Here is a 288,358-nt window from a genome sequence, read left to right as displayed (position 1 = left end):
TTCCCGAGTCAGTCTTCGTTATCCCGTGACTCTGTCACTTTATCAGGTCAGTCCATTCTAGCCTTTCTTTCTTATCGAGAGATTGTCTGCAATCTTTTCAGATATTTTCATCCAATCTCTCGAGGGGCATATCATTCCCATCCTAGGGCAACTCTGTATCAGTTCATATTATCTTCTTTAAAACAACGCAACAAGCCGCATTGTCTCAAAGAGGGGCAAAATGTAGACACCCAAAATTGTCCAGTCTAATTAAATAAATATTCTATTTATTTAATTATCTAAGCTTAATTCTTCTATTAATTAAATAAATCTTTATTTATTTAATTAATTCATTTATCCTCTTCTAGCCTTATTTCTCATTTAAATAAATACATTTATTTATTTAAATTATCCTTTTCCCTAAATTAAATAAATATTTTATTTATTTAACTATCCCATTTCCTCTATTAATTAAATAAATCTTTATTTATTTAATTAATTCATTAACCTTTTCTACCCATGACACATGTGATTCATCTCTTAATTCATACACTACCTACCCCTTTCATTATTTTATTATTTCTTTTACCTACCTTCTAATCATAGCCGACCTCCTTTTACACCTCTCAATCTTATCCCTCCATTTCATATAGTGTCTTCTATATAAGGAGATACTTCCTTCATTATCAAACCCTAATCACCCTAATCACCCTAATGAACTAATCATTCTATGCATCTTAACTACTTGATCAATTGACTACACTACGATCCTACTTGCAACCACATTCCGTTCTTTGTTGAGCTCTTGTGCATATAAAATCTGAGAGCAAATATATCAAGCAAGATCAATGGAGATAGGAAGAATGGAGATCAAAACCCTATTGGACATGTGATGGTATAATCTTTGTGATTTCATTTGATTTGCATTGTCTTAGGTAATCTTCATATGTTATGGTGGATCTTTGTTGTTGTTAGGCTAGGGTTTTGTGGTTGAATTCATTTAGCCTTTCAATATTGTTATTATTGTTATCCATTTTCACCATATACAGTTATTATTCTATTGGTAATTGATGAGATCCAAAGTGATTGTGTTTCACTTACGAACTTGAAATAATATTTATTTTGTTTTGGGGTTCAATGGGAAATAAGGAAAACAAAATTTGGTTTCTCATTTCGAAGGGCAGTCCTAAACCCTAGCCACAATGATGAGATTGTAGTTATAGGTTGTGAGTGTTCTAGATGGTATTGAGTTTTGATTTTCAAATATGCAAGATTATGAAGGGTGGTGAGTTGGTTGGTGGACTCTCCATGAGTTGGAAGCAGAGGTAATAGAGGATTTTATGGGATTGTGTTTGTTGTTTGAACCACTGTAACATAGGTAATATCTTTACATTGCCTTGGTCTTTCAAAGGTAAATTTGGTAAATGGAAAAGTATATTGGAAAAGATTATTTTGATTTAGTTTGGAATAGATCTCTTTCACTTGCTTTATTTAAAAAGAATGAAATTATAGTGTAAAAAATAAAAGAAAGAGATAGAAATTGCAGTTGAAAAAGAAATTTGCTTTATTTTTCAACTGTAAGTTGGTATTTTTTTGTGGAAACCCTAACTCGAAGTGTTGGTTCTGAACTTAGGTTTTACAATTTGATTCAAGGGTTTCATTTTTACTCTCTATATAAATTCATGTCTTTAAGTCATTGTTCTGTTGAAATGAAAAAGAGAGAACAAAGCAGTATTGAGGGATTTGTTGTTCCATTTGAAAGTTTTTAAAAGTTTGAACAAGAATTTTGTTGTCTCTAGTTTTTACAACAGAGAATTATATTTTAGTTTGAGAGATATTTTGTGGTACGGTTACATACAATACATATTGTAATTGGAAACATTGAAAATTATATTTGTTTTTGTATTCATTGATGATTTTAGGACTGCAAGTTTGATGCAGTTGTAAGGTCATTATTGATTACAAACTTAGACAGTGGCTTTGCATTTTGAGGAGTTGGTGCTCCTATGAAGTTGGTATTTCAGAAAAGGTGTTGAGTTGTAGCTCCACCATTGTTACAGAGTTGGTGCTCTTTGATTAATGAAAAGGAAATTTTAGCGAGTGGTTTTTGTTGAACACGGAATACCACTGAGAGGGGGGTGAATCAGTGGTTCCTAAGCTTTAACTTTTTTTGATCTAACTTTAGAATATCAGTTATTCACTTAACCACTAAACAGTCATACCAGTAGTACAAGAAAGAAAGCCAAAGAGATCATTCACACATAAGTAACTCACAACACCAAATTTATGAGGAAAACCCAATATGGGAAAAACCTCAGAGAGAAAAGTTGCTGGAGACTATTGCTCCAATCCAGCTTCACAGGGAAAATACTGACTTACAAAGATTTTGGGCACCAACCTAAGGAGCACCAACCCCTGTCTTTTAGGGAACCAACCCAAGGAGCACCAACCCCTGCACCAAGATTCAACTTGGTGATGTATATTGAAATACTATTTGAATACAATTAAGACTTCTTGTTGCAAATGAATTCTGCAACTCTTTGATCAAATAACTCTATGTCGGTTGACAGTCTTTTCTCCTCCACTAAAACTCACTGCCGGTTGTGAGATTGTTGTCTCTATTTCTAGACCTCTATTATCTTTCTCTACCTCTCCCACACAGTCTCTCAACACACTATATCACACTAGGATGTTGCCTGCTCTGCCACACCTTACTAGTTAGGCTCAACTGTAAGACTATAGTATTGTCGGTAGAATCCTCTCATTGGTATGCTTGCTCATTCACACTACAACCCTTTTAGAACTCCTTAAGTTTTCTCCTTTCTCCCTCTCGCTTCTCTTCTCTTCTCAACCTTCACAACATCATCACCTTCCGTCTTGAGCTCTCATTTCTTATACCGTGATTTCCCGCCAGAACGCAATTCAAAAACCTGAGCGAGGGCTTTCTCTTTCCGAAACAATCTTCATGAGATCCAATCCCACCTATCTTGGACCGATCACCTGTCCTTGAAGAATGCACCTGCACATGGTTTCCATTATCTAATGCACTTTTTTTTTTCTGGAAATGGCAATCTCGAATCAGATCTTCTGTCATGAAGTCAGTCAAAAAATAAAGTTCTTCAAAGTTTCCTTTTTGAGAACATCTTGAATCGGATTTCCTTTGCCTTGATTCAGGCACCAACTGCTCCCTGATCTTCCTCTATCATTCCTTCTACCTTGAGCCACAATTAGTCAGATGCAATCCCGTGATTTGTGGGTCCTTCATTAATGGCGATTATCTATTTCATCGACCCTATCGATGAGGCTTCACCAACCACAACACACTTGCCACCTCTGCTCCACATGGCATCACAATGATCAAGACATGGCCCGCCAACACACAGTCAATCTGGAAAACACATATCGGTACATCCCTTTGCTGGTTGATTTTTCTTCTTCTGTTAACCAGTAGAGCACCCTATACTAGCATCACATCTTCACCTCTGGTGGTGTGAGACAACTTTAACATTCTGCCTCTTTATCATAAACAAGCAACCATCCTTCAGACCGGTTTGTACTTTACCGGTAGGCCTGCATTGTTTGTGCTCACCTTTATGTGAATTTGCCTCATGCCAGTTGGCATCAATGACAACTTAGTGCCAAAATGCCAACACTCTCCCCCTTTGGAATTGATGTCAACTTGTCATGATTCACTTCATACCGGTACATTTCTCCCCCTTTGACACAATGACAAAGGGTACTATGCACTTCCCCTTTGATTCATACCAAGATCCCCCTTTGACCATTATCAGCTTCCCTTCAACTACATAAGACCATTGTAGGTAGAAGACACAACTCCCAACTTGTGTCAGAGGTACTCAAAAGTGCTTACTGGTAACGGTTTGGTGAAAATGTCTGCTACTTGTTCACCAGTAGGAACATAATCTATCCTTACCTCCTTTCCTTCAACTTTCTCTCTGAGAAAGTGATATTTGATAGCAATGTGCTTTGTTCTGGAATGCATGACCGGATTCTTTTCTATGTTAATTGCACTCGAATTATCACACCGAATGAGAATAGGATTAGTGATGTCCACCTGTATATCTTTGAGAGTCTGCTTCATCCAAAGCACCTGAGAGCAACATGTAGCAGCATCAATGTACTCAACTTCAGTAGTAGATAAGGAGACTGAGTCCTACTTCTTGCTATGCCAAGATACCAACTGGTCACCTAGAAAGAATGCACCACCACTTGTTATCTTTCTATCATCAATGCACCCTGCCCAATCAACATAAGTGTATGCTTCCAAAATAAAATTTCCATGTTTAGGATACCACAAACCATAGCTGAGAGTTCCTTGTAGGTACCTAAAGATTCTGCTAACAACATTCATATGTGACTTCTTTGGTGCAGCTTGGAATTTGGCCACCATGCACATTGCTTGCATGATATCCGGTCTTGAAGCAATTAGATACAATAGACTACCTATCATGGATCTGTATAGAGTTTGATCCACCACCGGTGTTTCATCATTCTTGCTCAATTTGCTGCCGGTCACCATGGGGGTACTTACTGGTTTACAATCTTCCAGTTGGAATTTCTTCAACATCTCCTTTGCATACTTGACTTGTGAGATAAATATTCCTTTATCTTTCTATAAAATCTGCAAGCCAAAGGAATATGTCAGTTCACCAAGCATTGACATCTCAAATTCTGACTGCATTTGATCAACAAATTCTTTGCAGAGAGTTTACTTGTTGCCTCCAAAGATAATGCCATCTACATACACAACCACAATGATCATGTGGTTCCCATCTTTCTTTATGTACAAATTGCTATCTGCACTCCCCTTTTTGAATTCTTGCTCCTTTAGGTATTGATCTAATCTTGAATACCATGATGTAGGAGCTTGCTTCAGACCATACATGGCCTTCTTCAACCTGCACACAAATGTCTCATCATGATGTAGCAGAAACCCTTCCGGTTGCTCCATATACATTTCTTCTTCCAAATTTCCATTTAGAAAGGCAAATTTTACATCCATTTGATATACTTTATAACCTTTGTAAGCAGAGAAGGCTAGAAACATTCTAATTGCTTCTAATCTAGCTACTGGTGCAAATGTTTCTTCAAAGTCAATTCCCTCTACCTGAGAGTATCCTTTGCACACTAGTCTAGCTTTATGCCTAACAATCTTACCTTCTTCATTCATTTTATTCCTATATACCCACTTTGTGCCAATGATGTTCTTGTCTTCCGGTCTGGGGACTAATTCCCAAGTCTTGTTCTTCTCAATATGTTGCAGTTCTTCTTCCATGGAATCCATCCATTCTTGTCTTTTGTTGGCCTCATTGAATATTTTGGGTTCAACTTCAGTCATGAGGCATAGGTTGACTTGTTCATCATTCTGGGCAAGTCTTCTTCTAGTTTTCACACCATCACTCTTATTTCTCAAAATTTTCTCTTTCGAGTGATTCAGCTGTACATACCAGTTGGGGACCTTCTTGGATGCTACCTCTGGTTCAGTATCTGATTGAAATTCAACATGTTCATCATTAGAGTGATCATACTGGTTAACCTATGGTTGACATCCTTTGTGCATATATTCATCAACTTTTACATGCACACTCTCAATGATTCTTCTTAGTCTCTTATTGTAGAATTTGTAGGCTTTGTTGTTAGATGAGTAACCAAGGAAGATTCCTTCATCAATCTTAGAGTCAAAGCTTCTTAGACCATCCATATCTTTCTTGATAAAGCACTTGCTTCCAAATACTTTGAAGTATTTGACTGATGGCTTCCGGTCGTACCATAACTCATAAGGTGTCATTTTGATGTTTTTTCTTAATTGAATCCGGTTCAAAGTGTATGCAGCAATATGAACAACTTATTTCCAATAAGTGTCCAACAAACTGGCCTCATTTAACATGGTTTTGGCCATCTCCTTGACTATCATGTTCTTCCTTTCTACCACACCATTTTGTTGTGGTGTTCTAGGAACAAAGTATTGCCTTCTAATTCCATGGTTTTTACAATAATCTTCAAATTCATTTGATGTGAACTCTCCATCCTTGTTTGATCTTAGACATTTTAATATGTACCCACTTTCCTTTTCCACCATCTTCCGAAAGATCTTGAATCTTTCAAATTCTTGTGATTTATCTCGCAGAAAGGTGACCCATGTCATCCTTGAGTAGTCATCAATGAAGAGCATAAATTATTGTTCACTGGCAAGTTCTCTTGTTCGAGTTGGACCACATAGATTTGTATGCACAATTTCAAGTGGTCTTGAGGTGTTGTGCTCCTTTGTCCTGAAACTCACTTTTGTTTGCTTACCTTTTACACATTCATCACAAAATGGGTTTACCGGTTTGATGATGGGTGGAATATTACTCACACACCCCTTTTTTCTTACTGCAACTAAGTTATCAAAATTTATATGGCCTAATCTTCTGTGCCACAACCAACTTTCATCTACTTGTCCTAACATACATTGGGACTCATAGCATTCCTTCAGATTATAAACATTTCCATCAGTTCTCTTTCCTTCTGCCACAACTTTACCGGTACTATCTTTCTTTATCTGGTAACCAGTTGAGTCAAAGGTGAATTTGTAACCTTTGTCACACATCTGACTCACACTCAACAAATTATTCTTGAGGCCTTCCACATAATATACATCTTGTGCCTTCAATTTTCCATCAATGTTTAGAGTTCCTTTTCCCTTTATTTTGATGGAGGAATTGTCTCCAAACCTTACTGATCCACCATTCCAGTCTTCAACTTTAATGAATTTCTTTTTGTTGCCAGTCATATGGTTTGAACAACCTCTATCTACCACCCATATATTTTTCCTTTCAACATGCAAGGCAGTCTACACTATGAGACTTGATTCTACCTTTTCTTTCTCAACCCAAACTGGTTTGATTTCCTTCTTCTTGTCAGCTGCTATATTCAACTCAGGTTTAGTTACCGTCTCTTGATCTAGATTTGCCTTCATTTGCTTGATCTTCTTGTTTTTGCATAATTTTTCTATGTGTCCAAATTCTTGACAGTTATAGCATTTTACATTTTCATTAAAGGGGGTGTCCTTAAAATTATTGTAGGGTACCAGTTTGTTCTTCCTACAATCAAAACTCTTATGACCATATCCATTGCACTAATAGAAGACAACATTCATATCCCAGAGTGCATTAAATGAATTTCTACTTTCATAATTCATAGAAGGCTTATTGTTTAACCTACAGTTAGCTATTTTGTGCCCAAATTTATTACATCGGTAACAGTAACCATGAAAGTTTGAAACATACCGGTTAGGTTTTCTTGGTTCTGAATGGAATTGCCTCATTGGGGGTCTTCCCTTCATGTTGTTAAATCTATTGAATCCTTCACGATCAATTTTGGCATTCCTCCTTGGGTCTGCATATTGGTGCAAGAAATGTGGCCTCCGGTTCATTTTTGCATACCGGTTTGAGTGACAATTTCCAACAGCATCTGCATATGTCTTTTTTTCGGTATCCTTACCAACAATGAATGTCTTCTTTCATTCACCTTCAATTGAAGAGGTGAACATTATTTCTTTGTCGAATTTATCTTTGTGGGTTGAACTTTGATGTTCTTCAAAACCTAAGCCACCGGTATCTTTGGATTGCTTTTGTTTGTTCAACATCTTATCTAAGGCCTCAATGTTGCCTTCATACTTGCTCCTTATTTTCATTTCTTCCTTGCTTTCTTCAAGCTCCTTTCTGAGCTTTATTATTTTTGCTTCCAGCTTTTGATGCTCCTTTTCTTTCTTTGTCAGATCAAAGGTTGTAGCTTCACTAATCCTCTTAGTTTCTTCCAGCTGCAGTTTCAAGTCAGATATGACTTGACCAGACTCTTCTAGAGACTGCTTCAATAGATCTTGTTCATCTATTGCAAAAAGCTTAACCCTCTTGAGTTCTCTTCTTGTTTTACTCAATTCTTCAAGCGCACTGATAAGTTCGCTCTCCAAATCCACTTCAGCCTCAATATCCTCTTCTTCCTCATCTTCATCAACTGGTCTATCAAGTGCCATGAAAAGATTGACTTTTCTAACATTCTCATGGTCATCATCTTCCAATACATTTTCACCACTATTGTGTCATCGTCAATGGTATATAGGTTATTTTGGTTCCGATAGCCTCTCCTTCCCTACATTAGTCATTCCTTCCTCTTCCTTTGCCGACAGATCTTCTAAACTCTCTTGACTCATCTCCACCGGTTTCTTTGTGAGGACAATTTGCAACGAAGTGTCCTACTTTCCCACAATTGAAGCATTTAAGTGGTAGCTTTCCTTTGTACCAGCCGGATCCTCTTTTGAGCTTCTTGAAAAAGTTTGCTACTTCTGCATCAGAGTCTTCACTAGATTCTTTATGAGTAACCGCTTCTTTGCCCTTTTTAGTGATGTTGAATGCTACTTCTTTCCTTGAGGAAGTATCACCGGTTGTTCTCATCTCATAAGTTGTCAGAGAGCCAAATAGCTCATCCATTGTAAAAGTCTTTAGATCATTGGCTTCTTCTATGGCTGACACCTTAGTATCATATTTGGGAGTGAGAGATCTAAGTATCTTCTTGACAAGAATCTCATCTGCAATCTTTCTCCAAGTCCTCTAATGGTATTCATAGTTTCATCAAATATGTGAAGATAGTCTGCAATCTTTTCATCATCTTTCATTTTGATGCTTTCAAGTTGGCCCCTTAGTGTTTGCATCTTGGCTTCTTTGACTTTTGCATCTCCGTCAAACAACCTTTGCAATTTGTCCCATGTCTCCTTTGCTGAAACATAGTGCATGACTTTGACAAATTCATTATCGGACAATCCACTCAAGATAGCATATTTTTCCTTTGCATTATTCTCATACTCCTTTTTTGCATCCAAATCAGAGGGAGGAGTATTAGGAATGACATACCCATTCTTGACCGGCATCCACACATCAAAACCAAGAGATGAAATATAGGTCTCCATTCTTCTACTCCAGAAGGCATAGTTGGATCCATCAAACATGGGGGCTTTTGAGGAAGCAGACTCACTTCTTTCCATTGTGCTCAAAGTACAGAATCTACCCAAGGTTTAAAGATAATTGGGAACCTACGCTCTGATACCAATTGTTGAACACAAAATACCACTAAGAGGGGGGTGAATCAGTTATTCACTTAACCACTAAATAGTCATACCGGTAATACAAGAAAGAAAGTAACCCACAACACCAGATTTACAAGGAAAACCCAATATGGAAAAAACCTTGGTGAGAAAAGCTATTGGAGACTACTGCTCCAATCTAGCCTCACAGGTAAAACACAGACTTACAAATATTTTGGGCACCAACCCAAGGAGCACCAACCCCTGCACCAAGCTTCAACTTGGCGATGTATATTGAAATACTATTTGAATATAATTAAGGCTTCTTGTTGCAAATGAATTCTGCAACTCTTTGATCAAATAACTCTCTGTTGGTTGATAGTCTTTTCTCCTCCACTAAAAATTACATTGTCGGTTGTGAGATTGTTGTCTCTGTTTATCAACTTCTGTTATTTTTCTCTCCCTCTCCCACACAGTCTCTCAACACACTATATCACACTAGGATGCTGCCTTCTCTGCCACACCTTACCGGTTAGGCTCAACTGCAAGACTATAGTACTGCCAGTAGAATCCTCTCACCAGTATGCTTTCTCACTCACACTGCAACCCTTTTAGAACTCCTTCTTAAGTTTTCTCCTTGCTCACTCTCGCTTCTCTTATCTTCTCAACCTTCACAACATCATCACCTTCCATCTTGAGCTCTCATTTCTTATATCGTGATTTCCTGCCAGAATGCAATTCAAAAACTTGAGTGGTAAGGGTTTCCTCTTTCTGACACAATCTTCATGAGATACAATCCCGCCTATCTTGGATCAATCACCTATCCTTGAAGAATGCACCAGCACACGGTTTCCATTATCCAATGCACATTTTTTAGGAAATGGCAATCTTGAATTAGATCTTCTACCATGAAGTCAGTCAACACATAAAGTTCTTCAAAACTTTCCTTTTCAAGAACATCCTAAATCAGATTTCCTTTGCCTTGATTCAGGCACCAACTGTTCCCTGATCTTCCTCTGTCATTCTATCATTCCTTCTTCATCAAACCGCAATCAGTCAGATGCAATCTCGTGATTTGTGGATCCTTCATTAATGACGATTATCTATTTCATTGACCTTGTCGATGAGGCTTCACCAACCACAACACACTTGCTACCTCTGCTTTGCATGGCATCACAACAATCAATACATGGCTTGCCAACACACAGTCAGTCCGAAAAACACATACCAGTACATCCCTTTGCCATATGAGTTTTCTTCTTTTGTTAACCAGTAGAGAACCCTATACCGGTAGCACATCTTCACCTTTGGTGGTGTGAGACAACTTTAACATTCTGCCTCTTCATCATAAACAAGCAACAATCCTTCAAACGGGTTTGTACTTTACCGGTAGGCCTGCATTGTTTGTGCTCACCTTTATGTGAATCTACCTCATGTCGGTTGACATCAATGACAACTTATTGCCAAAATGCCAATAGTTTTTAATACCCCATGAGGGTTTTTCCACTCAAGAAATATTTGTGTTATTTAATGTTTTTTGTCTCTCATTCGGTTACATGTTAATGTGTTCATTCAGTCAATGCTCTGATAATTTTAAGTTATTTAAAAAAGGGTTCATATTTCAAAGTGTTCAAATATATCACTCTAATTCACGCCCCCCCCACTCTCAGAGTGAATCCACTTCCAACAACTTAGTGATAAAAGCAAATTTATGGTTGCTAGACTTAGGCGGTGTCTATGGAAAAAACAAAACAATGCTTTCCTTCATTAGCGAAACACTTTCAAATACTAATGGTAGTTTATTTTTGTCAACTGCTTACTCATTTTGCTAGACATAGGGGCAACTAATGTACAAAATAGTGAAGATCATGATAATTGGAAGTTGCATTATGCCCATTCATAGCATGTTGTCAAGTAGGCTACATATGCAATATGGATCCCAGAGATAATAAAAAATACTATTTGAATTAAATAATTTAAAGGGAATATTCAATCATTTGTTAATAAGTTTTCTTAAAATAGAATTAATTTAACCTATATATAAGGTTTTATAAATTCATAAGAAGTGGCAACAATAATAGTTGGTCTAATTTTCCCTTCCACCCTACTCAATAGTAGGAGCTAAGAATTACCAAAATTCTCTTTATAAGTTCCCTACATAGTTAAATTCAGAGAGCTTGTGTAATTCCAGGTTTAAGGGAAATTAAAACAATTAAATGTTATCATAAGTGGATTTAAATTTTTATATATGTAACAAACTAAACAATTTTAGATGTTTATCAATAAATCGGATATCTATATGCAATGCTAAGAAAATATGATTATATATATTCATAAAATAATGTAATTATTTCAAATATATTAAGCAAACTTTCATAATTGTTTCTTATTAAGAAATTAATATACTAATTATGTATCTGAAATAGGAAAATTCAATGGGATGTGACATGTGTTGGGGTTGCCAAATGAGTGGTAGTGAGGGTTACTGGGAATCCACATTTCAAAATGCCTATGGAGTGTTCTTCTCTTCTATATTTTATAAATGTGTTTTTTAGTTCTCATTGTTACTCTACATGTAAGTACATATCTTGTGTACTTTGCATAAATGTTGGTTGGTTGTTCATTTGACTTACTATTTGCACAAATTTGTATTGGATTAAGGTTGAGGTTCTTGAGTTGGAATGTGCTCCATAAGTAGAAGTATACTTTGTGCTAGTTGCATTGCAATTGGACTAGAAGAGATATGGTTCACAAAGTAAGGAAAGGAGAATAAAAAAAATAGTATAGATAAAGAATCATTAGTACAAAATCTACTTGCTATATTTGGAAACATTCAAGTAATTATTTAGGTCATGAAGATTGTTTAGTAGAGAGGACTAGTTGTGACAAATGGTATTAGTGATGGTGAAAGAGAAGATGCTATCACACAAGAGCATGGTAGTGATATTGATATGAAGGAAGAAAGTGTGGTCTATAGATTCACTAGAGCCTTGATGAAGGTAGGAACCAAACCAGGGTTTGATCTTGTTGACAACTTAAATACAAAGAAGTTGATAGATAACACTCCAGGAAAGTAAAATATATGAGATGCAAATCAGAAATTCAAGGTACCTTGTGTTGGTACTCCGTGCAAAGAGATTGGATAAGTGGATGGATTTTAAGCATTCAATATGTTCAACAAATGGAGAGTTTGATGACTAAAATAAATTGCATAAACAATGCAACATTGCAAAAGCTACAAATGATCACTTATCTAATGAATATTAAATGTTGAATTAAAAATAGATAAAATATAAAGACAAACTAAAAAAAAATCTTGAAAAATATTTTACTAAAAAAAGAAAGCTATAAATCCAATGTCACTCATTGAATTAATTCAAATGAAATGGAAAATGCAATGAGAGTTTTACATGCACCTTAGAGTTTTATGCCTAGATTTTGAATGACAGTAATATTTTGATCTCTCAAAATTGTCTCACATTCTCAATTAAAATAAGCCCCTAATAAATAGAAATGTAACAAATCGAAAAATCCTCGTGTCTTAAGATAAACACTCAAGTTGTGGCTCTTTAACATCTTGAAATCTTGAAATTTAAATGCAACACCCATTGTTGTATATGCTTTATAATTTCTATGTCACGATCTTAACAATGTGAACCAACTATTGCAAAAGCATCAAGGTTTTCAAGCATCTTGCATCACCCAAAAATAAAATAAGGTAAGTTGAGAAAATTCTTAGTTTTGTTTATGTGTATTGGGGGATGGGAGACTATTTGATGGACTATCATTTTTAGATGGATCATTAAAATAAAAAAAATGTACTAGTTGACTTCAACAACTATAACACATGGTACACCTTTGACAACACTGTCATCTTCAACAACAACTTTGTGTGTGGCTTTGACAATAGCTTAGATTTATTGCAATAGGATCATAAATATTTTCAATAAAATTGGGACAACTATAAAAAGGCATGAATGAATATTGCAAGGATAATTGTTGTGACATGGATTATATAGAAAACATAGTTCTATATTTTATCCAAATTGACCATTAACAAGTTCACATAGTTTTCTTAATTGGCATCATTCTCCTATAGTAATTTTATCAAATAATTGGTAGACATTAAAGCTTCATTATATTTTCATATGGGGTCAAGCAAAGTTGAACAATAATATATCTTGGAAAAATAACCCAATAATAACCCAAGCATTTATATGGGAGGACAAATCTTGTATCATAATGATTTTGTCTTTATAGTTCATTGTGTAGAGTTTAGGTATTTAAATGAATTGAAAAACCTCTATAAACTAGAAAATACGGATGAGAGAAAGTGGATGATCATTCTTGGTAGATGACATGCCCTAAATCATGAACAAAAAGTAATATTAAAGAAAATAAAAAAATGATAGGAAAAAACATAAGGATAGGTAGCTAACCATTGAAAGTAAATAGACATTACAAAAACTAAGATAAAAAAGGAAAATAATTGAAAAAAAAGAACTAATTTCATCCATATAGAGGAATAGAACAATTATGTCATTTTCTATTTTTTAATAGTAAGGAGATTTTTCTCATCGTGATTTTTTTTAATAATATTAAGCATAAAACTAGGGTGTTGAACCTTTTAAAGACAAAAGACCTCAAGGAAATACAAAATGGATTAAGAACATACTAACAATGCATAATTATCAAAGTTTTTAATAGATTTTTTATAGAAAACATAAGATGAATAGAAAAACATGGAGTTAAATTAAAAAACGCCCCAAAAAAAAATGGATTTGACCAAACAAATACCCCCAATTTTCAATGTGTAATTTTGAGAGCTCCTTTTGGTTTCTTGAGTTGGCTTTTGCTTCTCCTCCATTTTTTTTTAGTTCTATCACATGTAGCACACAAAGTGCATACACCTAAAAATGGTCTGAAGATAATTAATTAAATAAGCAATTATTTAATTAACCCCCCCTTCCCAATTTAATTGAATTCATTAGCAATTTGATTAAATCTCTTTCATCTACTTATTAATAAATCTAAGGATTTATTTAATAGGTTCATCTCAATAGTTCCCTTTGATTAATTAATCCTCCCCCCATTTATTTCATTCCTTCTAACCTCCTAATTAATTAAAACAAATCAATTTATGAGTTGTTGAAAGTTAATTAGTCTTTTCCTATTATTTGAATTTTTAAATTCAAATTACCCACATGCCTCCTAACTTCTAACCACCTAACCTAACCATCCCCCTAACCTAACCCATTTCACCTAACCTTGGGTTTAACTAACACTATCTTATCTTGCACATTCTAACCTCTTTATCCTAACCTCCTATGGTGGGGATATTCTCCCCTTGAGACACATGGCACTTTTGCCACATGTCTCCTCCCTTGGACACTTGCCCTCTCATGAGCAAGGCTCCTTGACACTTGTCACCACAGAGATGACAAGTGTCCCTTCCTCAAACCTCTTCTCCAACTTCCTCAATCTTGGCCCTTGATATCTTCAGATCAGGTCTGGACCATTGATTCCTGCCACCTCAGCTTTGGCCTTGGAATTCTTATAAATATCCCCCATTTTGGAGCAATAAGGATCCCTTGCATTTCATATTATTAGCATCATTACTATAGGCAATTTGCATTTCAATTATCTAGTAATTAGATTTTGGATTAATCATAGCATGTTAATCTAGTTTCTTAGATCATGCATTTTATATCATTTTTATAATCAATCATGATCAAATAGCTACTCAACTCTTGAGTTGCCACTTTGGAGGTCATTTCTCTGCTGAGAGCCAACCAACCCAACACCTTCAAGGTCCTCAAGAATAGAGGAAAATGGGAGATTTCAAGGAAGGCTTATGGTTTGCATCTTTAATCCAGTTTTCAATTAAGCTTTCCATTATGTTTTTATTGTCTCATTATATGTGTATGCCTTCTTATATAGAACATTTTTAGCATCACACAAAGAATAGTTGTATACCTATTCATAACCTTCGAACCGAACTTAGAGAGGGTTATCAATTTTCTTTCATGATCTTCAACTTTTTCCATGATGGAAGCAACCTCTGTTGTAGTTTAGTCACTCTTTGAACAACTATTTTGAGCAAGATGAATAATGGGGGCGGTGTCAGAGCTCTTGGATTCCATAGGGGGAGGCATTCATCTCCAAAAAAGAGTTAGGATCTTCATTATAAAAAATCCTCCTCATTATCCTTGACACCCTTATTTTTCCCTTAATTATCTTGGTGTCATACAATCTTTGAGTTACTAAAAGTGTCATTGATACTAGTGTTCGGGGTCAAGCGAATAACAATCCTATTGGACCTTGGACCACCACCGCCTAGAATTCTCAATGCCATTCAAAGTGTTAGAAATAGTGATAGTTTTATCCACCTCATCCTTTTCCTCCAAAGACTTAGTAAACTTTGTCTCCCCTTTGGAATTAACTTCCTCGACATAAAACTAGATAACGACTCCTTTTTTTCTTTTTGGCCTTAGGGTTTTGGTTTTGCTAGTATGGCCCAACTTGCCAGAAATAAAATTCCTTAAAGATTTGTTCTTCAAGTTGCAAAGAATTTATGCAAGAAAGAGGAGCAAGGGGTTTTAGGGGTGTAGTGTACTAAATTGTAACCCCTTTCAATTTCACACTCTATTTGGGCCCTTGATTTAGTGTTCTCTCTCCTAATCCATTTTAAGCCTATTTTGGACCTATCCTACCTAATTACCATTATATGCTAATCTCAAGATCAAATTATATGTCTTAGGTCTTGATACTCTGCAACCACCTTTCTCTAGTCCCCCTTTGAGAGGACAAGGGTACCCAATACCCTAGTCTCTCCAAAAGGAGCCAAAATTAAAATGTGTTCAAGTGTCAGATCTAACCATTTATGATCTAATCCTAATAGTTTCATTATACCATTGAATATTGGCATAAATTCATAAAACCTTCTAAACCATATATAAAGAAATCATTTATCAATCACAATTTCTAAGTTATCAAGCAAGATAATTCCTAGTTCAGTTAAATCAAAATAAAATGTTTTATAAGGAGCAACAAGCTACAACAACCTATATTCAAGTATGATTTCATGATTGATTTTGTTATGTCTTGTAATGTTTTTGCATTGACACTTGAAGGACTTGTCTAAATGGAATTTCATCACCACCTCTAATGTTTTTGCATTGACACTTGAAGGACTTTGCCAAATAGAATTGCATCACCACCTCTAATGTTTTTGCATTGACACTTGAAGGACTTGTCTAAAGGGAATTGCATCATCGCCTCTATCAATCCTAAGTTAATATCATTTCATTTTAGCATTTCAAGTATGATTTAGCCTTTGTCCTCCTTGGGGATAATCTCATTTTTTCACCATTGTAGTTTTTGTTGGGGTGGAAACACCAAGACAGGATTTGACTTAAGTAAGCTCCTACACAACACAACATTTTCCCTTCTTTTTGCCTACATATATGCAAATCAAACCGTAGAGAAGGCTACATGAGCATATAGAAAATGAGATAAACAGTGTCATATTTCAAATAGACAAAAACTCTTTGACTAAATAAAAAATGGCTCTAATATTTGACACTTTTTAACTAAATTTTTGGAGAGATGGATCTAAAATGTCCTCTAATCCAAAATTTAGAACTTTATGCTGATGAAGACACCCTCAGACTAGGGTGCCCTTATCCTGTGTCTAACATATTTGATGAAATAGTTGTGATTCCAGGAAGACAACTGAGAGGAGGGGGGGTGAATCAATTGTCTCATAAAATTACACAAATTAAACTTATTCTTAGATATGATAATTAGACATGAAAGCATAAATTAACAACACATCAAGAATACACATAACACCAAGATTTTTGACGTGGAAAACCTGGTCAAGGGAAAAACCACGGTGAGAACCTACCCATAATATGATGATACTCTGTTAGAAGTATAGAAATATTACAATGGGGAATGCACATCCATTCAGGCACACTGCCTAAAGCTCACTGCTCAAAAAAAAGAAGGGCTACAACCCAGAAAGACTCACTGTCTTACAAACAGATTCGGATCACATCCAGAAGATCCTGAACTGAAGAATAACATCTCCTTAATGCCTGGTAATAGTTCTGGTTAAGCACATAACAATGCACATACATTTTCATTCTCACCCATACAACGCACATACATTTTGATTCTCATCCATACACCTCAAATATAAATATATTACATTTATTTATACATGACATCAACCTTGTGAAGATCATCAAGGTTGGATCAACACTCACCACCTAATTACAAAAATATAATCACACACACTACAATATCAGGTGTGTACCAAGCAATATAGGCCAAGACATAGCACAGACCCATATCACACGCCTCAAATATGAAACACCTCTAAGAATTATGAATAGAACATCTGCAACATGCTACAAGCATCTTATCAACGAAAAACATGAAGAGCGATAACACACTGGAGAAAATCATCAATTACGTGCACGATCAATGTAAAACACCAACACAAAAGGAACACGATCTAGAAACATTCACAAGCATCATGAATTACCATTGCAACATCCACATCAACACAAATTACTAGAATCATATCATCATTATACCGAACTTCAAGAACACTAATTGAAATGACTGTCAACCTTGAAAAATCACTTGCGGAGCTCCAAACCACGAACCACTATAATTGAAGATACACATCAACGTCCCAAATATGTTTCCAAATCTGAAAATCAAGATATTACAATGCAGAGAAATGTAGATCAAAATACTGACACTTTGCCATCACTAAACAACAAAAAAACCAGCCTCAACACAGATACCCATAACTCCCTAAAATATTCATGTGGACCTCTAAAAATTTCACCAAATCAACTGCAAACAATCCTCTATACACCCTTTAATCCACAAACTCTGATCATCATCATGTTGAACAAATTCACTTACTGAACTCACTGCATCACTGTCACAGACAAAGAAATATGTTGACATCAATGACAACACATCTCTCAGATATCTCTCAAGCACATATTTGCAACATACTGCCAACAATCTCAAACAATATTCTTCTCTAGATTGTAGCTATAGGTTCGTCTTTATATCTCATTTCCAGATCTGAGCTTTTGTGATGATTTCAAGTTTTGTATCTTACTATTTATGCTAAAATTATCAATTTCCCATCATTTAACCTAGTTCATTCTCTAACATTGCATAATCTGAAAACCCATACAAAGTCAAAATGGGAGTCATAAAACAACTTAGTGTTCATCTCTCCTATTAGGACTGTAATTGAACCTAGTTTACGATTCTCCAATGATATGTATTAATGGAGATTTGAGATCTTAGTTTATGTCTCTAGATTAGGATCTCATTCCCCACATATCATTTTGGTGAACCGGGTGTACTTGAATTACTTCTAATCTTTTAGTTTCATATCTAATTTTTGCATTCATTTCTATATTTATAAGCATTCATTTCTAAAATTTATAACTTTTATTGGTCAAATTAATCACAACATTGCTATTTCATATTGCTGAATTGATCATAAAATTGTTATTTTATTTTAATTTACCGTAGAAAGCAAGTGTTTTTTTACATAATTGATTATTTTTTATTTTTACAATGAAAATATTTCATGGATACGATGGTTTATTAGATATTATTATGACATTGTATCCCTCTCCCAAAAACCCTCCTACCCATGTAGACATTCATATGGATATTTTGATGGAAGAAGAGGATATCATTAACACTTCTTTTAATTATCTCTCTCTTAGGGATGAAGCATTGAAGAATAATGATGATTATTTTCCCAAAACTTACTTCCCCCATGAGAACAATTTGGTTCAAGAGGAACATGATATAGATAACGAGGACCCAAATATTGACACATTAATGGGCACTGACTTTTATTCCTCTCCCAGAGACTACTTTTTTTTATCAAAACATTTAAATGCAACATGATTTCATTCATTTCCTTAGTAACATGCCACCTAACCTTACATTGACTAAAGATAAAGATGAAAAAAATGGCAAAACTCATAAGACCAACCTAATGAAAGAGGAATCTGATACCTCCCAAATGGACATGATTGATGTGTTGGCATTCTACACTCTTATGAGAATAGTTGATGTTGTCATTGATGGAAACCATCTGGCAACCAACTAGTATTCATCTGGTAAGCCACCGGAAGTTACCGGCACTGGCAATAGACTTCTACATACACCAGGAGACACTTCACTGGCAGCGGCAACAATGCATACCGACACCCCAGCCGATAGGGAATAAACTTTTGTTTATTGTATTTTAATGTAATTATCTTTTGTAAAGATGACAAGGTATATTGTAAAAGACTCATATATATGTATGAGATCTTATAGGTCATTTAAAGTATGAAAAATGAGAATATATGCATAATATTTTTGTATAAGGTGATATAGTTGACAACAAAGGTTTTGGTTATAGACCGAGCTTAAACTGGTACTGAACCTGGCATAGTTGATGTTGATTTGAAGCAATGCATTGTATTGGATTTGATTATCCACTTTTGTAGTCAGTGTGACTCTTATTGAGTAGTGACCTCTAGGCAGTTGGCCTTCCTGCATGTGGAGGCCCCTCATTGTAAGTAATATTTTATTCATTGGCCAGTGAGTGAATATTGTGGGTCACAAATCCCACCGAGGTTTTTTCCACATCGGGTTTCCTCATTAAATATCTTGTGTTATGGTGTGTTCTCTATGTTGTCTCTGTTATTCTTATTTATTGCATTGATTCTTATTTACTAGTACACTATTTTGGGATGTAAAGTTCTTAATAAGTTTAAATATTTTGCTAATCGGTTAGACACTAATTCACCCCCCCCCCCCTCTCAGTGTCTTTGGGACTGTCATTAATCCTAACAATTGGTATCAGAGCTTGGTCCTCTATTTTCAAAAGCCTAACAACTTGAGGAAGATTTTGACACCAGTACAGATGGAGAACTTAAGAAAACAATTGGAAGGAGCTCTTGTAGACTATGATGCAGAGAAATTGAAGAATATCAAACTTGAAGATGATCTGAGGACTGTACAGGAATTCATTCAAGGACTTCAGGAGAATCTTACTATAGCTTGAAATAAAAGAAAAGAACTTCATGAGAAGATGCAAAAAGATGATGATGAAAAGGAAAATCTTAATGAACTTGTGAACAAGTTGAGAATAGAGAACAATAATATGAAGAATGAAATGCAAGATATGACTATGAGGTTATGTAAGAAGATTGAAGACAGGAAGAAGAATGAAGAAGACTTGACTAGGAGACTCAATGGTGCTGGAAATGAAAATCTAAGACTCAGTCATGAAAATGATATGTTGAAGACAAATCTAATTCACATGCAACATGATATAACTGGCGGCTTATGAGATAAAAGGGAATTCTAGAAAATGAGTTGGCTACTGCAAATCAACACAAAGAGAAATTCAAGAAAATTTCAAAGGACCTTGATGATATGCTAAAAAATTAGAAACCTAATGGAGATACTAATGGATTTGGATTTGAAGTTGGAGAAAGTTTTGCAACTCCAAACAATCATGATCACAGTAAATCGGTAAAACAACCTAGTGCTTATAAATTTAATGAGAAATTATTTAACTATAACAAGTATGGTCATAGAGCAAATCAGTGTAGATTTAGAAACAATTAGAACATTAATGCACCCACGTTCAATGTTCCAAATGCAACAAAGTTGGTCATAACTCAGAAAACTACAGAATGAATGTGAGATGCTATGTTTGTGGAAGATTTGGGAACTTATCTAGTCAATGCAAAACACAAACTGACATAGGATATGGAAAGGCTATCCAGAAGAATAATGTAACTTGTTATTCTTGTAACAAGATTAGACATATTGCAAAATTTTGTAGAAGCAAGACTTCACTGACGAATGATAAAGGAGCCAGTTTGAAAGGTAAAGAAAAGGTAGATGAGGTAAAGCAAGAATTTTCAAAACAATGGATTAGAAAGAGAGATCAGAATGTTGATGAAACTGTCTCTGCACTGGTAGAACAGAGTAATACTCCACCGGTAGGAGATTCTTCATCCAACTGAGAAGTAACCTGTTTTGGGGGTATTGCAGAAAGTTAAAAATCATGCAGAGTACCCTCGGTTGATGGTGAGAAGATAGATTTCTTCCTTACCGGCAGATGTGTTAAGTTTTCATTTAACTGATGAGCATTTAATGTAGTTGTTGAGAGAAATTTCATTATAAATCAGCTGATTTCCCTCTTTTTCAACACACTAAACATTCAAATTAATAGAGAGCGTGAAAACTGAGCAAAGGCATTGAAAGCAAGGTGTGAAGTGATTTATTTCAAGCATTCAAAATATTTTCAAGCAGCTAAAGGTATTTTTCAATGGCTTCTTCTTTTGCTCCCAAATTTGTTTAGAACCCTACTATTATGGAAAATGTGAAATGCCCTAGGCCCATGTTTAAAATAATTCCCGAAGTAGCTAAGCAAGATGATTCCATAGGGGCATTTTCAAAAATTCCTAAAGGTGTAGCATTTGCTAAAGACCCTAGGATTTATATTCATTGCAACATTGAAGAATTAGGTTCTGAGGAATTGATGAAAATGTTTAAAATGGTAATTTGTGATGAAAATGGTGTTGTTAAACCTAAACACAATATTGTATAAACTTTAGGTTTTGTTGAGATATTGAATATTCCTGAATTTCGAGAGGAAGTAGTCATAATTGTTCTAAGTAGAGCACATGGAGAATTCTTATGGTTGAATTTTGTCTACAAAATAATCGGTCAAGCAATTAGGGCAGTAACTAGTTTACCCTCAACCGGCAAAAGACCTGATAAAACTAAGAAGATTCCCAACAACACATTGATAATGTTGGAAAATGCGCACTCCAATGAGATGTTGTAGGTGATTGAAGGTTTTGTCATTGATGGCAACCTTACAATCCTATGACACTGACAAGACAATTTACTGGCACCAGCAAAGATAGACTCTACACCGGCACAGAGACCACCGGCAGTAAAAGGAAGCATACCGTCACAGAAGCTGACAAGAATTTTGTTTGTAATATATTTTTTTAATTATTGTAAAATCATTGTAAGCCGACTTGGCAAGTTGTAAAATGACTCATATATATAAGAGATCATTGTAGAACATTTTGATATAGATGAAAGGAAATATATAGGCGAAATAAGGTAGACCTATTATGTGAATTATAGGTTAAGGGTTTATGTATGAAGCAGAGCTATAAATCGGTACTGGATCTGGCATAGTAGATGTTATTTTGAAGTAGTACAAGACATTGGATTTATATAATCAATTTTGTAAGTCAGTGAGACTTCCCACTTTGTAATTGAGCAGTGAGCTCTAGGCACTTGGCCTTCCTGCATGTGCAGACCCCTCTTGTAGCAGTAGTATTCTCTTATAGGCCAGTAAGTGAATATTGTGGGTCACAAATCCCACCGAGGTTTTTCCCACACTGGGTTTCCTTGTTAAACTACTGTGTTATGGTGTGTTTTTCATATGGTTGTTGTTATCTCTGTTTATTGCATTATTTCTTGTTTACCAGTATACAGTATTGATATGCTTTACATGTTTTAAGTTAAGAAAATCTTATAACTGGTCAAATACTGATTCACCCCCCTCTCAATATCTGTGGGAATCCTAACAATTGGTATCAGAGCTTGGTCCTCTATTTTCAGAAGCCTAACAGCTTGAGGAAGATCTCGACATGGGTAGAGATGGAAAACCTGATGAAGCAATTAGAAGCAGCTCTCTCAGACTATGATGTAGAAAAGTTAAAAAATATCAAACTTGAAGATGATCTAAAGGTTGCACAAGATATTATTCAAGCACTTCAAGAAAATATTACCATTGCAAGGAACAAGAGAAGAGAACTTTGTGAAAAGATGTGAAATGAGAATGATGAAAAAGAAACTCTTAGTGATTTGGTGAATAAGCTGAAACAAGAAAACATGACAACAAAGAATGAGATGCAGGATATTACTATGAGATTTTGTAAAGAAATTGAAGATAGAAAGAAGAATGAAGAAGACTTGACTAGAAGATTGAATGATGCTACAAATGAAAACAAAAGACTTAGTTATGAAAATGATATGTTGAAGACAGATCTGATGCATGCATAGAATGACTCAAATGAACTCATGAGGCAAAAAGGTATCTTGGAAGGAGAACTGGCTGCTGCAAATCAACATAAAGAAAAATTCAAGAAAATCTCAGAAGAACTTGGTGACTTGTTGAAGGATCAAGAACCTAATGGTGACACTAATGGTCTTGGCTTTGAAGTTGGTGAAAGCTCTGGTACTGCAAACACACAAGATCAAGGCAAACCGGTAAGACAACCTACTGCTTATAATTTTAATGGCAAATGCTTTAACTGTAACAAGTATGGTCATAGAGAAAATCAATGTAGATCTAGAAATTATCAGAATACCAATACACCCACCGGTCAATGTTCAAAATGCAACAAAGTTGGTCACAATTCAGAGAATTGGAGAATGAATATAAGATGTTATGTTTGTGGAAGATTTGGACACTTATCTAATCAATGTAGAACACAAATTGGCATAGATTATGGAAAAGCTATTCAGAAAAATAATGTGACTTGTTATGCCTGTAACAAGATTGGACATATTACAAAATTTTGTAGAAGCAAGTTCTCACCGGTAAATAACAAAGGTCCTAGTTTGAAAGGTAAAGAAAAGGTTGAAGAAGTAAAGCAGGAATTCTCAAAACAATGGATCAGGAAATCAAATCTAAATGGTGATAGGAACACTACTCCACCGACAGAAGAGAGTAACACTCCACCGACAGAAGACTCTTCATCTAACTGAAGAAAATTCCCTTGAGGGTTTGGCAATCAAATGTGAAACATGCTATTATTCCCTCAGTTGATGGTTAGAAGTTGAAATTACTTCTATACCGGCAAATAAGTTAAGTCATTACTTAACCGACAAGCATTAAATGTGGTGGTTGGCAAATTAACATTATAAATCAAGTGTTTTGGCTCCAATTTTATTTCACTGAGCATTCAAACCTTCGAGAGCGCGAAATTCCCAAGCAAAGGCATTCCGAGCAAAGAAGTGAAGCAATTCAGCAAGCAATCATTCCTAAGGCAGATAAAGGTATTTATCATGGCTTCTTCATCTGTTCCTGGATTCATAGAAAACCCTACTATTGTTGAAGTGATTAAACGCCCTAGACCCGTATTTCAGTTAGTTCCTGAAATTGCCAAGAAAGATGATAATGTTGGTGCTTTTTCTCAAATCCCTAAAGAAGTAGTTTTTGTTGAAGACCCTAGAATGTATATTCACTATCACATAGAAGAATTAGGTGATGAGGAAATCAAGAACATGTATACATCAGTAATCTATGACGATTCCGATAATGTTAAACCTGAACACAAGATAGTAGAAACCCTAGGTTTCATGAAATTCTCAGTATTCCAGATTTTCCTAAGGATGTTATAAGGATAGTATTAAGTAGGGTACATGGTGCATTCTTCTGGTTAGACTCAGTTCATAAAATCACTAGAGAGGTAGTAAAAGCTGGGACAGGGTTACCTTCCATTGGTAATAGGCCTGATAAAACAAAGAAGGTCTCAAATGACCCAGCGATTAACCTAACAGGTGCAACATCTGATAAAAGATCTTTAAGGGTAAATGATGTAACAGATATCAATGTCAGATTCATCAGTATGATCTTAGGCTACAAAACCACACATGCAAATAGGTTAAACTCGGTCTCTAGCCTATGCATAAAGAGTGCCTATGACATGATTAATGATAATGCAAAAATAGATGTGTGTGAATGGTTGAAAGATGAACTTATTGACAATCTTGGAAAGATAAAGAAAGACAAAAAGGGGACATTTAGATTCGGAAACCTACTTGTTTATTTAATGCTGCACATAACAAAACAAGTGCCCAGTATCGGTAATAAAAATCTTGGTTTTGATATATTGGTAAGAAAACAATTGTCTGATTTACTAAATAACATGGGTGAAAACAGAGAAAAGAATATAAATGAGTACTTTCAGGCATTAAAGGCCTAGATGAATACTAGAGTTAGATTATTACAAGCAATTGTAAATAAGTATAAGGATGAAATATGCTTTGTTATTAAGAAGGATGAGATTTGGATGGAGGCAGTTATAACAAGAACCATTTGGGTTACTGAAATGGGTTATGAAACTGATGACCACATAATTGAAACATATGCAAAAGCCCTCCTGGAAGCACCCAAGGAACCTAAAGAAGAGGTATTTGGCAGTGCTGAGACTATTGAAAATCAAATCCAATCAAAGAAAAGGGTAAAGAAGGTTGAAGAAACAGTTAGAAGAGGATCTAGACAAGCTAAAGCTATCAAAGAAGATGTACCCAAACAAACTGGTATTATTAAAGATGAGTTAGAAACACTTCAACCGAAATCTCACCTTTCACCAGTTGGAAATTCTTCAGAAAGTGATATACCAGCTGAATTTAAAAGAGTTGTGAGAAAAAGGAAACCTTCACCAATATCTACACCTTCTCCTAGAAGAACCAAACATAAACAACAGGCAGTGAGGCCCACAACTAGGAAAGTAACTCCAAAAAAAAAGTTAACACCCAAAAAGAAGACTCAACAAAACATTGCTCCAATTGACAAACTTCTAGATGAAATAACAGAGGATGGAAAGCTGAAGAACATCAATAAATTATATGATTCATTATCAGCTGATGACAAGGAAAAAGTTGAAAACAGTGTAATCCTACACTTGGACATTTACAAGAAATTTCTAATGCAAGTTGTGGATGAATTACCGACAGAACTATTCAAAAGACTTGAAGCTAGAAGGCAAGTTGTTGTAGAGCTTGATAAGAAAATAAAAATTGAAAAAATTCTTGCTGTATATCCAGTTAACTCACTAAAAGAGATAGATAAACTGATCTCAGAGGCTAACCGGTCAGTATTTTCAATTGCACACCGACATGTAGCACTTATGGTTGGTAGAGTGAATGAGGTTGCAGAGGAAACAGCTAATGCATGGGACATATTCCTTGTAGAGAAATAAAAGCAGGAAGAATATAGAAATCCTAAACCCATGAAAGTATACCAAAAGGATAAGGATAAAGGAAAAGGTAAGGTTGGTGGACCACCTAGCATAAAAATAATAAATCAATCTATCCCACCACCTCTAGATACTCCATCGGTAGTTACCACTGAAAATCAACCGGCTAGTGAGAGTATGGACATACCACAAGAGGACACAAATCCCAATTCTGAGGTGTTATATACAGTTTACATTGACACACAAAAAATCAATATTGTGGTAGATAATGATACAACTGGGAAAACAGATATGGCTAGTGAGCCATTGGTAACAGATGGTACAGAAGGTAAACCGACAGATGATAACACTGAACAATAGGTAGAACAATAGGCCCCATCACAACAATAGGTTCATGCAGAGACAATGCCATCGACATCAACTGAGCAATCCAAACCTTTTCTTAAGGAAATGGAAACACAAATTGACCTACCAGAGGTCACCACAAGAAAGGAAATTGCTCCCATCGGCGGAATATAGATTGTTGGTTCATCAAATGCAGAATTCAAACCAACTAATGTGACAGAAGTTCTTTTGGATTCCATCAAGAAGATAACAGAGTGTAGCTCACAAGCATACAAGGCAATTGATGACACAATTCCAATTTTGAAAATGATAGCACCTAAGTACAATATAGATAATAAAGATTCTTTAGGTCAACTTGACACTTTGTCTAAGTGTATTACTAACAACACTGTGACAGTTGAACAAATAAAAGAGGAAGCATTCAAGGAGAGACTAGAGAAAGAAAAACACAAATTATTTGAGGAGGAAATAAAGAAGTGTACAAGACAATTTGACACTCTTTTACCAGAACTGTGTAGTACACTGAAGGAATTTAAAACTTTGTACATGGATATATGTAAAACTAACTTTTTGACAGTAGATATAGACAAGAAAATCAGCAAGGTACAAGAGGAAATAAATCAACTAGCTGATAACTTCATTAATTCATCTGATTCATTATCAGTCTTTGAGCAGAAAATAACAGGTCTTGAGGAAGAATTACTAAAGTTGGAAAGAGAGAAGGAAAGAATAAAAGAAAAGTCTAAAGATCTAAAATGGAGACTTAGTCCAAAATTGGACTACCTCGCCTCTTTAAGAAAAGAAATATCTGATGCTTTGATTCAAGGATAGAAAACACCGGCAGAGCAAATGCAACACCTCACCAGTACAGTTCAGAGGACTGAGGCTGCAATAAAAGACAACAAAAAGTTCATTGACAACCCAAATTTGGTTTTGGTAGATCTTTTCAGATTGTAACCAACCGGTTACAAGGATGAAATAGGAAACCACACTCATTGACACTTTGACAACCTTTGTCATTGATGCCAAAGGGGGAGTTGTGGAATGAGAAAAATAACCAGCAAATGACTCATCAGATTAGGGGGAGCACATATTCTTTTGGTACACAAATTTTTGGTAAGACAATTCTGGCAGACTCTTTTGGATAACAATTTTTGGATTTTTCTCATGAGTGTTGCCATCAATGCCAAAGGGGGAGATTGTTGGAAAATGCACACTCCAATGAGATATTGTAGGTGATTGAATGTTTTGTCATTGATGGAAACCTTACAATCCTATGACACTGGCAAGACAATTTACCAGCACCAGCAAAGACAGACTCTACACCAGCACAGAGACCATCGACAGTAAAAGGAAGCATACTGGCACAGAAGCCGACAGGAATTTTGTTTGTAATATATTTTGTTAATTATTGTAAAATAATTGTAAGCCGACTTGGAAAGTTGTAAAATGACTCATATATATAAGAGATCATTGTAGAACATTGATATAGATGAAAGGAAATATATAGGCGAAATAAGGTAGACCTATTATGCAAATTATAGGTTAAGGGTTTATGTATGAAGCAGAGCTATAAACCGGTACTGAATCTAGCATAGTAGATGCTATTTTGAAGCAGTACAAGACATTGGATTTATATAATCCATTTTGTAAGTTAGTGAGACTTCCCACTTTGTAATTGAGTAGTGATCTTAGGCACTTGGCCTTCCTGCATGTGTAGGCCCCTCTTGTAGTAGTAATATTCTCTTATTGGCCAGTAAGTGAATATTGTGGGTCACAAATCCCATCGAGGTTTTTCCCACACCGGGTTTCCTCATTAAACTACTATGTTATGGTGTGTTTTTCATGTGGTTCCTGTTATCTCTATTTATTGCATTATTTCTTGTTTACCAGTATACAGTATTGATATGCTTTACATGTTTTAAGTTAAGGAAATCTTATAACCAGTCAGATACTGATTCCCCCCCCCTCTCAATATCTGTGGGAATCCTAATAGATAAGCCTAACCGGAGCAACATCTGATAGTAGATCACTAAGAGTGAATGATATTAAGGACATCAATGTGAGATTTGTGAGTATGGTGTTAGGATACAAGACTACACATGCCAACAAACTAAATTCAGTTTTTAGTCTCTGTATACACAATGCTTATGAGATGGTTAACAACAATGCAATTATTAAAGTATGTGAATGGCTAAAAGATGAACTTATTGAAAACCTAAAAAGATCAAAGGTGACAAGAAAGGCACATTCCGTTTTGGAAACCTTTTGGTATGTTTAATGCTATATTTCACTAAGGAGATTCCTGGTATAGGACCCAAAGACTTTGGTTATGATATACCGGTAGGAAAAAAATACAAGAAGCTTTCTTTGGCATGAAAACTGCAAAGGACAACAACATAGTTGAATACTTTAAAACTTTCCAAGCTAAGATGAGAGCTAGAGAAAGATTACCACAAAGTATAGTAGACAAGTATGACAAAGAAATCTATTTTGTTATCAAGAAAGATGAGACAGGGATGGAAGCTGTACTCCCCAGGACTGTATGGGTAACTAAAATGGGATATGAGGTAGATCTAAAAATTCTTGAGACATATGCTAAAGCATTACTAGATGCACCTAGAGAACCATCAGAACAAGTTTTTGGCAGTGCAGAAACTATTGAAGGTGATGTAAAAACATTGAAGCAAAGGAAGAAAAGAGAAAAATACATTAGAGATGCTTTGAAGAAATTAAAGGAAATCAAAGAAAATGTAATGAACTTTATTAGGATATCGGCTAGTGAGCTTGATGAACTGCAACCAGAGGCACACATTTCACTGGATGGCACATCTTTTGGAACCGACAGTGACAAGGCAATAGAGTTCGAAAGAGTAGAAATGAGGAAGAGAAAAATTTCACCGGTACCCTCTCCTTCACCTAAGAGAACAAGGACCTTGAGGAAGAAACAACAGGTAGTAAGGGAACCGGCCAAGAAACTAACTCCTAAGAAGAAACAAAAACCAGTCACACCTTCATTGGATGATTTGTTGAATGAAATAACTGATGATGGAAATTTGGCTAATGTGAGTAAACTATATAATTCATTTAATGATTCTGACAAGGAAAGCATTGAGAGTAGTATTATCTTATACTTGGACATATATAAGAAAGTCTTAATTGAAGTTGTGGATGATTTACCAAATGAACTATATAGAAGATTGGATACAAAAAGGATAGCAGTGATGGAATTAGATAAGAAACTAAAAGTTGAAAAACTCCTAGCTATTCATCCTGTGAACTCAAAAGAGTAAATTGATGAATTGATTTGTGAGGCTAATAGATCCGTTTTTGCTAGTGGGCACCGACGGGTAATTTTGATGGCAAGAAGAGTAAATGAGATTGCAGAAGAGAGTGCTGATAAATGGGATATATTTTTTGTGGAAAAAGAAAAACAAAAGGAAAGGAACCAACCAAAGAAGACATTCAAAGTATATCAGAAGGATAAGGTAAAGTTGGTGGATTTCCGAAAATCAAGATTATTGATAATATACCGCCACCACCTTTGGATACTGCACTGGCACATACTGATGATACACCAAATATTGATACTGAAGGTGTCACACATGACGGAACTAATCCTGAATCTAAGATACTATTCACCATGAATGTGGATACTCAGAAAGTGAATATTGTTGTGGATAAGGACACTGCAGAGGTTAAGAATGATAATGTTGACAGTGGCAACATAGCTGAGAAACTGGTAGAGACTGTTGAGGTTGAGATCCCAACCCAAACAAAGCAACCATCAGATATAGGAAAACCTACTGAAGAAAAGGATGTTGGCACAAGGCCACCAGAGACAAAGATACTGACAGTTGAACTTACTAAGAAATCTACAGAGGTAGAGGTACATATTGAGGTAGAGAAACTGACAATCACTGAGAAACCTAAACAATTAGACAAACCTTTACTGGTTGAAATGAAAACTCAGACTGATCCACCAGAGGTAAAAACAAAAAAAATGGTTACTAATGATGGAAGCACAGAGGTAATAAAGGTAATTGGTCAAACATCTGACACTTCAACAAGTGATTTCAGACCTACAAATGTTACTGAAGTACTTTTAGATTCAATCAAGAAGATAACTGACTGCAATGCATTGGCCTACAAGGCAATTGATAACACTTTACCAGTTCTGAAGTTGATTGCACCAAATTGTAATATTGATCACATCAAGGATTCTATAGGAAAATTGGATACACTATCAAAATTTATTACTGATAATATAATAACCATTGACAAGGTGAATGAGGAAAACTTTGAGGAGAAAGTTGAAAAGGAGAAGGATAATTTCTTTGAAGACACAATAAAGAAGTGCATAGAACACATGAATACACTATTATCGACACTGAACTCTACAATTTTGGAATACAAGGAGCTTTACAGGGAAACATGCAAACCCCATATTTTCACAGAGGACTTAGAAAAGGAGATCAGCAGAGTACAAAAAGAAATAGATGACATAGCTGATAACATAATTGGTTCATTCGAACCTATATCAGTCATTGAGCAAGAAATAGCAGGTTTTGAAGAAAAATTGGAGAAACTTGAGAAAGAGAAGGCAAGGATTAGGTCTAATACCAGAGAGATTAAATACAAACTTGGTCCTAAGCTGGACAATCTTATCTCTTTGAGAAATGAAATATTTAAGGCATTACTTCAAGGAGAGAGATCACCAGAAGAACACATGCACTATCTCACCAACAAGATCCAATAGACTGAGGCAACCTTGACTGACAACAAAAGATTCATGCAAAGTCTAAATTTGGTTTTGGCAGACATCTTTCAGATTGTAACCACCCGATTACAAACTTTGAGGTTAAATTTTTGCACTCTTTTTGACAACCTTTGTCATTGATGTCAAAGGGGGAGTAGTGGAGAGAAAAATACTTATTCAGAGAAGATCATTTACTCAGGGGGAGCACATCTTTTTGGAAACTTTTTGGACTTCAGTTTTTGGATTTTTCTCATGAGTGTTGCCATCAATGCCAAAGGGGGAGATTGTTGGCATTCTACACTCTTATGAGAATAGTTGATGTTTTTATTGATGTCAACCATCTGGCAACCAAATGGTATTCATCTGGTAAGCCACCGACAATAGACTTCTACATACACTGGCAGGCACTTCACTAGCACCGACAACAATGCATACCGGAACCCCAGCCGACAAGGAATAAACTTTTGTTTATTGTATTTTAATGTAATTATCTTTTGTAAAGCCGACATGGTATATTTAAGAAGATTCGTATATATGTATGAGATCTTATAGGTCATTAAAGTATGAAAAATGAGAATATATGGATAATATTTTTATATAAGGTGATATAGTTGACAGCGAAGGTTTTGGTTATAGACTAAGCTTAAACCGGTACTGAACCTGGCATAGTTGATGTTGATTTGAAGCAGTACATTGTATTTGATTTGATAATCCACTTTTGTAGTCAGTGTGACTCTTATTGAGCAATGAGCTCTAGGCAGTTGGCCTTCCTGCATGTGTAGGCCCCTCATTGTAAGTAATACTTATTCATTGGCCAATGAGTGAATATTGTGGGTCACAAATCCCACTGAGGTTTTTCCCACACCAGGTTTCCTTGTTAAATATCTTGTGTTATGGTGTTTTCTCTATGTTGTTTCTGTTATTCTTATTTATTGCATTAATTCTTATTTATCGGTACACTATTTTGGGATGTAAAGTTCTTAATAAGTTTAAATATTCTGCTAACCAGTTAGACATTGATTCACCCTCCCCTCTCAGTGTCTTTGGGACTGTCATTAATCCTAACATGATGCTAATACAAATGTGTATTCTCCTATAAGGATCAATCCTTATTCATCTATTAATCCTTTTGGTGCTTCAAAAAATGCATACACTACCAATTTTAATGAGTTTTATGATGAAAGTCCTTCGCCATTAGAGTTGCACACATATCACAATGTTGCCTTTGACATTCTTTCTAAACAAAGATATAGTGGACAAGGTATTGGACATATGGAACAAGGAATAAAATTCCCTATAGATCTCATACCTCATCATAATATATAGGACATAGGATTCCCTACTTCTCCTTTATCTCAACCTTATCCTTTAATACTTTCAAACATACAAAAGCACTTTCCTTCACATGATATTGACATAGTACCTAAATAATTTCCTTTATCTAAAGAGAACCAAATCTTTTTGATACTCTCAAGAGACCATTTGATCATTCTTCCACCTTTGAAGGATAATGAAACTTGAAAACATGATCAAATGAACTTATTATTTTGTTTTTATCATCATATGTATGGTCATACTTCTGGTAATTGTAGAGAATTTAATAAATATGTTAGAGAACTTGTTCACAATGGTCTTATTTATATAACATGTCATATTAAAATTTTTATTAGATACTCATATAATTGCATAACATTTTTGGACCTTATGTTGCTCCTCACTATGTGACACTAGTAGCTTATTTTGGGGGGGCTTATTGTCATTTGTGGCGGTACAATTTCCTTTGCAATAATACTTGGGTAGAAACATAATACCCTAATTGCTCTTTTCTCTACATAGACACGAGTAGTTTACAAATATATATCCTTTATAAGGATCCACTTTCCCTTTGTTCAAATGTATCTTGTACAAATATTACTTCCTTGCATAGAATTGTTCATCCTTCATGAGGATATTTTTCTTTCTTTGAGGTGTGCATCCTCTAGTAATACATCTTCCTTTCTTAAAAGTGTATATATTTTTTTATAAATTATTCCTTCTTGGTGTTGAAAGTGTTCATCCTTCATCAAGAATCCCCTATTCTATTAACTGGGAAGGTGTATATTCCTACCCCTCTTAGTATCGAAGATGTTATCTATATTTGAAGCTCTCCTCTATTTATGGAGGTAGATATCCTTGTAAAAATATATTTTCCTCTACTTTTTATAGTTATGTATCCTTGATAAGTATTCCTTTGCCCTTGTTACAAGATTCTTCCTTTACGATAATATCTTCCTCGCTTAAATATTTGCATCCTCTATAAGGATCTTCTTCCTTGCTTGGAAAACATGCATTTTTTAAAAGGATATCTCATTGATGGTGAAGGTGTTTATCCTTAACATGGATCTCTATCTTACTTAAGATGTCAACATGACAACATATTCACATCTTAAGGAGGGTCATACGTAAGATGTGAATATGTGGCCTACTCATTTCTTGTAGTAATCCATTGATGTACCTCCAAAGCAGTAGTCTTGTGTTGCATAATATCCCTTGAGGCATGATTATCAATCTATCTCTAGAAACTTTCATGAAATTAAACCTTTGTTTTGATCATCTACTATATATTGGCTTACTAGTGTGATCTCTTGAAGCATTGATTATCTATGGATGATCTAGCATAATACAACTTTCTAGCTAGTTGAATCCATATGACCCATTCCAATTTATCTAGCATAATATAAGTTGCTAGCTTGATCCTTTTATCATAACATGTTTATGCTCCCCCAAAATTTGATCAACTAGTATAGTGAGGCTTTCTAGTTTGATCATTGTTATCACTTTACACTCCTTGAGCATTGGCCATCTAAAACAACACAACTTGTTAGCATGATCATTGTTTTTTACACACCTTTATGTGTTGGCTACCTAGCATATTGAAGCTTGCTAGTGTAAGTGTTTGTTGTGATACAAAAATCACGCAACATAGAACAACTTGTTGTCCAATGGAATCGATTCTTTTCTCATGGATCACCTAGCATAACACAACTTGCTATCCAATAGAATCCATGCCACAAACATGAACCACCAAACATAACTTACCTTGTTGTCTAGTGGAATTCATGTTTTTTTTGTGGACCCCTAACATAACATAACTTGCTAGTTGTTGGACCATGGACCCCTTGTCTCATCACAAATTTTTGTATGCACTTGTTCTTTTTCAATAAAATTCTAAGAATAATACTTAGTGATTGAGACATTTTGATATCAAGGTCTCTTCAACTAGTTGACTTGGAGCCTTTTTTTTTGGTACTAACCCTTTTTGTGTCTTTTTGTTTTACTTGCTTGCCTTTTGTTTTGTATTTTAGTTTTCTTTGTCTTTTCTTGTGTTTATCCTTCTTTGGATGTTGTTGCATGAGTTAATATCCTAATCTTGGGGGCTTCCTTTCCTTGACTTAGTGACATCTTATCCCTTCTAATTCTTTCTCCCAACTTCTTTCTCTACTTTATCGTGAGTATGAGAATAAGTTCTTACTCTTTATAGTGAGGGCTAAATGTATCTTAGTAAATTGTAACCCCTTACAATTTCACACTCTATTTGGGCCCTTACTTTAGTGTGATCTCTCCTACCTCATTCTAAGCCTATTTTGGCCCTATCCTTCCTAATTGTTGTCATATGCTAATCTCAAGAACATATCTTATGTCCTAGGTATAGATACTCTACAACCACCTTTCTTTGGTACATGTTTGAGAGGACTAGGGTGTCAAATTCCCTTGTTTGAGTGTAATAGGGCAACTAGCACCCTAGACCCTCTAGAAAGAGCCTAAATTCAAATGTGTGCAAGTGTTGTCTCCACCATTTGTGATCCAATGCTGATATTTTCATTTGAACATTGGATGTCAGGATAAATTTATAAATTTATTGTGAACCCTATATAAATAAACCATTTATCATTCACAAATTCTAAGTTAAGAGAAATCATTCTTAATTTGACTCAATCAAAATTTGTTCTAAGCGTAAGGAGCATCAAGCTATAACAACATTCATAAGATGAATATTTAACAAATATTATTTAGCATTTTAGTTATTTACCAGTTCAATAATGTTTTCCTTTAGATTCAATGATTTCTTCAATACATGAAATCATATTAGGAACCTCATAAATCTCCTGGTGGACATATAGTATAGGTCTCATCTCAAGTGTATCTCCTTGGTTGATAATTCAATGTGTCACATGGAAATTGATGGTAGCTTAATGTAGGATAACTACTTCCTTTGAGTTGATGTGCATGAGCTTGCTACTCCAAATTATTAGTTATTATAGGTGACCATACACTTTTTTTATTACACCTCAATCATACTAATACCTATAACTTCACATGACATATCTTCCGAGAAATATCCTATAGAAAAATATTCTCTTATATTAGCCAATCATAAGAAACCTTTAAGCTGGCATCAAACTCCTCATTTGTGGAAGCAAAAAATCTGCATACTTGCAACTTAGTGATCGTTTTCTTTTTTTATCATATGTTCATAAAATCTCTTACACTAACTTTTCCCACTAAATACAATAACCCTTAGGGGTACGAGTAATGTTATGATGCAAACCTATCATTGGTAGAAAGTGGAAGGAAACACAACTATCAAACTTTGATAAAGGTTAATAAGTCCACTAGGTACTATTATCATTTCTAGGGATATATGATAGAAAGAATGATTCGTCATACTTTGATATTTAGGTTAATAAGTCTAATTATTGTGGTTTGCTAAGGATATATGATAGAAAGGATGATTCTTCATACTTTGATAAGGTCAACAAGTCTACTAGGTACCATTATCATGGTTATCTCCCTAATACGACTCTCGACAACAACCTATAACCTACATATGAAATATATATCTTTGCTACATTGAATAAAATATTTTCACAATTATCGTAACAAATAAAATTCTTGATGAGGCTCAGTAAATATTTTATAATGTAAATGCATAATATATGTATTATGATACTAATAAATGTGTGAATTTATTTCATCCTTTATGAACATTAAATTAGTGAGTGTGATAAACTTCCATTGATATTACTTGCTACATAGTTCAATAACATTATCTTGCGCCTCTAAAACTTGATATAAGCTCTTGAAAATATTCAAAAATGCTTAATCATTAGCAATATAAGGTTTACATAGTAGAAAATGGAAGGAAACACACAAATTATAAAATGTCTATGAGAATTAAATAAACTCCTAGAACCTCTCTCCAAGCTCCTTGCAATGTGTCATTATTTCTTCTCTTCTTCTTCGACGTGGATGAAACATAGTTTAGAAAATGTGTTGTTTCCATGTTAATCACAGAGAGAATCCTTAAAAGTTTAAATCAAAACCTATAAACTCTCACGTAACATTCCCTTCAACCCTAAGAAAATCAATAAGAGAAACAATCAACTCTTGCCTCTTTTTTGGCATGGGGCCTTAGAAAAACCTGAGAGTTTATTTTTTATTTTTTGGGGAGTTTAGGGACTTTTACAAGTGTTTTGTGCCTTCTATGACATGAATCAGGACCCCTATGTGTATGTATGTATGTATGTATGTAAGTATGTATGTGTAATGGTGCAAAAGTGGCCCTGCAAAGGGAAGAAATATGTTCCCTTGAGAGACAATTTCACAACATACATTCAAATATCTCCAACTAGTGAAACTAGTGAAGATATTTAATTATAGAAATAGAAAGGGAAAATGATAGAGAGTCTTCGGTTTGAATCTAAGCATCTCAATCAAGGATGCCAACATGGTGCGTACATGTCTATATTGTGTGTTGTGATCTCGTATACACGGTGAACAAAAAAAGACTCAAAAACATAAAAAATTGACTCTGTATTTTAGATGACCTATGAAACCTAGGATTTAGAAACGTAATAGCAAATATAGAGATAAAAGAATAAAAATAATAATAATATTTAAGGTATTGAATGAGAGGAACAAAATTAATAATAGAGAAAACCTCTATGTGGTTGAATTCCCTTCAAGAAACCTACACACATATAGAAGAGGAAATTGTTGGGGTTGTATAGGGGCTTGCCTCAATCAAACCCCCACTTTGGTGTTTCCACCTCCACGGATAGCCAAATAGATAGATAGATCAAAAAGATAAATAGATAGAATGATCAAATGATCAAATAGATAGAGGATGTGATAAATCCTAAGATGCTCAAAGATGAGATAGATAGAATTATATAAAGATATTACCCAAGAGCTTGAGAAAGCCAAGAGGGTTGCAATTTTAAGATTATTGTGAGAGCTTGAGAGTGTTATATAAACTAGATATTTCTATAGCAAGCGAGAGAGAGAAAGAGAAAGTTGTGGGAGCCAAGAGAATAAAAGAGAGAGTGAGTGTGCCTGAGAACAACATATATTTATAGAGAGAACCAAGAGAGATTGAAATGAAAGAAAAGATTGATTTAAAATGAGAGAAGAGGAGGGAAAAAGAGGGTTGTCGGGCCGTTTAGAAGATTCTAAGTTGTTTCCACTGACCAAGATAGGTGACAAGTATTGAAATGCAGAGAATCAACATTTGAACGTTAAGATATCGTAGGTTGAATGCACAACACACAGACGTCCATACAGCGCGCTAGTGTCCAGATTAATCATGCTAAAAAATGATGAGTGGCAAGAGAAACCTGCGATGAATGCAAAATAAAAGTTGAAGGATAGCTACTAAAAAGGGTGTCCTGGGCATCTCAAGAGGGAAAAGGCTAATGCAAGGGCTAAAATGAGCCTACTCAAATTCTAGGCGAATGGACACTAAAGTGGATACAAAAGTGTAGGTGGAATTGCAAAGGGGATGCAATTTTCTACTCTACATTTTGTCCCCACTTTGGTAGGCTTATGAATCAACATGAATATGCATGCTAAAGGAAATCTACTAAATATAAATAACATCAAGATTCCAAAAGGAAATCATAGAGGAAGCAGAAAAATCTTCGAGCCAAGCAAGCAGGCCCCCAAGCTGAAAACCTATAAAACACATGCATTAGATAGAAAAAATTTCTCAAGACAAGGTTAGATAGTGAAAATTCCCAAGACGATGAGGTTAGATCATGATAAACATATAGATATATAGATTAGAACATGGATAGCACACACATGAAAGCACATAAAAAGCTAACATATTTGAGTTAGCAAAGTGAAAGAGACCTTGGTATAAAAGGTTATCTCAATATTATTTGTCATCCCCAAAAGTCAAAGAAGCAATCAATATCAAAGAGATGGTACATAACATGGACACTAGCTTTCTCTATAGCTAGCAGTTATGTAGAAGGTAATAATTAAAAAGATAGATAAATCTAGCAAGTTGTGTTATACCAAATGATCAAAGATAAGTAGAACCAACCTTTCTATGAAGGAAAGCCACTATCAAGTCTTGATTTTTCCCCCTAGGGTCTAGGGTTCAAATTTCTCTTCCAGAATTATTCTTCCACGGACACTGGTGGGTGGTGTTGATGGCACAGTGGCCGCAGGGATTACTCTCGCCCCCAGCTCACCCCTTGCCTGAACTAGGGTAAGGTCGAGGTGTTGGGCTAGGGCTGCAGGGATACCCTGATGACAAAAAAAAAAAGGAAAGCTGCTATCAAAAGATAAGATGCCCTGTAGAACCAACTTCACTTGGGGAAGAGAGCCACTACTGATAGAGATAAATAGATGCTCGATAAAACCAACATCGACGTCATAGAGGAAATTCACTACATATAAGATATATTTTGATAAGTTACACAAAGGGAAAAAATAGATACCCTCATCACATTGAGCGATAAAAAGATATTCATCATGACGAGTGAGACATAGACATGCACCACTGCGGGTGAGAAAGAGATAGGTGCCACCATAGGTGAAGAGTAGGTGTAGTAAGAATGCATAAATGAGTGGAATATATAAAAGAATAGGATAGAGGTAAACCTCGATATCACTTGTTATGCAAAGAAGAAGAAGGTACCTCAATAGATGAAGAATTGATGACACCTGATTGCTGAAGTTGTTGTATCTTATCCCTCAAGGCCTTACATTCACTAGTGGAATGGCCAAGAACTTGATGGTATGCACACAAATAATTTTTTTCTTTCTCATCCTTATGAAACTTCTTATGTTTAGGAGGGGGAAGAGTAATCAAGCGAGCTTTAAGAAGCCTCATCAAAATAAGCTCTTGATTAGATAAAGGATGAGGAGCTTGCGAAGAAAATTTTGACTGCTCATAAGAAGAAGAAGACATAAAAACATTAGACAATGAAGGGGATGAAGGAAAAGGAGAAGCTTTGTAACCTAAACCCATTGTAAAAGAGCATAGTTTCAATTCCAAAGGGACCTTAACTCCTTGACCCATGCACCCAAGACCATTTCCTTTGTATCCATACTTGGAAGAAATATTGAATCATGGACCATAATGTGATTGCAACTCCTCCAAAGGGGGAGGATGACCTTTAATGGTATAGACAATGGTGTTCACATGATATTGTGATACAAAAGAATAATCATCTTTGATAATGGGTGTAACTGATACTTTTGGAATGTTAAGGTGGATAGGTTTGACTTTATATTCTCTAATGAAGGAGCTTGTAAACCCCAATCATCATCAAGAAATACATTTGATCGAGAAGAAGAAGATGGAGTAGGAGTAGAGTTAGGACTTTCTATTTTAGGAGGATCTTCTATAGGGAGAACCTTCTCATGAGTTTCCTCTTTAGGAAGATCCATGGCAATATCTATTGACATATTAGAAGATATAGATGGAATATAGTTGTTAAAGGTAGGTGTAACCAAGGCATGACTAGTTGCTATGATTTGACATAAGTGCATAGCATCGGGATCAGTCCTGATTGTAACTACTTGACTATTAGCAACAAACTTAATAGAACCATGAAGGGTAGAAATGAACACCCTTAAAGTATGAATACAAGGTTTTCCCAAGATAATATTATATAATAAAGGTCTTGGCATAACATGCACCAGGGTTGGAATAGTAACTGGTCCAATCTTTATAGGCAAAATAATAGTACCCAAAGTGGTTTTACCAGTACTATCAAAACAATGGATTAACATAGAGGATGCATCAAGAGAATTCATATCCACTTTGATTTTGGGCAATATATCTAGATTACAAACATTGAGTGTTGAAATAGTACCAATGAGAGTCCATCTAATGTCGACATTGTTAACATAAATGGTTATCATTAATGGATTTGCTTGATTTATTACTTCTAGAGGGGAGAGTTCATGTGGATAGAATATAATATTCAATGAATCTAAACAAATATGATCCATCAAAACATTTACATCTTAAGGCCTAGTAGAAGAAGGCAATAAGATCTTATGAAGAGCTTCCATAAGCATACCTTGATAAACTGGAGCAATCTGAAGAAAATATCAAAATGATATCTTAGCAGGAGTAACACAAAGTTTCTCAATAAGATTGTAATCACTAGGTTGCTCAACTAAAGGCTTAGTTTCTTGAGGAAGATCTGGTTGAGAAGGTGGTAATGAAATATTTGATTGATTGACATTTTTCTTATTTTCACAAGTGTTATAAGTATGGGCTACATTTTATAAGAAGGAGCCTTAGACTCTTTGTATCTCGTAAAAAGATCCACTGATTTATTTTTAAAATGAACACCATGAATATAAATTACCTTCTTTGGAGAAGGAATACCTACAGTCACATAAATGATTGGTCTCTTAGGCCTTCTAGGGGCAACAAATACTGCAATGACATTCATAGACTCATTACAACTTCTAAAAGAATTGGTTGAAGGAGCTTGCTCAACCTCAACATCTAGTAGATCAAATGTGGGATGAGAGTCCTTATTTCATAACACATAATCTATAGATCAAGCGAGTTCATTGGAATGAAAAGAAGGTAGAGTAATGTTAAGAAAAGTATCAATGATTCCATCCTCTTGCACCAAAATATCCACACAAGTAGAAGGAATCTTGGGAGATGGATTAACAAAGAATAATAAGAAAGGAGAAAAGAACTCACTTTCACATGCTTGTAGAAGTGCTTCTTGAAGCTTCTTAACAAAATTGGAAAGGGATAGAAGAAAGGGAAAAAAAAGTTTAGTTTGAAAGAGAGATATAGACAAGTTGGATGAAGTCTGACATATATCCCTTTTGACAACATAAAAATGGGGTTTGAGGTATTACCCCCCAAAAAAAATTGGAAGAAGGGGACATATTTGAATTACCCTTTTTTTTAAGGGTATATTGAGTACTTGAAGGAATGATAAAGAATGATTTGAAAATAAAGCAGTAGTAGTGTTCATGTCAAGCTCACCAAAATATAATGGTGAAAAAGTGACCCTGCAAAGGGAAGAACTATGTTCCCTTGAGAGCCAATTTCACAACATACATTCAGATATCTCCAACTAGTGAAACTGGTGAAGATATCTAATTACAAAAATAGAAAGGGAAAATGACATAGAGTCTTCGGTCTAAATCTATAATCTTAGTCAAGGATGCTGGTGCAATGCATTGTGGTCTCGTATAGACCGTGAATAGAAAAAGACTACTAAACCTACTAAACCTAGGAGTTAGAAACATAATAGAAAATATAGAGATAAAAAAATAAGCTAAATAACAAGATTTAAGGTATTGAATGAGAGGAACAAAATTAATAATACAACAAACCTCTATGTGGTTGAATGCCCTTCAAGAAACCTACACACATATAGAAGAGGAAAATTGTTGGGGTTGTTTAGGGGCTTGCCTTAGTCAAACCCCCCCTTTAGTACTTCCACCTCCACGGACAACCAAATAGATAGATAGATCAAAAATATAAATAGATATAATGATAAAATGACATCCCAAGATGCTCAAAGATAAGATACATAGAATGATAGAAAGATATTACCCAAGAAGCTTGAGAAAGCCAAGAGAGTTGCAAAATATTATTGTGAGAGCTTGAGAGTGTTGTAGCAAATTAGAGAATGTTTTAGCAAGCAAGAGAGAGCAAGAGAAATTTGTGGGATCCAAGAGATTCAGAGAGAGAGAGAGAGAGAGAGAGAGAGATATTTCTTGAGAGAACCAAGAGAGATTGAATGGAGAGAAAAGATTGATTGAAAATGAGAGAAGAGGGAAATAGAGGGTTGTTGATCTTCTTAGAAGATTCTGAGTCATTTCCACTAACCAAGATAGGTGAAAATTGTCAAAATGCACAGAACTGACATTTGAATGTTAATATGTTGTATGATGAATGCACATGTGGACGTCCGCGTAACGCACTAGTGTCTAGACAAATCACACTGAAAAAATATGAGTGGCAAGAGAAGCCTACAATGAATGCAAAATGAAAGCTGAAGGATAGCTATTGAAAAGGATAACCTGAGCATCCCAAGAGGGAAAAGGCTGATGCAAGGGCTAAAATGAGCCTACTCAAATTCTAGGGGAATGGACTGAGCAACAAATGCTTTGTTCTTGGATCCTGAAAGCATATCCAACTAAGAAAGATGAGACTTCTCACAAGACAAACTCTCACAAAAGAAATCAAAGGTAGGCATGTTGAAATGAGCACCCAAGCCATCCATGGTGGTGTAGAAAGCAAAGGCAAAAAACTGAAAATGACCCCGAAGCTTTGAAAGAATCAAGTGAATGCACTCTATGTCTATCTTGATCTTGCCACATCCCTGAAGAACAGATCTAGTAGTCTTGAACTTGTTCAATAAATCCTCAATGGTGGGAAAGGAATCAGGTGACAAAGAAACCAACTCTGCCTCACTCTGCAATGCCTAAATCTCATTGACCCTCCCGAAGAGAGACTCAAACTTCAACCACATAGCTCGAGGAGTGAGTAACTCATCAAGGTGAAACAAAAGACTGTCAGAGACATGCAAGGAGAGAAAACCCATGGCCTCATCCTTCTTGTTCCTGTGCTGAAGAAGCTCATAAGGATGCTACAGTATAGGTTGAACCTCATCCAAACAAGACCACAAACCTCGTGCCCTGAGAAGCCTCATGATGTGGGGCTTCTAGGTGTGATAGTTGTGTGAAGTCAACAACTCAACTGAAGGATCTACCATAATAACAAAACTCTGCACCTGCACCTGCTTGTTGGTTTTTTTTTATTATGTGATCTTTCAGAATAGACAGAAGATGCAGAAGGGTTTGTTTATTTTTGAGAGTTTTGGTGTTCTAGATTTCTGATATAAAAGATAGAAAGCAAGAAAAAACACCCCCCACAATATATAAACCCAAACCCTAGTACATACTGATGAGAAGGAAGTAGTGCATAAGCAAAAAAAATTCAAACTTATATCTCATGTACCTGATGAAAATTCTAAGAAAAAAGATCACAAATTTGAATAGAGCATGTTGAGAGCTTTCAAACGCCTATTCATTTTTGAAAAACTGAGTCTGTTTTCCCATTCTATGGCCCCAGAAGTGCAGAAAAGAAGCTCGACTTTGACTGGAAAAAAGTATAGTCAAACAGAAGATTCGGAAAAAATGTCTGACGCCTATTCGTTTTCCAAAAAATGACTCTGGATGCCCAAGATATGACCAAAAAATGAACCCCCCATCAAAAAGGCTAGAGGGTGGTGGTCTGGTGGAGGAACCAGGAGGAGGTGGTGCTTAGGTGGAGCTCCAAGGAGGAGCGGTGGGCGACGGAGGAGACCGAGCGAAGGTGGTGGCAGGGTTGCTGGCGTGGGTGGGGCTATTGGTTGCGCTGCTAGTGGCACTGAGATGGTTGGGCGACAGACTTCCGGCAGCGGGCGGCATTGCGACCGAGAGACGGGAGGAGCGGCGGGGGCCGCAAGGTGGTGCTGGCGGGGCCAGAGGGTTGAGGCCGGCAGGAGCCTGTAGGCGGGCCGAAATAGTAGGGTCGGTCATCGTATGGCAACCGGACTGTCAGTCTGGTACCCTACGCAATCCAAAACCCAAAAAAAATTTGAAAAAAACTTGCCCCTTTTTTTTTGCATGGTTTTTTGATTTTGTTGATTTTTTTTTATTTTTCAAAAAACTCAAAAATCCGGCTTGCATGCCGTAAAAAGGCAAAATATTTTTTTTTTGAAATTTTTTTCTTGATTTGTGTGCCAAAGCCGTACGACCTGGTTTTGGAGAAAAAATTCACCCAGATGCTCAGGAGTAAAAAATAGACAAATTTAAATGACTATAGGGGTTTTTGGGCCTTCTGAGGATGATGGTGAGGTCCATTTAGGCCCAAAGTGCTTAGAAAAAAGGCCTATCCCTAAGCTCACAAAAAAAAACTACTTGAAACCCCATATCTGCTTCCAATGCAAAATTTCTCAATAGAAAGAATAGATAGCTGCAGATCTAAACTCCGATACCATGTTGGAGTTGAGAAAATACAACACCACAGGAGCCTGAAGATCTTCTGCAAGCTGAATAATCTGTTACAAGGAGAAATAAAGAAGCAAATAATCTAAAAGACAAAAGCACAGAAAAATATGCTCAAAATATGAGAGCTGAATTTCACCAAAATGTGTAATGTCATAATGATACAAAGAAAAGAAAAATAACCTCTAATAGGTCAAGAAACCCTAAAAGAGAAAACCTAGGTTTGCACATAATAATTAATAAAAGAATTAATTATTATGAACCTAATTTTAGCTTAAGTGTAAAAAGATAATAGGGAACTTAAAGAATTAAACAAATATTGTTTAATTAATCAAGTAAAGACCTAATTACTCTAACACTATATTAGTGTGAGCATAAATAACAAATAAAAGAAAAATTGATATTTATGGTAGCCAGTTGATTATATAAATATTCTAATTTTTTAAAAAAAAATCTTCTTATTTTCAATATAATAAAAAATTTCTTACTTACATTACCCTTCACCCTCATTAGAATGAAAAGTTTTATCCTTACACGAGGTAAAAGGATGAGGGTTATTCATGGTATCAAGGTGAGGTATCCATGTAGGACTTTATTAAAGGTGACCTAAGGGCCATAGAAGCTTCTCTAGCATGCAAATCTAAACACAGTAGATTGAAAAACACAAGTAATTTGAAATGAAAATTTGAGAAAATGACCTTAAAGGGAGAAGCTTGAAATTTATAGGTTCGCAAGAAATGAGGAAGAAAAATGATCTCCTACACTATCTGGGTGTAATGCTAAACAATAATAATCAAATTAAACATAGAAAATAAGAAGAAATAATAATGAGTATTATAATTTTGGTTTGTTGTAAAATTCAACCTTGTTGTTGACCTATTAAAGTGATACAACATAATAATGGAAAAGGGATTGAAACATAGGTTAAAGATTAGGGAGATGCGATATAGTTACTCTAAATTTTGTGTTGTTGAGGACACAACTACATTGCATGGCCTACTCTTAGATTAGGCTACATTATGCAACTTAGTTTAAGTAGATTATATTGATCTATTATCAATGATATTTGTTGATATCTTACAGACACATCTTATTGAGAATAGATCTCATTAAAAAACATTGTGGGGTGTATTGTAGGTCAAGAAATACTTTTGGACTTGTGTCCATGGTAATTGAGGCCCCTAAGATCTAAATAAGTTCAGGAAAAAAATCAAAGAAAAACTAAAATCATAATGCAACTAACAATGAGATTGAATGATCTTGGAATGAATTTTAGATGTTCTTTGTCTGTGCCTTTCATGTGAGTACTTGACCATCTTAATTTCTTATGAGATTATTTAATATGTGCTCTTAGATGTTCAAATCAAGTCTTTTGAAATAAATTATAATGGTATTAATGACTAAATTCCATAAGGCCAACTCAATGGTGGGATTTTTGAATTTTGAGAAAGGTAGAATAGGTTCTACCATGCAATCTAGTTCAAGGGTGAGGTCATATCATATGACATAGTCCCCATATGAGGAAACATTATTAATGGTTATTGGAAAGAGGTTTAGGTGATTTATGATCATATTGGGCTAGTGGGTTGAATGGTAAGTGTTGGTTAATGTATCAAATGACCCAAATTGTACCCTAAAATGTAGCAAGTGCACATGCACTAAGTGATGTAAAACATGGTATATCCCTTAGAGTATTAAAACTTGAAAAAAAACTTTGCATGTGTTGGAATCCTAAAATTTTCAAATTTTAGAGTTCCAGATTCATGCCAAAAAATAGATTTCTATGTTCAATCATGTGTCACATCTATAATCAAACACGTTCTTCCATTTCCAACTCTAAGAAACCAAGTTTTTTTTTTCAACATATAACATTGATTTTAAAAAGGGCCAGGAATGGGGAGTGGGGAGGAGAAGGGGAGCGGTCGGGCCCAAAATTCAACTTTTTTGGGCGGGAGTTTTGGTTCAACTCAAGGATAGTATGCTGTAGAAGATTCAGAGAGTCTGGTGGAAGGGGGGAGTTCAGGTGGAAAAGATCCCGATGCTCCTTTGGATTTGAGGGACCCAGGGGGAGGTCCAAGACCACGTGAGGAGCAGTTAGCAGGAGGTAGCGGGAGCATACAAGTTCAAATTTCAAATTCGGGAGGTGGCATACCGGAAGTGGCTCTAGGTCAACAAACGGCTAGAGGTTCAAAAGAAACTATGGAAGGAAAAGACTCTTCTAGGAAGGATCTTGAGAACCCGCTGAGATCAGAGGATCTTAAGGGGGGACCCAGATTGAATGGACACATTGGCAAGTGGTCCTCTCTATTTGGGGTCAAACCTAAAGGTAAGTCGTCCTTGCCTTCGGTCAAAAATACCTCGAATGTGTCTCAGGGCAAGTTTACCATTTCTGTTCCAGACCAAATCATAGACCATAATATTGCTAGAATGGAAAATACTCTGATTGGTAAATTTTATGGAACAAGACCGAATATTGAGGTAGTTCGTGGGTTTGTTAAGAGGAAGAGGAGCTTGAAAGGTCAGGTAGACATGGTTGCAATGAACAAAGGATGCATGTCCTTCTCTTTCTCTTGTGAGGAGGATCATAGAAACATCCTCAACTTTGGTTCATGGGCAATTGGAAAATATATCATGTACACTCAAAAGTGGTACCCTAACGCGGGCAAAGAAAAAAAAAAATTGGTCCAAGTTCCTGTCTGGATAAAATTACCTAGGCTCCCAATGGAATATTGGGAGGAAGATGTGCTTGCAGGAATAGCCAATTCCTTTGGGGAGCTTATTGCTATCGATCCAGTCACGACATCTAGAAGAAGGCTTATTTATGCCAGGATATGTGTAGGAGTTGGGCCCAAAATGAACATGCCAGAGGAGATAGAGATGAAATCTAAACTTGGGAAACGGAAAAAAAATATTGTTTATGAAACAATCAATTTTGCTTGCTTTCAGTGTAAGAAAGTTGGGTATTGAGCTAAAAAATGTCCTAGTAATGGGGTCAAACCTCAACCCCAACCTAAAGTGTGGAAAAAAGTAGACAACTCTTTGAAAGCTACAAAATCTAATAACCAAGATCAAGAAAAATAGTCCAAGGGTGGTAGGATAGAGGAAGAGATCATCAAAGAGTTGGGAAATGAATCGAAGAAAGAAGACAACGAAAAAATAGATCATCGGGAGAAGGAGAAGAATGGAAAGGATTCAAATCAGGGAGAAAGAAAATCAAAAGTTAGTAGCCAAAATGAGGAAATAGAAGAGGATAAGACTGAGCAAAACTTAGATAATGATGAGAATAATGGAGATAATCAATCCAAAGTCAATAAAGAGGAAGGAGACAATTTCAACTTAGTTTCTAATTTGAATGAATTAGAAAAAGAAATAGACTGGATCCAAGATGCTCAACCTGATAATATTTTGGATCAAGGGTTGTCAAAGATCTCATTAGCCTCTCCAGCTAAGGTGAAGATGACTTTTCCAGAGGATAAAGAGCCAAAATGGGGAGATGAGAAAGCCATTAAAAAAGCACTGGGAAAGAGTGAGTCTAAACAGGAGGAAGAAGAAACAGTGGAGGATAAAAGAAAGATCAAGCAAAAAAAAAAGAATAACAACAATATCAATAACAACACATCTACTAGAAATACCAGAAGTAGGCTTGGGGATGTAGGAGTGCAACATACCTCTCCAGGAAGATATTCAAATGCAAAGAAGAGGACAATGGAAAAAAGAAAGAATATTGCAGATGGGACTCAAAGAACCATCTTTGAGGCAGGTATTTCTAAAAAACTATGAAGATCGCCTCTTGGAATATTCGAGGATTGAATAATCCTCACAAACATGATTTAATAAAAAGTATGATTAGAGACAAAAATCCGGATATTTTTTTAATTCAAGAAACCAAGATGTCTAAAGATAAGGTAGAAGATCTGAAGATGTTCAATAATGGAGGAGTTAGTGGTGGCAGTTCAGAAGGTGCCTTGGGAGGTATTGTTACTTTCTAGAACAAAAACAATGTTGAGGGAGAAGTGTTGATTCAGGACAACAACTTGGCCTGTATCATATTTAAGCATTTGAAAGATAGCACTTCATGGGTCTTAACTATTTTATATGCCCCTAACACTAAGACTGGCAGAAGTGATTTTTGGAATAAACTTACTTTATTAAGAAGTAGGTTTGCTGAAGATAGTTGGGTGATTATGGAGGACTTCAATACCCCTTTGAAGGAAAATGAGAAAAAGGGAGGGAGCCAAACTAATCTGGATAGTAGAGTGGACTTAATGGACTTTATCAATAATAATGCTCTCCATGACCTAGAATTGCAAGGAGTTAAATTTACCTAGACTAATAGGAGTGGTGAGGATTTAATTCAGCTAAGACTTGATAGAGCTCTTATCTCCCTAGATTGGTTTAATCTTTACTTCTATTCTTTATCTGCTCACATAAGGGTAGGATCGGATCACTATCCTATATCCTTTATGATAGAGGCTAATAAAAGAAGGAGACATTTCCCTTATAGATTTGAGAGAATATGGACTAAACACCTGAATATGGAGAGCAAGATCAAGGAATGGTGGCAGGTTAGTATTAAAGGGAATGCCATGTATAAAGTGGTCAAAAAGTTGAAGTTTGTTAAAGAAAATGTCAAGAGGTGGAATAAGGAATGCTTTGGGAATATCTCTGCCTCGAAAGCGACTATTATCTCAGAGCTAAAAAATATTCAGGATGAGATTCAAAATAATGGATATACTAACACTTCAAGAGATGTTGAAGATGTTATCCTTATGAAATATCATGACATAATAGAAAAGGAAGAAACCTTCTAGAAACAAAGGTCAAGAAATGTATGGTTGAAGGAAGGGGACAAGAAACACTAAATACTTCCATATGTCCACTCTAAAACATAAGGCCATCAACATAATATCACAGATTAAATTGAATGGAAGAAGAGTTGATGAGGAAGATTCTATGAGAAGCGCTGCTATGGAGTTCATCTCCAATCTTCTAGCTAAGGATCAGGATTTAGACAAGAAGGCCCAAAAAAACCTTTAGGATTGCATCCCTACAATCCTAGAGGCTGACCAGAATTCTCACCTGATTGCTATCCCTACCAATGATGAGATTTTGCAAGCTGTCAATTCCTTTGAAGGCAATAAGGCACCAGGCCCAGATGGTTTCCCCATGTTCTTTTTTCAAATGTATTGGCACATTATTGGTGATGACGTGTCTAGAGCCGTGAAAGAGTTTTTTTAGTGCTAGAAGAATCTTGAAAGAGATAAATGGCACTTTTATTGCTCTTATTCCCAAAAAGCTAGGAGTTGATTCCATGGACCTTTTCAGACCTATAAGTCTTTGCAACTCTCTTTACAAGATCATCTCCAAGGTTCTAACCTCGAGAATCCTAAAGCTTCTTCCTTCTATCATTTTTCCTTAGCAAAGTGGTTTTGTCCCTGGAAGACAAATCTTGGATTCGATAATCTCAGTCCATGAAAACATTCATTCTTTATCTAATTCAAAAAGGAAGGATTTCTTCTGAAGCTAGACTTATCTAAAGCCTATGACAAAATGGATTGGGATTTCATGATGGAAGTTCTCTCAGCTTTTGGCTTTTGTGCTAGAAGTATTAGTCTTATAAGGTAATTAGTTTCTTTGGCTTCACTCTTTGTTTTAATTAATGGATCTCCCTCCCCTTTCTTCAAGTCCTCAAGGGGACTCGGGCAGGGAGATCCTCTTTCTCTGGTTATTTTTATTATTATGGCAGAATGTCTAGGGAGAAGTATATGGAAGTTGGTCGAGAAGGGGGAGTTTTGTGGGTTGAAGCCATCTTCAGTGGATCAAGTATGTTCCCACCAACAGTTTGTGGATGACTCTATAATTATGGGGAAGGCTACAATGCAGGATTCTAGAAATTTAAAGAAAGCTCTGGATAGTTATGGATCTACTTCTGGGCAAATTATTAATTGGTCTAAAAGCTTTGTTTATTTTATCAACACTCCAGAGAGAAGAAAGATCAAAATAAGTAATATCTTGGGATGTCAATTAGGGAGCCTTCCTGCATCTTACTTGGGGCTTCCCTTAGGCCATGATCCTCCTGACACTTTCTGGGGAACTTTGGTGGATAAATTCCATAAGAAGCTAGCTAGCTGCAAGGGATCTCTTCTTAGCCAAGTTGTTAAGGTTCAATTGTTGAAATCAACTCTTCAAAGTATCCCTCTTTATGCCATGAGCCTTTTTAGAATTCCTGCCAAGTATGTGGAGGCTATTGAAAAGATCCAAAGAAATTTTTGTGGACAAGGGTTGAGGAGAAGAAGAGAATGAATATGCATGCATGGGACAAGGTTTGTAAGCCAATAAGAAAGGGAGGTTTGGGTCTTAGAAGAATAAGAGAAATGAATGAATACCTTATGGCAAAGCAAATCTGGAGAGGGTATAAAAACCAGGGAGAATGGAAATAGATTTGGGACAACAAGTATAAAAGGCTATGTCCCACACTTCAAAGTTTCCTCAAAGTAGAAGATATCCCAATCGGCTCCAATATCTAGAAAAATGTCACTAGAACAAGAGATTTAATTGTCAGAGGTGCAAAATGGAAGATGGGGGAAAGGGAATCTTATCAAATTCAGGGAAGATTCCTGGTTGCTGGAGTCCACTTTGACTGAAAAATCTAGAGTGGAGAAGATTCTAGAACTGGTGCAAGGAAAGATATGGATCAATGGTGAGTGATTATTGGCAAGATGGACAGTGGAAGGATTTATCTTGGGTGGATGAGACCTTGGAAAGTCTGAACAAAATTATGAACTCCATGGTTGTGGTGGAAGAGGAAGATCAATTAATTTGGAAACTCACAGCAAATGGTAAATTCATTATGGATTCTCTTTACTATCATAAGTATTCTAATATGGAGAGTCCTTGTTGGGCTAAGGCCCGGGTGAAAGGCCTAACCCCTAAGATTAATATTTTTTCTGGACAACCCTTCAAGATAAAATTCTAACTATTGAGAACCTCAGAAAAAGAGGTATGTGTATGCCTAGTGTTTGTTTTCTTTGCTTGCAAAGTGAGGAGACCATCAACCATTTTCTCTTTCACTGCCCTTTTTCCACTGAGGTTTGGGGAAGATGTCTGGATCATTTCAAAATCAGCTGGAGTTTCCCAGAGTCAGTTCAAGAGGTTTTTAATTCTTGGTATCATCCTTCAAAGAACAAATTTACTACTTTTTTGTGGAAATTAGCTCTGCCCCATATGTGTTGGGTTATATGGAAAGAGAGAAATGATAGAGTCTTTAGAGAGAAGGTGTCTAAGGATCAAATTGTGTTTGAGAAAATTAAAAGAAATATAGTGGAAAATATGAATATAATATGTGGTATTGCTGATCCTCAAGACAAGGATGATCAATCAATCTTCAAGAAGTGGGGACTAAAAGTTTGTGAACACTTTCAGAATGACCCTAGAGAGGGAGTGATATGGGTAAGCCTGCCCAATGGATAGATGAAAATAAACTTTGATGGTGCATCAATGGGAAATCCTGGGATAGCAAGATGTGGTGTGGTCCTTAGGGACGAATGGGGAAGATGCAAAATTATAAAAGTATACCCAGGAGAAATCAGACAAATCATGTAGCTGAGGTTGTGGTTGCATACCATGGGATGATCCTGGCTAAGGAAGCCAAATACATTAGAGTCTAGTGTGAAGGAGATTCATTAAATATAATCAATTGTTTGAATAAGAAGTTCCCTCCTTCTTGGACAATAAGAAATGCTATCAAAGAGGCAAAGAAAATTAGTGAGGAATTTGAAATGTGTGTTTTTACATGTGTATAGGGAAGAAAATTCATTCGCAGACTGGGCTGCCAACCTGGCTTGCCAAACAGAAGATATTATTCCTACTTATGGAGAGAGTGAGCTCGCATGTGATATGAAATCTCTGCTCGATATGGACCATATCTAGACAAGGCTACATGGCACCATCAAATATAATTTCTAAATGCCCCCTCCTCTTATTTCGAAGCAAGGTTATTATGGAGGTAATAAGTATTTATTCAAGTGTCTTTTCATTATTGTTTGGCACAGATTCTAGGATTTTTTCAAGGCATCCACAGAAACCAAAGAAGAAGATTAGGAGTTGAGAGAAAGAAATTTAGGGATAGCGAAGGAAAAATGGGAGGAAATAAAAAAAGATTCGAACCTACTTCCTACTCGGATTGGAGGAAGAATAGGGAAGTGTGGGATATCCTTCAGGAGGGGGGTTTGAGTTTGTTTATGGATAGGCTTAGTGGGAAAGATCCTGCGGTCACCAAACATTTTATCAAGAACTGGAAGAATGGTAAAATCTTGGTCGGGTCCCAGATGATGACTGTAGATGAGGAGATTATTGCTGAATCTATGGGGATGATTACTAAGGGCATGAAATTTTATAGGGACTGTAGCATCTTTGATAAAGCTACAAACAAATTCCCTATTACGGGTGATGAGAGGAAAAAGATGGTAAAATTTGACAATTCTTATCATTCCCCGAAAAGGATATGCAGGCCATGAAGGTTTGTTTTATTCACTACTATCACTTATATCACTTTGGATGGTAGGTTTACCAGAGCCTATGGTCACCATTTTGTTTTGCTCAACCATTTTCGCCATGGGGAAAAGGTGAGCTTGCCATATTACCTAGCTTGCTCCATGGACCACACTATTAAGGAGATTCCAGAAGATCCTAAAGGTGACCATACCCTTCACTAGGGTCTTATGGCTCTTGTCTATAAAGTGCTTAAATGGAAGAGTATTGAAAAACCTTTAAAAGGAAAATATGCAAGAAATGAGGACACAGAGAGTGAATCCAGTGGCTTTAACTTTGACTCGGAGACTGAGGGCGTGTCGGAGGACACTAGAAAAAAAGGTAAGAATAAGGCTAAGAGGAAAAGGATTGTGGTGGATTCAGATATTTCAGAGTCTGAGGCCGAATCCTTTGAAGGGAAATTTATTAAAAAAGAAAGCGAAAGTTACTAGAAAGCAAAAGTAGAGGAAGAAGACCAGCAAGGAAAGCAATAAAGATATCAGCCAAATCCTGATTGAATCTGAAGAAGATGCAGAGGAGAATAAAAGGGATGACAGACGAGATAAGGAGGGGGAGGAGAGCCAGGTCACAGACAACATTGAGTGTTTGAATGCCCAAGATATGCAGAAAGAGGAGGAAGAAGACAAAAGTGGTAAGCTTAGTGACTGTGTTGGTGAGAATGTGACTATAAAGGGTTTATGTGAGACTATTGGTACAATGGTGAAGGATATAGGTAGCTTGAAGAAAGATATGCTGACTATCAAAAGATCTACGATTGGTAAGAAACCCCTGACGGAAAATGTTAAAGAGTTGGCAGTTGCAATTAATAACACGGAAGCCATTGAAAGCATGGTGGGTAAAATTATTTCCACTGAAAAAAAGGTTAAAGAGATGGAAGAAAAAAAGGAGGGGAAAGGAATGGACACTGCTATGAAGAATCTGGGTAGCAGAATTGATAAGATGGAACTCACTATTAAGAAGATAGCAAAACAAAACTTCCATATCCTCAAAGCTTCGGTGGATAACATGAACATCCTGATCAATAGATTTGAGAACAACACTAAGAATGATGTTGACAAGGAACAGTCGGACAAAAAAGGCCATAAGAAGAGGACCAGAGCCAATACTAGGATCAAGGGCGACATCAAAGGTCATGAGCTGGAGGAGTTAAAGACTTCGGCAGACAACATGAAGCTAATGGTTGTCCAAGATGAGGATATCATGAAGAGTATATAGTTGTCTTTGTCTCTATCTTGGCAGTTGTCTTGTTTTCTGTCTTTTTGTTGTCGTTCTTCTTTTCGGATGCTATCTTTTCCTAGTTTATAATTGTAATGTTATGTTTTATGGGTTGTGATCCCTTTTTGTTCGGTTGGGATCTATTTTAGTTTTTGAAGTGATCAGGCATGGTGTTTTCTAGTTCTTTCTAAATATCCTTCTTTGTAAAAGGTTTGGGTTCCTTTCAAAAACCTTCTTTTACTTAATCAAAACTCTAAGAAACTAGGTTTGGTGCATGAACAAGGTGGTTGATTTCCAGGTATGTATGTGGTTGCAAAGGCAAAATCATTCCAGGTATGCCTTTTTGAATCATGATTTCTTCTCACCTAAGCACTATTATGTCAATTTAATTGTTCATATGTATTTTGTATATCAAAAGTATGTTCTATGCCAAATTGTAGATCCTCTTGATAAAAGTTCTTGTTTCTCTTGAGGCTAATCTATGTGCATTTTCTTAGAATGTATAAATCACGAATTGAAAGGTCATATTCAAGCATTGATAGCTCTTTCCCATTAAACCCTTATGTCAAACTAATTATTTGTGCATATTATCTTCATCTTAACAAAGCCCGATGCTGAATTTAAAATTGTTGTGAATCTATTTGCTATTTTTCATTGGCTAAAACCAAATGGAGTTTTTTTCAGAATTGTTGTTTGTAGGATTACAATGTTGACCAAGTGTTGTCTTTGGATTTTAACATCTATTGGCTGGATAGATATCTTATCAGATGAAGTGGTTCACATGATTCCCTATATGGAAATAAAACTATTTTCCAGGTTTCAGATCTTCGTTAGCCTGTTTCTCATATTTTTGAAGGTAGAAGTAAAGACAGTTTTCAGATGTTTGTCAGTGAAATTTTTAGGATTAAAAAGTTGTCAACTTTGGTGATTGAAATCTCCACGCTCATAAAAGATCTTAGAAAACCATTTGGTGAAAGTTTATTTGGTATATGGGACTATGTTCCCATAAGATTTCATGAGAATCAGAGAAGTTGTGACCTGCCTTTTAATTGTTTTCTGATCGATCCCGACATAAAAATGCATCAGAATTTTTTTTTGAATTTGAACAATCAAAGGACAACCCACTTAATATTTTGATGTCAAATGCTTCTATTTTAATTTTCACAAAGATCAGAGCTCGTTTGATGTGTTATTTTAAAATTTATATTGCCCGCGATGAACTCTAGCAGGTCAGTTTACAAAGCAAGTATCAAAATTTGGCGAGCTACTTGAAATAGGCCGCAGGAGAAATTAAATTTTTTCTTTTCTTGCATAGTTTGAAGCAGAAGGAGAAGTCTTCATTACCATCGGGTATCGGTGTAGGATATAATGTGCTAATTGCGAGAAGGTATGCTACCCCGATGAAGTTACAAAGGTAATATTGTTTTAATTTTTGACAAGGGTAAGTATATTAATTTAATAGTTTACTTTTGTTTTAAATTAGAGGTAGAATGATTATCAAATATCATTTTTACTTTTTAATCTTAAAAGTAATTATTTCTCAAATGTTTTTTATTAAATATATTTACATTTTGAGAATTTATTTTAAGTGATTTTATTTCTTAGTTCATTTCTAAGAAAAATTACTTAATGATTTGGGAAATTACACTATAATCTTTTGCCCTAAAATAGTGAACAAAAAGATAAATATATCTCTATTAGGGCAAAGTTATTTGTTGCATAAGGGATCATATCATTAAAGATTTTTTTTTTTTAATTATCCCTAATATAAATTTTTCATCAGTAAATTGATTATACCATTTTGTGTGTAGAAAGATTATACTTATTTCCAACGGAGCAGTAAGTATTTCTCACTTGAGGTTTATTGTAATGATTTTCTATTATTTAATATTTTAAATTATTATCTTGAAATGACATTATTACATTTAATCTTGCTATGTAAATAATATTCCAATATTATTTATTTTTGTTATCTTTTGAAAATTGAAGAGGAAATATTTTGCTATGAAAGATATTTATTTGGAAAGTGCTTTAACTAAAATAATGGATAACATTGGATTCTAGTATTATAATTTTCCTTTTATCCTTTTGTAAATATTTTTACCTTTAATCAATAAATTTAATATTTTAGGTTAAATATTATTCTTTATTGTATGAATAATGTATTTGAGGATCAAAGTGTGAATATTATATTTTGTTCAAAGAAGAAAATGTATTTTGGAAAGTTCTTTTTACCCAAGGTAAAATGATGAATAGCATTTATTAAAATGGATTTTGGTGTTTTGAGGCAATCTTTTCATATGCATATTATTTGCCCTAAGTTAATAAATTGATATGTTCATTAGGGTAAATTATTTTTATCATATAGTTAATGATTTCGATTGATTTTTGCAAGTATTCTATTGGAATTTCCCTAAAAGGGTGAAAATATGTTCTTATCACATGGTTGGAATATTGATTCACGAATGTCATTTCCAAAAGGGAAGTATATTCTTATCATATCACACTACCTTATGTTATTATTTGAACGCACATCAAGATGAAACTTATATATGTTATTTACCCTAAATAAGTGCTTTGATTAATATATTAGGGTAAAGTATTATTTGATATAAATGGATGTTATGTTTGCAAATTATTTTCTTAAAATGTAAATACTTTGGTTTTATTGAATTATTTTAAACAAGTATTTATATAAAGATTATTGACTTTTTCAAACTAAAATCTAAGGTGGAATATGTTTAATTTTCAAATCAAGGAATTTGATTGGCTTATTTTATGTGCAGGAGATATTGAGGAGATGATGAATATTTGCCGAGAAATGTTATCAAAGCAGAGGATAAAGGATATATTATTAAAGCATTATTTAGTATGGTGTTTTAGGGTTTTCCTTTTAAATTATATATGTAAACCAAAGGGTGTGTCCTTTCATATGTGCCTATGGATTCACATACTTATAGTGAGTCATTTTTTATGTAAAAGAGGAGGAATCGAGAGAAATATTGATGTAAGGACTAAATGTCATTTTGTATTAGGGAAGTCTATAGGAAGAAGAAGTATCATTTTGTGCAAGCAATCTGTAATGAGTATCTACAAGTGCAACTTATGTATGCAATTATTTCCTGAAGATTAATATACAAGGTTCATTGTTTCTTTTTCCAAATGGTGTGTACACTTTTGTGTTGATGATTATCTTTGTCCTCTGGCTATGATGTGAATCACATGTTGTTGAATTAAGTGAAAGATTGAGTTCTTATTGTTTATGTAATGCATACTGAACCTTCATAGTTGATGAGAAATTGTCTCTTGAGTTGATAAGATATTTTGTCCACAAAGTGTCATATATATCCCTGGATAGAGGCACTGGTCTGTTATTGATCTTTTAAGGTTTTGATCTATATGCATTCAAGGTCCTTGATAGAGAAACGTTCTTCCCAAATCCTATATGAACTGATCTATGCAGATTTCATTTAAGTCCTAAAAGCAATCTCATTTTTCAGTATGCATTCACAATCATTTCTTTTCAAAGCATTCAGTTAAAGCACATAATAAAGCATAGTTGCAGAACAATAATTTGCCAGTTGTGTAAACTTGCTAAAAGGTTTAAATCCACTATAAATAACCTCATTTGTTCTTGAGAGGAAGAGGCACACCCACCTAGGTTCAGTGGAGCCTTAAGTGCAGAGGGATTTGATCTTTGACCATCCTTGTTCGTTGGCCAAGGCTGATTGGACTACTTGAGGATTTGACAAGTCTTTTGGTTTTCCAATCTGTAGTTTTGGGCACCAACAACATGTACAAAAATTTAATAATCAAAACCATGTACAAGTAATTTCAATCTTAGACACTAAAAATATTAGTAAATATAAATGAAAATGCTCAACACTCTTAAGTGATGGGGTTGGAACGTCATAGATAAATCAGGTGGAATGGATACCTCCTAGTCTTTGAAACTAAGCTAAAAGAGACTAATTTTTTTAAACCTAGAGTATCTATACAAGCAAGCTACAACAATATTTAGAATATTAATCTTCCCCTAAAAAATTACATAGTACAACTTTGATAATAAAAAAACACGCTAATAGTGTAGTAAGTAAAGGAATGAGTTGAGTTTGTCTCTTATTATAAATATTTTTGAATATTTTGTGAAACAATTTATTATGATTTTCTAGCCACAAGTTGGTAGTTCATTCCCACCCAACTTAGTATTGTGATGGTGAAAAATTAGGGTTTCCACAATTAGATATATGAAAACCAATAATTTTAGGCTCGGAGACCATCACATTAAAGAGGGGGTATATCTAATAGATCAGACACAAATCAACAAGGATAGGGCTAAGAATTCTATTGGATATACTTGATTTGAATTGATTACCCTCTTTTAATTTGAATTGTAAAATTGTTGAAAGTAAGGTAAATGTGTTGGAGCTGAAGTAAAAACACATGAACATCAAGATATAGTCATCAGATCGAGCCACAAACCTGGATCTATGAAATGTAAGTGTATTCAGATATGTTCCCAAAAGGCGCTCCTGAAATATTGAGACCGATATTCCCATCACACCAATTCTCTACACTTTGTTTGTCATTATAAATAAAGCCAACTCTGAAGATCGCAACTTCGTACCTGCTCCTGCGCACACTAGAGAAGGGAAATATGTTGTGAATAGGGGTTTTCCTTAGGTCAAACCCCATTTTTGGAATTAACCATGAAATAGAAATGAAATGTAGTAATGGAATGTTCTCCTTTTGAGGGAGATGTTGAATAATGACATAAAACACTAATGGTATACCTTTTAATGGAGTTTTTCTTGTCTCCACGAGGAATTAGAGTTTCATAAAGTCTTCATAAACATAGAACATGAATGTCAACACCAATGCTTGAAACTTGACCTTAATTTTGCTCCACTACTTGAAGGAAGACTGATTGCTTTCTCACTTGAATTTGAATGCTGGATTGCTTGATGGATGTGTGATTTATTTTTTGAATCTATTAAAATGAGAGTGGTAGACCTTCATTCTTCTATTTTGGAATATGGCCAACTACCACACTAGGAATAGTACAAAAACATTTAAGGTAGGGTGCCCCTTTTTGTCTATCTATAGTTGCAGAGGTTGTTTATTTCCTTAGGTGGAGCGGTTGAAAGCAGGCAACAACATACTTTTCTCGCAATCTCATTCTCAGCCATTTTATACCTTCTCATTGAAAAAAAATTTATTTTTTCAACATGAGTCAACACAGGATCCAGGTCCCAATTTAAATGATATGATTGTTAAGGGATCCAAAAACGGGTCTTCATTGGGAGGACCAAGGCACTAGGAACTCTAGTCCTTAAGGACTAGGGTGCTAGTTCCCTAGTTCTAACCAGTCAAGAACCAAGAAACAAAGGGCAGATGAAGTGCAAGTTGAAAATAATGAAGATTTTGCATGGTGTGAGAAAAATCGGGGCTCCAATAAGGCCTTGGGACATGAACACCAAGGTGAGGGCCTAAATGAGGACAAAATTGTAAGGGATTACAATTTAGGATTCTACAAGTACAATATACAAAATAGTGACTTTTTAAATTATAAAGCTATTATGCATGAGCCTATTCTATTTTGCATCAAATTCCAATAGTTTTGAACCTCTCATCTTATCAAAAATTATGAGAACTTGTATTTAGATGAAAGTATTTATATTGAGGGGTAGGCATTTGTCATTGTTGATGAATTTATAATACAATATCGATGTGACTAAGAATGAGATTGAATGATCTCATAATGAATTTCAAATATTCTCTTAATTTGCCTTTCATGTGATTACTTGATTATTGTATTGACTTGGGAGATGTCCTTTATATGTACCTAGTTGTTCCACTAAATACTTTTGGCACACACTATGATGGTATTGATGACTAACTTTAAAAAGTTCAACTTAGTAGTAAGTTTTTTGAAATAGAATAGATTGTGCAACATGATCTACTTCAAGGAGTAGGTCATGTTGAATGATAAAAGGTCATGTCACATAATATAGTCACCATATGTGGAAGTATTACGAATGGTGATTAAAAGAGGTTGAGGCAATTATTAATCATGTTGGTATAGGGTGAGTTTTATTTTATACATCAAATGAGTCAAATTGAGTGCTAGACTAAAGTTCCGAGCACATATGCATTAAGTGTCTTAAATTATGGTGTATCCCTTGAAATATAAAAACTTAAAATCAAAATAAAAAATCTTTTACATATAAATTTTGAAGAATCAAAACCATGTACAACTATCCGTACACTAAAATAAACTAAAAATTCTGATAAATACAAATAAAAAGGATCCAAGGTCTTACAAGTTGAGATTGGGATGCCCTTAAATGAATTAGTGGAGAGGTACCTCCTATTCATTGGTACTAATTTATAGGATATTTAATCATTTATTTAGTTGAGTATCCATACAAACACACTATGGAAAGATTTAAAATGTTTATCCTTCCATAAGAAAAATGCCTAGTAGCACTTTCATTAAAAACTCCTCAAATGCATAACAGTGAAGTGAGGCAAGGCTTGCATGTCTCCTAATAAATCTATGAAAGGTAGGTGCAACAATAAATCATTAATCATTGCAAAAATAAGTCACTAGATGATCCCACCTTTGATTGGAATTTATTGGTTTATGGATACATTTTAAATTTTAAATTATATTTGTATAATTTTAAAAAAAAATTATACTAGATAGTTTAGCTTAATACTATTGTGAATTTATTGTAAGGAAATGTTATTAGGCTACAAGTGTTGGATTGACTTATCCCTCTATAACTTGTAGTGCATTGAGTAAACTTTTAAGTGTGACTATTGATGTTGACCCAATATACCATTTGATACCATGCAAACCAAGGGGTTGGACCTTATGGCCACTTGTTTGGAACATGATGCTTTCAATAAATTGAGCCAAGGCCCCCACTAGGGAATATAATATATATTTTTTAATTAATAATATGTATTATTTTAAAAATAAATAAAACTTTTAAAAAATAATTTTAAGCTGGAACATTTCTTATATAAATATATTAATATAAATTATTTTTCAAACAATAATGTTTTTAACTCTCAAAGTATGATTTTTTAGAACAATCAAGTCTTCCTTATTGAAATTAAAAACTCAATCTGCTCCCTCCCCTCGCATATTGCTGAAGAGGACAACAATATTATGGCATTTCTTTGATGCTTTCCAAACCTCTCATGTACAATATTCCCAAAGTCAAATATATTGCCTTCAAAAAGTTGTTGAATGATAATGCCCAAGTCATTACCAAAGCTGACAAAGGCAATGCCATTGTCCTCATGAATAAATAGGATTACACCATCAAAATGCATCTCTCTCTCTCTCTCTCTCTCTCTCTCTCTCTCTCTCTCTCTCTCTCTCTCTCTCTCTCTCTCTCTCTCTCTCTCTCTCTCTCTCTCTCTCTCTCTCTCTCTCTCTCTCTCTCTCTCCTATTACAACTAACCTATACATGGAGCATTTTGAAGCATCTACCCTCCATTCTTTCCCCCTTAATCTAAGGTGGTGGAAATGCTATGTGGATAACACCAATATTTGTTGGCCACATGGTTTAGATAAATTAGAATAATTCCATGGTCACCTTAATATTTTAGCCCCTTGTACCTCTTTCACCAAAGAGATTGAGTCTAACAACCAACTTATCTTCTTGGACATTCCACTATCAAAAATCCTAATGGAACCTTGTCTATCATGTTTTTTTGTAAAACAACCCATACCAACCTCTATCTCCACCTCTCTTTGCATCACCACCCCTCGAGAAAAAATGACATCCTCAAAACTCTAACCTTAAGAGACTTTCACATTTGTGATGAAGATTACATTCTCCAAGAGTTGTCTTATCTTTGGAAGGTCTTCCTTTTGAATGGTTATAGCAACAAACTCATTTATAAAACATTCAACCAGGCCAAGTCTAAATTCTTCTCCAAACCCTTCTCCATCCAACCCTCCAACTTACCAACCACCTCCCTCCCATAGATTGAAGGCATTTCTCACAAAATTTCCAAAATCCATCATAAGAAGGGCCTCCATTGTACTTTTAAGCCTATCTCTACTTTAAGAAACTTCATTCCCTCCCTTAAAGATTCTAGGGATATCTATCTTTATTCTGCCATCTAGAAATTTTTATGCTCTTGTGGTATTCCCTATATAGGAAAAATGGATTGCGTGTTCAAAACTAGAATTTAGGAACATAGTGCGGATGTATGTCATGAAAGTGTTATCAAAATGACCCTTGTTGACCACTCTTCCTTTACAAACACCATATTTTCTTAGAAACTAAGTTCAAATCCTATCCAACAAAGATAACCTCTTTAAGAGGAAGCTCAAGAAAGCCATAGAAATTCATAACCACCCTTCTAATCTTAATAGAGATGAGGGGTTTAACCTTAGTTTCTCTTGTTTTTCTCTCTTAAATAACCTTGGAACCTATAGAAACCTAAAATTGTCATGCGCCAGCAAATGCTAATTTTATTAATTATTCTTTATTAATTATTTTTTTTACTTAATTAATTAATTTAACATAAGTGCTCCACTTCAAATTGAAATTTCAAATTTCCCTCCAACTTCATAATTAAATAATTTTTAATTATTTAATTAACCCTCTTTCACATACTTAATAATATTTATTGTTTAATTAAATCAATTTCTATTATCTTCTCATAATTAAATAATTATTTGTTAATTATTTAGTTATCTTATTATGTCCTCTTAACTTAAAAAAATTCTTAATTTATTTAATTTCACTCAAATATCAAATTTAAATTTTCTCCAATTTAAATGAAATTATAATTTCATTTATCCTCCTATGGCACATATGTCTAAAATTGCTAATTATCCTCTTCTCTCTAACTGCCACTAACTCTTAGTTCCACTAGTTACTTGTCTCCCCTAACTCATCAATCACTTTTTCTAACTAGTCAATCAGTCAACCTTTATCAAAATCACTTTTTTTGACTAGCTCATATGTCTACTAAATAAGTCAATCAATTGAGCTAACTTGCCAAACATATCCAGACACATGAGTGCTCATCTCCCAACCAACTTGTCTCAACAATCCTCCACCATTGATCTTTTTGTTGAATTCTCAATCTTGATCATTGATTCAATTCTCAAAAATCTATAAATCAATCTTCATTCTCAATCACGATCAATTGTGATCTTTGAATTCTTGTGCTATTATTTTTTAGGAATTTTGTTATGTTTTTGAGAGCCATCTCATGCAATACAAGAAGGAGAAGAGCAATGGAGACACTCACATGATTTTGACACTTTGGTTTGCATTTGTTTATTTGGTTTATGTTCATTTGTTGGATTTGTATGCTTCCTCCATTGTTTACAATTAGAGATTTTGTGATAGATTTCAAGTTAGTAGTTTCTCCCACAGCCATTCACTTTCCTTTCTAATTTTCTAGTCATTACAGAACCAATAACCCCCCCCCCCCCCCCCCCCAATTCTTAGCCTTCTCATCCTCCCTATTTCTTCCCCCACCCTTGTCTCCTTTGTTTGTTCATCCGATTGTTTTAGTTTCTCCTTTTTTAGTTTACCCCTACCCTCCCCTCCCCCCCCACCTTATCTTTCTCATTTACCTATGTTTAAATTTTTAATAAGAAATTAAAAATCATATGCTTGAAAAAGACAACTTTTAACTATTTTTAGGCATAGGACTTCTTTTTTTATTTTTTCTTAATAATGGTTTTGCTTCCTCTCTTCTCCCCCCCCCCCGCCTTGCCTTTATTTTTGCTTCTTTTGTTATCATGAAAAGATATCTAAGTGTAAATTAAGATACCAATGAGATGATTTTGGCTTTATTGTTCTCATTAATATCTTAATTGTCACTACACACTTTCTCATGATATTCTTCTTTTTTCCCCTTTTGGATCTATTTTTATTATTTTTCTCTATTTTTTATTTCTCTTGACTCATTGATTTCTTTGAGATATCATGGTGTGTTAATATCTCCTTGACATCATTATAGAGGCCCATTATTTTTTCTTGGCATTCCTTATTGTCTTTTTGTTGCCTTCTAGGCATCTATCTCCTCTACTTTAATTGCTATTCTTGTCTTTTTCTTGCCTTCTAGGTATTTATCTCCTGTAGTGCCTCACCCTAGCTCATCCTTCTCCTCGTAATACTTTATTGACGTAGCTTAGTTTACTTATAGTAATATTTGATGGTAATATATATGTGTTGGCTTTAGTTATATTTCAGATACTTAAAATAATACTTGTTATCATGGTATGATGGATTTACACTAACGGTCTCTCTATGCACTTACTATGTTAAATGAATTATATGAATTATGGATTTGATGTTGTTATGATCACACTAACCCTATTTCATGATTACATTTGATGAGAAGTTTATGAGATGTGTTTGACCATTGTATGATTGTCTCTGTGGTAGAGACGATGTCACATCACTCATTGCGAGTGGGATGTGTCGTCGCGACTCTCTATCACTTGCTTGATATAGATGTATATATGTTGTATTGTCGTTTCGTGGTTGCACGATCTTACAGGTACCAGACATCGACTCCACCTGGCTCCACAGGTCTGAGTGTGTCTTTAATCCCAATGGTATATGTGGTCCAAAGATGACATCAGTTCCCTTCACATACTCTAGCTATAAGTTGTTCACTATGAGTTGTTAGCATTTTTGCATAATTCATCATGTCAGGTAGTAAGCTTGGTCTTCTTGGTGTTGTGAGTATGTTGGTAATCGTTGATTTATTCAATTATATTTAGACTAATTATTTGATCTTTGATGTGTGGTTATATAGTTGATAATGTTTAATTTAATATTTTAAATTATTGGTTGTGAGCATTTAATTATTTGATAATTAATGTTTATTTAGTTTATGATGTTTAATTATTTATTTAATATTTATTGAGGTTTGATTATTTATTTGATATTTAATTATTTATTTATTTATTCATTTAATGTTTATGGTTTAATTATTTATTAGGTATTTAATGTTTATTTATTTATTATTAATTTATTGTTTAGTTGGTATTTATTTATTTATTATTTATTGTTTAATAGTACTTTTAAATTTTTGATGTTGATTAATATTTATTGAGCCTTGGTTATTTTATATTTATTTATTTAGTTGGCTTTTGTTTTATTAGCCTTGGCAATTTGCATTTAATTATTTATTTGGTTTCTATTATTATTAGCCCATATTATTTAATAGGGCATGGCTACCATTGTTTGTGCATTGGTAATTAATACTTTTAATATTTTATTACATTTCTCTTATTACTTGGTAAATAATATTTTATATAATTTTAGCTATTTCTCTTGTTACAAGAGTATATGAGTTTATTATATTTCCTACCTATCGTTAATTACTACTGGCTTGATTACTTATGAGATTGTATTTAATTAATAACCTATAGTTTATTTTATATAGGTTTGATTATATTTATACATTGGCAAAAAATATTTGCAATATTCTATTTATACATGTGAATAAGTTTTATATTATTCCCTGCCTACCATTTATTCTTAATGGATGTGAATGTATTGGGGAAATAAAAATATAATATATGATGGGTAGGTAAGATATATTGTTTTAAGGAATATTTTGATTGGTTCTTGTGGAGGCTAGGGTTTTGGTTTATTGTATGGCTTTTTATTTTATTTGTTGAGATGGTTTTCGGGTTGCCTCTTCTGTGAAAATTTCTCTACAATTTTCTTTGGCTCTTGGATTTTGGCTTCACATTTGGATTTTACTGGAGCTTTTTTGATTGGCTTTTGGATTGGATTTGGGGAAAATCTTCTTCAGCTTCATTCCATAACATGGGTTGTAGGTTGGAGTTCTATTCTTTTGTATTTTTGATTTTCAGCATTTTGTTTGCTCTGTGTCTGCATACTGTCTTTCGAGAGATGGTTTGAATAATTTATATTTTATAGTTCATATAGCTTGGAAATAAATATTGGGGAAAAACCTATGTTGTATATAGATTTTCTTATAGTCTGATTAAATATATTTTTGAAGCCTTTTCTTTGAGTTTAGGTCGATTCACGGCTCTGCAATATTCTTCTTTGTGAATGAGTTGGTTTGGTTTGGCTAAGAGTGAATTAAGCATCCCTTGTGAGTGTTAAGGCCTGTTGATGAGTTCTTGAGTTATATTGGAGTCTTTGTGAGTTTCTAGAGTATATTGTCATGAAGAAAGTTTTATCAAAATCTTGGAGTTTTGTATGAGTTGAATTATTTTGTTTGTGCCCCTTTTATTTCTTTGTTCTAGGTGTCTCCAGTTATGTATTATTTGAACCCTTTGGTTAAGAACTTGATTTTATTTGTGTCAAAATTTTCTGTGATTTTTCTGTCATTTTGAGTAAATGCACTTTTTTGGTATATGTGCCACTTTATTAGGTATGTGTGTTGTTTAGAAATGTATATGCACTATCTGTTACTATGCATAAGTTTTTCTAAATTGGCATATGCGATGTTTAATAACAAAAGCATTGTAAAACTATGTATATGTGCTGCAAGAAATTGTAAATGCACTGAACAGTATTGTATAAGTGTTGATCAGTTTGGTAAATGCGTTGAACTGTGTAGTGAAAGTGTTGTTCTCCCGAGTTAATGTATTTTGATCAGTTTGGCTTATTTTGACTTCTTTTTTCGATTTGATTTTTGTACCAGAGGCATGATTTGGGTGTGTTGATGATTTCCAAATTTACACTCGACCGGATTTAATATATTTCATTGGGTTTTACACTTGATTATCTTTCCTATGTTATGGTTGTTGTATTGGCACTCTCTCCCATGGTGATGAGTTGTGGTTGATGAGTTGGTTATGTTGTTTTTTGGACCAACAAGTGAGTTGGCCTTGTTGTGGTATTATATTCCATTTTGATGGAAAACTTGATGGCTTGTTGTGACCTTTATATTATTGTTGTGGTCATGTGTATATTGCAAGGAGTTTGTATGGATGTATTTGGCTGCATATGATGCTATGATTTATATTTTCATGCTGGATTAGAGCCTCTTGTGATTTATGTTGGCAATTGACACTCATTGGATTCATACGTTGTCATTCATGACAACAAGATTCCATTGAAGAAATATACCGGTAGATACCGACATTGGAGACATACACCGATAGATACTAGCATTGGAGTAGTCAAGGTCATCACCGGCGCTGACATCAGTCTGGATCCAAAAAAATTTATTTGTAAAATCATTTTGTATAGGGGTGACATTGAATATCTTTTGTAATGTATTGTAAGCCGACATAAGGCATATTGTTTGTAGAGGGTATATAAGTCAGTCTGTTAGGTCATTTTAAGATAGGACAAGGAAGTAGAACTATGTGATGTGAAGGATATGTATGTAGGTCATTTTGTATGAAAAATTAATATCATGCTATGCTCAGTAGATGGTTTGTAAAGCATTCTTGGAGGAAAGTAGATACCGGTAGAAGGGTTCAGGGTTTATGAACTAGTACAAAACAAAGCTATAACCGGAACTCTTTTTGGCATTGCAAATGCATTTTGTGAGTTCACCATTACTGTTTTATCTCAGAAGAAGCTTGTAGTAAGTGAGAATATTTTGTGTTGAGCAATGTGCTCTAGGTAGTGTGCTTCATGCATGTGCAGGCCCCCATGCTATGTAATATCTTTCATATGGCCAGTGAATTGATATTGTGGGTCACAAATCCCACCGTGGTTTTTCCTCTTTGAGGTTTTCCACGTATAAATTTTGTGTGATATGGTGTTCATTCATGTGGCTGGTTTATTTACTTCATGTTATATGTTTCTTCATTTACCGGTTTATATGTGTATGTTATAAAAAGGTAAAATCTTGTATTATTGGCAGAACACTGATTCACCCCCCCTCTCAATGTTCTTGGATTCATTGTATTCCAACAATTGGTATCAGAGCCTGGTACCTCAAAGGAAGTTTAACAGCTTGAGGAAGATCCTGAAACTAGAATCATTGAGTATGGCTATGGAGAAGCAACTTGAGATGGCACTTGAGGATTATGATGTTGAAAGGATGAAGAACTTAAAACTGCAAGATGAATTGATTTCTGCTAATGAATTCATCTTGTTCTGCAAGAAAGGTTATCATAAACTCAAGCTAAGAGGAAGGAACTTTTACAAAACCAAGATGATGAAGAGAAAAATGCACTTAAGGAACAATGTCAGAAACTGGGTCAAGCAAACATGCTCATGAAAAATGAAATGCAAGACCTGACTATGAGGATGTAAAAAGATATTGAGGATAGAAAGAAGGAAGAAAATTTTGCTATATCTTTGAAGAATAAATTTGAAGAATGTGGCAGATTGGCTCATGAAAATAATCTGTTGAGAACTGATTTGGTACAATCCCGGAATAATGAACAAGAGCTTGAAAGACAAATAATGGCTCTGAGAGATGATCTGACTACTACAAGTGAGTATAAAGAAAAATTCAGGATCATTGTTGCACAGTTGGATGATTTATTGAAAAGACAAAGGCAGAGTGAAGATTCTAGAGGACTTGGATTTGTACAAGGTGAAAGCTCTGGTACTGCAAATGAAGATCAAACAACCGGTATGCAAAACTCGTCAGACCAGAGGAAACCAGTAAGGCAAACTAATGCTTACAAATTCAATGGTAGATGCTTTGTTTGTAATAAATTTGGGCATATGGATAGACAATGTAGATATAGAACAAATCAAAACTACAATCCAGTTCCCGGTCAATGCACAAATTGCAAGAAATATGGTCACAAGTCAGAAGATTGCAGAATGAATGTTAAGTGTCATGCATGTGGAAAGTTTGGACATTTGGCTAAGAAATGTAGGTCAAGGAATGACACCGGATATGTCAATAAATTCAAAAGAACAATGTTACATGTTATGCATGCAACAAAATAGGTCATACTGCTAAGTACTGCAAAAGAAAGACTACACCAATTAGCAGTGATAAAGAAAATGAGAAAGGAAAGTAGAAGGTAGATGAAATACAACAAGACCACACCAAGAGATGGATAATAAATTCTAAAGAACCAAGTGGAGATGCAACTACATCGGTAACTACACCATTAACTCCACTGGTAGACCAGAGTATTCCTACACCGGTAGGAAATTCAACTGGTAACTGAGGCATACGCCTTAGGGGTTGGAAAATTCATTCCAAATCTTGCATATTCCCTAGAAGAGATCTAAAATAGATCTGGAGAGTGGTATTAATCATTGATGGAGGTTCAGCTGGCATAAAACTGTGAAATTGACATCTGATAGGGCACCTTGCTAAGCATTTATGATAGTGGTGAATTAGGGTTTACTCACTGATAAAAAGGGAAAATGGACTCATTTTAACTCACCCAACACTCGAGCAAACTATAGTGAAGCAAATACGAATCATAAGCGATCAAGAGTGAGAAAAGGCATTCTAAAGGATTTCCAATAGTTATCTGAGAAGAAATCAAGATCTTTCAACCGACGACTACTATCTAGGTATTTCTTTGGAATGGCATCTGGATCATCATCTGCTCCTACTTTCATCATGAATCCCACTATTGTTGAGGTTAAGGATAGGCTTAGACTTTTTTTCAAGGAAGTGCCTCAAATTCTAATGAAGGAAGACTCTACTGACGCATTTTCGAGGGTTCCTGATGGCATGGTTTATGTGGAAGATGTCAGGGCTTATATTCACTGCACCTTGGAGGATTTAGGCACTGAGGAAATCAAGGGAATGTATCAATCTATGATACTAGGCAGCTCTAGAACAATCAAGCCAGAATATCAAATCATTGAAGACCTAGGGTTAATCGGAATCCTGTATATACCAGAATTCAAGGATGAAGTGATCAGATATGTTCTGAGCAGGGTCCATAATGAATTCATATGGTTATATCTGCCCCACATGATCACCAAAGAAGCAATTTAGGTGGTCATCAGCTTACCCAAAGTTGGATAGGAAACAGGAAAGAAGATCTCCAACACTACGGTTGAAAAGCTCACCGATGCAACCCATGATGGAAGGTCGATGAGGGTCAGCACCATCAAAGATACAGATGTGAAATTTTCTAGCATGATCATCGGCTACAAGGGAACTCAATCAAGTCTATTGAACTCCATTGCCAATTCCTGTATCCATGTTGCATATCAAATGATAAAGAATAATGAAAAGTATGATTTGTGTGAATGGTTGAGAAGTGAATTAATGTTAAATCTTGGCAAGATAAAAGCGGTTAAGAAAGGAACATTCCAATTTGGCAATCTTATTGTCTGCTTGATGTTATACTTCATGAATGAGCTACCAGGTTTGGGAAAGAAACTTTGGGCTCATGACATATTGGTAGGTATGCAGATCAAAGATGCAATCACCGGTCTTGGTAGTAATAGGGATGAGAAGATTTGGGGCTGCCTTTAAAATTTTCAAGAGAACATGAGACTGAGGGAGAGAATCTCCAAACACATTGTGGAGAAATACTTCACTGATATCTACTTCATCATAAAAATAGATGAGACACTCATGGAAGCAATGGAAACTAGAACAATATGGGTTACTGAATTAGGCTATGAAGTTGATGACAGTATCTTGGAACTATATGCTAAAATGATTATTGATGCTCCTTTGGATGATAAGGCCGAACACTTTGGCACTATAGAGGAGAAGGCTTTTGAGGTTAAAATTGGTTTCAACAAGAAAAGGAGGGGAAAAAATAGACAAAATGTCTGCATTTGTTCAAAATGTAATTCACAAGATAGATATAGAACTAGGTTTTGGATCTAAACCAGTAGATCAACCGACAACGGCTAGTGATCCTAAGGTAAAGAGGCCTAAGACTTTCATTTCTTCTATCACTTATGATTCTGATCCTGAGGATAATCAACCTCTTGCATTTAGAAGGGTGCAGAGGAAGAAAGTCGAAAAGCCTTCGATAGAAGAGAAGAAGGTGGAACCAAGGAGGAAGCTAGTAAGAAAGGTAACAACTACATCCACACCTCCAACAAGGAAACCTACTCAGAAGAGGCAGCCTACTTCATCTACTCCTGGAACCCCCAACAAGAAGAAAAAGAGTGCGATAGATGAAGAAATTGAATCTGGTAATGTTACCATCATCCCCCCAATGGCTTGTGTAGAATTGATACATGAGGTAACTAAAGATGGAATCTTGAAGAATGTGTCAAATTTATATGAATATTTAGATGATAATGAGAAAAATAAAATGAAAGAAGCAATCTTGTCACATTTAGACATATATAAGAAGGCTTTGGTAGAGATTTTGAAGGAAATTCCTTTATCATTGTATAATAAGTTAGATGCAAGGAGATTAGATGCAATCAGGAGGGACAGAGAGATTAAAGAAGTTGAACTTTTGAGTATGTGTGATTCTATAAATAATGAGGAAATGAAAAGATGTATAGAAGTTGCAAATAGAACAATCTTTAGCAGCATACCCTGACAAATAAGCTTAAAGATGGGTAGAGTCAATGAGATAATAAATGAGACCAGAGATGGTTGGGCTAAATTCTTCCAAAAGAATCTTGATTTCCTTACTTCTCAAGAAAAAATTTCTAAGCCAACAACTCCCACCATTCCGGACAAATCTAAAGGGAAAGGAATTTTGGGAAGTTTAGATCAAATTTTGAATGAACCACTAGATAATCCTAAAACTAATGAGAGCGTATAGACTAAACCAACAGAGACTACATTTGTATAGTCTGAGCAAGGTAATATAGAAAATGTACAGGATACTGATAACATTGTGGATAATACTCCACCGGCAGTAACATATACTGCACCAAGTGGCAAAGCCACCGGTACAAAAGAGGATAAGGAAAAGGAGACTGATAAGGCACCCAGTACCATAACGGCAGTTGATTCCCCAGCAAAACTTTTGGCAATTGACACTTCTCAGGTTGAGAAGAAATCAATCACAGATATGAGTCCCACAGAGATAATGATGATGGCTACTCAAAAGCTAATGAAGGAAGGATCTGCAGACAAAGGAATAATAGATCAATCAATAACCATTTTGCACACATTTATTCCTAATTGTATAATTGAAAATGAATCAAGCCCTTTTGGCAAGCTGAAAGCATTGACAGAGCACATATCTAAAAACTTCCAATCATTGCAGTAGATTTCCGACCGGCAAGCACTTGAAAGATTTACTCTAGCTAAGAAAACCACTTTTGATAAAATTATTGAGACAGAGAAGAGGAAGGTTGAAGAGAAACTTATACTTATTGAAAATTCTTTGCAACGGGGTACTAACATCTACAGGGTCTGTTGTAATATAGAAATTCTTATAGAAAATGTAGATAAAAGGATAAAAGAGTTACAAGAAAAGATTGCTAATATTGCTAATTATTTTGATGTACTAACTTCACTTACAACATCCATTGATGGACAAATTTTGACTTTGGAGAACCAAAATTTTTCTTTTGAAAAGGAAAGAGACAAGATTATTCAGAGAGCAAGGAGTCTCAAAGGTTTGGTGAGTCCAAGATTGGATTCACTTGGTGTACATAAGAGGGAATGTATGGATATGCTTGCAAAGCCCACACCGGCAGAAGTCACTGAGAAAGAAACACTTGCACATTTACTGAGTGGACTTGTATCCATATCTAGAACATTCAAAACCGGTTGGGATACCTATATACAATTTCTAGAGAAAGCTTATTCAGAAATATTGAAATTGGTCAAGCTTTGGTAAAGTAATCTGTAACAATTCTTTCAATTCTTTCACCGGTCCTTGGCATTGATGCCAAAGGGGGATTATATGTATGTGAAAAATATGTATATAATCCTATGGGGAGGATATTGCAAACATGGTCAGTCAGCTCAGGGGGAGCACGTTTCATGTTTCAGTTGAACCGGTAGGGAATCCATTTTTCAAATGAGTGTTGCCATCAATGCCAAAGGGGGAGATTGTCAGCAATTGACACTCATTGGATTCATATGTTGTCATTGATGGAAACAATATTCCATAAAAGACATAAACCGACAGATACCGGCATTGGAGACAAACACTGGTAGATACCGGCATTGGAGTAATTAGGGTCATCAGCGGCACCGGCATCTAGCACTTCAGTGAAGCCGACATCAGTCTGGATCCAAAAAATTTTATTTGTAAAATCAGTTTGTATAGGGCCGACATTGAATATCTTTTGTAATGTATTGTAAACTGACATAAGGCATATTATTTTTAGAGGGTATATAAGTCGGTCTATTAGGTCATTTTAAGATAGGACAAGGATGTAGAACTGTGTGATGCGAAGGATATGTATGTAGGTCATTTTGTATGAGAAAGTAATATTATGATATGATCAATAGATGGTTTGTAAAGCATTCTTGGAGGAAAGGAGATATCAGTAGAAGGGTTCAGGGTTTATGAACCAATACAGAATAGAGCTATAACTGAAACTATTTTTAGTATTGTAGATGCATTTTGTGAGTTCACCATTACTCTTTTATCTCAACAAAGGCTTGTAGTCAATGAGACTCTTTTGTGTTGATCAATGTGCTCTAGGCAATGTGCCTTCCTGTATGTGTAGGCCCCCATGATATATAATATCTTTCATATGTGTAGAGCCCCTCCTCGATCAAGCTCTGGTTAACTTAGTTGACCATGGTTGAACTTACTAATAAATGTCATAATTCAATAGGATGGGCTATGTTAGATGGATATATTGGTGAGAAAAGTAATTGAACCAGGTTACGGAATCATTTCACCTTGCAGTGTACTTTTTTATGTGTTATGGATACATAACTTTATATTATTCTAGAATAGGATAACTTTGAGATGATGTATGTCATTATTGGATTTGAAGGACTTTATTATGATGATAGAAATAAGATGCATGTCTTATGTGTGGATCAAAATTATGAGGATTATGATAATTACTTATGTGGATTTATTTTGATATAAGATATATTGATTTTGTTTAATGTCAATTGTATACAAAGTGTTTGACGTGTATTCTTATTCATGTGTTTAATTTTATATGAGGTTATTTGTAATTACTAATGTGTAATTGAGATGTGCAGGAAAATTATCCATGAGACCATGGAAATACTATGGAGAACCAAACCTAGACCTATGTATGTTCATAAAGTCAGGGGTTGTCTATTTGGAGAGACAACATCCCATATGTATCGTATTTTATTTGTGAAAGTAAACGTTGTGTGTGTGTTAAATTAAATTTATTAGTTTGTGTAAATCCAACAAGAGACAAATTTCATGTGTAATTTTGTAATGTATTTTATTGTGTCACTTGACACGTGTTGATTTATGTCTTGAATTCTAACTTGTCTCTTGAAGGGAGTTGTTTCAACCATAGCCTTTTCAAACATTTGAATGTGGTTCTAAATTTTCCTTGGGTAGAGAGTCTTTAGAGTGGTCAACTCAGGTTGACCCAAAAATTAACTTCAGATGGGTTTATAAGGGGTCAAATGGAATCCTAGGGGTAGTTTATAGGTGTTTCCTAAAGTCCATAAGGTATTTTTAGGCATGTGTCTACTCCCATGTGACTGTTTAGTCACCTCAAAAAGTGGGTTTCCTAAGGTGAGTGAAAATTCAAATTAGAAGGTGCCATCTAGGTTAGATAACCTTCCCTTTTGATGTGAGATCATTTTTCCCACTTTCTTTTACTTTTTCCTTTTTTAGTTTTAGAAACCTGTGAGAACTCTCACTGAGGTCTTTTTATGCAAGAATGAGAGACTTTATGGGTAATCACCCACTCTCCATTTTTGGAGATCATGCAATTTTGAAAAAGATAGTTTTTGGGATATAATTTTGGCTAAGTGTAGAAGGTAGGATTGTGGAATTGGGCTGCTCATCCTCAAACGAGTTCTAGCAAACCTTTAGGCAGATAGAAGTTTGGTTCATCTTCTCCTTTTGTTTCTTTTTACATTGCAAGTTTATGTTGGAAAGATTGCTTGTATGTAAAAGTTGGTTTCTTGTATTTTCCGTTGTGAAAATTTATTATGTGACCTATTTGTTACTTCTTTTATGCATTTTCTTGTGATTTGGGAGTAACCAAGGCCTTCCACTCTTGGGAGAGTAGGATGGTCTTGTGGGTGGTAGAATTTTGGCAACCCTCAAGTGTGAGGCTCTCATTATGAGAGTGAACTCAAGGGGTGTATATGTGACCCTTGTTGCATGGTCTGGTTTATGCATTTGGGGGTCATAAAGGGAGAAAGTATGGCATGAGTGCCTTAGGGGGCATAAGGATGTGGGGTTAATGAACTTATGATATATCTTTGTTTTCCATGAGGTGGCTTTGTGATCTACTATTCTTGCAGTCTCCTCAGGGTATTTGGTCCACTACCACCCATGTAAAAACATCACATTTTGTGATGAAGTGTAGCCTTGGTTGGGAAAGTGTTTGTTGTATGTTTTTCCCTTGCTTGTTGTGTTTACATGTGTGTAACCTGTCTAGGGCTTGGTTCTCCAAGCTCGGGGGTGGCTTCTAGTAAGCCTAGGCTGGGAGGTGAGCTCTCCATGGTCATAGCCTTGTGATTTATTTGCAGGTTGTTTGGAAAGAAAAGAAAAAGACAAGCTAAGAGTTGTTGGTTTTCACTTGATTTACAGAAAAAGATTAAGGGATGGAATACTATATTTAGTTGCAGCAATGTATATAAAAAGTTAAATGTTGTATTTATTTTGAAAACAAATGTATTTATTTGTTTGAGCCTCCTTTGATAGTAAATAGAGGCTAAGTGGGGTTTTCTTCCCCTTTGTAGAAGTTACTATTCTGAAAATGATAACAATTTTTTATTTCTTGTTTTATCAAAAAGAAAGATATTCTTCTATTAAGTTATTATTGCAAAAATAAAATGTTTATATTTGGAAATCAGTTCCTATAGCTATTGAAACAATGGTTGTTGTATTTATGTTTATACAGAAAATAAAAGTCCATTTCATCTCTTATGCATAATGAAATAGTGTAGATACATAAACTACAATAGAATGTAAATTATTAAGCTAGAAATGATCTCTTAATCTTATTTATTTAATTTCAAGTGCAAATATAGTAAATTAGAGTTTAGTATGGATATTAATGTGGTATTCATCTTAGTAAAATAGTTTTACATGAAAATTTAAGTTGTATTAATGCTGCTATAAATTATCTAAATCTGCCATTTTATTCCTTACAAATATTGCAGAATACAAACCTAGATAAAATAAACTAGCTCTAGAGTTAACTATATGATTCTTAAAATAGAGAGATATATGTCTATTTAAAATCTGTTAGGTTAAATATTTTGCCTTAAATGTTTTCAAAAAAAGATATGGTTCTTGCCATGAAAAGGAAATCCAGATATCCTAACAGATTTAAAAAGAAAAGGGTTGAGTTTAAATGTCATATACTTTAAATTCAAATATGTATGCATACATATTAAAGAGAGTTATACAAAATAAAAGGGAATATCTAGCCATTTAAGTTGTTGGTTTGTTTTTTCATTTATATCAGCCTTTAAAAAAATAAAAATAAAAATCTCTGCATATATATATTAAAAAAAAAAAAGAAACAGAATGCTTAAGTGTGTGTGTGCATATATATATAAGACAACATATATTATTTATTAATATTTCTAGCTTGTGAAACTGGTAGTTTGAAAATATTATAACCACAGAAAAATACATTTGTTTATATAGACATATACATATCTATACATACATACACACATATATATATATATATACATTTATATATTTATAAAAAAAAAAGGAGATTCAATTTATTTTAAAAAAATATAAAATAAACAAAATGGGGGAGCCTCAGCCCCCCCGCGCTATGGGCGGCGACCCCCAGCGGCAGCCATAGCCGCACTATGGGCCGCAACCCAAGGACAGGGAGGCTTCGACCCCCCCTTTGTGGGCGGTGTCCCATAGCAGCGGCAACAGCCGTGCTATGGGCCGTGACCCGCAGGCACGACTGCGGTCGTCCCTGCGGGGAGCCCCCAGGGTCTCCTCCACTGTTGCACCTCCTTCAAAACCTGCGGCCACCTTTAGCCGCCTCCGCCTGGTAAATTCAACCCTCCTCTGCCATGAAATTCGACCCCTCCTCCCTGCGAAAAACATGAAACCCTAACCCAGTTGGGTTAGGGTATTTTGAAGTGATAAAAGAAATATAAGAAAAAAGATGTTAAGAATGTATACTCTACCTTTAGATTAAACATTTTTCGCTCATATATTATATGTTTATATAAACATTTAAATATGATGTTTTAAATTTTAAAATATTTTGGAGTTTAATCTTTTGGTAAATTATAATGACTTTGTAAGTTATTTTGGCCATAGGGGATTATTATTTTTAGTTCACCTAAATTTAGGCTTGTCGAGATTCAACTTTATAGGGCAAATTTTATTATGGATTTATTTAGCTCTTTAGTCAAATGTAATACACATTATAATTATTGTTAAATTGAAATATAGGTGTTTTAAAAACCTAAGTGCTAGAGTTAATTTAATTAATTCCTACAATGATTAAAAAGATTGATTAAGATTAATAATATCCCTTGTCAATTAATTTAGAGGTTTTATGCGTAAATGAATTTATTTATTTATTAAATGGTGAGATAATAATAATTTTCTTGGAAGAGGATATCATGGTGGAATTATATATATTCAAAACTAAGTCCAAGACCTTGGTTTTATAACTCATTTAGCCTAGATGGAATCTTATACTAAATAAAGCAATTAACATTTTAATGTTTGACACTTCAATTTTCAATTGCTCGATTAATTAATATTATTACATTAAAATCATAATAATAATTAATTTATAGACGCAAGATTTAATCAAGTTATAAAGGAAGGATGTATTATCACGGATGGAGGAAACCTGTTAGGAGATAAATAACTATTATTGAATCAAGTAATTATATTAATGCCTATTTAGTAGAAGTCGATCTAATTAAGAATTATAATTTGCAACTGTAATAAAAGGGACATTCGATGTGAATTTATTATTGTCCTTATAAAATCATATTGTTCTGTTTGATTATAGGAGTTATCGTAATTTGTTATGTTAGGAATATCCTAACTTTGTTGTCTAGGAGTTTTATAGAAACCTAAGGCTTCTAGATAAATTTGTTCTATTCATCGCTCACATTAGAAAAAATATTTTATTATAATTTAAGATTCTGCTTGGAACAACCTATTAAGTTGTCACATCTAATTAAGCATAGGTTGCATATAATTAAGTGTTTCAAAAAAAAAAATTGTTTGGGTTTTTTGCCCAAAAGTTTGGGCATGACATTTTGGTATCAGAGCCCTAGGTTCATACACTAGTGAACATGGGCTACATTCATAACTTAGTTGAACTAAACTATGGCTTTGAAGTATAACACCTAGGTGGAAACTTGCGAAATAACAAAGTGAAACATTAGTGAAAATTCTTCTAAATCAACAGATCAACATATATCAATTCAAGGGGTTCCAAGGGTCACTAAAAGCCCTGAAATTTGAAGCTAATTAGTCATAATGTTTATGGCATAATAAGACCCCAAAGGCTACAAAAATTTTAAAATTATAAATATTCTCGGTATTTAATAAACGAAAATTAGATCATTAGTACTTATAAGGTTACCATTCAATTGGAACCCAAATACAATTAGTGTCCTAATCAAATCAAGTATGAGGAGTTAATTCTACAATAAAATACCTCTAATGGTAACTAAGAGAATACCATCCATCGAGGTATGTTCTTGACTTGGCAAGTCAAGCAAGCTAGTTAGACATAAGATGAAGACACAATAAACAAGATAATTGAGATAGTGACAACTCAAGTTAATTTTTTTAAGCTATGCAAAAAATTTGGTGGTTTCGAGGACCACGACTGCCATTTGAGACAACAATGAAGAAGAGTTATGAGGTACTCTTGCGAATATTAGAAAGAAGCATTAACCTATTCTAATGAATAGGTTCCTTAAGCATGTGGTTAGGCTAGGTTGCTTATTAAGAGCATTCGTTAGACAATCCTTGTAGCAACGCAGAGAAGCTAGAGCTGTATAACCCTGGAGATAAGGACTAAAATGATGAATGACAATCTCCTTGATAAGTGGACCCTAGCAATATTATAGATTAATTAACTAAGAAGAAAGGATAAATGAACTTCTTGGGTTAAAGCACATAATTGCAATAAACCCTAAGTTCATCCGTAGTTATATAATTGGGGAAGACAAGCAAAGTAAAGACACAACTAGTTCCCTTATGGGAAGACAATCTTGGAGAAACTAATGGCAAGGAGAGTAGGGATGGTTTGGGAATCGTACAAAAAAAATCCCTATTGAAGTGCAAGGAGTGTAAAAGTATTAGGATCTTATACTCTAGGAATGAGTAACTAATATTCGTTCAGAACCTAAGAAGAAAAGTGCAACCCAATCATGGCTAGTCGCTAGTTACAAGACAATATGTAACACAATTTAACTACTTGACACAACCAAATTAGATTTGTAAATTTTTGGCACTCAAGTGTGAAGGTATGCGAAAACATTAAGTATGGATGAAACAACATGCAGATGGAAATGGCTTATGGAAAGATAGTCTAACAGTATTATAATATGAAGGTTTTAATGAGGATTAGTTGGTAGTATAAGATATTTTATGAGAACATTGATAAGGAGCCAAATTATGTGGTTAGCCAAGGGAGAACTTGAAAATTATGGGAGTCTTAAGAAATTGGTAATTATTGGACATCCTTATGTTATATCGTAATTGGGTAACAGGATATTATGATGATAAGGTGGTTTACGTGGTTTGAAGGAAATTGTAAGTTGTGATATGCCGAAAATGGCTAGTAAGTAAATATAAATAAGTAATATGGAAAGAGATAACTTCTTTTTACCAAATTTTAATTAATAGGCGAGTGTTGATCACTTCTCAAGTGCACACCCCCTTGATACCATAAGTTGTATAAGGGAAGTAGGAGGGAATAAGTCAACTCTCTGTGTTGTTTGAAATATGTCATGAAATGTGTGGGAAGGAATTAGTTGTCAAGCGTTATTGATTTTACTTGACAATTAGTCCACCCCAAATGGTTCTTAACCATAAGTATTAGTAATTTGGCAACATGCTCCTTATTGATGAGGATGAAAGGATGATTAGAGGTGAAAATTCAAGGAGCTAGCAAAGGTGCTAAGAAAACAAATGATGTCCCTAGTAGAATTACATGATTACATTTTTTTTTTCAAATCCTAAGTGTTTCTTAGTATACAAGTGACAATTTTGTGCCGAACTATCCACCGCATGTGAGTAAGACATGAAAATATCGATGCATGAGTTACCACATAATATTGAACCAAGGTTTAGCATATCAAGAAAATTAATGGAAGTCCTAGAACAATGGACGGAGGATGGTAGAGTTAGTGCAATCACCTGTTAGATATAATTATGGATGTTAATAACTCTAAATAGATAATGGATTATGTCGGAAAGTGTGGCTTGCGATAGCAATCACATGAAGGTTAAAATGGAACATGATCTACAAAACAATTGCAATCTCATGTGTATACGATATTTCATAAATAATAAAGGAATATAGATAATATAAGAATCTCAAGAGTCTAATAATCACTTCCTAACACACTCAGGACGTGTGATCTTGGGTGATGTGTTGCGGTTACTCCCTATAGCATGGCTAGTATGGTCATCTTGTTTCGAGTTTGATTCAACAGTATTTTTTACTTTCTTTGAATAGTATTTTGCGACTTAGGGGCTAGTACTTTCTTTTTATTTTTTTATTTTTATGATGAAAGGACCACTAAATTTATGTTTCTTTTTATTGGAGCTATGACACTTGCCATGTTGCTAATTTTAATAGCTTTCAATTGCCAACACTTTTCTTCTTTGATTGGACTTGGTAAAAGTAACTTTTATTTTGATCTTTTAAAGTGTCAAGTGGTCATTTTGACGTTCATATAGCTAGTCCTAGTGATGTGATTTGTGTAATGTCTATCATGTTCATTGAACCACTGATAGTGTGTCAAGGGAGAATACCACAAGGAGTCAAATTAGGCACACAGAATAAACAAAGAATGTTATTTTGAAATAAGGTAAAGAAAGGAATATTCTCCTAAATAAAATTATTTGCGAGTAATCTAAGAGAGGAAATTTATAACAAAAATGTGTGTGTGTGTGTGTGTGTGTGATCTAGACCTAATGAATTGCGAAAGTGATGATAATTGCAGACTGGTAAATTTGGCATGTGTATGGAGATGATTGCGTGGACGAGATCAAAAAAAAAAAGTATTATTAATTTTCATCACTCCCTTAGAATGAGTTGGTTATGTACCTTAATGTTTGGGTTTTGCGAATAATGTACCTATGATACTAAAACCTTGGTGCCTTGAAATACCAAGCATTGTGCGCCCTAGGAGTAGAAAATTTCCCTACTTATGGGTAGATTCAAAGAACTTAAACTTGATTATTACTTGTTGCCTAAGGATGTTGGAATAAATAATGCACCTAGGGTGGTTTACCAAATATGTAATTAACCCCCTTATGAGGCACCTTGATGTAAAATAAGTAGATTCATTATGGATAAACTATGATGTCAATTGTCTTTAGTGGCCAGCATGGATGACAATTGCAGTGGGATAAACATGTTTTACATGAACCCTTAATAAGTATGACTCCTAGAAATTAATAAGTAAACTATCATGTGTAACCTTGATTATGGGAGTTGATGTGTGTTATTGATATAATTTGGATGGTGCATTAACGTAAGTTGTTGAAAGATAGAATTTTGTAAACACCTACCTAAGATTGAAGGGAATTGAAGAATTTAACCTTGTGAAGATAGTAAGCTAATTACATTAATAAGTTGGTTTTGGTAATGCATCTTTCTAGCAAGCAAGATAAGATTTAGAGTAACCTATTGGAATTGTGGGAAATGTTATGTCCCTATTTTGTATTCTGCTCATGCAACTTCCAGGAGTAAGTCGATCTCTAGGGGAGGAGGATGTAGAGCCCCTCCCTGATCAAGCTTTGGTTAACTCAGTTGACCATGGTTGACCTTACTAATAAATTCTATAATTCAATAGGATGGGCTATGTTAGACAGATAGATTGGTGAGAAAAGTAATCGAACTAGGTTACAAAACCATTACACCTTGCAGTGTACTTTTTGATGTGTTATGGATACATAACTTTATATGATTCTAGAATATGATAACTTTGAGATGATGTATGTCATTATTGGATTTGCAGGACTTTATTATGATGATAGAAATAAGATGCATGTCTTATGTGTGGATCAAAATTATGAGGATTATGATAATTACTTATGTGGATTTATTTTGATATAAGATATATTGATTTTGTTTAATGTCAATTGTATGCAGAGTGTTTGATGTGTATTCTTATTCATGTGTTTAATTTTATATGAGGTTATTTGGAATTACTAATGTGTAATTGAGATGTGCAGGAAAATTATCCATGAGACCATGAAATTACTATGGAGAACCAAACCTACACCTATGTACGTTCGTAAAGCCAAGGGTTGTCTATTTGGAGAGGCAACATCCCGTATGTATCATATTTTATTTGTGAAAGTAAATGTTGCATGTGTTAAATTAAATTTATTAATTTGTGTAAGTCCAACAAGAGACAAATTTCATGTGTAATTTTGTAATGTATTTTATTGTGTCACTTGACACATGTGTTGATTTATGTCTTGAATTTTAACTTGTCCCTTGAAGGGAGTTGTTTCAACCATAGTCTTTTCAAACATTTGAAAGTGGTTCTAAATTTTCCTTGGGTAGAGAGTCTTTGGAGTGGTCAACTCAGGTTGATCCGAAAATTAACTTTAGATGGGTTTATAAGGGGTCAAATGGACTCCTAGTGGTAGTTTAAAGGTGTTTCCTAAAGTCCATAAGGTATACCTATGGGTTAGGAGTATTTTTAGGCATGTGTCTACTCCCATGTGATTGTTTAGTCACCTCAAAAAGTGGTTTCCTAAGGTGAGAAAAAATTCAAATTAGAAGGTGTCATCTAGGTTAGATAACCTTCCCTTTTGATGTGAGATCCTTTTTCCCACTTTCTCTTACTTTTTCCTTTTTTAGTTTTAGAAACCCATGAGAACTCTCATTGAGGTTTTTTTAGGCAAGAATGAGAGACTTTCTGGGTAATCACCCACTCTCCATTTTTGGAGATCATGCAATTTTGAAAAAGATAGTTTTTGAGATAGAATTTTGGCTAAGTGTAGAAGGTAGGATTGTGGAATTGGGTTGCTCATCCTCAAACGAGTTCTAGAAAACCTTTGGGCAGATTGAAGGTTGGTTCATCTTCTCCTTTTGTTTCTTTTTACGTTGTAGGTTTATGTTGGAAAGATTGCTTGTATGTAAAAGTTGGCTTCTTGTATTTTCTGTTGTGAAAATTTATTATGTGACCTATCTATTACTTCTTTTATGCATTTTCTTGTGATTTGGGAGTAACCAAGGCCTTCCACTCTTGGGAGAGTAGGATGGTCTTGTGGGTGGTAGAAGTTTGACAGCCCTCGAGTGAGAGGCTCTCATTATGAGAGTGAACTCAAGGGGTGTATATGTGACCCTTGCTACATGGCCTGGTTTATGCATTTGGGGTTCATAACGGGAGAAAGTATGGCATGAATGCCTTGGGGGGCATAAGGATGTGGGGTTAACGAACTTATGATATATCTTTGTTTGCCATGAGGTGGCTTTGTGATCTACTTGTTAGGCCCAATATGGAAAGCTAATGTACTGAGAGGGGAGGGGTGAATCAGTACTTCAAAACTTTTCTTCAATAATATCTATACTATTATGCATAAACCACAAACTGCTGTAACATAACATAAAGCTGAAACAAATAAATAACAATCATACATGATTCACTCCATAACACATATATTTTGGTTATGCAAAAACTCTTGGTTAGAGAGAAAAACTGTGGTGGGGATGGCACCCACAACTTCACTACTGCAATAATAAAGAGTGCTCGATTAGAGCTACGTGTTCATCTATTTTTGATAGCTTACCCTGTTAGGAGTATCAAGATTGTTAGATCTACCTTGCTAAAGGATTTTACAACACTTATTCTAAATGTTGCACCTGGTTAAAGGCTTTACAATTTATAGACTTTGTTAGAGTCTTTTACCCTGTTAAAGGTTTCTCTTACAACTTCAAAATATTACAATAAAATCTTTACAAATATCTGCAACTTTACATCTAGAATGTTATAGCAGATTCTATGTGCTCAAAATGAGATTACCTTGCTCATAGCATACCTTGGTAACCCATAAAGTAACTCAGTAAACCCTTCTGTTTACTCTGTTCTTTGATTGTTCTCTAAAATCCTTCTCGGTGACCTCTATGTCTCTGATAGTCTCAATACTCAGTGCTTTCCCATGATTTTTCTTTTCACATATGTCTGTCTTCACACTCATACACACATACTTCTATCATGTCTTTCTGATCCTAATCCATGATGTATAAATAGATCTCTTATGTCGGTGATCTAGTTCATTGTTTCGATCTTACAAACATGATTTATCGAATGAATAACCATACAAAATATTTCATTGGTTGGATGACCTCAAAATCATACACAATCCTTAAGTGCAATTTCCAATGTGATAACAGTTCTTTTGCTCCTCGATCTTGTAACACATTTCCACACAAGTGTCTAGGTTCAATGAATCTGATAAAACATTTCACTCGGTGTATATCAACTCAGTGTATCATTATTGTTGCTCGGTAGACATACAGTGTTACTTGGTAGATAGCTCGGTGTATACTAGGCTTTGTGACTACTCTCTTCTATAACCGACTGCTCTGTTTGTACCGACTGAATGTTTCGGTAGTAGTAACCAACTAGAGTATATACAATGACTTTGGATATAAAACTAATGGCAACTATAATAAGTAGTAACATTATGCATTTGGGGGTCATAAGGGGAGAAAGTATAGCATGAATGCCTTGGGGGGCATAAGGATGTGGGGTTAATGAACCTATGATATATCTTTGTTTGCCATGAGGTGGCTTTGTGATCTACTATTCTTGCAGTCTCCTCAGGGTATTTGGTCCACTACCACCCATGTAAAAACATCACATTTTGTGATGAAGTGTAGCCTTGGTTGGGAAAGTGTTTGTTGTATGTTTTTCCCTTGCTTGTTGTGTTTGCATGTGTGTAACCTGTCTAGGGCTTGGTTCTCCAAGCTCGGGGGTGGCTTCTAGTAAGCCTAGACTGGGAGGTGAGCTCTCCATGGTCATAGCCTTGTGATTTATTTACAGTTTGTTTGGAAAGAAAAGAAAAAGACAAGCTAGGAGTTGCTGGTTTTCACTTGGTTTGCAGAAAAAAATTAAGGGATGGAATACTATATTTAGTTGCAGCAATGTATATAAAAAGTTACATGTTTTATTTATTTTGAAAAGAAATGTATTTATTTGTTTGAGCCTCCTTTGGTAGTAAAGAGAGGCTAAGTGGGGTTTTCTTTCCCTTTTGTAGAAGTTACTATTCTGGAAATGATAACAGTTTTCTATTTCTTGTTTTATCAAAAAAAAAAATATTCTTCTATTAAGTTATTATTGCAAAAATAAAATGTTTATATTTGGAAATCAGTTCCTATAGCTATTGAAACAATGGTTGTTGTATTTATGTTTATTCAGAAAATAAAAGTACATTTCATCTCTTATGCATAATGAAATAGTGTAGATACATAAACTACAATAGCATGTAAGTTATTAAGCTAGAAATGATCTCTTAATCTTATTTATTTAATTTCAATTGCAAATATATTAAATTAGAGTTTAGTATGGATATTAATGTAGTATTCATCTTAGTAAAATAGTTTTACATGAAAATTTAAGCTGTATTAATGCTACTGTAAATTATCTAAATCTGCCATTTTATTCCTTACAAATATTGCAGAATACAAACCTAGATAAAATAAACTAGCTCTAGAGTTAACTATATGATTCTTAAAATAGAGAGATATATATCTATTTAAAATTTATTAGGTTAAATATTCCGCCTTAAATGTTTTCAAAAAAAGATATGGTTCTTGCCATGAAAAGGAAATCCAGATATCCTAACAGATTTAAAAAGAATAGGGCTAAGTTTAAATGCCATGTACTTTAAATTCAAATATGTATGCATACATATTAAAGAGAGTTATACAAAATAAAAGGGAATATCTACCCATTTAAGTTGCTGGTTTATTTTTCCATTTATATCAGCCTTTAAAAAAATAAAAAAAATCCCTGCATATATATATCTAAAAAAAAAAGAAACAAAATGCTTAAGTGTGTGTGTATATATATATAAGACAACATATATTATTTATTAATATTTTCAACCTGTGAAACTGGTTGTCTAAAAATATTATAACCATAGAAAAATAAATTTGTTTAGATATACATATACATATATATATACATTTATATATTTATTAAAAAAAAAAGGAGATTCAGTTTATTTAAAAATAAAATAAAATAAACAAAATGGGGGAGCTTCAGCCACCCCTCTGTGGGCGGCGCCCCACAGCAATGGCAGCAGCCGTGCTGCGGGCCGCGTCCCGTAGTGGCGGCCAAGGCCGCAGTGTGAGCCGTGACCCACAGGCACGACTGCAGTCGTCCTTGCAGGGAGCCCCCAGGGTCTCCTCCACTGCTGCACCTCCTTCAAAACCCGCAGCCGCCTTTAGCCACCTCCGCCTAGTAAATTCGACCCTTCTCCGCCATGAAATTCAGCCCCTCCTCCCTGCAAAAAACATGAAACCCTAACCCGGTTGGGTTAGGGTATTTCGAAGTGATAAAAGAAATATAAAAAAAAATATGTTATTATTCTTGTTTATAACTTCAAAATTTTAGGGTTCGTGGTTATTTTAAAAGTTAAGAACTTAAAAAACCTATATATATATAAACGTATACTCTACCTTTAGATTAAACATTTTTCGCTCAGATATTATATGTTTATATAAACATTTAAATATGATGTTTTAAATTTTAAAATATTTTGGAGTTTAATCTTTTGGTAAATTATAATGACTTTATAAGTTATTTTGGCCATAGGGGATTATTTTTTTAGTTCACCTAAATTTAGGCTTGTCGAGATTAAACTTTATAAGGCAAATTTTATTATGGATTTATTTAGCCCTTTAGTCAAATGTAATACACATTATAATTATCGTTAAATTGAAATATAGGTGTTTTAAAAACCTAAGTGCTAGAGTTAATTTAATTAATTCCTACAATGATTAAAAAGATTGATTAAGATTAATAATATCCCTTGTCAATTAATTTAGAGGTTTTATGCGTAAATGAGTTTATTTATTTATTAAATGGTGAGATAATAATAATTTCCTTGGAAGAGGATATCAAGGTGGAATTATATATATTCAAAAATAAGTCCAAGACCTTGGTCTTGCGAACTCATTTAGCCTAGATGGAATCTTATACTAAATAAAACAATTAACATTTTAACGTTTGACACTTCAATTTTCAATTGCTCGATTAATTAATATTATTACGTTAAAATCATAATAATAATTAATTTATAGATGCAAGATTTAATCAAGTTATAAAGGAAGGATGTATTATCACGGATGGAGGAAACTTGTTAGGAGATAAATAACTATTATTGAATCAAGTAATTATATTAATGTCTATTTAGTAGAAGTCAATCTAATTAAGAATTATAATTTGCAACTGTAATAAAAGGGACATTCGATGTGAATTTATTATTGTTCTTATAAAATCATATTGTTCTGTTTGATTATAGGAGTTATCTTAATTTGTTATGTTAGGAATATCCTAACTTTGTCGTCTAGGAGTTTTATAGAAACCTAAGGCTTCTAGATAAATTTGTTCTATTCCTCGCTCACGTTAGAAAAAACATTTTATTATAATTTAAGATTCTGCTTGGAACAACCTTTTAAGTTGTCACATCTAATTAAGCAAAGGTTGCATATAATTAAGTGTTCCAAAAAAAAAAATTGTTTGGGTTTTTTGCCCAAAAGTTTGGGCATGACAATATGGCCAGTGAATTGATATTGTGGGTCACAAATCCCACTGTGGTTTTACCTCTTTGAGGTTTTCCACATATAAATTTTGTGTGTTATGGTGTTCATTCATGTGGCTGGTTTATTTACTTCATGTTATATGTTTCTTCATTTACTGGTTTATATGTGTATGTTATAAAAAGGTAAAATCTTGTATTACCGACAGAACACTGATTCAACCCCCCCCCCCCCCCCCCTCTCAGTGTTCTTGGATTCATTGTATTCCAAAAATTTATTGTGTGGGCCATGTTAGGGGCAGTGGGCTTCCTTGTGATGACTAAGGTCTTGAGAGATAGGCTTCCATGAGGTTCTTTGTAAGGATGCATGAAGTCTAGACCGCCAGGGCACATTGAGATTTTACCATGATCTAAACAAGTGATAACATAATAATAATTAATAAGATGGGTAAAACAATTTATTAAACAAGATAATGAATAGTAGAGCCCCATGACTTGATCCTAGGGACGATGTTTTAGGATAGGCATGGGAAGGCCATTGCGATGGCAAGTCAATCTCCCCTGATCTCTCATAGGTTGAGATGGCTCCACATGTCCATCAGGCTTGTGCCTTGTGTTATAGTATTTGTTATGTTGAGGATGGCATGTGATGACACTCCACTCCTACATGTGTCCCCTTGTTGATTTGTGGATATGCCTTGATGATATGCATTTATGCCTTGTTGATTTGTGAGCCTCTGGGAGTGTTTTCTTGTGATTTCTTGAGTTGGTTCATGCTTGAGAGTCCTTCTTATGTTGTCTCCCTAGTTGTTCAGTGTCAGCCTAAATGATGAGTGTGTGTTGGGACCTTGTGTCATAACCTAGCACAGGGGGTAGTTCCTTTGGTTCCACATGATTAGGTAGTTGGTGCTTTCAACCATTGGGATGCTCTCTTGGATTCTACGTGCTTGGATTTGGATTATGAAGGATTATGGATTGTTATTATAGAAGATGGATGTAATTGATATCATGGTACATGCAATGTAATTATCTTACAATAGTTGTAGACAAAATTATGTATAAAGAATTATGCTCTTTGTATGATGGAAATATTCATGTATAGGTAGATGTTATCTTAGGACTTTATTAGGATTTATGAAAGAAGACATTAAGATGTAATGAACCGTATCTCATGGTTTGTGGACTAGTAGTAGATTGGAGTCATTGTAATGTTTTGTTGTAAATGGATATTTAATATACATGTATTATTATGATGACATTAAATGAACGTTCTTAATGGATGGTTGTTATTCTTAGTAACGAATATGAACGGGTAATTAATAGGATGGATGGTTAGCCTTAAGGAAATAGTCTATCTTGCTTTAGTTGATGAGGGATAAGTCTTTGACTCTAGTAAAAGAATAATTGTGGATGTAACTTATTGTATCATGTAATTGGATTTGCAAAAAAAAGATAACTATTGTTATTGTAATTATAGACTTGCTTTTGATAGTATGTGTATGCTAAGACGTTAAGAAGGAATTATAAATGTGGATAGATAATATTGCTAATAGGTAAACCATGATAGAGGAAACATATATGTTCATGTGAGAATTGCGATGCAAAAGAAATTAGGAATATTAGATATTGGTGTTCTAGAATGAAGCTAATAGGAAGCGATTAGATTTGTTTAGTAAGGGGATGCATATCATGCTAAATAGATAGTAAATGACTTGTATATGATGTATGCTATGTACTTATATTGAAATAAATGGATTTATACTATTATATGTTTGTAAGTTAATAAATGAGTTCTATGATTGAAGGATTAATGTGATGTTGTGTTTGCTCATGCTTAAGTAAAGAAATAAGAAAATTAGTTTATCATGTTGGTTAAAGAATGAACTATAGCTTATATAGTATGAGTAGATAATCATAATAGATGGAATGAGATCATGTTAGTATAGGGAATGGTTATGTATTTTAGGATCATTGGAATTGGTTGATAAATGGACTAAAGTAATGGACTGGGTTGCATTGGAAGAATAGCATAGCATGTTGGCATAGAAGATAGTGAGATGTATATCATGGAAGTTAGGAAATAGTGTCTTTTGCATTGGTAATGGAAGTAGTTTTGTTGCTTAAGTTGATAGTAAGTAATGACATTGAGATACCCTAGGGAGATGGTAGTGATGTTATGTTTAATTTTTTTCTTGCGTAATTGGTTTATGAATGTATGTGATATGTTTCATGTACCTAGTAATTAGAGGTTAATGGATCTACTTCACCAATGATGTTATGTGTTGCATTAGATGTTATTTAAATTTTTTTTATCTCCATTAGTGTGTTAGTTTCTTATTTTCTCTAGGGAATTTTGGAGGGCATTACATCTGGTATTAGAGCCCATGTTACAAACATTGAGATCTCTTGTTAAGGTTGTAGCTCTTAGCATTAATGTGATTTAATGTTCTTTGAATTACGTTACTCTTTGAGATTTATGTTGGAAAAGGGTGTCATTGAAACATTGGGGATCTTAGATGTCTATGCTTTGTGTTTCTCCCTAATCCCTTCTAGGAATTATAATTTTATGCAATATGTTTATTTATTTCTTATGTATCACTCTAGAATGAGAGGAATGTCTATATGATCCTATCTGGTCTTGCTTGCTTGCTTTGTAGTTTATTGTGCTTTCTTGAATGTTAAAGGTCACTCTCTTTATATATACATAATTATGTTGTAGAATGAGAAAATATTGTGTGTATTCTCTTAACTAATGCTATGTTATAAGATTAGCTTTCTATGTTCTCCTTCTTATAAATAGTAAGATGGAGTGTTTGTATTATGCATATGAGAATAATTTAGTATAGATCACGATGTGAAATTGAAGAACTTGTATGTGATTCATCTACACACACACACACACACACACACACACACAATGTGTGTGTGTGTGTGTGTGTGTGTGTGTGTGTGTGTGTGTGTGTGTCTATAGTATCTTAATAGTGTCTTTCCCTTATTTTAATATACTATGTGAAATGAAACGAAGTTAGCTAGTAGTGTAGGGGTGCCCAATAGAACTGTTGGTTGTTTTTGTACATGTGTGATTTTGCCTGTAAGAAGGGATTGTTTGAGTAAAATTATATCATTTAAAGGATTTGGGATTTATAGTTGCATTTGTAATATTAGGAGACCTTATGGAAATTTGAATTTGCATATCTTTTAAAAAAAGAAGTAGTTGTGATGCAGGAGCATCCCTGGCTCATAGCAATCTTGCATCAACCAAAAATATTTCCTTTTTGTTTGTAGTTTCAACATTTCTTTCTGTGTGTCCTGGATTTGGCTCACAAGAACTTGTGTAGATGGATTTTGCTTGAAGACTTGATCATCTACCTTATTCCCAAACCATGGAGCATTTGGATCATTTTTTGGCAAGTTATCGCTACCGGTTTCTAAGATAGTTTTCTATTAATAGTTGCCTTGACCTATTTGCATTGGTGATCTATTGGATCCCTTTCATAGCTTGTGTAGACCTGAGTGTGGATTCTGATGTTCCCTAGCATATGGCTGATCTTTTCCCATGATCTACACTTCATCCTTTGGATTTTCCAGAGGAATTTCTTTGGCAGGGGCTGACCTTGTTGGTTTTGCACGTTAGGTCTTGTTCTCCGGGTTTTGATCCCTTTTTGGGCCGACCAGATTCCCTTGGATTATATAAATCATTATAATATAGCATTAGAATGTAATAAGAAGGTTAGACTAAGAATATAAGATATATCTTAAGATTTGAGGTCCCGGTTGTGACCTATTCTGTATTTTGATCATGTTTTAGCAGGCCTGTGAGTCAGTTTCTATAACCTGGTTGCTACCGGTTGGTTGTAATCAGTTTTCATGATATAATTAAATCTATTTTGCATTGCCTCCATCTTGTCCTTGCATTTCCATTGTGTTTACTCTTTATGACCAGTCTAGACAAATCTCTTTGAGGTCCCTCCTAGCTGGTGACTGCTTCAAGTGGTATCAAAGCGAGCTTTCATTCTGGGGATTGCGTTGTCCTGAGAATTTTGTTGTAGGGTGGCAGACTGTGGATCTAACCTGCAGCTGCAGGGGATTGGTGTAAAGATGGCACGAAGAGGAGCTAGGAATGGTGGAGCATGTGGGAATGCAGACCCTGCTATGATGGAAATTTTGCAAGGAATAGCATCCCGGTTGGAAGTCGTGGAGATGGCCCAGAGAAGAGGTCGACACACTGAAGATGTAAGTGAAGATGAAGGAGAAGAAGCCCCAGCATAACAAGTAAACCCACCTGTGGTTGATCCGGATGAGGAAATATTTTTGAGGGTTTTGAGTAGGGTGAATACTAAACCTCATTTTACCCCACCGGAATATGATGGAAAGTTGGATTCGGATGAACTGATGGATTGGATCTCGGAGATGGAGAAATATTTTGATTTTGAAAACACTGTAGAAGAAAGGAAGGTGAAATATGCATGTACTTGATTGAAAGGTCATGCATCTCTTTGGTGGGAATATTGGTAGGTTGATAGACAGAGAAGAGGTAAAGAGAAGATCAAGACTTGGGATCAGATGGTTGATAAGTTGAAATCAAAATTTATGTTAGATGATTATCAAGTGAATCTCTTCCGGAAGTTGCAGAATTTGAGACAAAAGGAACTAGTGTGAAGGAATACATAGAAGCATTTTACAAGTTGAATATTAGATCCGGACATGTTGATGATGAAGTTGAACAAGTTGCAAGATATTTGAATGGATTGTGGGGTGTCTATACAAGATGAACTTAATTTGATCAAATTATAGAATGTTGAAGAGGCTTACTAGTATGCCCTGGAGGCAGAAGAGAAGCTAAACAAAAGACATGAGCAAAGGTAAAGAGGCAGAGGTGGAAGGTTTTTCGGAGGAAGAGGATATACCAGAGGTAGAGGAACTTGTGCAGATCAGAACAAGGACAAAGAAGTGAGAAAATAAGATAATTCATACCAGAAAGATGATAGAAATTTCTACTAGAGGAGAGAACTAGATGGCTGCCAGAATGAGAATTTTGGGAGACAAGACAGGAGAGTGTTTAGAGGAACTTGCTATAAGTGTGGAGGAGAAGGACATCGTGCTTTCGAGTGTAAGAAGACACAAAATACTGGAAGAGAAGCAATGCTGGAAGAAAACCATACCGAATCAAATAACAAACCAGAAGATGGAGAACTGTTGATGATGAGGAGAGCTTTGTGTCATATCAGGAGAGATGAAGAGCCCTTGCAGAGAAAGAATTTGTTCAAGACCAGATGTAAGGTATCCAATAAGTGTTGTAAAGTTGTTACTAATAGTGGTAGTTTAGATAATATTGTTTTAGAAGAGATGGTGAATAAGTTAAATTTGGAAATATTGAAGCACCCTAAGCCTTATCAAATAGCATGGATTCAAGATGAACATAAGTTGTTAGTAAGTGAGCAATGTTTGGTGAAATTAAAAATTGGGAATTATCATGATGAAGTCTTGTGTGATATTATGCCTATGGATATTTGTCATCTTTTGTTGGGTAGACCTTGGTAGTTTGATAGACATACAATACATGATGGGAGGAAGAATACATACACTATTGTGGCCAATGGGATGAAGCAAACCTTGTTGCCCTTGGAGGAACCTTTGAAGAATGAAATTTGTATTAATGCTAGAATATGTTTGGTGGATGGAAGGAAATTCCTGGATGGATTGAGAAATGAGAATGTGTGTTTTGCCTTAGTTCCTAAGAAGATTGAGAATCTGGAGCATGAAGACGAACAACTGAAAGAGATAAAATATTTGCTAACAAAATATGAAGACATCATTTCAGATAATGTGCCTAATGGATTGCCACCTATGAGAAGTATCGGTCATTGCATGGACCTGGTTCCCAGAGCTAGTTTTCCTAACAAAGTTGCACACCAGATGACACCCCTAGAGAATGAACAGTTGAATAGACAAGTGAAGGAGTTGTTGAAAAAAGGTTTGATCAGAGAAAGTCTGAGCCCTTGTGCAGTACCATCAGTATTAGTACCTAAGAAGAATGGAGAGTGGACAATATGCACTGATTCTAGAGCAACAAACAAGATCACAGTGAAATACCAGTTTCCTTTCCTAGGATGGATGACATAATGGAATGTTTAAGCAGACCCAAATACTTTACAAAGATATACTTGAAGAGTGGATATCATCGGATCAGGATCAGAGAAGGAGATGAGTGGAAGACAACATTCAAGACAAATGAAAGACTGTATGAATGGTTGGTGATGCCTTTTGGGTTAACTAATGCACCGAGTACTTTCATGAGGATGATGAATGAGGTATTGAAGAAATTCTTGGGTAAGCTTGTTATTGTATATTTGGATGACATTTTGATTTTCAGTAAGACAAAACAGGAGAATTTGTTGCATTTGAGACAAGTTTTGCAGAGGTTGAGGGAAGAAAAGTTGTTGATAAATCTTAAGAAGTGTACTTTCATGAAGGAAGAATTAGTCTATTTGGGATTTGTGATATTTAAGGATGGTTTGAAGATGGACCCTGAGAAAGTAAAATAATTTGTTGAGTGGCCTACACCAGAAATAATTGGAGAGGTAAAATCATTTCATGGATTGGCTAGTTTCTACTGGAAGTTCATCAAAATTTTCAGTTCAGTTTGTAACCCTATGACTAAGACCATGAGGGGAGAAAACAAAAGTTTTGAACTGTTGAAATAGAAGGCAACTGAGCAATCTGTGTTGGCTTTACCGGATTTAAATAAAGTATTTCAAGTGGATTGTGATGCAAGTGGAATAATAATAGAAGCATTCTTGAGTCCAGAAGGGAGAGCAGTAGCTTATTTCAATGAGAAAATGAATGATGCCTGAAGGAGATATTCATCGCATGATCAAGAGTTTTATGCCATAATTCAAGCCTTGAATGGTATAGGAGCAACTAGGTCCTAGTTTTCTTGTCTTTACAAATTTTAGCTTGTACTGACCCTAGCCAAGTCAGTAGTAAATAAGGACTCCAGGACAGTCCAAGAGTGAGTATTTTGTCAATATAGGCCTAGGTGGAGTTCATTTTACCTAGGTTTGCATTTTTGTGTAAATAGTGTGTTTGAGAAGGTTTTTGGCCTTTTGGTTGGTCAAAAATGTCAAATGTTGTCAAAATCCTTAGAGAGGGTCAAATAGTTCTTAGGATTGTTTGAAATATCACATGTGATGACTAGACATAGGTCTCTTAGGTTGGAGAGATCAAACGTGGAAAAAGCACAAAGTTGCAAAAAGTTGTTATGACAACTTTTGTCCTGAATTTGGTTAGCATTGAAGCTAGGGATTTCCCAACTCCATGGAAGGACTCCACATGTGGGAAGGATATATAAAATCTCTCTTTCATGTTTACCAAGTTTTGTGTACTTGGAGTTTGGAAGCAATAATTGAAACACAAGATTTGGACTGCACTTTTCATTCTTTTTGTCAAATTTTGCATTTCTTGAAGGTTTAATGGATTGAATATATGAATCCAATGATGGATTGAAGTTTGGTAGTGTGTTGCATGGTATTAATTTCAATTTAAATCTTTGTACATAAAAATTACTACTATTTTGGTGTTTTGTTTCTCAAATAGCCAGTTTTGGCTTGTAATTAGCAGTTTTTGCTAAAATGGGTGCCCCATAAAATCCCACCGTGTGTTCGTCATGACCTATTGAGAAATGGTAGGAAACCCATTGTAAAGTGTAAATATAGAAGGAGGATGTCTGAAAGTGTCATTTGATATTTTTAGCATCTTGCCCTAGGCGAGTCCAGGAGCAACTCGACTAGAGAAGGCAAGATGAAAAGTTAGCACAAATTGCAGGGGTGAATGTAAATGAAAGTCCCAAGCTTTTGGGAAGTTTTAATAGGATTACAAAAATTTACTTGTACAGGAGGAAGCCTCAAGAGTTCCATTTGAAGGTCCAAAAATAAGTTTTACTTGTTGCTACTAGTCAAGTGCCTAGAAGCCCTTGAAATTCTCATTTTGGGGTTTGCGTATGAAAAGAAGGGTTGGAAGCTTAAAACCACTGAAATCCCTTGGAGTTGAGTGAACCATTGAAGAAAATACACTCTTGTTTGGGGGTCCTTTGGATCATTTTAGCACAAGATCTCAAAACCGGTTCTAGGAGGCCTAATTGGGGCTCTTTCCCTTGTAACCCTTTTCTAGACCAATTTTTGAAATCGATAAGAAACCTTTCGGTTGAAAACCAAAAATTGACCTTAAAACCATATAAAAACATGAGAGAAGAACCCTCTACACCTCTACAACATTTCAAGACCTTTGGAGGGCAGTTTGATGAATTAGAGCCAAGAAGCCATCATGGAGCATAAGGGGAACATAGTGAGTTGGTAGGGTTCCTAGCAAGAACACTTGAAACAAACACCTTGGAGTGAGTAAGAGCCAAGAGATAGAAGATCTTGAGAAGGACTTGTAGTTCTAGACAACAACTAGGCCTTGTGAGTTGGTGGAATTGAGCAACATCAACTTAGTGAAGTGTTGAGCAGGCTAGGTGAACCCTATCAAATTAGTATAAGAGCCTACAAGATTTGGGATAGTAAGGTTGATGTCTTTGTTGTCAGGAGAGTCAGTTGAAGACAACATGGTGACCAATGATGAATTGGCAAGGAAAGTGGAAGATCAGGAGGAAGAGAACAAGCTCTCGAAGGAAAAATTGGAAAGATTGGAGAGTAAGCTTGGTGATATTGAGGCCAAGGCAGAAGAAGTGTATGTAAAAGTGGAAGGAGTAGAAGGGAAGGGAAAGGAGGTGGCTGAGGTTGATAAGGTACCCACACCTAATCATGTTTTGGAGCAAGAACCCTTCATCAGAGCATTGAAGGCCCTGAGTGGGAAGTCACTAGAAGGAATACCATTGTTCACTGGCAAGATGGAAGTAGAAGTGGTCCTAGAATGGATAGAAGGCATGGAGAACCATTTTGAATGTGAAGGTATAACTAAGGAACAAAAGGTCAAGGTGGCCAAATCTAGGATGAGAAGCACTTCTCTCACATAGTGGAAGTTTGTGCAAGATGAGAGGAAGAAAATAGGCAAGGAACCTATCTCCTCTTGGAAGGGAATGTTGGTTAAAATCAAAGAAGCCTATCTCCCTAAAGACTATGAAGTACAAATCCATAGGAAGAGACAAAACCTAAGACAAAAAGACCTTGATGTTGGCAGCTATACAGAGGAATTCCAAAAAATTAGTCTTAGGTCGCAAGTGGTTGAGGAAGAAAGTCTCAAGGTTGCTAGGTATCTCTATGGATTACGGTGGAACATCCAAGAAGAAATCACTTTGATGAGTCCAAAAATAGTCCATCAAACCTTTCAAATTTCCCTTAAAGTGGAGGACAAACTAAAAAGAAGACATGATTCGGGCATCAATAGGGGCAGGGGTAGAGGAAAGGTTAATAGAGGCCATAGGGGAGGCTTTGGAGGAAGGAGTTCTGAACAAAGAACACAAGGAGAGTCTAAACTCACGGAGCAACAAGAGAGCGACACTAGTAGAGGGGGATACAATAGAGGAAGGGGATCAAGAAGTGGTTCTAGAGGAAGATCCAGTGGCCAAGGTCGAGGTTCCTCATACTTTGCAATAATGAAGTGTTACCATTGTAACCAACTTGGTCATCTAGCTTATAAGTGTCCAGAGAAGTCACAAGGTGGTGAAAGAAGAGTGAGTCATCTTTAGGAAGAGTCTTCAAGCAGAAAGACATCAGAAGTTGCCTTAGAGTCAGAGGTAGGTGACAACTTGATGATAAGAAGAACCTTGATCAAGGAACTGGTCAGTGAAGAACCAAGCCAAAGAAGGTACTTATTTAGGATCAAATGCAAAATAATGGACAAGGTATGCAAAGTAATCATTGATTCAGGATCCATAGACAACATAGTGTCAAAAGAGGCAGTGAGTACGCTTAGATTGTAAAGGATTCCTCACAATGATCCTTATAGATTCACTTGGTTGAACAAAGGCCAACATGTTTTGGTTAATGAGCAAGCATGGGTGGATTTTACCATTGGAAGGTATAAGGATAAGGTACTATGTGATGTCCTACCCATGGATGCATGCCATCTTCTATTAGGAAGGCCATGGAAATTTGATAGACAAGCTATCCATGATGGAGCCAAGAATGCATACTCATTCAAGAAAGATGGAGTCACATTCAAGATTTAGTATATCCTTGAGGTAGGTGGAAAAAAGGCAGCAGGTCCTAATGTTCTTTTGGTGAGTGAAAATCAGTTCTTGAAGACACTTGAGGAAGGTGAAGGTGTAGGGTTTACACTAGTGATGAAGCGGGTTTGCACTAGTGATGAAGCCTAAAGAGGAAGGCAAGAAATAGCAGAAAATTCTACCAAAAGAAGTGCAAGATTTGTTGGAGAAGTTCAAAGGCATTGTAAGTGATGGGCAGCCAACCACATTACCTCCCAAAAGAGCCATAAGCCACCAAATAGATTTCATTCCTGGAGCATCCTTACCTAACAAAGCAACCTTAAAAATGACTCCCCAACAAAATATTGGGATTTCCAAACAAATCCAAGAGATTTTAGATCAAGGCCTAATTAGGAAAAGCATTATCCCTTGTGTTGTCCCTAATGTGTTAGCACCAAAGAAAGGTGGTACTTGGAGGTTGTGTACTGATTCTAGAGCCATAAATAGGATCACCATCAGATATAGGTTCCCTATTCCCAAAATAGAAGACCTAATGGATTGTTTAGGGGAAGCCAAGTTCTTTATCAAGATAGATATCAAAAGTGGATACCACCAAATCAGAATCAAGGAGGGTGATGAATGGAAGACAACATTCAAAACAACAGAAGGTCTTTATGAATGGCTTGTAATGCCATTTGGCTTGTCCAATGCTCCAAGCACCTTCATGAGGCTCATGAATGAGGTGATGAAGGACTTCATAGGTAAATTTGTGGTGGTTTACTTAGATGATATTCTCATTTTCAGTAAAGATAGAGCAACACATCTTAGCCATTTGGAAAGTGTAGTAAAAAGGTTATATGATGAAAAGCTAGCCATGAATTTGGAGAAATGTGAGTTTGTTAAGAAGGAATTGGTTTACCTTGGTTTTGTGTTATCTCAAGGAAACCTCAAGATGGATCCCATCAAGGTTGAAGCCATAGTGAATTGGCCCACTCCTAGATCAGCAACAGAGGTGAGAAGCTTCCATGGACTAGCTCAGTATTATAGGAATTTTATTAGGCAATTCAGTGCTATATGTGCCCCAATGTTAGATACCATTAGAGGTGGTATGAAGGCCAAGTTTCAATGGGATGAAGAAACAAACAAAGGTTTTGAAACCTTGAAGGAGAAAATAGCTACTCAACCGGTGCTAGTGTTGCCTAGTTTTGAGAAACTTTTCATTGTGGAGTGTGATGCAAGCAATGTTGCAGTAGGTGTTGTCCTAAGCCAAGAAGGAAGACTAGTAGCCTTCCATGGTGAGAAGATAAGTGATGCCAAGAGAAAATACTCCTCTTATGACCTTGAGTTGTATGCTTTGGTGCAAGCATTAAGAAAATGGAGGCACTATCTCTTACCCAAATAATTTGTGGTATACACGGATAACCAAGCAATGAGTTTTCTGAATTCCCAAGATAAACTCAGTCAAAAACACATGAAATGGGTGGAGTATATGCAGGCCTATACATTCACCATTAAGCACAAGAAAGGGCAGAAAAACTGGGTAGCTGATGCACTAAGTAGGAGGCTCTTGACAATATAAGAAATCCAGTTGAGAAGCATAGGTGTGGAAAGTTTTAAAGACTTGTATGCGGAGGATGAAGACTTCTCAATTTCCTACCAAATGTGCAAGGAGTATCAAAATCATTTCCATAGTGAGTACTCAGATTTTACTTTGCAAAATGGGCCATTGTTTAAAGGTGGATAGCTTTGTGTGCCTAAAGGCTCAATGAGGGAAAACCTTATACAAGAGAAACACAATGGAAGCCTTACTGGTCATTTTGGAGTCAATATGACTCAAGAGCTAGTTCAGAGATTCTATTATTGGCCAAGGATGAATCAAGATGTGAAAAGGTATGTGGATATTTGCATAGTTTGCCAAAAAGCCAAGGGTGCTTCAACAAATGTCGGTTTGTATCAACCTCTTCCCATACCAAGTAGACCTTGGGAATGCATTAGCATGGACTTTTTGGTAGGTTTTCCAAAGACAAAGAAAGGATATGGCAATATTTATGTCATTGTCGACAGATTTAGCAAAATGGCTCACTTTGTGCCTTGTAAGACCACTCGTGATGTTGATAGTTCTGATACTAAATATGATTAGTACAGATGCCAAGCTAACAATATGCGAGGGGGGGGGTGAATCATTCAAACTTAGCCTTCAATAAAAACATCAGATTCAACATCAGTAACATATATATCAGTCATATAACCAAAACTGTCAAACATGCAAACTCAAAAGCAAATGAACAATATAAACCTCATAACACCATATTTAACGTGGAAACCCAAATAGGGAAAAACCACTATGGGATTTCGGACCCACTAAGAAATGTACTCTTCTAAAGTATGCTCGATTAAAAGGAAATCTTGTTAAAGATTACAAACACATTGCTAGATGTGACCCGGTTAAGGGATTTCCCTCAGATCTATTAGGATCTTCACCTTGTTAGAAGTGACCTTGTTAAAGGATTTCAAACACTCAATAATAATGTCACCTTGCTAGAGGATTTACAAATAAGACTGTTAAGTCCACTCGGTTAAGATATTTTCTGCTACTTCTCAAAATAACAATAATAAAAATATGTCTGCAACTTCACATCTAAAAATGTTGAAGCGGATTCTTATTTGCTCAATACAATCAATTCATAGGACTTATCTTGTCCCTCTACTGGGCTCTATACTCTGTTATCAAAACTGGTCTTCAAGCTTCTATGCTCGATAATCACTATGTAGCATCCCTGTGCATACACTTGCCCACATACATTGTTTATCAACAGTTTCCTCTTTATAAACAATCTTCCAACTGCTTAATCTCCTTGATCACATTTACCATGATCAATCATAGCCCTCAGATCTTCAATCTTGTCCAGGTTCAATGTATCCTTTGATCGGAAAACGTTTTACCTCGCCTTGGAACTTGCATTTTCACCTTGGAACTTGTGTTAGGGTATTGCGGTTCAATCTGAGCTGTAGATCTTCTTGTCGATCTTTCTTTACCATATATTCTTTAACAATCTTCATACATGGCTTACCAATCATTTAATCCACTCCAGCTCATCAGCTTCCTTCATTAAATATAACATGTAAACATTTAATGCATTCTGTTATAGCTCGGTTGTAACTCGGTAAATACTAAACTTCACTCAGTAGACATTCTGCCTTCATTAACCAATAGCGATAACCTTAGGGTTTACCGACTAGGTTCTTTGCTCGGTAACATAGTATAGTATTAACCTTTCAAACAATAGCATATGTAGGATATCAAAACAATCTAAACATCATGATCTCATCATTGTCTAACTCGGTAATAGTTGCCCATTGAATAACTTATCCCCTTATTCATCATATTCTTTCTGTGTCTTTTACCGACATCTTTATACTCATTAAATCATACTTCTTAAGATATGGCAACATCATACTAAATTAGAAAATCAATTTCTTGACATCAATGACAAAATAATAATATTAAGACAGTAATCATCCTTAATCAGTTATATCCATAGTCATCAACAACCTTCTCAATATCCTTATTGAAATGCCAACAATCTCTCATTGTAATTGGAATGCCAACCTTCTTTTTGTCTGTTATAATGCAATATTGCCAACAATCTCCCCCTTTGGCATTGATGGAAAAACCAATTGATTTGACTCTATTGATTCGGATTCAGATTGCTGTGAAATTCTGAAATGCTCTCCCTCTGTCATTAGTCTTCTCCCTGGTTCTGAAATGTAGTCTTCTCCTTCGGTCAGTAGACTTCTCCCCCATACATTAGTCTTCTCCCCCTTTGACAACAATGCCAAAACTGAAAAGAACTAAAAACATAATTTCATCCTCTAAGAAGTGAATTCCATGTTGTTATGTATCAATTCAGTCTCGGTTAGAGCAGTCTGTCTTCAATTCTTGTTCCCTATTTATTGTTTCCTGCACACCTTTAGAAAACCTCCTAAAGTGTGTAAATCAGCATTAACTCCTAAAAGATATTTTGTAGAGTCATTGAATTGATGCTTTCACCGAACTCAGTCAGTGAATGGAAGATAGGGGTAGGACCCCTAATTGACTTCTAAGATACTCAAAAGTGTCCTTTGGCAGTGGCTTGGTGAAGATGTCTACAATTTGTTCCTTTGTGCTAACATACTCTGAAACCACTTTCTTCTCTTGAACTTCTTCTCTAAGATAATGATATTTGATAGAGATGTGCTTTGTCTTAGAGTGCATAATAGGATTCTTCAAAATGTTAATGGCACTAGTGTTATCACATAATATAGTTACTAGCTCGGTAACTTTCTCATTTATACCTTCCAACAGTTGTTTGATCCATGCTATATTGGTGCAATTCAGTGCTGCAACAACATATTCAGCTTTTGTTGTTGAGTGAGAAACACATCCTTGTTTCTTGCTAAGCCAACTCACTAGTCTTTCTCCTAAAAAGAAAGCTCCTCCACTTGTGCTTTTCCTATCATCAATGTTGCCTACCCAATCAACATCAGTATAAACTTTTAAATCAAAAACATTTCCTTTCCGATATACTAAGCCATAATCTTCAGTGCCTTTTAAGTATCTGAAAATTCTTTTGATTGTCGTCATGTGTGTTTCCTTAGGATTTGCAGAAAATCTTGCAAAAATACCTACTGTATGTGCTATATCTAGCCTGCTGTGAACAACATATTGCAACTTTCCAATCATAGATCGGTAAAGTGTCTCATCAACAGATGCAGATTCATCATTCTTTGATAGTTTATAGTTGGTAGTCATAGGAGTACTTACTGGTTTTGAATCCTCCATTCCAAATTTCTTCAAAATTTCCTTTATGTACTTGGATTGGGTAATGAAAATCTCATCTTTCATTTGAAGTATCTGCAGACCTATAAAATATTTTATCTTACCGATTAATGACATCTCAAATTCTTTACTCATTTTATTTCCAAAGTTCTTGCATAGAGAGTCATTTCCACTAAAGATAATATCATCAACAAATATGGCTGAGATCAGTATTCCTTTTTTATTATTCTTCATGTACATATTGTTATTTTCACTTGTTCTTATAAAACCAATTTTGATCAAATATGAGTGCAATCTCTCGTACCATGCTCTAGGTGCTTGTTTCAGACCATATAAAGTTTTGTTCAATTTACATACCTGATCATTATTTTCTCCTTCAACAAATCCTGCAGGTTGTTCAATGAAAACTTCTTCTTCTAATATACCATTCAGAAATGCAGATTTGACATCCATTTGATATACCTTGAAATTCTTGTAAGCAGCATATGCCAACAATGTTCTTACTCCTTCAAGTCTTGCCACAAATGCAAAAGTCTCACCATAATCAATTCCTTCTTCTTGGGCATAACCTTTGCAAACTAGTCTTGTTTTATTCTAAATGACCTCACATTTTTCATTTAGCTTGTTCTGAAGATCCACTTTGTACTGATTACATTTTTGTCCTTCGATCTTGGGACTAGTGTCCATGTGTCATTCTTCTTGATTTGATCAATCTCTTCTGTCATAGCATTTATCCAATCTTCACTGTTAAATGTCTCTTTCACTATTCTCGGTTCAAATTCAGATATTAGACATGTGTTATGTCTCAGTTTGTTCCTTGTTATCACTGGATCATTCTTATCTCCTATAATCTGACTTGGTGCATGATTCCTTTTGACATACTTGGCTAATATAGGCTCGGTAGGCTCTATATGATCTTCTTCATCACTTGGTAACTGGATATTCTCTTCATTTTCTTCAGCAGTCTTCTCGGTAGGACTTCTCAGTTGAACATAGACAAATCCTTCATAATCTTCTGGTTCTTTGGAGTTTCCTTCATCATTTCTTTCTGCAAATTCATCAATTTTCACATTTTCACTTTCTACTATTTTGTTACATGATTTGACCAGACATTTAAATGCTTTTCTTCTAGAAGAATAACCTAGAAATGTTCCTTCTTCACTTTTCTGGTCAAACTTGCCATTTTATCATCTTTGTGAACATAGCATCTGCTCCCAAATATTTTAAAATAACTTACATTAGGTTTCTTGTCATACCAGATTTCATAAGGTGTCTTCAAAGTTCCTTTCTTCAGTTGTACTCAGTTCAGGGTGTAAACTGTTGTGCTTATTGCTTCTCTCCAAAATGTTTGTGGAACTTTCTTTTCAATCATCAAGGTTCTGGCACAATCCACAATAGATCTGTTCCTTCTCTCAGCTATTCCATTCTACTATGGAGTTCTCAGTGTAGAGACTTGTCTTTTTATACCATGATCATTGCAAAATAAGTTGAACTCATCAGAAGTAAACTCTCCTCCTCTATCTAATTTGAGATATTTCAGTTGTCTTCCTATTTCATTTTCAACTCTAGCCTTGTACCATTTAAACATTTGAAAAGCTTCTAATTTTTCTTTTAAAAACATTACTAACATCATCCTTGAGTAATCATCCACAAATAATATGAAATATGTATCAGCATAATAACTCTGAACTTTCATAGGACCACAAAGATCAGTATGCACAAGATCTAAAATTCCCTTAGAAGTGTAGGACTTACTTGTAAAGCTTGATCTTGTAATCTTACCCATCTCGCATCCTCGGCACATAGCATTCTCAGGTTTTTCAATACTTGGTAGACCTCTTACTCGGTACTTCTTACTTATTTTGATCAGATTATCAAAATTAACATGACAAAACCTTTTATGCCATAACCAGGTATCATCTATCCTTGCATATAGACATTTATTCCGAGTTGAGTCAAGATGAAATGTATTACCTCGTGTTTGTGTCTTGGTAGCAGCTAACTTCCCATGCTTATCATGAACTTTGACAATTCCTTTTTCAAACTCTATTCGGTAACCTGTGTTGTTTAGTTGTGCTACACTCAACAAATTGTATTTCGAACCTTCAACCCAATAAACATCATTACATTTAGCATTGTCAAGAAGTGTTATGGATCCTTTACCTCTTACCGGACATGGTGCATCATTACCAAATCTTACATAGCCTCCATCACAATCATCTAATTTAATAAACTTGTGTTTATCACCTGTCATGTGATGTGAGCATCCACTATCTATGATCCAAGAATCATTAGTATTTATATGAGATATTAAAGCTTTTTCTTCATACCTTTCTTCATCTGATCCATCTTTGATAGCCACTTAAACAAATTCCTCTGCATTAGTTTCATCTGATTTATCATCATTAGATTCCTCATCAGCTATTAGGCATGTCTTTTTATCTCTTCTCCTGAAGTCTCGGTGTCCTCTGTAATGATTATCTTTTTGTTTGTCATCTCGGTAATCTCTCTTTTCACTAGATTCTTTGCTAGGACAGTTAGAAGCCATATGTCCTATCTTATCACAATTAAAAAAATTTAAAGGTAGCTTTCCTTTATACTTACCTTTTCCTCTCGATAGCCTTCTGGCTAATAGTGCTTCAAACTCTTCTTGCTTTTTGATTTCCTCATACAGTTTGTGTACCTCCTCCATGTTTTTGTGAAATATTTCACTTGCTCCACTGTGATTCCCTTCAGAGCACTTATACTTTCTATCATTGTAATCATTAGTTTCATCAATATGAAAAGAACTGAATGCAGATTCAACTTTATTTACCGATGACCCACTGTTATCAAAGTTACTTAACTCAAATGCATGTAGCTTACCAATAGTAGCATCTAAAGAAACTGGCATATTGGGTATAGACCTCAATTCATTGATTACAGAGACTCAGATTGCATAGGCTGGTAGAAGGGTTGTTAACAACTTACTTGTTATATCTTTCTCTTCAATAGTTCCACCTGCTCCTTTGATTTGATTGACAATCTCCTTTAGTCTTGTACTATACTGGGTTATGTTCTCACCTTCATTCATCCTCATAGATTCAAGTTGTCCTCTTAGACTATCCACTTTTTCTCTTTGAACATGTTCATCTCGATCATACACAGATATGATCTTAGTCCACATTGCCTTTGCATTAGTACATCCTTCTGGATCATTAAACTCCGAGTCAGTCAACGTAGATGTTATTTCAATCATTGCTTGAATATGTTCTTGCTTTGCCTTTATCTCTTCCATTGTCAATGGATAGGTGCTCGGTGTGACAAAATCATTCTCCAGATAGTAGATAGCATATTCTCCAATTCCTGATAGATGCAGCTTCATCCTTTTCTGCCATGTAGAGAAACTTGACTTATTTAGCTTCAGTGCATCCCTCTTATACATCTTTGGATCTTTAACTCAAGTGCCTTTAAAATTTCCTTTCGGATTCCAAGCTCTGATACCAATTGATAGTTCTGATACTAAATATGATTAGTGCAGATGCCAAGCTAACAATATGAGAGGGGGGGTGAATCATTCAAACTTAATCTTCAATAAAAACATCAGATTCAACCTTGGTAACATATATATCAGTCATATAACCAAAATTTTTGAACATGCAAACTCAAAAGCATATGAACAATATAAACCTCATAACACCAGATTTAACGTGGAAACCCAAATAGGGAAAAACCACTGTGGGATTTCGGACCCACTAAGAAATATACTCTTCTAGAGTATGCTTAGTTAAAAGCAAATCATGTTAAAGATTACAAACGTATTGCTAGACCCACTAAGAAATATACTCTTCTAGAGTATGCTCAGTTAAAAGCAAATCATGTTAAAGATTACAAACACATTGCTAGATGTGACCCGGTTAAGGGATTTCCCTCAGATCTGTTAGGATCTTCACCTTGTTAGAAGTGACCTTGTCAAAGGATTTCAAACACTCAATAAGAATGTCACCTTGCTAGAGGATTTACAAATAAGACTGTTAAGTCCACTCGATTAAGAGATTTTTTGCTACTTCTCAAAATAACAGTAATAAAAATATGTCTGCAACTTCACATCTAAAAATGTTGAAGCAAATTCTTATTTTCTCAATACAATCAATTCATAGGACTTATCTTGTCCCTCTGCTGGGCTCTATACTCTGTTATCAAAATAGGTCTTCAAGCTTCTGTGCTCGTAATCACTATGTAGCATCCTTGTGCATACACTTGCCCGCATACATTGTTTATCAATAGTTTCCTCTTTATAAACAATCTTCCAACCACTTAATCTCCTTGATCACATTTCCCATGATCAATCATAGCCATCAGATCTTCAATCTTGTCCAGGTTCAATGTATCCTTCGATCTGAAAATGTTTTACCCCACCTTGGAACTTGCATTTTCACCTTGGAACTTGTGTTAGGGTATTGCGGTTCAATCTGAGCTGTAGATCTTCTTGCTGATCTTTCTTTACCATAGATTCTTTAACAATCTTCATACACGGCTTACCAATCATTTAATCTGCTCCAGCTCATTAGCTTCCTTCATTAAATATCACATGTAAACATTTAATGCATTCTGTTATAGCTCCGGTGTAACTCGGTAAATACTAAACTTCACTTGGTAGACATTCTGCCTTCATTAACCGATAGCGATAACCTTAGGGTTTACTGATTAGGTTCTTTGCTCAGCAACATAGTATAGTATTAACCTTTCAAACAATAGCATATATAGGATATCAAAACAATCTAAACATCATGATCTCATCATTGTCTAACTCGGTAATAGTTGCCCATTGAATAACTTATCCCCTTATTCATCATATTCTTTCTGTGTCTTTTACCGACATCTTTATACTCATTAAATCATACTTCTTAAGATATGGCAACATCATACTGAATTAGAAAATCAATTTCTTGACATCAATGACAAAATAATAATATTAAGACAGTAATCATCCTTAATCAGTTATATCCATAGTCATCAACAACCTTCTCAATATCCTTATTGAAATGCCAACAATCTCTCATTGTAATTGGAATGCCAACCTTCTTCTTATCTATTATAATGCAATATTGCCAACAGATGCATGCCACATAGCTCAATTGTTTTTCAAGGAAATAGTAAGGATACATGGCTTACCATTGAGCATAGTTTCAGATAGGGACTCCAAAATTATGAGTCATTTTTGGGAAACATTATGGCAAAAGCTTGGCACAAACCTCTCTTTTGGATTAGCCTACCATCCTCAAACAGATGGGCAGACCGAGGTGGTGAATAGAAGTTTGGGAAACTTATTGAGGTGCCTTACCAAGTAGTATGGGCAAACATGGGATCAAATACTTGCACAATCTGAGTATGCATACAATGACACCATAAATAGGACTACCAGTAAAAGTCCTTTTGAAGTAGTCTATGGTGTGCACCCAAGAGGCATTTTTGAATTGAGAGATTTAGGAAGTGCAACAATCAGAAGTGGATATGTAGAGGACTTTACTCAGTCCATGAAGGAGGTCCATGAATCAGTTAGGCAAGCTTTGAAGGAGAACACAAGCAAAATCAAACAAAAAGTTGATGAAAAGAGGAGAAATCTTCAATTTCAATTGGGGAATCTTGTTATGGTGCACTTGAACAAAGAAAGGATATAGAAAGGAGTGTCAAACAAGTTGCAGATGAGGAGGATAGGTCCATGCGCCATTCTAGCTAAGTATGGTGAAAATGCATACAAGGTGGATCTACCTAGTGACATTGGCTTGTCACAGGTTTTTAACATAGCGGACTTGGTTGCATACAAGGGGCCAGTCCAAGGTGTAGAATATAGTCACTCAGAGGTTTCAGAGGATGTGCATAACCTTTAGTTACTAGCCAAGCCTAATCCTAAGGCCGAGAAGGTGTTAAGTTCAAGAATTACCAAGAAGACTAGGCATCAAACCTATTGGGAACACCTCATTCAATGGTAGGGTATGGATGATGTTGAGGCTACATGGGTGATGGAGTCAGAGTTTTAGAAGCTTGTAATTGATCCAACACGGATTCCTCCAGGGGTGACATGATCTCTTTTTGTTAGGGAGAATGGTGTAGGAGCACCTAGGTCCTAGTTTTCTTGTCTTTACAAATTTTATCTTGTACTGACCCTAGCCAAGTAAGTAGTAAATAAGGACTCCAGGAGGGTCCAAGAGTGATTGTTTTGTCAATATAGGCCTAGGTGGAGTTCATTTTACCTAGGTTTGCATTTTTGTGTAAATAGTGTGTTTGAGAAGGTTTTTGGCCTTTTGGTTGGTCAAAAGTGTAAAATGTTGTCAAAATCCTCAGAGAGGGTCAAATAGGTCTTAGGAATGTTTTAAATGTCACATGTGATGACTAGACATAGGTCTCTTGGGTTGGAGAGATCAAAAATGGAAAAAGCACAAAGTTGCAAAAAGTTGTCATGACAACTTTTGTCCTGAATTTGGTTAGCATTGAAGCTAGGGCTTTCCCAACGCCATGGAAGGAATCCACACATGGTAAGGCTATATAAAACCTCTCTTTCACATTTACCAAGGTTGGTGTACTTGGATTTTGGAAGCAATAATTGAAACACAAGATTTGGACTGCACTTTTCATTCTTTTTGTCAAATTTTGCATTTCTTAAAGGTTTAATGGATTGAATCCATGAATCCAATGATGGATTGAAGTTTGGTAGTGTGTTTTAGGGTATTACTTTCAATTAAAATCTCTGTACATAACACTTACTACTATTTTGGTGTTTTGTTTCTCAAATAGCCAGTTTTGGCTTGTAATTAGCAGTTTTTGTTAAAATGGGTGCCCCATAAAATCCCAGTGTGTTCATCACAACCTATTGGGAAATGGTAGGAAACCAATTGTACAGTGTACATATGGAAGGAGGATGTCTGAAAGTGTCATTTGATATTTTTAGCATCTTGTCCTAGGGAAGTCCAGGAGCAACTTGGCTAGAGAAGGCAAGATGAAAAGTTAGCACAAATTGCAGGGGTGAATGTAAATGAAAGTCCCAAGCTTTTGGGAAGTTGTAATAGGATTATAAAAATTTTCTTGTGCGGGAGGAAGCCTCAAGAGTTCCATTTGAAGGCCCAAAAACAAGTTTTACTTGCTACTGTCAGTCAAGTGCCTAGAAGCCCTTGAAATTCTCATTTTGGGGTTTGTGTATGCAAAGAAGGGTTGGAAGCTTAAAACCACTGAAATCCCTTGGAGTTGAGTGAATCATTTAATAAAATCCACTCTTGTTTGGGGGTCCTTTGGATCATTTTAGCACAAGACCTCAAAAGCGGTTCTAGGAGGCCTAATTGGGGCTCTTTCCCTTGTAGCCCTTTTCTAGACCAAATTTTGAAATCGATAAGAAACCTTTGGGTTGCAAACCAAAAATGGACCTTAAAACCAACTCAAAACATGAGAGAAGAACCCTCTACACCTCTGCAACATGTCAAGACCTTTGGAGGGCAGTTTGATGAATTAGAGCCAAGAAGTCATCATGGAGCATAAGGGGAACATAGTGAGTTGGTAGGGTTCCTAGCAAGGACACTTGAAACAAACACCTTAGAGTGAGTAAGAGCCAAGCCCTAGAAGATCTTGAGAAGGACTTGTAGGTCTAGACAACAACTAGGCCCGGTGAGTTGGTGGAATTGAGCAACATCAACTTAGTGAAGTGTTGAGCAGGCTAGGTGAACCCTATCATTGAAGAAGTGGAGACATTAACTGTTGCCTAAGGAGTTTGTGTTGTGTACGGATCATCAAGCCTTGTAGTATATGAATAATCAGAGAATTTAATCAGAGACATATGAGATAGGTAGAATTTTTGCAGAGTTATACCTTTGTGTTGAAGCATAGAAGTGGGAAATCTAATAAAGTTGTTGATGCATTAAGTAGGAGAAGGAATTTGCTAACAGAGATGAGAGTGACAATATTAGGATTTGAAGAATTGAAGACCTTGTATGACGATGACCTAGATTTTGTAGAACCTTGGAGAGCATGCAGAGAATCAGTTACGGTAGATAGAAGCAAGTGGCTGGATTACTTCAATCAAGATGGGATGTTATTCAGAGGATTTCAATTGTGCATACCTAAGAGTTCTATGAGGTACAATCTAATAAAGTAGAAACATAGTGGAGGATTAGCCAGACATTTTGGTATTGAAAAAATAGTAGCATTGGTGAGTGATCATTACTTTTGGCCCCAGATTCATAAGGATGTTAGGAAATATGTGCAAAGTTGTAGAGTTTGTCAAGTTGCAAATGGTAGTAGTCGGAATGTGGGATCGTATAAACCTTTGATAGTACTGATAAGACCTTGGGAGGATATAAGCATGGATTTCATACTTGGATTTCCTAAAATATCAAGAGGGAATGATTCTATATTTGTGGTAGTGGATAGATTCTCAAAGATGACTCATTTCATACCTTGTAAGAAGACATTAGATGCATTACATGTAGTAGACCTATTTTTCAAGGAAGTAGTGAGACTGCATGGATTACCTAAGAGCATAGTTTTAGACAAAGACACTAAGATTGTTGGCTATTTTTGGAGAACACTTTGGAAGAAGATGAAGAAATATTTGAAGTTTAGTTCTACTTTTCATCCATAGACTGATGGACAGACAAAAGTAGTTAACTGGAGCTTGGGAAATTTGTTGAGATGTTTAGTTGGAGATAAAACCGGAAGTTGGGATTTGATTCTTGCACAGGAAGAGTTTTCCTACAATAATTTAGTAAACAGCAGTACCAAAAGAACACCTTTTGAGATTGTTATTGGAGTACATTCTAGAGTTATATCAGAATTAAGAGATATTAGCAGTGAAGACCAGAGAAGTTCAGAAGCAGAAGAATTTGTAGATCACATGGAGGACTTACATATTCAAGTTAAGCAACATCTGGAGGACATGAACAACAAGTATAAGGAGAAGGAAGATGAGAAGATGAGACATAAGTAATTTTAAGTTCGTGATGATGTGATGGTCTATCTGAGAAAATAAAGATTCCTAGTTGAACCTTATAACAAGTTGCAGATGAGAAAGTTTGGACCTTGCAGGATCTTGAGAAAGTTTAGTTCTGGGAGTGCATATGAAGTTGAGTTACCAGATAGTCTGAGTATTTCACTTGTGTTTAAAATTATAGATATTCATCAGTATCATGAACCATAATTTAGTGAGGATAATATTGAATACTCAAAGAAACATTTTCTCGAAAGGAACCGGATCAGATTGAAGATATTTGGATAGTAGGATTGGGAGTAGTACCCCGGAGCAATCAGTATAAGGAGTATCTTGTGAAGTGGAAGGACAGGCCATTTGAAGATTCATCTTGGATTTCTTAGAAAGAGGTAGACCTCCTTGGTTTTCCTCTAACCCTAGCAAAGTGAGATACTCACTTTTTTTCAATAACCTCAGATGCCTAATGTAGGAGCATCCCCAGTTCATAGCAATCTTGCATCAACCAAAAATATTTCCTTTCTGTTTTGCTTTTTGTTTATAGTTTCAACATTTCTTTCTATCCCAAATTTGGCTCACCAGAACCTATGGAGTTGTATTTTTCTTGAATACTTGATCATCTTCCTTATTCCCAAACCATGGAGCATTTGGATCATTTTTCGGCAAGTTATCGCTACCGGTTTTTGAGACATTTTTTTGTTACCGGTTGCCTGGACGTATTTGCATTGGTGATCTACCGGATCCCTTTCGTAGCTTGTGGAGCCTTGAGCATATATATTTATGTTCCTTAGTGTATGGCTGACCTTTTCCCATGATCTACACTTCATCCTTTGGATTTTTCAGGAGGAATTTCTTTGGCGGAGGCCGACCTCGTTGGTTTTGCACTTTAGGTCTTATTCTTCAGGTTTTGATTCCTTTTTGGGCTGATCAGATTCCCTTGGATTGCATAAATCATTTTAATATAACATTAGACTATAATCAATAGGTTATACTAAGCATAGAAAATAGATCTTAAGATTTGAGGTCTCGGCTGTGACTTGTTCTATTTTTTAAGCATGTTTTAGCAGGCCTATGAGCCAATTTCTGTACCTCGGTTGCTACTGGTTGGTTGTAATTATTTTTCATGATATAATTCAATTTGTTATGCATTGCCTCCATCATTCCCTATGTTTCCATTGTGTTTACTCTTGTTGACCAGTTTGAACTGATCTCTTTGAGGTCCCTCCTAGTCGGTGACTGCTTCAAGCTGTATCTGGCATGACTAGGAAATTCAAATTGATTATGCATAAATTTGTCTGTGTATTGATTGTGTGGCAATAACCTTCCTTCCTCTTCTTTCGTTTGTGTAAAAGATTCAAATACCTAAGAGTTTATTAATATTAAAAAAAAAATTGAATAATCATTGATGGATATGGCTTTGCATACACTAAAGAGAAGTTTGGATGGAATTAATCTACATTGAAGATTGAAATTTAGGTATTGCATCCATGATAGTTGTTTTTAAAAGAATAATTGATTAGATAGAATATCTCATCATTTAAAATAGGAAACTTTCACAAAACTAATAGATTAAAAGACTATGATATAAATATGTGTATTGAAGTGAGGATTGGTTTATTGCATATATTGAGATTGAAATGGTACCATTGTGTCTTTATTTGGTTGGGTAAGAAAAAAAAATTGTGTAGGAGTTGTGTGGCTTTGAAGAAATGTTTTTCCTGACTAAATAGATAGATTAAGAAAGGATGCTATCTCTTTACCTTATTTTGAATTTTAAGAAGTGCTTCCTTTACAAATTCTAGTGAGATAAAATGATAAATAATTGTATGAATTTGTGTTGGGATTCTAAATGACAATTTCCCTTGAAATGATGGAAATGCATAGTCTATGGATGGTAATAACTAAGTAATAATAGGAAGTGAGTTTGAATAGAATGATGCATATATCTTTTGAATTTGTGTGACATCAGATGGAAAAGCAAACTATTTGTTTGCAAGTAGGGTTGTGATATCCTTAATTTAGATATTTAGAAGTATATTAGGAGATTACTATTGGTAAGAGATGTGGATGTGAGTAGAACTGTTATTAAATTTTGATTTAAGTAATGAGATTTATTTGCTTTCTTAAAGATATGTTTGACTAAATTTCTTGATGACTTAATGAAGGATATTTTAATCTTCTATATGTTATTAGTTGTACATTGAGAGAAATGGTGTAGTTTATTATCGAGTGATTAATTGAAGTTCTAACCTCTATTTCTATTATAATGTAGTAAATATGATCATGGTATAGATAAGATATCTTGAACACTAGTCATAGTATGATTGTATTCCTTGTGTGTGTATGAGTACATTAATCGCTTTATCTCTTCCTAGCATATGTCAGCTTCCATAAAGAGTAATTGGCTAGACTTTCGTAAAAGATTGCATTGCATTAAAGATTATGAAAGGAATATGAATATATGAATAAAATAAAGGTCTTAAATATATATGGTGTGCACTCTCTAACACGTTCAAGGTATTGTACCCTTGGATGTTGTGCAGCAATTACTCCCTTTGGTGTGACTCATGTTGGTCACCTCGTGATGTGGATTGGATGAGTCGTTTATTTTTCCTTGAGTTATTTTGTGATTTGTGTGATGTGGTGTTGGGATTAATTTGTTTTTTGAGATTTATTTACTCTTGGGATGACCACTAAATTCTCCTTTCTTTTATTTTCCTCTTGTGGTGGCACATGTCACACTTAAATTTCTCTATCGATTTCGCCGACAACTTTTCTTTTCTCATAATTTAATGAATTGATTTGAGGATATTTCCTTTTGAATTTATCTTTTGTTGTCTATGGTGGTCATTATGAGTGTCGATGTATTGTGGGCCCTTATCTTTAGTCAAGTGTTGTCTCTTTCATGTTCATTTCGAACCTCTAATAGTGTGTGCAAGGGAGGACACTGCAAAGAAGTGCACTAGACCAAGCAAACAATTAGATAAGGTTGATATTAGTTGAGTAAATTAAATTTGTTAATAAAATGAAATGTGTTGGTAACTTTCTGAATTTTATAGTAGATAGAAGTGCTTTGGAATTGTGAAGTCTATAAATTATCAGACATTTAAATGAAAACCAGTTGTTAATTTCCTGCCTTCAAAAGCTCTTATGTAAACATCATGTATGAATAATGTGTAGACACCTAAAAATGTCTCATTGATCATGTACTAATTATTCCTCTAATTGATTAAATAATTCATTAATTATTTAATTAAGTTAATGAATCATATTCTTCTAAATTCGTATTTCCTCACCATCTTACTAATTAGTCTATTTCTTATTCTTTCATCATTTAATCATTTAACCATTTTTTAAATATTTATTATTTAATTAATTATGGTTAATTCCCCAGTTTAAATAATCTTTATTATTTAAATAAATTAATTCTCAATTTCTATCTCTAATCATCTAATCATTCGACCCTCTTCTAAATATTAATTAAATATTTATTATTTAATTAATTGTGATTTAATTCTCTTAATTTAAATAATCTTTATTATTTAATTAAATTTCATTTCTACATAATTAAATAGTTTCTTTAAATTATTTAATTAGCTAATTAATTCTTCCATTTCCAAATCCCCAAATTTTAATTTCAATTAATTTCTTATTTCTTGTAATTTCTTCCAAATTCAATCACATGTGCATGATTTCAAAAACCAAATTGAAAATCAAAGTTAAGTTCTAAATATATTCAAATACTAAATTGAATTAAATAAATTCAATTATTTGAATTAAAATCTCATGCAAAGATTAAATTGAAAATCTAAGATGCAAGCACATGCTAAATTAATTAATTCAATCAATTAATTAATTAAATCATTTATCTCTCCAATCATCCTTTTCCTTCCTTTAGTTAGCTTTTTCTCAATCAATTGACTCAATTAATCTATTCAATCTATTATGTTTCACCTCTAAATCAGCAGTTCAACTATCAATTTTCATTTAAGCTCATCTGCGTTCCACCTCTTGATCAATCTGTTCCACCTTTCAATCAATCTTCTCCAAAAATCTATAAATTGAGCATTCAATCTCCTCAATCCTGAACAATTACTCTAAATCACGAACTTTGAATCTTTGTGTCACTTGCAGGTTACCAGTGCAATATCTGAGAGCCATCATACCACAGAGAAGAGAAGAGCAATGGAAGCTATATGCGATCTTGGAATAGGGAGTTTTATTGAATTATTTTAATTCCTATTTGTTTGATATTGCATTATTTCATTGTCTGTTTGTTAGAATTCTTTGATTAGATAGGGATTCATGATTTCCCTTTGATTCTAATTAATATTTTATAAGATTAATTTTGCATGTGACATTTTGGTGAACTTGACGTGAACAACAGCTAATTTACCTTCTATGTTCTTTGGGTAATTTTTGTAGGTCGTACAGACCTTTCATTTTTTTTAACAAATTTTGCATAAATTTTGAGAAAAGATTTTTCATCACGCAATCACACTTATATCGTCACGCAATCGCATAGACAGCACTACACATTCGACCCCTCGAGGTCACGCATTCGATTTGACAGGGTCACGCAATCGACCTTTCCAGATCACGCAATCGCCCTTTCTAGATCATGCATTCATAGGGAAAATTGTTGTTTGATTGTCTTTATTTTCATATCCTTTCTATTCTTTGATCTGTTTAATTCTTTCTAAAATTGAGTTAATCTAGAAACAGGTTACTTCTATTGCATGATTTTATTATAACAGTTTATGGCACGAAAGGTACAATTCCGGATTTCAGGTGCAAGAAGGACAAAGGAACAAAGAAGACAAGCCAAACGCTATCAAAGGGTTCTCCAAGCAGAAAAGAAGATACAAGATTCAGAAGATCAACTAGCCTTTGATAGATATAACAGCTTAGTTCTTTCTTATCAAGTTAAATAATCTAATCAATATTGAATGGATGATGAGAGATTTGGCTAGGGCCTCACAATTGGTTTTGCAGGTTTCTGATCGATTTTAGCTTTATTTTATTTTTTATTTTGTTGTCTGCCTATCTGTCATGCAATCACCCTATTAGTATTACGCAATCGATCAATTATCATCACGCATTCGAGCTATCAAGATTATGCATACATTTTGTTATGTTCACGCATTAGATCTGTCATCATCACGCATTCAATTATGTCAAATTTTGATTGTCTGTCTTCTGTTGATTTGATTTTACTACTAATCTTTTGTTTACAGCCTATGTCGGATTTATAGAAAGGATTGAATTAGTATTAGATCAATTGCACTCGTAATCTCACACTTCATCTTTTGGTGCTTAAAATCAATGACAGTTAAAATTACATGCATGTATCTCACACTTTGTCTTTTGGGGCTTAAAATCAACAATGGTTAAAATTGACATGCATGCCTTCATATTTCATTTTGGTGTTTAAAATGGACATGAACATGCATATTCAACACCTTAATTTGGGATATAAAATGAACATGAATCAAGCTGCATTAGATTAAATCATATTTGTTTTTCTTAAGGTAAAGAATTTTTATCGTGTCTGGGGTGGACCTACTGTTGCATTAACTAACTTTCCACCTACCTTCGAGGTCTTGGGAGAAAGGAAGGAGGTGAAAATGACATCCAATTTTATTTTATTCCACGTAGTGAGGGGTATCTTTGACTGGGGATTTTATCACCCCATAGAGGTACTTCGAATTAAAATGTGTTGGGTATATCATCTCTCCCAGTGTACTCTCGAGCGGGTTTTTCAAGCCACTATATAAATATACTGGTCAGGCGGCTAGAGTGTTGAGTGAATTCGACATATGTGGGGGCCTTCCCTGCATCGATAAGCTCAACTAAAGTCTTAAGTGGCTTTCTCTGAGAATCCGTCATTGGATCGGGACCCCTTGAAACCTTATACTACGAACCAATTTAGTGGCCCAAAATCCTACATTCAATGATTTTGGGAGTGCGGATCGTACCCCATAGATACCCCTCATGTACCTTACATTATGAGATAGAAATTCCTTGGTGATAAGATCTTCGGATTTTCAGGGTAAAAGAGACTAGCATGCCCAAGAAGTGTGTGTCGTGGAGTGGAGCTAGTGTTGCCAGACTCTCTATCTATCCATCTTGTTTTGGTATTTTGTTGCGGGGGCCTCATTGAATGGTTTCCAATTTCCAGCCTAAACTTGTCTTCTATGTCTTTATATGTATCATTGTATCGGACTAGTATTGAGTCAGTCATTTGGGCTATTTCAGGCCCTATCCTACGTATCTCTGAATTTTCTGAGATTTTTTGAAAAACCAGTTCAGTCAACTATATTTACCTCCAAACAATTATTCTCATACTTGAAAAAACCACAAAACTTGTCCTACACACGGAATTACTGAAAACAAAGTCCATTTTTGAAAACATCAAAACTCAAAGGTTTATACACTTGTGACCCTAGGAAGTCCTTGCATAGTCCTCATTTGCGTCCTTACTATAGTCATAAGTCTTTGCATAGTCCGCACTTACGTCCTTACTATTGTCCTAAGTCTTTGCATAGTCCTCACTTACGTCCTTACCATCATCATAAATCCTTGCATAGTCCTCATTTACATCCTCATTATCATCCTAAGTCCTCGCATAGTCCTTACATAGTCCTCATTTATGTCCTTATTATTGTCCATAGTCCTTGCATAGTCCTCATTTATGTCCTTACTATAGTCCATAGTCCTCGCATAGTCCTTGCATAGTCCTCATTTACATCCTTATTATCGTCCATCGTCCATCATCCATCACCCATCGTCCATCGTCCTCATATAAGTCCTTTTCTAGACCTCACATATGTTTATCTTAGTCCGTCATCATTTGCATAATCTACATTTGCCCCAATCAGAGGATCAATAAAACTCAACCTCAACTCAAACAAGATGGTCAAGTTCAATCAAACATTATCACATCCAGAGGAATGGAGAAAACATCTTACATGTTGTGATCCTAGGTCCAAACCAAACAAGCAAACATCATGGATTGTAATTATACATTTCATAGGGAAGGTGGAGGATTCATCCCTTCCATTCCTATTCCATCGCCATCCATAAAAATATTAGATCAACAAATCAAAACTTTGCAACAACAAGTGACAGACATGGCTAGTCCTGACAATCATAGGGGCTAGTTAGAAAAAATGATGATAGAAGTAATGGCCATGAGGGGATCAATATCAGACCAACCTTCTTCTTCTTGTGAGACCATTCAAGCATTCCAACCTTCATTCTTCAACAAAATCGTTCCTACCTCAGTTCAACCAACATTAGAATCATGTAAACCTTCTTCTTATTTCAACTCACTATATCAATCATACCAATCACATCAATCCAACATTCAAACCCCTTTCAACCAAAATCAAAACCCTCTCAACCAAATTCCAAATCAAAATTCATTCAACCAAAATCAAACATCTTTCACCCAAAATCAAACCTCGTTCAACCAAAATCACACCCCTTTCAACCAAAGTCCAAATCAAAATTCATTCAACCAAAATCAAACATCTTTCACCCAAAATCATAGTCCTTTCAACCAAAATCAAATCCCTTTTAACCAAAGCCCAAATCGACCATATCTATCCACCATTTCATCATCCCCTGAAGTCACACAAGACCAATCCATGCCATCTCTATTCAATAACACAATCTCCCAAGGGCTATCTATCGTACAAATCCAATCTAATTCTAGTAATGATTTAGAGGATCTCATTCAAAATCTTTCTTCATCAGGCCAAAATTTTGAAGCATTTCAACAATCTCCCATGCATTTCCAAACTCTTTCCCCATGTCAAGAGGATGATCCAAAATCAGAAGAAATGAACCCTGGAACAAATAAAGATCAAGAACAGCCACTTCCATCCTACCCAATTTTTGATCAAGATCCCACCGACCAAGAATCTTATGATGATCCCCTCGCTCTTTCTATTCCATTCATAATCAAACCCTTCCATCTCAAGAAAAAAGTATCATTTCAAGTCCCATCCAACATCCATCTCCTAAGAAATATCAAGATCCCTCCATCCCTTCATCTCCATGTCATAGTCCTCCATGTTCCTCACAAGATTCCCTCTCAAACAAACTTACCATTTCTCCTAGTGATCCCAATCCCTCTACACAAGTTGTTCATGAACCCCTTATCAATGAAATCACCAATCCAGATCATACTACAAAGAACAACTTGTTAGCAATTGTTGTTTCATCTTCTTTAAGCACAATCATAACACCAACTAATGAGATCAACACCCGATTGACTTCATCATCCTCTTCAAGTGCATCAATAAAAATAGGAATAACACCCGCTCATGTCACAACTTTGAAACCAAAAACAACTTGTCTCATACACTCACACTTGATAGATTGGGGGCAAGAGAACCTACCACAGTTGGATTTCTTTGAAAATGATAAGGCTATAGCTAAATTCAAGGGTTCCAGAGCTGGATTTCCCTCTGATGGTCCACAAAATCCAAAAACTAAAGAAATCAAGATTGGAGATGTTGAACGTGTACACTTAGCTGAGTTCTTATATCCTATTGGAAAAGACATCTTTATCCAACTCTTCAAACAAAGACCAATGAACTACCTACACAAAAATCCCTGACCCTATGAACAACATGCACCTTAAACAATATTATATCTAAGGGTTGGGTTAGTTTAGGTTTTACTTTTTGTATTACATTTCATTTTATTCAAAGCATTGCATCGCATATAGTCTCTTTCTAAGCATATCATTTTATTAAGAGGTCGCATTCGCAAAGTTTCTGCATTTTCATATAGCCGCATCAATAAAACAAGGCAACTGTCCAAGTTTATCATTCGTTATCATTTAAGAGAAACAAGGGTCATCTCCTTTCTTAGATGTTCAAACATGAATTCTTTGAGATCCTAAGGTCATTCATTTTCAACATTACCTTGTGACGACGCTTTACTTATAGTTGGGTAGTGATTTCACTATTTGAGGCTTGTTAACCCAAAATCTATCAATTGCTATATTTCAAGCATATTAAGAAGATCTCTAATTCATTCGAGACACCTAGTTGATCATATGACTAGTGAAAAATCTAAAATTCTACTTCAGCGTCGCCGTAATTGTCACACCCAAGTAGGTTTCATTACTTACAAGTCAAGGCAATAAAATAAAAATAAAAAGAGCTATGCCAAATATCCATCTCAAGGTAAAAGAGCAATGATATATATAACTGAAATATCATGTATACAAATGCGATAAAAAGCTTAACTATGGGAACATGCGAGTAACTCCATCAGGGCTATGAATGCCTGCTGGCAATGGAGCAATATTAGAGCAATTACAATCTATAACCTTGTCGAAGCTCTAAAAGCTTGTTGGCAGCGAGGCTCTATTCGAGATGCTTTTGAAGTTAGGATAATCCATGTAGCTAGTCATATAGGATGCTAAGGATCTTTAGTGAACACAAGAGTAGGAATTAACTCATTTGCACACACATGGGCAAAAGAAGATCAAAGTTTCAAGAACCAATGGGGAAGTTTTCCGCGTCTCCATTTGTAAATCCTAGTCACTAAGTGTGTTAATTTGGATGTTCCAAAGGACCTTAGGGATCGATTGACTTCTTATCTATGAAATGTTTTGCACCTCTATTTCAATTGGTGTATTACAAATGCTACAACAAACATAGTCAACCTTGTTCGAATAGGAAAGGCATCTTCATCATGCATATTGCATTAACATAGGTCATTTCAAAAATTCATTTGTCTCCACATGCATTCTACAGATCATCATGTTATACAGGTCTGCACACTGGGGGCATAACTGAAAAAATCCTAAAAATCGTATAAAGTCCTGCAAATATCCAAAAAATCACATAAAGTCCCAAAAAATAAAATCATATAACGTCCTTCGAAAAAATCCATAAACACTGAAAAACTTAAAATCCAAAAACAATGAAAAACACAAAATCCAAAAACAATGGAAAACACAAAATCCAAAAACAATGAAAAACACAAAATCCAAAAACATTGAAATCACAAAATCCAAAAACATTGGAAAACTTAAAATCCAAAAACATCTGCAAAACAATCCTTCAAAAACCAAAAACATCTACAAAATGTCCTGAGAAAATCAACTAAAAACATTCAAATATCAATCCACATAATCCAAAAACATCGAAAAATCTCTTGGAAAAGAACTAAAAATCGAAAATCAATCAATTAAAAAACTTGCAATAAAATGTCTCGCAAGAAACAAATACCTTAGCAGATATCCAGCAAAGACTTCGCACAAAGTTAACAAAGGTACGACTATCTAGTCAAACATCTACAATCAACTGATCAAACTGTCTTATCAATCGTATCATATCCATATCAAAGTGATCATTATCTTGTCTTAAACAGAAGAGGATACACTCGAAATCAAACAGGTCAGTGTTAAACAGGGTCTGCAACTTTCTGAGATCAGACATTATCAATCATCACATCAAGCAACTGAGAATGAAGGCACAAGGTCAATATAGCTGTTGAATTTTGTTCGGGTCAGTCTTTATCTTTTATCATTTGGCAATAGATTATGTTCCTATGCTACTCAGGGATGTCCACAAGTGACTAGAGGAGCCATGATGGCCATTATCTTTTTCTTTGTTTGCTGCTTGTCTACTACGTGTTTGTTTCTTCAATGAGATATCTTTACATCTCAGTTCCTTATACCCTGCTGTGCTAAGCTTCATTGTTCAATAATAAGGCTCAGTGATGAATATATATTGTGCAATAAATAATGACACAAGATTGTGATTCATTCAATTTTATTCTCATTCTCATCTCGTTTTCTTATTGCTAGTTTGTTGATTCTTTTCTCATCATCTCTTTCTAAATATTTATTATTTAATTAATTGTGGTTTAATTCCCTTAATTTAAATAATCTTTATTATTTAATTAAATTCCATTTCTACATAATTAAATAGTTTCTTTAAATTATTTAATTAGCTAATTAATTCTTCCATTTCCAAATCCCCAAATTTTAATTTAATTTAATTTCTTATTTCTTCTAATTTCTTCCAAATTCAATCACATGTGCATGATTTCAAAAACCAAATTGAAAATCAAAGTCAAGTTCTAAATATATTCAAATACTAAATTGAATTAAATAGATTCAATTATTTGAATTAAAATCTCATGCAAAGATTAAATTGAAAATCTAAGATGCAAGCACATGCTAAATTAATTAATTCAATCAATTAATTAATTAAATCATTTATCTCTCCAATCATCCTTTTCCTTCCTTTAGTTAGCTTTTTCTCAATCAGTTGACTCAATTAATCTATTCAATCTATTATGTTTCACCTCTAAATCAGTAGTTCAACTATCAATTTTCATTTAAGCTCACCTGAGTTCCACCTCTTGATCAATCTGTTCCACCTTTCAATCAATCTTCTCCAAAAATCTATAAATTGAGCATTCAATCTCCTCAATCCTGAACAATTACTCTAAATCATGAACTTTGAATCTTTGAGTCACTTGTAGGTTACCAACGCAATATATGAGAGCCATCATACCACAGAGAAGAGAAGAGCAATGGAAGCTATATGCGATCTTGGAATAGGGAGTTTTATTAAATGATTTTAATTCTTATTTGTTTGATATTGCATTATTTCATTGTCTGTTTGTTAGAATTCTTTGATTAGATAGGGATTCGTGATTTCCCTTTGATTCTAATTAATATTTTATAAGATGAATTTTGCATGCGACATAATGAATAAATGATGCCTTTGGATGATTTGATTTGATTAAGGATGAATCTAATGTTTGTATCAGAGTAGCGCAGTAGAAGCATCGTGGAGATTAGGACGTTTGAATGTCGTAAATCTTGTTCTTCTAAGTAAATGAGCAATGTATATTTTTGGTTATCATATGATGTCTTGATTATGTTTGACCTTGAAGAAGCCTATTTTTGAGAATTTCTCCCTCATTTAGGCTTGAGACATGACTCCTTCAATAATATGAGAATGTGCTATGTGTAGAATATTGTATAAATGTATATTCCTCTCTTCTTGCTTGCGTGCAATTAGATGTTAAAGGAGTGCTTCTATGCTTAGTTGGTGCAAATTATTATGATTTTTGCTTATGGATGCTAACTCGGGGACATAAATTATACTTTTATTTTGCAAAGTGTGGTTAAATGAAGTTTCCTTAAGAATATTTTAACGATTTAGCATAATTATTGTAACTAGTAAGAATTTTGTGATTTGTGTACTTCTTGTGTAATGCATTTATTTTGAATATTTGAAGCAAAAGGAAGGAAATTTTGTTTTCTTTATCTTACTTTGAGTTGGGAAATTTTTGAACTAAAATGATTTATGCATTGACGAATCCTTAAATAAGGGAGACTAGGTGTACTATTGGTAATTGTCCTAAAATAAATATTATAACTTGTCTTTATTTTGAGGAAGATTTCATTTAATACGTGCTTGTTGTCAACTTAACCCTTGCAACTTCCAAGAGTAATTTGAGTCCAAGGGGGGGAGGATGTAGTGCCTCACCTTGACTCATCCTTCTTCTCGTACATTTATACTTTATTGATGTAGCTTAGTTTACTTATGGTAATATTTGATGGTAATATATTATGTGTTGACTTTAGTTATATTTCAGATACTCAAAATAATACTTATTATTGTTGATCATGGTATGATGGATTTACACTAACGGTCTCTCTATGCACTTACTAGGTTAACTGAATTATATGTGTGATGCTAAAAATGTGGTTAGTATAAGAGGCATACACATATAATGAGACAATAAAAACATAATTGAAAAGCTTAAGTGAAAACTAGATTAGAAATGCAAACCACAAGCCTTCCTTGAAATGTCCCATTTTCCTCTATTCTTGAGGACCTTGAAGGTGTTGGATTGATGGCCTCTCAGTAGAGCAATGAACTCCAAAGTGACAACTCAAGAGTTGAGTAGCTATTTGATCATGATTGACTATGGAGATGATATGAAATGCATGATTTGAAAACCTAGATTAACATGCTATGATTAATCCAAAATATAATTACTAGATAATTGAAATGTAAATTGCCTATAGTAATGATGCCTAAATTGATATGAGATGGGATCCATATTTCTCCAAAATGAGGGGTATTTATAGGATTTCCAAGAACAAAGCTGAGGTGGCAGGAATCGACGGTCCAGATCTGATCTGAAGATATCAAGGGCCAAGATTGAGGAAGTTTGAGAAGAGGTTGGAGGAAGGGACACTTGTCATCTTTGTGGTGACAAGTGTCAAGGAGCCTTTCTCATGAGAGGGCAAGTGTCCAAGGGAGGAGACGTGGAAAAAGTGCCATGTGTCTCAAGAAGAGAATATCCACACCATGGGAGGTTAGGATAAGAAGGTTAGGATGTGCAAGATTGGATAGGGTTAGTTAGACCCAAGATTAGATTGAATGGGTTAGGTTAGGGGATGGTTAGGTTAGGTGGTTAAAGTTAGGAGCCATGTGCTCATTTGAATTTAGAAATTCAAATAATTAGAAAATGGTAATTAATCTCAACAAACTTGAGTTTGTTAATTTTAATTAGGGATTAGAAGAATTGATTAATATGGGAAGACATTAATTAATTTGGAATTAATTAATCAAAGGGGGATGTGAGATGAACTATATAAATAAATCATTTAGATTTATTTACTAGTAGATGAATAGAGAAATTAATTAAATTGCTTGTGAATTCAATTAATTGGGAAGGGGAATTAATCAAATAACTGCGTATTTAATTAACTATCTTAAGACCATTTTTAGGTGTATACAATATGGATTATGGATTTGATGTTGTTATGATCACACTAACCCTATTTCATGATTACATTTGATGAGAAGTTTGTGAGATGTGTTTGACCATTGTTTGTCTGTCTTCATGGTAGAGACAATTTCACAACACTCATTGTGAGCGGGATGTACCATCACGACTCTCTATCACTTGCTTGCTATATATGTATATATGTTGTTTTAACATTTCACGGTTGCAGGATCTTGTAGGTACCAGACATCGACTCCACTTGCCTCCACAGGCCTGAGCATGTAATTAATCCCAATGGTATATGTGGCTCGGAGATGACATGAGTTCCCATCACATACTCCAAGTCTAAGTTGTTCACTATGAGTCGTCAACATCTTTGTATAATTCGCCATGTTAGTTAGTAAGCTTGGTCTTCTTGGTGTTGTGAGCATGTTGGTAATCGTTGATTTATTCAATTATATTTAGACTAATTATTTGATCTTTGATGTCTGTTTCTATAGTTAATAATGTTTAATTTAATATTTTAAATTATTGGCTATGAACATTTAATTATTTGATGATTAATGTTTACTTAATTTATGATGTTTAATTATTTATTTAATATTTATCATTTAATCTTTATTGAGGTTTGATCATTTATTTGATATTTAATTATTTATTCATTTAATGTTTATGGTTTAATTATTTATTTGGTATTTAATGTTTATTTATTTATTACTAATTTATTGTTTAGTTGGTATTTATTTATTTATTATTTATTGTTTAATAGTGTTTTTACATTTTTAATGTTGATTAATATTTATTGGTGGCTTTTAATTTATTTATTGAGCCTTGGTTATTTTATATTTTTTTATTTAGTCGGCTTTTGTTTTATTAGCCTTGGCAATTTGCATTTAATTATTTATTTGGTTTCTATTATTATTAGTCCATATTATTTAATAGGGCATGGCTATCATTCTTTGTACATTGGTAATTAATACTTTAAATATTTTATTACATTTCTCTTGTTACTTGGTAAATAATATTTTATATGATTTTAGCTATTTCTCTTGTTACAAAAGTAAATGAGTTTATTATATTTCCTACCTATTGTTAATTACTAGTAGCTTGATAATTTATGAGATTGTATTTAATTAATAACCTATAGTTCATTTTATATGGGCTTGATTCTATTTATACATTGGTAAATAAAATTTGCAATATTATATTTATACATGTGAATAAGTTTTATATTATTCCCTACCTACCATTTATTCTTATTGGTTGTGAATGTATTGGGGAAATAAAATATAATATATGATGGGTAGGTAAGATATATTGTTTTAAAGAATATTTTGATTGGTTCTCGTGGAGGCTAGGGTTTTGCTTTATTGTATGGCTTTTTATTTTATTTGCTGAGATGGTTTTCGAGTTGCCTCTTCTATGAAAAATTCTCTACAATTTTATTTGGCTCTTGCATTTTGGCTTCGCATTTGGATTTTGTTCGAGCTTGGTTGACTTGCTTGTGGATTGGATTTGTGGAAACTCTTCTTCAGCTTCATTCCATAACATGGGTTGCAGATTGGAGTTCTATTCTTTTGTATTTTTGGTTTTCAGCATTTTGTTTGCTCTGTGTCTGCATACTGTCTTTCGGGAGTGTAATGGTGGAAAAATGGTGAGTGATAGATCAAGAAATAAACTACCCTTTCCCTCAAAGAGAGATGAGAGTTTCACTATTTATTACCATTCAAGCACTTTTCACCATGTTACATTAGGAAGAGGAGAGAATAATTCACTAGATTCAATCTCTCTACATGAAGATGGTAGATTGAATTCTGAATGAACTGGGAAATGCTAAGTTGATCCCCTCTTCCTTGTTGGAAATGGAAAGGAAATTGATTGAATTATGTAATGCAAAAGTGACAAAGAATTGATGACAACTTGAGATCTGAATATGGGATGAAGTTGTGCACCTGGATCTGGCAGTGATATGTTGAGATGAAGTTGCCCTATGAATTTGAGGAAAATTTGCCTAGACCATGGTGGGAATGTACACAGTCCTCTGAAAAATATGTGAAACGAAAAGGGTTTTTCTGCCTCTGCGAATGGAGCTCAAATCCGAAAGTACAGTTGCAGACCTACAACCTACACATAGAAAGAGAGAGGAAAATGGGTTGGATTGGGGGTTTGCCTTTCAGTCAAACACCAGTTTTGGAATTAACCAAGTACTTGCAAGTAGCTGTAAATGAAAGACTGAATTGTAAATCACCTCAAAAGAGGTTGTAGTAGCAATGTTGATAGAATTTCTTGTGTGGAATTGAATGTTTAAATCAATCTCCTCTTCAATGATTGAATCCTTGACTTGAATGCAAAACCTAGCCTTGAAGGTAGACTTGAGAATGCACAATGCTAGAAAAGAATGCTTGAATGCTTGATCACTTGTGCCACTTGAACATATCCAACTTTGACCTCTCCAACTTATGCAAATGAGAGGACCAATGCCCCCTTAAATACATGTTAGTGGATCTGATTTCCGTCACAGGCCGACATCAAGGGAGTTTCCCACCCGAGGCACAACCAATAATGCAACCCTAGGAAGGGTCCTACCCAAATAGGGTAGGGACAGGGGCACCATGCCCCTATCCTAGGAGGACAAGGGCTCCATGCCCCTGTCCAAAGGGGGATAGTGGTGCCATGCCCCTATCCTACCCCTTTCTCTAGGGTAGAGTGTGGATGGGGTGATATAGAGGCCAAGGAAGAATTTGTTTCCGCAAGCTGAGTAATCTTCGGTCTCTGATTAGGCTATAGGATTCAAACTCACATGCGTGAGGACCCTAATGCAATCAAAAATTGCTAGGGTCACAATTTTATGACACTACATTTATCCCCCACTTTAGTGGGAGTATAAGCATATGCCAATACTGTCGGTAAAGTACAAGGAAATAAGATTGAAAGACTTTTACCACGTCAAGGAGGAAAGATGCGCCAAGCCCCCAGTAGACTTAGGAACTTATGACTTTGATTGAAAAAGTAAAAGGGAAGATTGAGAAGGGGAGAACCATGACTACAAGTAGCAAATTTCCCTTCACTATGAGTCATGAAAGCAAGGATACAAAAGATTACAAAGCAAAACAAGGTTCACTAAATCATTCTAAGTATCACAAAAAGGAAAATATGAGAAGACTGTATGCCCCCACATTAAAACGATCGTGCACGCCTTATTGGGAGTGATTGCTTTAAGGTAGGATACACCCAAGAGAGAGAGAAGAGAGGGAGCATGTTATCGCAAGGATTTATCCCCCAATCAAGGTATAAACCCAAGGATAATGAACATGAAACATGAGGCAGTGTCGCTTTCCTCGGGGTCAGTATGTTGTATGATAACTCATGTATATCATGTATGTATATGCATATAATAATCTTCATTCCCCAAAGAAGGACACTACCTTAGAAGGAAGGGAAGAGAGGATGTCTTTTGAGTCAACATGAAAGAGACCAAAAAAAGATCTTAATGCCTTGCATCATCCCCAATTAGACATTAAGGGAAAATTAGAAGAATAGGGATACATATAGAAGAATAGGGGTACATATAGAAGAATGGTCACAAAAGAGAAAGAAAGGAGAGGGAGAAAGATATGCAGTGCTAATATTGTTAATCTAGCATGACATCTACCTCCCAATCTTGTTGATCACTCTTTCAGGAAGGCGAACAACATGCCAGAGGAGGGATATCGAGCACAATAGATGGAGCTATCATAAGATCCAAACAAGGACTATGCTCATGTCAAGTAAATCACTTTGTTTGATTCTAGGAGCTATGATTAGGGTTTATGAAAACTCATATGATAAATGTTTGTCCACATCAACGTACTCATACTCACTGTCAGAAGCATTAGGAGTTGTATTACCATTATGAATAAAATGTTCACCCATTTCTTCATCAAAGTTTAGAGAAAGAGGAGAAAGAACACGAATCGGAGTAAAACCATCACATGTTTTATGCAACTTATGATTTGTAGATGTAGGTTGAACATCCTTCTTTGGAAAAAATGGAATCATGTCAATTGTTGGAGTCTGAGGAGACTAAATATTTTGAGGAATAGCTTCACGAGCTCAAACACGACATCTTTGTCGACGTTCTCTCGCACAATGATTCCATTGAGACTTAGTGGAAGGCTAAGGAGGAGGAGGGACACTTGAAAAAGTATGAATATTTCTCTCCTTGATAGTTGAAGGTTTAGGTTGAGGTTTTTTGGTTGAACAATAGGAGAAGCAGGCCTCTTCTCTCGATAAGAGGAAGGAGGTGGAACTACGCCATAGAAAGGAGGAATAATAGGTGAAGGAAGGAGACCAGGTCCATCATGAGGATGAGGTATAGGTCTAAGCTTGGAAGGAATATTGTTGTTCTCCTTAAGACAAGGTAAAGTCACATCCATAGGGGTAGGTGGACAATCTTCCTTAGGAGGGAGATTAGTTCTATCCAAGAGGGGAAGAACCTCATCTTGAAGAATAATAGGAATGTCAAGTGTTGGAAATCTAGGTTGAATTAAGGATAAGATCATATCGTTCTTACATTTTTGATAAGATTGAAAAATAGCATTGCTCCTTGATGGAAGAGATTGAAATTGTTTAGGCCAAAATAAATCAATAGGAACACCAGGGCTTCTTTCGGATGGACGAAATAAGCTATGGCTCATGGTTATGATTTATTAATTGTGAGGAAATTTAAGACACTTATGGATTGGAGAAGCAATATCCTTCATGGAAGATAGCCAAGGATAGCCCAGCTTCTCACAGAATTGCTCAGAAGATGGTATGATAACAAAGTCAACATCCATGGATTTAGTATGGACTTCAACAGGAAGGGTGATAGAGCCAATGGTAGAACAAGAGAAGCCATAAAATAACTTCATGACCACATTAGAAACATCAAATATTGGCTTATGCAATTGTAAAGTAAAAATATAGTCTTCAGTTATCACATTAACCATGCAAGAGGAATCAATCAAGGCACCACAGCAAGGGATATCCTTAACCTTTGCAACTATGTATAAAGGGCCATCAAGTGCTCTAATGGTCTCACTAGGGTCAAATGTAATACAAGGATCCTTAGGCATATCCTGTGTTTCTACCATATCAACCAAGTTTGGAGCCATATAGGTGAATTATTCAAAAGAGAGAGAATTAGGCACAATCTCAATAATGTTAGAGGTATGAGATGGGAAGGGATCAGTGAAAATCTTAATATTTTGATTAGGAGGAGATACTAATTTATTCCCTTTATCATTCACACCTGCCATAGATATGGTATTTTTATCAATCAAGCCTTGAATCTTATTCTTCAATGCAAAACATTTTTCAGTATCATGACCAGGTTGACAATGAAATTGGCAAAAGGAATTGTTATCAAAATAAGGAGATGTAAGTTGGGAAGGATCAATGTGTTTTATAGGAGGAAGTTTGATAACATTTCTATGCAACAACTAAGACATAATACTATGTAAAGATTCATTCGAAGGAGTAAACTATCTTTCTCTTTGGAAAAATTTAGAAATAGAAGGAACACTTGTTGTAGCATTCACATGGTTGTTGTTGATTGGATCATTGAACTTGATGAAAATTTTGGTTGGTTTGAACTTCACAAACAGTTGTTGAACACACTCCCCTTTATCACTCGGAGCCATGGGAGTGGATTGCTCCATTTGACTCACAACTAGGTGATAATTATGGAGTGTTGTGTACAACTGGAAGTAAACTTAGACAAATGAACCTTTTCCCTAATATATTTTTGTAAATTAGAAATGAAAATTATTTGAATATCATTATCAGGTACATGAAAATAAATTTGAGCACACAAATGCTTATATCTACCAATGAAATCAGTCACTTTTTCTTTAATACCTTGTTTACAATGCATTACATCAGTCAAAGTGATTTTAGAACCAATGTTGTTCTGAAATTGTTGGATGAAATCATTTGCAAGTTGTTGAAAGGAAGTGATAGAATAAGAAGGCAGAGAGCAATACCATTGTAAGGCCTTATCTCTTAGTGTTCGTGTAAACAATTTTGCAAGCAATTGTTGATCATAAGCAAAATCAATACACAAGGTTTGAAATATTTTGACATGCGTAACAGGATCACCTTTTCCATTATAATTTTTCAATTGAGGGATCTCAACATGTTTAGGTGGCACAACTTTAACAATATCAAGAGAAAGTGGGCTCGCAACATCAAAGGTGGGCACACTAAACTTGGATTTACTCATAGAAGAAATTTGTTGTTGTAAGGAAGACATGGTTTGAGCAAGATTGTTAATTGCCGCTTCGGTAGAAGAATTGATGTTAAACATAGGTGATTGGGAAGGTGGTGTGATGTTATTGAAAGAAGGTATGGACTAAGAATAAGGTGGTGGGACATTATGATAAGTAGGCATTGGTGATGATTGGGTAGGAAAAGGGACACTAAAAGGAGGAATAAAGTTGTTGAAGGAATTCCCCCCTTGTGTCACATTGATTGCTTGAGGGATAATAGGAATATTCATGGAAGACATAGGTAAATATGGAGGATTAAATGAAGAAGAGGGATTGCCCCCATGACCACTTGTTGTAGGGATGCCATTTTGAGTTGAAGTAGACATGATGTTGGATGTGAAAGTAGGAATAATAGTCATAGGATTAGTCAAAGGAATAGAAGAATTGACTTGTGTTGAAGGTTGTGAGTAACCTAGGGTTTTTGCAGAACTCTTGATAGGCATGACATTAGAATCAATAGTATGTGTAATGCCATGCAATATATCAATTCCATTCTTATCACTTTGAAGCATGAGCTTAAGACCTTCAATTAATGGAAGAGATTTACTATTAGGGTATTCTTGGGACATCCATTATTGAAAGCTATCAAATTGATTGTCCAATGTGGAAAGTTGATCTAAAGAAACCCTAGTTAAAGCTTCTTCTTCATCATGGGATCTATCAATGGGATGAATAGGCACATGATTAGGATGGGAAGAATTAGCATGATCCTCATTAAAGAAGTCACCCAAATTAGGCTTCATCTCCTCGGTAATTAAACCTTGGGAAGCCTTAATTCTAATGCTTCGTCTAACGAGGATAGGGTAGGTAGGACTAATAGTGGTAAAACTCATGCACTAGAGGGAAATTTTGAATTTTGAATTTTGAAACAAAGCTTACAAAATTGGTTAATGCAAAATTTAAGAAAATAATGATTACACAATCTGAACTTTGTTGGAGGAAGAGGATGACACAATTTCCAAAAATGAAAGGAAATTGAAATTTTAAAATTAGGGCCAAGGGAATACCACTTAATTTTAAAATCAAGGTAGACTATAATTAACCTCTTAATTTAAAAAAAATTCTTGAAATTTGAAATGTTGAATTTTGAAGGTATTTCTGATTCTAGAGGGATAAAAAATTGATAAAATCAACCAATCTTATGGATTTAGGCAAGTAAATACAGTCATTACTAGTCTCACGAATTCTCAGGAAAAAATTTGAGGACCGTGGCGGGAACACACATGGTCCAACCAACTTTTTTTAAAAAAATTTAGGGATGGATATTACGATGATTTTAAAGCTAACCCCAAAAAATTGGTGTATTTTACGATCTCTAGATGGGCAAAATGAAGGCGCAAATGTGAAAATAGGACCCTATTAGGGTTTTGAAGAAAAAGAGGAATTGAAATGCAAGCTTGAAAAAGGTCAAACCTAATGGATAGGGACGGAAATGTTTAAAAATCTGAATTAGATGAAATTGATTTGAAATTCGCACAAAATCCAATTAAATTTGAAAATTAGGGTTTTATGACCTAACCACTTAATTTTAAAATTTGAATTTTGGGAAAAAGGGGGGGGGGAGATTGAAAATTTGAATTATAGGATTGAAGACAACTCTGAGAACAATCAGAATCTGAAAATTAAATGGAAATCCAATTTTTGCACAAGTTCAAGATGATTTTTTAAAATTAGGGTTTTAACAAGTAACCTCTTAATTTTGTAAATTTTAATTGCAAATTGAACAACACAGAGAGGAAATTGAATTTGACAAACAAAGCAATTTTCAAATATAAGATAACCACAAGCAATTTTTACAAATCACAAGTTCAATTTTAAATAAAAAACTAGGGTTTTGAATGATTTAACCACAAAGTTTGCAAAAAGTTAAAACTTGTGAATGAAAAATATGCAATTTTGTTCAAAGGAAAGCATGCAAGATGTCAGGTTCACCAAAATGTAATGGTGGAAAAATGGTGAATGATAGATCAAGAAGGAAACTACCCTTTCCCTCAAAGAGAGATGAGAGTTTTGCTATTGATTACCATTCAAACACTTTTCACCATGTTACATTAGGAAGAGAAGGGGATAATTCACTAGATTCAACCTCTCCACATGAAGATGGTGGATTGAATTTTGAATGAATTGGGGAATGCTAAGTTGATCCCCATTTCCTTGTTGGAAATGGAAAGGAAATTGATTGAATTATGTAGTGCAAAAGTGACAAAGAATTGATTATAACTTGAGATTGGAATATAGGATGAAGTTGTGCACCTGGATCTAGCAGTGATATGTCAAGACAAAGTCGCCCTGTGAATTTGAGGAAAATTTTCCTAGACCATGGTGGAAATGTACATGGTCCTCTGAAAAAATCGCAAAACAAAAAGGGTTTTTCCGCCTCTGCAAATGGAGCCCAAATCCGAAATTATAGTTGGGCACCTGCAACCTACACACAGAAAAGAGAGGAAAATGGGTTGGGATTGGGGGTTTGCCTTTAGGTCAAACTCTAGTTTTGGAATTAACCAAGTAATGGAGGAAAGTAATTGCAAGTAGCTGTAAATGAAAGACTGGATTATAAATCGCCTCAAGGGAGGTTGTAGTAGCAATGTTGATAGAAGTGCTTGTGTAGAATTGAATGTTGAAATCAATCTCCTCTTCAATGGTTGAATCCTTGACTTGAATGCAACACCTAGCCTTGAAGGGAGACTTGAGAATGCTCAATGCTTGAAGAGAATTCTTGAATGATTGATCACTTGTGCCACTTGAACATATCCAACTTTGACCTCTCCAACTTTTGCAAATGAGACGATGAATGCCCCCTTAAATACATGTTAGTGGATATGATTTTTATCACGGGCCGACATCGGGGGAGTTTCCCGCTCGAGGCACAACCAACAATGTAAGCCTAGGAAGGGTCTTGCCCCAAAATAGGGCAGGGATAGGGGCACCACGCCCCTGTCCTACCCCTTTCTCTGGGGCAGAGTGTGGATGAGGTGATGCAGGGGCCAAGGAAGAAGTTGTTTCCGCAAGCTGAGAAATCTTTGGTCTTTGATCAAGCTAGAGGATTCAAACTCGCATGCGTGAGGACCCTAATGTAGTAGAAAATTGCTAGGGTTGCAATTTTATGACACTACAACGAGATGGGTTGAATAATTTATATTTTATAGTTCATATAGCATGGAAATAAATATTGGGGAAAAGCTATGTTGTATATAGATTTTATTATAGTCTGATTAAATATATTTTTGTCTCTGAGTTTAGGTCGATTCATGGCTCTGTAATATTCTTCTCTATGAACGAATTGGTTTAGTTTGGCTGCGAGTGAATTAAGCATCCCTTGTGAGTGTTAAGGCATGTTGATGAGTGCTTGAGTTATATTAGAATCTTTGTGAGTTTCTAGAGTATATTGTCGTGAAGAAAGTTTTATGAAAATCTCAGAGTTTTGTATGAGTTGAATTATTTTTTTTGTGCCCCTTTTATTTCTTTGTTTTGGGCATCTCCATTTATGTATTTTTTGAATCCTTTGGTTAAGAACTTGATTTTATTTTTGTGCCGAAAGTTTCTGTCATTTTGAGTAAATGCGCTTTTTTGGTATATGCACCACTTTATTAGGTGTATGTGTTGTTTAGGAATGTATATGCGATATCTGTTACTGTGTATGTGTTGTCTAAATTGGCATATACGTTGTTTAATAACAAAAGTGATGTAAAACTATGTATATGTGTTGTAGGAAATTGTAAATGCGTTGAACAATATTGTATAAGTGTTGATAAGTTTGGTAAATGCGTTGAACTGTGCAGTGAAAGCGTTGTTCTACCTAGTTAATGTATTTTGATTAGTTTTTCTTATTTTGACTTATTTTTTCGATCTGATTTTTGTACCAGAGGCACAATTTGGGTCTGTTGATGATTTCCATATTAACACTTGACCAAATTTGATATATTTCATTGGTTTTTACACTTGATTATTGTGTGTGTGAAAAGTGGACAAGTATCTGCAAGTTTTAAGACACAACAATTCAATTAAGTCATTGCATGCATGGTTAGATAAATATAATCATGAATATAAAAACCATAACAAAACAACCTATTGCCTTCTAAAAGATGCGAGTATAGACTTGCTCTTAGATTTATCTAATAAATACCAGTGACTAGACTACACCAAGACGAAGGATTTAATCTACATGAGCATAAGATTAAGCTAAATGTATGCAATATTAAGCTAGATATGTAAGATTAAGCTAAATGAACACCAGCAATAACGATTAAACTTAGTATACAAAAATCTAAACTAAGATGCAATAATCTCAAATCACAATATCTTCAATGACTCCAAAGCAAAACCTGCATAATAACAATAAATCTCTAGGGTGCTTTGAATGAGAGAAGAAGGCTGAATTTATAGAGACTCAAAAGAGAGACCAACTGTCAAGATTGATTAGCAATGAGCGGTAGAGATTCCTCAAGAAAATAGCACAATTTAGGATAATTAAAATATTTGAGAGATCGGATTAAGTTAATCTCGAGATAGATTCCAATTATAGCTTTGATTGAATGCATTCAAATTATAAGTCTAAGTCTGCATTGGAGATAAAATTTAGTTGATTCCATGCACTTGAGATAAAATATAGGCGATTCCATGCACTTGAGATAAAAATAGGTGATTCCATGCACTTTCCTTTAATTTGCTCAAGATTTTTATTTAGAAAAAGCCTTTTCAATGCAACTGAACTTCTTTCTTCAAAAGCTTTGAGTTTTAATTTTAGAGAAAATGATTAATTAAATTTAATTGTTTTTTCTGATTTTTCAAGTTATCTCAATTTTAGAAAAGAAATATCTTGAGTTTGATTTCTTTTCTCAATTTAATTCTTTTCTTTTGTTTTCAATTTAACTCTTTTTTTTGCAGATTAATTCCTCTTTTTGTGATTAATCTCTTTTTGTAAATTAATTCCTCTTTTTATGATTAAATGGCAAATTTATTAATTAGTTAAATATGCTAGGATATTTAATTTAAATAAATAGGATAATTGATCAAAATTATTTACTTGGAATGATTTAATTAATTAAATAAATATTTAATTAATATAGAGTGATTTATTTGCCATGTAACATTAATGATTGAAAAATTAATTAATTAGGTGCTCAAGGTTGATTTAATTGCCTTTGGTTAGGACCTTGGTGATGTTGTCAAGATTAGGGGCCCATGGTTTAGGTGACCATTTTTAGGGTATTACATTTTCCCATCTTTGAATTAATGTATGAGCAGTGCGTTGGTTCAAAGAATAGTTGATGTCAAATAGAAATCAGTTCTGAACTTGATGGATCACAAACCGATGAAGAGCGAGATTTTTATCTTGATCTAAAGTGATGAAACTCAATAGATTGATAAAAGCGATACCGATCCTGAACTTGATTGAACAAGAATTGACAAAGAGCAAGCTATCATTCTTAAACTCGATTGATCAAGACACAAGCTTCAATCTAGAACTTGATTGAACTCGATTGAGCGAGAGACGCAATGAATTCCGAACTTGATTGAACAAGAACTGACTGAGCAAAGCAATAAAACTGATTCTGAACTTGATTGAACAAGAACCGACTAGGAAAAGCAATAAAATTGATTCCGAACTTGATTGAACAAGAATCGATTAGCAAGAGAAAATGTCAAGCTTGATTTGATGTGATGAAAATGAACATCAGTTTGAAGATTGATTCAGATAAGGACAAAGATTGATATGCCCCTAGAGATTTCTTTATTTGACATCAAAGAATCTCAACTTGATACGACGTGATTTAGCTAAGATACCCCTAGTAACGATTTTTAATTGATTTTATTTGTTTGAAAACATATTTGCTTAACTTTAGATGAAGATGATTTGAAAAAAATTCTCGAATTTTGATGATGATAATCACTGAAAAGGTGTAATGAGTATGCCCCCTCGGGAGCAAAATCGAAAGATAGTGAGGGTACAATGATTTTAGGCAATTTTTAGCGATGATAATTATTTGAGAACGAAGATTGATGTTGAAGAATTAAAATCAGAGTTGATTGAGAATTAAATTGAGATTTAGAATTGAAGTGAGCGTAAAATGATGAGAAAAATTGACTTGAGGATGAAAATTCTAAGTGATCAACGTCGTGAAATTTTGACTAGAAAATTAATGTCATATTTTGATTTCAATCTCGAAAATGGACTCAAAACAATTCATTTAGCTTAGGGTACAAGTTTTACGTCCATTGGAGAAAGTTTAAGAATTAGGGTTTGGGCTATATAAGGGGTTCAATGTGTCATTTTCAATTCATTTTACCTCTCAAAGTTTAAAATTTGAAAACCCTCCTCTGAAGAAAAATGGCTATTCTGATTCTGGAGCATCGATTCAAGAGCCAGAGATGTCATAATCGATCGTAGAACTACAACCCAACAGTAAGTGATCGATCTTTAGCCTGTGCATTTCTTAATTTTTGAATTTTTATTGAATTTTTGTAATTTTAATTTCGTTTAAAGTCATTGTCATCATTTTATCGTGCGGTTCATGACCATTTCTCATATGAGTATCTGTCCTTTTTTGTTTAGTCATATGCACATATAGGGTTTGTCATCTGGTTTTGTCCCATGAATCGTACAATAGTGTTCTTATAAGACCATTTGGTCATGCGAGAGGATATCGTTTGTCGTATGAGAATGTTTACTCATGTGGGGTGTAATATTTGCTCGTACGAGTTTCTGCTTGTCTGTGGAAACTCGTATAAAAAATAACAAGCATTTTTTAGAATGTAAACAACATTTTTTTATTTTGAATGTTGTATATTTGGATTCGTGAGCATGTTTAACATATTTTTAGTGGAAATTTGATCATGTGCTGACGATTTGTATGTTCAATTTTACAAATTCGGTTGTCGGATATTCAGTTTCGGTGTACATTTTCATCGACAATGAGGCTAGTTCACGAGTTATCAGATGCAAAGAAAGGGTATATTGGTTTGTGTGGATTTGGATACCTATTACAGATGCCTGATATCCATGCGAATCACGGTATGTTGATTTCTTTAGTCAAGCATTTTCATTCAGAGCATAACAACTTTCATCTACTGGTTGGAGAGATGACTACCATGCCAAAGGATATATACAGGATTTTGAGCATTCCGTTCACTGGAGACAAGGTTGATTATGATTCTATGCAATGACCAGGTGTTTTGGCATTGAGATGTATATTCCATCACGAGACTATTCTTGATTGCGTTATTACGTGGGATGATTTGATGAGCAGATATGGTGCATAGTACCCTTTGGCATACATTTTGGCAGGTATGATCGATTGTTTTGTGATGTCTGATTAAGGATAGCAGGGATTTTTATGTGGACGAGGTAGAATACTTGAGAGGTTGTTGACTCATCCAGTGAGATTAGGGTGGGGATCATGTTTACTTGCTCATATGTATCATGAGATGCATGGGATTGTGTATTGGGAGGGGAAGAGCATGGCAGCAGGTGTTGTAGTTTTATAAATACAGGCATGGGAGCACATCCTAGTTTGCAGACCTATTGTAGATGATTCACGAGAGTTACAACAACCTATTGTATGTTGTTATCTAGGTTATGTTACTCAGCCCCACCTAGGTAAGACTGACTATTGGAGGAGACAGTTGGATGATCTGAGTGTTGTCGTATGGAGACTGTATAGGGGTCTAAAACTATAGGATGATTGGAGAGATCAGAGGAAGGATATGTTTATGGATCAACCTCTCATTGGCAGATTGGTGTCTATTATTGAGCGGTTTGTAGTATCTAGCATGATGAGACAGTATGGGAAACCACAGAGTATATCCCAGGAGTTCACAACATACGCTAGATATGGGGAGGAGGAGAGATGAGGATGGGCACTCAGACGGTCATATGCGTTGAGCATGTAGGAGTTAGTGGGTTTACAGCCACAGAGATGGGATTATCTAGAGGATGTTGTAGATGTGGGTGTAATACCCTAAAATTGGTCATCTAAACCATGCGTGTAAAGAGTATCTTCGATCACATGCTCAATCTAAGAAGGTGTTTAGTTTCATTGCATCAAATCAAGCTGGACAATTTATCTTCTCTCATCATGTCTTGATCCATCAAGTTCAAGATCGATTTTATCTTCACTCTCTGTGTCTACTTCAATCAAGTTCCAGATTCGTAAGATCCGCTTCTTGATCAATCAAGTTCAAGTTCGGTATCTTTTCTCTCTATCATTCCTAGTTCAATCAAGTTTAGGATCGATATCACTTTAATCAGACTATGTTCAACTTCTTTGCTTCAAATCAAGCTAAACACCTCACTTTTTATCTGGTTCATGATCAATCAAGTTCAGAACTAGCATCTCCTAGACATCAACTATTCTTTGAACCAACGCACTACTTGCACATTAATTCAAAGAGGGGCAAATATAATACCCTATTATTGGTCATCTAAACCATGGGCCCCTAATCTCGACAACATCACCAAGGTCCTAACCAAAGGCAATTAAATCAATTTTGAGCATATCATTAATTATTTAATCATCAAATGTCACATGGCAAATCAATTACTCAATATTAATTAAATATTTATTTAATTAATTGAATCATTCCAAGAATATCATTTTGATCAATTATCCTATTTTAATTTATTAAATATCCTAGCATATTTAATTAATAAATAAATTTGCCATTTAATCATGCAAAAAAAGAATTAATTTATTACAAAAGAGGAATTAATTACAAAGCAAGAGTTAAATTGAAAATAAAATAAAAGAATTGAATTGAGAGAGAAATCAAACTTGAGATATTATTTCTTCTAAATTTGGAACTTGAAATTAAAAAAGCAATTAAATTGAATTATTGATCATTCTCTAAAATTGGAACTCACAGCTTTTCAGAAAAAGAAGTTCAGTTGCATTAAAAAGACTCTTTTCTTGAATAAATCAAAGATTTATCTATTTTTATCACAAGTGCATGGAATTAATTAAATCTTATATCCAATGCAACTTGAACTTCTAATTTAGATGAATTTCAATTAAACTATAATTGGAATCTATCTCAAGGTTAACTAAACCTGATTTCTCAATTATTTTCAATTAATCCTAAATTGAGCTTTTTTGTAATTCTCTATAAATCCAGCCTTCAACTCTCATTCAAAACACCCCAGAGATTTTTTGAGAACATGCTTGGAGATTATTATTATGCTGATTTTTCTCTGGAGTCATTGAATACATTGTGCTTTTTTAGATTTATTTGCATCCATTATTTCTTGAATTCCATTATTGCTTGAATGATCCATCCATCTTGCATCCATATAGTTTAATATAATATAGATTAAATCCTTCGTCTTGGTGTAGTCTAGTCACTGGTATTGCTTATAAAAATCTAAGAGCAATCTTATACTCGCATCTTTTAGAAGGAAATTAGTCACTTTGTTATGGTTTATTATTTATTGATTATTGATTTACTAATTATACATGTAATGACTTAATTGAAGTGTTGTGCCTGCAGCTATCAGCCTCTTTTCACTTTTTCACACACACAGCGAGAGCATTGCCCCAATACAAAGATTGGTTTCAGAGACATCCTTTTCCTCCTCGGTTAATAGATCCCAAAGAGCATGTACCTCTTATAGAGGAGGTTGAGGATGATGCACAAGCACAGGTACAGGTACCAGGTCAGGTACAGGGACAGAGAGCGGATGTACCTAGGCGGGTAGGAGGTGATCCTAGTGCTAGTAGCAACAGGGTACTAGCGGGAGTTAGACAGCGACAGAGAGGGGAGGGCGGATCCTTAGGAGCTATTAGGGTGGGGGTTGGCAGTGCTAGGGCAGCAGAGGTTGGAGGTGAGGAGGAGAGAGTGGCTCCTAGGCAGGTTAGGCAGCGAAGAGATGAGCAGGGAGGTGGAGAGTAAGATGTTGGGAGAGAGCAGGGAGTACCAACATAGTAAGGTCTTTGAGGACTAGGTTGACAAGTTTGCAGTCATAGTTGATAGTGGCACAGATGCAGCTTGCAGAGCGAGACCGACAACTTGTTGAGGTGAGAGTTGAGTGTGATTGACAACTTGCAAAGGTGAGAGCAGAGCGTGATGCTCTTTAGCGAGAGGTTTTACATCAGACAAGTCATGTAGCTTACTGCGTCGTAGCTTATAGTGTAGCGGTCCCAATAGCATAGCAAGTTGTTTTGTATTCTCAATATATGACTCGATCTGAGGGAGCTTGTAATGCCCCGCCAAGAAACCCCGAAGGGATTAAGCCAAAACACAAGAATTGAGTGCAATATTTTTTTTTTTAAAGTTACATCACATAAGTTGCAACAAGATATCAAAGATTCAGATTACAAAGCGGAAGACATCAACTAACACCTAAAGAGTTTCCCAACGAGATTACTTAAATTTCACAATTCACTTATCTCACACAATTAATCCAATAAGCTAATTACCTTAATAACGAGATAATTCTTAATCAAGATAATTTTCTTTCAAAGGATGGAAATATAAATCACAAGCGAAGATTCATCATTAAGATCCATTCATAATCTTCATTCAAGCTTTTCATTTAAAAATTACAAACCATACATCTAACATTCTAATACACTAGGATTTCATCATAACATAAGAGATCTTTCCAAGCATATTTAAATTTCTTAACAACAACTGAGTATAATTCATTACTCTAAGTTACATTCTTTCTTACTCCAATTTATTGCATTTCAAAAGACGATTACATACAAGCATCTACGACACATCTCATCTAAACCACTTATGCATTCGATCAACATGGCATTCAAGAAGGAACTGAATATAAGCATCTAAAGTTAATTCCATTTATCCACTTAACCATTCTAACATAAGTTAATCATACATGATAAAGCTGAATAAAGGAAACATAAGAGAATACATCACATAACACCAAAATGATCTCGGAGTTCACCCCTAAAGGGCTACATCTCCGGGTCTGCTCAACTGCAAGACCCCTCTGATAATTAATAAAGTTAAGAATACAAGAGGTTACACCAATACAGTCCAGCCATCAAGGCGAAATATAAACAATATACAAGCGACCACATCGGTCCATTAATACATATACGATCCCTGAAAAGAACAGGATCCAGCTGAACATAATCAAACTAATACAAAGGTCCAGAAGAGCATCCATAAAACTGAGCCATCACCGCCCAAGGTCTAACATGAAACCGACACTCACAAGGGCAGAGACAAAAGGATGACCCACAAAGGTACTCAAAACAGGACAAAACGACAACACACTAGCGAACGTAGGGACAAGTGTCATCACACAACCTGGAATGGTTACCATGGCAAGTCTTCATAGGTCCCGGCCCCATACACTGGGTCACCCTAGCAACCTAATCAGAGCTTCCGGCCCATCCAAGCCTCATGTGGACCCACACATCCTCTCGTGAAGACAAGGATGGCGGTTTGCCATTTCAGGCCTTCTCACCGCATGTCGAATCTATGATAGCACTCGTCCCATGTGTGAGGCACATTTATCTTATTTAGAGATTACATTCTAATCTACTTAGGTTATCACTTATTAGACTCACTTTCGACGGGTTACCCAGCAGCCACTTTGGGCGCAGCCCCCAATCGAAAGCCACTTTCCCATACGACACTAGACTATACTCAGACGAACTCAAAACCAAGCAATAAACATGGTCAGATGAACGGAGTTCAAGAAGGAGAACAATCATCTGGTCAACACGACTCAAGGGTACTCACTTACTGACGGTACTCTAACTAGAGACCCGACCAACAACGGTCAACCACAATCATCATTCAACTCACACAAAGAGGATATGATCAAAACGACACTACCACAATACAATAGTCAACTCGGAATCGAGGACTAAAACAGGTACCCCAAGTCAATCCATACGACAGGGTCCTACTAAACAAAGCAAAACATGCCATTTCATAATTAAAGGCGAATACAGAAATTAAACTCGCAAGGCAATAATCAGAAAAGACAATATTTCTCAAATTGATTTAATCATTACAAGTCGATCAAGTTTTCTACAAGATCTAAATCCGATTACAGTTATCTACCTCATCAAGGGATAAGTTGTTCTTGGTTTTCTAACTCCTTAAGGTTCAAATCATAGAACAGACATATAAAGCCATAAAGAGTTTTCAAACCAATCTATATTAATAAAACTCAGACAACCATTAATCAACTAAAATAAGATATTTAATCTCCAATCAAAACGTCATTGACATACTGGTTCGAAACCAACCTCTACAGTTTCATATTTTCAAACCCAGATGCATAATACGGATCACGAAATATAATTATAACAAGAGGATCTAATGAAGATAATCATTTCCAAAAGCACATCGTTTCAGTTTCTAATGATCAATGGTTAATTATTCATTTCTAACCTTTCCAGATGACTTATACCCTTAAACTCTTCAAACAATATAAATATAGGAATAAAGTACGTTTTACCTCCAAAAAGATTATCCAACATAAAAATATTTTATCTTCTCAACTACACACCATTAAAATTATGCCTTGCATAATAACTACTAAAAATAATGCATCAACAAATACATTCTTGCCACATTACCCGAATTAAAACTTAATTAAAAAAAAACTTTCCATTAAATCATATTTAAATAATATATATATATTTTTTTTTAATAAAAAAAAATACATAAAAAAAAACTAATTAAAAGCAAGTGTTTAATATAGGCGGCGACGGCCGGGCCCACCACCCAACTCGGGGGTTGGGCGTCCAAAACCCTAAACGCAGGGATGTACCACGCGGGCGGCGCCGCTGTGGTGTCCGCAGGTTCCGCGGCGCCCTGCGGCCACCGTGGTCAAAACAAAGCGCGGGAGAAGGGGCGGAGTAAGGGGGACGAGCGGGGGAGGGGTGGAGGAGCGGGTGGAGCTCCGCTCCCCGCCCTCCAACCCCGAACCAAGGGCTGCGTTTTTAATAAAATCTCGCCCAGGCCGAAACAAAAACCAACGCCCAGCTCGCAATAAAATATATTTGCTATTTACAAAGTTCGAAACTAGCTAAAAAAAAAAAACGCCACACCCAATACGATTTATAAATTTTGATTTAAAATAAAATCCGGTTTCAACGAAATTTGTTTTGGTTTAGAATAACTATGATTTGGTATGACATTTCTTGATGGCATTCATCCTTCCCAATTACAAAGGGGTTTCAAACAAAAGTGGGTTTCAACACTCAAAAACAAGATTGAAGAACAGCAACACCCCCAAATTTAGTTTTCATCTAAACCCTAATTTCTTTTTTTTTTAAACTTCAACCAGATTTCATAATCACCAAAACGATTTTCTGTAAGCAAGGAACCAAGAAATACCCAGAGGCCTACCTGATTTAGCAATCCTGGCAAGATCAGAGGAGAGATCCAACCTGCAAGCTTCCAGCCAAAATCCTTCCAAAATCCCCCAATTTTGTCCAAACTTATTTTCCAACCAAAAATTCTCCAAAAATGTCCATCCTTTCCAAATTTCCCCAAATTTGGGTTATATGGAAGAGTTGACCAAAATTCCATTTTGGAATTAAAATTTTTATTTAAAAATAATTCTCAAAAATTAATTCTTTCTAACAATCACAACAAATTAACTTGTTTTTTTTTTTTTAATTCAAAAACGATTCCTCAATCAACTGAAATTTAATCTTTCTAATTTCAGAAGCCAACAGAAAACTATTAAATCTATTGCGATAAAATACCAAACTTTCTTTTTCAACAGCATATATAAAATGCATTTCATATTCAAAATCAGTCATTTAATCGAATTTACTCCCAATATAAAATAAGCAATTCATATCAACGAAAATCGCATAACGAATTCCTGATTAACTTAATCCATTAATCTTCAATGCACAAATGCATATATTTAATAAGAAAATTACTAAGGACTAATTAATCAATTAACCAAACACACCAAGCACGCAAATCGAGGAGGTCAACCAAACAGACGGCTCGCAAACTCAAACAAAAAGGGATTACCGATGATGACTGGCGATGCTCACTTGAGCACGACTAAGGTCAACTAGGGTCTTACGACCACCTAATCCAGCTCTAGAGATTAAAAAGGTACACTCAAACCTGCAAATCCAGGTGAAGACGAACCTCGCACTCAAGCGGCATTGTACCTGAAATTTCCTACAACCAAGAGTCATACATGCATACATATATAAAATTTAAAGAAAGTGTTAGCTCAATATTAATACCACGAAATAGGAAAGCGTTAGCTCAATATTAATACCACGAAATAGGAACACCGAAAACTTGCATACAACTAGTGTGAAACCACATCAATAGCTATGCGTTAATTCAAACATCTAACTATAACATAATATTTCTATAAACTAATCACGATTAAACCAAGGTTAGAAATAGGTTAGGGCAGGGGTACTACAGAGCTAGGGCACCCAGACAAGATGTCAGTCAACAGGAACCACCTGCTCCACCCGATGCTGAGGGAGAGGCAGAGAGATAGATTTGTTATATCTCCTAGATTTTGTTATATACCCCATTTTTGTAGCCTATTCGATTCTTTCTCTGATGAGACATTGTATTTGACAGTTGATATCATTTGTACTCTTAGATACTAAGATTATGACAAGATATATGATCTCTTGATTTGATTTCATTGTACTTGTGTGGATTCATTATGAGATGTCTTTTTATATGCTTTATTCTACATGTACGCATATCTTTTCAGTATGGATGTATGTAATGGAGATGAATATGAATGGTTTTTTTTGTTTCTTTTTCATATGCAATAAATGATGAAAATGAGTAACGAGTAATGCAAATATTTATTTTTCATTCAATAATATGAATGCAAATAAATATATAATTAAACGTATGGATCTATATAAGATGCTCATGTATGCAGCTAACATCTCAATACACAATTACTTGATCGAAGAAATGATGATGAAAAAGAAACCACTGAGCTGAGAAATGATGATTGCTTCAAACTCTCATTCAAAAGATAAAGAGATTATTGTTATCATGCTGAAATCACTTTAAATGCATAAAATTTAGAATGAATGCAACCTATATGTAGTCACTGGATTTGGTATGCTTAATTTTCATCACTGAGCGTTTTGCAAACACAACAGGCAAAATAGAGTTCCTTTCTTTTCATATGCAATATTTATTATCTTGTATGCAATGACCCTTTTTTCGTTCATATCCTTGGATAGAGTATGCATGCATCCGGATTGCACATTAAATAAATTCCCTCAAAACAGACAAAGAAGTGACTCCAAGCTCCTTGTAGCATACAAATAAGCGGAGTTGAGGTATGTGTGGTGATTTCACCTTGATGTGAAGGCACTTATCACAGACACCCAGTTGATTAGATGTTTCCAGATCATTGGAATCACTCTTACAAGCAAAAAGAAAAGAAAAGTATTATGCCCCCAATCCTTACTCCTCTTAGTCAAGATAGACTTCCTTGAGTTACTCAGAGGGAATAATAATCAAAAACCAATTTAAAAGACAACACACAAAGAAAATTTCAATCACATCTCAAACAGTGTAGTGATTGTTTCTAGTAGTCTTGTTTTGCTTGTTTACTTAGTGATAAAACCCTTCAGTAGTTAGGAGACAGGTGATTAACTCAAAGTGGATGACCTAGTACTATCGACAGAAAGATGACTTGGTTAATACTGCTTAGGACATGTAAATTGATCAGTTGATTACCCTAAGACTAGGACATTGATCAGTTTCAAGCCATGAGGGTTCCAAAAGAACCAGATGTCACAAAAGTGACTAAAAGATATGTAAAAGTGAAAGAAAAGATGCAGGAAAGCGGAAATGAAAAACAGGAAATGTCAACTTTGTGTTGATAGATGGAGTGCTTGAGTACAAGAGGCTCCTGTTTACCAGGTTTTAACCTAATTGGCAAATATTTTTATTTATTTTTACCAAGGTGCCTATTTCCCAGGTTTTCACCAAGGCATTTAATTTATTTATTTATTTATTTATTTATTTATTTATATATTTATTTATTTATTTATTTATTTATTTATTTATTTATTTATTTATTTATTTATTTATTTATTTATTTATTTATTTATTTATTTATTTATTTTTGTTGTATAGGTTGCTAGACCAGAGAATACTAAGTGAAGAATTTCTTCAAGTGGATGGTGTTGATCTGTTCACAGAGGAGTTCTCTTTTCCATGTTGAGAGTTGATAGGCACCAGAAGCAAAGACTGCAGTAACGATGTAGGGACCCAACTAGTTGGGTTCAAACTTCCCTTTGTTGTCTCAAAACTGTTGATTTTTAGGATTTTCTCTCAAAACAAGGTCACCAACCTAAAATTCTCTTTGTCAAACTTTCTTGTTATAACCTCTAGACACTCTCTTTTGGTAGGCTCTCAGATGATCAAATGCCACTTGCCGATGTTCATCCAACAACTCAAGTTCTTGCAATCTAGATATTTTGTAGTCTTCATCAGTAACAAGACCTTGCAAGGAAACTCTCAAAGATGGTATTTAGACCTCAACAGGCAAGACTGCTTCGGACTCATACACCAAATAAAAATGCGTAGCCCTAGTAGGTGTTTTGATACTTGTTCTATAAGCCCATAGTGTAGGATTGAGTTGCAGATGCCAATCCTTTCCAGATTTGTTCACTATTATGTGTAAGATAGTCAGCAAATTTTTGTTAGATGCTTCAGCTTGTCCATTACCTTGAGGGTAGTATATGGATGACCAGTGTTGTTTGATTTTGAATTTTTTACAGAGCTCATCTAGATCTTTGTTTTTGAACTTCCCTCCATTGCCAATCTCAATGGAAGAAGGTATCCCATACATGCAGATGATATAGTTAAGGATGAACAAAGCTACTTGTTTACTAGTTGCTTTGATTAGCGAAACCGCTTCAACCCACTTAGTGAAGTACTCAGTGGAAGTTATAATAAATTTGTGTCTGTTAGATTATGTAGGATATATTTGGCCAAAGAGGTCAAACACCCATTGTTGAAAAGGCCAATATGTGATGAAAGGTATGAGATCCCTTGTTGGAGCATGTATGAGGTTCCCATGTAGCTGACACTTCTCACAAATTTTAGCAAATTTAATACCATCTTTCTCCATATCTGGCCAGTAGTAGCCAGCCCTTAGCAGTTTTTGAGCTAAAGTTATACTATTTGAATGAGATCCACAAATACCTTCATGTACTTTGGATAACGTGTGTTGGGAATCTTCATCTTCTAGACACCTAAGAAAAGTACTCACCTATACAAATCGTTAGCGATGATGACATACCGTGAAGCATTTCGAATAAGGTTTCTTTTCTCATTACAGGTAAGATTAGCATGGATAATTTGGTCACACAAGTAAGAGTAAATATGGCTATAGCGAGATGAATCATGTCCAATAATAGAACAAACCATCTGGGACTCAGGAGAATCATAAGCAAGATAATGTAACTCTTCCACCAGGAACTCAAAGTGGAACTCAGATTCTTGTAGTTGTGGTATAGATGCCAAGGTAGTCATAGCATTTGCTACTCTATTTGCTGATCTGGGAATCTGTTGAAATGATACAAAGGTACAGTATTTCTTGAGGTCATCAACCATTCTTTTATATGGCATCAGTTTCTCATCCCAAGTCTGATATATATCATTGATTTGGTTGATAATCAGCTGAGAGTCTCCATAGATGTGTAACTCAACAACCTTCCATTCGATAGCTAGCTTGATCCCATTTACCAGAGCTTCATATTCTGTAATATTGTTTGTGTAGGGAAAGAGAATATTGTAATCCTTTGGGATTGAATATCTTTGAGGAGTGATAAAAAGTATTCCAGCACCAGAACCATGTTGAGTGAAAGACCCATCAAAGAACATTTTCCATGATTGTTGAGTAAGGTGCATGATGGATTCATCCAGAAATTCTATGTGCAAAGGTTGATTGTCTTCAAGAGGAGCATCAGCAAGTTCATCTGCAATGACCTATCCTTTGATAGCTTTGTGTTCTACATATTCAATATCAAATTTTGTAAGAACCCATGACCCATTTAGCCAGTCTGCCTATAAGTGTTGCTTTGTTGAGAAGGTATTTGAGCGGATCAATCTTAGCCACCAACTTAATAGAATGTGCTAACATGTAGTGTCTTAATTTCTATGATGTAAAGACTAATGCCAAACAATCTTTTACTATGATAGTATAGTTCATCTTATAGGACACCAAGATTCTACTTATATAATAAATAGCTCTTTATCTTTTGTTCTCATCTTGTTGTCCCAAAAGTGCCCCCAGTGATGTATCTATAGCTAATATGTAGAGAATCAATGGTTTGTCTTGAATTTGTGGCATCAGTATAGGTGGGTTAGAAATATATTCCCTGATTTTCTTTAGATGATGTTCACAATCTTCATCCTAGTTGTATTTGACTCCTTTTCATAATGCCTTTGTGAATGGTTGAGCCTTATTTGCTAGCTAAGAAATAAAGTGTCTTATTGATTGGAGTCGCCCTTGTAAACTTCTCATTTGACTGACATTCTTTGGAGGTGACATTTCCATGATAGCCTTATTTTTTTAGGATCCACTTCAATTCCTTTCACTAAAACAACATATCCTAGGAGCTTACTAGATGTAACCCAAAATGCACATTTCTTGGGATTTAATCTGAGTTTGAATTTTTCCATCCTGTCTAATATTGGACCTATTTCTAATAGATGTGTTGATCTTTTCATAGATTTAACTAGATTGTCATCAACATAATCCTCCATGTTTTTGTGCATCATATCATGAAAATTGTTGTTAGAGCTCATTGATAAGTAGCACCTACATTCTTTAAACCAACGGGCATTATATTCCAGCAGAAGGTTCCCCATGCACAGGTGAGTGATGTTTTCTCTTGATCCTCAGGTGCAATTTTGATCTAATTGTATCCAGAAAAACCATCCATTAAAGAGTACATTTTATAGCCAGCAGTCATGTCCACAATCATGTCTATGTTGGGTAGTGAAAAATCATCTTTCGGAAAGGCTTTGTTTAAATCTCTAAAATCAATGCAAACATGAATTGATTTGTCAAGATTAGAAATAGGTACAATATTAGATATCCATTCGGCATAATCAATTGTTGTGATGAATCTAGCTTTTAGTAATTTTTCTAGCTCGGCCTTAACAAGTAATGCAACATGAGGATGCATTTTTCGGAGTTTTTGTTTAACAGGTTTAACTCCAGGAGTGATAGAAAGATGATGCATTATGAGTTCAGGATCCAGAACTAGCATATCAACATATGTCCTTGCAAAATTGATCTTCTTTTTCGTGAAGAAATCAGAAAATTCTTTTAGTTCTTCGATTGACAAGGATTGAGCTACATGTATGGTGTGCTGAGCTTCTTTTGTTCCAATGTTTACTAGTTGTGTAGGTTCAATTAGCACTGATGATAACTCTTGAAAGTGATCAGGCAAAATGTCAAGTATCTCACCTTCAGGCACCTCAAATAGGTTTTCACCATTAAGTACGTCCTTTATTTTTACTTTTTTTTATTATGACACCGCCATAGTGTGGTTTTCGCCATCAGAACTCTTGTTTTTCTTTTTTTGATTTTTGTGACTAAGATACTTGATATTTGTTGTTGTCATGTTATCACTTTGTTCATTGGTGGAAGATTCCATTGGTTCAATTGCATTAAGATAGCAGACTAATATATAGTCATTGGCAAAGGTAGGTATATTCAAAGGTTGATCTTTGAGATTATAGTCAATAAGCTCAGGATGTACCAGGGATAAAGATTTAATAGGTTCAAGGGAATTCATGGTATTGTCATCACAACCTTAGACTGACAAGTCGAGTTCTAGAATACTACCTTGCGTAAGTCTCTCAAGACAAGGAAGAGTTAGAACACGGTTATTAAAGTGTACGTTAATATTTAGGGGACCTAACCCAATAGACTTACCACTAGCATCATTTTCTACTTCAAACTAGACTACATATAGTGGTTTGATAGTAACAGGTTTAGCAGACAGAGTTTCGACATTCATGATGAAGTAGTCATAGTTTGGTGTGGAGTAGGTAATGTCATAAATAGAGCTTATGTCAAAGTGATCAGAGTCAGAAGATGAAGCCTCTGACTCTTCTTCAAGTGATCTAGTGAAAGTATGTATAGTATCAATATCTACATCTCTGATGTTGCAAGTTCCTTCATGATTTGGTTCAATGATCACTTGTATTTGACATACCTGTTGAAATAACCTTGATGACTTTGTTATTCTTTGTCATCTTTTTCATTCAGCTTCCTCTAGACTAATGACTGGCCTTGCTTCTGTAGCCTCCAATTCTTCTTTTTTAGTTCCATACTTGATTGGATCTATCTCATTAGAGGGAGATATAGTAGGTGAAGAATTTTCTTGTGCTCTTTCTTCTTCCAGTCATTGTTCATAGTCTTCTTGTCCTTTTAGTTTAATTTCCTCTATTTCCTTTTGTAGCTTTAAGTGTGCTATCTCTTGTGCTTCATCTATGATATCAATAGATTCTTCAGGATTTTATGAAGTAGATGCATCTGATAGAGGCTCTAGACCCCATTCATACTCATTCAAGTCAGTTTCTGAACCATCTACTTGCATTCTACCTGTGTATGCGACTGGAATGTTCAATGGTGCAAACAACTCTTTAATTCCTTCCATTTCTTCTCTCATGTCTTCTGGGACTTCTACTCCTTGTAGTGTTATTACTGATACAGTTGGAACTTGATTACAAGTTGCTTCTTCTCTCTTTATTGCTAGTTGTTCTTGTTCTTTTTCATACTCTTCCTGAGTTTGCTGAGTATTTATTTCTTGCGATGTTGAAGGTGGTATATTTTTCCTCCACTTAGACTAATGATGAGGAGTATGTTTCTGGTCTGATGACTCCTTTAAATGGTATCCAAGTCCAACTTTATCATTTGTAGACTTAGTTTGCAACTTAATAGTTTCAACAATACCTTCTTAACACTTTCCTAGAGGACCAATACCTAAATATCCCATGTGGTGAATCAGCTTATAGCCTGGACCATATTGTGCAAGGGAAATTTCACAATGTTGTACTTCTTTGTTTTCACTATCTTCTTTGAAAATCCATTTGAGAACAACATCCTCTTCTACTTCATCTAAAAGGGAAGTAGAGGACTGTACAAAAATACCATCATAAATGAAATTTAGAGTTGAAGTTTGTGGTTTCATAGCCTCTAATGGTTTTCTAGACTATTTGGTGATGGAGAAAGAGACATTAGTGAAAGTATAGGTTCTATTTTGTATCCATCCATGCCAATATCTTTGATTTTCAACTTCTTTTCTAAATCTTTCATCAAAGTTTTTGAATTCTCAGCTGCAGAGGTTTCTCTGTTATGAGGAACAAAGGTATCAATACACTGTTTTAATGCATTACATGTGTAACTTGTATCAACATGAATACTAACTTCAACTCCATTATAAGGAAATTTCAAGCACTGATGATAGGTAGATGGTACTGCTTGCATTTTGTGAATCCATGGCATGCCCAGTAAGATGTTGTATGAAACAGGAAGATCAAGCACCTGAAAAATAACGTCTCTTTCCACAGGTCCTACCTTGATTAGTAATATTTCTAGACCTTTAGAGGTTCTTTCTTCTTCATCATAAGCTTTGATTGTCATTTTTTTTGTTGGATCAATGATATGTTCAGAAAATCCCAGCTATGTCAGTAGATTGTAGGTACAAATATTCAACCCAATGCCTCCATCTATCAAAACATGTTAGACTCGGTGTTTATGGATCATATCTTTGATGTGTAATGGCTGGTTATGTGGGTGATTCAGTGAATTGTCATCTTCTTTAGAGAAGGTGACGTAATGAGGCGAAGTCAGGTGACCCGCCATAGATTGAAACTGATCTACATCTAAATCTTTGGGGACATTAGTAGTGAGAAAATATTTGTCTAGGATCTCTCTATGAGCATAAGAGATCTTAAACAGCTCAAAAATGGAGATTTGAGTGGTAGTTCATTTTAATTGTTCAACAATGCTATAACTAGGGGAGGAGGATGAAGCCAGCAGCTTAGATTTAGTTGTGATCATATCTAGTTTTCTATTTGAAGAAGTCAATAGGTTTGATGTTTCTTGATCAAGAGTTGAAGAACTAGCTCCTTTTAAACTAACCTTCTTTTGAGCACGGGTTACAGCATTTGTAGTTTGTGTTTTATTTTGTTTATCTTTAATTATGATCACATTGCAATACTCAGATTGGGAAGATTCAATCATGTTGATCACATTGTCATTGTTAGTGTAGGTGTAATTGACTTTGGCACCTCCCTTGGATTTTGAGGAATCACCTTGTTCATAAGCAGGTAATGGATTTTTAAAAGCTTTGTGATCAGCATTAGTCATGTGATTTCCAACAACAATTTTGCCAGCATCGATGAGGTCTTGAATCTCATGTTTGAGTTTCATGCAGTTGTTTTTTGTATGACCCTTGTTTCAATGATATTCACAGTACTTGTTTTCCCTCCACCATTTGGGTTTAACTTGTGGATCATATGGTCTAGATTTGTCTAGCAATGTTGTCAGATCATTTGCCAATAAAGTTTTAAGAGCTGAATCATATAATTCTTCCAGAGGAGTGAAATCGCATTTAGGCTTTCAAAGCCCAGGTTTCTCTTTAAACCACTCTTTTGATTTCTTCAGAGGGTTTTCTGCAAAAGTTTCAGCTTCTTTGAGTGCTTGTGTGTAGCTAGCCAGATTAAATATTATGGGTTTTGATTTTGTTTTAATAGTGTCTACCACTCCATCATTAATAAAGTTTTTGTTGTTATCTTTACCATATTTCCAGTATTTGTTCTTTTCTTTGGAACTAGAGCCTTGTTGTGTTTCTTTCCAAAATGATATATCTCCTTTCTTTATAAGAACATCTTCCATTCCGAGGGAACTATCTACCATTTTGTTAAATGAAGGGTATACTTGCATTTGGATATTGTATTTCAATTCAGGGATCAATTTATTGACAAAAATGTTCATCTTCTCATAATCTAGAATAGGTCGTGAATATCTAGAGAACATCTTTCTCCAACGTTGAAGAAAAATGAGAAAAGGTTCTCCTATTTTCTATTTGGTATTACAAAGCTTGATCATAGTGATTGGATGACGAATGTTAAGGAGTATTGTTGGAGAAATAATTTGACTAATTCCTCAAAAAATTTAATTCCCATAGGTAGGCTTGAAAACCATTCCATAGCTTTTCCTCCTAAACTCTTCGGGAAAAGGTGCATGAGATATGTTTGTTCGTGAATGAAATCCATACATAAAGCACAAAATTCTCTGACATGCTCTTGAGGATCTGTATTACCATCATATTTGTCAAACTTAGGAATCTTCACTCTTGAAGGAAACAGAGGCATGTAAAGATTTTTGGCAAATGGGAACGGGCAAATTGTGTCTAAGGAATACTACTTTGATGATTTATCCTTGTTTTTCATTTATGTGATTTCAGTCTGTAATGCTTGTAATTTTTTGTTTACCAGTGCTAAGGGTGTCTCTTCCTCTTTAGTGATAAGGGTTTCAATGTTATAATCAGTAGGAAGTTTAGTGCCTTGTTTTGCTAGTTCTAGAAAATAATCCCCTTTTTCTCTAGCCATGATAATCTTCATCATTTTTCGGAAATCTTTATCCTTTTGACAACTATTTATAACAACTTATGTAGGTTTAGATGCTTCGGACTCACTAGATGAGGAATCACTATCATTAGCATGTGTGTTGATATTTCCATAAGTATCGTGTTTAGTAGCTTGTCTTTCTTGCCTTTCTCCAGACATGATGGGAGATAAGGGTTGATCAAAAATTGGTAAATTTGATGATGAAGGTTTATTAAAGACAAGGTCCTCTATGAAGAATGGATTATCTTGTAATGAAAAGGATGGTCCTTTACCTTTGGTATCTTTCTTATGAGAACTTCTGGTTTGAGCAGGCATTTATGACTGATATGACCAAGAGCTAGATGTGATGCAAAAGTCAAGATCAAATTGAAGCTAGCTGTTCATTTAACGTAGTGATTTGAGAGAAGTGACTAAGACTTAGTTTGGTTTTAGGAACGATCTATCCTGTATAAGGCATGATCTAAATAACTTAGTTTGATTTAGTTTGATAACTAGTTGATTGAACTAGTTGATTGAACTAGCTGAAAGATGATCGACAAAATCGTGCAACACAACGGCAAGGGTACACTATCAAGATTGTTTATGCACAGAATTATGATGACCAGTTTTATGCTCACTGTAGACTAATTAGGAAAGTATGACTATTCTAGAAAAGTGTGTAGACAGACGAGTTTCTATACTGACAAAATCAGAAATTCGTATGACAGAGTTTTATGACCCAGATGATAATTTAACAATTCCCAGACGATAGAGACAGTTTCTCATACGAGTTGCTGACTAAACTTGTACGATAGTTTTATGACCTCCAAATGATAATTTGATGAGTATGATGATTATTTGTACAATAATATGCTAAAGGCCAGATGATAATTTTCTAGTAACAGAATGACAATTCTGTGTACTCGGACGACAATTATTACAAGGCCAAATGATAAACTGACAAGACCAATGAATACTTGTACGACAATAGGTATATAGCCAGATGATAATTAAGTAGACTTGTACGATAGTGTATTGGACAGAGACAAGATTTTGACACAGACAGAGTTTTGACGACTGACGGAGACCAGTTTTTTACTAGGACTGAGTTTTGATGACTAACAAAGACTAGTTTTTGACACAGAGAGAGTTTTGATCACTGAGTTGTTGACGTTGTTGATTTATTTTCTCTAGTTTCAATATTTCAGTTTCAGTTTCAAGGATGAAAAACATGCAAGATGTATAATGACTTTCAAGCACAACACTCTAACCCTACAGAAGCTGGCTTAGAGAAAAAAACTTTTTCTTGCAGACTGAGGTACACACCTAATAGCTAATCAGAATACAGTCATTGAGTCTCATGCAATGGATTCTCAATGTCATATTAGTCGACTCCAAATGCTAATGGGGGTACGAAATGGCAAGTATCTTGGGAGAGTTACTATCTCTCGTACACAAAGATTATCCCCCTTTTGGAGGTGAATCAGGTAGCCTCTATCTTATAGTTCTTAGTCAGGAATTTTGTTTGAAATTACCCCTTGAAGTCACGCAAGCATGATTGAGGCCTATAGCCTGAGAAGGTACCAAAACAAGTTGTAGTCATGTAAACATGATTGAGACTATGAGGCCCTACAAAATGTCTAATATGAGAGATCTCAAAGAGAATACTCAAATAATCTCGTCCTCTGAGATTTTAATCACCATAGGCCTATTTATTATAGTGAGTTAGAATGCTCAGGTCCAGTTGCACTCACTTGGGTCGTTCTCACAGGGTAATTACTTTTTCCCACTGTGGCAAGCCCACTAAAGGTACACAAATCTCAAAACCTATAAAAAGCTTCGAGGGTCTAGATTTTTGATTGTCTGTGCAGACAAGAGCATACTCTCCTACCTCTTAGATTTTTCTTAAAACACAAAAGACAAATTTGTTCATTAACCAGATAGCAATTTAAGTGCTTAAAAAATGAATTTAAAGAATACACTATGTTCACTTGAATCTCCTCAGGCAACCTGCAAAAACAACAAATTAGTAGTCATATTGTTTTTGTGCAACAAGCATATTCTTCGACAAACGTTCTGCGAAAATTGGTTAGGCTGTCAAAATTTATCAAACAAACAGACAACAAGCTAGGGTCAACATTAGTACCATAAAAATTCAAATAAGAAAAACCCCAAAATGCAGTTTGTTTTAATACAAAAACCAGAATACCGTATGAGTATTCTCACTGGGTAGTATGATAATTCACGACGGATTGTATCATACATGCAGTTTTTCATTCGAGACTCTGTGAAAACTCGTAAGAGTTTTTGTAGAAAGTGTATGGAAAAAATCTGAAAAATAAAAGTAAGCTAATCTGCGAGGCCGAAAGATGTAAGTCTTCTGCCCCACTGTGGGTGCCAAAAATATGTGTGAAAAGTGGATAAGTATCTACAAGTTGTAAGACACAACACTTCAATTAAGTCATTGCATGCATGGCTAGATAGAGATAATCATGAATATAAAAACCATAACAAATCGACCTATTGCCTTCTAAAAGATGCGAGTATAGACTTTCTCTCAGATTTGTTTAAGGAATATCAGTGACTAGACTACACCAAGATGAAGGATTTAATCTATATGAGCACAAGATTAAGCTAAATGTATGCAATATTAATCTAGATATGCAAGATTAAGCTAAATGAATACAAGCAATAACGATTAAACTAAGTATGCAAAAAGCTAAAGTAAGATGCAATAATCTCAAAGCACAATATCTTCAATGACTCCAGAGCAAAAACTGCATAATAACAATAAATCTCCAAGGTGTTTTGAATGAGAGATGAAAGTTGAATTTATAGAGACTCAAAAGAGAGACCAACGGTCAAGATCGATTAGCAATGAGCAGTTGAGATTCCTCAAGAAAAAAACACAATTTAGGATAATTTTAATAATTGAGAGATCAAATTAAGTTAATCTCGAGATAGATTCCAATTATAGCTTTGATTGAATGCATTCATTTTATAAGTCTAAGTCTGCATGGGAGATAAAATTTAGTTTATTCCATGCACTTGAGATAAAAATAGGCGATTCCATGCACTTTCCTTTAATTTGACCAAGATTTTTATTTAGAAAAAGCCTTTTCAATGCAACTGAACTTCTTTCTTCAAAAGCTTTGAGTTTTAATTTTAGAGAAAATGATTAATTCAATTTAATTGCTTTTTCTGATTTTTCAAGTTATCTCAATTTTAGAAAAAGAAATATCTTAAGTTTGATTTATTTTCTCAATTTAATTATTTTCTTTTGTTTTCAATTTAACTCTTTCTTTTGTAAATTAATTCCTCTTTTTGTGATTAATCTCTTTTTGTAAATTAATTGCTTGTTCTATGATTAAATGGCAAATTTATTAATTAATTAAATATGCTAGGATATTTAATTTAAATAAATAGGATAATTGATCAAAATGATTTACTTGGGATGATTTAATTAATTAAATAAATATTTGATTAATATAGAGTGATTTATTTGTCATGTAACATTAATGATTGAAGAATTAATTAATTAGGTGTTCAAGGTTGATTTAATTGCCTTTGGTTAGGACCTTGGTGATGTTGTCGAGATTAGGGGCCCATGGTTTAGGTGACCATTTTTAGGGTATTACAATTATCTTTCCTATGTTATGGTTGTTGTATTGCCACTCTCTCCCATGTTGATGAGACATGGTTGATGAGTTGGTTATGTTGTTGTTTGGACCAGCAAGTGAGTTGGCCTTGTTGTGGTATTATATTCCATTTTGATGGCAGACTTGATGGCTTGTTGTGGCCTTTATATTGTTGTTGTGGTCATGTGTATGTTGCAAGGAGTTTGTATGGATGTATTTGGCTGCATATGATGCTATGATTTAGATTTTCATGGTGGATTAGAGCCTCTTGTGATTTATATTTTGGGCCATGTTAGGGGGAATGGGCTTCCTTGGGATGACAAGGGTCTCAAGAGATAGGCTTGCATGAGGTTCCTGGTAAGGATGCATGAAGTCTAGACCGTCAGGGCACATTGGGAGTTTACCATGATGTAAACAAGTGATAACATAATAATAATCAATTGGATGGGTAGAATAATTTATTAAAACAAGATAATGAATAGTAGAGCCCCATGACTTGATCCTAGGGAGGATATTTTAGGATAGGCATGGGAAGGCCATTGCGATGGCAAGTCAATCTCCCTTAATGTCTCATAGGTTGAGATGGCTCCACATGTCTATCAGGCTTGTGCCTTATGTTATAGTATTTGTTATGTTGATGATGGCATGTGATGACACTCCACTCCTACATGTGTCCCCTTGTCGATTTGTGGATATGCCTTGATGATATGCATTTATGCCTTGTTGATTTGTGAGCCTCTGGGAGTTTCTTCTTGTGATCACTTGAGTTGGTTCATTCTTGAGAGTCCTTGTTATGTTGTCTCCCTGGTTGTTGAGTGTCAGCCTAGATGTTGAGTGTGTGTTGGGACCTTTTGTCATCTCCTAGCATGGGAGTTGGTTCCTTTGGTTCCACATGGTAGGGTGGTTGGTGCTTTCAACCAATGGGATGTTCTCTTGGATTATTCATGCTTGGATGTGGATTCTTCTTCATGAAGGATTATGGATTGTTATTGTAGCATATGGATGTATTTGATATCATGGTACATGTAATGTAATTATCTTGCAATAGTTGTAGATGAAATTATGTATAAAGAATTATGCTCTTCGTATGATGGAAATATTCAGTTATAGGTAGATGTTATCTTAGGATTTGATTGGGATTTGTGAAAGAAGACATTGAGATGTAATGTAACATATCTCGTAGTTTGTGGACTAGTAGTAGATTGGATTCATTGTAATGTTTTGTTGTAAATGGATATTTAATATGCATGTATTATGATGATGACATTAAATGAATGTTCTTAATGGATGGTTGTTATTCCTATTTATGAATATGTAACGGTAATTGATAGGATGGATGGTTATCCTTAAGGAAATAGTCTAGCTTTCTTTAGTTGATGAGGGACAATTCTTTGACTCTAGTAAGAGAATAATTGTGGATGTAGCTTATTGTATCATGTAATTGGATTTGGAAAAAAAAGAAGAAACTATTGTTATTGGATATATGGACTTGCTTTTGATACTATGTGTATGCTAAGACGTTAAGAAGGAATTATAAATATGGATAGATCATATTGATAATAAGTAAACCATGATAGAGGAAACATATATGTTCATATGAGAATTGGGATGTAAAAGAAATTAGGAATATTAGATATTGGTGTTCTAGAATGAAGCTAATAGGAAGCGATTAGATTTGTTTAGTAAGGGGATGCATACCATGCTAGATAGATAGTAAATGACTTTTATATGATGTATGATATTGACTTATATTGAAATAAATGGATTTATATTGTTATATGTTTGTAAGTTAATAAATGAATTCTACGATTGAAGGATTAATGTGATGTTGTGCTTGCTCATGCTTTAGTAAAGAAATAAGGAAATTAGGTTATCATGTTGGTTAAAGAATGAACTATAGCTTATACATTATGAGTAGATAATCATAATAGATGGAATGAGATCATGTTAGTATAGGGAATGGTTATGGATTTTAGGATCATTGGAATTGGTTTATAAATGGACTAAAGTAATGGATTGGGTTGCATTGGAAGAATAGCATAGCTTGTTGTCATAAAAGATAGTGAGATGTATATCATGGAAGTTAGGAAATAGTGTCTTTTGCATTAGTAATGGAAATATTAAGTGTTTCAATGATTAAGATTAGTTGTGTTGCTTAAGTTGGTAGTAAGTAATGACGTTGAGATACCCTAGGGAGATGGTAGTGATGTTTTGTTTATTTTTCCACTTGTGTAACTGGTTTATGAATGTATGTGATATGTTTCATGTACTTAGTAATTAGATGTTAATGGATCTACTTCACCGATGATGTTATGTGTTGCATTAGATTTTATTTAAAAAAAAATTATCTCCTCTAATGTTTTAGTTGCTTATTTTCTCTAGGGTATTTTGGTGGGCATTACATCTCCTCTTCTTTAATTTCTAATTTTGGCTTCTTCTTTTTTGTTTAACCTTTTAATCTTAGATTTCTTTTTCTTTTTCTTCCTCATATTTTCTTATTTATGATTTATCTTTGTTCTTTTTATCTTATTCCCTGTTCTTATTTGATTTTCTAGTTTTTCTTTAAGTTCATTTATGTTTTTTTTTTGTTCTCTCTATTTTGTTTTTTTTTTTTTTTGTTCTCTCTAGTGTCTTTGTTTATTTTATTTTTATATTATACTGTCATGTCACTTTTCTTTTTGACTTCTTTTCCCTTTTTCTTTAATATTTTTTCTTTTTAACCCTGTTAATTGTTTTTCAAGGTTGGCCTCTCTTTCTTCAATTCTTTTGTCTTTTATTTTCTTTCTTTTTTTGTTATTTAATTTATTTCACTTTGCTTAAGCTATTTTCTTTTTTACTTATTTGCTCCTTTTATCTTTTGCATTTCACTTTATGTCTCTTTGGTCCCTCTTTAATTTTGTGGCTTATTTTTTTCCTTTTAGTTTTCTAATTGTTCCTTTTTTCTTTTTTAATCATTTTTTTTCCTTTCTTGATTTTTGTGTTTCTTTGACCTTCCCTTCTTCCTCCCCTCCCTTTTGACCTAGAATTGGTTTGTAATCTATCATTTTTCTCAGTTTCTTTACTTCATCCCAATGATGGATCAGGGACTGTGATCTAAAATGTTGATACAAACAATTCTACACAGTTGAATCCAAGAAAAATGCTCACAATAATCTTCATGGACTATGAAAATTAAAGGAGTTTAATATGATTTTTTTAATCAGTGAATTTGAGATTTTTATCTTAGCCTAAAAGGCACATTGGATCCACTACTTGACTATTAGACTATGTGAATATAAATTATTTATCAAAAATAAATACTTTCAACTCTTAAAGTATGATTATTTTTTATGGGTGAATTTGAGAGTTTTAGCTTAGCATCCACCACTTAGCCATCATACTATTAGTACTTGTTGTTAAGCTAGTATTGTTGTTATAAGTTTAGTTTAGCTATTAAAAAACATAATTTCAACCAATTAATAGTGAGTAATTGTTTACTTAAAAAAAAAAAATCCTAAAGCTTATATGCAATTTTTTTTTTTAAATTGTAAAAATGATTTCTTAACAATTTGATCAGCTAAAACACTTTGGATCTTATAGAGAGGATTAAGCAAATGTTTAAACAATTTTTCAAGATTTAAAATAAAAAAAAATTAAAATGTGCAACTTTTACTAGTACAAAAAAGTGGGAAAAAGTAAATGACATGGTAAATTTTATTAGGAGGCGAGCATGAGGTGAAGATAATCATATTAAATTGGGTTACATAATTATATTATAATAATTATAAATTTTAAAATAATAATTTATAAGTTAATATTATATTTTTTATATTAATAATTTTATATAAGATATAGCTCGTTAATGAGTCGTCCAAGGTTGATCCTCCTCAGTGCGACATGAGAAGTGACATTTGGATGAAGCCGGATGTGGGATGGATAAAAATAAATTCTAACGGTGCATCCAGAGGTAATCTAGGTGCATCGGGAGCTAGATACATTGTGAAAAATGATAAAGGTGAAGTGTTAGCAAGAGGTGCACAAAAGTTGAATGATGGCACCAATAACAAAGGGGAGGCTCAAGTGGCTCTCCTTGTTGTTTCTCTATCAAGATGTTGGGATGACCTGTGAGAAGAACAAAGGTTAGTAGGCACGGTGGAAGGTGAAGTCTTTTGGTGAGGTGGAAGGGCCATGTGAGGTAGCCAGTAATTGTTATCTTCATCAAAATATCGACAAGCTTTTATGAGAGAATGCCACATCAAACAATGATAATAATGAAAGGACAAAGAGTATATCACCAAATCTCCCTCTCACATGCTACGTAGTAGGATTCAAGCACTTCATGCAAGATTGGTATGTGTGTGTATTAATGGCAAGGCAAGGTGGTGGCATGAATTAAGCAACATCTGATTTGAAAGGATTTTGTGAGGATGGTAAGGATGTTTTATTCTCAAAAGAATTGTGTTGAGTGATAAATAGATTTGAGGAAAACACAACATAAACCAATTCTACTTGTAGGGTATATGGAAATAAGAGAGCTCAGGTTTGTGTGTGACGAGGAGGAAGTGGTGGAAGTTTGGTGGTGCGAGTGTGACAATGGAAGAAAATCTCTCTCTTGTCACAACAAAACAAAAATTGGCATTTATGGGGACGATTTCAAAAGACAAAGTGCACATCTTTAAGATTGATGATTTGAAGTTCTTCTAGATAATGGAAATCCTATTGGGAAGAGAATTCATGGAAACCTAATTTAGATACAAAACAAATGTAGACCTGGTTTTGATATTTTTTGCATGGGGGCTTGAATTAGGAATGGAGGATGTAATGTGAGTTATGAGAAAGAGTGTCAAGGAGGAATGAAATTTAAAATGGAGGCCTTCATGACAATGGCAAGGCCAAGGGAAGGGTTTGTAGCCATAAATGGAGAATGGATATATTCGGCAAAGTTTGTGTCACCCCTAAGACCCTTTTTGATTTGGGGGCAGATATGGACCGAGAATCACAAAGGGAGGAAGCAGAGGTAGGTTGGGAATACATCAAGGACTACGCATGAAGCAAGGAACAGATGGCAAACATGTTGGGGCCAAATGAGTCAAATAAATCAAAAAAGAAAAGTGAATTTAAGGAGGAATACTAGTTGAGTCATAAGAAGCCAGTGAATTAAAATTTCATGGATAGTTTAGTTTTTTCCTTGCATAGTGGATGATTTAGACTATTAAAAGTTTATAATTTGTATAAAAATATGTAACAGAACATGGTGTGTAGGTTTTTGATACATGGAGTAGGATATGGTGGTTAAATTTTCTATAGTTTCATGACTATGTGGGTGTGAAGTTACAAACATTGTGAATCGATGTAGCTATTTTGATGAAATTAATAGAAATATAATATTTATTGATAAAATATATATATATATAAGATATAATTTTAACTTTTCAATTTAAAACTATTATAATTTATTATTATAAGTATTTTAATCAAATATGCTATAACTCTATTTTTAATTAATTTTATTTTTTTAAGGCAAAAGTGGGAGACCACTTATATATATTAATATAATAAAATAGTTACAAAAAACCTGGCTTGACGAGCATACCGGCAGGAAAGAGCCAGGGGAGAAAACCTTTGGTTATAGCTCGACTCAACACAACAGAAACCTAAAAAACTAAGGACTAAAGCCTATAACCTAAAAACTAAAAATTGAAAGAAGATATAATGAAGGGTCATTCCCAAAGCAAGGCCAATGACCCTTTTACAAAGATGCTAATCATTCATTATCATAAAATTCTAAGAAGGCCCAAGTGATGCTGACAGATATTGGTTGCAAAAAGCTTTCAAAGGCCAGCCGATCAAAAATGCCAAAACCCGCTGAAGGCACCCTCAAATTTCTATCATGGCAAAATTTTAAACCAGAGCCCTTCATATATCTATTCTACAATTACCACTGGATACCTCTCCAAGTCATCATGTAGATCGACAGGTAAAATCATACCACCAGTGACCTGTTGCAACGAAGTAGGGCCAATTTCACCACCATCCTGGATAAAACCATGATGAGGAGGAATATTGAGGTTTGGCAAGGGATTATGCAGAGCAGTCGATTGAGCATTTGGATCTCTTGTATCAGTAGGAGGAGCATGAAGGAGAATAAGATGGGCATTAACTTTATGTTTAATTTAAACCATCATTTCATGCCCAATGTCCCTATAATCTTTATCTAAAACCCTCTGAATAAAAGCATAATTCTGCATTCCGAGTGAGTATTTGATGTTGTCATAAATTGAAAGGAAAAAATGCATGTTAAGGAGGAATTGCCACGGGAAAATACCACCTATGTAAGTTGTGCCATCCCATAAGTCATATCTCTGCAATGCAAGCAAAATCTTATTTTCTGGAAGAAAAAAATCTATGACCACTTTAGCAGCGATAATCTCCAGAAGAGGCATGGATTGAAGAAGGTTGAGAGCATTAGAAAAAAAAATTGACACCAATTGAGAGGGAAATATGATTCTCCTTGATTGAGGAAACAAAATATGCTCACCTTTAATCCTTTAATACTCTTCCACACTTGATAGCTATGATAAATAAAAACCGAGCTAATATGTTCATCTGTTATATGTTCGAAAAAAGGTTGCTCCCATTCTTGCACAGAAATGTTAACCCTGTAATTTTGAGGCATGTATTCAAGGTGCTCTCTTTGACATGTATGACATACTGGAGAATTCTGAATATCGTTCATCTCTTTGATGTCCCTATCTAGCTGCATTAAGAAAACATTAACTTGCCAAAAGAAAACTCGCCAATTGAAACTGGGATAAAACTGCTAATAAATTGATGGAGAAGATAAAAAATAGCAATTTGTCTGCTCAAGCCTTGGAATTCAAAGGCAGTAAATATTAGCACATGGAGTTATGTTTTCGCATGCTTGAGGATAAAAAATAAATATTTTTACCATGGGAGTTACAGCCAACAGGCCAATTAATAACTGTTTGCACATGCGACCGTATGATTTATGTATAATATCTTGATACGCGTAGTATATTTCCTGCAAAAAATCATATCAATGCAAACCAAAACACTTGAAATAATAATTAGTGTATTCTTTTAGCGGCGAAGTTTTTCCTACAAGGACAAAATCTGACTTTATGGTATCATCCAGGTAAGAAAGGATAAAGTTCAAATTAAAACCATCTTTTGCTAAGTCAACAACTACACCATCGCAACCCAAGTTGGCTAGTCTATCTATGAGCCTATTTCCTTCCCTATATGTGTGTGACAAATGAAATTCTTCAAAAGAGTCTAATAAATTCCAAACTTGAGTAAGAACATAATGAATGTGCCAATTAAAATAATTCCTGCACTTACAAGCATTAATAAAAATAGAGTCCCCCTCAACATGAATCTTAGTGTATCCCATTTGTTTGGCTAGAATCAACCCTTGAAGTAAAGCCTGTGATTCGGCCAAACTATTAGTACCTGGAGGCAATGTAGATGATTTATAGGCTCTTAGTCTCCCTTTATCATCCCTAATGCAAGATCCAGCACCTGAAATACCTGGGTTCCCTCGTGAAGTGTCATCAAAGTTAATTTTAACAAAGTTAGTCTAAGGAGGTTGCCAGATAATAGAGGCCCTATCAATTTTGATTTTATTGTCTGATGATGGCAAAGTCGAAATAGGAAAAATAACCCATTTCCATTCCTTAAGAATGTTTGCATCCCATGAAGTGAATAGCGAATAAGCATGCTTCTACACATAAGAGTTAACCAGTTCTAAGATTGTTGATTCTAAAGTTTCAAAAAAGGATTCAATAAAAGATGATCGATTCCTGAATATTCTTTTGTTCCTCTCCCACCATACTGACCATAGAACTGTTGTTGGAATAACCCACCAGATGCAAGAAAAAAAAGAGGATCTAAATAAAATTGGTCATGATTGAAATAATTCCCATAGGGAATTTGGAAGAGGCATAGAAAGACTCAGTTTTTTCAAGATGAAACGCCAACATTGACAAGAAAAAGTGTATTGGAGAAACAAATGATCAACATCCTCATTGGCTTGGCCACATAAAACACACAAAAAAGGCTGAGCAATCTATAATTTATGCAATTTGTCACTAGTAAGAATTTGTTTACGAAGGGCCAACGATGAGAAGCATCCTACTTTTGGTAATATTATATTGTTCTAACAAAAGAAGAAAGGTATTTGTTTAATTTATTGAGTCACCCTTTGTTGAAGAGCTTTATAACCAAGATTAACTGAATAAGACCATCTTTAGAAGGAGCCCAAATCACTTTATCTTCCTTATTAGATAAAAAAATTACTCGATGAGCTAAAGATTCAAGGACTAATCCCAAAGCATTGTTATCATCAATTGTTTCAGAAAATCTTTCCAAATTACCTTACCTAAATATAACTACATCTACATAATCAATAAGTTTATCTCCCCACTTTTGAGTAGCAGATGAAATTACACCTTGTAAAATTTGCAGTTGGGATAAAGGGGTATACACATTCCAGGAATCATTCTAGAAAGGGATTGATTCACCATTATTCACTTGCCAGGAGATATAAGATGTGATCACTTCTCTAGATAGCATCACGAAGTCCCACATAGAAGACCCTTTAGGAGGATTAGAAATTGTAAATATTTTATTAGGATGTGAAGAGTCAAGGTATTTCACTTGCATAATTTGACACCATTTTGTGTTAGGTTTAGCATACATTTTCCAGACTAGCTTGCCTCCAAAAGCCAAATTTCATTTAGAAACATCATGTAGACCTACCCCTCTTGAGACCTTATCATTCGACATGCTGGATAGAGAAGCAAGAGGAATCTTGTTTCCTTGAGATAAGTTTCCTTTCTAGAGAAATTCTCTAATAATTTTCTCTATCTGAGTTATAACAGATTTAGGAGCCTTGAGCACAAAGATGTAATAATTAGGGATTGTAGTTAGGACAATTTTAATGAGGAGTATTCTTCCTAAAAGAGAGAGCCATCTAACTTTCCAAACTGCAATTTTGTCTTTAATTCTATCTATGACATTTTTCCAGTAAGAAGACCTATTAGCTCCCATATAGAAAGGGATACCTAAATAGGTGCAGGGAAGTTCCTCAACCTTAAAACCAAAGATTTTAATAATCTATTTTCTTACAGTCAACCTTGTATTGAATATGAATATTTTGGATTTGTGTGCATTAATCCTCTTATTTGAAACTGACAAATATGATTCCAAGGATTGTTTCATATGCTTAGCTTCAGAGATAGATGACTTACCATAAAGAAGGGCGTCATCTACAAATAAAGTATGGGTGATAGAAATATTAGTTCTTGTAATTAGGATCCATTGTCAATTTCCATTGACATTCTTAGAGCTGATAAATTTGCTAAAGGCTTTAGCCATGATTATGAATATAAAAGGGGATAAAGGATCCCCTTGTTTAATGCCTGGAGTCCCTGAAAAAAACCCATTGATGATAACTGAAAAAGTTGCTCCTGAAACACATGCCTTGATCCATCTACACCATTTTTTTGAGAAGCCAAATTTGTGAAGTACTTTCAAGAGGAAATTCCAATCTACCTTATCATATGCTTTAATCATGTCAAGTTTAACAATAAAAGAAGGCAATTTAGATGAATGAATTGAGTGCAGGACTTCATGAGCAACTAAAGCACCTTAAAAAATTTCCCTTCCAAGAATGAAGCCTCCTTGTTACAGAGATATTATTTTTGGAATTAGATAGAGCAATCTAAGATAAATGGCCTTAGTGATGATTTTATAAATAGTGTTGCATAGTGAAATAGGCCTAAATTCTGCAAAAGTCTTTGGATCCTTAACTTTGGGAATGATTGAAATATTTGTGGTATTGAACATTTTTAAAATTGAAGAGCTTCTTCTTGATTCTTCCAGAACAACCACCAGATCAACACAAATTACATCCTAACATTTTAGAAAGAAAAGGGTCGGGAATCCATCAGGCTCCGGAGCTTTGTCTGGAGATAGTGAAAAAAATACCTTATGCACTTCTTCTAAAGTGAAGGGTTTCATAAGAATATCATTATCTTGTTTTGATACTAAAGGAGGAAAGTGGAGCTAATAAGGACTTGAAAAATGTAACTCCTTCATCCTGAATCTTCTTCGCATTAGTAAGGACTTTACCTATCTTGGCATCATTAATTGAAAAAATAGTAGTTGTTTCTCTTTTTGCTTTCACAGATGCATTAAAAAAATTTGTGTTCCTATCCCCTTCTTTCAACCAAAGTTCTCTAGATTTTTGTCTCCAATAGATTTCTTCTATTTTGCTAAGTTCTTCCCATTTGGATTGTAAATCTCTTTGCTTATCATAAGTGGAAGCATCCATCCAATTCAAAATGATATGCTGATGAATATCATTAATTTCTTTTGTAACTGATTCTTTTTCCAAAAAAATATTTTTGAATGAGAGCACATTCCAAAGTTTAATTTGTGATTTAACATACTGCATTTTCTTGAAAAATTGATACATCCTAGATCCAATGAAATGTGGAGCACTCACCCGCCACTATCTTAGTAGAGGGAGGAAATGTGGATGCCTAAACCACATTCTCTCAAACTTAAAATTTGGTTGGTGAGAAGGCATTTGAGAGGTTTAAGAAATGGAGAATGAAATAGCAAAGTAATCTGAACAAATAAGAGGTAAAATATCCATTTCAATTTTAAAATTTTTAAGCAACAGATTTTGAGAGATAAGGTATCTATCTAATCTCTCAGCAATTTGTGTGAAATATCTTCTCTTATTTGTCCAAGTAAACATTCCTTTCTAAGGGACTATATCTTGTAAAGCATTGTCAGAAATGAAACTTACAAAGTCATCAATGGTCTTTTGTGGGGGGATAATACCTCCTAATTTCTCTTAAAAAGAGACAATGGCATTGAAATCCCCACCCAGAATAAAATTATGATCAGGGGACTACTGAATAAACATTGATAAAGAGTCCCAAAGCCTCTTTTTCTCATGGGTATGTGTAGGACCATAGACATTTATGATTTTAAAAGAGAGATCAAAACACTGAACATTCGTCATTTGCCAATTATTTTTTTCATCCATAATCTCTACAGTTAACTTCTTTGGATTCCATAAAGCTAATAGACCTCCAGATGCCCCTATAGCTGCAACATGAGAAGCTTTCCAATTAGATAATTTAGAAACCATTGATTGAAAAGAATCTAATGATAATTTTGTCTCCTGTAAAAGTATAATATCTGCACCTAAAGAGTCAAGTTGGAGCTTGACTCATTTTCTCTTGTCAGAGGTATTAATGCCTCTAATATTCCAAGAGATTATCTTCATTGTTGCTGAGGAGAGCGACATGCTCTCCTTTGTCTTTTTGTAACTGAAAATTTCCCATCTAATATGGATTGGATTCTAGCCTCAATCTCCTCTTTAAGTTTAGCCATAGTTGTTTTTCTCCCTCTAGGCTTTGAATAATTCTTTACATGATCCTGAGAAGTTGGAGACTGAGAGATGGACAAGGACTATGAGAAATCAAAGGATGATTCAAGATGTTTCGAAGTACCGAGATCCTAATTATTGGAACTCTCATCCTCTTGGGGTTAATATGCAAATGGTGATTGACAACAAAAATGATGAATATTATTAGCTTAATCATGATCAAGTAAATTAGAAGTTTGTGATCCCTTGTTAACAAGTGGCAAACCATTAACAAGATCAAAATCAGAGGGCAGATCATTGTTCTGATGAAACTCCATTTCAATTTGTGTGTAAAAATACTTTTCTGAAATTTTATTAAGATGGTGGACTTCAAGTACATCTTCTTCATGCAAAATCTCATCTGCAATTTCATCAAAAAGTTGGGATCCTACAGATCGAAGCAAATCATCGGCCATTAACTCCAGATCATCTAGAGGATTTTGGGGATCTAGGTGTTGGTACCATTGAAGGTAGGAAAATTGCTTATGACTATCTGAATAAAAGTTGTTTAGAATATGAATTGGTAACTTGTTATGAACAATCTCATATACTAGGTTTTCAAAGAAAGCCATTCTCTCTTTTCTAGGGCTCAAAAAGGTTGGAATGTGAAAAACCCCTTCTTTTATCATTTGGAAAACTTTCGTAGTTATACTAAACTTGGGACATTTCCAATCAGAGTTCTTAGGGAGAGCTAAATGTTGGATAGATTGATTCATCTAAGATGAATTTACAAAGGAAACAAAGAATTCCACCAATGACTTGAGAAAGAGAAGGAAAGTATGTTATGATTTATTAATGGAAAACCCTTGATAGCCACCCATATGTGAATTAAGTTCAAAATGTTTCCATGAATTTTTAAGAGCACATGTTGAAGGGTCAGAAGAATGGTCATCACATACCTTAATCTCTGAATAAGAGGGACCTTGACATTGAAAGTTAAAATGACCCAAAAAATCTGAATGACAGCCAACAACCACCGGATCCTGTATAGACACTATTTGCTCCCAACAACCATATTTCGAAGCAATAGAGATTGAATCTGGAAAAGCCTTGGAAAGATCCAACAATAAACACACTCGAATAGAAAGATGGGTCATCTCAAAAGGTAAAGGTCATGCTTTACAAAAATACCCATCTGATTTGAAAAAAGTTCAATTAATTCCAGATTTTTGTATTCTAAAGGGAGAGAAGCAAAAGAAACTCAGAAAGGGGAAAACTTGCATATGTTTAAGTCTGTTTTAAAATTAGGAATCCATGGGATAGTAAATAAAGCAAATCCCTTGCAAAACCAACCTTTAAATCGGTGAATCTTATCTCTATTCTCTTTTGACTCAAAAATTGCAATGAAGAAATCAGAACTATTATCAATATAAAAAATCTCTTTAACTCATGCCCAATATTTTTTACCCCAATCGTTTAATTCAAAGGATGATACAGAGGAATTCCAAAACTTACCAATAAGAGCCTGTTCTTTAAGATGGGATACTTGTGGCAAAAGCAGATGTTCAGGGAGCATAATCAAGCAAGCAGCCTTTTGCCTGACATTTTCCGCCATGAAAACATCTTTCTTGTGAGGCACCTCATTACCATGTAGCTTCTTCCTCCAAACTTTGAATGAATCTTGAGGCATCCTCTTGAAGCCCTCAATATCTGACTTCCACAAATTATTTGTATGATTTGGTTTGAAGGTTGTTCTAGGGTTAGAAGAAGATGCCTGAGGTTTATCATTATCATGTAGAGGGATATTATTCGGGTAAGTCAGAAAACTAGGTTTTTGCAGAGGAATAGAGTTAGGCCAAGAGGGAACTGGATTATGCAAAGGGATGCAGTTAGGCCATGAAAGGGGAGCCCGAGAAGGCCCTTTCAGAGGAAACCCATTAGGGTTTTTGTATTTCAAGTCCGACTCTATCCTAAATCATAGTTTATCTAAGAATCCTGAATTTCTATCTGGTTGTTTTTAAACAGGGGGCCAATCCTCCTCGCATATGTCAAAAACTGGTTGTTTTTCCTGAGACAACCGCTTATAAGGGTGGAAGTTATTTGATGACAGATGGTGCGGACCTCTGGCTCCACCTACTCCTTGTCAGTAATCTTTTGGTGATAGATGTTGGCAAAAACCATAAAAGTGATTTCCATGCTGGCCTATGAAACCTCCACTTGCTCCTTGTCGAAAACCGCTCCATTCTCTTTCACTGTACTGAGTCCTTGCCTGGGACGAGGTTTGAAACTTTTTTCCTGCCCAAGTCCAGCTCCCATTCCACCACTCCATTTTTTTCTGTGTGACGGTATTTAATTAATTATTTTTATTATTTATAATTATTAAAAAATTTAAATAAATTATTATTAGTTAAGATTATTATAATCAAAATAATCAATTATAATCTTAATTTTCTATAATAATTAAATTATAATTATAATTATAGTTATTATTCATTGTTATAATTATGATTAGAGTTAAAATTAAGATTAGATAACAATTATATTATAATTATTTGATTATTAAAAAATTTCTTAATATTATTCAAATACATATAAATATTTATAGGTTTGAAAACTATTTAATTTTATAAAAAAATTGATATAAGTACTTTTAAAGTTTAAAATAATTATAAACTAGTTTTTAGCTAAATTAAATAACTCAAGAAATAATTCTTTTTTTTTTGCTCGATAAAAGGCCAAAGCCAAGATTATATTAAGATATTGAAAAGAGTATTACATCTTCCTTCCAAACCAAAATGGTCAGGACTATATACTAGAATGAACTAGAGATAAGATTACAATTCATTGATAAACCCAAAATGTTTTAGGACATAAAGTAGAACTGACCAAACAAGCTATAAACCTGATGATCTGAGAATCATTATACTCATATAGCCTATTTACACAAGCCCAAAAAGATCCATCAATAGACCAAAAATAAGGGCAATACATACAACTATTAAGAGAAGCATAGCATGGAAGAGAGGCAAAGATAAAGACAAGAAGAGACCAAGATCCACAAGGTGAAGACCATTAATGCCCAAAAAATGAGTGAAGCATCCACAACCACCTCTGTCATTTCATCATCTGAACTATTATTGCTACTAGGAGAGTCAACATCATCTACATCTCTCCATCCCACTAAAATTTTGTAATTTCTGACCTAGGGAATTTGAACATCCACTGCATCACCAATTGGAGCAACGAGAGTGCCATCCTTTGTGAAACCCATAAGTTTTTTTAGAAAATCTAAGCTCATCTGAATACTTGACTTTCTATTTACCTGCCCAGCCTGATTCCACACATATAAGATGGGAAGTCAAGGCATCGCTATCCCATCCTGACTCACCAATCTATAATTGGAAGCATGGGGAATAGTGAGGTTCTGATCAATCTCTTGGAGAACATTATCCAAATCCCCTAAAAAATCTTGCTAGAAAACCCATCTGCATAGCACTTGAGCCACAATCTTAGGCTCCTCCACATTTAACATAGTGGCAAGAAAATGGGTTGGATTATCTGTGTTAACCCTATACCTGTGATCTGCGAACAAGAATTGGGCCCCCAAAATATTTTGGATAGCATGAAAAAAGAGGGCATATGGGAAGTTGGTGATTTCACATAGCCTCTTATCTATTATAGGGCCTAACAATGCCATCTATCTTTTACTTGTGACCAAACAGATGTTGGAGTCCATCCCTACTCGTAGCTAAAACTTGGAAGTGAAAACTCAAAATGAGGTTGAATATCAACCCACACCCTATTTAATGATAAATTTGAACATCTTGTGCAAGTTTCTATAATGAAAATAAATTCAAAAAAACTTTCCCGTCATAAAAAACCTGCAACAATCTCATTGTTTAGCCTCGTATGTGTGACCAAGTAATACCACCCGCTAGAGAATTTGTGTTGCCAATGTACTACCACCATCATGTGAAAAAATGTAGTAACCAGATTAGAAAGAATTTAAGGATCATTAATAAATGATGGCCTATCCCATCACTCTAGCAACCTCAACACCAATGCCACTTCATCAAATAATGAGTTGGAAATCCACATAAGCCACCAAGTTGGTCGGCGAACCCCAACTTCCACTTATACTCGGACCCCAATTAACTGCCCAACTAAGATAACTTTTCATAACCATTCTCACCTCATTTGATTTCAAAATTCTTTTACCAGTCCTAAAATAACTCAAAATTACAACTCCAGTAGCAGATAAAGACTAGTAAACTCACCTTGGCTCTCTAAACAAAACATCTAGTTATGCTCAAATCTCCCCTATCAATTCTCCATCAGCCCATTTATTTTCTAACTCATCTTCCAATCCATTCCCTTCCCTATATATGTGGTTGATCATTATGGCTTCAAAAAAAATTAAAATTTCTAATACCCTTCTGAAAAAATCATTCAACCTCCAACTCGGAGTTGACTCCTATCTCAAAGCATTAATCACAATAGTTGAATCTCCTTCTATTTCCAACTTGTGAATGCCTAAATCTTTACACTTCAAGAGACCGATCAATAGAGCTTGAAATTTTGCAACATTATTAGAACCCTGATTTAGTTGACAAGCCACCCTAGCCATAACCTCACCATCCTATCTATGAACTATACATCTAGCCCTAGATATACCTAGATTACCTCTAGCCGAACCATCAAAATTCAATTTGTGTCATCCTGCTTGAGGGGGAAACCACTTGCAATCCATTCTTGCTCACTTTCTTTCCTCCCCACCCCCCCCAAACCAAAGAAGTGAGGGAATTTGAGGCCTTCCCATCAGCCTCTAATAATGCCATCCCAATGAGTAAAACTAGAATTCTTATGGGAGATTTCCATTGCTATTGTTAACAACTTCCACTATTGTAGATTATATCTTGTTTAAAATGAAATATACATTCATTTTAACCCCCTTTGAATATCCTTCTATTCCTCTCCTTCTATAATTCCCACACCATGATTGAGGGTCTAACTATCCACACTCCACTTAATGCAGGAGCATCCCCAATTCTTGGCAATCTTTCATCAACCAAAAACATTTATTTTCAGTCAGTTTTCTATTTTTGCAGTTTTAACATTTCTTTCTACATTTTCTTACATTTGCTCACCAGATCTTGTGGAGCTGGATTTTGCTTGTGAACATGATTATCTTCCTTATTCCTAAATCACAGGATGTTTGGATCTTTTTTTGGCAAGTTATCGCTTCCGGATTCTGAGACAATTTTATGGCTTAGAACATTGAAACCGCTTGGACCTATTTGCTACTGGTGAATCTTGTGGATCATTTTCATAGCTTGTGGAGCTTCAGTTCATTAATTCTAATGTTCCTTGGTGTGTGGTCGACCTTCCCTCTGATCAACACTTCTTCCTTTCGATTTTTCGGAGGATTTTCAATGGCAGAGGCTGACCTAGTGATTTCACATGTTTTATCTTGTTCTTCGGCATTTGATCCCTCTTAGGATGACCTGAATCCCTCTAGACCATATAAATCAATATAATTTAGCATCATAATTCAATTAGAGAAAACATAGAAGACATATCCTAAGATTAGAGGTCCGGAGTTGACCGATTCTATAATTGAGCATGTATGTAGCAGGCTAGTGAGTCGAATCATGTATCCCAGATGTTACCGGATATTTGTAATCATTTTCATGATCTAATTCACTTAGTTTTACATTACCTCCATCATATCCTCTTGTTTTCTTTGTGTTTACTCTTTCTGCCTTATCTGGATTGATCTCTTTGAGGTCCCTCCTAACTGGTGACTGCACCAAGTGGTATCAAAGCAATATTCCACATTATGCTTGATTTCAGTACTTATTCTTAGTAATGTTCTAATCTTTGGATGCATGCCTTATGACTGATTGAATTTCATGATGATTATGATAATTCCATTGAGTAAATTATTTCATGTGGATTCTATTGGATAATTCATAATTTGATTATTATGATGTAAATTGTATGCAAAGTGTCTGATTTGTATTATTTTCATATATAAATATTGCATGTGATTATATGATATTACTAATGTGCAAAATGAGGTGTGAAAGAAAACTAATCCATGTGACCATGGAAACTATTTAGAAAATCAAACTAAACCTATGTGCGTTAGTAAATCCAAGGGTTGTCTATTTAGAGAGAGAACGCCTCGTATATAATGTGTTTCTATTTGTAAATGTGAATGCTTGATTGTGTGTTTAATTTGTATTTGTTAATTTTGTTAATTCTAAAAAATAGGAAATGCCATGCGTATTATAGTGATGTGTATTTGATGGTGTCACTTGACACTTGTGTTGTGATGTGAGTTGGCAATGACATGTCCTTTGAAGGGAATTTGTGTAACCAATGCATTATTCAAAATATCTTGATGTGGTCCCAATAGAGTCTTGGTTAGAGAGCCATTAGAATGGTCAACTAAAGTTTGACCCGTAGGCAAACTTTAGGTGGGTTTCTTGAGGGTCAAACTAACTCTTAAGGTTAGGTTTAGGGCACTTTTGAAGGCCCATATGATATACCTATGGGTAAAGGACAATTTTAGCCATGTGACCCCTCACATGTGACTGTCAAATCACCTCAAAAAGTGAGTTTTTCAAAATGGACGAAAATTCATTTTTTGAGGATTTCTCCTTGGTTAGACAACCTTTCATTTGAGTGATAGTTTCTCTTCCCCACTTTCTCTTACCTTTTTTAGTTTCCATTTTTAGAAACCATGTAAGAGGTTGGGAAGACCAACCTATGGGATCTCACATCCTTTCTAAGGAAGTTGGAAAGTGTGAGGAGATCCTACTTAGGGATGGGATTCAAATTTAAAATTTTGATCACCCACTCTCCAATATTGGAGACTTGGAGTTGTTTTAAAAATTTGGTATAGGAGTTGCATTTCTTTTTGGTTTTGGGAAGAAAATACTAGTGGATTGGGCAGCTCTTATTCAACCATCCCTCATACCATTTGCAAGATAAAAGGTTGGTAGTGTTCTTCCATACATTTTGATTACCATTGTTATATGTGAAGGAAAATTGCTTTTGTATTAGCTTTTGTTGTATATGTGATTTGTGGTATTGGCTGTGGAGTTCCTTCTTTGTGCATGTCCTTTGTGATTTTTGTGATTTTCTTGTGTTATGGGTTTTTCAAGGCCATACTCACCCTTGGGAGGGAAGAGTAGCCTTGGGGTGAAGGGATTCTTGATAGCCTAAGAGTGTAGAGACTCTATTCTTGTAATAGAGAGATACACAAGGGTTATGGGACCCTTATTGCATTTGTTTATGCTTATGCAAAAGGGGGTCATAAGAGGATATTTGGGCTTATAAGCCATGGGGACATAAGGGATGTTTTTGGGTCAAGTATGTGACCTTGAGTTGTTCGTATTTTGGTAGCCTTGTGAAGGCATTTGTTTCTCTTTTCTTGCAAATCTCCTCTAGGTTCTTGGTCCACCTTCACCCCACAAAGTTAGTCACATAGTGACAATGTAAATCCTTGGATTGGGAGTTTATGTTTTGTTCAAGTCTTTCTTGCATGTATTGTTGAGTTTATTTGTAACCTATTTAGCCTTGGTTCTCCTAGCTCGGGGGTGGCTTCTTGTAATCCTAGGATGGGAGGTGAGCCTCCATGGTCACAACCTATAAGTTGTATTTGTAGGTTCACATTTGGGTTAAAGGATGGAGAAGAGCTAGATTTTCCTAGATTGGTGTTTAAAGAATGTTGAAAGTGCACCGCTTCGTTCATCTACCTATCTAATTCTTCTTGTTGTATTTAGTCATTTCAATAAAAATATAATGAAGGAAAGACTCTAATATTTTGTTGAGAGCATTGTATCTTAAAACAAAAAGAAAGAAGAAGTTGTATTTATTTTTGTTGTATATTCATTTATTGAAATCAAAGAAGCATTTAAATAGTATTCCTATATTGTTTATTTATTATCATGAAATGGAGCAGGAAGTGTAAACTTATTTTCAACTATAATGTCTGTAAAAAAAAGAAATGAGTAGATAAACATTTAATTAAAATGCAGTTTATTCTCTATACTCGGTTTTATGGTGTAAATTTGCTTAGTATAAAATCTAAACATGAAGTGTTGAATAAAGCTTACTTGCATTTCATTTATTTAATCAAATCATTTTCTTGATGTGTATTATGTTAGTTATAAAGTTGTTAGTAGAAAGAAATTTTATATCAAAATGTAGATTAAATAGAAAACACTTCATTCTATTAAATCATTATTGTTCTGTTAGAAATCTATTTGTTGTATTTATATATAATCATATAAAAAAAAGGATATACTAATGTTGTTATAAAACATCAATCTAGAAACGACACAGTGGAAGAAAAATATGTATATATATATAATAAGCTTCATATTTAAACTGAGAGTATATATATATACAATTCATTTAATAATACTGCTATTAATCTATCTGAGAAACAATGTATGTATTTTTTGTGTATATACATACGTATATATCTATATATTTATAACATTTAAAATGTTTCTTTTTTAAATATAAAAATTAAAAAAAATAAACAACGGGTTGAAGGTCGGTGGCGTGGGAAGCCACGACCCCCTCACTCACCACCAGGGGCTTGCTTTCTTGCACGTGCCTCATTGTGAGTCGTCCACAGTGGGCAGGATGAAACCCGCCACTATGGACGCCCCATAGTGGACAGTGGCTGCCATTGTGGCAAACCACAGTGGACGGCGACCGCCATTGTGGCAGCCCATAGTGGACAGCGGCCGCCACTGTGCCAACCCAGAGGGGCCGCCATCGTCCAACTCCCGCCACCCTTGTGCAACCCTCTGTCGTGGTGAAAATAGCAACATCGCCTACGAATCGGTAGTGTCGTCCACCATGGCAAGTTTTGCCTCACCGCCATGTTTCACCCAAACCTGCAACAAAAGGACCCTACAATAACAAAAAAGTATTCCACCATGAAAGTATTTCATGATGGAACCCTAACCCGACTTAGGGTAAAAGGGTTTGTAAAAAGAAAATAAAAGAGGATAGATACTTCATTTAGAAAAATGAAGAAACCCTAAATGGGAACCCCATTTCAAATAAAGGAATTCTATTAAACTTTATTGTGTTTTATTTTAATTTAAGAGGGTGTTCCTTTTTAAAGGGGATATTTTGTGTTAAGAAAATATTGAATTAGTTTAGAAAGGGAGTATTTTTTTAAAATGAGGAGCTTAATTATTAGGAGATTTGTAACTTATTGATTTTTAAATTTAAAGAGTTTTTTTAACTTAAATGGGGGTATTTTAATTGTATCTGTTGTAAAGGATTATTTAAATTTTAAAGGGGGTTAGTTTTCAATAATGAAAGATATATTTAAATATTTGTATTTTAAAGGGATTATTTTTAAATGGTCATTATAAATTTAAAGTGGAAATAAATTATTATCAAATGATGTATTAGACTTTTGGACTAATATTAACTTAACGATGTTATATTAATATTATTGGGGTCAAGAAAAACGGGGTGAAGTATTAATCTAACTATTATTACCCCTAAAGATAAAATTAACGTCATTGGGTTTTAAAATAATTATCCCTAAGCAAGTTTTGGTAAACTAATGGGAATTATTAGTAAATCACAAGAAATTAAAATATAATTTATCAGGAATTATATTTAACAAAAAATTAAATAGTTTTCAACACTTGGATAAAATCTGAATAATTTAATTATTAAATCGCTTAGGAATTTGAGATAAGACCTAAGTCTTCTAGTTTAAATTAAATAAATTATCGCTCTCTTTAGAAACCCATTCTTAATGACACTTGAGTTATCCTTTAGTGAAACTAATTAAGTTATCACACCTTTTGAACTTAGAACGTCAAGTATTATAGTGCTATTAACAAAAAAATTTGTTGCATTTTTGCCCAAAAGTTTGGGCATGATAAACTGAGAACTTAGAACATGATGAAGAACAACCAGAGGAGATAAAAGAATTGTTGACATAATATAAAGACATCATTTCAAATAACGTGCCTAATGGATTACCACCTTTGAGGAGTATCAGTCATTGCATGGACCTAATTCCCAGAGCTAGTTTGACTAACAAAGCTGCACACCGGATGACACCAGCAGAGAATGAAGAGTTGAATAGGCAAGTGCACAAATTGTTTTGGAAAGGTTTGATCAAATAAAGTTTGAGTCCTTGTGCAGTACCAGCAGTGTTATCACCTAAGAAGAATGGAGAATGGAGGATGTGTACTGATTCAAGAGGAATAAATAAGATCACAGTGAAGTACCAGTTTCCTTTATCTAAGATGGATGAAATAATGGATTGCTTGAGTGGATCCAAATACTACACAAAGGTAGACTTCAAGAGTGGATATCATCATATCAGAATCAAAGAAGGAGATTAGTGGAAGACAACATTCAAGACAAATGAAGCATTGTTTGAATGGTTGGTGATGCCTTTTTGGTTGACTAATGCACCAAGTACTTTCATGAGGTTGATGAATGAAGTATTAAAGAAATTATTGGGTAAGTTTGTTATTGTATATTTGGATGACATTCTAATTTTCAGTAAGACAAAAGAGGAGAATTTGTTGCATTTAAGACAAGTTTTGCAGAGGTTGAGAGAAGAGAAGTTGTTGATAAATCTTACGAAGTGTAGTTTCATGAAAGAAGAGTTAGTCTATTTGGGATTTATGATATTTGCGGAGGGATTGAAGATGGACCCTAAGAATGTAAGAGAGATTGTTGAATGGTCTACACTAGAAAGCATTGGAGAGGCTAGATCATTTCATGGATTGGCTAGTTTCTACCAGAATTTATCAGAAATTTTAATTCAGTTTGTAGCCCTATGACTAAGACAATGAGGGGAGATAGGAAGGAATTCAAGTGGACACTAGAGAAAATAAGACTTTTAAGTTACTGAAGAAGAAGGTAACTAAGAAGCCTATGTTAGCTTTACCGGATTTCAACAATGTATTTCAAGTGGACTATGATGTAAGTGGGAATGCAATTGGAGCAAGTATTGAGTCAGGAAGGGAGAGCAATAACTTATTTCAATGAAAAATTGAATGATGCCAGGAGGAGATATTTGATGTATGATCTGGAATTTTATGTCATAGTTCAAGCCTCGAAGAAATGGAGACATTACTTGTTGCCTTAGGAATTTGTGTTGTATACTAACCATCAAGCCTTGCAGTATTTGAACAGTTAGAGTAAGTTGAATCAGAGACATATGAGATGGGTAGAGTTCTTGCAGAGTTACACCTTTATGTTGAATCATAGGAGTGGGAAGTCAAACAAATTTGTTGATGCCTTGAGTAGGAGGAGGAATTTTCTAACAGAGATGAGAGTGATAGTATTGGGATTTGAGGAGTTGAAGACCTTGTATGATGATGACCCAAGTTTTGCACAACCTTGGAGAGAATGTAGAGAACCAATTATGGTGGATAGAACTCAATGGTTGGATTATTTCATTCAGGATGGGATGTTATTTAGAGGAGTTCAGTTATGTATACCTAAGAGTTCTATGAGGGATAATCTGATAAAGGAGAAACATAGTGGAGGATTAGTCAGACACTTTAGTGTTGACAAAACAGTAGCATTGGTGAGGGAGCATTACTTTTGGCCTCAAATTCATAAAGATGTCAGGAAATTTGTGCAGAGTTGTAGAGTTTGTCAAGTTGCAAAAGGTGGTAGTCAGAATGTGGGATTGTTTAAGCCTTTGACAGTACCAGAGAGACCTTGGGAGGACATAAACATGGATTTCATACTTGGATTACCTAAGACACAAAGAGGAAATGATTCTATATTTGTGGTGGTGGATAGATTCTTGAAGATGGCTCATTTCATACCTTGTAAGAAGACATCAGATGCAGTGCATATAGCTGACTTGTTTTTCAAGGAGGTAGTGAGATTACATGGATTACCTAAGAGAATAGTTTCAGATAGAGACACTAAGTTTGTTGGTTATTTTTGGAGAACACTTTGGAGAAAGATAAAGACAGATTTGAAATTCAGTTCTACTTTTCACCCATAGACTGATAGATAGATAGAGGTAGTAAACTAGAGTTTGGAAAATTTGTTGAGATGCTTAGTTGGAGAAGAGACCGAAAGTTGGAATTTGATCCTTGCACAAGCAAAAATTGCCTATAATAATTCAGTGAATAGGAATACCGGAAGAACACCTTTTGAGATTGTTACAGGATCACACCCTAAAGGTATATCATAATTGAGGGATATCAGTAATGAAGAAAAGAGGAGTGTGGATGCAGAAGAGTTTGTAGATCATATGAAGGCCTTACATATTCAGGTTAAGCAGCATTTCGAGGATATGAAGAACATGTATAAGGAGAAAGAAGATGAGAATATGAGACATAAGGAATTTGAAGTTGGCGATGAAGTGATGGTGTATATGAGAAAAAAAATATTTCCGTTTGGAACCTATAACAAGTTGCAGATGAGGAAGTTCGGTTCTGGAAATGCATATGAAGTGGAGCTACCAAATAGTTTGAGTATTTCACCTATATTCAATATTACAAATCTACATCAGTATCATGAATCAGAAGTTAGTGAAGGCAGTATTGTAGACTTGGAGAACTAGTTCAGATTGAAGACATTTTGGATAGTAGGATTGGGCATAGCACCCAGAGCAGTCAGTACAAGGAGCATTTTGTGAAGTAGAAGGATAGACCAGTTGAAGATTCATCTTGGATTTCTTAGGCAGAGGTGGACTACCTTGGTTTTCCTCTAACCCCAGCAAAGTGAGGGACTCTCTTTTTTTCAACAACCCTAGATGTTTGATGCAGGAGCATCCCCATTTCTTGGCAATCTTGCATCAACCAAAAACATTTATTTTCAGCTTGTTTTCTATTTTCACAGTTTCAGCATTTCTTTCTGCATTTTCTCACTGGATCTTGTGGAGCTGGATTTTTCTTGTGAACATGATTATCTTCCTTATTCTTAAACCATGGGACGTTTGGATCTTTTTCCAGCAAATTATTGCTTCTGGATTCTGAGACATTTTTCTGGCTTAGAACACCAGAACTGCTTGGACCTATTTGCTATTGATGAATCTTGTGAATCCTTTTCGGAGCTTGTGGAGCTTCAATTCATTGATTCCAATGTTCCTTGGAATGTGGCAGACCTTCCCTCTAATCCACACTTCTTCCTTTGGATTTTATGGAGGATTTTCATTGGCAGAGGCCGACCTCATGATTTTACACATTTGATCTTGTTCTTCGACATTTGATCCCACTTGGTCTAACCTGGATCCCTCTAGACCATATAAATTAATGTAATTTATCATCAAAATTCAATCAGAGAGAACAAAGAAGACATATCCTAAGATTCAGAGGTCCAGAGTTGACAGATTTTGTAATTCAGCATGTATGTAGTAGGCCAGTGAGTCGAATCTTGTATCTCGAATGTTACTGGTTATTTGTAATTAGTTTTCATGATCTAATTCATTGTTTTGCATTGCCTCCATCATATCCTTTTGTTTCCATTGTGTTTAATCTTTTTTCTCGGTCCGGATTGATCTCTTTGAGGTCCCTCCTAACCGGTGACTAAACCACCACTATACAAACTAGCCTTGTTGAGAGTCAGCTAGCTTTGAAAGAAATTTTGAACATCCAAGGGCAAAGTTGTTGAACAACCCAATTTCACACACAACCACTTCCAACATCTCAGGGAGAAAGGAAAATCAAGGAATAGATGGTTAATTTATTCTTCTTCATGTTCGCACAAAACACATGTGGAGGGGCCACTAAAACTAATCTTTTGAAACCATTCCACTATTAGTATCCTCCCTTTTAACATTTCCCAAGCAAAAATGTCTTCTTGTGGCAAGCATCATTTACTCTAGCAAAGTTGAAGAGGCATATCTGACTGGACCCAATTTTGCTTCGTAAGGATATCTTTATAACCATCTTTGGTATTATATGATCCTTATTTAGCACCTGCACAAATCAATTTGCCATTGGAGTCCCTAAAAGCCATGGTCCTACTCTCAATAAAATACTCCCTTGGAAATTGAAGGTCCTGAAAGGATTTCCAACTCCACCCTAATGCTTTTCCATATACATTTAAATCCACACAACCCTTCACATGCAAACCCCACCTCCTTTTCATATTTTCTCTTATTTGAGTTGTATATGTTATCTCTTAAACTTGCACCTGAACTCAGTTGTGAAAATCAGTTAGATAGAGAAATATGGGAACATTTTCGAGTTGTAGTTTACCCAAAGTAAGAATGAACCTCCAGATAGGCCAGCTTCGTAGTTGTTTATCACCTATAACTACTGATTTTTTCTGAAAAAGGAAAAGGGAGAAGGAATGCTTGAAAAGGGAATACTGAAAATGAAGATACTGAGTGATACACCAAACTAACTAAGATTATGAAAGTTCATATTTTCATACACTTGAATACTAATGACATAATTTAAATTGCACAACTCATTTCTGTAGGTAATACATATACAACAATAATAAGAAGGAAAAATTGAATCTATAATATCCAAGGTGTTACTATATTTTATATCCATAAAATGAGTTACAAAGCATGCTCCAAAATCTGACTAAGGACTGTAAAAATCACTAAGTCCAAAAAATTGCATAATAAGAATTGAACTCAAAATGAGTCAACAAAGCGACTATATAGCAAAGCCCAAGTGGTTCCACCAAAGAAGGAAAAGAAAACCAACTTGGGTCGGATGCACTCTCCAAGCCTAAAATCTAGTCCCTCAATCTCCATGAAATGAGCTCATAACGTGTAAAAAAGTCATGCAAGACTAAGTCCATCATAATGAGTCACAAAATAATCCTCAAAAATTCTTAACACTTGGTATAGAAGGCATAAATTTCCTTCAACAAGGATGAATCATCTCCTAGATGCTCTCCCTATGTTTGTAACAACTCTTCAACTCCCCTATATCTTCTCAAACAACTCCTATATCTTTGGTACATGAGACATATAAAATTGGCACTTGTCATTACACCTTTTATACACTTGGCCTCTCCTCAACAAATTCATCTTTATCCCCTTTTTAAACTTAATACTTGGCATAACCTTCCTAACCACCTCAATTTGACTTGCCCCTTGTCATTTAATTCATTGGTTACATCCTTTGCTCAATAAATAATACTGGCAACACATGTCATCCTAATTTTATAAGAAATATTTACTCAATGTTTATTAATACCCAAGGGGTGTTAGTGAGAGAGGGGGAAATATCAAAAAAAGAAAACAAAAATACTCAAGTGTTTATCGAGCACATTAGGGTAAATAGAAACCCTAAAGACATCACAACCACTCATTCTTTCATATTTTTCTCTTTTCTTTACCCCTCTGTGATATGTGTCACGATGAGGATGTTTCCAACCAAGGGTTCCTTTTGGAATGAAGGCTTTTGGAAGTATTTTTTGCAAATCTAGAGCATTAACAGGTTGAAAGTGGTAAATCTCTTTTATGTTTCCTTTTACCTAGTACAAAAATGCATTATATCTTTGTGATCTAGTCTTGTCTCTTTTTGGCGGGTATGCTTTGACAAGATCATTGGTCGCTTTTGTCTCTACTTTTTCAAGATATGAAGATGCCTTTGATGGTGTCAAGGGGACTGTGTATGAATATTTCTTATCATTATTGTCTTAGGCCTCTACATTTTGAAGATATCCACCACCCACTATCATTTTATGGCACAAGATCCTTCATGATACTGTGAACCTCCCTTTGTGATTATGGGCCTGTCCTTGTAGGGTTTTGACAAAGATTTTGGTCTTTGTCTCTCATATCACTATTTTTGTTAGCTTTGAGACTTTCTGACTGCTAGAGGCTTTCAATGTTGCTCACTATCTCATCTCTTTGACCTCACTGTGTGATGAAGTTCTATCAGAAAAATGTAGGTATATGGTATCGTACCCCTTTGCATTCACTTTGAATGTTTCCATGAGGATGTTGAATGCAAGATTTCTTCGGTTCTTTGATATATTCACAATTTATTGTTCTGGAAATGTGTACTATGTCTTTTAGAGACTGTCAAAGCCATTACCTTTGGTATGATTATTCATCATTTTCTTTAATTCGACCTGCAATATCAACAAGTCACTAATATCAACAAGTCACTATGATTGGACTGCCCTTACACTATACCTTTGTCCTGATACTCTACTTTTATACTGAGATATGCCCTTTCACTACTTTTCTATGATATATTGATTGTTAGAAGGCTAATGTTTGGCATTGTAGTCTTGAATGATAGTTTAAGATGATCATGAAGCTCTTATTCCATATTTAAACTATTATTTTGAGAAAAACCCTCTTGGTCTAATTTTATAAGGATTGCCAAAACAGTGCTTTGAATTCATTGTTCTCTCTCTGCCTCAATGACCAATCATTGGCAATATGATTAAATACCATACTGGTTTGTTTTTTATGGCCTTTTGATAGTGATTCTCTCTTTCATTGATGAATGTCACATGGCTTTGAAAAAGTATTACCATTGTTATATATTATCAAAAAAAAAGGATTATAAAATATATTCACAACCTTTCCATGATTACCTTTCTTCTTTGTGAGATTATTTTAATGCCTTTCATTGGAATTGAGGACTGTGTACTATGTCCTCATGCTGCAACAATAGCTTTTCCTATGTGATATTCATTATCTTAATGAAGAGGTTGTCCTTTCAAAACCATGTTGTTGTCCATACATTGTACTTTGGTCATCCATTGGCTCATGCTTTCATGAATTGTAGTTATCCTTGTGTATGAATGCATTTTATGGACTCACTATTTCCATAGCTCTAAAACAGACATCTATGCATATTCTTCTTTATTTTATCACTGCTCATTATGTATGTGTAAGGCTTCATTCTTTATCAACTATGTCCTAACTTTTTGTTGGGTTGACTTTTACTAGGCCTTGGCATCATATGAAGCTATTCACTATGTTTGTGCCTCTTGAATTTGATAGTGATCTTCTCTTTTAAAACTGCAAGGATTGATTCTTCCATTATGTCCTCTGATTATGACCTGAAAACCCATGTCTTTATGATAGGGATTGTCTTCTTATAGGCTTCCATGAGTCTCTTTCATTGTATATGACTAATCATTGTCCCTATAACTCTATATTTTCTGCTACCTTTACTACTCTAATAGGATTTTGGTACTAGTAATAGTCATGAATGTTGATATTGTGATTGTGATGCTTTTATGGGCAGCTAACTCTGCTATGCATTATTCAAAACCCTATATGATTCCATTTTGGCAGAGCATTGCTTTCTTAACCTATGACTACTATAAGGTTCTCTTATACATCATATATGCTTTAGCAGGGCCTCTTGATCACTGCCCCTTGTTCATGGTGATGGCATTCACTGGTTCTTTACTATCCATGACTTCTTTGGGGGTTGTTGTTCTTAATCATGGGTTGATATTGGAGATGATCATTCACTATACAATGAATTACATGCATTGTGTTCTTCAAATCACTATCTCGGGTTCCTTGAAATGGTATCTTGACTTCTCAATAGTCATGATGACTGTACTTTATTGCCACAAGTTTCTTTCATTGAGACTTTTTTTTTAATGATAAACTCAAATCTATTCTTTAGTCTTCAAAACATGGTCCTCATGGCTTTTGTGTTTGTTGTCTAGAAGAGATCTTTGTGACTGTGATTGAAGCATGATTTACTATACTGGAAGTTATATGACTCTCATTTTTCTGAGTACACATCTCTTAATTGTCCTTGAGATGGTATAGACTCTTCACTTACTCACTATCCTCATATTATATAGGCTTATGTTATAATTTAATGACTGATACCTTCTTGATGACAGTTGTGTATCTTTTCTTGCCCATTTTGTATGATTATCCATGTAAATGAGCATTTGTTACTCCTAACAATAGGTTGGTAATGATAGGTTTGATTCACATATTGCTATCAGCCTACTACCATAAGCAACAAGCACTCATTTATTGTTATTACCATGGGAAAGGGGTAAAGGATTGTTGCATGATTGCCACCAAGAAGTTTGCACTTAATGTGATGTCATAACTATCATTACTCCTATTTCTTGATGCATGTTGGGCTCTACCCTTGTGGGAGCCACATTTCACCCCACATGCTAAATCTGATTAATCAAAAGAACATGACTTTTCACCTGTAGTTGTACATGAAGAAAACATGTTAGAAAAATAAATGTATATTGCACATTTTTATGATGGCTCAACTGCTTCCTAAACACCTACAGTATGCATTGCTTGTTCAATGTACTTAAAGTTTAGTTTACACATGCATAGGTATAATGTACATATGATGTTGGAGACCTTTATTTCTCTAACATCATTTTATCACTCAAATGCAGGGACTAGGAGCAAACTGGAATTGGGGAAGCTACAAGTAGCAAAAGCAAGACACCTAATAGGACAACACATTGAACTAGACATTCAAGCAATGACTTCCCTCTCCTTATATGCATTTTGCATTCTTTATCTATTCATGTATATACTATTATTTGTTTACATTGAATAAGCAATAGTTAGTCTCACAGCTTGTGTGAGACAAATGTATATTTTATCATCAATAAAGATTATCTTTTTCAGAAAACTTGTATGCATTTGTAAAATTGCAAGAAATTATTAGATAATCTCTTGTTTTCTGCTTTTGCAGTTTTGATCTCAAAAGGAGAGATGAAAATGTACCTTTTATTCTTTCAATTTCAAAACAATATGCTCCTCTTGATTGAGTTGTAGTGAAAATTAGGTAATATTTTTGGCAACATCTGTTGTATGTTTGTCTGCTAAGCATTAAGACCAGTTGCCTAGGCTTGTCCATTGGGCACAAAGTCACTCGGGAACTAGGCTTATGACTTATGAAAAAGACTCAGAACTTCTTAAACTCAATGAAACAAATCAGACCACTTGGGAAACTTATTTAAATAGGAAAATGTAGAAATAAAACTACCTAACTATGCTTGAAAAGCACTTAGGGAAAGAAAAATGCATCTAAACTATAGTGCAACAACACTTATTGAAAGCGAAAAAACTAACCTAGCATATACAAGATAGTCCATACCTCAAAACATTGTTTGAGGTGTATCCCATTAACTGGGATAGGAAATATTTCTCCATCCATCTTTGATAATTGGAATGCATTGTGTTCCTTGCATTCAGTAATATCAAATGGGCCACTCCAGAAGTTATAAATCTTTGTATGCTTTACTGGCCTACTTTTCAATTCATCCCACTTGAGTACAACATCACCTTCTTTGAACATTTTAGGAGTTGCTTTCTTATCAAAGACTCTTTTTGTTTGGAGTTGATGATACTCCATAGACTTCATTTCCTTATCTCTTATCTCTTCCAGCTCCATGAGTTGAGCATACATAACTTTCATTCGGTCTTGTTCTTCAAACATCTCCAGATGATGTACTATATCAAGAGTTGGTAGCTCAATAGATAAACGCAATCTTGCCTCTTTACCATAAACCAGTGCATATGGAGAGTTCCCAATGGACCTTTTGGGAGTTATTCTATTTGTCCAGAAAGCAAATTTCAACTTGGTGTGACAAGTTATTTGATTATCGTCCATGGTTCTTTTAATAATCCGGATGAGATTCTTATTTGTACTCTTAGCCAAACCATTACCTTGTGGGTAATAATTTGAAGAGGTATTCAATTAAATTCCAATTCTGATAGTCCAATCAGTCACAATTAATCCAATAAATGCTAAGGAATTATCTAAGATGATTGATTCGGGTACTCCAAACCCCATTACTATATCTTCATAAAATCTCAGAACAGGACTCATTGGCTTCTTTCAAAGCCACTACTTTAGTCCATCGTGTAAAGTAATCAGTTGTTGTAAGTATCCATCTGTGACCTGCACTTGAAGGTGGATTTATTGGTCCAATAAAATTAATGCCCCATATCATGAAGGGTTGCTCAACCTAAATAGGTTGCAGAGACAAAGCTAGCAACCTCTCTTTTACAGTAAAAAGAGCATATTTTACACTTTTTCTTGCCCAAGCATGGGCATCCTTAAACAATCTTGGCCAATAATATCTAGCTCTCATTATTTTCCATGTTGTTGCTCTTGGGGCAAAATGACCCCCTGCAGTTCCATCATGGAACTCATGAAGCACTTTTTTTGTTTAATCATTGTCAATACACCTTAATAGAACACCATTAAGGTCCTTTCTAAAAAGAATGTTATTAATAAACACATATAGAATAGATTACAACCTAAAGTATCTTCTCTTAGCTCTATCTAAATTTGGTGGACATTCACTAGTCTATAGAAAATGGGTCATATCCTAAACCCAACTTGCATGTAACACAAGTGCAGCATTCTAAAGCTCCTTATCATTGACTAAAATAGTCTATGATTCTAATTTCTATTCATTTTGAGGACTTGAGGATAACTATTCACACAATCCCTTACCCCTGACAAACTTGTAATTTTGATGTCAACATCAAACTCCATGACTTTAGTGATCCACCCTGCTCTTTTTTCATTCAGATCTTTCCTCAACAAAAATTCCTTCACACTAGGGTGTGTGACCATAACATGAATCTTGTTGGTGGAGATTAAATGCTTAAATTTCTTTAAGCTCCTAATCACAGCAAGAACATGCTTCTCAACAAAAGTATACTTCTTCTCACAATTAGCTAAGCATCGACTTAAAAAGGCTATTGGATGCTCTAAGCCATCATTATTTTTCTGAACCAGCATAGAAAAAAATGAATCTATGCTACCAAAAGCATATAGAGTGAAATCTTTTGGAAAATCAAGATTCACCAAAGTAGGAGTTGTTGCTAAAGCCTCCTTGATTTCTTCAAAACTATACTTGGCTTCCTTAGTCCAGCTAAAAACTGCATTCTTCTTTAACATGGCAATCAAATGTTGCAAAAGATTTGCAACATCAGGTATAAACCTTCTCAAAAAGTTAATCTTACCTAAGAAGCTTTGCAACCCTTTTTTTGTTGGGTAATGGCAGCTCTAATATGGCTTTGACTCTCTCAGGATCAATGGTAATCCCCTATTTTGGCACTATGTGTCCAAGAAGCTTACCTTAATGAACAATAAAGATACTTTTCTTTGGACTAAGGGATATACCAAATTCCCTACATCTTTCAAATACTTGTTTCAAATGGGATAAATGCTCATCAATGTTCTTGGAGAATAATGTGGCATCATCTAGGTAAATAAGGACAATTTTATTGATTAGACCTTGAAAAGCCATGTCCATATCCCTCTTAAAAGTGGCTCCAGCATTGGACAAGCCAAAAGGCATTCTCTTGTAGGCCATTATACCCCATTTGGTTGTAAAAGCATTTTTAAATTGGTCTTCCTCTTTGACCAACACCTCATTATAACCAGAATAACCATCTAATAAAGAGAATATCTTTGAACCAGCAAATAGCTAAAGGATCTGCTTCATACAGCGTAGAGGGTAATGATCTTTTAATGATGCTTTGTTAAGATCCCTGAAGTCTACATAGAGTCTGATCTCTTTGTTTTTATTTCTAACTGGGACAAGGTTATATACCCATGAGGTGTGTTTAACTGGGAAAATAATACCCCCCTCAACCAATCTACTCAGCTCCTTAATCATGAGAGGCTCTAATTTAAATTTAAAGGCCTTTGTTTCTACCTAATGGGCTTAGCATCTGGTTCTAACTCTATGGTATGCTAGGCAATATGGGGATAAATCCTTTTAAATATGAGTATTCCCAAGCAAAAATCTCATGAAACTCTTGACATAAACAATGAAAGCTTGTTTATCTTCATTTGAACAGATTTTACATATCTTAAGGAACTTACCTTTGAAAATATCTAGCTCTTCATAGTGTTCTTCTTTGATTAGCAAACCAGTTTTACCCTTCTTAAGCTGATTATCAGTGCTGAAAATTGACTCCAAGGTAACAAGACCTTTGGGTAGCTTATTTGTCTTTAGTTGTATGACTTGATCATCATACCGTTGCTTAAGTTTTCCATGATTTACCATAAAAAGTTGATCTTCTTCAAGAAGAAAAGATAGAATCTGCTCATCACTATCAAAAACTTGCCAATGAATGTTGTTTACAGGAATTGAGGACCTAACTACAAATTTCACATATTTTTGTACCTTCTCATTCTTGATGTCATTGGGAATTTCAAACTGTGCTCCAATGGTTGCAACCCTATCTGCATGTTTGTTCTGATTTCTAGGAACGGAAACCAAGCTAAAAGCACAAAACTCTTCTATCACATCCCGAACCCTATTCCTATAGGACTTAAAGGCATAATTCTTAGAAACACTTAGGCTTCTTACCTAATTAACAATCAACTCACTATCTCCATAAACCTTGAGACAACTTACTCCTCTTTTCCTTGCCCATTCAAGACCTTGAATAAGACCTTCATACTCAATAGTGTTTTTAGAGCATGAAAAAGCAAAATGAAATGCAAAAAAGTACTTATCGCCTAGTGGGGACACAAGAATTGTAACCCCACCAACTCCATTCTTACTCCTGGAACCATCAAAATACATTTCCCAAAGCTCACCTTGTTGCTCTAGAGGCTGATTTGTACTCTTTTCAATGTTTGGAATCTTTGCATCAAGTTCATCAGCACATAGACACGCATACCAACATCTTGAATATGATCCTTAGGATTATCCACTATATTTTATGTTTCTCATTCATGCAACAACACATTAGGTATAACTTCATCTTGTATCTCTTGAACAACAACAAGCTCATTGTCATAAAAAATAGCACAATTTGTATATGCAGCACTAGGAACAACATTAATCACACTTGGATTATAAGGTTCTATATGATCTTTGGCCAACTTTTTGGACTTTATGTTAACCTTATTTCCATATCTCGTTCTAAATAACATATGTGACTAGTCAATAGATACATAACCTCCTATTTTAGTTGTAAAGTCCCTTGAAAGACATAAAGTAAAGAAGGGTGGTATATCAATGATGCATATATCTTGAGGAACTAAAAAGTTTGAGCAAGCATGAATTGTAAGGTTCAAACCTCTAATGACACCTAAGGTATTAGCTAAAGTTCCATCCAACTGGACTACTCCCTTCTCTAAAGGCTGATATTCTAGTCCTAGTCTATCTGTAATTTGTGTTTACATCATAGAGCTACTAGCCCCACTATCCACTATACAATTATGAAATAGTTTATCACCTATAATCAAAGATACATAAAACAGAGGTGGTTTGACATCCTTACCCATTTCTTTGTTGGGTTGTTTGTTGTCTTGAGAAGTGTTTATGGAAAACAACTCTAACCTAGCCTACTGATGGCTCATCAAACACTTTTAAATTAGATAAACCTGACTACAACATGTCTTTTTGACCTGGGATAGCTAATGAATCCCACATAGACATTCTTACATTCATCTTCTCTATGTTATCAATAATATTATAAGGTACAACTGGATTTACCTTTTGATGGGTCTTTACACCAGCATGATCCGCTTATAAGTGATGTTGCTCTTTGTCAGGTCCTTATGGATTTCTCTGCAAAATGTGAGGCACTTGTGATGTAGATGGTTATGTAGCTACTATTTTTCCTTTATCAGCTATTTTCCCAAGCTCAAAATCTCTTTTCTTTTCTCTTGTATTTTCTACAACAAGGGAATCATCTACATTAATTCCACAAAAGTCTTCTCCTTGCTAGTTCAACAAAGTAGCATCACTTAGAGGTTGCTCATGTTGTTGTGGAGCTCCATCATTAGTTAAATTAGGTTGTAAACTTGAAGCACTATGCACCATTAACTCCTGATTAGTGACTCCATTAGAGAATGTATCTTTATTATGAGGTTGGTTGCAAGGGTAGCACCACTCATAATTTGTAGCTAAGTTGTTCTAAATAGGGACAAGGTCCCTAGCTACACTAACTGGAGCAGGATTGTATGCCTAAAAAGGCATTGAATTTACATTTTGCCTTGGAGCTTGATAATTACCCTAGTAAAACTATCTATTGCCTTGATATTGTTGTTGCTGACCTTGATAAGGTTGATTTTTTTCTTGGTTCTGTTATTGATGAGGTGGTCTGCCATGAGACTGCTACTTTTCTATGCTCACTAATTCGTTACCAAAAGTTTGAAGTAGAGTTTTGATCTCTTGTAGCTCTTGATATGAGCCTGAGATAGTAGATTCTTGAGTAACAACATCTTGAATAGTAGTTGGTAATGTTGGTATAGATGGCAAAGGTGCAAAAGGTGGTATCTGGAAAGGCACATTAGGCTGAATATCTAGAAAGATAGGCATTGGAGGTCTAGGAGCAATCTTTCCAGCTTGTATTAAACTATTTTTTTCTTTGATTGCTATCTCATTATCATCAGGTAATGATACTCCTCCCATTGACTATACCATAACCAATACATCACTGTTGAGAGCTCTTAGATAGTACAAAAAGGCATATTCAAGAGAAGGCCTTACTATTTCAAGTATTTTGAACCAAGTCTTCAGAAACCAAAAGTTAAAGTCTGACATATGCTCTTAAGGAGCTCTCTTTATTGTTGTTAACTGCTCTACTAGGGATAAGTGATCCGATTTGTCTTGAAATTATTTATGCAACTTATCCCCTAAGTCATCCCAAGTTGCAATGTTGCCAACTGCTAGACCCCTAAACCACTGTACATCTTTCCCCTTGAATGAAGCAGCAAGTAATCTGATTGCTACATTCTCTTGTGTGATATAAAGAACCCCACACAAAGAGGCTACATATCTGATATGTTCTATTGGAGTAGTTTGATCCTCTCCTATGAAAAAAGGCAAACTATTCAAAGCAGCTATGGGAATGTCATCATGTTGCGTAAGATTTAAAGAACTGTCTCCATTAAATGGAATAAAATGTTGATTCCTAGCCATTAGACCATTGGTACTTGCAAGACCTAAACTTGAACTATTGTAGCAAGTGCAGTGATTGTTTAAGGAACTCTTGCAGTTATTCTATAACTTGGAGAAGTTGAACAAATTTTGTTTTGCCTTTTGGGTGGTCTTCCCCTCCTCTTAGGTGAATGGATTGATTCTATTCTAACACCAGGTAGTGTAGATTGTACTCTTTTTGATGTAGGAGTTATTTTGGTTACTCTACCTTGTCTCCTGGGCGATGACAGCTGCAAATACTCAAAGTCTTTTGAACTTGAACATCTGGTTTGAATCCTTTTCATACACGCACTGGTTCTGCTATTCTTTTACTAACGGAGTTGCCAGGTATGCTATAAAAATGCCTCTGAAAGATTGTTAATGACTACTACACACACCAAATAGCATCCAATGTGGCCTTCTATGAACTATAAATAGTTCAACATTCCCACTGGGTGTGCCAAAAACCGTTATCTCTTAAACTTGCACCCGAACTAAGTTTTGAAACTTAGTTAGCTAGAGAAATATGGGGACATTTTTGGGTTGTAGGTTACCCAAAGTGAGAATGAACCTTCAGATAGGTTGGCTTCCTATTTGATTATCCCCTATAACTACTATTTTTTTTTTTAAAGGAAAAGGGAGAAGGAATGCTTGAAAAGGGAATACTGAAAAATGAAGATATTGGGTGATACACTAAACTAACTAGGATTATGAAAGTTTGGATTTTCATACACTTGAATACTAATGACAAAATTTCAATTGCAAAACTAATTTTTGTAGGTTCATGCAAAAATATTTCATAGGAAAGTTTGAATGCATTATCTCACAAAAGGAAAATACTTTCACACTATAAAAGACATATGCAACTTTAAACACAGCCTGCAACCTGCATGAACTTACTTTTGTAGAATCATGAAAATATGAGATAAAACTATAAGGAGATTACATTACCTCACTAATAATTTGATTAATCACTTGGTAATACACAATATTGCAATAATAAGAAGGCAAAATTGAGACTATAATGTCCAAGGTGTTATCTGTATTTCATATCCAGAAAATGAGTTACAAAGCATGCTCTGAAATCTGACTAAGGACTATAAAAATCATTGTCTAGAAAATTGCATAATAAGAATTGAACTCAAAATGAGTCAACAAAGTGACTATGTAGCAAATCCCAAGTGGTTCCACCAAAGAAGGAAAATAAAACCAACTTGGGTCAGATGCATTGTCCGAGCCTAAAATCTAGCCACTCAAACTCCATGAAATGAGCTCATAATATGTGAAAAATTCATGCAAGACTAAGTCCATCATAATGAATCAATAAACAATCCTAAAAAATTCTCAACACTTGGTATAAAAGGCCAAAATTTGCTCCAAAAAAGATGAATCATCTCCTAGATGCTCTCCCTATGTTTGTAACAACTCTTCAACTCCCCTAAATCTACTCAAACAACTCCTATATCTTTGGTACATGAGCCCTATAAAATTAGCACTTTCCATTACACCTTTTATACACTTGGCCTCTCCTCAAAAAATTCATCTTTATCCCCCTTTAAAACTTAACACTTGGCATAACCTTCCTAATCACCTCAATTTGACTTGCCCATTGTCATTTAATTCATCGGTTACATCCTTTTCTCAATAAATAATACTGGCAAGAAATGTCATCCTAATTTTATAAGAAATATTTACTTAATGTTTATTAATACCCATGGGGTATTACTGAGAGGGGGGAAAATGTCAAAAAAAGAAAACAAAATTACTCAAGTGTTTATCAGACACATTAGGGTAAATAGAAACGCTAAAGACATTGCAACCACTCATTTTTTCATCTTTTTATCTTTGCCTTGCCCCTATATGATATGTTCCACCATAAGGATGTTTCCAGCCGAGGGTTCCTTTTGGAATCAAGGATTCTGGAAGTGTTTTTTGCAAATCTAGAGCATTAACAAGTTTCTCTTTTCTGTTTCCTTTTACCTGCTACAAAAATGCATTATATCTTTGTGATCTAGTCTTGTTTCTCTTTTTTTGGGTATGCTTTGACAAGATCATTGGTCACTTATGTCTCTTCTTTTTCAAGATATGAAGATGTCTTTGATGGTGTCAAGGGGACTATGTTTGAATATTTCTTATTATTACTAACTTAGGCCTCTACCTTTTGAAGATATTCACCACCCACTGTAATTTTATGGCACAAAGATCCTTCATGTTACTATGAACTTCCCTTTGTGAGCATGGGCCTATCCTTGTAGTTTTTTTTAAAATATTTTGGTCTTTGTCTCTCATATCATTGTTTTTGTTAGCTTTGAGACTTTGTGACTGCTAGAGGCTTTCAATATCGCTCACTATCTCATCTCTTTGACCTCATTGTGTGATGAGGTTCATTCAATAAAATGGAGGTATATTGTATCGTACCCCTTTGTATTCATTTTGAATGTTTCCATAAGGATTTTGAATGCAATCTTTCATCTGTTCCTTGATATATTCACGGTGTATTGTTCTAGAAACATGCATTGTGTCTTTTAGAGACTGTCAGAGCCATTACCTTTGGTTTGATTATTTATTATTTTCTTTAATTTGGCCTGCAATATCAACAATTAACTTTGATTGGACTACCCTTACACTATACCTTTGGCCTGATGCTCTGCTTTTACACTGAGTTATGCCCTTTCACTACTAATCTATGATATATTGACTGTCAGAAGGTTAATGTTTGACATTGTAGTCTTGAAGGATAGTTTTAGCTGATCTTGAAGCTCTTATTCCATATTTGAACTATGATTTTGAGAAAAAACCTCTTGGTCTAATTTTATAAGGATTGCCAAACCAGTGCTTTAATTCATTGTTCTCTCTCTGCCTCATTGACCAATCGTTGGCACTATGATTAAATACCATACCGGGTTTCTCTTTATTACCTTTTGATAGTGATCCTCTCTTATATTTATGAATGTCACATGGCTTTTAAAAATAATTACCATTATTATGATGTTATCAAGATAAAAGGATTATAAAAGATACTCACAACCTTTCCATGATTACCTTTCTTCTCTATGAGATTATTTTAATGCCTTTCATTGGAATTGAGGATTGTGTATTGTGTCCTCCTTTTGCAACAATAGCTTTTCCTATGTGATAGTTGTTATCTTAATGAAGAGTTTTTCCTTTCAAAACAATGTTGCTGTCCATACATTGTACTTTGGTCGTCCATTGGCTCATGCTTTCATGAATTGTAGCTATGCATGATTGGTATTTCTTGTTCATGTATGAATACATTTTCTAGACTCACTGTTTTCATAGCTCTAAAACTAACATCTATACATATTCCACTCTATTTTATCACTACTTAATGTGTTTGTGTAAGGCTCCATTCTTTGACCAACTATGTCTTGACTTTTGGTTGGGTTGACATTTACTAGGCGTTAGCATCATACAAAGCTATTCACTATATTTGTGCCTCTTGAATTTGATAATGATCTTCTCTTTTAAAACTACAAGGGTTGATTCTTCCATTATATCCTATGATCATGACCTAATAACCTTTGTCTTTATGATAGGGATTATCTTCTTGTAGGCTTCCATGAGCCTCTTTCATTGTATATGACCAGTCACTATCCCTATAACTTTGTATTTGCTGCTACCTTTATTGCTCGAATGGGATTTCGGTACTAGTAATAGTCATGAATGTTGATATTATGATTTTGATGCTTTTATAGGCAGCTAACTTTGCTATGCATTATTCAAAACCCTATATGATTCCATTTTAACCGAGCATTGGTTTCTTAACATATGACTACTATAAGGTGATCTTATACATCATATATGCTTTAGTAGGACCTCTTGATCACTTCTCCTTGTTCATGGTGATGACATTCATTGGTTCTTTACTGTCCATAACTTCTTTGGGGGTTGTTTTTCTTAATCATGGGTTTATATTGGAGATTCTCATTCACTATACAATGAATTACATGCACTATGTTCTTCAAATCACTATCTCAGGTTCCTTGAAACTGTATCTTGACTGCTCAATAATCATGATGATTGTACTTTGTTGTCACAAGTTTATTTCATTGAGACTTTTTTTTTTGAATGATAGACTTAGTTTTTTTCTTTAGTCTTCAAAATATGGTCCTCATGGATTTTGTGTTTGTTGTCTAGCAGAGATCTTTGTGACTATGATTGAAGCATGATTCATTGTACTGGAAGTTATACGACTATCATTTTTCTAAGTACACATCCTCTTAATTGTCCTTGAGATGTTATAGACTCTTCACTTACTCATTGTCCTCATATTGTAAAGGCTTTTGTTACTCATAATTTAATGACTGATACCTTCTTGATGACAACTGTGTATCTTTTCTTGCGCATTTTGTATGATGATCCCTTTAAATGAGCATTTCTTGCTCCTGACAGTAGGTTGGTAATGATAGTTAGGATTCGCATATTGCCATCAACCTACTATAATGAGCAACATGCACTCATTTATTGTGATTACCATGGGAAAGGGGTAAAGGATTGTTGCATGATTGCCACCAAGAAGCTCACATTTAATGTGATGTCATAACTATCATTATTCATGTTTTTTTATGCATGATGGGCTCTACCCTTGTGGGAGCCACATTTCACCCCACATGTTGAATTTAATTAATGAAAAAGAACATGATTTTTCAATTGTAGCTGCACATGAAGAAAACATGTTAGAAAAATAAATGTATATTGTAGATGTTTATGATGGCTTTGCTGCTTCCTAGACACCTACAGTCTTCATTACTTGTTCAGTGTACATAAAGTTCAGTTTACACATGCATAGGTATAATGTACATATGATGTTTGATACCTTCATTGCTCTAACATCATTCTATCACTCAAATGTAGGGACTAGGAGCAAACTGGAACTAGGGAAGCTACAAGTAGTGAAAGCAAGACACCTAACAAGACAACACGCCAAACCATTCATTCATGCAATGACTGGTCCCTCTCCTTATATGCATATTTTGCTTTGTTTATATATTCATGTATATAATATTGTTTGTTTACATTGAATAAGAAATAGTTAGTCTCACAGCTTGTGTGAGATAAATGTATATTTTATCGTCAATAAAGATTCTTTTTCATAAAACTTGTATGAATTTGTAAAATTACAACAAATTATCAGATAATCTTGCGTTTTCTGCTTATACACTTTTGATCTCAAAAGGAGAGATTAAAATGTACCTTTTCTTATTTGAAATTCAAAGTGATATGTTTATCATGATTGAGTTGTAGTGAAAATTAGGTAACAGTATCCATATAGGCATTAATTGGATCATGACTACCCCAAGAATCACTCCAAAATAGAGCATTTGAACCATCTACCACATCCCAAGATAGTTTATCCATAATAAATTGTCTACACGATAAAATAAAATTCCAAACCCTAGACCCTCTTGAGGGGTTGGTCATCCTGAAAATTGCCTCTGAATCTTATCTTGATAAATGTTTCTTTTGCAGTATTCTAACCCACTTAATCTATGGTTGCTCATAAATTTTCTAAACCAGCTTTGCCTCTAAAGCCCTGTTCTAGGAAAACTGATTCCTAAGACCAACACCACCATTCTCCTTAGGTCTAAAAATTGAATCCCGAGCTATTAATGTCATTTTCATTTTCTCAGCAACCCCTTACCAGAAAAAGGATCTCAATCTCTTTATTAGCTTCTCATCGGTCCCCATCAAAAGAGCTAAGCATGACATAAGATATATCGGTAATGTAGATAAAACTGCTTTGAGAATTACCACCATGCCTGCCCATGTCATCCATCTACCTTTACAAGATGACATTTTCTTATCCAAGTTTACCTATAGAGGGTCCTAAATCTTTGAAAGACGAGTTCCTTTTTCCAAAGGTACAGACCTAAATATTTGCATGGAAGAGAGCCTCTTATAAATCTCAAATTTCTCAAAATCTCCATTTCCATCTAGGGCTAAAGAAAGAAGAAGGAAAAACTATGATTTTTCCACACTAATATGTTGCCATGATGCCTTGGTATACTTATCTAAAATCCGACTAAAATTTGTGGCCTCCTGCAATGACCCATCACCAAGAAGCATTGTGTCATTCACAAAGTACTAATAGGATACAACAAGAATATTGTTGGTTATGCTAATGTCTTTAATCCTACCATCTATTTGAGCTTTCTTGACACTTCTTCCCAAAGCCTCCACTGTGATGATAAATAGAAAAGGGGTTAAAGGATCTCCTTGTCTTAAACCCCTGGAGTCTCCAAAGAAACCCTCTCATACACCATTAATAGTAACTGGATATCTAGGGGTAGAAGTGTCGTTAAAGATCATATCAATCCATTGTTTACTAAAACTAAAGGTTTCTAAGAATTTGCACAAGAATCTTCAATCCACCTTATCATAAGCCTTTTTTATATCTATCTTGATCAAAATACTCGGTTGTCTCTTGATTTGGATAGAATGAATGGTCTCCTGAGTAATAAAAACTCCATCTAGAATAGACCTCCTTGGCATAAAACCAAATTGTTCTTTCGATATGATTTGAGGCAGAATTAATTTTATCCTATTTTCCAAGGCTTTCACTAAAACCTTATATAGTATATTGCATAACGACATTGGTTTGTAATCCTCTATCTCTCCTGTGATGTCTTTCTTAGGAATCAATACAATAAAAAAAATTACTATTTTCCTTCAAGAATCTTCCCCCATTTTGTGACACCTTTAGGGATTCCACCACTTCTTATCCTAATATATGCCAACATTTCTAATAAAATCCATATGGGAATCCATTTGGACTAGGGGCCTTGTTAGGGTGTAATTGGAATAAAGCAGTGTGAATATTTGCTTCTAAAAACTTCTCTGAAAGCTTACGGTTCTGGACCTTTGAAACCTGGTCAAGAATGTTGGCCATCAAATATATTTGATTTGACAAATTGGAACCCTCCCAATTATTAAAAATATCCTTGAAATAGGAAACCCCTTCTTCAGCTATCTCATTTGGCTTATCTAAGACCAATCCATCCTCTTTGTTGATACTAAGAATTCAATTTGTACCCCTCCTCACTTTGGTGTTGACATGGAAAAATTTTGAATTTCTATCTCCTTCTTCCAACTAAGTCTCTCTGGATTTTTGCCTCCAAAAAATCTACTTTGGCCAAAAGATCTTCATACTCCCCCATTAACAACTTTTGTTTCTCATATTTGTCTATATCCATTCCATCCTTAATGACTTCTCCACTAATTATCATCAATTTCTCCTCAATTTCTATTTTCTTTGTGAAAATATTCTTAAAGCGCTCTTTGTTCCATTTCAATAATTTTTGTTTTAGGGACTTCATTTTGGAAACAAATCAAAAAATATTGAACCCTTCAAAACTCTCCTTCTCCCACCATCTTTCAATGAGTTCAAAAAATATACTATCCTTCATCCACATATTCTCAACTTGAAGGGACTATTGGAAGGCTTGTGTTCATCAGTAATGGATAATACAATTGGAAAATGATATAAGTTTGCTTAGGACACAATTGAGGAATTCATTTCCACCTGGAAAGATAATAGATCACCTCTAAAAAAGAACCTATCTAGCCTCTCTGCAATATGGTTGAAGCCCTTTTGTCTATTATTCCAAGTATGAATGACATTATTCAACTTAACTTCAATAAGGTTGTTCTTATTGACTCAATCTCTAAAATCAACGTGAGGTTGCAATTACCTCTACACTCCACCCCTTTTTTTAAAAATATGTAAGATGGCATTAAAATCTCCACCTATAATCCTAAGAGCAAAGGCATATTGTTGACATAATCATATATGTTTCATAATTTCCTTTTTTTAATTAGTTGCAGTAGGACCATAAATATTGATCAATTTGAATCTAACACCACTACTAATGCTTTTAAAAAAACCAAAAGCTCCCACTTCTTGAATTTCTTATACCTCCCAAGTCCCTAAGCTCTTTTTAAATCCATCCAGCTCCTCCTTGATTAGTTTTATTTCTTGTAATAATAGAACCTCTTCCTATATCCTTTTGACTCTGTGCTTAACCAAGCACCTCTGGTTAGGGGCATTAAGGCCCCTAAAATTCTAAGTTAGTAGCTTCATGAATCCTTGGGAAGGTTCTTCCCTTTCCCTACATTTAATGTTGAGGTTATCATAGTTTGATCTATAGAAAATCCATCTTTTAGCCTCAATTCAACTAATGACTTTCTTCCTCTTCATTTCCCTACTATTCTCCCACGGTTTGGTTTGTCCTTCTAAGGATATAATAGGAATAATCCTGAACACTCAACCTCTCCATCCTCCTCCTCCCTCAATAGGGTGGTCTCATGTTTCTAGTGGGAGACCCTAATCCATTTCTTCAATCCCAACATTTTCCAATACACTCTGCTGCATTTTAAAATTAACTTCCCTAAGTTGGGCTGAATTAAAATTCCTTAATGAGGACACACCAAGAAACTCACACATAGCTTCTAACTTTGTGGGGTGATCCTCAGAACTTGAATTCCCAAACTGGTTCTCACTATTCTACTTTGGATCTACTAACTCGAAATGGGGATTTCCAGTTCTCACTCCAATCATATGACTTCCATCTAATTCAATATGATCCTCTACAAATACAAAACTCCCTACTCTCATTGATTAGAGACAATTTTTGGATGATTTCTTCATTTAAAGACTCGCTATCTTTCTTTAATTCATTGAGTTCCTCTATACTCATCACCCTTGTGATACTTTGATCCTCCTCTAATAGTGATCTCTCATTATTCTCCAAATCTTAATTCAATTGATGGCATGGTGCCTTCAGAGAGTCAGTAAAGTTATTGTTATCTCTACCTATATTCTCTACCACCTCGGGATTAGCATCGCAAGTCATCTGACCCTGGACAACCTCTTGATCAAATTGAATGAAAGACTCATTCTCCCTCTCCTCAGTGATGCCCTGAGATTTATCCACATTTGAATTGATTTTGATTTGTGGATGCCCTCCATCTAAGGAATCAACTCCTTTCTCCTTAACTGTTCTATCCATATTCATTCTTTAATCTTCCTTTAGGGTTATGGGATCCTCTCTCACAAAATTATTACTATAACTACCAACTTTCATAGCTTCCCTCAAAAAACATTTACTAGGGGTTTTATTCTTTAGCACGTCAATTTTCTGAGTCCACCTATCGAACTTAGACAAAATTTCTATCTCCTTGTAAATCCCCATATATGAGTCATTTTCAACATAAATATTAGCTATGACCTCATATTTTCCATTTTAAAAAATCTTCTTCAATGCCTACAAGGGCTCCCAGAGCATCACTAATCCTAACTAGGGATTCTTCATTCTAATACTCCGTTGGGAGTCCTATTAAGCTAATCCATATTTATTTTTTGTTGAAAACATATTTATAAGGATCTAAAGTAGGGTTCCAATTTAATCTATAAAAGATAGGACCTTTGAAAAAAACCAAAGTGCCATTCAGAATCTTCATTTTCAAATTTAAATCTATACATTCCACCAAGAAAAAACCTTTTTCCAGTGATCGAATATTCAACTTGCCTGGAAAGGATGACCTCCATCAATCTATGATTTCCTCATGTGAACCTCCTATCCCACACCAATTTAAAAACAAATCCCTTTCCTTTAATTGTTCTACAATCTATTTCAATAGGTTTGGAAGAAGAATAATCATTTTCTGACCAATCTTCTTGATTAGAAAGTCTGAATTTGGTTTGACTCCTCTTGTGAATCGAGCTTAATTCAAGTTACCAACTCCTAAGGATTTTTGTTTCCATTTCCATGAATCTTTCTGAAACCTATCCAAGTTATTATTTTTTTATTCCTCCTCTGTCCAAAATGATTCTATGAAGGCCTTCCTTCACCCCAAAAACCCACCACAAGACTGAAAATTATCAAACCTTTGGTGAGGGTTCGCCCTAGTTTGAGAACGAATATTGCTAGGTCACCTAACTCCAATTAGGATTTGATTAGCTCTGGAGGCAACACCATTTTCTTTTCTTAATGATGAATCCAATTATTTTCCATTCCTATTCCAATATAGCTTCTGCAAAACTCTGTTCTCCCACCATGGTGGTTGCAATAGAAGCCATCAGGACCCCATTTTTTGATATTATGGAAATTATTTAAACTCAAGAAATAATTCTTATATAAAGTACAATTAAAATAAAATATTTAAATAATTTTAAATTAAAATAAATAATTCTTTAATTGAATAAAATTATTGTTGTGCACAAATAAATATTATAATACTAATACAAAAAAGTATGGAAAAATATATGACATTGTAAATTTTATTACGAGGCAAGCATGGGGTGAATATAATCATATTAAATTGGGTTACATAATTATAAATATAATAATTTTAATTTTTTATGGGGTTAATCTAGAATCAAAAAAAATGTCAATGGTAGACTGGTCCAAACCAAGAGAACGATGGTATAAAATATATTTGATGGGGCTTTGAAGAGTAATCCAAGGCCGTCAGGAGCTAGTTTTGTGGTGCGAGATTGGGAAGGTAATATTATTGCAATTGGAGCTTGAAAATTGGTGGAGGGAATGAACAATGAAGGTAAGGTGCAAGAAACTATTAAAAATCTGAAAATGGGGAAAAATTAGGTCTCTTGAAAATTTAGCTTGAAGGAGATTCATTGATAATTATTAATGCATTAAAAATTGGTGAAATATAAGCATGGAATTTCAATAAATACATATTCATTTCCAAGAATTTGCTAAATACTTTTGAAGAGTAAGAAATTGGGAATGTGAGGCGATCAGGGAATGACATGGCAAATAGGCTATCTAAATGGGCAATGCAACTTGATGATACACAGAGTCATACGGTGGAAGATTTCCATAATCTTGAGCTCAATCTTTGAGGAGCTATCGTTTGCCACTATTTTTAAATGTTCTTAATGGAAAGTAGTGGTGTGGGGATGTGACAAGGGTCACCAAGGAGAGAATAAAAATTTTTCTAAAAGTATTTGGTGCCCATATAAGAGGACGAGTGGCAACTATATTGCGATATGGAGGGCACCTTGGGCACCTTTTCCTTGATAACACCAAGGCAAAAGTTAGCATTTAGGAGCAGAAACACTATGAGGAGAATAAAAACTCTATTTAAATTTGATGATGATACTTTCATTTAGATCATGGAAGTTTTGCTTGGTGAATATTTCATGCTAATGGAGCACAGATACAAAACAAATATCAATATTGTTTCAATGGTGGCAGTGTGGGGTCAGGAAGTTTGGAGGAAAGAGGATGTCGAATGGGTCTTGAAAGGTTGTGTGTAGAGTGATTGGATATGTGTTGAAATCGGTGCTAGAGAGGGCAAGTGTGGGGGTTGGGTTCTTATTGGTAGAGGATCCCAAGGGCATGGATGAGTCCCCTCAACAGCTAATGCCTTTCATTTTTTGGGCGAAGCGGACTAACAAGGATGAACGTAGGGATGGAGCTTTCATTAGTTGGGACTCGCTAATCCATTACTTGAGAGAGAAGGAATGTGAATGTGCCAAAGGAAAAAGGAAGGCCAAGATGGAGAAAGAGCCATAAGCATGCTTCGAGCTAAAAGACCACTGGGTAAATGGACCCTTAAAAAAATGAGGAAGCAGTGAAAAGAAATGGAAATCCATATTTTTTGTTGTTAAATGGTAGTTTTTTTATAATTTTAGTATGAACAATTTCATGTTTATAACATTATTATAGTTTAAATGATGTATAGAGAAGAATTTTGATAGGTAGGGGTAGCGCTTGGTGGGTGTTTGGAAATGGACACCATTTTTTATTTAACTGTTATATCGTATAGTTGCATGAACAATGATGGAAAGGTATAGGTGTGGGTAGGGTTTGGTTGTTTTTACATGCACTCGAACATTAGTTTGATATTTTTTGGAAAAAAAAATTGTGATATGGATAGACAATAATATATCGGATGTACTCTATTTTTTATTATCACCAAAATACATACAATTACCAACCAAAAATAAATAAAAAATTAATTAATAAGCTAATAATTTATTTAATATATAAATAATTTTATAGAAGATAACAACTTTATTTTATTTTTAATTTAAAATTATTATAATTTATCATTATAAATATTTTAATCAATTATATTATAACTCTAGTTTTAACTAATTAATTTCCTAATTTATAATTATTTGAAATTTTTAGCTAAATAATTATTAGTTAGAATTTATTTTGAATCAAAGGGGTAAATTCTTTTATTCAGATCAAAGAAAATCAATACATTAGAAGGGAAAATAACCAACCCATAAGGACCTCTGAACTAATAGCTAAACCAAGCATGGTAAAGAAAATAAATCACAAGAAAGCATAATGCCACAACCCCATTATCTATGAACATACTCATCAATCCATTGTTGCAATTTACTAGAGAACTCTAAAGGAAGGTGCTCTCAATCATTGATATTCTAAAGTCTCAATTTCTAAAAATACCATTTAGCTAAACAATCAATCACACCATTCCATTCTTGTGGGATGTGAGTGAAAGAGACTAAATTCAAGTAATTACCCAACCTAACAATCTTCTAGGCCACCAAAGCCAATTTCCAATTGACACTATCAATATTCAACTTGTTCAATAAATTAACTAAGATCTGGGAATCAAACACAAAAATAATCTTACTCCATCCAAGCAAGCATCCCCTTTCCAAGGCATGTAGAAGAGAAGGGACCTCCATAAGATTATTGGATTTATTTGCCTTGTAGATGCAAAAGAAGAAGAGAACCTCACCAAAACTATCGATACCAAATCCTTCAATCCCAACATGACAAGGATTTCCTCTAGAGGACCCATTAGCATTAATCTTGAGCACCCCTTTAAGAGGTGGAGTCCATTTGCCATCTCTCCAAGTTTTCTCTATAAGTGTGTCTCTTCTTTGAGTCCAGGGAGGCCCCAACATGTTCTCCAACAATTCAAGCCCCTACATCATTACAACTTCTCTAGGTTTTGGGGGAATAAACACCTCACACTTAGTAAGAACAATTTCTTAAATCACGCCATTGATTATGCTTCATAACTGAAGAACTCTCATACTCCTACCCTAAAAAAAATTGTATTTTTCCTCTAGACAAACATGCCAAAATATGCAAGAGGGACCAATAGACCAAGAAACTTTAAGAAAGAGAACCTTAGCTAGAATATTCCTTGTAATTATCTATAAAATTACAAAGGAAGAAGGATGGAAACAAACCTACTTCTATATACTCCACTAGTAGTGTTAAATGTTCCTAGAGAAAAAACATTAGAAGAAAAAAAAAGTGAAGAACATTCTTCACTATTACCACATACGACACATTTGGATGGTGCCTGAAACCCTCACTTGCACAAATTGTCCTAAGTAAGACATCTATTGTGTGTGGCCAACCGAAAAAAAAAATTACATTTGGGCTAGGAAAACTTGTTCCACACATTTTCCACCAAATGACCTCTTCTCCACCATACCTTATTTGATTTGATTCTTGATATTCAAAAGAAACTGAGTACTCCCCTTTAGAATTGGTAGCCCAAGACAAAGTATCCCTACCTCTCAAAAAATTGCAAAATGTCCCAAAAACATTTTGAGAAAGCTCCTCCCAAGCCTTTGTTAAACCTCCCTGTGGCCACTCACAAGGCTCCTTCTACCTCACACCTCCAGCTACCCTGTTCTTTAGGGAAATTTAAAATCCTCCACTCTAGACTAGCTTGCCTCAAAGAAAAAATAGTTGAGGCCCTGAAGATGCACAAGCCTTTATTAAAACCCTAGAACAATCCTTTCTTAGTCAGTCTTGGTCCCTTTTTTAGAGAATCCCAAATTAAAGACTCTTTTCCTTCCAATCTCATCATAGGAAGATCAATGCTTTCAATCCTTTGCATGTATTTAGAAGAAATGATCCTAGCCACTTTGATGTCAACTTGGTAATAGGGTAAGGTTTTTATTTTTTCTATGTTCTTGTCATAAATAAGGTCATGAAAGAGAATTATTTATGTAATAAAAGTCCAATAAGGGGTCATGTTGTTACAAATTCTAAAAATTGTCATTGTGGTGAAAATGTATATTAAGGTGTTCAATGAATATTCCAATATTTTATGAAGGTCTATTGGACCTCCTTAATCCTATTTGTAGTATTCTAGAGTCATGGTGGTCTTAATTTAGGTCCATGATTAGTTTTGGTCAAAATTGTCATTATTGACAAAATTTGCCAATACAACTTTTTTTGCAAAGTTGTGAAGAGTGTGCTAGTTTTGTTTCAATGTTTGTTAATGCTCAAATATCAGTTGTGGATGTTGGAGGGTTTAGGAGACACATAAATAGCCTTGTTTCATTGAGCATAGGGTTGGTTGTTGGAGGTATTGAAAGAAAAGTCAATAAAATTTGGAGATTTTCTGTAATTTTCATTGTTTCAGAAAGTTACAATTTGATTTCCATGATTTTTTGTTGTGAAATTATTCTTGTTGGTATTATAAACCTATTGGGAACTACAAAACAATGAATCCATGAACTTTTTTCTTTGGTTTTGTTGAATTTCATTTTGATTTGGGCAAGTTATCATAGTTTTCCTAAAAATTGTCATAAATAAGGTCATGAAAGAGAATTCTTTATGTAATAAAAGTCCAATAAGGGGTCATGTTGTTACAAATTCTAAAAATTGTCATTGTGGTGAAAATGTATATTAAGGTGTTCAATGAATATTCCAATATTTTATGAAGGTCTATTGGACCTCATTAATCCTATTTGTAGTATTCTAGAGTCATGGTGGTCTTAATTTAGGTCCATGATTAGTTTTGGTCAAAATTGTCATTATTGACAAAATTTGCCAATACAACTTTTTTTGCAAAGTTGTAAAGAGTGTGCTAGTTTTGTTTCAATGTTTGTTAATGCTCAAATATCAGTTGTGGATGTTGGAGGGTTTAGGAGACACATAAATAGCCTTGTTTCATTAAGCAAAGGGTTGGTTGTTGGAGGTATTGAAAGAAAAGTCAATAAAATTTGGAGATTTTCTGTAATTTTCATTGTTTCAGAAAGTTACAATTTGATTTCCATGATTTTTTGTTGTGAAATTATTATTGTTGGTATTATAAACCTATTGGGAACTACAAAACAATGAATCCATGAACTTTTTTCTTTGGTTTTGTTGAATTTCATTTTGATTTGGGCAAGTTATCATAGTTTTCCTAAAAATTGTCATAAACCCTTGCTAGAGTATCCGGTGAGCATATAAAATTTATATTTAGCCTTTCCCACGTTAGAAACTCACACCAATGGGTGGGAAGGCCCTTGTAAGGATCTATATTTGTATTTCCTTTTGTTGTAGGGCTCCAAAAGTCTTATGGCACACATGCATATGTGGATTATTAGGTTTAATTTTCTGAGTATATCATACCTTTGTTGGCAGTGGTAGTGGAAGGTTCATTGAAAGACCAAGTGAGTGCTATTTGGAGGGGTTGAGGACAAAGAGAGGGGTGTGTGAGACCTCTATACACATCATAGAATTTGTGGGAAACCAAATTAAAGAGCCTTGAACCAAATGGACATGACTATCCTAAAGGAACAAAAGTCATCACAGTCACCATTCTTAATTGTGGCAATGCTTTCTCAAGCAAATGGTGCTTGCAAACCCTAGTTTGGATAAGAGAAGAGGTCAAAGATGGTTTTTAGAATGTCCCTTGCAAACCTAAAAACTTCAAACCTTGGTGTCTATTGGTTTCGAAATCAATAGATCCCCAAACCTTAAGGATTTAGCCACATTTCTATCACCAGGTTCAAGGCTGGACTTGGCCAATGAAAAAGATTCAGTCACTAAGACTACAATCTTTTGCACTTTTGGCTCTACAAGACCAAGGTGGGTAGACGTTTACAATGTCTAATGATTCTCAGACCTACTCATGGGTTGACACTATTATATAAAGCAGATATCTCAATGAAAATATACCAAGGAAAGGAAGATAAACCTTCAACTTTGGCTACAACCTCAGTTTATACCTTATATGCTTGCATTGAGATTGGCTATCTAAGCTAAAACTACTCCTATTGCAGAAATATAAAAGGTGAAATAAAAATGCAAAAGATAACCAGAGATATAAAAGGTGAAATAAGAATGGTTCTGAGATCTTATCTTGATCAGTGCCTACCTAGGATAAATAGAGTCCACTCCACAAAATATCAACACTTGGAATGAAACATATTTGTTAAGCACACAAACATATTATGACTTGCACAATTTGTTTTGAAAACCCTAACATAATGACTAATATTTTCTATCAAATGCACATTACAGTAATCTAAATACAGACTTTAACTCCTTCATTGAAAGAGACCCACATTCAGATTACACATTCCTACTTGAGGAAGACAAACTTGAATATCATTAATATAAAAGCTCATACAACATATGGACAAAAAATATGAGGCAACCAGAAAATGATCTTCATTCATTAATATTCCAAAATATAAGTTTACATTTCAAGTAGACATCTATAGTAAGGAAATGTTCACCCTTCTCTATATTAATTATGGCCTATTACATACTACTTCATTAAATTCTCAGAATTAGAACCTCTATCACAATGGCCCTAAATTCCCTTTTATAACTACAAGGGAGCAAATAAGCTTCAGGCTGACTTGTGACACATGTCAAAATCATATTATCTATATTTACAAAATGTTACAAAATATCTGTTGATCTACCCCACGTGCAAGTCCTCATAAATCATTAATTGTTGCAAGTGCAAAGGTTGAGTTTGGAAGCTCGAGCTCCATTCCTAGTTAATTCTTTATGGTGGTTCTCTTGTACTTAGGATGATTGTCACAAGGATTTCGGATATTGGAAGTTGGGGCAAGTGTACCTAGACATGCTCGAAGTAGTTGAACCTTTTAATCAACTTGTGAAAACTTATACCCTGCATGGAAAGAATCAAGAGATATACAAAAGTTGATGCAGCCATTATTATACATCCTCCTTGGACTGATATTCCTCTAATGAGCAGTACTTTTATGCCAAAATTCAACCTCATTGATTGGCCAAACAAAAGATCTTTTTCCTTCTAATTTTCTTATTACCTCTCTTGTTCTGGGAGTTGGTACACTGATAGCTTTAAGTGTAAACTTATGATACAAAGAATCCACATCAATGATTTTGTCAATAATCAAATGATAGGTATCCTCTTGATTGGGCATATCATCCAGTGTATCTAGGATTGCATTTACTATTGTTTTGAAATCATCTTTCCATGCAGCAAGGTCTTTCACCTGCCCCTCATTTGTCAAAATCATGGGAATGTCCCACTTTTGTAGGCCCCTGAATGACCCTATTTTTTCTATCGGAGATTTATTTTCTTCCTCCGCATAGGGGAGCTCTTTAATCAATAGATTCAAATTCTTCCACGCGGTCCCCACAATTTGGGGTGCCTTGGGGTCATTTTTTATTGCTAAGAGAATTTCTTTTAATTGTTGACCCTTAGGAAACCACACATTCCTAATTGGTTGAAAAAAAGAAAGAATGTTATCAAATTGATCACATAATTGTGATACCAAAGAATAAGAGGCATAGACATCATCCAAGCGGCCTGGGACCCTATTTGAAATATGCAATATTATTGATTTCTTTATGTCCAAATATTTATTTTTAGCCTCTTCCTTTTCCTTTTACACCTCTTCTTTCATTTTCTCTAGCTCCTCAGGCATGGGTCCCACTGCTGATGTTGAATTCCTTGCAGCCAAGTCGACCCTTAACTTGGGATTTTCAATGAATAATCTTCTATGATCAGCATTAAGAGCCATGTGTAAGGCTTTGAGCTTCTTATGCTAGCTTTCCTACTCTTCTACAACTAGCTTGGCAAAATGTGCAGCATGCATTGACATAGTGGTTGCCTTTGATGCAGTTGTATCAACAAGATTTCTTACTAGTACATCACCTGTCTTATGCTCCATTCCCCACAAAACCATAGGTTTGTTTATGTTGGGATCATTAGACCACACTGCAAAGGCTATTATTCTTGGGTTAAATCCAGAACCATGTTCTCCAAATTCATGTGCATAGACAGGGTCCTCCTGTCTCATCACCTTATCAAGAACAAAAATTTCTCAAGGTCCCATCTTGGTACTAAGAGGATGCCACTTTTCTTGACTAATTCACTCCCTTCTTTGGGAGTGAACTTAATGCTATTCTTATCAAAAAAATTAATGTATTCTTTAGATAAATCCTTAAGCTTCTTCCTTAAACAAAAAGATTTAAATTCATCTGAATTAACAAAATTGTCATCAGACAAGAAAATTTTAGAGGCAATCACCCTCTTATCTGTAACTTCATCTTCAGGGATCACACTTGGAATGATTGCCCTATACAAATCTACCAATACTTCAATAGCCTCGTCCTCTTTGAATTCATCATAAGGAGGGGAAGGTGGTAGTACACTAGTGTCAATTTCCTCTACAGTAATATCAACAAAGTCAGAAATCTTTGTTTCCCCTTTCTCCACCTTCCTTATTATCTTGGGACTTGGTTGTCCTACTCCCTGAGTTTCTTGTTGAGGTGTACCTTGAGAGGATTCACCTTTCAAAACTTCCTTCCCCTTATATTTTACTAAAGGGTCAAATGTAGGCCTTCCCTCTTCCACCCTACCAAGTTGTTTGGCTTACCTCCGGGCCAACTCATCTTCAATCAATTTGTCAAAACTTCTGACTTTGCAAGACATCCTAGCAAAGTCATTAAGGATGTTAGCACAAAATCCCTAGAATTCAAGGTGCTCTTCTTTCCTCTCCCTCTCCAATTTACTTAGATAATTCCACTTTCTTCTCCTTTGCAGGGCCTCAGAGGGGTATGCATTTCTAATTAAATATTCCCCCTCATCAAAATGGTGAGTGAAATCCCTCACCCTCACTTATTTTTTCCAACATCATTTACATAGCCCTCAGGGTCATAATGCCTCTCTTGACCCACTTTGAGTCTGTAATGATTGATAAGTAATTCTTGTACCTTATCAAGGGTATCACACCCTACATTGAATTCATAATATCATACCATTCGTTGAAGATGCTGCCCCTTCTTTTCTATTCTTATTTGTTCCATTTTCCAAATGAATTCAATGAATGCAAGCCTAGGTGTGACTATGATGTGGAGCATATGAGGTGATTAATTCAATCCATACATGCTTATTAATATACAGTTGGAGTAAAAGATAAAGTCCCCAAAATTATGGGTGAAGGCACCCTCAAGATATTCTACATTGTCAGCTCTAGCACTTTTGACCCTTAAAACCTATACTATATCTTTTGGGAGCCTAGTTAATTTAACTCCCATCATCATCAAAATTCTCATGACAAAGCAATCAAAGAATGCACAATAATCTGAATATTTGGACCCCTTATCCCAGACCTGGGTCCATCTTTGTACTTGCCATGTTGGCCACCCTGCATCAACCCTAGGATCAAATATTTATGTTCAAGGACTCCTCCTAGCCAGTCCTATTTTGGAAAAGAATAAGATGACAGAGTAAAGAATAATGTTTTAAATTTAAACCCTCCTTGAGGTTCCTTGCTCTGATCAAGCCCTCATGCAAATTCTCTTCAATAATATCAACAAAATCATATAATTCATTTGTGTATGCATGTTAGATCTTGATCGCCATCATCATAAAATCAACTAGAATCACTATCAGTCCACAATCTTCTCCCAAAACTTGGCGAAAAGCATAGCAAGTTTTTGTGAAATAATCTTCAAAAAGGGTCAAATCAAGTGGTTCATTCTCTGAATCCATAAGGTATCTCTTTCCTCCTTTGTACAATCTCTTCAAAAAGAGAGGCAAAATCTTATGTCTGTAGAAGTCCCTCTTGCAATAGTATTCCTTTTTTAACCTATCCTTGTTCATCCTCTTAAGAGAACTCCTATCCAAATTGAAACATTCTATTATAGCATCCTTTGATACATCAACTAATACATGATATGTGGTCGTCTTAACTGTCAAGCTCTGATGATGATAGTTTTTAGCCAATTCTCTTATCTTCATTAGCTGCACAAATACATTGGGGACCACCAATTTCCCCAGATTGAGCCTCCATGGGTTTGAGACCGGGATAGATTTATCTTTGTTTCCACAAAAATAATAAAACATATCCCATCCCCTGTCATTGGTTTGGGCAACTTTGCATCCAGATTCTTGGTCACCAAATGCAGCCTTCATGCCCTCCTCCATACTTGAGCCATGAAACAATTCAAGGAGATCCTAATGGAGGCTCCTCCCTTCCCTCCTCTTTTTCTGCTCCATTTCTACAATTTTCTCGTCCACCTCTTTTGAAATTTCCTCAGCATTTTTCAATGGAGCTAATGGAATAGAAGATTCTGCAGACTTCTCAAATTGGGTGGGAGACAGTTCCTCCTCTACAGGAGTCTGTTTGGTCTTCTTTGTGGCCCTAGGTGTAGCTTTCTTTGCAGGAGCCTTTATCTTATTAGGTTTTGAGGACTCCTCATGTGGGCATGATCCCTCAACTTGTGAAACCTCTATGATGGAATTCTCTGCAGATGCCCTTTTGGTGGAGGCCTTGGTAGTCGCTCCTATCCTTTTTTGAGTGGGATTCCTGCCTTTAAGGGGAGGGATTGGGTCATCAGAGGACTCTTCATTAGTTGATACTACAACTATCTTGGTTACCCTCATTCTTTTGGCTTTTGGAGGGTTCACTTTTAGTGAAGCACTTGGCTCTGGTTCAAGAGACACACGAGCTGTGGCTGCAAGGGTGGACGCTACAACAAGTACGTTAGCAATCTTGGGCATGGGGTGAATAGTGGTCAAGGGGATAGAATGAGTAATCTCAGGCATGGAGGAGCCCAATATTGTCTCAGAAGTCTTTGCAGCAGATAGGGAGGGGGTATTCTCAAGGGAGGAAGCCATTACAACACTTCTTAACAAAGAAAATGACATAATTTTAGAAACAAAACCCTCCCACAATTATAGTAAGCACACAACCCTATTTTCTTAAAACCCAATCCAAAACAACTAAAACTCCCTACAAAGTGCAAATTAATGGCTTAAGATTGACTTACTAGTTTTTTGAGGTGCAATTTGGTTGTTTTGAATGCTTTGGCTCACACTTTAATTGCTCTGGGATTGCTTTGGTTTCTCTTTGAATGTTGGGTTCTTGAAAATGCCCTTGAATTTTGCTTTTATGGCACATAGGTTGATCACCATTAATTCATGCGTGCATGGCATATCGAGTTGATGGCTCTTAAAATTTAAAATTGATTGTTGATGCACTGATGGATGGTTGAGATCATCCCTTGACTATCTTTGATTCGTGACATGGAGCGTATGATTCATCTTTAATTAATTTTGATTTTCCAAGATTTGTCATCCTTTAAATCTTGATTTCACAGGATAGTGGGAAGACTTGCCCTTCTCACCCTCCATTATCCTGCACCACCTCTCAGGATTCATTCACCGTCATGCGGGGAAAGTCCCTTTATACATTCTAGTTCATCTCACTGCCCCACGAGTGTCACCTTTCTACTTATTAAAAGAAGTGACTCTCCTTCAATTTTACTTCTATCTCTATCGTCGCAGGGTAGCTGGGACTGTGTATGGTGAAAATTGGATAATAGAAACAACAATATTGAAAGACTAAATGAATTCAACCACAAAACCCTAGCCTAACAACAACAAAGATCCACCATGACATATGAAGATTACCTAAGACAATGCAAATCAACAAAATCAAAAAGATTATACCATCATATGTCCACTAGGGTTCGAATCTTCATTCTTCCTATCTCCATTGATCTTGCTTGATATATTTTCTCTCATATTTTATGTGTGCACAAGAGCTCAACAAAGAACGGAAATGTGGTTGATATCTTGATCGCATAAGATTGATTAGAATGCTCATTAGACAATTAGAATGCTTAGGGTTGATAATGAAGAAGAGTATCCTCTTATATAGAGAATACTGAAGGAAAATGGAGGGATAAGATTAAGAGGTGTAAAAGATAGATGGTCGGCTAGGATTAGAGGGTAGGTAAAAGAAATAAGAAAATAATGAGAGGGTAGGTAGTGTAGGAATTAAGAGATGAATGACATGTGTCATGGGTATAAAAGGCTAATGAATTAATTAAATAAATAAAGATTTATTCAAATAATAAAAGAAGTGGGATCAATTAAATAAATAAAATATTTATTTAATTTAGAAAAAGGAAAATTTAAATAAATAAAAGTATTTATTTAAATGAGGAAAGGTTTAGAAGAGGATAAATGAATTAATGAAATAAATAAATATTTATTTAATTAATAGAAGACTTAGGATAAAATAATTAAATAAATAAAATATATATATATATAATTAGACGTGATAATTTTAGGTGTCTACATTTTTCCCCTCTTTGAGACAATGCAGCTTGTCCCATTGTTTCAAAGAAGATAAGATGAACTAATACAAAGTTTCCCCAAGACAGGACTGATATGCCCCCTTGAGAGATTGGATGAAAATGTCTGACAAGATCGCAAACAATCTCTCGATAAGAAAGGCTAGAAAGGATTGACAAGATAGGATAGTGTGACAGAGTCACAAGATAAAGAAGACTGACACGGGAGACTAGGGCTAGGGTAGTCTATAAGATAGACTACGAGGGAAAACATCATCATTGCCATCAACACACCTAAGAGATCAGAGTGCAGAGAGAGAAGAGAGTAGTCAGCAGTCAACAACGATAGTATTGGTGCATAGATTCGATTGCGTTAGCCCATATCAGAGGCCAGTAGGTCTAGGAGAGCCAATGAATACCACAAAACCTCCTTGTAGCTTATTGCATTAATTGTTGTCATAAATGCATGTTAGGTAGGTCAATAAATGCATATTAGGTATGTCATAGAAACTTGTCAAGCGGGGAAAAAGACATTAAGGCACGTATGCATTCATGCCAAGCGCGTCTGGGTAGGTTAGGCACGTTTGTGTTTGGTCTAAATGCATATATGATTGGAAAGGCATCTATGATAAATGCAAGCACGTTTGTGAAATGTAGAAACATTTGTGCAGGTCAGGCGCGTATATGCATGATAAAGGCATGTCTGTGTAATACAGGGGCATCTGTGAAATATAAGAACGTTTGTGTAGTAGTTAAGTGCATTTGTGTCATGAATGTGCGTTTTTGTCTTCAAGATCGAATCGGCAGTTTTGTGATAAACATACATTGTCAATTGGATAAGCTGCTAAGAGGATACACTCAAATAGGTCCCCTAGGAAAGACTAGGATAACAGATAGGGCTAGGATTGATAGTTTTGTGATAGAACATACGTTGCCAATCAAGAAACTACTCAAGAAGATACAAGCAGAGGCCCTAGGATAGGATAGAGCGAGGTACTTTGTGATGCACAGGGAGTGCCATAGAAATTGATAATTTTGTGATAGAACATACATTGTCAATTGGATAAGCTACTCAAGAGGATACACTCAAGTGGGTGCCCTAAGAGATAAGATAAAAGAAGCACTTTGTGATGAACAGGGAGTACTACTAGGATAAAGTGCCATATGATAAATATAAGCACTAGGATAAAAAAGCAACACTTTGTGATGAATAGGGAGTACTACTAGGATTGCCATCATTGATTTGCTTGACTATAGGAGGACCTATCGATGTTGGAGTCACAGAAGAGATACCCTTCGACTCAAGGATTATGACCAAAGTTGACATTGGAGGATAGAGAAGCAGTTGAGGCCATGGGATTACAATATATTATGTATATGCCTAATTTTTAGGAAAACATGGGGTTGCTGACTGCATTAGCCTAGAGATGGCACTTAGATACATGCATGTTTCATTTACTGATGGGTGAGATGATAGTCACCTTAGAAGATGTGTACAGGATACTGCAGATATCAATCAATGGGGAGTTGGTTCCTTATGATCGAGAGGGAGATAGGGAGGCACTGAGATGAGTGTTCTAGGATCCAGGACTGGAGATGAGGGCAGGACATGTGGCCTGGGACACCATGACAGCTATAGGATTGGCTCTACTGGCGGTACTAGAAGGAGTTATCAGTGGTTTTCTCTATCCGAGTAGGGCGACATGAGGGTTGGTTGTGGGATGAGGGAGGACTCTGGAGACATTGGTGATGGAGCACACCAGGTTTGCATGGGGGTCGTGTCTACTAGCACACTTTTATTATGAGCTACATCAGTTTCTGTATCATGGATCAGAGGGATTAGGGTGTGGAGTGATATTATTGCAGGTATGGGCATATGAGCATCTTTTGGTGACACGGGCGATACACTTTAGAGGCAGGGGACATGGGCCCAGTTATGCGCATATATATGATATGATTACTTCCCAGCCACAGATTGGGAGGCTAGAGTATTGGCGTTGAGTGATCAATGAGGTAGACAGTGTGGTATGGAGGCCTTACCAAGATTGTGAGGAGCGGGAGGATGACATGATGGAGCTGCCATATGTGTTCAAGAGTAGGTATCTGATTGGGCAGACACCATATGTTATTGAGCGGCAGTTGATTGACAGAGTATGCAAGCAATTTGGTAGGATACAACGGATTCCACGTGGCTCGGGGATGTATGCGCAGATAGTGAGAGATCAGGCACATTTAGGTCTGTTACTGTCTTATGATCAAGCAGTGGCACATATGTAGGAGATGGTTCCCATGCCTTGGGATATTTGGGCAAATGTGGAGGATGCAAGGATGGATGCTAAGTACAACACATATTGGGAAGAGCATCCATTTGCACAGTTGATAGATCCAAGAGAGTTGATAGAGGGTGATGGTGGGGATGGTGGAGATGATAGTGGGGATGGTGGAGGCAGAGGAAGACAGTGGAGGCAAGGTACAATAGCAAAGAGGAGGGTAGCTCAGAGGAGAGATGGAGGAGAGGAGAGATAGGCTCATGTAGTCAGAGGTAGAGGTGGACTGCCTTTACAAGTGTCAACAACCCAGGTTCCAGGACAGGTACAGGGATAGGGACAAGGGTAGCCACAGGAGCAGCCATAGGGACAAGGTGAGGAGGGAGGAGAGGAGAAGGATGAGATACCATCCTTGAGAGAGATCTTCCATAGATAGGTAGATGAGATTCAGGATCTAGAGAGGGAGGGGGCTAGGCTCAAGAGATAGTTGTGGGACATTGAGCGAGAGAGGGATCAGGCTATTCAACGCTACATGGAGGCTGAGGAGGCATTGAGGGCAGGGAGATGAGTAGCAGAGGACACTGGGGCTGGATATGCCTATGTTATATGAGCAGGGGAGGAGATAGCCTACTGGAGAGACCTATATTATGGAGTTGTGCCACCTGATGAGTGGGCTAGGAGCTTCCGGAGACCATCGCGAACTACGACGACCACTGGAGGGAGAGATAGGAGATAGGTGTCTAGTGGTGCGGTCATGAGTCCTCCACCACCACCAGATAGATGGGGTAGGAGAGATGATTTTGGGGTGGGGACTTCCAGGGCTTAGACTCCGTTGAGGCCAGCTGGCTCCGAGGGAGGGAGTTCATCATAGCCTAAGAGGGCTCCCTATGTATCATTTTTTTATACCATTTTTGTATGACAATGTAGACACCTTTGAGTGATTGTAGCCATATTATTTTGACATCATTGTATCATGGCACTTATGATTTTTGAGATATATATATGAGATGATTCATCCTTGCGGAAGCTATATGCATGTGTACCTATGTGATGTTGCTTCTATGTGATGCAGGTTTCTATATGATGCAATTTATGATTCTATGATGTATGGATGCTTATGAGATACATGATGAAATGCAATATATTTTTGTTCTTTTATGTTTTATATGTTATGCAAATTCAAATGTGAATGTATGAAATGTAGATGAATATGATAATGCAAATAACTATTTACATGATGAGAATGTAAAATGTGCTAACATGTGTTGTGTGTAGGATATGGTGCAATTGTGATATCTATATGTATGTATGAAATGCTAATATATGGTAATGCAGGTGCAAACTAGATGAAATGCAAATATTTTTGGTGTGTTATTATACTCAGTCATGTGATAGCGGGCTACATGGACTCAAGAAGGACGATAGAGGTCAAGCAAGAAAGGGGGATGAAAGATAGAAGATATGGAAGTGAAAGAGCTTCTTGTGCTATTATCATCATTAAGCTTTATTATGGCAAATAGGTTATGAAAATCTAGATATACGTTTGACCCAGAAAGTCATTGTACTCATTTGCATGGAGATTAGATAGTCGCAAACAAGGAATGCCCCAGTTCACACTAGACTCACGATGTCCTCGTATCCTTAGACAAGTCATAGCATTACTAAGAGACAATCCACAAATAGCAAAACAAAAGGTGAACATATCCCATCCTCACCTTTCTAGTCAAAGACATCCTGGAGATAGAATATCTAGTCAGGTACATCCTAGAAAAGCTAAAAGACATGTCACCAAAAAGATAAAATCAAAAGAAAACCAAGACTCGATGCCAACATCCACTGTAGTCCTGAAGTTTAGTGTCTCACTTGTATAAGTCTATTTGATTGTGGTCAAAATGTTTTCGTTCACAAAAGGATAGATAGTACTGAACCATAATGTTGTCTGTGTCTATTGAAAGATTTGATTTGTTGAAGCCCATTGTTGTTGTTTACATCTCATCTGAAACTGACTAAATCCATGAAACTAATACCTTATTGTGGAGAAAATGAAACTTCATTACGGATCTATGATGCAAGTGTTGCTTTATTGTGGATTGTGCGCGGATAGATTGAAGAAAACTAGAAGAATCTATCCTCCTCAGAACATGTGATGCTCTTAGTTCCACACCCATCACTAGACTTAGGATTTGCCTTAGCCACAAATAGGAGCTGATTTATTATGGATGGAAAGGGGTGAAAAGGAAGGATTATTAAGAATGGCTAACTAATCCTAGGTAGATCAATAACAAGCCATGATGGGAATGGGTAATTTTATTATGGATAGATAGCCTATGAGTGTGTGCAAAGTGAAGGGATGGGATTGAATCCTAAAGGAGGAAGGAGCAATTTCTCTACACATGGAGTCGGTAACCCGATTTTCACCATGGTACTTGACCAAGGCACCACCGAAGTGGTTTTCACCGTTGGACGAATTTATTTCTCTTTACTTTTTCAATTTTTCAAAAAAAATTGTGTCACAAGGTGCCTATTTTCCAGGTTTTCACCAAGTAACAATTTTTTTATATTTTATGATTTTTTTATATTTTTGATATTTTACGATTTTTTTTGTATTTTTGAACTAGGATATTTTGAAGAGCTATGTGTGAAACCTGCGAAGGTGTATGTTGTTGATAGGATCTTCCAAAGGTTCTCTATCTAATGTTGAGAGCTGATATTTACCTGATCCATAAACTATTGTGATGATGTAAGGACCAAACCAATTTGGTTCGAAGTTGCCCTTCTTTTCTCTGTCTTGCTGATTTTTAGAATTTTCTCTGAGAACTAAGTCACCCACCTCAAATGTATGAGGCTTTACTTTTTTATTGTAGTTGTGTCATTCCCTAACTTAATGATGTGTATCTCAAGTGACTTTCTTCCTTGATGAAGGAACTGAGATAGAATTACTAGTATGTGGACTACACAGGCCTATATGTGTGTCACCTAAAGAAGTTTGGGCATCCCTGATAACAAAGTCCTTCGATGAAGTTCCATTAAAGTTCAATGATGTATCACCAGAAGGGAAAGGATGTGCGAAATAAGCGGATGAGTTATGAAGGCTTATGATTGTGAAAAGAAGTGAAAGTATCATGACATGATGGAGACTTAAGATCAACAAGTATGCTTTTTGACTTAAAATTGTAGAACTTTTGCCCCCAGTTATTTTTGTATTAGGGGAGATGAGCTCTTGTTCTTTTTTCTTCATAGGATTTTTATCCTTGACTTTGATTTTTTTAGAGTCCAATAGCTTTTGATTTTGATTTGGACTGAAGGCCTTTTCTTTATTTTTTACTTTTAGATTTTTATTTTCATAGCTTGATTTTTTATCCCCAATGAGTAAGGGCTTTTGTAATTCTTGTTGATCCAAGTCCGAGAGAGGAGTGGAAATGGAATGAACAGATGAAATGGTAAATCTATGTGAGTTCTCAAGAGGATTGTCAATATGTTCAATAGATTCTTTGTTGGAACTACTCTTAGGACTATTGATATCAAGAGCTGCATGCACCACTAGAGGATATTTGCATTCAGACTTAGTAGCCACAACACTAGGTAGTTCACACCCAATTCCTTGGCATTGAAAATTATTTGTAAGATGTTCCTATCAACTAAATGTCTTAGGAGATAGTGAGAGTTGATCAACATGAAAGATATACTCACCATATCCCATGTCTTTAACCTTGAATTTTCCTTTGAGCTTTGCTTGCTTTGATGTAGAAGCTTTCAAGGATTATGGATCCACATATGTTGATGAAGGAACAACTTCTCTGTTGACTAAGATTGTTATTTATGATCTTGACCATAGGTTGTTGCAATATATGAATGGATTAGGATCACCATTAACAGTCACTTCAACTCCATTGTGTGGAAACTTGATACATCGATGATATGTTGAGGGAAGAACTCTCATTTCATGAATCCATGGGCATCCCAAGAGTATATTGTATGATCTCTAAATCAAGGACTTGGCATACCACATCCTTCATAACTGGCCCAACTCTGAGAGGTAAGGTGACTATGCCTTTGGATGAGCGCTCTTCGTTAGCATATGCCTTGATGGTGATAGCATGTGTAGAATTCACAGCTTTTTCAAAATATCCTAATTGTTTAATAGTGTTTAATGTATAAATGTTCAGACCCATTCCTCCATCTATCAAGACTCATTTGATGCAGTTTTTATAGATAAAGGCTTAAATATGTAAAGGTGCATTATGAGGTTGGGTTACAGATGCGTCATCAGCTTCTGTGAATGTGATGCTATGCAGAACAGAAAGGTATCCCACCATGGCTTGAAACTGGTCCACATTTAGATCAGTGGGTATGGAGGTTTCTCTCAAGGTCCTATCAAGGATGGCCTTATGTGTGGGGGATATGCATAAAAGCTCAAGGATGGAAATGAGGGCGGGTGTTTTCCCTAGCTGATCTACAAGGTCATACTCATTATTTATGGATGAAGAGGTTGTGGGCTTGGATGGAATGATTGCAAGGTGACTTTACCTCGACGGGTTGTGACATTACATTCAGAGGTTTCATTTTTGGAAAATGAGTAACATGGTCCAATTCCTTTTAAAACAACTTTACTCCTTTGGGAAAAACTTTCAGGCATTTTGTCCTTTATAATAATAGTAGAAACATAGTTGTCTATCGAAATGTGGTTAACAATTGAATCATAGTCATAGGAAACTTTGGTATAGTTGGCTTGATTATATGTGGCTTTGGCTTTTCCCTTCTCATGTTTAGGGAATGGTTCCTTAAACATCTCATGGTCTTGATTGGATGTATGTCCCTCAATCTCAATGTCACCTCTATCAATAAGATCTTGTAGAATGTTCTTCAAGTGATGGCAATTTCCTGTTTTATGCCCCTTGCTCTTGTGATATTTGCAATACTCATCGTTATTCCACCAATTTGGTTTGACTTTTGGCTCATATGGAGGATTCTCTGGAATTGTTATTATCTTGTTTGCCACTAGCTTCCTAAAAGAATTATTTTTGGTCTCACTATGTTAGCATCAACAATGCCATCATTTAATGTGTTCTTGTTCTTGTTCCAAAATTGTGGCTTGTCCTTTCCTTTAAAATCCTCTCTATTTTCTTTGAATATCTTGATGATTCCTTGCTCAATTAAGACCTTCTTTGTTTCTAAGCCTTTATCAATGATGTCCTTGAAAGTGGACAAACAAGCTTTCCTCAAGTCATAACCAATTTCTCTGTTGACATTCTGTGTAAACATCTCTACCATTTGTTTTTGTGGAATTTTGCAAGAGCATCTGCTGGCTAAATTCCTCCATCTTTGTAAGAATGATGAAAATGACTCCTCATCTTTCTATTTGGTATTACATAAAATGCAACTAATATATCTATCTCTATGTTATATGAGAAATGTTGTATGAAAACTTCTGCTAGATCACCCCATTACTTAATTCTAGGTGGAAGTTGGGAGAACCATTCCATAGCTTGTTCACCTAAGCTTTGTGAGAACAATCTCATCAAGTACATTTCTCCTGCTACTACCTCCATTTCCATTTGAAAAACTATCTTATATGTGCCTTAGCTGTGTTATAAAATGTGTAGGAAATGGAGGCATTGGAATGCTTCTATCAAATGGATAGGGACATATATCTCTCATTGTGTAAACTAGTTTTGGTGTATTGATGTCCTCCATCTTCTTTTGTAAGTCCTTTATCTATAGTTCCAAATTGTTTTTGGGTGGAGACCGGCGTCTTGGACCATATCTCATGCCTGAGCCACTGGGTGGAGGAGGAGGATACTGCATATATGGATGGTATTGATCATAAACATGTTCATATGGAGGAGTTCTATAATAATAATGCATGTAGGGACCACTTGATATAGGGTCATAAGGCATATCACGAGTTTTCTCTAGTGTATTGTCCCCAAATTTGACACGGGGTTTTCTTGTGTCCAAATTTTGAGCATGCCTTTGGATATCCAATTGCTTTTGAATTTGGTCTTTAGTATTGGTATGAAATTGAGTGTATTTATCCGCATAAGATTTCCATAAGGGTCTGCATAGATGGAGTTGTTCATGAGATGTTCTTTCATGAGTATCATAAGCTTGACCATGTGTATTTGGGATCTCAGGTTTTTGAAACAAGGATAATGGTGACTCAAGCATGAAATGTGGTCCTCCATTACCTCCACCATTAGGCCTCCTTTGATCCATGTTGACATGATTTTCTTGAATAAGTTGATTTCCTACTGTTTGGGACATGTCAAAATCATGAGGTATCTTAGCTCTACTTTGTGCCATCACTTGTAGGAAATATTGTCTATCTCTTCTCATGATTTCTTGTATCATCTTGTTGAAATGAGGATTCATGATTGCATCTTCCACCTCTACTGGGTGTACTGAAATATTGTCCACATTGTCATTTTGTGCATCATTGTTGTTTGTGTTATCCATGTTCTCAAAATTCTGAATGTTTCTATAGATGTCCATGTCAAGTAATGTGGTATGATCAGAATTGAAAAAGATATCGTTGTCGTACTCATAGCCACTCATGTTTGTGGACTCTTGAGCCTCTTTATCTTCCCTCCTATATTTTTGGGAATGTAGTAGATTAGGTGTGACTTCCAAAGAGATGATAGATCTGTTGATGAGGTAAGTTGACTTTGACTCTAAGTAAGACCAAATGAGACCCAAAAGTGATAGACCATGATGAGGGACCACTTAGAAAAATTTTGTTGTATGTATTGTGTTGACAAAGCAAGATGAGGACAAGAAAGTGAACTTTTGACTCAATTTTAGACAAATGTGAATGTAATGCAAGGTGTAAGGAAATGAAGAACTTTGTGAGACACAAAGATAGGTTGAATTCTAGATGAAAACCCAGAGAAATAACCTAGGAAGCTCAAGAATTCTAAAACTGATTGCTCTTGTTTGTTGGACTATAAATTTTCCCAATACTAAACATAGGCGTGCCTGTATACTTCACAGACGCGGTTACCCAACACAGACTTGACTAGATACTACACAAATGTGTTTCTAAGAATCTTGTGAATACAATTTGCTGCGATGACACAGACGTGTTTCTGTCCTACACGGATGCAGTTACAATACACAGACATGTTTCTATCAGACACATACACGTTTATAAAACCTGAGTGCAATTTTCCTAATTTATGAAGTTGTTGTTACCAAATATCAATTTGTGACCGTTTTTCATGACAAGAGGACACACTATTGATGAGGACTTAATTTTTGCAGGTGTTTAGACTCAAAATGACTCAAAATAAAGTGTATTGTTTGATGTAAAAATGTTTTGCAAACACTTGAAGACACAATGTTTTTTATGCTTGATCTTGAATGTTTGAATATTTAAAAGAAGACAAGTGCAATTCCTATGGTTGGCTAGGACAATAGTTGTTGATCCCACATGGGGTTTCCCCCGAGGCTACGCTATTCAAAGCAGATACTTAGGTTCTTGACCCCACTAGCTCCACCCTCGGCACTCACTTCTCCAGGGCAGCCAAGCACCAGTCCCCATGAAAACTCCTCGTGGCAAAATTTGTACCTCTACTAAGAACTGTATGTGTGTAGGCCACTCCAGAGGTCCGAACTCCTACCCCAACAACTAGAAATATTTTGGCTTTCTAAAACAAAAAGGTGCTAGTAAGGGCATCCATTCATGTGGCCATACATGCAGCACTTTCAGCTCTGTAAATATAGAAGGCTCCCAGCCAATAGGGGTTATGCCCTACTATTGATCAAACGGGTTTATGGGGAGACATAGTGTCATTATGGACTAATCAACACATGTTACCATGGCTCTCACCATGGATATAGTTATTTATAGTGGTTTGGAAGAGGGGGTATTGCCTCACTACCACTTGGGTCGTTCCCTCCTTACTAGTAGTCCTAGTGACCACACAAGGAGGCAAGCCCTCTAAAGATAAACATAAAAGAGCCTATTGCTCAAGACACAAAAGACACTGGTTCAATTTTACTGCACCAATTGAAGTGTTTGCTAATCTATTAAAACAAAGAACACAATGAAAAGCAAAATCAAACCCTTGCCAAGGTCCTGCAACAAAGATTTGTTAGTAGTTTAGGTTGTTTCAAATGATTGCCCCTTCCTGCAAGCAAACAAGTTATGTTTATTTTAGTAAAATCCCAAAACAATTTGTGAAAATTAGGGGCCTTCGACACATGATTTTCTTTCAAAGACAAGATGCACCACTTCGTTAGTTGGATCACAATATATTAGCTCAAATAAACCAGATCTGAAACCCTAAATGATGAAACGAAAACCCTAAATTAGATTTGGCAAATTTGAAAATGCTCAAAAACATAAATGCGAATTTACCAATCACAGATGTGGTTCTAAAACACAGACATGTCTAAACACTTCATAAACGCGATTCTGCAAAAATTGCCAAAACAGAAAATCCTGTAAAACACAGATGCTGCTAAAATGATCACATACGCGATTATATTTCCCAAACACAGTTAAATCTCTCACAGACGCGCTTATAATGAAAGCCTGCAATCTAGAAAATGAAAATGTTGTCGGGAACACAGACGCGATTCAAGGATGCACAAACACATCAGAAAAACAAAAACGCGGTTCCAGAAGGTGCAAACGCGAAAAGTCGAAATATCATCAGAAAATGTCAGATTTGGAACTTTAAAAACACAAAATCTTTAACAAAAAATGTTAAATGTAAAAGGATGGGATTCCCACCAGGCTTGCCAAAATGTGTATGGTGAAAAGTGGATAATGGAAACAACAATATTGAAAGACTAAATGAATTCAACCACAAAACCCTACGCTAACAACAACAAAGATCCACCATAACATATGAAGATTACCTAAGACAATGCAAATCAACAAAATCAAAAAGATTATACCATCACATGTCCACTAGGGTTTGAATCTTCATTCTTCCTATCTCCATTGATCTTGCTTGATATATTTGCTCTCATATTTTATGTGTACACAAGAGCTCAACAAAGAACGGAAATGTGGTTGATAGCTTGATCACATAAGATTGATTAGAATGCTCGTTAGACAATTGGAATGCTTAGGGTTGATAATGAAGAAGAGTATCCTCTTATATAGAGAATACTGTAGGAAAATGGAGGGATAAGATTAAGAGGTGTAAAAGATAGATGGTCGGCTAGGATTAGAGGGTAGGTAAAAGAAATAAGAAAATAATGAGAGGGTAGGTAGTGTAGGAATTAAGAGATGAATGACATGTGTCATGGATAGAAAAGGCTAATGAATTAATTAATTAAATAAATAAAGATTTATTAAAATAATAAAGTGGGATCAATTAAATAAATAAAATATTTATTTAATTTAGAAAAAAGAAAAATTAAATAAATAAAAGTATTTATTTAAATGAGGAAAGGCTTGGATGCGGATAAATGAATTAATTAAATAAATAAAGATTTATTTAATTAATAGAAGACTTAGGATAAAATAATTAAATAAATAAAAATAGTTATTTAATTAGACATGACAATTTTAGGTGTCTACAGGGACTACTATCTCTCATCTTTTCCTTTACCCAGCGTCGCTCTTCGTAGGCCCCCTTTATCCCTGCAAGATAACACTCACTTGCCACTTACACATTTTCCACTATCCCATGAGTCATCTTGGTATATTTCAAGTCTTTTTTGTTGTAGCCTTCAATTTCCATTAGGTGTAGGATGGTAGGGAGTATTGAATTCACTATCGCTTTCTCCCCCACATCATTTTCCTTCTTCATCTTTAATCCCTACGGGATATGATTTTCCATTGATTATCACTGTTCTTGCTAGCCCGCACAAGTCTTACATAGTATGATCTTTCTTTCATCTGTATCCTTTGTCCATCAATAGATGTGGGGTAGCGGGGAGTACTAGACTCTTTATCCTCTTTCCCCCCAGCACCATCCTTTTTCTCTGTATTATAGCCTTGCGGGGGATGAATTTCCTTTAGTCACCTTTGTCCCCGCCAGCCCGCAGGGTCACCTTTCAACTTTTCCTACGCGAAATTATCCTTTATTTCATATCATTGTGAGATAGCGGGAAGAACAATTTCACTGAGCATTTTTCTCCCCTCATCGCCTTTTGTTATCGCTTTTCAACCATGTGGGGTAAGAACTTGATTGACATTTCATTCTTCCCACTACCCCGCATAAGGCTCATGCATCTTCCCTTTTACTTAGACAAAGAAACAAAAGATAATCCTGCGGGGTAGCGGGGACCTCCTTATCTCCTTGGGTCACTTATTCCGCAATGAGCACAGATGCTACTTGCAACTCTCGCGGGGTATTATGTTACTTTGCCATCTTTACACAAAGCGATTGCTTAGCCCGCATGGGCAACTTTTCAAGTGTGAAGGTTGTGCAGGGTAGTTCTTTTTTGTAGATAAAGCACTTCCCATTTTCCCACGTAGCCAGACGCTTGTTAGTGTAGGTTTTTAATATTTATTTTTCCTACATATTATTAAGCATACTTAGGTTAATAAGGGACATGGTTTATATGAGGACATGTGGCATACTCCTACATTTACAAGTGTCATTCACACCCACATTTGGGTGGTTGAATATCGCACCCTCTTTTGGACTCATATGCCACCTCCCCATAACCATTTATTTGTCCCTACCTGAGTTGGTTTGCCACATGTTTGGCATTTTCCAAGTAGGCACAACTCCAACCTAATTTGGTTATTTGGGAGTTATTATTCCTCTTGGAATTATGTGCCCACATTTTCCTGTATAATCAACACTCACCTCTCCCTTATGAGCTAATTCAGAGCTAACTCAGATGAGTTCATATCAGCTCAGTCAGTACAAGGGAGTGTTGATCATTATTGTATCATTTTGAGTGTGATAATATCATTATTCAGTTATTGCATCATATTCCAGCATTCATACTCTCTATTGCTCTCGTGTAGAAGGTTGATCTTGGTTTTGCAGGTGATCCTGGGAGATTGAGTCCATCAGTGACTCTGACATGGTATCAGAGCTTCTAGATCTACAAGCCCCTTCTTGAATTTGAGAGAAAAATGACATTGAGTTCTCGCTAGGTGCATTTTCAGCAAAAAAGGACATCGACATCGAGTCCAAAAGGCTGAATAGATGAACTTTGATATAAGATACTTTATATTTTGATGAAAGTCAAATTTGAAGAAATATTACACCTTGCACGTGGTACAGTACGGATTTAAACAAAAAATATTATTTTTATGTTTACAAAAAAAATATAAACTATTTATATTGTTAAAAAAAAGTGAGAGCAATTCTTTTTTTTTTTTGGTAAAAGGCCAAGGCCAAGAATTTATTAATCATTTAGAAATATACACTACTCCACTCATGTGGGTGCCGGTAGGAAAGAGTGGAGGTGAGAAAACCTCCGGCCTTGCCCGGGACCATAGTCCAGCAAAATAACTAATTTTAGATTTAATACATCGTCACCCCGGGCTAGGGTGTTCAGGTGGGGAGTATTTTATTTTCTCCCCTTACAAGCCCAAATTGTAACATTGATAAATAGTTGATCATCCATTAGCTTCTGTCAGTTAAGTCCAGAGGTTGGTCCTTGGTTGTTTATGCTCTCTCCTTGATCATCCCTGGTATCCTACATTGTTATAGCTCAAACACTTGGCAGAACTGTTAGTGTAAATCAATCTTTTATATCATATGAAAGTTCGACTATGAAGTTAGACTCTGCCTAACATGCAATTTCCCTTTGGAAACCAATCTTTCCTGACCACAAAATAAAGATTTTGATAAAAACATGATGTATATTCTGATTTCGGTTAGGCTGGAGCAAGATTTGACCAAATATTCTTAATACTACCAACTTTTGTTTATGCTCCTGGATTTGGCCTTCGTGAAGGATCAGACCCAGGCTACACAAATCAAAAGTAGGTGCAGGATATCTAGGCAAACCAATCCTCTCAGACTAGTAACTTTAAGCCTATTTTCATAATGTAGAATTGTTGAATTATTCTTCAGATAATTATTGTAGCCCTGTATATCTCTTATTTTGATATCCCATTGTTGTGGCTATACCAAGGTAAGAGACTATCCAGGCTACAATAAATGAAGTTAAGCCACTTTTGAACTGGAATTTGAATATAAAGATGTAGGAAAACATTTCAAAATCTTACCATGATTGCGGTGTCCTAATTTACCTAGTTGATGAAGCATTGGTGCTACCGACGCTGCATTTGCCACTTCTGAAATTTTAACCTACAAACCTAAACTTCATGTTACCTCTTCCAAGGTCCATTACAGCCGTGGAAATATCAAAGGGAGTGTTAGTCGTTCGAAGAAAGCAAATACAAACATATCATTCATAAGCCCTTGCTCATAAGTCCTTCTAAAGCTACTTATGAGTATGTCTATACATAAAGCTACTTATGAGTATGTCTATATATATGGAGAAATAGGTAAGTGTTCGAGCAAAATTACAGCCATATAATGTAGTAGAGTCGATAGAGTGTATTGCAATTTAGTCTATTCTAATTTAAGTCTTGACTAAGGACTATATCTGCATACCTATTCACATAATAATTGTCTTTTAGATATGTTTCAGCCTTAACCCATATTAGCAGGGGCCGCTGGTTCCGCAAATACGGTGATGTTTTCTGCTAACAGATAATTCTCAAACTAGTCCTCCTTTGTTGGAGTCTTCACATGCATTAAGTAGCATAGAAATCCCATGCTTCGCCTGATCTCTTCTTGTCGAGCTCCGAAGTTGTCTTCCTCCCCTAATGTTAAGATTGGAAACCTCGATGGTGGTCTGTTATTTCTTATGAGAACGTCATGATGTCTGGGCCGAGGGATTGTGAGATTGTCATCAATATTGACCAGAACCCTATCAAGTTCTCCCAGAATGGATGGAATAAAGATGTTCCTACATAAATTCTTTATATTGTCTCTGATGTTGTCGAAATGCATGGCTACTGCAATGAACATTGCAGTAATGTCACTATTTGCCCTGGTTCTGTCTTCATTTTGAAGGAAATACTTTCCTAGCACCTTCTTTACTGCATAAATGACTACTTCATGCGGGAGTAAGATAATCTCATTTAGGCATTTTTTAGATATTTCCCCACAAAAGGCCATTTGCCTCTTATCACTTCTGAGTCTGAGGATTGTATCCATTTTCCAATTTGAATTTGAGGGGTATGGAGTTATGTTTCAATATAAACGTGAGGCAGACTAGGTATCCGATTGTAATCATTATTCAGAACGACAACATGTGTTATCGTGCCATTTCAATTATTAATAAGTCAAGTTAATTTTTGTTAGTAGTGAAGATCTAGGTCGTATCTAAAAAACTCTTGTTATCGTAATTTTCTTTAATGACTATCAGATGTTCCGTAGGTTGAGATAGGTTTAATTTATCATTGATTGATTCATTTGAGATGACATGCTTCAGGGGTCATATCAGTCCTATCCTTCACATGATTCAATAATGGTATTGGAAATCGCAATCATCAGAGCTAATGCATAGGCTTCCCTCATAATTATGCTATTAAATCTGTATAAAGGATCGAGCCTTTCAAGAATCATCTGTGTCGATTTCCATGAATTCGGCCAGGCTGGATCACTGCTTTATCGCTCATTAGTCATAATTTCTACTAGAGAATGATAAATGTATATATATGCATTTCTATAAGTATTCGAATATATAACAACATATGTATACTCAAATGATTATGCAAGCATATATCTATCTATATATATTTGTATGTGTAAAGGTATATATATATATATGTATATATATATATATGTATATATATATATATGTATATATATATATATATATGTATATATATATATGTATATATATATATATATGATTATGATAAATATATACATATGTATCTATATATATATCTATATGTATATATATATATACATATGTATATATAAAGGTCGGGTGGGTATAATTGTATGTTTATAGGTATATACAAATATAAAAAGTCTATATAAAAGATCAAAATATATATATATATATATATATATATATATATACATTGTATAAATATGAATCTATATGTATATATATATATATATACATATATATACATATAGATTCATAAATATACAAATGTATGCATATATATGTATATGTACATATAGATACATATATATATAAATATAAATATATGCATATGCATATATATACATATATATACATATATTTATATATATATATACATGTATATATGTATATACATATATTTATATATATACATGTATATATGTATATATATTAATATGTATATATACATACATATAAGAAAATAAAGATGGTTAGGATATGTATATTTGTATGCATATGGGTGTAAATAAATATATGTAAATCTAGACATATTACAAAGATAGATATATACAAATGAATATATATGTCTATAGTATTTATATATAGATATGTATATGTATATAGATGGGTAGGATATAATATACATAAATAGTCAAATTTATGCAATATACATATATATATGTATATATATAAATATATATATATATAAATATATATATATACATACGTATATATATAAAGTTAGATATGTAAAATGTACATCTATAATATACATATATATAAATGTACATATACAGATGTAAATATATATATATATGTAAATATATGAATGAGATATATATATATATGTGGGCATCTCTGAATTTGCGTATATTGACTGAGTCTGAGTAGGTATGTAAAGGTATATAAGGTTTATTTACCATCTGGTTACTAGACGGTGGAGTCTAGTATATTAATTGTTGTCTTAGTTATCCCGTCTGCCCCTAAATTGGCTAGAGCATCAGCAGCCAGGTTTGCTTCTCTGTATGTGTGATTGATAGTGAAGTCTGTGAAATAATTGAGTAATTCTAATGCTTTATCAAGCAAACCTTTGAGTTTCCAATTCGACATTCCTTTAGTCCTAATTGCATTTATTATAAATGCTGAGTCGCCCTCAATTTCTAATTTACTTATCCTTAGTTCTTTGCACATCTTCAATCCTTCTATGAGGCTTAGTAATTCAGCAGTGTTATTGGTGGTTTGTCTTAAGTGAATGGATTTAGATCCAATACACCTCCCTATGTCAGAATGTATTATACATCCTGCCCCTGCAGTACCAGGTTTCCCTCTAGATGCTCCATCAAAATTTAATTTGAGCCATCCATGCTTTGGTGGTTGCCATTTGCATGATTTCCTTATTTCTTCTTTGTCTGTTCCCGTTTTTCCAAAAAAAGGAGGGATTTTTATTCCGCTCCATTGCTTTCTAATAAAGTTGTCCCACTCTGTGAATGACTTTCCATGTAATGGGATGTTCATATTCCTATTATTGGAGGTTTCAGTTATAGCCACTTCTATTTTAATTAAGAGTTTTTCTACTTGCATTTCCTTTTCTTGAAATATTCTTCTATTTCTTTCCTTCCATATTTCCCATATTACTATGGATGGGCTGCAGATCCATAAATTATGGAATAGACTTTTTTTCTTAATAATTGGCCAGTGTGAGCACCATTCTATCAGGGAGGAGCTAATAGCCCCTGACCATCCTAGTTGTGCCATTAACCAGTACCAGCATTGCTGGGTATATTTGCATGTCATGAAAATATAGTCACTTGTTTCTTCATCTTCCTTACATAATAGGTAGATTGATGGTCCTTCATATCCTCTACGTCTGAATTGATCAGCAGTAAGTACTTTCCTTTGAATTGCCACCCAGGCAAAGAAGCCTGCTTTTGGGAGACACAATTTATTCCAGCATAGTTCGACTGGGATGTGATCCTTGGAGACTTTTGCCTTTTTGTATATGCTCCTGAAGCCATCTCTACAGTTATAGTGCCCATCTTTGGATTTTGCCCATACTAAGGTATCATCCCCTTCTCTGAATGAAATCATTCGATGATTAAGTATCTTTTGTATTTCTTGGAATTTGATTTCAGGCATAAATGGGAGCATGTTTTTCCATTTCCATCCAAATGTTGAATTTGGGTTAGGAATTATGTAGTCCTTTACATAATTACCCCAAAGGTTTTTTAGTTGAAGTTTAATGTTGGATGTATCCATCAATACATCAATTGGAGGTTGATCCCCCCAGGAGTCTTCCCAAAACAATGCCAATTTCCCATTGTGGATGTCCCAAACCAGATGATCTATTATGATGGGGCGACAATCTTTCATAAAATTCCAGATTCTTGAGCCCTTCTGTAGGTGTTTTTCCCTGAATATTGCCTCCTTACGGCCACCTGCCAGATATTTATTTCTTAGTATTCTAGCCCATTTGGCATCGGAGGAGATATATGTTCTCCAGATTAATTTAGCCCCTAAGGCCTTGTTTTGCCATATTAGGTTCCTTATACCAGTGCCCCCATCGCTTATGTCTCTGCAAATTTTATCCTAGGATATCAGTTTTAATTTATTTTTGTCTTTTGTTCCTTGCCAATAAAAATTTCTGATAATCTGTGATATGTTCTTATAAACTCCTATTGATATCAGAATGCAGGATAGCAGATAAACGAGTAGTGCCGATAGGACTGATTTTATCAATGTTATTCTACCTGCCCCTATCAACCAAAGGCCTTTCCAAGACGTGAGTCTTTTCTTGATACGCTCGATAAGGTGATCCCAGAGCTTATTGGATCTTGTCCCTTTATCAATTGGTATTCCTAAGTATGTGCATGGTAACTATCCAATTCTATACCCAAGCTAGCTAGCTATTTTCTTTTCCTCATGTGTGGACATATTGAAGCAAAAAAATTCTGATTTTTGGTTATTTACTAATTCTCCCGATGCTTTCCCATATGTGGTTAGGATTATTTTGATTTCCTTAGCCTCTTGAAGATTGCCCTTTCCCAGTATCATTGTATCATCTGCAAATTGTTGGTGAGAGCAATTCTTTAATATTATTAAAAAGTCGGAAAAAAAGTTATTGAAATTCATTTTTTTGAAAAAAAAAAAATTAAAAATTAAAAAAGGTCAAAAATCCCTATGCAGTACACAAGGTATCTAAGTAGGGTATCTGCACTAAGAGGTACGTAGGATTTATCCCTACTTCCTCCTTGCTGCAAGCTCAGTTTTTAGAGGGTACGTGGGGTGGCTTATGCCCCCCTACCCCACTTTATCAAGGTTTTAAAAAGTTATTTAAAACAAATAATAAAAGAACCTTATTTTATGAATTTGCATTTTACCATGGATTTTGTGCTTAAAAATTGTGTATTCAGCCTCGGCTTTTGTGCAAGTTACCTTAGTATTTGTGCCAGGGAAATTGGTCTTAATTGCATTTAGCAATTTATATTGTGTTTTTTTTTTGTTTTTTTTTTTGGGAGAAGATCCATTTTTGTTTGGAGATGTTTTAAAATTTGGAAAAAGGACAAATTGGGTTGTTCAACCAAATTTTGGTAGTGCTCTAGATTTAGCTTCAGTTCCACCAAATTTGGTGGAGGTTTTTTAAAAAATTTTACCCCCTCTCCATTGAAGATTTCAATTTTGCACCTCAACTTCAAAAGGTCATATCTTGGGCATACAAAGTCCTTTTGTAGTGTAATTTATTTGGGGGGGGGGGGGCAGAATTTGCAGTGTTCGTAGTGGTGGAATCATATTTAACTCAAATGATCTGGATTTTCCAAAGATCAGGTTTTCCCAGCAGATTTGAAGGACAATCCCAGTTTTTGCAACTTCAAATGGCTATAACTTTCACTATAACCTCGGATCAAGGTGCTATTTTTTTTAAATTGATATTTATCCGAGCACTATCCATTAATGTTGTTTTGAGGTTATAATTCTAACATTCTATTGTATCTTCAGTATTTGAGTCCAATTTTGGACAATGTAAAACATTGGAAAACTCCAGAATTGTAAACGCACTAATTTATAAAGTGCCACCATCATATTTTTTCTAGGGGGGATCATTGATTTAGTAAATTTGGGGGTGGGGGGTGGGGCTTGATCTTGTGGTGTTTTGATTTCTCGTGTTTTGTGTTAGTATAATGGAGAAAACTCGAATTGAACTCCTAACTCCATATAATTACAAAACATGGAAAAAATCAGTATGGAATTATCTAAGGGAAAAAGGTTGCACTGACTATGTCAAAGAAACTATTCCTGCACCTACTGATGCTAATGCTCTTCAAGCATGGGAGATCAATCGTGAGAGAGCTCTTGGTTATATTTGTTCACTACTCTCTTTTGATTTACAATTTCATCTTGAATCATGCAAGACACCAAAGGAGGCTTGGGATACTCTTGAAAAAATTTATGGTAAAACTGTAAGATTAGGGGTTATTAGATTGGTAATGATCTAATGAATCTTGATCCAAAAAATTTCAACATCCAAGATTATATCTCCAAGATAAAGCAATTCAAAACATAGTTAACAGATTACAAGATTACTAAGGAGGATTTACAATTGATTCTAAATGTGTTATCCAAGCTTGGTCTAGAGTATTTGTTTTTGGCTTTCATACCAACGGGATTTCTTTGGGAACTACATATGTTCAACCCACTTTTGATGCTTTTTCAGATCTTCTAATCCAAGAGGAGGCAAAGCTAATTCAAATGGGTATCATCAAGACTTCCAAGTCACAAGCATTGATTGCTAGTGAACCTAAGGTACTGAAAGAAACAAGGATTCCTAATCAGAAACAAAAGAAGGAAAAGAACAAGCCACAGAAAGAATCGGAGTCCTCTTCCTCGAAAAAGGAATCTTCTAAAAAGGAGAAGCCCACTTGTGCATATTGCAAGAAATCTGGGCATGATGAATATCAATGTTATTTGAAACAAATTTATGAGTTGAAGAATCTTTTAGCAAAGAATAAAATCAATCTACCATCAACTATGTCAAAGGATTCATCATCTTCATCTAATGCAAATTCAAAGAAACAAAAAGGGAAAACACTTGTTTCAATCACATATTCTAAGTCAAGAAGATGGATCCTTGATTTTGGAGCTTCACATCATATGGCTTCATCACAGGATATGTTCTCTTTAATTGAAACATGTTCGTCACCAAATATTTTGATGGTTAACAACATATATATGCGTGTTTGTGGGAAATATTCTATTGACATAGATGAAGCTTCATTCAATGATGTCCTTTGTGTGCCCTCATTGTCAACAAATATCCTTTCTATCTATCAGATCACACACGGTGGGGAAGGGAAAAGTGTTGAGTTCACTCCAGATTCTATGATTATTCAGGATTTGCATAGCACTGATATTGTTGCAATTGGGGAAGTAGATCATCAATCTTGAGTACACACCTTCTCACATTTTTCCTCTGATGTTCCTTCAACTAACGTACACACCCAAGCATCTAGTGTGGACATTTTTTAGGAGATTCAATATGGTCAAGCGAATCTTGGTATTCTTTCAACTGAGGTTCAAGAGACATGTGTTGATACTTCATCTCCTACATTGATTGTTGTTTCTAAGGATACTTGTGTTTCTACCTCCATGGTCACTTGTGATTCAATACAATAGGATATAAATTTTCTTCCAGACATAGTTACTTGGGATGATTACTTGACAAACATTGTAGGTTTGTTTTGTGAGTCCTATCTTGCAGACTTGTAGGACACTATTGAGTGCATACATCTTCTCTTTGATAAGTCACTTCATCTTATTTATATGTTGAGGGGGAACCTTCTTACCCTCTTGTTCATTACCCACATGATCATTCCTCACAGTTTGACATGACTATGGCCACTATTGAGCAGTATTTGGAGGCACCTTTGTCTTCGAAGGAGATACCTTTGTCTCTGGATTTTGTTCTACATCCTACTCCACTAGGTTCTGGATTGTCATCTTCTACAATGTGGCCTAGAACACCTAATTTGATAATGACAACTTTCGGCATCAACATGGGGACACCTGAGAAGAGTTCAAAGACTTCATACATTTTGTACTCTCTTCCTTCCGTCTAGGAATGGGAAGACATTCTTCATGCATCTTTGGTTTTATTTCTTCCTAATGAGAGGAATGTTTCTCAATGATCATGGTCCATCATCTACATCTAGTTTTGAGCATCAACCATTGGTATTGTTTACTACTTTTGGGAAGGCTACATAGTCTTTCTTATCCTTTCTATTTCAAAGGGGATTTTTTCCTTGCATAAGATTCTTCTTGTGTTGGGAAACTTGTTTCTTTTTTCTCTTTTGGGGAGCAGTTTTGTCCCATTGGGTTTTCTCCTTTACTTCATTTGTGAGAGATTGTTTTGTACATGGGTACCTAACATGGCCTTCTAGCCAGGACCCATTATTGAATCTTTGCATTGTTGCATCTTTTTACCCGCCTAAGCTATGCTTAAGGGGGGGTGTTAGTGTAGGTTTTTAATATTTATTTTTCCTACATATTATTAAGCATACTTAGGTTAATCAGGGACATGGTTTATAAGAGGACATGTGGCATAGTCCTACATTCACAAGTGTCATTCACACCCACATTTGGGTGGTTGAATGTCACACCCTCTTTTGAACTCATATTCCACCTCCCCATAACCATTTATTTGTCCCTACCTGAGTTGGTTTTCCACATGTTTGGCATTTTCCAAGTAGGCACAACTCCCACCTAATTTGGTTATTTGGGAGTTATTATTCCTCTTGGAATTATATGCCCACATTTTCCTATATAATCAACACTCACCTCTCCCTTATGAGCTAATTCAGAGCTAACTTAGATGATTTCATATTAGCTCAGTCAGTACAAGGGAGTGTTGATCATTATTGTATCATTTTGAGTGTGATAATATCATTATTCAATTATTGCACCATATTCCAACATCTATACTCTCTGTTTCTCTCATGTAGAAGGTTGATCTTGGTTTTGTAGGTGATCCTGGGAGATTGAGTCCATCGGTGACTTTGACAATGCTTAGGTCCTTACTTAATTTGGATTATTGTGCACATGGAACTTAAAAAGGGTAAGGGGTCCATAGTTGGGTCATACACTAGGACATACAGATATAGGGATTTTTAACAGTGGACACCACAAGCCTATAGAATTAATATTTGACATGACCGGCCAAAACCGCTAGGCACAACACAAGGGGTTGGTAACTGCATGATTGGGGACACTCGTAGAGACAACTTAAAAGGGACAGACCTGTTGCAACCAGTCAACTGAAGATTATAATGAGGACGAGGGTTTTTGAATGATATAACCCAAAATTTAAACCCTGCTAAAACCCTACTTACCTAAGCCATGCAGAGAGCAAAAATACAGACCTGAGAAAAATTTTGAACATTCTCAACAGTGTCTCAATGACATTGATGAGGCCCTTGAACAATGGTAAGGGACTATCATATTTGGGACAGCATTCGCAGTCTAAGTTTTCCTATTATATGCACAGTTCAAATAGTAAAAAGGAGAAATAAATCTTGATTGTGGAGCCCTAGGAGGTGTGTTAGGTTTGTGTAAGGTCTCCCTAACCTAACCCAATAGGGTCTAGATGTTGAGAGTATATCATTGTTCTCACTATCTTTCACTCTTGACAGTCAAATCCACAAGGTCTGATTTGTCTCCAGAGGAGGAGTAAGTAGAAACCTTGAGGTTATAAAATTGATTTTGTTGCATTGACATATGCCTTAAAACAATATGTTCCCCTTAACCAAGTAGACATCCAAGGTTCAATGAATGTCAAGTTTTTGTGTGAGGCTCAAAATTATAATGGACTATAATGGTGACTAGTAAGTATGCCTAAGTGAGTTGTTGTGAGTTTTCTATTGTGAGTTACCCCCTACCTCTGCATCAAGTGGTATCAAAGCATCAGGTTCTAATAGGGAAGAAAAATTTTGATTTAACGACAAGTTGGTTGTGATAAGACAAAGTCAAGATGCATCCAAATAATGCCATTGCAAGAGAGGTTAGTGAACTCAAAGAGAAGCATGCTCAAGAGTTAAGAGAAATGGAAGAAATAATGGTTGATAGAATAGAATCCTTAGAAGCCAACCAAATAAGGGATGAGGTCACAAGAGATGTGAATGACCAAGAGGAGGAAGAAGAAGAAGAACAAAGGGAGCCTGAGGACCAAGTGGACCTTGAAGAAGAGAGGATGGCTAGGATTTTGAAGGCAGTCAAGAGTGAAGTTCATAAGACCAAGATAGACTTACCCATGTATGGAGGGAAGGTAGATGGAGAAGAGATCCTAGATTGGATAGGAGCCATGGAGAAGCATTTTTATTGTGAAGATGTGCAAAAGGACCAAAAGGTGAAGACAAAAAATTCAAAGTTGAAGGGGAACACTTTGCTTTGGTGGGAATTTGTACAAACTGAAAGGAGAAAGAAAGGGGAAACCAAGATAACTTCTTGGGATAGAATGGTGGCAAAATTTAAAGGGGAATTCATCCCTAGTGATTATAATGTCCAGTTGTTCAAGAGGCTACAAAACCTTAAGCAAAAGGAACTAGATGTGCAAGCCTACACCAAAGAGTTCTACAAATTGAGTATAAGGACAAAGCATGAAGAAGATGAAGAGGAGACGGTGGCAAGATATCTCAATGGTCTAAGATACAACATCCAAGATGAGTTGAGTCTTATTACACCAAGGATGGTAGAGGAATGCTATAAGTTGGTAATCAAGGTTGAGGACAAGTTGAAGAGGAAACAAGACAATTCCATGAGAGGAAGAGGTAGCAATCAGAGGGGTAGAGGATCCTTCACTACATCCAAACAGTCATGTGAAGACCAAGAAGATAGAAGAAAAGGTAAGGACCAAGTTGTTGATTAAAGAGGTGGATTTAGAGGTTATAGAGGTAGATTTGGAGGAGGTAGGAGTTCCAACACATTCTCAATAAGATTCTACAATTGTAATGATTTTGGCCATTCAGCATTCAAGTGTCCTAAAAAACAAGGTTCCACTTCAAGGAGTAGAGAGGAGAAGTGAAAAGAGAGTGCAATTGGTGTAAGAAGATGAGGGTGAGAGTGTAAACTCTCCAATGTAATATGTTGTTCATTAAATGGGGGAATCATTGATGGTTACAGGACAACTACTTAGAGCATCAAAAGACAAGGAGACAACACAAAGAAGGAGCATATTCAAGACCACTTGTAAATGCAAAGGCAAGGTATGTAAAGTTGTTATATATTCAGGGAGTACTAATAATATAGGATCTATAAAGATGGTTGATAAACTGAATTTAGAAAGAATACCTCATGGAACACCATATAAAGTGTCTTGGTTGAATGATGATCAGTCCATTTTGGTGAATGAACAAGCCTTAGTTGATTTTTAGATTGGTGGGTATAACGATAAGGTACTTTGTGATGTTTTACCAATGGCTTGTTGCCATCTACTCCTTGAAAGACCATGGCAATTTGATATGTGTGCATTGTATGATAGATGGGATAACACTTATACCATTTATAAGGATGGGCATTCTTTTATACTAACACCATTGCAAGAGAGTGATGAGGAAAAAGGCTAGTCACCAAGAGTGATTATGTTTGGAAAGGAGTTTGTGAAGCCAAGTGAGGAAGAGACAATAAAATTTGTAGTTGCTCCAAGGTTTGGAGATACTAAAGCACAAAGTTTGAAGGTTTTTTCATTCCTAAATGATAGAGATCATATGTTGATGTATAAACCAAACCAAGACAAGGCCAAAGATCAAACGTACATGCAGCCACAAGGTGGTTGGAAGAAGGAAGAAGCAATCCTAGTGGGGGCTATCATTTGTTCTATAGTGGCAACAAGAGTTGATGGGCAGGCATCCTCCACCATAACAAAAATCTAAGGGAAATTAGGCAATTTCTTGTATGCAGGTGTTCAACCAAGGAAAACAACAAGGTCAAAGAACAAGGTGCAAGTCGGATTGCAAGAAACCAAGCATGGCACGGTGTGCACAAGGCCTACAATGCTAGGCATGACTCAATATCCGAGTATCTGATTCCATGGAGGAATATTCCAATCCAGATAACATCTGGAGAACATGTTGAAGGTAAGGATAAATTTAGAACAATACAATGTAATGACGCATGGGAAATGAGTTTTTTTCTAGGCCAGGTGTATGGTGCAGGAGCACCTGGCACAAGAAGGCCACTTTGATGTCAACTTGGTAATAGGATAAAAAAAATTATTTTTTCCATGTTCTTCTCATAAATAAGGTCATGAAATACCATTCTTTATGTAATAAAGGTCCTATGGATCATTGTGTAGTGTTTTAGGTCCAATAAGGGGTCATGTTGTTAAAAATTATCAAAATTGTCATTGTGGTGAAAATGTGTATTAAGGTGTTCAATCAATATTTCAATAATGTATGAAGGTATATTGGACCTCCTTAATCCTATTTTTATTATTTTATAGGCACGGTGGTCTTAATTTAGGTCCATGATCAGTTTTGGTCAAAATTGTCATTATTGACAAAATTTGTCAATGCAACTTTTTTTGCAAAGTTGTAAAGAGTGTGTTAGTTTTGTTTCAATGTTATTTAATGATCCAATATCAGTTATGTATGTTATAGGGTTTAGGAGACACATAAATATCCTTTTTTCATCGACCATAGGGTCAGCTGTTGGAGGTATTGAAGGAAAAGTCAATAAAATTTGGAGATTTTCTGCAATTATCACTGTTTTCAAAACGTTACAGTCTGATTTCTATCATTTTTTGTTGTGAAATTATTATTTTCAGTATTATAATTATGAATGGGATAAAAATTAGCCCATTAAATTTTTTCTTTGGTTTCATTAAATTTCATTTTGATTTGAGCAAGTTATCATAGTTTTTTTCTAAAAAATTGTCATAAACCCTTGCTAAGGTATCTAGTGATCATTAAAAAACAATATTTGGCCTTTCCCACATTAGAAACTCACACAAATGGATGGGAAGGACCTTTTACAGATATATTTGTATTTATTCTTTTTGCAGGGCTCTAAAACTCTTATGGTACGTGCATATGTGGATAATTGGGTCTGATTTTCTGAGTATATCAAACCTTTATTGGAAGTGGTAGTGGAAGATTGATTGAAAGACCAAGTGAGTGGTCTTTGGAGGGGTTTATGATAGAGAGAGTGGTGTGTGAGACCTCTATACACATCATATAATTTGTGGGAAACCAAAGTAGAGGGCCTTGAACCAAATGGACATGATTGTCCTAAAGGAATAAAAATTGTCATAGTCACCATTCTTGACAGTGATACTGCTTTCTCAAGAAAATGGTGCTTGCAAACCCTAGTGCGAATAAGAGAAGAGGTCAAGGATGGTTTTGAGAATATCCCTTTCACCTACGAATTCCAAACCATTGTGTCTTAATGAAATTGATGAGGCCCTTGAACAATGGTAAGGGATTGTCATATTTGGGACAACGTTCTCAGTCTAAGTTTGCTAGTTATATGCATAGTTCAATCAGTGAAAAGGAGAAGGAAATATTGATTATGGAGCCCTAGGAGGTGTGTTAGGTTTGTGTAAGGTTTCCCTATCCTGAACCAAGGGATTCTAGATGTTGAGAGTATAACATTGTTTTCATTGTCTTTCACTCTTGACAGTCCTATCCACGAGGTCTGATTTGTCTCTAGAGGAGGAGTAAGGAGAAACCTTGAGGCTACAAAATTGATTTTTTTGCATTGAAATATTCCTTAAAATGGTATGTTCCCCCTGTCCAAGTATACATCCAAGGTTCAATGAATTTCAAGTCTTTTCGTAAGGCTCAAACTTGTAATGGACAGTCTTTGTGTAAGGCTCAAACTTGTAATGGACTATAATGGAGACTAGTAAGTATGCCTAGGTGATTTGTGTATGTTGAGTTTACCATTGTGAGTTACCCCCTACCTCTTAATCACCAAGACTTATTTTGACTAATGCACCATCACCAATTAATCTTAATGGCTAGGGCAATCCATGTGAGAGAAGCTTGTCTCAACCCTAGACCTCCCTCTTACTTTGGTCTACAGATAAACTCCCACTTAAGAAAACTCCAGTTTGAGGAAGTAGATCCAAAGAAATAGACCACAAAAATTTCCTTGATGTAGAATCTAGGTCCCTAACAAATATTTGAGGAGCAATATGCACCATGCATCTATAAATGGGGAGAGTATGAAAAATAGAATTTAGAAGTAACACTTTTCTAGCAAGGGATAACCACATGCAAGTCCAATGATTGACTTTCCCTCAAAATGTATCCAACCTAGTTTTCCAATCCTCTCTAGGAATGGGGCCTATAGAGAGAGGAATTCCTAGATATGAAAAAGGAAGAGAACCTATCTAAAATTGTAGGATGTGAGAAATCTTGGATTGAGTAAGAGGACAGGTATTCTAAAAAGTATATAGATTATTTTTCCTCATTAATTTTTTGGCTTGAAGCCACAAGGTAGATATCTAAAGCATATCTGAAATTAAAGGCTTCTCTAATTTTGGAAACTCCTTACAAATCAATATCATCCACAAACAACAAGTGGGAGTGTGACAATATGTTGCTATTTCAGCTCTATCCATGAGTGATCCCCTAACTCACATGGGATTTTAGAAGCCTCCCAAACCTTTATCCATGATAATAAATAGCTAATGGGAGAGAGGATCTCCCTGCCTTAGGCCTCTTGAGGTAGTAAACAACTTAGAAGGCTTAGTATTAATTATTACAGAGTAGGAGATAGACATCACCCACTTAACCAATCCATGCCAAAACTAAAGGCCAAAATATCTTTTTGGATAAAAGACCATTTAACATAGTCATATGCTTTGGCCATGTCCAATTCGATAAACATGGATTTTTCACTAAAGATCTCCATGGAGTGAATATCCTCCAAAGCTATGACCACTCCATCCAAGATTTGTCTACCTACCACAAAAACTACCTATTCTTTAGACATAACCATGCTAAGGAACACTTTAAGCCTCTCTACTATTATCTTCAAATAAACACAAAGCTATCTACCTAAATAGGTCAAAGGAGTTAGCTCCCTCTCACTTTGGAATGAGAACCAAAATGGTAGCATTCATATCTCATAACATTTGTTTTTTTATTATGGAATTAAAGCACCACCACCAACAAATCTAATTTTATAATCTTCCAAAATTCTTAGAAGAACTCAATTGGGAAACCATCTAGACTAGGAGCCTTTCCTTTCTTCTTTTGGAACACAATCTTTTCAAGTTCATCTCAAGAGATGGGATCGATAATCCTTTCTTTCATTTCATTAGATATGACATGAGGAATGCATTGTATAACTTGATTTCCTTCATCTATAATAGAGGAAGAGAGAAGAATAGTATCAAATAGCCTCCACAATGTATATAATACATAGAAATAAGTTGGAAACCAAGCATTAATCTAAAGGATGAGATCATGTTTCCATGACTTCTAGCCTTGATAAAATTAGCAAAAAAACAATATTTTTATCCCCTTCCTAGAGCCAATAAACTCGAGATTTTTGCTTCTAAAAAATTTCTTCCCTCAAATCCCTTTCATCAAACTCTTTCATTGTGAAAGCTTCCTCACTAAGAGATTGTTCAAGAGGATCAAATAATTTTTTCCACCTGGTAATAGAGTCAAAATTTCTCTGAGTTGTAGCCTTGGCCATAAAAGTATTCACAAAGCAAGCCTTGTTCCACCTTGTGAGCTAGTATTTAATAAATTGCAATCTTTTCAAAAAAAGTGTATACTATAGTGTCATGCTCATTTTTTTCCCTCTCTGCACCAGCCAACCATGAGATCATGTAGAGAAGGCTCCCTCAACCACATAAGTTAAAATTTAAAAGATCTCTTGGTGGCACCAAACTATGAAGCAGGTAATTTGATTGACCGGTAATCAGAGCCCCTCCAATTCCAAAATTTTCAAATTGGTATTCCAGTTGTTGCCAACCCAAAATCTAGAAACTAGAAATATATCAAATCTCTCAAAGATAGAATCTTTCCCACCTCTTCTATTACTCCAAGTGAAGATCATCTTAGAGGGTTTACTATCAATAAAGATCAAGAGGAGGATATTATCCATGAACCCTATGAAGAGGGATCCAGTTTGCACACCCCTCCTCTATCTTCATCCAACTAAATCTAATAACAATAAATTCCCTTGCTATAATCCAACAATTTTTGGGAATCATAGACCGAACAAATTGAATATGATACCAAAGATAAGATTTTCCACCTAAGCATTAATTAGGGCATACACATTAGTGAATAGGCAACTTCACCAAAATCAAGACTAGTGGCTACCATTGAAAATGAATGTCTGCTAAAAAGTCACCAAATTGGGAAGATCTTGTGTGGGTCCCATAAATATTTTAGGTCACTAAAATTTCCTTGGGAACCAATACACTGGCATTGCCCAATCCACCACACTTTGGAAACTATTTTAAATATGCCATCAACCGATAACTTTGACTCATGTATGAACATAATATCAAGAGAATATATTTTGATCAGGTCTCAAAGAATCTTTTGTCTAGGGATGATGTTAACCCCCCTGAATTACATGAAAATACAATCATTTTTTAGTATTGGAGAAGTGTAAGTAAATAGGCTTAATTGTCCCTGACTCCACCAAATTCTCACCCAAAAATTTTTAATTTCTTTGGATATTTATCTCTCCCAACCTTAAGATATTTATTTAGACCTCCCCTTTTGAGTTTCTTTTGTTAGATCCCCAAGGTTGGAGTAGTTTTGCTACTTTTTTCTAAGTACTTTTTGTTAGACAATTCAAATAACCGAAAGACAACTGAGAGGGGGGCGATGAATCAATTGTCACCAGATTACCAGAACCTTAATCAATTTAAAACTTTAATACTGGAACCCAAAAGATCAATATCAGAATGCATAAACCAAATACCGAGATAGAAGATAAATCAATTAAGCATACACAACAATCAAAGAATAAATACCATCCACATGACACCAAGATTTGTACCTGGAAAACCTGGTAAAGGGAAAAAGCACGGTGGGAAGCCTACCCACAATTAGATAATACTTTTGTAGTAAGTATGTGATTACAATTGAGGGGCATCCACTTGCAGGAAGGCCAACATCCTAGACCACACTGCTCATCACAAAAGGAGTCTCACTGACTACATAGAAATCCAGACTACAATCTGGAGGAAAGATTGAACTACAAAGATAGCATCTCCTATGCCTAAATATAGTTCCAGTTAAGCTCAATACCAGAGGAATAAATACTCTTACATAAACCAAACTCGATCACCAATGATCAACCAAATCCTCTTCCTGAATGGTTATTACATTATTTGCTCCTTACATATGCATATCCCTTACCATCTGATCTACAATGAGATCTTACATCATATATATACAAACCCTTGACCACAAACAATAAGGTCAGCCACAAAACAATAAATCAATTATATAATTACATAACATGTCATCCTAAGACCAAACGAATAATATCCAACCCATAAGATATCCCAAAAACATATCGAGAAGTCCAATCCACACGTTACATTAAGTCGGTCCATAACGTAGACAGTATGGGGACCCAATATAGGTCCACACACACTAAATCAATTATCCCAATCAACTAAGTCTTAAATATGATCACCATCAGCATCCTGAATCTCCACCAAAAGCCGCACCAACACCACTTATGCATAACATCAAAGATCTTCAACAAAGTTCTGCCGATGAAACCCTCGCCCGAACAACTAACCAAGCTTACCAGCAAATAGAATAGCATTTGATCACCAGATCAAAACCAACTAACTGAACATGAATCTGAGTATCATGAATAAGCCAATTCCATAACCCAAACATACCGAAGCATACCGGATCATAATGATCCAATCCAACCAGAAACCAAACAACCTACCGGGACCAGAAGGATACCGGTAAAGCAACCAAAACAGCTGGTGTTGACATCAATGACAAAACATAAATTTAACACATAATCAATTCCTACAAATTTTCAGCACTTTTCTCCCATTGCATGTTGTTTCTCCAAAGAAACTAGAGACAAATCTATTCTCACCTCCTCTTTTGTTTCTGGTTCTAAGACACTTGGAACCTTTTGGTGCAGGAGCACCTAAGTTGTCCTCAAGCCTCTATGAGGCAAATTATGAATCTTCTGTATTTTTAAGGATGAGAGTTGTAAATAAGGTCATAAATACCATATGTGATGTAATAAGGTCTTTAAGACCATTTGATTTTAGGTCAAGTCCTATTAGGGTCATATTGTTAATATTGCTAAAAAATTGTCAAAAGTTGTCATTTTGTGAGAAATAGGTCTCAATAGGTAAAATATGATATTTGATGGTGTCTAAGGGCCTTATGGACCTATTTGGACCTATTTTAATAATTTTTGAGTCATTGAGTTTTCAGGTAGAGACTAGGATCAATTTTTGACAAAGTTGCCAATGTTGTCAAAAAAGTTGTAAAAGCAATTTTGTTGCATGGTTGGAAGTTAGTTTGTTCAACAAGTTTGAAATGTAGTTATGGATGTTGTAAAGGATTTTTGGGCCTTTAAATAATCCCTTACTCTATCCATGGAGAGGTTGGATGCATTGATGTGATATGTAACAAGAAAATCAATAAAATTTAAAAGTTTCGTGCATATTCTCTAAAAATCACTACATAGCAATCTAATCTTGGACACTTTTTAATATCAAATCTGATTCATTTGTCTTTAGGGATAATTGTATATTTTTTAGGAATGAATATACTTTGATTTCATTTTTTTGGCATCTGATTTCACTATGTTTTGAGAGAGATATAGGGATTTAGTAAAACTTGTCTAAACCCTTACCTAGGGCAACCCGAGACTACAAAATAATGCTTTTGTTTTGCTTTCACATCAAATAAGCCACTCCAATGGGTTGAAATTATTTGTATATATGTGCTTTATATTTATTATGTCTTGTAGGGACCCATGAAGTAATTGGCACGTGCAATAATGAAGGTAAAGGACTGAAATTTTGTGTCTTAGTCTAAGAACACAGTGTGTGCATGAGTTTGGATGGTGTAAAGGCAACAAATGTGTTTGGAAGGTTTTAAAATTGAGGAGAGAGATGTGTGAAGTACCCCTTGGAATTATCCAAGTGTTGTATGATCAAGGAAGGCAATCAATCCATGGGAGTTTATGACTGTCCTAATCTCTGACTTGACTGTCACTGTTTGATAGTGCATTGAATCATTGCACTTTACATGTTTAGGAGTGGATTTGGGGTTGATTTGGATATCATAGGTGTATTAGGGTGGATCCCCATAATAATTTATTTCATTTGAATGGTTGTGAGAAATTAATGGTCTATTCTATGATGATTGTCCCTATTTTTCACATGGTTGTCCTAAGGCATCTTTTGATTGTCCTAAAATAGTGAATCCTCAATAATCATTTTTATGTCATTTTGGGTGGTTGGGGAGGTAGAGAGCCATGTGTAGGAATTTTTTCAAATCATTTAATGGATTTCCAAGAGTATATGTGTTGTGAGTATTCATTGTATGTTGCGGATGGAGATTAGAAGTCTTAATTGAAGAAGGCATTGAGTGAGTGGTTACCAAAGAGTGTTGGTGGTGAGTGAGTGTTGGAGATTCTGGTTTGGGGTCTTGTTATTTTGTTTACCCCATTTGGGTAATGTGTCAATGGTTGGAAAGTGTTGATGAACATAGGTGTGAATTTGGGATGTGAAAATCTTGTGATTTCTCAATAGTTTGTGAGAGACCTAGTGGGCAAGTTAAGGGTTGTCACCTTATTGTATAGGTGAGTTGGGAGAAAGATATCCCCTATTGATTAAGTTTGTTGGATTATTTTCATCAAAGTGGTATCATATCAAGGGAGTGGGTTACTTTAAGAATTAATTTTGAGTAGTTTAAGGCAAGCTGCCTTAAAAAAAGTGGATCAGGAGTTGTTAGGGAATTGAAAGCCCTGAAAGAAAAGGTTGCAGCATTCGAAGCCAGAGATAGGAGAAGAATAACCAATGAAGTTGAGAGTGATCAAGAAGGAGAATGGAATGAAAATGAATCCATAAAAGAGGTAGAGTTGGATTCAAAGGAAGAAATGACGGTTAGGCTCTTAAAGGCAATGAAGGCAGGTGACCACAAAGCCAAGGCAGATCTACCAATGTATGGTGGTAAATTAGATGGTGAATAACTCATATATAGGATTAGAGCATTGGAAAGATACTTTTAATGTGAAGAAGTGGAAGAGAATCAAAAGGTTAAGGTGGCTAAGTCAAGATTAAAAGGACATTCTCTACTTTGGTGGGATTGTGTGCAAGTTGATAAATGGAAGAAAGACAAGCCAAAGATCACTTCCTAGAACAAGATAGTGGAAAAGTTGAAAGAAAATTTATTACTTAATGATTACAATGTTTATTTATAGAAGAGGATCAAAAATCTAAAACAAAAAGATATGGATGTGCAAGAATACATTGATGAATTTCATAAGTTGGATATAAGAGCAGCACATGACGAAGATGATGAAGAGAAGGTGGAAAGGTACCTTAATGGGCTGAGGTACAATATTCAAGATGAACTTAGTCTCACAACACAAAGAACAGTAGGGGAGTGCTATAAGTTTGCTATGAAGGTTGAGGAGAAGTTTCAAAGAAGGCAAGAGAGAAAAGGAAGAGGTAGAGGAAACACCAACAGAGGAAGAGGAACAAAGAAAACTCAAGAAGACCAAAGAGACACAAGAAAAGGTAAGGAGCAAGTTACTAATTTCAGAGGAGGATTTAGAGGCACAAGAGGAATATTTGGAGGAGGAAGAGGTTCAACTACATCAATAGGATGGTGCTATAATTGCAATGAATTTGGTCATCCATCATTCAAGTGTCTAGAAAGACAAGGTTCATCATCGGGAGGTGATAGAAGAGGTGAGAAAAGGGTTCAACTTATGCAAGAAGAGGATGAAGGAAGTGTTAATTCTCTGAGAGGATGTGAACTAGAGGTTGTGAACTAGAGGTTGGAGAGACATTGATGCTTAGAAGAACACTATTGCAGATATCCAAGGAGAAAGAACCATTGTATAGGAAATATCTCTTCAAAACCACGTGTAAGTGAAAGAATAAAGTATGTAAGGTTGTAGTTGATTCAGGTTCTACTAAAAATATGGTTTCAAATGAAATGGTTAGTAAGCTAAATTTACAAAGGATTCCTCATGAGTTGCCATATAGGGTGTCATGGTTGAATGATAAGCAATCTCTTTTGGTTAATGAACAAGCCATTGTTGATTTTTCTATTGGTGATTATAAGGATAAGTTGCTTTGTGATATTGGCCCATGGACTTTTGTCATTTACTTCTTAGAAGACCCTGGCAGTATGATAGGCATAAATTGTATGATGGGAAAGGAAATACATATACTATAGGTAAAGAAGGAAAAAAATATACATTGTTTCCACTTCTAGAGGATGATGAGGGTGTAGGTACAAAGACTAAAGTTATCATGTGTGGATAGAAGGAACTTATACCAGTTGACAAAAAGGATCAGAGTGTTGTAGCAGACAAACTAAAAAAAATTGAAGTGTAAAATATGAGTGAGTGGTTGATTGGAAAGCTGCTGTTTTTTATTGGAATGATAGTGTTCCACTTGGTGAAGGGTAAGCTCATTGAACAATGTAAAAATGAAGGTACAAAGGTACAAGATGTGTGTAAGACAATGAATTTGATGACAGATGTCCAAGGACAACTTGATCAAGGAGATGAAGAACACCATACACATGAAGTTTCAGTGGAGAGGAAGACAAATGAATGGGTTTCTCATCAAGGTAAGTGTTTATTGGAATGCAGGAGGAAAAACCCAATTCCATGTCTCAGTCCAAGGATAGCAAACAGACCATATTTAGATTTGATTACCAAAGTGTAGTCCCATTTACAAGCTAACAAGGATATGACTCCAAGAATGCAGCCACAACTTCAAGGCTTGGACCCATGGAGAATACCTTAAAATGATCATGAATTTAGAAGGAATTTGGAGTGAATATCAGTCCTTACTCATGGGACATGAGTTCTTTTCTAGGGGGGTTGTATGGTGCAGGAGCACCTAAGTTGTCCTTAAGCCTCTATGAGGAAAATTATGAATCTTTTGCATTTTGAAGGATGAGAGTTGTAAATAATTTCATCAAGACCATATGTGATGTAATAAGTTCATTAAGACCATTGGATGTTAGGTCAATTCCTATTAGGGTCATATTGTTAATATTGCTAAAAAATTGTCAAATTGTCAAAAGTTGTCATTTTGTGAGAAAAAGGTCTCAATAGGTCAAATATGATATTTGATGGTGTGTAAGGTTCTTATGGACCTATTTGGACCTATTGTAATAAGTTTTGAGTCATGGCTTTTTTAGGTAGAGACTAGGATCATTTTTTGACAAAGTTGCCAATGTTGTCAAAAAAGTTGTAAAAGCAATTTTGTTTCATGGTTGGAAGTTAGTTGGTTCAACAAGTTTGAAAAGTAGTTATGGATGTTGGAGATTCTTGGGTGGCCTTTAAATAATCCCTTCCTCAAACCATGGATTAACCTTGGTTCACCTGGTGGCATGGATTGATCATTTTGATGATGTGTAGCACATAGAATGAATGTAAACCAAATCATATATGCAGAAGTCCATGCTTGCAGAGAAGATAGCAGATTTTAATTAGGTAGTTGTTTATTTATTCAGGGAAGATTGAGAGAATAAGGAGATTTCATTAAGGTGAACCTATTGTAGATGGTTGAAGAGCTTGAGATGATTGATAGAGGAAGAATATCAGATCTTACATGCAGATAGAGATTACTAATTTTAGTAATCTGAATACAGTGGTAGTTGAGGTTGCTAAGATGGCAAGCATATCAGATTGTGTGATGGATTTCTTGGAAGCTCAAGAAGACTATTTTGAAATTCTTGTTGGCAGGAAGATCTATGTATGCTCAAGATAGAAGGTAGACGAAAAGATTGTAGAGGTAACTAAAAGAAGAAGAAAATGCAGCATTAAATATGGACGACTACCAGACTAGAATGATGAGACAAGGCAGATCATGCAGTGGCTCAAGAAGATTTTGTTTTGATTTTTCTTTTAGAGGGAAAAATATTAGTTGTACGTAGATTACCATTAAAAGAAAGTAGTGGAGAGCTTATAAGGTGTTGTAGGTGTTAGAATGATTGGTATGCATGAGTAGAAGCTCTAAAAAAGTAGAGGCTATAGAATAAAGAGAGTGCAGAGAAGCAACTCTTGCAAGTGTCAATAACATGATGACAGTATAGGTCTAACATTGTAGAAAAGACTGCATGCAAGAGAGATAAAGAAAAGATAATAGGGAGCCAGCAGATAGAGAACAAAACAAAGGTGGAGAGCATAGATTAAAGACCAGAGGGTGTAGAGTCAAGGAAGACAACACATAAGGTTAGTCATTCAGAGTGGAGTGGAGAAAGTGACCAAAGAAGAGTGGAGATCAAAGAGAAGCAGAGACTAAATACTAGAGAGCAAAGAGATAAGATTCAGGACTAAGATGAGAGAGCATAAAACAATCAAACCAATCTCAAGAGGAGAACATTTGTATGTTACAAAACCTAATTTGTAACAAGGTTCTTATTTGTATTTAAATATTCTACTTATTTTAATTGTCTGAGTTGGTGCTCAGAAAGAGGGGTTGGTGCTCCTTTGGGTTGGTGCCCATAAACTTCAGGGGTTGGTGCTCCTTTGGTTCAATGCCAATAAATTTTGTAACCAATTATTTACTTGTGAGGCTGGATTGGATCAATAGAATCCAACAGCTATTTTTCACTGAGGTTTTTCCCACATTGGGTTTTCCTTGTACATTCTGTGTTATGGGCTTGCATTTTATGTGTGTATGTTTAAATGTGTTTAATATCTTTGCTCATAGTTTTATTATTATTTTTATTAAAGCCTAGATCTTTTATAAGTTAAAAAAATTTATTACCACTGATTCACCCCACTCTTAGTGGTCCATTGTGTTCCTTCAATAATGTTATTTTGAATCATCATCTTATATTCATTTTACATCCACTTTCATTTTCATGTCGTTATAATGCCATTTTGAATCCTTACATCCATTTTACATCTACTTTCATTTTCATATCGTTATAATGCCATTTTGAATCCTCATATGACCATTTTAAATCCACTTTCATTTTTCATATCATTATAATGCCATTTTGAATCCTCATCTTACATTCATTTTACATCCACTTTCATTTTCATTTTGTTATAATGCCATTTTGAATCCTCACCTTGCATCCATTTTACATCCACTTTCATTTCTCATATCATTATAATGCCCTTTTGAATCCTCATCTTACATTCATTTTTGCATCCACTTTTTCATGTTTTCATACCATCCTAATGTTGAATGATTGCTCATCCTTTGCATTCACTATCATTTTAGCATAGCATTTTCATCCACCATTAGCTTAGCATCTTGCATTTTTGCATAATCATGGAGCACAATCGAACTTCTACAACATAACGAGCACACATCAAATCAAAGGACAATTGAATCAAGGATAATGAGTTTGCACTTGTGGTTGTTTACATTATTTGTTTCTTTGATTTCCTTTTAGCGTTCTTATCTTGAGTGTTTGGGTAATTTGTGTTTGCTTGATTGTTAGTTTAAATATTTTGTCTTCTTAGTCTTTCACTCATAATTTTATGCATACATTTCTGGAACATTCGGTGGGACCCACTTCAAAGGTCCGTCTCACTTTTTTTTTTTGTTTTAGTATGTTTTATTGCAGATTTTTGACACTTGTAGGCGAAAATGCAAGAATACAGGTTGATTTTTGCCTCAAGGGAAATCTGTTTCATCTCAATTTCAATTTCTAGAAATGATAGAATTTCTCTATAAAATGGCGGGAATGTTCTATGTTTTTATTTTGTCATTTTCCCAAATTTAAATTTTCTCAGTTTGTTGCTAAAATACTAATGTTTTCTATTTGAATGGGTTTTGATAATGTTTGTGTAGTTGCATCACTTGTCAAAGACCCCACAACTTAAACGCTAACTTGTTTATTGCAGGATTGCCAAAGACGGGTGTTTTCTTGAAACAAACTTCGGGTTTAAAATTTATATTATGTCTTCTTTCAATTATTAGCACATCTCAATTTTCTAAGGGAATTAACCAAGTGTTTTGCATGTTTGGAAGGATTGAACTTGGTGTATGCTCTTCCCTTGCCTTCCATGGACCTTGGGTGATCAAAATTTGTGCAGTCTTTTACTTTTGTTTAGATTAGATTGCCTAAAGGTAGTATACAAGTATCATCTCCCCTCGCACATTCATGTGACCTTGGGTGTAAGAGAAAGTGTACTAGGTTTATTAGAAAAGGGCTTGCCTCCTAATGCTATACATTGGTGAGAGGGAATTACCCAAGTTGTACTTCTTCATCCCACTATATAAATTAAAAAATTTGGGTGAAAACTATGACTACTTGGTGATGTGTACCTACACTGACAATTTCCCTCAATATCCACATTCATGTGAGATGCATAAAAATCCTTTGATGAGGATTGGGATAGGTTCTTAATTGAGTCATCATCGCATGGGTAGACACCAGGTTCCACTAAAGTTCCCCCACTATGAACCAATGTTTTTAGCAGCCCAAAACCTTTGATACTTGTTGGTGCAAGAGGTCGAACCTCTGAAGCTGCCCCAAATCATACTATTATTGAGAAAAATGTCCCTCAATTCATGAGATCTTCGGATCTTCGAGGTATGATATTTTAGTGCACTCGAGAAGTGTGTATCATGTGAGGGGGATCCAGTGCCTCCAAAATCTCACTTTGTCCACCTTGTTTCAGTATATGGAGAAATACAAGTGGGGACTCAACAAGTAGTATCCATATTCAAAGCCTCAGGTTGTTTGACTAATTTGTCTTCATGTTTCGACCAAGTAGTTGCAACACTTGGTCTAATTTAGGCCCTCACACTTCAGTTGAGTTAGACAATTTCTCTTGTGCTTGATGTGTTTGTGTCACAAAACTAGATTTTTCCAAACAACAAGTTAAAAATCAGTCATTTAAAGTCCAAACTTATTGTCCATCAAAGTCCCAAATTTGCAGCTTCATGATTGTTATCCTAGTCCTAGCATAATCACCATTATCATCCAAATTTGTACCGTCATAATCATAATTTTTCTTCCATTGTCATTCCCACCAGAATCACATCATCATTACCTTTTTCCCAATCATCAATCCAAACATTAAACATCCAAAAATGAATATCAAACTTCATCCTCTTTCCAACTTCCTCAAAGTCAGTCCCCCATCCTAGTCTAAGCTTATCATTCATCCTATTCTAAGCTCTAGTATATCGTCCATTTTCATCTTTCATCTCTCCAACTCATCCACTAATCATCATGTTGCAATTTTATTATGATGAGTTTGGTCATCCTTCAATTTCTTCCACTTCATCCTATTATGATGATGATGAGAGTCTTTTTTATCAAGACAAATATGAAATTGAAAACCTTGATGCCCTCATCCTTAGCAAGCTTGCACCAAGTGTCAGATACTGAAATCCAACTATTCATCCTATCTACCCTACCATTCCTCCATGTGCATCCACTCATAATCCTTATCACACCTTTGAAAAGGGAACTCCATTACATATTTCACCCACAACTCACTCATATATCGAATATATGCATTTCTCATATGCAAAATCCATGCCTCCAGCTTCTATCATGATCCTATCCTAGCCTCCATCTCTTCATAACAACACTACCACTTATGTTCATAATCCAAATTCACCATCACATTATCCCCAAATCCATTACATAATTCATAATCCTAATACCCCATCCTACCTCAATCCTCCATCCAATCCTAATCCTCCATCCTACGTCAAGCCTATATCCAATCCTAATCCTTCATCCTACCTCAATACACCACCATCCACTTCATCTTATCTTCACCCACCATCCAATTTGTCCTATCTCAACCCATCATCCACTTCATCCTACCTTAATCCACCACCATCCACTTCATCCTATCTCAACCCACCATCCTCCACTCCATTATACACCAAAAAACCTTCATCTCCCCCATCCTACCTTAATCCACCATCATCCACTCCATCTTATCTCAATCCACCACCCTCTATTTCTGAAACTTCCCTTCCACTTCCCACACCTGTCATTTTTCTCCCACCTACTAACACCATCAAAACTCTCTCACCCATTTTCATTATACAGCCACAATCCCCATTTCCTACTCCTACCATCATTCAAATTCAACCCAATGAACCTCCCATCCTTCCATCCACTCCTTCTACCCCAGTTAATGAACCTATCATCCTTCCATCCAATCCATCTACCCTAGTTAAAGAGCCTCTTATCCTTCCATCCATTTCATCTGAATAATCTACCTACTCACCCCTCGTCACACCATCTACACCAATCCCATCATGCCAAGATCTTATTCCAATGCATGTTGAAATATCCATCTTTCCAAATCAAGATCCTACCATCCCATCTACTCCATCTCAAGATCTATTATCATCCCCTCATCCACATCAAGATCCTACCATTTTTCTTCCTTCATCTCATGATACCTTATTATCCCCTCATTCAATTCAAGATCCTCATATCCAATCAAACCCATTGCATGATCCCTTGTTGCCTCCAATCCAAACCATCCCATTTACATTTCTCTACCTTCTTGGTTTCCTTACATCATAAAATGGCAGTTCACTTGCAGTAGAAGAACACCTCATGTTTACCACTCATCCTTCTCCATCTGATAAAGGACTAGCATCTTGTTACCCAAAGAAAAAGTATCCTGATTTAGATAAAAAGCTCAAAAAAATGAACTATCAAGTTAAAGGTTTAGGCCTACATGAGCAAGGTACTTTGGATCCCATCCATGTCAAAGCATATCCAAGGTCTTGCGGTCTTGGTTATATATCCCAAGGCAATTCCTTCAAAAAAAATTCTACAACTAATGAAAAATCCAAGTATGCTTCCAAACCTACCATCCCATCTTCTCATTATTCTCCCAAATCATTTTTTGTCATCCCCCCTCCTTCATCATATAAATCCAAAACAACCATCCATCTCCCTCCCTCATCTTTTAAATATATTTTAGGTCTCTATATCCCAAAGTCCACCCTCACATATCTCCCACATGCTAAGTCCATTTTGGGCCCTTATATCCTAAAACCCCATCCTCCATCTTTCCCTACTCATCCCTCCATACATAGATCCCATATCCCCATCAACCATCATCAACATCCTAATCATTTCATTCCCAATCAAGATCAACAAAGGTGCATATCATGACATTCTATCCAACATCCTGCATCCATCACTCCATCCATATTCCCTCCATCTCCTGCACCTTCACACCCTCCTTCCAAGGCTACTAGCAGTAGTTTGGATGCCAAATCAGAAATGGATAAATCTAAACATCCACAAAAATATAAAGATGACCATGTCCACTCAAAAAGACATTCTCAAACAAAGAAAGATCCAATAAAACAATGCAATAAATCCCTAAGGCCACAAAGGCCCACTAAAGCAAAAGCAAAAACAATGTGGATAGCGAAGAAAAGAGAAGCAATGCATACAAAAGAAAAATATTCAATGGCATCCAAAGTTGCTAGTCCACAAGCTAAGCATCGCTCCCCTCCATATACTAAATCTATTTTGGGTCCCTATGTCCCAAAGCTACCTATCATTATTCCTCCATCATATCCACATGCTATATCCATCTTACCTCCACTCATCCCATATCCCCCACAACATGTGCCAAAGTTGGTCCTAACAACATCCCCTCATCACACCCACTTTCCCTTATTACATTCAAACACTTGCCAACACCATATCCCTTACACCACATACATTCCCCATCAAAACCATCTACTCCAAGCTTTTTCATAATCCACTTATTCCTAATAAAGTCATACCAACATCCAGTGATCACTCCAAATGGGCTCCTGTTACCTTGATATGAAACTTGATGCTTGAGTCTTCCATCCATCTCAATTATCACCTATCTTCCAAATCCATTTATCCTCATCCATCTCAATCCATAAACTCTCCCAAAAAAATCAAAAATCAAACAAAAAAAAAAGTAAATGGAAAAATTAGTCCAATGGTGAAAACTTGGCAAATAAGCTCCTCGGACAAGTGCCATGATGAAAACTTGGCAAATAGGTGTCATGTGTAATTCCCTCCATCTTTTTTTTTCTCCATGATTGGGGGCAAGTTCTTGTAGCCATCCATCCATCACATCCTCCATCTCATTTACCTACCATACCCAACATATCTATCCATTTCACTTCCTCCATCCTCCTTTGGATCTTGATAAAAAGAAAAGGTCATCATGTATACATGTTTTAGACACCTCTTGGAATTCATTTCCCCATGACAATTTTTCCTCCATTATCCTTCCTATCCACCCATCCTTCCTCCCATCCATATAGTCCTTCTGCATACCTTCATAGTTTGTATACACCCATCACCCTATCTTCCATTCACTTTCCTCAACTTCCTATCATCCTATCATTCCTCCTATCATATCCCTACTCATGCCTCATTACACATGAAATGTCTAGAGTGGGGCATCTTATTCCTTTGTGACATAGTCCTTGGAGACCCTATCACACCCACCATCCATCCAATCATCCCTTCATCCAACAATCCTTCTCTCTCGATTCCTCCCATCTCATAATCCTTTCCTATCTAAGTCCTTATCTCATAATCCCTCCATCTCCCAATCCTCATCCCATAATGCTTCCATCTCCAAGTCCATTTCATCCTATTCTCTATCTCTCAATCCTTCCCATCATATCATTCCATAATCTCGTATGACTCTTTCCATTGTTATCTAGCTCTAGGCTACCCCCATGCAATCCAGTTCTATCCACCCAATTAATCCATCTACTCCTCACAATCCATCATTGCATGCAAATCATATCCATCTCCCTCATATATCCAAATTCAAGCACCAATTAAATCACCCAATCACATCTATGGTCTTGTTCTTAGCTTTGTTACAAGCCTTGATTGCAGTCAAATCATCATCATTGGGATGCATCCTTCCCAATCCTTGTGTTATTTCAGGATATATCATTCCTACATCAACAACACTCCATCCACCATTAGTCCAATCCTTGCGTTATTTTGGGATATTTCATTCTCACTTCAACAACACTTAATCCATCATCAATCTATCATGGCTTTTCATCTCGATTGGGGTAACATCATGTTTGTCCCTAGGTCCTCATCCATCATCCATAGCTCTTGTACATCTTGTAAATAGTATTTTGTACATAGAATCAATTTTGTCTCTCTATCTAGGTCCACTTTTACACATGTGTCCTTAGGTATCATCCTTTGTGTCAGTCAGTTATGTCCTCAAGATCATATCACATCAGTTGGTTCTTCAACAATCAACCTAGAGCATCTTTGTCATTGTGATTGCATCAAGTTACTTTTGGCATTCAACATCATCAATATTTTATCCAATCATCAATATATGTAGGATGTATCCTTCCTCAAGTCATACATCATGGAATCCAATTTGTCTATTATCCTTTTGGCAAAAGATATTTGAGGCACTCATGTTGTCTTTGATTTCTTTTTTATCTTTGTTTATCTTTATTTGAGCTTTATCATTATGCCTTCTCATGGTCACCATGATCCTTTATATCATGGTGTGCTATGAGTAATAAAACTTGGGGCATGGTCTTGATTTATTTTGCTTGCATTTTTTTTTTGTGTGTCCCATGTTGTCCCATCATGAGGTCTCACCTATCTCATGTTACACTGGGGCATATCTTTTGCTTGTGGTTTTTCTATTATTCTTTCTGCAAAGTTCTTTGTAGCTTTGTGTGGTGATAGACTAACCTTTTTGTGTTTGTTTATTGTGTCAGCCCATGCATTGGTTATGAAATCACCTTGGTTTTTTGTACCTCGGTGCATCATATACAATGCTAAATCAAAATAAGTGTTTATTGCATGCTAACTCATTTTCAACAGTGCTCACATTCCATGATCATTTCATGCATATCATTCGGTGCATTTTCATTCACCCCTCTTTCCCATATGTTTTCACTTTTAGGATTCATTTTGTGTTGTCCTTCATCCTATCCACTGGGGCAATGTTTCTTTCAATACATCACCTGAGCCTTTGTTTCCCATGTACCCTCTCAAAGGGGCATCACTAACTATTCCTCCATCTGCCTCGGGCATTTTCTTTATCCCCATTCTTTGAATCACTGGTGTCTTGTTGTCTTCACACTGACACTATTTTAGTGCCACCGTAAAGAGGGGAAAAAATTAGACACCTAAATTTGATTAATTTAATTAATTGAATTTAGCTATCCTAAATTCCCTTAAATTAAATAATTACGCATTATTTAATTAATTAGTGTTCCCTCCTTCTAGCTAATTACTTTTGTTAATTATGCTATAGTCCTCCTTTAATTAATTAATTGATAATTATAAATCAATCAATTAATTAAATTTGAGCCCTTCTTCTATTAAATAAATCAAATGCATAGTTTGGCTATTTAATTCATTTTTGTCCTTTCCTCTTAATATCCCTTATGGAATTTAATTAAATTAATTCTATTTCCCCACATGTCTCCTTACTTTAACCCTCATCTAACTCTTCCTCTAACTTAATACATTAACTAACCTTGGGTTTTAGTCAACCTTATTCCTTCCAACCTCTTTCCCACCCCATATGTGTGTATTCCTAAATATCTTAAATTTGGAAATATCCTAATATTTGGTAATGAATCATTTTATTTACATGGGTTTTAGTCAACCTTATTCCTTCCAACCTCTTTCCCACCCCATATGTGTGTACATTCCCAGTTATCTTCAATTTCCTAATATTTGGAGAAATTACATAAAATTTGGGGAAATATCCTAGTTATCTTGATATTTGGAAATATATTCATATTTGGAATTGAATATTCTTATCTTGGTGTATCTCCCTCAAATAGGCATGTCTCCACAAGGACACTTGCCATTTTTTCAATGACACTTGTCTTTCTCGAGGACAATTGTCATTTCCATCCATGACATTTTCCCTTCTCAAGGACAAGTGTCTCATTTTCATGACTCTTCTTATTCCAACTTGGCCTATTTAATCCCCTCATTTTCCTTCATGATCCATCCACTTTCATTTTCATATCATTATAATGCCATGTTGAATCCTCATCTTACATCCATTTTGTTGGTTGAAATTTTTGCAAACTAGGTGAGTTTAAAAAATTATCGTTTCAACCTCAATGTGTGAGATTGAATCTCTCCTAATTTATAAGGGAAGGATCCCCCTTTAAATTACTACTCTATCTTTATAAAATAAGATACAACATTCAATTTCTAATCTAACTTTGGGTGGTTCATCATCCTATCATCTTTTTGAGAATAGATGTTATTTTTTCCTCTTTCTTCGGGAAATAATTTACAATATAGAGAAGCAATAATCCTTACAATTTAAATGTTACAAATTAACCCAAAATTAAGGAATGATCAAAATACAAATTAATAAAGAAGTAAAGTTTCTATAAAGGCCCAAAGTCTTTTGTTTCTTCTCTAGGACGGAAAAGAGTGCTTAAGCTCAAAGTCTGAAAAATCATTGTTGTCCTATCAACCTTTCTTCAAATAATTTATTTTGTAACCCACGGTATCAAGTTAAGATATTCAAAGTAAAGCACAAAGTATTTATCTTGATATCCTATTATAACTAAACAATATTTTCCAAAATGATAAAATGAAGCTCAAAGTCTTCAAATTAAGATTTATTTTCCAAGATAGCACAATAAATCACAAAGTCTTCAATGTGCTATCTTACTATATTTCAACTGAATATTATCTTGAAAATACCATTATGAATCTTAAAGTTTTCAAAATGATATCACATTCACTAATTCCTAATTCTAATAACAAGAGTTGAAATATAACACAAAGTCCACAAACAAACAATTGTTTCTACTCTTTAACAATGCTCCCTCAACAACACCTTTACTTGAGAAAAATAAGAATTTATAACAAGAATGAAATTAGAAAAACTCTCTCCATAAATCACAATGAATCCAACATAAAGTCTGAATGCCAAATCTTTCTTCTTATTTGATCAAGTTTGCAAAAGAATAACAGGAACACAAAGTTTCACTTTTGTTCTTCACTTCGGCAAAGTTTTGTTTCATATAGATTAACTTGATTCTCCCCTCGCTAGATATTAAAAATAGCAACCTCGTATATATAGGTGAGGTGAAATGAGATAATTTAGAAAACTATGACTAAATCAAAGAAGAGTCCAATTTGACTTAGGACTCGTGCAGATTCTAGATGCAAAAACATGAATAAAAAATGACACTTGAAGTGTCGATTGAGATTACAAAATGACACTAGACTAGAGATGCATAAAAATAATTAAGTATCTGAAGCCTCATCTTATTCATCATTGTCTCCATTTTTCTTCAAGAAAGCTTCATATTATCGCAAGGTAGCCTTACGGTCATCTAGTCCCAATGTGTTCAATCTGGCATCTGGAGTGAAGTTGCAGAAATGGATTTGAGGAATTCCCAAAGTTGGCCAAAAAAAGACAAAAGATGTGGTTCATGAAGTGCATTTCAGACTTATAAGTTTGATAAGCACTTGGGGAGGGTCAACAATCATATAGGTTCATATCAGACTTACAAGTCCGAAATACACTTATGCAAAAGACAAAGGAAAGAAATATTGTCTTCTAACCCCGGTTTACACCTAAGAAAAATTCTTGGTGAAAGTTGGAGTTACAACCTTGATTTGCACCCTCTTAGCACCTAGAAAAATGAAAATAAAATGGTGTATGGTGGAGAAAATGATGTATGGCAGAGCCATGGCCCCGACATGCATCATTGGGTAAGGCCTCAGTGTAGGTTGAGGTTACAGCCCTGACATACATCATTTTGAGAGGACTCTGTGTAGGTTGGGGTTACGGCCACAATCTACGCCAAAATGGGTGGACTTGGTGCAGGTCGGGATTATAAACCCGCCTCACACCAGAATGGGAGGAATTTTTGTTTTAGGCCTTAGGTGTAGTTCGGGTTTATAAACCCAACCTACACCTGACAATTTTTTTGACATGGCAATGAATTGTGTAAATCAAGGTTACAAACTCAATTTGCACTTGACTATCAAATATCAATAGGAAGCCTAATTCAGGTTTGTAACCCCGATTTACACTTTTGTGCACAAAAGAGGTGTAATTCAAGTTTGTAAACCCGATTTACACCAAAACACAAAAACTAACTTAAAACACCTGAAAAAGGACTAGAACCTCTGAATCAAGAATCGAGGGTCGGAAATCATGAATGAGGGAAAATAAAGACTACCTAAAAAAGCATGCTTAGAGCACATGGATTAGAAATTGGATAAAATTTGTAGGGATTATCCTGTTTTTGTGACATAGACCAAAAATGAGGACAATAGCTGTCTTTGACTAGGGAACTTCCTTTGATCGCTAGAATGATTGAAGGGAGAAGAATCTAGAACTCTAAGTGTCTTTATCATCCATTAGACTATAGAGTCAAGCGAAAAAAGACATAAAAGACAAAAAGGATGACAAGACTTAACTAAAAACAACCTACTAAGACAAGACTCAACTTTGTGCAACTGCCCTTGTTGTAAAGGGAAACTAATCTAACCTAAAGACTAAATAAAAACAAGAAATCCTTCAAATGAATCCATTAATTGGTACTCCAAGGTAGCTGCCCTTTTTCAAGAAGGTACCATGTTTGACATGATCATAGACCGCTAGGTGTAGATGAAGCACAAACAATAGTACAATGAGATGATGCATCATTTTTTGAAAGAAATGAACAAATTCACTTGCCTCCTCAAGTTGATCATATGTACTGTTGCTCCAAAGTGGATCAATGAATCTGGGTTGCCTCTTCTCAACTATAAATGCATGCTTGATTCCATTTTCATATGTGTCCTCATTCTCAGGTTCAAGTGTGAATTTTGACATCTTGTTAGCTTCTAACCAAGCTAGATGTCTTATAGGACATCCCCTTGATATGAAAAACTATGACCTCTTCTTGCTAGTTCCACCTTTACTGGTTGCCTCTTCAACCACAACCTCATGCTGAGTGGATTGAGTTTCTTCATGTGATCCAAATGAAAACATGGTTGCATAGCTTACTTCATGATGTTCACAAACTTCAGATTTGGGAGATATTGAGTTGTCATCAAGACTTATGCAAAAATCCTCTATTATGCTTGCGAAAAGGTCTTCATCAAGTTCCTTACTATCTTCCACATGTATAATGTCTCCAAGTTCATGACCTTGAAATATAGATGCATTATTCTCATTTTGTTCAACTTGAATGGTACCTTTATGCATGTCCATCTTTTCACATCTCAAGATGTGATGGTCCTCATTTATTGATATTTTGGAAAAGTGTCTTTCAACCTTTTGTTGTTTATTTCCCATGATATCTTGCTCAACAACTCCTTGATAATGCACTGAAAAGAAATGAGAGTCGCCAACTATGTTTTCTTCCTCCTCTTAGAAGAGATTAGCAAGATCACTTTGTTCAAGTTCAGAGTTCTCCACTACTACATTTGTTGATGGTGCCTCAAGTGCAAGCCCTTCTGGTGGTGAAGGAAGCTTCTCCTAATTTCTAGCTACATACCTAGGAGCAATATTTGGATATGACCTCCTTAGAATTTCTTTGTAAGGGGAAGAGAATACACCTTGAGCTATTTGCTTTGTAAGGGCAAGCAGGTCATTATCCAACCTCTGCACCATGGGATTTGTTCTCTTGGTAGACAATGATTCCATAAAAGAGTTTTCTATGAGCCCATTTCACTCCAACCCTAAGGATAATAAGATCATCTTTAATGTCAATTGCTAAGGTTTATGCAACTGCAAGATCTATCAGAACTTCCCTTCTCAACAAGAAACTCACCTTAGGCAACTGAGAGTTGATGAAGAAGAACTTCAAATTTTTAGCAATGGGTTGAGCCACTATTGGAAATCTTGTTAGTCAACTTGCTAAATTTAGCCACAAACTCCCACATGGGTTCCTGTGGCTCTTTTTTCATTTGAGTCAATTATGATAACAATGCCTGAGAATCTTGTTAGCAGCAACCAAGAAGGAAAACTAAGAGGGGGGGGCGGGTGTGAATCAGTTTTCACCGGATTAACCAAATTAAGCACAATCTTAGATCTAAACAACTGTAGAAAGAATAAAGATAAGCATAATAGCACCAACACACACAACACCAAGATTTAGACATGGAAAACCGGTTAAGGAAAAAACCACGGTGGGAACCTACCCACAATAAGATGATACTCTCCAGTAGTATGTGTAAATATTACAATGGGGAATTTCAGGCACACTGCCTGGAGCTCATTGCTTAAAATAAGATGACCTAGAAGGCTCCAACCCTCAGGGAAGGCTCACTACCTTACGATGAGATTCAGACTACAATACAGATTACATGAACTGCAAATATTACATCTGCTAATGCTTGATGGCAGTCTCGGTTAAGCAAATTTGTCTTCCCTGCAACAATCTCTACTCAATACATCATACTGAAGGATAAATTTTATTATGCACACATACGCTACTCTCTGATAATGCAGACACACCACTAATACTTTAAATTGCATGACCATACCACCTATATATACAATTCATCAACCTTGACTATGAGGTTGGCCAAACCCTCAAACCTTAAATATAAAATTACATCACATGATACATATATGAACCACTGAACCAATATAATGATATACATGAAATAGCATGAACCTAAATCAAATCTCCAAACATGCATCACCATCGAAAATCTCTCCAAGATCAACCGCAACACACTACACCACCAGGAATACCACATAACATGAAGAATATCACCGGATCAGAAAAATTAGCAAGAACGTGCACAAGAATCAATGCAGACAACCAAAAAAATAGAACACAATCAAGAAAAACCAACAAGCATGTTAGAACCATCCACAATAGCTGCACCAGCACCACTTGTGCAAATCTTCATCGATCAACACACTAACTCACAGGAACACTCAACAACAACAATTCGGACTAGAAAGATAACTTGTAGAGCACCAAATCATGAACCATCTGAACTAAGGATACACATGAACATCCAAAACATTGTCCCAAATCTGCATCCAAAGATATAATCATACTAGAGCTCACTAGATCAAACACCAAACTTGGCCAACCACTGCACAGAAAGACGGAACTAAAAATTGGATCAAACAATATGATCAAGCAATCTTCTGGATCATTGAAACCAATAGGGAATGAAGTATTCCAACATCCCAAATAGATAAATCATCCATACCAACTCAATGCAATCACCAGAACACCAAACAACTCACATTAATATAGGAATATGTTGACATCACTGACAACAACATATCCTAGTAGTAGCAATATCCAACAATCTCCCCCTTTGGCATTGATGGCAACATATGAATGTGAAAAAAAATCAATGCAAAGGAAATATATTAGCACCAACATTGTACGACAAACTCCCCCTAAGATCATGCACACAAAGCTCCAAAAAAAGAGCAGTTTTTCACAAGCTTATCTCCCCCTTTGACAGCAATGCCAAAGACAGAATACAAATTATGCTTTCTCCCTCCAATAACTCATCCTCTAAGAAGGACAATCTCACCCTTTGGATAAAAATTAACATCAAAATCACACCCTAACTACTCTGGTTGACCAGCAACACTAACTCATCAACCTGGAAAAAATGATAAGGCTCTAAAATCCACCGGATAGATGCAATTCTATGCATCTAGTTCTCAATAGGAGGGGCAGATACCCCTAACCTGTCTCTCAAATAGACAAATGTATCTGTAGGCAAAGGTTTAGTAAAAATATATGCAATGTGATCCTTTGTAGATACATATTCCAATCTGACTTCTTTATCACTGACCTTCTCCCTCAAGAAATGATACTTTATGGACACATGCTTTGTTTTAGAATGTACCACCGGATTCTTTGAAATATTGATAGCACTTGAATTGTCACAATATATAACAATAGGCTCATCATAAATAACTCATATATCCTTGAATATTTGCTTCATCTAGACTACCTCAGTAAAATTACTAGCAACAACAATATATTCAGCTTCAGCAGTAGATAAAGATACAACATCTTGTTTCTTACTGGACCATGAAATCAACTTCTTTCCTAGAAAGAATGCTCCACCGTTAGTGCTCTTCTGGTCATCATCATCACCTGCCCAATAAGCATCAGTATAGGCACATAGCAGGAAATCATCATTCTTTGGATACCATAAACCAAGTCCCCTTTAAATATCTAAAATTCCTCTTTACAGCAGTAACATGAGTCTCTTTAGGATCTGATTGAAATCTAGCACAAAGATAGACATCATGCATAAAATCTGGTCTAGTCTAAGTTAATTACAACAATCCACCAACCATATACCTATACAAATTTTGATGAACTTTCTGAGGTTCATCATTCTTAGACAATTTGCATCCAGTCACCATAGGAGCTCCACCAAGTTTAGAATCAGCTAATCCAAACTTTTTCAACAATTCCTTCACATACTTAGATTGAGAAATGAAAACACCTTTACTGATCTAATTAATCTACAATCCTAAGAAGAATTTCATTTCACCTATCATAGACATCTCAAATTCCTTTTGCATATCATCAGCAAATTTCATACTCAAATCATCATCACCCCAAAAATGATATCATCAACAAAGACCTCAACAATCAAAATGTTATCTATTGAACACAAGATGCAACTAAGAGGGAGGGTGAATCAGTCATTTCTGAACTTAACCTTTTTAATCCCTAAAAGGTGTGTACCAGTTAGTAGTTTAAACACAAGGCAAATATATCAATGAGATAAGTGAGGACTCAAATGCAAGCACACACAAAGGGAACATCACATAACACCAGATGTACGAGGAAAACCCAACATGGGAAAAACCTCAGTGAGAAATGTTGTTGGAATCTACTACTCCAATATAGCCTCACAATGAAAATAATGGTTACAACATTTAGGGCACCAACCCAAGGAGCACCAACCCCTGATCCAAGCTCCAACTTAGTGATTGAAATGACATAAGCAATACAATAGTTATAACCTTATTACAAATGAGTTTGTAACACTTGCAATCTAAATATTTCACTAGTTTAACTCTTCTCTACTAGTCTTCCTCTGCTCTGCTCTCTGTCAGTCCTCAACTCACTTAGATCCTCCTCTCCTTCACTCTCTATTGCAACCTTACCGGTTCAACCTCTACTTCTTTGTTGGTACTGTCGGTTTTGATCTCTCCTCTCCTCAATCTTTGTTGTGTCTTATCTTCTCTGACACTCTTTCTAGTTTAGCCTCTACTTCTTCTCACTATCTCTCTACTATGGTTTTCTCATTGTAACTATCCTCTTACCGGTTCTTCCCTATCGGTTCACACCATTGTCAAGCTCAGTGACATTCTATTGATTGCCTTAACCTTGTCAGTTGACCTCTTCTTGTCGGTTCTCTCTCAAGCACACAGTCACCTTGATCTTTGAAGAACTCTCTGATTGGTTAGCTCTCTGCTTCTCTTTCACTCTCTATCCTTCAACATCTGGCCTGCAGCATCAATCCTTTTCAGTCTTTAGTCGGCATATTTATACCTGAGTTTTCTCACCATGACTGACATTCAAACCTTTGGCGTGCTAGGGTTCCTTCATCGACCTCGACGAAAACCAAATCCAATTAGATCTCCTTCTAGAGATTGACTACCTACAATGGACCAATCAACTCCACCAATCTCGTTGCGTCCAAAACATGTTTGCCATATTTAGCAAACACAGCATCTTTGTCTCTCTGTACTTGTCAACCATGATGAAGCAATCACACAGTTAGCTTCACCTACCCCGATCAACACCTAGACACACTACATCGATCATGATGCCAATGAATCAGATCTTTGTCCTTTGATTAGTCTCGAGCCACATCCTTCTGCTCTCGACCTATGATATCCACTATCGACATTAATGTCGACCAGTCACCAACTACCTCACCGATAATGCATGGTGCATTTATTTCACATCTGGAATCCATGTGGTGTCTTTGCTAGCATGCACCTCATCTTAGTCATTGTGTCAGTTTGGACTCTATCACCAACCACAACATACACCCAGGTTCATCTACTGATTCACTAACCCTGTCAATTATACCCTAACCGGTCAACCTTCAAGTCTGCACTTTATTGTTATACTAGTGGAACATCTTTGCCTGGTCACCAAACATGCCAATCCACAACATTCTCATCTTCATCAAACAAGAGCTCTTCACTTCTTCACTTTGTCATCTTTATTAGAGGGCATACTTATTGGTAACCACCTTGATGATACCATGTCATCAATCTTCAACTGTCTCCATCTGCATGCATCTGTATTCTGGTTGCATTCTCTGTCTACAGCTGCTTAACCTTGCCTTCTTCTTCATCAGCCCAAACATCATCTTGACTGGTTTGTCAAAGTGACAAACTCATCACTTCTTTACTCTTCCATCTCTGTCCTAGTGGCACAACATGCCAACCCTAGCTAATCTGGTGCATATCTCCAACTTCATGCACCTGAGGTATCTTTGTGATTCACCAGATCATCCAGTGTGAGCCTTCAATCTCCTACCTTTAACTTCTTGACAAACCTATCCCAGAGAGTTATAATGCATTCCATGCATGTTGGGGGATAACCTCCACTTATTGGTGGGAGTGGATCCTTGTCATTCATTTTGCTTCTGGTATTGCACAGATATGCCATTGCTTTCATTGAGCAAATATATCCTCAATCAGGCACATGACCCGGTAGACACCCCGTTTGTCTACCTTGCTAACTTGCAACAATCCAAAACCTATCGGTCATATTAGCATCTTGTGATAACCTCTTCATCTGGTGGGAGTCCTGTAGATTGACATCCAACTACTTACTGGTTTTGCACTTCTTCATTAGTTCACCCTCCTGCTCACTAGCACCCTGTTGACATCCTCTTCTTACCGGTGACAAGCTATACCTGTAACCTGCTATACTAGTTCACATCAATGACACCATTACTGGTTGACATCAATGGCAGCTATACCAACAATCTCTCATATCGGTTTCCATACTATACCAATTGACATCAATGACAACACAATGCCAACATTATCATTCTCAACTTTAAAATATAAATTGCTATCAACAGTATCTATACAGAAACCCAACTTAAACAAATACTTATCGAATCTATAATACCAAGCTCTAGGGGCTTGCTTCAGTCCATACAGATCTTTCTTCAATTTGCATACCATATCTCCTTCATCTGATAAAGAAAATCCATCTGGTTGCTCAATGTAGACTTCCTCTTCAAGATCACCATTCAAAAATGCTGACTTGACATCCATCTGAGAACACTTTTTACATACCAATCTTGCTTTGTTTTTGACAACTTCACCTACTTCATTCAGTTTACATACCAATCTTGCACTGACACATTAGAATCATGAGGGGTATCAGGATCATGAGGGGGACTAGGATCATGTAGTGGACATGGTTCAATGATAGGCTCTTCAAGAGATGGAATGGGAGAAATAATGGGATCATCAAAATAAATGCGATCCTGGAGTGGATATGCGGGATTAGGACGTGGAGATGGAGGGACAAGTGGATCTTGTGGAGGATCTGAAGGAATAATTTGATCTTGACAAGGAGGAAGATCATTGGAATCCTCTTTAAAGGTGCTTTGCTCTTGACTTTCAATGGGATCATCATAAAGGATGGAAAGGATATCTGGAATGTCAATGGGATTTGAAAGGACATTGTGTTCATGAAATGGAAGGGGATCATTTGGGATTGGATGGACTAGAATATCTTGATCTTGCTCGGGGAATGGAGTGTCAATAGTAATTTGGATAGGATGGACAAGAATAGGGGAATCATCATGAGTGTCTGGGAACATGGGGTCCTGGTCAAGAATTGGAGGGGATGATAAGGTTTTAGGATCTTGATCTTGATCTTCTTCAAGACACGTTTCTTCATGCTCTAAATTATCCTCTTGACATGGGGTTTTACTTTGGATATGCATGGGGGATTCTGACAAGGGCTCAATGTTTTGGGATGAAGGAAATGCACTTTGAACATTTGTGATGGATTCTGGCAAGGAATCAATGCTTGAACATGAGGAAGAGGGACTTCGAATGGGGTCCTCTAAAACAGGTAATGGCAATAAAGTGCATGGTGGCATTGGGTCTTGTATTTCTGAAACATGACAAAGATGTGCATCATGAATTGGATTCTCTTGGCAATCAATTATGGATAGCCCTTGGATAATTGCATCCTTGGGTGCATTGTTTGATGAGGACAATATAGAAGGTTCTTGTGAAACTTCTAAAGGTGTAGGGATAGATGCCACTGGAGAGTCAATTTGCTTGTAGGGGGATGAGGCATTGCTAGACATAAGTGTATTATCTTGATCTTCCTCAATAAACTCACTTGGTCGTTTCCTTAAGATCATTGCAATAAAGCCACCTTTCTTTCAAGGTTTTGACATAGTTGGATCTGAAATTTGAACTTGTTTGGCAAAGATTTGGTTCTGGTCCGATGTCATGTTTTGATATTGGACTTGGTTCAATTGTTCCAACATGTTTGAAACTTTGCTTGGTGCATATTTCAAGTTTTGTTTTTGAATGTTTGGTGGCGGTTGTTGACATTGATATGTTGATTGAACTTGTTGATATTCCACCATTGGTTGAACTATTTGTGGACATTGTATAGTTGGTTGGACATATTGTTGAAATTGGACCATTGGTTGTATTGGTTGAAAATCTGATTGATAGTAAACACCTTCTTGTTCTTGTTGTGAAGGCACATAATGTTGTTGTCTCTTTTCTTGAAATTGTTTCATCATCTCTATTTGGGAGAGGAGAGCTGGTATGTCTGATCGTTCAAGAAGAGATCTTACATCAATTGACTCAATCTTTGGATTTTGACCTGGAAATTTTCGAAGCATTTTGGACATTTGTGATCTATTCTTCGCAATGTTTTTCACTCTTTGTTCCAATATCTCATTTTCTTGAGCTAGCTTCTCCTCTAACTTTTGTATTTGGAGACTTGTTTCATCATAAAAAGTTTGATCGATATTGCCTTGTTGTTGGGTTGGATAGAATTGTGATTGCATTGTCGGTTGATATGTCAAACTTTGTTGCATCATTGGCACTTGGAACCTTGTTTCAATAGACATGTCACTTATGCAAATGCAATATTTTTGGAATTTTTCAAGGATAATGTATGATATGCAACTAAATGCAAGCTAAATAAATGAAGATGCAATCTATGGCAAGAGTGCCACCTATGTTTTTGGTTGTTTTTGAAGATTTTGACAAACTTATGAATGCAAATCTAAGAGAGGGACCCTTAGGAAATTGGAATGATGTCTAGACCTCAAAAGACAAAAGGACCAAATGACAAAAGGACAAAATGACAATGTCTCCCCTATATGCTTGGATACTAAGCTAGGTTTGACCAAATGACATTGATGACAAAAAGAGAAAAGGTTTGATAAGGTCTAGATTTCCTAACAATGACTTAGGGTTTATCAAAGATTTGACTTACTCAAGTATGACAAAACCTAGTTTTGACACTATATGCAAAGGGACAATTAATATGCAAATGACCCTAATATGATATGACAATGACTTAAGCTTAATGAAGAGACTTAAGGTATACAAATGTGAATGTATGACAATGATAATGACTTAAGAGGACATATGCAAATGGATGACCCTTATTGATATGCAAAGGAGTATGACCTAGGTGAAACCTAACCTTGGTACTTGACAAATGACTTTGCAAAATGCAACCTAGGATGAACCTAAATGTAAGTGACATAGATGTTGAGACAAGTTTTTGAACAATGTTTGACAACCATGTTTGAAGATATGTTTTGAACCTTGTTGAACTTTTTTTGGATGAATGTCTCTTGTATTTAATCTTATGTTAGATCAATTTGTTTTTCTTTTAAAAGGGGATGCAATTCAACTTTTGACAATCAAAGAATACAAGATATTGCAACTTAGATTCAAGACAATCATGCTCATTTCCACATTTCTTATGGTAGGCAAAGACATTAGGTACTTGAGAGGTAGACTCATTATGAGATTCAAGGAGAATACATAGATGCTTGACCCCACGGGCTCCCCTCCACAGCACTCACTTCTCAGGGCAGCCAAGCATCAGTCCCCATGGAAATCTCCCCATGGCGAACTTAGTATCTCTTCCAAGTATCCGAATTTGTCCTTCTCAAGCAACTAGAAGGGTTTTTGGCCTCTAAAAACAAGGTATGTAGTAAGGATTTCTGTTAAGCATTACTCCTTGATGTCACGCAAGCGTGATTGAGACATTAAGCCCATCAAGATACCAAACAAATGTAGTCGCGCAAGCACGATTTAGACCAAGAGGCCCTACTTAGATGTTGATATGGGAAAGAGTTCAAGGGTCATCACTTCCCAAGTAACTGCAATTCCCACGTAACACTTCCTTCAAAGCTTTCGCTCATCGGGTATTTTTTTATAGTGAATTAGAATGCCAAGGAATTCTAGCCATACTCACTTTGGGTCATTCCCTTCTCATGATTATCACTTGCTTGCAAAAGCAAAGTGGTCGGGAAGGCAGGCCCTCTAAAGGTGACAAACAATCAACAACACAAGCATGGTATTGAAGATCTGGATTTATGATCACCCTATGAAGGATGAGAGCATACTCTCCTACTCCAATGTCACACTTAACAATCAAAGCAAACAAATGTTCATTCCCACCTATTTATAAATCACTAAGTGCCTAATTAAAAATCTCAAACACACAATTTGGTTGTTTCTCCAAGGCAACCTGCAAAACCCAAGTTAGAGGTTTGATTTGTTGTCTTTGACCATCGATTCTGCATAACACATGTTAGTAGTTTGATTTGTAGTCTTTTTCATGTGTATGCCAAGATTCTGCACAAATCATTAGTACCAAAATCCAAAGCACAGAAAATAGAATGCAAAAACACCAAAAATTTCAAGTAAAAACTGCATTTTTCACCTCTGTTCTGGACTTTACACAAGCGCAAGATGCATGACACAGGCACAAGATGTATGACACAAGCGCAAGATGTCACTTACACAAGCGCAAGATGCATGACACAGGTGCAAGATGTCTGACACAAGCGCGGAAGTGTCCAGAATACCCTGCACGACCCTGTTTTTGGTTTTTTTGACCTGCAAAACAACTTGAAAGCACTCAAAACACCATAAAGAGGATTAGAAGGTTAGTTTTTCACGTCGGGTTCACCAATTAATGTAGCATCAGAATTAGGAATCATCAAAGCAATATATAAAATGACATATTATTCATTATTAGCTAAATCACACATTGCAATGATCTAATCCTAAGCACATTCAATAGAGACATAAAAACAAAGCATTCAAAAGCAAATATCATGCAAACCAGATGACGATTTGGATGCTTCTTCCATGCGGCTCCATTGTTCTTCTTTCCTCTTCAAATGGATTTGTGGATCTCACCTACAAGTGCACACATACAATTGAAAGCAAGATGGATGTTGATTATTGGTCAAGAGTACTAGAAGCATAAGTTCGATAGTTTGATTAGGGATTCGGGATCAAGGGTTATTAGCCAAGATTGAAGAAATTCATCCAATTTATAGAAGAATTGGAGAGATGACAAGATTAGCATGATTCAATTCAAATGGAAATTGCAAATCAATTATGACAAATTATGACAAAATATGCACTTTCCATGCACAATTTGATTGATTGATAACTGATGACAAATTATGACACATTCTATGTCAAAATTGATTGATTATCAATTATGACAATTTATGACAAATTGACATGCCATTCCCATGGAATTAGGAGATGAAATAGGAGGGAAAAGAAATTAGAAATTAAGAAAATTAGAAAATTGAAATTGATGACAATTAGGAATTAGAAATTGATGACAATTAGGAATTAGAAATTGATGGAAAAATAGGAAATTAGGAACTAGAAGAAATTAGGTAAACTAATTAACAATTTGTCATTTATTAATTAATTTACAAGAGGAAGAATAATTAGCCAATTAAATAAAGATTTAATTGTAATGAGAAGACTTAGGATAAATAAGTAATTTATTAATCCTAAAGGAAGAAAATGATAAGCAAGGTTAAATGACTAAATCATGAAACCCTAGAAGGTGAATTAGGTCTTGAAAGATGATTGACTCGATTTGATTTGATTTTGGATTGATAAATGACCAATGTGATAAATGATTTGATTAAGAAAATGTGCCAATTGACGAGGAACAATGACAAATTGATCCAAATTGACACAATTGAGACAGATAACGATCGATAGCGAAATGATCGCAAAATGACAAGATTGACAAAAAAGACAAGAATCAATGACAAATATATCGCAAAACAACAAGATTGAAAATGACCATGATCGATGATAAATCGATCGCAAATGACAAGATCGAATATGACAACGATCGATGACAAATCGATCGTAAAACAACAAGATTGATAAACCGATCGCCAGACGATAAGATTGAAAAGAGGACAAAACCCTAATTAGGATTGACGATGTCCAAAATGATAAGATTGATGATAAGATTGATAAGAGAGCAACGATTGATGACAAATCGATCGCAAGATTGACAGGAGGACAAAACCCTAATTAGGATTGACGATGTCCAAAATGATGACAAATTAGCACGCACATTGATGCAACAAGATAAGTTCGATCAAAATCATGATTGGATAATGTTGTCGACAAGACCAAATTTGAGGACGAGATGATTGAAGAATGTAGAAGAATGACTCGACATTCGCAAATGATAAAGACCAAGTGCGTGACATAGGAGAAATGTTAATGCGACGCAAAAACCTAAAATGAGGCAATGCGCAAATGTTAAAGTATGACCTCGCAAGCGTTTGACCATTTTTAGGTGTCTACACTTTCGATTGATCTGATGATGGCGTCTAAATCAAGGTTGGTCTTTGCTCACATCTGTATAAACGTAAATCAAATGACTAATATGCCCCAATCTATAGATATCATTTCTAAACTAGGAAAATGGACCTAAGCCATTGAATATGAATCACTTCCATTTGCCTATTTCCATTGCAAGAAATCGGGGCATTGGGAAAATCTTGTCCGCTTAAGAAGAGTAAGGAAAGCAAGACTGACAGCAATGTCAAGTATAAAAATACCTGGCAAATGATTGATAAAAAAGGAGACTCGTCTGTTGAGTCTGAACAAAATAAGGATGTAACGGAACTAGTAAATGAAGTCAAGAAGGATGAGAACGGTAATAATGAAAAACAAGATTGTGTCTGCTCTAATAACCAAACAAAGAGTTCTAAAGAAGGGGAGCAAGGTACAGAGTTGAACAAAAAATACAACCCAGAAGTCCAGGAGGTTGGATCTGTCAATCAGAAGAAGGAAGAGGAAAGCCCCAATGAAGTTGTCCCTGTTTCTTCTCTCTCAAAATCAGTGGAGGAAAACTATAATGAAGCTCAAGAGTGTAACTCTTTTGATATTGAGCCTTTATTGCTTTTAACTAATGGCAGCCCAAAGCCTCCTCTATGTAAAACCCCATCTCATAGTATGGTTGTGGATATCCTGGAAGGGAATCTCTGGATTCTCAGCTCGAAAGAAGGAAAAATGAATAAGGAGGATCTCAAAGGAGGGATTTCAACTAGAAGCAGGAATAAGAAAAAGGTAGATGTTGGAAGCCAGAACAAAAAGCAGGGAAGGCCATCTCTAAAACATCAAAGGGAATAGGAAAGTTGGAAGAACCGTGCTAATGGAACACAGTGTTCCATCGAGTCAGCCCTATCCCTGGTTAAAGTATGAAGATAATATCCTAGAATATCAAAGGGTTGAATGGCCCTCATAAGCAGGATGTGTTACGAAACATCATAAGAGATCATAAACCAGATGTGGTCCTCATTCAGGAAACCAAGATGTCCAAGGAAAAAGTGGAAAAGATTAGAATTTTTAAGAATAATGGTGTCATAGGATCTAGCTCGGAGGGAGCTTCTAGAGGAACTGTGATTTTTTGGAACCAAAAAAACATCAAAGGTAAGGAAATTATCTCTGCTCTCAATAGGAACGCAGTGCAGCTTGAGCATATTAAGGATAACTTTACATGGGTGTTAACTAATGTCTACGCGCCTAACACCAAAACCAGGAGAGTTAAATATTTGAGAAGCCTTGCCGATGATAGACTTAAGTTTGCTGATCAAAGTTGGATTATAATGGGAGATTTCAACACTCCGCTAAAAGAGGAAGAGAAGATGGGAGGTCTCCCCTTGTAGCTTGATGGGAAATAAGACCTTATGGAGTTCATCAATGATCAAGCTCTTATGGATGTGGATCTTTAGGGCATTAACTACACATGGACTAACAAAAGAACCAGAGCTGACCTAATCCAAGTAAAATTAGATAGAACCTTAATTTCTCCTGAGTGGTTAACCAAGTATAGCTTCTCCCTTGCTTATGTTATGAAAATTGGATCAGACCATTATCCTATCTCTTTTACTGCTAACTCTTTTTCAGCTAAAAGAAACTTCCCTTTCAGATTTGAAAAGTGTGGCTATCCCACCCCTCTTTGAAAGCTTGTATCGCTAAGTGGTGGAATTCTGAGGTTGAGGGTACGTCTCTCTTTAGAATAGCTAAAAAGCTCAACATTTTAAAAGAAAAAATCAAAATCTGGAACAAAGAGATTTTTGGGGACATTTTCAAGAGTAAAATTCAAATCAAAACTGAAATTAAAGATGTTCGGGATAGAATTCAAGAGATTGGGTTGTCTGAAGAACTCAGGGTGGCAGAAAATGTTCTTTTGTCTAAATACCACACCATTTTTTCTAATGAAGAGACGTTCTGGAGACAAAGATCTAGAGCCTTGTTCTTGAAGGAAGGTGATAAAAATACTCGGTTCTTTCACTTAACTACTCTTAAGCATAAGGCAGCTAACAGGATTTCTAGATTATCCTATAATAAAGGGATCTTAATGGAGGATAATGATATTAGAAAGGAAGCTATGGAGTATTTCAACACCCTGTTGGGAGAAGTGGATAACCTGGATATCAGTAATCAAAACATCCTCTTGCAAGCTATTCCTTCTACCCTGATTGTTGATGATAAAAAAAGTTTATCCCGTATTCCCTCAAATTAGGAAATCAAAAAGGCGGTGTTTTCTCTTCAGGGAGATAAATCCCCTGGAGCGGATGGTTTTCCTATGTTTTTCTTCCAAAATTTTTGGCACATCATGGAGACTGACATATGCAATGGTGTTAAAGAATTCTTTGGCTCTAGAAGGCTCCTAAAGGAACTGAATGCTACCTTCATTGTCCTTATTTCGAAGATCCTAGGTGCTGACTCTCTCAATAAGTTTAGATCCATTAGTCTGTTCAGCTCTGTGTACAAGATTTTATCCAAGGTTCTTACCTCCAGGTTGCTGGATATTCTTTGAAGAATTATCTTTGTCTAGCAGAATGGCTTTGTCCCGGGTAGATAGATTCTGGATTCCATCATATCTGTTCGTGAAAATATCCACTCCTTGAAAGTGGCGAATAAATAGGGTTTCTTCCTGAAGTTAGACATGGCTAAAGCTTTTGATAGAGTGAATTGGCAGTTTCTCCTAAGGATCATGAAAGCATTTGGTTTTGGTGAAAAACTTATTCAGCTTTGCTCTCAACTTATGGAAACCTCCTCTTCTACTATTATTGTCAATGGTTCCCCGTCTAGTTTCTTCAAAAGTTCTAGAGGACTTAGACGGGGGGGGCCCATTTGCCCTATCCTGTTTACCATTTTAGCTGAATGTCTGGGTAGATTTATTCTTAAAAATATGGAAGATGGCAATCTTAAGGGTCTAAAACCATCTTCATCCAATGTCACGTGCTCCCATGAACAGTTTGTTGATGATTCTATTACTATGGGGGAAGCTTCCATCTTAGAAGCTAAAAACATGAAGAAGCTGTTGAATACTTATGAATCTGCCTTGGGGCAAAAAATTAATTGGGATAAAAGTTATTTGTTCTTCATTAACACCCTTGTTCAAAGGCAACTGAGGATTGAAAGAATTCTTGGTTGCAATATTTTTGAGCTTCCCTGTTCTTATTTGGGGCTTCCTCTGTGTATTAAGATTGTGGATTCTTTATGGAATAAGCTGGTGGATAGATTTAACTCAAAACTTGTTGGTTAGAAAGGGGTTGTCCTTAGTCAAGCGAGCAAAGTTACTCTTCTTAAAGCCACTCTCCAAAACCTACCTGTCTATGCTCTCAGTTTGTTCAAAATCCCCAAAAAATTTGCAGAAGCTATTGAAACAATCCAAAAAAAGTTTCTTTGGTCGGGAGTGGAAGTCAAAAATAGAATTCCCCTAATTACTTGGAATAAAATATGTTCTCCTAAGGCCTCAGGTGGGTTGGGTTTAAGGAATATTAGTTTTATGAATAAGGCTTTATTAGCCAAACAAATTTGGAGAATGAAAGGGGAGGAAAGAGAATGGAACTCCATCTGGAATAACAAATATCTCTATATACAACCTTATGAGGAAGAATTCTTAGATGATTCTTTTATTGTTGAAGGTTCGGCTATATGGAATGTTGTTCAATCAGCTAAAAGTTAGGTTGTTGTTGGACAAACTTGGAACCTTGGGGATGGTAGGAGAATAAGATTTTGGGAAGATAGGTGGATATTGGACAAACCTCTGGAGGATGTTCCAATCATTAATGAATGGAAAGATTGGTTCAAAAGCAAGTTTGGGGAGCTCGTTAGAGACTACTAGAGAAATGGGAATTGGATTGATTTCAGCCTGCAGTGTCTGGGGCTTAAGTTCCTTCAAATTGCTCTCTCTACTATAGTTCCTAGAGACAACAAAGATGATAGACTGATATGGAGGGAAACCCCAGATGGGAAATACTCTGTCTCCTCAATTGTGGCTATCCATAATGAATCTATGGAAGAAATTCCTATTTGGGCTAAAGTCTGGAACAAGAAGTTAGTTCCTAAAGTTAATATCTTTTTTGGATTTTCATCAAAAACAAGGTTTTAACCCTGGACAACCTTCAAAAGAGAGGTTTTGTTTTTCCTAACAGGTGTTCTCTTTGTTGCAGGGAAGAAGAGACTCCCTGCCATATTCTTAATCAGTGTACCTTTAGTCAGGATATATGGAAAATCATCTTAAGTAGGTGGAACTTGAGTTGGGTTTTCCCAAACTCCCTAGGGGAAACTTGGTAGCAATGGCACTGCCCCAATTCTAATTCTAAGATTGTGGAGACTTGGAGACTTACTCTTCTGAATGTTATCTGGAATATTTGGAAAGAGCGCAACAATAGGATTTTCAGGGATAAAAGTGCTACTCCTGAAGTGGTGGCGGATAAAATTTATAGGAGTATATTTGAATGTATCTATGGCACTGATTATGGACCAGTTACTAAAGATGACTTCAAAGACAGGTGGAACCTCTCCACTACTACCTCTAGCAAGGAAAAGGGAAGAGAAGGTCTCTTTTGGTGTTTTCCTCCTCATGGGTGGATTAAGGCTAACTTTGATGGGGCCTCTAAGGGGAATCCGGGTAAAGCTGGATATGGGGGCATTGTTAGAAATTTTGCTGGAAGTTGCTTAGTGGCAGTGGCTGGTCCTTTGGGGAGTCAAACAAGTCATTTTGTTGAAGCCTCAACTACCCTGAACACCTTAATTATAGCCAAGAATCTTAATCATGATAAATTATGGCTCGAAGGAGACTCACTTAATATTATTAAGTGTCTGAAGGGGGAGTCGGAGCCATCATGGTCAATTGAAAATATTATCTTGCAAGCTAGGGAAATTATTGCTAGTTTTAAAGATATTATAATTCAACATGCCTTTAGAGAAAAAAATACGGTGGCGGATCGTTTGGCAAACCTAGGGGTTAATTCTAATTCCCAAATGATTTGGCATGAGGAAGATGTCAACATAAACATTAAAGAGCTCCTTAGAAGGGACAGATATATGGGAAGGGAAGGACCGCATAATCATGACAAAGCATATGATTAATTCTTGCCTTGATGGAAAGGTAATTATTACCAAGCAGAGCGGCAGATCCCCAACCATTTCTTATAATACGTTGCACACTTTGTGGGTCACCTAGTTCAAAATCTTGAGTAACTACAGGAAAGGAGTGCTGAGTCTATAGAGGAACAGAGCTGATAATCCGAATTCGAAGATGGGAGGAAATTTAAGGAGGGAGGAACCTGATAATCCATCAACATGGAAAGCGATGCCGAAGGTGTGGGTGAAACTGGAAAAAGATCCCTCACAAGCTTTATGGAGAAGCTTCTGGATTATGATAAAGGTAGGGTAAATCTCACCGTTACCAAAATTTCTGAAAATTCGTGTAATGGTTCCTTTAAAATCTATGGAGTTAAGTTCAAGATGGATGCGTGCCTCATAGCTACTGTGACTGGCATGCCCCATAATGGGCTTAATTTTTTTAGAGACCTTAAAGTCCCCAACAATGCGGTTAATCTGTTCCCACGGAAGGAAAAAGAGAGGGACAGAATTGGCAAAGCCACAGGAGGTTACTATGAAGCTGCTAATTCAAGAAAATTTGGGGCTAGGTTTTGAACGCTATAATGGAATATATCACGATTGAGGGTCATTTCTCTAGGGCCAACACCTACCACTTTTTTCTTTTAAACCATTTCAGACACGACAAAAAGGTATCCCTACCCTACTACCTTTCCAGGTCCCTTTCCAAGTCCCTCAATAAACACAGTAAGAATCCCTCTATTCCGGTTCTCCATTGTGGGCTCTTGCTGCTCATCTATGAGCACTGCAAAACCCTCGCCCTGCTAGAAAACAAGAGTTATTCACCTCCTCGGGGAAGAGAAAGATGGAGGGAGGCGATTCCGACAAGGAGAAGGCATCTTCTAGCAAAAAAAAGAAAGAATGCCCCGAGAATGGAAACAAAGAAATTTGAAAAAGAAGGCAGCGAAATGGAGATCAATGATTCCGATGGTGATGACAGCTGGAAATATGAGGGGGTGGGTATTGAGGAGGAAAGTGGTGATAATGAATCTGACAATGAAAGCCCTATCCACAGCGAATGCCCTGGCAAGGACAACAACCATCCTATGGAGGATGTGGATTACAAGGATAATGAGGAAATAGATGTGAATTCTGAGAGAGAAAGGAACAAGGAACCTGAGAAGAATATGACTAAGGAAAGTTTAAGTGAGGACAAGGAAAACAACGGGTTATTCCTGGATAACCTCAAAAAACTTACCGAGGTGAGACTTGATTATGACAGATTGACCTATGAACTCTTGAAGAACCTGGAAAAAAAGGGAAAAAATACAGATGAGAAGAAGGAGAATGATGACAGGGAGTAGATAAAATGGAAGCAGGATATGGAGGAGAAGGTTAAATCACTAGAAGAAGGGAGAGAGGCCATGAAAAAATTGATGGGTATTATCTTGAATATCCTGTCAGTTGTCACTAAAAATTTGGAGGATATTGCTAAGGTCTTCGATCATACCAGCTCTCCTAAGCCGGTGGTGGAACTTGACATGGATGATGAGACTATCCAGATTGGTAGTGGTGAAGCTACTCCGGTTGGTGGTGCTGCCAAGAGGACTAGGGCGAGTGTCAAGAAAGTTGTGGCTACTTCTGCTAAGGATCTCCCAAATCTCAGAGATAACATCAAAGAACTGCATGGGATTAGCAACACCCTGGATAATGCCCTGAAAAAATCAATTAGTTTTTCTTCTTGGGTCTGGTCGGTTTTGTTGGCTTTGTGGGGCTTTAACTAGTTTTCTTTGGTTTTCTGATGGCTTTTCATTGGCCTGTTCCTTTTTTTTTCTTGTTGCTTTTTTTGTTAAATCTTGAATTGTAAAGGGTTTCGGGGTCCCTTCAAAACCTGTTTTTACCTTAATCAAAAACATTTACTTCCAAAAACTCTAAAATATCTAGCTGTAGGAACATGACCAAACCATATCTCATAACGAGTCTTACCATAATCACCTTTAATATGCACCTGATTGAATGTGTAAACAGTAGTGCTAATAGCTTCTCTCCAAAAGGTTTGTGCAATATTTCCTTCAATCAACATAGTCCTTGTAGCATCTAAGATAGTTTCATTTTTCCTTTCAACAAATCCATTTTGTTGAGGGGTTCTAGGAGCAGATAATTGTCTTCTAGTTTCATTCCTCTCACATAATGTATCAAACTCTTCTGATGTAAATTCTCCCCCTCTATCATATCTCAAGCACTTCAGCTTCAACCCTGTTTCAGTCTCTACTCTGACCTTGAATATCTTGAATTTCTCCAACGCTTTTGATTTTTCTCTTAATAACATAACCCACATCATCCTTGAATAGTCATCAATCAACAACATGAATTATTTGTCACCCTACATGCTTCTCACTCTAGTAGGACCACATAAGTCAGTATGAACAAGATCTAGAAATTCGTTAGATGACTATAGCTTACTCTTAAATGAAATTTTTGTTTGCTTTCCCATCTAACATTCCTTACACATTGGATTAGCAGGCTTCACAATCTTAGGCATATCTCTAACAACTTGAGTAGAACTTATCCTTACCATTTAGTCAAAGTTAATATGACACATTCTTCTATGCCACAACCAACTTTCATCAATCTGAGTAATCAAGCAACTTTTCTCACCAACATTCAAATGAAAGATATTATCTTTAGTCTTAGTACCTGATGCAATCTCTATACCGGAGGCATTTAGGATTTTACATTTATCATTCTTGAATTGAAAATCATATCCCTTGTCAACCATCTATCCAACACTTAAAAGATTATGCTTCAATCTTTCAACATACAAGACATCATCAGTACTATTCTTACCATTGAAAGATATAGAACCTCTACCACAAATCACACAAGCTTTGTCATCTCCAAATCTCACTATTCCACCATCATACCTTTTCATACTTACAAATTTTCTTTTATCACCTGTCATATGATGTGAACAACCACTCTCAATCACCCATTCATCTTTTTCTTCAATTTTAGTGGCTAAATATTTCTCTTCAACAATGCAGCTTGTAGAATTCACTGGTACCAAATCATCTTCCTTGATAGCAATAAATACAAACTCATCTTCTGAATTTCCATTCTTTGATTCCTCATCTAGCACACCTTCATTGGAATCATAATAGCATCTCTTCTAATTTATGTACTTCTAGTAGGGCTTATAGGGCTTATCATTCTTATCATGCTTCTCATATCTATCATACTTGTCAAATCTATCATGTCTTTCAAATTTATCATGCTTATCATATCTAGACATCCTCTCAAGACAAATAAAAGAAAATTTTCCTATCTTATTACAAGAGAAAAATTTCAAAGGTAACTTTCCATCATACTTACTGGCTCCTTTAGGAAATCTCCAAGTAATAAGGGATTCTAGCTCATCCAATTCTCTTTCTTGCTCTTCCATCTCTCTCTTCTCTCTTTCAAATCTGGATACCCAACAAGAACTTTCTCTTGGATCATACTTCTGCTTCTTGAATATAGAGGCTCTGAATGTAGTCTCAGATTTACCACATGATTCTCCAAATTCACTCAACTCAAATGTAGAAAGCTTTCCACCTAAAATATCTCTAGCCACATTAGTCACACTCCTGATCTCATCAATAGTAGCTACCTTATGTTTATAAGCAGGAAGCAATTATCTCAACACCTTAGCAACAATCTCATCTTCTTCAAGGTTTCCACTAGCACATATGATATTCATGACAAGATCATTCACCTTAGCCATAAAGGTTGATATGTTTTAATCTTCTCCCATCTTCAATGCTTCCTACCTCCCTTTCAAACTCTGCAACTTAGCAACTTTAACTTGCACATCTCCTTCATACAAGGTTTCAAGCTTCTTCCAGATCTCATGTGGATTTTTCAAACCCATCACATTAGTCATCTCTGAATCAGTCAAGGCACTCAACAATGCTTCTTTCTCTCTTATGTTATGTTCAACATCCTTGATCTCAGGAGTAGTAACCGGTCCATTTTGAGGAACATTGTAATCATTCTTTGTCATC

The 288,358-nt window shown here is 35.4% G+C and overlaps 1 protein-coding gene across 1 annotated transcript; it reads right to left on the bottom strand.

Moving 5' to 3' along the window:
• Window positions 1-179,748: 179,748 nt before the first annotated feature.
• On the bottom strand, window positions 179,749-190,476 carry LOC131063528 (uncharacterized). Its single transcript, XM_057997380.1, has 2 exons — window positions 189,961-190,476; window positions 179,749-179,811 (listed from the first exon to the last, which is right to left on the bottom strand). The coding sequence occupies exons 1-2, from the start codon at window positions 190,474-190,476 to the stop codon at window positions 179,749-179,751; spliced, it is 579 nt and encodes a 192-aa protein (XP_057853363.1).
• Window positions 190,477-288,358: the final 97,882 nt, after the last annotated feature.

The sequence above is a fragment of the Cryptomeria japonica genome, chromosome 4, assembly GCF_030272615.1.
Source record: "Cryptomeria japonica chromosome 4, Sugi_1.0, whole genome shotgun sequence".
NCBI classification, from domain to species: Eukaryota; Viridiplantae; Streptophyta; class Pinopsida; order Cupressales; family Cupressaceae; genus Cryptomeria; species Cryptomeria japonica.
The sequence above is the reverse complement of the archived record's forward strand: the minus strand, read 5'-3'. Positions and strand labels throughout refer to the sequence as shown.

What these genes read in the sequence shown, in the direction of transcription:
- LOC131063528 (XM_057997380.1), bottom strand. Translation starts at nt 190,476, where the DNA reads ATGGACGATAATCAAATAACTTGTCACACCAAGTTGAAATTTGCTTTC. An exon ending in ACCTCAAACAATGTTTTGAG is followed by an intron (nt 179,812 to 189,960) that starts GTATGGACTATC and finishes CTTTTGTTGCAG; the next exon opens with GTTTGGGTGAAACATGGCGG.